Below are 284,774 nucleotides of genomic sequence, written 5' to 3'. Positions count from 1 at the left end.
CGGATGCTCAGCCACAAAATGACAAAAAGCTTGGTCCCTATAGGCGAACGCTCAGCTATGCTCGCCCGTACCCTGGTGGGTATAGGTTAACAAGGCAGTTGTTTGAGAACACCCGTCACTACCACCCGGGTAAGGCTAGTCACCTTGTAGGAGGGCTGACAACACTGACTCCATGTTTGGCTCTCCATCTTGTTCATGTCTGCTCCACGACCTTCCTCAGGACTATGTGTCCCGGGCCCTCGGAGATTAATAGATATATCTTAGAAATGCCCACCAAGGCCGGGATGGCGGGCGGCTTGTTTTAGCCTCCCACGAATCCGTTAGAGAGAACATAGTCTTTCTCTTTCCTGATGCACAGGATCTAATTAAAGGCCAGCTGTCAACCAGGGGCACTCAAGCCCTTTGAGGTGCAGGCGAACCCTCTGATCTCACTACAACGCCCTTCTGAGTGTCCCCTGGCCCTTTCAAACCTGCAAGCTGAGGTCTGGATTTTGCAGAGAATTACGATGCAGCTGCGTGGCTTATCCTCCCCCCAACAACGCCCCCTCCCCCCGCCACACCCCCATCAGTAAATTACCCTGAACAAAACTCTGTGTAAACTGCACGGAGTCGCCTGCTTCGTTTCCTGGCCTCAAAGCGCCATCTCAGTTTGGGGGATACTTTACCATCTCTCTGCCACCTTCTAACATACCTGCTTCCAGGAGACACCGAGTCTCATAATTAGAAGGGAAAATGGGACTTCTTTATAACCAGAGGTCTAAAGTGCGGTCTAAAACCGGGATCACAGACCCAGGAGTCCAGTTCTCTGACGGGTCGTTACCCCACCCCCAACAAATCAGACCCCTTGGTGGGTGGATCCCTTGGTTCTTTCTTTTCTGGGAAAGGGGAGAGCGATCCGGGTCCTTCTTGGCTGGGCTCTGCCTTCTGAGAGTGAGGTTTCCTGACCAGGAGGAGAGAGGAAGTGAAGGTGGAGGGCAGGAGGTAGACGAAGGGAACACCAGAGAAAAGTGAATGCTGCTAGTCAAAGTCACGTGACTGGTAAATGGCACAGCTGGGATTTGAAGCCAGGTCTGTCTGATAATAAAACCGGAGGGGCGCCCGGTTGGCTTCGTTGGTTAAGCGTCCGACTCTTGATTTGAGCTCAGGTCATGATCTCACAGATCGTGAGTGTGAGCCCCGGGTCAGACTCTGTGCTGACCGCGCAGAACCTGCTTGGGATTCTCTCTCTCCCTCTCTCTTTGCCCCTCCGCTGCTCATGCTCTCTCTCTCTCTCTCTCTCTCTCAAAAAAAAAAAAAAAAAAAGCTGTGTTAATTCTGTAAGTCAGAGACTATCCCCTGCTTACTGGGTTTTGAGGCCCACGCTAGAGGACTCATGAACCAGGAGGCTAAGACTCAGGGGAGGCGGGAGCTCAGCAGGTGCCGGAGAAAGGTATGACACTCATAAAGATGTGCTCCAAACCTCCCTCCCCCCAGATCCAGATGGTCCCTTGTGGCATCAGCCCTTGGTTGTCTATTGTGACCTGACCTCTGACATTGTCCAGGGATGCTTTCTCTGACTGCCCCGTCACCCCAAAGGCAGTGGGGTGATGTGACAGCCAGTCAGCCTCTGACCTCGGCCCATTCTTGTCCTCACCCTTCTTAGAGCTCGGCCCGAAGCCGGCGAGTCAAAGGATGGGGTGGCTTCTGCGGCTGGGGTTTCTAAAGTGCCGTAAGAGCCCTCTATGGCCTCAGGCAGGATGTGCCCAGGCTCTCAAGTCCAGGTGGCGTCTTGGGTCCTTGGAAAGCTTAGACTTGGAGGGATGCTGAAGAAAGCTTACCTGGCCATGTAATGCCCTAGTGTCCCGCCTCTGACTTCAGCCTTCTGGAGGCTCTCAGCCCTCCAGTTGCCAGTAACGTCACCCTCGATTTCTGATTCCCTCTCCCCTCCTCCTCCTTCTTCTTCCCCCTCCTCCTCCTCTTCCTCCTCAGGGCTGCTGTCCCAGCAAAAGGTCAGTGTGTGAAGAGAAACTGGGGGCTCCCCAGGGACCAGATTCAGCCCTGGTGATGAAAAACAGCTGGTCCAGGAGGAAAGGTTGTCTTTCAGGGGATCTTCCAGGAAACTCAGGTCCTGGGAGAATTCGTGGAGGAGAGACTCCTGACACCCATCCCCACCTGGCCCTTGGCCCGGTCCCTTCTTGGCTAAACAACAAGACTCGGGCTCATCCCGGGGAGAGGAGCCCTCAGTGCTGGCCCCGCTTCTGTCTGAAGCATCCGCAGCTGAGGAGCCTTCGGCCTGGCTGGGAGGAGTCCAGGTGCCCCCCACCTCCGAGTGCCCTGGGGTCCGGTGGTCCTGCCCCAGGAAGGGCGGTGGTTCAATGTAGGGCTGGAAGCTGACACCGTCATCTGTGTCCTCCTCATCGTCCTTCTCCTCCTCAGCACTGTCCTCCTCTGATCCTGCCTGGACGGTGGCTGGGGTCCTGACACTAGGGCTCGGCCTGACCCTTGTGGTCAGTTCCTTTTGGGGACAGAGGATCAAGGCATCTGGGGACTCAGGGCCACAGGGCTGAAAGGTTGCCACGGGGCGTCTGTGTCCAGTAAAGTCCTGATTTGGGGAGGGGAGAAAAGAAGGGAAAATTTAGGCTTTCCTGAAGCCTGGGTCCCCCCGGAAACAGACCCCGAGACAAAGATTCAAATGTAAATAGTTCTTTTGGGAAGTGATCCCAGGAAACACTAGCAAGGGAGGAGGAAATTTCAGTGGGGCTGGGGAGAGCCGCCCATAAGAGGGTATCATCAGCAAGTTACCCCTGGGGTAACTGAGCTGAGGGCTCAGGGCACCATCGGGTGAGGGGCGGGGCGGGGCGCAGAAATGTCTAACACAGACGTTGTCATTCAGTTGGGATTTCCCTGAGGGTCCCAGAGCCAGGGACTTTGAAACCACTCCTGTGTGGCCAAGATACTCAGAATCCATCCTCAAAGCCATCCTGACCCAAGTGCCCACCACACCTCACCTATGGCCCAGCCACCCTCAGCAGACCCTCGTTTGAACAAATTGGACCCATCTGACCTCTCCAGGCATCCCCCCCTGCCCCAACTGGCCCACAGCCTTAAGGAAGTGAGGCAGCAGGCAAGGGAGGGGATCCCAGGGTCAGCCGAGGCAAGACTCACCCTTGCTTAAACCGTGAACTAAGTGTTGGGACCCTTCTAAGATTTCCCCTTTTGGTACCACCCTCTCCCCTTCCCCCTTCTGGGCATCTCTCCTGAGTCCCAAGGCTGGTGGCCCTGCTCTCAGTACCTGACAAACCCGATGAAGTTATTTCACTATGGAGACTGAAGGCACTGCTCCCTCCCATTTGAATTTTGGCGAAATTCAACTCAAATTGAATATTTGCCATTTGAATTTGGCGCCAAAGGAATGAATTGCTAATGGTGGAAATTTAAACACAAAGACAGGAGATGTCCGCGGTGTGGACTATCTTGATAGTCTGGTCTGTCCGTCTGACCTATGTCTAAGTCCAGCCCCATTTCCTTATTCTTAACAACCCTCCCCCTCTGTTGCACATGCCCAGATTTGCCATACCAGGGCCCATGGCATCTTTGCCTGCTGAAACCAGGGGTTGTCTGTGAACCTCCTCCAGATCACATGGCCGATGGCAATGACCAACAGCAGTGGAAGCAGAAGCAGCAGCAACCCCAGGAATACCCAGTTGGCTCCTAAGGAAGGAAGAACGAGAACCACAGAAACAATGACCATGGCTCTCATCTATCAAGTGCACCTGTGCAGCGGGCTTCGCGTACATTATCCCACGTGATCCTCATAAGAATATACCGACCCTACAGATTACAGAAGCCAAGATTCAGAGAGGTTATGTAAGCTACCCAAAGACACACAACGGGTATGGTGAAGCTGGGATTTTAACTGAGGTGAGTCTATCTCTAGACCCATGCTCTTGACCACCTTATGATAAAGATAGTCTGTCCCGGGGTGAGGGGTGGGGTGGGAAACCTCACTTCTGTACCACTTTGCACTCACCTGGGGCCCCCAGGAAGAAGCAGGTAGGCTTAGAGAACCCACTGTACTTAGGATCACCAAAGGTATAGATGGTTCTGGCACTGAGGCAGTAGGGTCCGCTGGTGGCTGGCTGCAGGGGGATCTGGACTGGCTGGCCACGGGGAGTGGCTGGAAATCGTGTCTGTTTGGAGAGAGAACAGGGGTGGGCAGACCTGCTGTGGGGATGGGCTCTGCACAACCGGGACAGGGTAGGGCTGGCAAGATACTGCCGTGACCCCCACATCTTTCCCTGCGTTAAAGTTTAAGCATTAAGGGAGCACCTCCCAGCATCATCTGGCTTCTTTTCCACCGGGTCCTGAGGTACAGATGGTCTGAGCTCAGAAGCAGCCCTGCCACTCAAGGTCCCCCTTGTGTGCCGCCCCCCCAGGGCCTGCGGGTCCCTCTTTGAAGGGCAGATTCCGCAGGCTGCCTGCGCTCGGAGCCTCACGGTGTATTTGGGGGTAGGGAGCATCCTTCAGCCATCACAGACCCGGAAAACGCTAGGCCTTCCCTGCCCAGTCTGGTGTGGGTCACATGTGGTGACTAGCACTTGAAGTGTGACTGGTCCAAACTGAGATGCGCTCCAACTATAAAATACACACGGGCTTCCAAAGACTGGGTGCGGGGCGCCTGGGTGGCTCAGTCAGTTGAGCATCTGACTTCGGCTCAGGTCATGATCTCGCGGCTCGTGAGTTCGAGTCCCACGTCGGGCTCTGTGCTGACAGCCCGGAGCCTGGAGTCTGCTTCAGATGCTGTGTCTCCTTCTGTCTCGGCCCCTCCTCTACTCACACTGTGTCTCTCTGTCTCTCTCTCAAAAATAAACCTTAAAAAAACCTCAAAGACTAGGTGCAAAAAGTGTGTAAAACATGCCAACAGTTTTCATATTATTTACACGTTGAAATGATAACATTTTATGGGATGAAATAAATTATTAAAATGAAATTAACTTGGTTTTCTTCATTTAATGAGGAACATTTAAAATGACACATGTGGTTCACATTATATTTCTTTTTTTAATTGTTTAAAAATTTATTTGTTTATTTATTTATTTATTTATTTATTTATTTATTTATTGAGAGAGAAAGAAGGCAGAAGTGAGCAAGGGGCAGAGAGAGAGAGAGAGAGAGAGAAGTGGGACTTGTGCTCACCCGATGTGGGACTTGAACTCATGAACCGCGAGATCATGAACCTGAGCGAAAGTCAGACACTCAACAACTGAGTCACCCGGGCGCCCACTCACATTCTACCTCTATTGGACGGGGGTGGTCTAGAATGTTTGAGTTGTTCTTGAAGAAAAAAAAATTTTTTAATCTTTATTTATTTTTGAGAGAGAGAGAGAGAGAGAGAGTGCGCAAGCTGGGGAGGGGCAGAGAGAGAGGGAAACACAGAATCCGAAGCAGGCTCCGGGCTCTGCGCTGTCAGCACAGAGCCCGACGCGGGGCTCAAACCCACGAACCATGAGATCATGACCTGAGCCAAAGTCAGATGCTTAACTGACTGAGCCACCCAGCTGCCCCTAGAATATTTGAAATATCCTTAAAGGCAGGGACCATCTGAAGACGATTGATATCCCTGGGATCCAGAGTACATATGCAGAGTGTCAGGAGTGTGAATGCTGGTTCAGCAAGACAGAAAGAACAAAACCAGGGGCAGTAAACTACACGGGTCAAATGTGGCTTGCCACCATTTTTGTACACGGCGTTTTCCTAGAACACAGCTATGCCCATTTATAGACCTAGTGTCTATGGCTCCTTCCGTGCAGTAGACGTAGAGTTGACTAGCTGTGAAAGCCCACATGACTCTCAAATTCAAAAAACATTTGCTATCTGGCTCTTTACGGGAAAAGTTGGCTGACCTCTGCCATCAATAAACATTGTGCAGACAGGCACATGTTCATGTGTGAGAAACGAGTCTGAAGCTGGGTATTTGTGGTAGTCTCTGGGTACTTTTAGTTGTCTTCCTAGAGTGTATCTGTACTTTCTGATTTTTTGGTAATGAATCCAGGGGCTTGGCAAGCAGGCTTCCTAGCGCCTCTCATGCTTCAATCAGATATCATTGGGAAAAAAGGATTTCATAATTAAAAATGAAATATATATATGTATATTGGGTAGAAAAACTGTGCTGTTACCACCTATAATGCGAAGGGGCAGGACACCCTGTGCTTGGCCTCTTAGGGGGAAAGGGCAGGGGTGGGCTGCAGGCCAATCGTGCTGCACAGAGTCAGGGAGTGACTGCCAGGGGTGGGGGTATGCGGGGAAGGCTTCCTGGAGTTGGTGTGCAGAAAGCAGGCAGGGAGGGTGAGAGGCACTGGGTTTTGGTGGGGCGGTAGGGGACGGGGGCGGGGGGGGGGGTCCAGCCAGAGGGCAGGAAAGAGGCTTCCTACCTTATTCTTTGTTCCCTCCTTCCAGAAATCCACCTCGTACTTCAGATCCGGTGGGGGCATGCAGTGTGGCAGCTGATATGTGGCACTGATGCTCAGGATCGCCTCCTTCCGGGTGACTACCAGGACGGGTGGGGCTGGCTCCACTGGCAGAAATAGAACCGGACCTGTCAGCATCTATCCCCCTGCCCCCAGGCAGGCCTGCTCCTCCGCTCCCCCCAAGCCCCGCCCCCAGCCCAGAGCCCGCTCCTAGAAAGGGAAAAATGGCTCTAGTGTTTGCATCAAGAGCCTTCAAGCCATTTGGTTGAAGTCTTGCAGTGACCTTGGAAGGGAGCTACCACTATTCCCATCTTACAGAAGAGGCAAACTGAGGCTCGGAGAGGTCAAATGAACAGGCCAAGCTCACAGCTAACCTGCCTTTCCTCATGCTGTCCCTTGCACCTGGGCGCCCTTCCCGTATCGCTGGGCTGTCAGAATCTTGCCCACTTGGTGCCACATCACCACAGAGCAGCTGCAAACAACACACACGCATTATCTCGGTTCTGTGGGTCAGAGTCCAGTGGACTCCGATTACATATTAAGCCCTGGGCAGGGAGCTGGAGGGAACGGGGATCTTGACCTCCAGGAGCTGGAGGAAATTCGGGGGAAATGAAGTATGCAAACTACCGAAACTCAAGCGAGAAAATGACCAGGGCCACAGCCGAGGGCAGGAAAAGGCAGGAAAGGTCATTCCGGCATGGAGTGGGCTATGGGAGAATCAGGAGAGCTTTAGGGAGGCGGAGGCAAAGCCAACATTAATACTACTTACAAAAGTAACCTCCTCGCCGCCTCTTTCCTTCTAATCTCTTATTCCTGTCCGTCCTGTCCGTCCGTCCATCCGCCTGTTCATCCTTCGCTCTTCTAGCCTGTCTGCCCGCTCGCCTTCCCACCCTTCCTTCCTTCCTCTTCCTTTAGACTGTCTTCCTGCCTTTAGTCTAGCCAACCACCTGCTCTCCTACCATCCACCCTCCCCATCCATCCATTCTTCTTCACTTTCCATACATCCCTCCTTCTTGTCTGTCCCCCCTCCCTTGTTCTCCTTTCCTCCTGTCCTTCCGTCCCTTCCCAGGCAGCCAGTCAACCTTCTATTTGCTTCCATCTAGCCCGTGACCCGTCCATCTGCCTTTCCTTCCTGTTCTCCCTCTTTCCCATCCACACATCCTTCCTTCCTGGTGAGCATGTCTTTCCATGTAGCCCTTCTTCCTTCCCCTCCTCCACCATGTCCTTTGCACCCCCTCCATGTGTCCTTTCTTCTTACCCATCCGTCCTTCTACCCTTTTCATCCATCCACCCAGCCAGCTTGTACCCACGCCAGTTCTTCTTCCTTCCTACTCTCCCTCCCTGCCACCCTTCATTCAAGCCCTTCCTCCTCTCCATCGGAGCCTTAATTTGCTCGCAAGTATTTTGAGAAGGCTGGGCAGCAAGTTACAGATCTCAGCTCCGTGAGGATACTGTCTGAGTATTTATCTTCTCCTTCTTACCACCCCGCCTCACTCTGGGTCTGGTTCAAATACCGTGTTCAAGACTAGAAAGACCCAGATTCACGTTCCATCTCCACCCCTTATTAACTGTGTGTCCTGGCAATTTCCTTAACTTTTGTGGATCTTACTTATTATTATTTTTTTAAATGGGGCAATGAAAATGAACCCCACAGGTCTGTTGTTAGGATTAGAAATAAAATATACTGGGAAGAGAAAAGTGCTCTCCTCACTCAGTGTTTGTTTGTTTGTTTTTATGACATTTATTTATTTATTTTTGAGAGACAGAGCACGAACGGGGGAGGGGCAGAGAGACAGGGAGACACAGGATCTGAAACAGGCTCCAGGCTCTGAGCTGTCAGCACAGAGCCCATTGCGGGGCTCGAACCCATGAACCGCGAGATCATGGCCTGAGCAGAGGTCTGACACTTTACTGATTGAGCCACCCAGGCACCCCAACACTGGTGATTTCTGAATGTGGTACACATGGGGGATGATTTCCTCTCTATTTCTATTTTCTTTGCCCCCCCCACCCCCAATTTCTACACTGTACAGGAGTTATTTTGCAACTGGCATTAAAAAAAAAAATTTGTTTCTTAAAGAGAACTTGAACATAAAAAATAGCACCAAGCATATGCCGGCAGATCTCCCCTGACACCCTGCCACGATGCCAGGCTACGTGGGGCTGCCTCTGCTTTAGAGAAGTGGAGACAGTGGCCGGGACAGCAGGGCCTGGACAGGGAGCCTCCCACCTGGTCCCTTAGCCACAGACCTACCGTCAAAAAGGTAATCCAGGTACTTGGACTCCACCGGGGGGGACCTGGAGCCGGTAGAAACTGCCCACACACGTCCCTTGAACTTGTTGTACAGGTCTTGTTTCTCCAGGCACATCAGAGAACAGGCCAGCTCTTTGGTTCCTGCACACTGTTTCACTTTTCGCCACCGTCGGGGGGTCGGAGCGCTGAGGGAGGAGACAGGAGAGCGTGGGCTGCAGACTCAGCCTCTGGGGCCAGGGAGCTTGGAGAACACCGACTCCCTTGTCCCTTCATCCGCCTGATCGTCCACCCGTCTGACCTATCAGCCAGCCACGGGCTGGGACAGAATGAGAACAGTCCGGTTAGGAGCTCAGGCTCTGGAGAGAAGCACGCGGTGGGATCCCGGCTGCGTCCCTCACTAGCTCCGGGGCCCCCGGCAGGCCAGCCTGCCTCCTCCTCCTCCTCCTCCTCCTCCTCCTCCTCCTCCTCCTCCTCCTTCTCCTCCTGCCTCCCCAGGGCTGCATGGTGCCTGCCATCACTGGTACCAGCAGCCACTTCCCACGTTCTTCTCCGCTCAGGCCTTGCGGGCCACCTGCTGTGTGCCAGGCATCGTGCTGGATGCTGCGTGGCTGTCAGCGGGGACCCGCAGGCCTGTGATGCGAGTGTTCTGAGAACACCGGGGTCCAAAGAAGGGACCAGCACCCCGGGCATTATTCCTGGGGAACTGGCAATGCCGGGCAGGTCCTGCCCTCGGGAACGTGACGGGGAAGGGGTGAGAGACAATCATCACATCACTGAGGTAAATCCGGGAGCAGGTAGGTGCAGTGACAAGGGGGAATGGCATGGCAGGTGGTGGGGGGGAGGGGTCGGGGGGAACTCCTTTCCACAGGTGGCTCAGGAAAGGCCAGGAAGGTAATATTGAGGCTGCAATGGCAAAGCAGCCGGGTGAAGGCCTGGGGGAAGGAAGTGTCCAGAAAAAAGCAAGGAGGCCAGCGGGGCTCAAGGCCAGCGGGTGAGGCGGGGAGAGGTGTGGGCACAGGGGTGGGTGGGAAGAGCAGGCAGGGCCCTTCCGTCTTGCCAAGGAGCTTGGATTTTATCTCAAGTGTGCTAGGAAGCCACTGGAAAGTTCTGAATGGGGGGGCTGAGGTGACCTAATTTCTGTTTTTGAGAGATCAACCTCTGATAAACCAGCTGGGAGGCCGCAGCAGCGGTCTAAGAGAAAACAGAGGTGAGGATGTAGGGAATGGGCTGGACTGGGCTTATATTTTGGAGGTAAGGCCAACAGGACTTGCTCGTGGACCGGACGTGGGACATGAGGCAGGGAGAAACCAGAGTGACTCCTGGGTTTGGGAACTGAACGACCCGTGAGTGGAGGAGGCTAGATGGGGGCAGCAAAGAGGACGGATTTTTGGAAAGAACTCCTGTTTTGTTTCTTGGTGGAGTTACAGTATATAAACGTTAACAATAAAATGAAACCTGGTCTAGTTATATTCAATTTTTTTTATGTGTATTTATTTTTGAGAGAGAGAGAGAGAGACAGAGACAGAGCACGAGTGGGGGAGGGGCAGCGAGAGAGGGAGACACAGAACCCAAAACAGGCCCCAGGCTCCGAGCTGCAGAGCCCGACGCGGGGCTCGAACCCATGAACCGTGAGATCATGACCTGAGCCGAAATCAAGAGTCAGACACTCCACCAACTGAATCACCCAGGAGCCCCTATATTAACATGAGACAAAATATAAACTTCAAAGTCCAAGGAAATACTAAAGGGGAAAAGAATCACCGCATAATGAAAAATTATTCCGTTTACCGGGATGATATAAAAAAAACTCTCCCTGGGGCGCCTGGGTGGCTCGGTCGGTTGAACGTCTTGACTCTTGATCTCGGCTCAGGTCATGATCTCATGGGTCGTGGGACTGAGCCCCGCGTCTGGCTCCACGCTGAGCGTGGAGGCTGCTTAAGGGTCTCTCCCTGCCCCTCCCCCACTCACACTTTGTCTCTCTCAAACTAAATAAATAAACATTAAAAAAATTCTCCCTGAGTATTACGCTAAGTGAAATAAGTCAGTCAGAGAAAGACGGATACCATATGTTTTCACTCACATGTGGATCCTGAGAAACTTCACAGAAGACCAGGGGGGGAGGGGAAGGGGAAAAAAAAAGTTACAAACAGAGAGGGAAGGAGGCAAACCATAAGAGACTCTTAAATATGGAGAACAAACTGAGGGTTGATGGGGGTGCGGGGGAGAGGGGAAGTGGGGGATGGGCACTGAGGAGGGCACCTGTGGGGATGGGCACTGGGTGTTGGATGGAAACCAATTTAACAATAAATTATATATTAAAAAAAAATTCTCCTTTATATGTGCCTGCTAAATAGATACACACTCTAGACAGCAAAACCAGACAACACTATAGGAAGAAACAGAAAAACCACAATTATAATAAGAAATGTTTAATATGCCTCACTCAGTAATTGAAGATTGAACAAGTAAAAATAATTATTAAATACATAAAGCACAAAAAAAAGGACAACGTAATTATCAAAGTTGGCTTAATGAACATAAATAGGACTGAAAAAATTGGTTGAGCCACACGTGAACCATCAGCAAATTATTATTTTTATTTTTTTTTTAACGTTTATTTATTTTTGAGACAGAGAGAGACAGAGCATGAACGGGGGAGGGACAGAGAGAGAGGGAGACACAGAATCGGAAGCAGGCTCCAGGCTCTGAGCCATCAGCCCGGAGCCCGACGCGGGGCTCGAACTCACGGACCGCGAGATCGTGACCTGAGCTGAAGTCGGACGCTTAAGGGACTGAGCCACCCAGGCGCCCAACAAATTATTATTTTTTAAAAATTTTTATTTATTTTTGAGACAGAGAGAGACAGAGCGTGAGCAAGAAAGGGGCAGAGAGGGGGTGGGGAACACAGAATCTGAAGCAGGCTCCAGGCTCCCAGCTGTCAGCAGAGAGCCTGATGCGGGGCTCGAACTCACGAACCATGAGATCATGACCTGAGCTGAAGTCAGACGCTCAGCCGACTGAGCCACCCAGGTGCCTCAAACCATCAGCAAATTATTAACCGAAATATTAATACATAGTCCTATTGGCTTAGGGCCCCACCCTTATGACCGCATTTGATCTTAATTTCTCCTTGAAAGGCCCTATCTCCACATACAATCACGTGGGGGGTTAGAGCTTCAGGCTATGAATATGAGGGTATACAATTCAGTCCGTAACAGAGCTATTATGAATTACAGTGCTATGAATGTTCATGTACAAGTCTTTGTATGGACATGTTTTCATTTCTCTTAAATAAAGCTTTAGGAGTAGAATCTGGGAGATTTGGTAACTGAAGGGGAAACTTGATGAGAAACTGTCAAGCTGATTTGCAAAGTGACTGTACATTCCCACCAACAGTGCAGGAGAGTTCTAGTTCCTCCACAAGCTTGTCAACACTTAGTATTGTCAGTCCTTTGAATTTTAGCCATTCTAGTTGGTGTGTGGTTGCGTTTCATTGTAGCTTTAATTTGCCTTTCCCTAATGACTAAGGTTGTCGAACATCTTTTCATGTGCTTATTGGCCACTCCTTATTGGCCACTCGTGCACTTTTTTGTGAAGTGATTATTCCAGTTTTTTCAGGTGATTTGTCTTCTTATTGTGATGCAGGAGTTCTTTATCTATTTTGGATACTAGTCTTTTTCCAGTGTATATATTGTAAACATCTTTTTCTCAATGGCTGGACTTTTTTCTCTTTCTTTAAGCATTTTTTTTTAAAGACTAAAAGTTTTAAATTTGATGAAATCCAGTTTATTAGATATTATGGACTAAATTGCATTCCCCCCAAATTCAAATGCCAAAGCCCTAACCCCCGATGACTGTATAGGCTTTTGGAGATGGGGCCTTTAAAAAGGTGATTAAGGGGCACCTGGGTGGCTCAGTCAGTTGAGCGTCTGACTTCGGCTCAGGTCATGATCTTGCAGTTTCTGAGTTCAAGCCTTGCATCGGGCTCTGTGCTGACAGCTCAGAGCCTGGATCCTGCTTCAGATTCTGTGTCTCCCTCTGTCTCTACCCCTCTTCCACTCGCTCACTCTCTCTCAAAAATAAAAAGAAACATTAAAAATTTTTAAATAAAAAGATAATTAAGATTGAATGTGGTCATAAGGGTGGGACCCTAAACCAACCGGACTTAATAGTTAAAAAAAATTTTTTTTTAATGTTTATTTATTTTTGAGAGAAAGACAGAGCATGAGTGGGGAGGAGCAGAGAGAGAGGGAGACACAGAATCCGAAACAGGCTCCAGGCTCTGAGCTGTCAGCACACGGCCTGACGTGGGGCTCGAACTCACGAACTGCGAGATCATGACCTGAGCGGAAGTCAGACATTTAACTGACTGAGTCACCCAGGCACCCTGGACTTATAGTCTTTAAAGAAGAGAAAAGGTTGGGGCGCCTGGGTGGCGCAGTCGGTTAAGCGTCCGACTTCAGCCAGGTCACGATCTCGCGGTCTGTGAGTTCGAGCCCCGCGTCAGGCTCTGGGCTGATGGCTCAGAGCCTGGAGCCTGTTTCAGATTCTGTGTCTCCCTCTCTCTCTGCCCCTCCCCCGTTCATGCTCTGTCTGTCTCTCTCTGTCCCAAAAATAAATAAAAAACGTTGAAAAAAAAAATTAAAAAAAAAATAAAGAAGAGAAAAGGCTACCAGGCATACTCTCAGCCTGACAGAGCCATGACTCTCAGCCATACTCTCAGCCATGACAGAGAAAAGGTCATGTGAGAACAGAGAGAAGGTGACCGTTTTCCACGGCCAAGGAGAGACGCTTCAGGAGAAAGCAAACCTGCTGACACCTCAATCTTGGACTTCCAGCCTCCAAAACTGAGAGAAAATAAATTTCTGTTGTTTAAACCACTCAGGCTATAGTATTTTGTCATGGTAGTCCTAGCAGACTAATACGGATTTTGGTACCAGAAATCAGGTGCTAATGTAAGAAATAGCTGAAAATGTGAAAGTGGCTTTGCCCCTGGGTTTGGGTAGAGGTGGGAGAGATTTTCAGGTGCGTGCTAGAAAATGCCTAGAGTGCCTTGAAGAGACCATCGGTAGGACTATGGAGCCAAAGGTGGTTCTGGGGAGAGCTCAGATGCAAAGGAGGAACGTCTTACTGGAAACTGGGGGAAAGGCGATCGTTGTTACAAAGTGGCAGAGACTTGGCTGAATTGTGTTTTGGTGTTTTGTGGGAAATAGAAGTTGAAAGTGATGAACTTAGATATTTAGCTGAGGAGATTTCTTTCTTTCTTTTTTTTTTTAGAGAGAGAATGTGAGTGGGGAAGGGGCAGAGGGAGGGAGAAAGAGAGAGAGGGAGAGAAGGGGGGGGAGAGAGAGAGAGAGAGAGAGAGAGAGAGAGAGAGAGAGAGAGAGAGAGAGAGAGAATCTTAAGTAGGATCCACACTCAGTGCAGAGCCCAATGCAGATTCGATCTCACAACCCTGGGATCATGACCTGAGCAGAAATCAAGAGACAGACGCTCAACTGACTAAGACATCCAGGCACCCCAGCTGAGGAGATTCCTAAGCAAAGTGTTGAAGATGTGGCCGGATTTCTCCTTACTGCTTATGGTAGACGGAGAGAGGAAGACAGGCACATAGAAGGGACTGTTAAGCAAAAAGAAACCAGAAGTAGAAAATTCTCAGCCTATACATATGGCAAAAAATTAGAAAGCATGTTCTAGAAGGAACACCATGGGTGTGGTTGAAAACGCATTTCATAAGGAGATCTTGGATGGGGCTTGCTGATTTAATCACCCATCTCAGCAGAAGCCAGGAACAGAGATGGAATTAGAGTTATCTATCTACCCATTTCACGCTCACTGAAAAAATCTAAAGCAATAGCTAAGTAGTGATCAGCACAGCTAACATACACATTGTGTCCTTTAAAACCATTTTCTAGGGGCGCCTGGGTGGCTCAGTCGGTTAAGCGGCCGACTTCGGCTCAGGTCACGATCTCGCGGTCCGTGGGTTCGAGCCCCGCGTCGGGCTCTGTGCTGACGGCTCGGAGCCCGGAGCCTGCTTCGGATTCTGTGTCTCCCTCTCTCTCTCACCCTCCCCGGTTCATGCTCTGTCTCTCTCTGTCTCAAAAATAAATAAAACGTTAAAAAAAAATTAAAAAAAAAAACAAACCCATTTTCTACTAAGTGGACAAATGGCTGATTCTGGTTTTAGGTCAGGAATTGTGCAAATGAGCCTGCAACATCTTGTTTATAACAGCAATAATCAAAACTACTAGAGTCGGGGCGCCTGGGTGGCGCAGTCGGTTAAGCGTCTGACTTCGGCCAGGTCACGATCTCGCGGTCCGCGAGTTCGAGCCCCGCGTCAGGCTCTGGGCCGATGGCTCGGAGCCTGGAGCCTGTTTCCGATTCTGTGTCTCCCTCTCTCTCTGCCCCTCCCCCGTTCATGCTCTGTCTCTCTCTGTCCCAAAAATAAATTAAAAAAAAACGTTGAAAAAAAAAACTACTAGAGTCAAATTAAAAGGACTCTGGAGCCAACCTGACAAGATTTTTTTTGCTGGCCAGAGATGGGACAACTCCAGTTTTAACGAGTAGACTGGTTGCAATGGATTGAAACCATCAGATATGTTTAAGCACTCGAGTTCATAACGATTAAAAAAAAAAAACTGATCACCTTTGGGAGATGAGAAGGAATTCCATTCGTGATCTTGAAAACTTGAGGAAAAAAAAAAAAAAATGAAGGACATGTCCCATCTGGCCCATCTGAAGAGTACCACTGAATATCACATACTACAGGAGAGGAAGCATGTCTTTGTAAAATAATTCCAACTAATCCATGAAAAAAAAAATGATACAATTAGAATATCATCATTTTAGAATCCTCATAGGTGTTTAAAAGTGTCAAGGGGAAGGAAAACATCATAAAGTCCAGAGGATGGACTTTCAACCCTAATCAGTTTATTCTGGCTCCCCTATGCCCAGCTATGGGGCTTTGAGCAAAATATCCTCTTGCAGAAGACCTCGGCTGCTCCCTCCTCACAGGGCTGTGTGTCAATAAAGACACTTAACGTGCCGACACGGTACATGTTAGGTGTTTTCGGCCTCCTGATATATTTCTGTACAGTTCTTTTTTTTTTTTTTTTTTTTTTTAAGTTTACTTACTTATTTTGAGAGAGAGCGCACACGAGCAGGGGAGAGGCAGAGAGAGAGGGAGACAGGATCCCAAGCAGGCTCTGCACCGCCAGCTCAGGGCCCAACGCAGGGCTCGAACTCACAAACCTGAGCCGAACTCACGACCTGAGCCGAAACCAAGAGTCGAATGCTTAAGTGACTGAGTCCCCCACGCACCCCCCCCCCCACAGTTCTTTTTTTTGAAAGCTTGCTGGCCCGTGTGCCCTTTTCCAAGGCAGGCCCCCATCGCTCGTGTCTGGACGCTACAGAAGGAGGGACCATGACAGAACAGGAAGCGCATGAGCTTTGGGGTCGGACGGACTTGGCTGTTTCTTCTGGCTCCATCCTTGGTCTCCTGGGGTAAGTCACAGCACCTCTCTGAGCTCAGGCTCCTCGCCTCTAAAATGGGGGAAATGCAGGCATGCCTGGGGATCCAGGGAGCAAAAAGTGAACTCTTCACGCGAGACCTTAGCGCTCAGCCTGGCACAGGCGGGCCCCGCGTCCACAGCGCTCACCTCCCCCTTCCTGCTTCCTCCTCCTCGCCAATCCTAGAGGGGTCCTCCTGCCTCTCTGCTGTTACCACCTTACGCTCCTCAAGTGACCTCAAGCTTCTTGAGGAAAGAACCTCAAGTGACTCCCAGCTGGGTGCAAAAATGGCAGATTTGCTTCCACTTTCAGATTCCTCTGGGTTGGCAGTGGCTGCCTGGACTGCCCACTGGGCAGGACCTCAAGTCGCCGTAGGGGGAAGGTTGTGGAGCGACGCCTAACACAGGCTCTGCAGGAGATACGTGTGCCCTCCCTTGTCAGCTGGCACAACTCCAAGCACCTCCCCCAGGCCCTGGAGAATTCTACCACTGGGCCCTCGTAGCTCTCCTCAAGCCGTGTTCTGACTCTTCTCAGAGATCGTCCCCACCCCCTGCGGGCCCATCACCTGTGCCCTGTGCCCTAGTCGACATCGTTCTCACCGCCAGACCTTTATCTCATTCTCTCCAGGTAGCTGCCCATGCTATCTCCCCCGGGACACAGGGAACCGGGAAGATGGCCACACCCCACAGCAGGCCCACACAAGCCCCTCCAGCCTCGGCCCACCTCCTCAGTCTCCCCGAACGCCAGACTGGAGGCTCCCCTCTACCTTTGGTAGGCCACAAAATAGGTCACATTCTGGGAGTAGCCAGGCCCTGGGAGCCATGTCAGGTAAACACTGAAGTTCCGGGAGAGCAGCGTCACGTTCTGAGGAGGAGCCAGATGGGGCCTCCCTGTGGGAGAGAAAGAGGTCCTGAAGCCTGGAGCTCCTGGCTGCTCTTGACGTGGGCCATTTGGAGCTGACCAGTGGCGGGCTGGGCAGTCGGGCGCTCACTGAGTTTGAGAACCAGGAGTCATCTGGGGTGGCTAGAGCACAGGGGACATGGTGTCGGCTGGGAGCCCAGGCTCAGGATGCCAATCACGGCCTTGCCACGGACCGGCTGTATCGCAGCCCCTTCCCCTCCGTGGGCCTCAGTGGCTGCTCTGTCCTATGGACAGGAAGCTCCTGCCCATTCTGGCACATGAGGGTTTCAGAAGCACACCACAGGACAGGAACCACCTACTGGATTTCCAGGACTCCAGGAGGGAACAGGGTCTCAGGAGCAGAGGCTCAGCTCTGTTCGTAGCCATGTCCCCAGAGCCTGTCTGCAACGGTTCCGGGCTCAGAGTAGGTGCACAATAAATATTTGTTGACTAAATGACTATTGTGATAATTTGGATTAGTCCAAAGGCCGCCCAACTGGTCTCCCTGCTTCCAATCTTGCCCATTCTCCACAGAGCAAGCAGCAAGGGTTAAGATGAAAGTCAGATCATGTGGCGTTTCTGCTTTAAACCCTCAACTGGCTTTCACTTCATTCAAGGTTAAACCCAAAGTCTTTATAATCCTCCACAAGATTTACCTAATCCCAGCCACCGCTCTCCCCGTGCTCACTGCTCTCCAGCCACACTGGCCTCTCTGCTGTTTCTAGAGCCTGCCAGGCATCCTCTTCCTCCAGGCCTTTCCACAAGCTGTTCCCTCCGCCTAGACTGTTCTCCCCCTGGATCTCTAGCAGGCTCGCTCCTTTGTTTCCTTCACATCTCTGCCCAGATGTCACTGTCCCAGTGACACTTTCCCCGACCACCCTTAACTGGCTTCTGCTTCCCCTCTTCGGCACCTCTTCTTCACTGCTAACCCTCATCTTCTGAAATATACACCTGATGACACCTCTTCCCAGTTCTATGCCCTTCCCTCGCCCTTAGAAAAATGTCCACGCTCCTTAGTGAGGTACATGACCGGCCATCTTGTCAACGTCTCCCCAGTCGGCTCACTAGGCTCCAGCCAACCTTGTTTCTTGTCCTTCTCAAACTACTGCGTTCTCTTGGGTACCTCTGAACCCAGGGGTCTTCGACTGCCTGGTGTTTGTTCACCTTCTAATTTTTTTTCACCATCTAATCCTTTAAAGACTTGATTCCAAAGTCACTTCCCTCGGGGAGTCTTTCCTGATATCTCTAAGAAATGGTAGTGGTGACTGATGGTGGGACACATCCGACTGATGATGATGACAGCAGCTAATGTGCTTTGCATCCTAACTATGTACCAGGAACTACGCTAAGTACATTGGTTGCATTTCTTTGAATCCTCCCCACATCTCTAGGATGTAGGTACTAACTGTGACCATCACATGACACATGAGGAAACAAGCCTTCTCAGGTAATAAGCTGTAGAATCAGAATTCACATCCAGGCCTAGCCAACTCCACATTCTGAGCTCCTGATCATACTTCCTCTTCTACGTTCTCGTGGGGCCTGTTCAGCTTTATTCTTCCAACATCTGTGAACTGCTATTGGCCAATGACATCTGTGCCACGAGTTTCACAGGGGAACACAATTCCATTCCTGCCCTTTAGAAGCTCGTGGACCCAAGGGAGAATTCAGCACCCTGAAGTGTCACACGGGCCATGGTGGAAATCCATACAGGTTACAGAATGGCATCAGGGTGGAGGGTGGTTGTACCGATGGCTCTCAGCATGGCTCCCCACTTCTGGTCTTTTAACCCAAATGTGGGCACCTGCTTCCACCCCATCCTGTGATCTTTGGCAGGAACTGGGTCACTGGGGTACAGGTGCTATCATTGTTCCCAGCTTTCCAGCTGGTGACCAGCAGAGGCCAAAGTCTATCTGCAATCAGCTTATAAGGTATCCTTTTTTTTTCTTCAGCTTATAAGGTATCTTGTGGGCAGGACAGGCCCAAAGTCTGAACTTGGCCACAGTGGAGAAATAGCCACGACAGTAGTTACCTTATTTACTGAGCCTTCAAAGGGTGGGACGCCCTGGTCTGGCACTTTATCCACAAAGCCCCATTCAACCCTCAGGACGAACCAGCCTATAGGGTAGGTGCCATTCTCTTTCCGTGCAGGGGCACTAGATTCACAGACAGACAGTAGGCAATAGGCCTGACGCTACACAGCCAGTTTGCGTGGGGGCCAGGATCTGAACCTGGATCTGGCTGACCTTCACTCTAAACTATCACACAGTTTGTGTTGGGTACATTAAGTGTTCCTCCGGTAAAAGCAGCGTTAGGCCCAGATGGGAAAACTATTGAGTTTGACAGCGAAACAGGGGGACAGAGGACCCCCACCCCTCACACACAGGTACACTGTCCCTCACCAGCTGCAACAGCAGTCACTGCGCAGAGGTGCCAGGGGCTGGGGCATCCCTGAGCTGACCCAGGTGGACGGACGGTCCTGCTCTAGCCACCCACCCCACAGCCAAAGCTGGCCGAGCTTGCTTCAGCCTTAGCCTTCTCTTCAGGGGTCTCACCTGCGCTTTCCTCCCTGGGCAATTCCCCTCAGTGCCCTGGGCCTCAGCTTCCCCATCCGAAAAGGGAGAAAATAGAACCTACCTCATAGAAGGGTTGGGTTGTTTCGCTTTAAATAGGGTAATGTGCCCAGCACAAAGAAGTCTTAGTATTAATTATCAGTATTAGCTTGTGCCCCAGGGCCCTTCTGGGTCTTAAATTGTTAGCGGAAGACTAGGAAGTCTAAGACTGGGGGCAATATTGGGACCTTCTCCTGATTGGTTGGGGTTTGGCGGGTAGGTCCTATCCTGGGGTGTTTTGTACCCTGCCACCTCATTTACCAGTGGGAGCTCAGAAAAAAGGTGGCTTTCGTTAGAGTAACAGCAGCACGCAGACTAAGCCAGAGCTCCCTCCCCTCGGGTCTGGGTGGAACTTCTGAAACCGCCCAGGGGGAAAGGATGGCGACTCCGGGGGAGGGCAGGGCACTCCCCTGACTTCCCCGGGTACCGTACGGAGGATCCAGCGTCCTGTGAATGCAGAGGACAGGGCTCCCGGGGAAACCTGAAACAGCACTCTGTAAATCAATGCAGCTGCGTTTTAAACTGCCACCGTCTTTTCCTGTTCACCTGGAGCTGGACTGGCAGTAAGAATCTGGGTCTCTTTCCTCCCGGAAAGCAATTGCAAAGACTCAGGTGTGTCGAGTTCCAAGCCCCAGTGTAGAAGAAAACGGGCGGTGGGTGGGCAGGGCGGATTCGCATCCCCTCCTCTGGCGGCGGCCGGGCTGAGGCCACTTCCCTCCTTCCGGGAGCTCCGCCGCCCAGGGCAGGCGCCCCGCGGCCCCCGCCCGCCCGCCCCGCGGCCCCCCGCCCTTACCTTGAGTGGACTGCAGCAGGCACAGGAGCAGGGGGACCCACCGGCCGAGCCCCGCCACGCCGGCTCCTGCGCTGCCCGCCGGGCGCCGCCAGGTCCCCCCTCCAGCCCCGCCGCCCGCCGGCCGGCAGGTGGTTGCGGACGGCAGCCAATGGGAGGCCGAGCCGCGGGCCCCGCCCCCGCGGGCCGGGACGCAGCGGGGGCTTCCCCGGGGGCAGCCCCGCCGCGGCGAGCTGGGCGGCCGGCCGGCTCCCCGCGCCACCGCGGCTCAAAGACGGCTGGAACCTCCTCCGGGTTTGCGTGGCGGTTTGCTCCGCCGCATCGTGGGGGTGGCGGATCAGTAAAGCCATGCCTGGGGGGAGGGGAGGAGAAGGGTTGATGGCCGACGGCCACAGTTAGGGGTTCCAGTACGGGAGCTAAGTCAAACAGCACGAAGAGTTCAGGGCCAGTTCAACAGCACAGCCTCAGACACCATTGGCGGTGTCCGAGCGTGTTTTATGTGCCGGGTACTAAGCCAAGCACTTCCCGCACGTTAGCTACTTTCATCCCCCCCGAGAATCTGGTGGGTCAGTCCTGTGACTCTCTGCCTTCTTCACAAGGGGATGGCAGCCTCGAGAGCCGAGGGCCTACTTCCGGAGAAAGCTGGGGCCTCCGACACCAAAGCCTAAGGTGTGTTACCAGTCACCCCGACAGTAATAGCTTCCGAGTGATGGAAACAGCCTCACCGCAGAATTGTCTACCGTCGTTAAAAAAGGAGGCTGCCGAGGGATATGTCACGGCTCGGGGAAGTTGGCAGCGTACTGGAGAGGCAGAAAAGCAAGTAGCAAAATATGGTCCCATTAAAAAAAAAATATGTGTGCGCATAGTTATGGATAGCAGATGGAGGATATACACCGATATGCGGGTGGTTGTTAACTTCTGGGTGGTGAGGATTTAAATATATATAATACATCACACATATGTAATATACATATGTGTATATTATACAGATTATATGTATACATATTATACACATGTGTGTATACGTATATGTATATTATATATGTGTGGTGTGTATTATATATGTATTATGTATATTGTTATAATATAATACATGTATATGTACATGTATATATATGCAATATATATGTATTATATAATCTATAATATATAACATACATATTATATATTATGTAATATATATATATAGTCTATATTATACACATGTATTTTAAGTTTCTTCTTTCTGCTCATGTTTCGTTTCTAAGCTTTTCAATAATTTGTATGTATCGCTTTTCCGACAAATTCTAAAGGTGATCATTGCTCTCCTTTATTAAATGTTATCTTCTTCTCTTTCTCTTTTCATTTTTTCTGTTTCCCAGTACTTCCAAGGAGGGATTGCCTCCTCTTTACAGAAGAGGAAACTGCCATTTTAAGGACCCAGAGAGCTTATGCAGGTGCTGGGTTCTGGATTCGGCACCCGGCCTGACTGCATGGCCACCCTGCCTTCGGGTAATTGCTTTGTCCACTCTGTGGGTATCCGTGACAGGCCGAGTGACCATTGGTGGGCTATGATAAAGCCGGTGAACGCAGAGGAGATACAGAGCACAGAGAATCCTGCTGCAGGTGCCGGCTCTCAAGCTGTATCCCGGCAGTTCTCGATTGAGAGAATGCATTTTCACAGAACTAGGTGGATCCAAAAGTGGCCCTGAGTTTGGCCCTGGGTGAAAACATTCAGGAATCTCAGGACAGTTCTGAGATTCGCATCTATGATTTCAGCTCAGTCAGCACTATTTCTTTTAAGTTTATTTATTTGTGAGAGAGAGACAGAGAGATGGAGAGAGACAGAGAGTAGGGGATGGGTAGTGAGAGAGGGAAAGAGAGAAGCAGGCTCTGTGCTCTCAGCGCTGGGTCCGACATGGGGCTCAATCCCATGACCTGAGCCAAAATGGAGAGTTGGACGCTCAACTGACTGAGCCACCCAGGTGCCCCTCAGTCAGCACTACTTGACAGGGGCTTACAGGGACCATGTTTGGACCTCAAAGACAAGGAAGATGGAAGAACCCCCCCACCCCCACCCCCCCAACCAACTTCATCCAACCCACTGCAGCTCTTTCAGGCCAAGAATCCCAGTGAACTGGGAGCAGGGTGGCAGTGGGGACAGGGCACTGGGGAAATGTCTTCATCTGCCACCTGCTCCACCCACTTGGCTTGTCTGAATCTGGCACCTGTTTTTTGTTTTGCTTTTCAGTAGGCTTCAAGCCCAGCACAGAGCCCAGTGCGGGGCTTGAACTCACGACCCTGAGATCAAGACCTGAGCCGAGACCAAGAGTCAGACGCTCAGCTGACTGAGCCACCCGGGCGCCCCGATGGTACCTGTTCTTTTTGACAAAATCTGCCGCGTGCTTGTTCTCCCCCGCCCCTTTCCCCCATACCCTATAATCTCAAGCTAGGAAACCGTACGTCTGGATGACATTCTGAATCAACATGAAAGAACATTTCGTGACCATAAAGGTCAGGTTAGTTACTTCTCTCAAAACCTTAAAGGAAGTCATCTTGGATGCGGGTCAGAAAAATCTCAGCCAGTTACCACAACCTAGCGTCTACGCAGGTCCTCAGTGTGCCACTCCAGGACCTTTCCACTATCCCCAGTATTGCTCGTAAATCCATTCTGGTATAAAATGAGTATACTTCTACTGAGATCTCTTTATCTAAAACAGCATTCAATACCCTTAATATTTATTTGAATCCTTGCTGTGCAACAGCCTCTGCAGTTTACATATATTGTGGTGTTTAATCCTCACGACAACCCCACGAGGTGGGTATTTGTATCCCTTTTAACAGGCGGAACTCTGAGAGGTTACATCGCTTACCCAGGATCACACAGCTGATTAGTGATGGGGCTAGGATTTGAATCTTGGTCTGGCCGTCCTCAAAGCCCGTGGGTTTCAACTTCTGCTATTTATCCTCCAGATGGTTAAGGGCAGACAAAAATGAAATTCCCCGATCTTGATCACTTCCTGATTTGCAAAGATCACAGCACTAAACTGGGAGGTCAGCTGGAAAATGTTTAACAAGTGGGTCTGGGGGGGCGGGGAACAGGAGGAAGCCCCGTGTCAGTTTCTGGGGTGACTCTCTCCATGGCAAGTTCAACGTGAGGTCACCGAACACGGAGTTGTGAAGAAATGCACCCAATTGGTTCTTCTGAGCCTACGTAGGCCTGCATTTCTACACTGGGAAAGAACCATCACTGAGCTTCTCCATGGTTAGAACAAAGCACATCCCAAGCCCTAAGTGGGGAATAAGGCTTACGTTCCACAGCACGAGGCTCAAGATGTCTTACACACGATCAAGTTTACAATGTGGCCTCCACCTTCCCTTTGACCCTCTCTTCCAATTCTCTAGGCTCCAGGTACAGAGTGCTCTGCTGGTTTCTCTCCCCCATTCCCTCCCTCCCTCCCTCCCTCCCTTCCTCTCCCTTCTGTCTGTCTGTCTGTCTGTCTGTCTCACCTCCTGGGGTTTTCCCTTCCCAGGTTGCTCTTCCCCCTTGTCCCCTAGTCAGTGCCTGTTGCTGCTTCCTGTCTCAGTCCCTAAGTCACTTTCTCAGGGCGCTTTCTTCACTTCCTGACTTTGGTTTCTTCCCAGTCCCCACATATGTCTCCTTCGTACTACTTAATCACCATTTCACGGAAATCATATTTGTGCCTGGAATCTCTCTCTTCCTGAGTACATCCTCAGGACCTGGCACAGGATAGGTAAGACCCACGCACCTTCAACATCTGGGGCTCAAACACAATTCTGCATGCTCCAAACAACCCAGCTTCCCTCCTGATTCTTGGCAGGAAGCCACTCACTTAAATGTTTACTAAGCTGAACTTGACATTGACTCATACTTACAAGACCTCAGTATCTCTTTTGAAAGTATGACTTCACAGTCATGTTTCTGTCCACAGGTGGGATTTTATAATCGTGCCTCTTCCACAGACTCTGAGAATAACGTGTATAAAACCACACTGCTGTACGAGGATTCCCAGCCTCTCCCTCTCCTGCCTGGGCCAGCAAGGGGCCTAGCGAGACTGGATCAATAAACACTGGAAAAGGCAGGAGAGGAGGGAAAAGTTAAGAGCCAACTGGGGCTTAGGCATTTGGAGAAGAAAGGAGCAAGTTTAGGGAACAGAGGCTGCGAAGATGAGACATATGAAGGGAGAGGTGGAGAAAATGGATTTTGTAACTTTTTGTTCTGTGTTAGGACTGGAATCCCTTGTGGCATTTTTTCCCCCAGTTGCATGGCTTAATGACTATATTAAACACTGTATGCTTCTTTTTTAAAATAATTTTTAAATGTTTATTTGAGAGAGAGAGAGAGAGAGAGAATGAGCAGGGGAGGGCAGAGAGAGAGGGAGACACAGAATCCCAAGGGGTTCCAGGCTCTGAGCTGTCAGCACAGAGCTCGAACTCACCAACCCTGAGATCGTGACCCGAGCCAAAGTCAGATGCTTAACTGAGCCACCCAGGCGCCCCAAACATCGTACACTTCTAAAGGGTGAATTTTGTAGTAGGCGAATTATATCTCCATTGAAGAGAGGGGGGTTGCTAAGGGCACAGACAGGTGGAGCCAGGATTTGAACCTAGGCAGCCTGGAAACATATGGCAGCCTGGAAAGAGCCTAGGATTACCCAGCCTTGACATAGCCCTTCGCCTGGGGCCCCTTCCCTTCCAGCCTCAGCCGCTCCTGCCGCTCCCTCTGGGCCTGGACCGGAGGGGGACTGCGGGGAGGCGCGGCCACCCGGCGGGGCGGGGCGGGGATGGGGACGCAGAGGCTTGGGAGAGGAGGGGCAGGGCGGCGCTGGCCGGGAACCCCTTCTCCCTTTCCCGTAAGAGCAGCCTGGCTCTTCCAAACCTGCCTCAGTCTGCTCCTTCCAGGCCTGGGAAGGCCCCCAGGCGCTTGAGAGCGGCTCCCAGGTGTGCTGACCGCCGGGCGTGCAGAGACGGCCGGGCACCTGCCGGGACCCGGCCCCAGGCCCGCCTGCTTCTTCTGGGAAAGCGGGGGCGGCCGCGGGGAACCTGTCGCCCCGCAGCCACGCACCCCTGCCCGGGAGCCTCTGCTCACCTCCCCCATTCTTCATCTCAGTGGGGTCTCCGTTCTTGTGCTGGTCCTCCTGGGCCTGCCACGTGCTATATCCTCCTGGGGCGGGGGGCTCCTGACTCCCTCCCTTTCTTCCTTTTGGTCTTTCTCGAATCTCTTTCTAATGGTGAATTTTTGATTACACAAGCGATAGGTGGATACACTTTCCTCTTCACACGTTCTCCTATCTCCCCCCAATCACACCCAACCCACTGCTATTGCCAGTTTTTTTTTTGGGGGGGGGCGGATTTTTCCAAGTCTTTTCTCACGGACCCCGGGAACACAGATGATCCTGTGCCTCGGTCTGTGTGGTTTTATATACATTGTTTCATACCCTCATTCTGCCACTTGTTTCTGGCCCTTTTCAGCAGACAACACTCCATGGAGAATTTTCCCCACTGTACCCCCCCCCCCCCGCCCCCTTCTTAAAGTATTCTGTGGGTCAGATGTGTCACATTTAATCCTTCTCCAGTTGGTGGATATTTAGGAAGTTCTTAGTTTTTTAAGATGACAAAACGCCTCAATGATCACCTCTGTGACCCTGGGGTAGATAATACTGAGATATGGATCTGCTGGGTCACAGGATGCATTTGAAAATTTAGCAGGTACTGCAAACTGCTCTCTGCAGTGGCTAAACCAATCTAACTCCTACCAGTAGGACACATGAACATATCCCTTTCCCAACATCCTGGCCAACCTTTGACCTCTTCAAACTTAAAAATGTATTGCCAAAAGTGTTTTCTCACTGTTGTGCTAATTTGCATTTCCGTGGGTGCTTCCTGTAAGTTCCAGGTTGCTCAGGAATTGGGGGTAGATGATCTGAACACCAGACACACCCTGTCACCTGCTGTGTGACCTTGGGCACACCTAGTCACTTCTCTGGTCCTGGGCACACTCATATACACCATCTCTCTGAGGCCCCTCTTCCTCTCTGCCTGAGAACCTTGGTCATCAACTTTCTCTTGGCTTCCCTGCATCCCTCTCTCTGACAGCTAAGGTTTCTTGGTCCCCAGGGAGTCCCTCTGCCCTTTCCAACCCCCTGCTCCCACCCTGCCAGGGCTCTGAAATGCTTGAGTAAGGCACCGTGTTCAGAAGTTCCCCACTGGAATACACATGTGTCCCCACCAGTGGACACATCTTCAACTTGCCCAATGTTCATGGAATAGCATTCTGGAGGGGACATTCTGACCAGCTCACAGCAGGCAACAGGGGCAGGACGCCAGATGGAAAGGGCTTTATTTATTTATTTTTTCCTTTATAAAACTTTATTTTTTAAATTTATTTTTGAGAGAGAGAGAGAGAGAAAACATGAGCAGAGGAGGGGCAGAGAGAGACGGAAACACAAACTCTGAAGCAGGCTCCGAGCAGGCACAGAGGCCGATGCGGGGCCCGAGCTCGTGAACCGCGAGATCATGACCTGAGCCCAAGTCGGGCGCTCAACTGACTGAGCCACCCAGGCGCCCCACCTTTATATAAAACTTTAGAGGGGCACCTGGGTGGCGCAGTCGGTTAAGCGTCCGACTTCAGCCAGGTCACGATCTCGCGGTCCGTGAGTTCGAGCCCCGCGTCAGGCTCTGGGCTGATGGCTCGGAGCCTGGAGCCTGTTTCCGATTCTGTGTCTCCCTCTCTCTCTGCCCCTCCCCCGTTCATGCTCTGTCTCTCTCTGTCCCAAAAATAAATTAAAAACGTTGAAAAAAAAAAATTTTTAAAACTTTAGAAACATGAAACGTGTTGTACAGAAAAAATTTAAAAACTATTAAAAAATAAAAATAAAACATAATTCTACTCTTCAGAAAGACTCATTGCTGCCATTTGTGTGTCTATCTTCGGTAGATGTATGCATAGATGGTATTTTTACACGCGTTTTTGTCCTAATTTTCCATTTAACATTATATAATAAGCCTGTCATTTAAAACCTTTTTTTAAATCTTGATTTTTTTTTTTTTTTTTTTTTTTTAAATAACTGCTTTCAGAATAGCTGTACCAGTTTGGGTTCCCATGAGGTGTGGATGGGTAAGCTTTGGAAGGAGCGGCATGGCCCTTCCACACCTGGACACAGGCTCTGGCCTTTAAGGAACAAAGACCTCTGCTGGGAGGGAGCCTGGTCAGGGTGTGGTCCCAGAGCGCCCAGGCTCCTCCTTTACCTTCAGAGCCTGGGGATTCTCCCAAAAAGCTTCCTTAGATAATCAACCAACTGCATTTGCTAAGAGTGAACACCAGGGGACACCACACACCAAAGGAAAGTGATCCAGACTGAGCCGTTGCATTGGACCGAGCCATTTCCCCAGCCACTCCAAGGCGGAGAGACCGTCTCCCCTGACCTCCTTGACATCCTCCCTACCTGACCTCCTGCATCCTCTGGGTTAGGTGGCGTGTGTGTGTGTGTGTGTGTGTGTGTGTGTGTGTAACTCTCAGACGTGCTCAGAGGAAGCTCTGTGAGTTGCAGGGATCAGGTATTATACAACATCATGGTAAGAGCCCTGGACTGCGCTTCCCTGGTGTGCCTCTTTGGGCCAGTTACATCATGGTGTGCCTCGATTTTTCTCATCTGCCAAATGGGAGTGACAATTCCCTGCCCTTCTTTACTGTGTGTGTGTATCGTGTGTAAAAGTACTGTACTTTGAAAACCAGGGGCGCCTGTGTGGCTCAGTTGAGCATCTGACTCTTGATTTTGGCCCAGGTCATGATCCCAGGGTCATGGGATTGAGCCCCACATTGAGCCTTGCGTTGGGCTCCATGCTGAGCATGGAGTCTGCTTAAGATTCTCTCTCTCTCTCTCTCTCTCTCTCTCTGTTTACCCCTCTCTCTTGCTTGCTCTCTCTGCAATTAAAACAGTAATAATAATAATAATAAAGGTACTTTGAAAACCAAGAAGACCTAAGGGCTGTGCCTGCAGTGTGGACACCGAGTGCAGGGGGTAAAGGTGCATGTACCAAGACTGCCTATGTGGCTGCCATGTGAGTCCAGGGGTAGCTGGGAAGGTGATGAGTAGCTGGATTCTGGACGTGTTTTGAGGGTGGAAATGGAACCGATGAGATTTGTTGGAAGATTGGATGTAGGGTGTGGGAGGTAAGAGGGTTAAGGATGATACTAAGGCTTCTGGCTAAGGAACAGGGACCAGTAATGCCTTGTGCCTAGAATGGGGAAAATGGCGGGAAGATGGCTCAGGAGGTCCCAAGCAAGGGCTCATATTCGGACAGGACAAGCGTGAGATGCCCTTTCAGTCCCTGAGTGAACAAGTAAACACAGAGGTCAGAGGGTTAAGCCTTGGCCCCCTTCTCGGGAAACCCCTTTCTGGGGAAATGGCTTGGTCCAATGCAACGGCTCAGTCTGGATCACTTTCCTTTGGTGTGCAGTGTCCCCGAGTAGGTTCGACGAGATCGGAAACGCTGCCCCATCCCTGCCTGTGCCCCCCACAGACATCAGTAATTCATCGCGGCACTCAGAATCCTTCTCAACAGAGTTCTAGATAGCAACTCTAGAACCAACCGAGTGGAGATGATGGAAAGACTGACATCATCCTCAGACTTGACGGGAGGCCCAAGAATGCAGTTAAAACTATAGGCTTTTGAGTGAGACACCTGGGCTGGAAAGCTAATCTTGCTACAAACTAATGTGAGACCTTGGGAAGAATCATTTATGTTCCCTGCTTCAGTTTTGCCATCTGAAAAACGGGGTTAATAATAGTTCCTATCTTATAGGGTCATTGGGAAGATTAAATGAGATAATCCAGGAGATTTACTTAGCACAGTGCCTGGGGCACGGTAAGCTCTTAACCAGTAACAGCAGCGGCAGCAGCAGTAATAGCTGTTGAGTGTGTTATTCCAGCTCGAACGTTCTAGAACAGATCTCCCTTACCTGCTGTTTGTGACCTCTAGGACAAAGATACTGTAATGCCGAGGCTGTGCAGCAGGAGGCACTGTTGACATTTACATCTCTGTTGCCCACAGAGATTGAGGAAGTGGGGAAAATTTTCCCTGGAGTAGTGACCCTCAGTGATGGTCCTGGCAGCTGCCTAGACCCTTTTCTCCTGGTACAAGAAACCAAGCTCCTGGCTCCTCCCAAAATACGGTGTCTCAGTTTCCTTCACGGGCCTGGTCCTGTCTCCTCCGATACTGTTCCTGGCCTCCTCCTGCTTATAAACTCCAGCGAAGCCCCTGAGTTCCAAACCCCCAGCCTCCCACTGTCCAGCCTCCCAGCCGCTGCCGACTTCCCCAAAGTGACCGGCCGTGTGCCTGCAGCCTTCCCTTGGCATGTTGTGCCCACCTGGAACTTGGGTCCTTCACCCTCCCTTCCCCTTTTCCTCGTCTTCAGAACAGGAAGGAGATGGGGGGGGGGGTTCTGCTAACCCCACCGTGCGGACGGAACGAAAGGAAGGCACATGTTCCGCAGCACACCCCAGCTCGGGTCACGGGCAAGCTAAAGGGGAAACCAGAACCCGGGTGTCCCCAGCCTCAGGCATGGCTGAGTCACTCACCACCCAGACCGCATTCATCGTCAGACTCAGGCATTCATCTGGCATGTGTTGAGCACCTGTGATCTGCCCGGCACCGGGCCAGTGCTGGGCCAGACCAAAATGGAGTAAGGCCCCGTGCCGGGCCTCCAGAGGGCCAGACGGTGCTCAGATGGGCGGTAACAGGGCCGAGCGAGGGTGCCGTCATGGAAGCGTGGGTGACCAGGGTGCTGGTCGGGGGGCTAATTTCTGGATGCCTGTGTTAACCCTCAAATCCACAGCCTCACTGAAACTTGTGCCTTTTTGATTTCATTATTTTATTTTTAATTTTTTTTAATGTTTATTTTTTAGAGAGAGAGACAGAGAGACAGAGCATGAGAGGCAGAGGGGCAGAGAGAGAGGGAGACGCAGAATCCGAAGCGGGCTCCGGGCTCTGAGCTGTCAGCACGGCGCCCGACGTGGGGCTCGAACTCACAGAGTGCGAGATCATGACCTGAGCCGAAGTCAGAGGCTTAACTGACTGAGCCACCCAGGCGCCTCAACCTGTGCCTTTTTTAAAGGGTCCATCTTTCCCCACACCCCACGTCCAACATGGACCTCTCCTCAGCCTCCACATCCCTTTCTTGGCCACATATCACCTCTTCCCTGCCTCCCCTGCACCCCCAACACACACACACACACACACACACACACACACACACACGCACACACATGCGCACACTGCTGTTCAGCATGAGATGGCATCATGGGAAGGCCCTGGAGGAGGGCCAGTCAGCTGGGAAGCAGCGTCCGAACCACCTCCTTTCCTTCCCCATCCCTGCTGCACCACTGCCCTCCACCCCCTTCCACCGACCCCCCGCCCCCCGCTTCATGCCCACTCTCGCCCTGGCATCTGAGGCCTAGAGGACATCTGTCCCCAGCCTTTGTCACTCTCCACCCCCCCCCCCCCAAGCCCAGTTTGGTACACAGGAGATGCAAGAACTTAACACTGGATAAACCCCGGCGTGACTGCCCCACCCCCCCCACCGTCCTGCAGATGAAATCTGAGCTCTTTGGCATGTCTATGTTCCCAAAAAGCTACCAGTAGGTCATCAGCTGTCACCGTGAACAAACAAGAAAAAGAAAATGAAAATTGGGCTGCTTTTCGAGGCTCTCGTACCCCCAAACTACAATGACAGACCTGGAGTTTTCGGTGGAAGGCAGCATGGGGTCAGCCCGCGTGCTGGCCGGGAATGTTACATGAGTCAGTGGACATGGGGAGGGCAGTAGTTACACTACACGTTGATAAAAATGATGTCTCTCCCTCTCTTTTTTTTTCCAAAAAAAGAACCCCCCCCCCCACAATACATATTAGCTGTACAAAAACTAGGAACTAGAAGTTTTAGATGGAACAGAAAAAGCAAACGTGTGCTTGTCACCCCGCCACCTAGAAACAGTCAATCACTGGGAATGCCCTGGAGGGTGCCTCAGACCTCACACCTTTCTTTTTTTCTTTTACGGAGTGAGTTCATACTGTATATACGTATATATTTAGAGCCTACCTTTCTTATTGAATAGTATCTTCGGAGTAAAAACAGCTAACGTTTATAGGGACTCTACGTCAGGCACAGTGCTATGCCCTTGACATGCAGGGTCTCATTTCGTTACCCCCCTGAGGTTGATTGTTTACTGTCCCCATTTTACAGCCAGGAAGGTCAAAGGGTCAAGGGCTCTTTCTACCCTAAGGGACAGTAAGAGACGGAGTGGAGCCCAGGATCCAGTTCATTCTGTCCCTGGTTCAGGGCATCAGTTTTCTCATCTAAGGAATCAGGGTTGGGCCAGACGACCTTCTCCCTGGGGAGGGGGCTCCAGACCCCCCCCCCCCGCCCCCACAGAGCGACCTCCTCCGGGGCCTCACTTCATCCTCCTTCTCAGGCCAACAGTAATCACTAATGCTCGCTGGGCTGCATGCCTGGCTGTCCCAAGCAGTTCGTTAACAAGGTAAGAGCTATTTCCATCCCTCTTTCCAGGCGAGGAGACTGAGGCACAGAGAGCTGAAGTCACTTGCCCGATGTCGCTCCATTCGTTAGGGGCAGAGTCAACATGCAAAACCCAGACTCCTTCAGTCCCAGAGCCTGTGTCCTTAACTATCACCTGTAGCTTTTCCGATGCGTCCTCACCCCCAGTAAGAAGCACATTTCACATCCTGACTCAGTAAACACGCGTATGTCAATATTGAACTGGAATAAAAGTTTCATGAGCTGAAAACCTGAACTTCGTGACATAGTCTTCAATATTATTTCTTCGAGTCTCTTCTTGAAAATTTCTCTCTGTGGCCACTACATTGCTTTCAAGGCTCATAATAGATTATGACCTGTAGTTTGAAAATCATTGCTTCTGCCGTTTCCTCTCTGCCCCCAGGGAAGCCCTATTCAATGGGTGCGGAGTCTGTCCACTGGATCCTAGGAAGTCGCCAGCACAGGCCCTGTGATCCCGTTTCAGAAGGGAGAAAGCTGAGGACCAGAGAGGGCAAGGGCAGGTCCTGCTGAGGACAGGTCACTGGGAGAGCACTGGGATTTACAATCTAGGGACAGGCTGAGGGCTGACCCAGACACAACTGGCCTTCCAAGGAAGAAGCTCAAGTCAAGACAGTGTTTCTATTGAGCCCTGTTCTTTGCCGGGCATCTCATACCTCACGGCATGAAAGTTTAGGTCAGTCTTCACAGACAGCAGGGGAGTTAGGAGCCCCTTGTTATAGATAAGGCAGCGAAGACTCAGAGAGGTCGAGTGACTTGGCCAGGGCCACCCAGCCTGTAAGAAGCTGGGTCTGGTTTGGGTCCCCACTGTGCTCCCGGAACCAGGCTCAAGGCTTGGAACACAACAGGTGCTCAGTAAACATGTCTGTCTGGCTGGCCCCAAAGCCCCCTTCCTCTGCCATTGCTCTGTGATTTCCTCATCAGCCCCCTTCCTGGGAAGCATGGTCCTGGGGCTGGGCATGCTTGGGTTCCGCCTGGGCAAGGGTCCCTGGGGTGGGTGGGTACTCTGCTGAGTTTCGGTCCCAGGTCCGTGCACGCTAGTCCGGCCCAGCCCTGTCAGTTGAGAGGGAGGGAGGGATCTAGACCGCTCCCCTGGGCTGGGGTGGAGGAGCCTGGCCGGCGCCTCTGCTTACGGGGCCTCTCCCACCCCTTGCCACTCCTGGCTCAGGCCTCTAGTGGGGCCCAAGAACTCTGGGGCTACCTCCAGCCTGAGTCAGGTCTCAATCCTGGGGCTCTCTCCCTGGGCAGCAGGCACCTGATTTCTGAATCTTTCTGCTGGAGAAGTGGTTGTAGGTGAGAGGGCTGAGCTCCGGCTGAGGTCACGCTTCCCCTGGTGGAAAAGACACAGAGCCTCACACTCTCCGTTCTTTTTGGAATGTGCGTTGTCCTTGCCTCAGAGAAAGGAGGTGGGGTCCCTGGAGTCTTAACGCTAACCCTCCCTTCCTTGAACAGGCAAGGATCTGACCCCTAGCAGGAAGCCCAGAGCTGACTCAGGAGATGGTTCTGGACCTTGGAGGGGAGGAGGGGAAGGATGAAGGGCTAGAAGCCAGGGCAGAGAGCCAACAGCTGGCTTTGACAAGGCACCGCATGTTTTGGAAAGTGCCACGTGTTGCAGGGGTGTGGCATTTTCGCCTCCACCCTCCTCCCTGCCCATCTGGGCCCCACCCCTCCTAAAGAGCTGCCTCAACACTCCCTTCCTCCAGGAAGCCTTCCTGGATTGATTCTATCCTGCATTGCCTGGCATCACTTCCCCTATGAGGGAAGGAGGTGAGACTGAGACCCAGCTTGGTGTAAACTCACAGTCCAGTCATGAGCCTGCACATCACAGAAGTGAGCTTGCACATTGCAGCTGGCCCGACCTGTCTTCCATCTCACGCTCAAATGTTGGGTCTCTCTTTGGAAATGGCTGTCAGCAGGATTTTGCAGATGAAACGCACACACACACACACACACACACACACACACACACACTACTTGATCGTCCTATCTTGTTTTTTGTGGGGTTTTTTTGGGCCAGGAACAGTAGATGTTTCCAAAGTGAATTCTAGAGGTTGCCTGTTGATGTTAACCCACCCTCCTGACTCTCCCACCAGAACGAGGGAGCCCTGTGGTCAAAAACCTGGGGACTGTGGGACTTAGGGGTGTCAATTTCTGTGCAGCAAGCCTCCTCAGATCTTTAATAGTCTGTGCACATTGTGAATCTCTGAGCACCTGCAGCTTCCCAGATTTACTTGACCTCAGAACTTTTTTTTTTTTTTACAGTGGAGCATTTCAGGGGCTCATTACTGAGCACCCTTCGAGAAATGCTGGGGCAAAGACTATTCCAGAAAGGGCAGACCCCGCTTAGCAGTAACTTAAATGAACAACACAACATACTTCCATGGACCGAGGGCTAACTCTGTGCGGGGCTCTGTGCTAATAAGCCTCTCAGCAAATTCTCAAAAACAGTTGGTGAGATGAATATGTTTCCGGAAGGAAGGAAGGATGCCTAGGTCATTTGGTGGTTTAATTCATGATAACTTCCCAAGCCACAGGTCTTCCATGACCTGGAATGATGTTCAAACTATCAACCCACGTGGGACAGCCATTGACCAATATGCAGGCATACCTCACGTCATTGTGCTTTGTAGATACTGCCTTTTTTTTTTTTTTCTTTTTGCAAATTGAAGGTTTACGGCAACCCTGTGTCAAGCTGGTCTATTTATCGGCTCCATTTTTCCAACAGCATTTGCTCACTTCACGTCTCTGTGTCACATTCCCACAATATTTCAAACTTTTGCATTATTATTGTATTTGTTACTGTGAATTGAGGTCAGTGATTACAACTCCCCGAAGCGCAGATGCTGGTTAACATTTTGTAGCAATCAGGTATATATTTTTTAATGTTTATTTTGAGAGAGAGAGCGCGTGCCCACGAGTGGGGGAGGGGCAGAGAAAGAGGGAGAGAATTGCAAGCAGGCTCCATGTGCTCAGCACAGAGCCTGACGCCGGGCCCCATTTCACCAACAGTGAGATCATGACCTGAGTGGAAATCAAGAGTCAGACGCTGGACGGATTGAGCCACGCAGGTGCCCCACAATAAGGCATTTCTTAATTAAGACACGTATATTGTTATTACAACATAATGCTATTGTACACTTAGTAGGTTACAATCCAGTATAAACATAACTTATGTATGCACTGGGAAACCCCAAAATTCACCCGACTGGCTTTATTGTGCTATTCGCTTTATTGCAGTGGTCCGGAAGTGTGCAGGATCACAGAGGTGTGCCTGGATTAGAGACCAAGATGTAGTGAGAACCCCTGGTGAGCTGGGCATTAGTCCTTTACTCACTGAACCGTGGGGAGACCTGGAAGACTGGAGGGTAGGAGATAGGATGTCTCGGTGTTGAGGGGGCTGGTGAGGGGCCTCTGGGGGGCTTAGGACAGTAGCTGCTTACCAACCAGATGGGAGGTGTCTCGCTATTTTGACAGTTCTGTGGATTCGCTCGCGCTGAGCATAGACCCCGACCGGACCACAGAAGACACCCTTCCTGTCTACTGGGAGGAAGCAAGGCACTGGTCACTGCCCAGGATAACATTTTGGTTTTATTTGCAAATTGAGAAAACAGTCTAAGGTAAACATCAGGACATGGACTTTGATATCGGGCATATCTGAGGGTGAATCCCAGCGGCATGTCCTTGAATGAGCCTTTCGCACTCTTTAAATCTCGGTTTCTTCCTCTGTAAAATAGGGGCGGCCACACGGTTCACCTCATAGGGTTGTTATGGGGATTAAATGAGAAAATGCATGTCAAACGCAGCCCCGGGTCTACGGGAAGTGCCCCACCAATGGGAGCTCTTATCAATAAGGGCAGTGGTGTTTCTTATCAACAAAACGGTGGGCTGGTTCAGCCTTCTTTTGAGGAAGACGACCCAAGCGTGGGACCTTCCACGGGCAAAATCCATTTCTTTCTGGACATGTCAGGCATCAGTTAGGACAGGGAAACTGGGATCGCATCCTGGGAAATACAACTCGAGCAGCTTCACGTTGCTGTCACGTGGGTTTCTGCACGGGCCACCCTGTGCACGTGACTCCGAAGTCGTACTGTGATAGCCAGGCGGAAGTACATTCAGCCAATCAGAGTTTAGCAACGGACCGGGCCTGGCCAGGTCATCCAATTAAAGACAGCAAAGTCCCGAGCTGTACTTATCCACCAGTCAGAACTCGGCAACGACCTAATCCCTCGCTGCTGTTCAATCAGGACTTGGCAAGGTTCAGATCGTCCGCTGTTAACTCCATGAGAACTCGGCAATGTCTCGATCCCGGGCAGACGACTGAATGAGACCGTGGGCCGGTGTCAGGCTGGTCAGTCACACGTACAAGAGCTGTTGGTTTGACCTCCGCCCCAGCTGAGTTATTATGGTGAATTCAGAGAGCTCTTTAAAAGACTTGCATATAGATCAGGGCGCCTGGGTGGCTCAGTTGGTTAAGCATCCGACTTTGGCTCAGGTCATGATCTCATGGTTTGTGAGTTTGAGCCCCACGTTGGGCTCTGCGCTGACAGCTCAGAGCCCGGAGCCCGCTTTGGATTCTGTGTCTCCTTCTCTCTCTGCCCCTCCCCCGCTGGCGATCTGTGTCTCTCTCTCTCAAAAATAAATAAACATTAAAAGAAAAAAGACATATACCATACAAAAGAACAAATCATAATCAAATTTAAATCCCAATTAATACCATAATTATTTATGTTGTTTATAACAAGTATTATGTGTTTTATTATTTTGTTAACAAAAACTATTTAACTTTTTTTTTTTTTCAGAGAGAGAGTGCACAAGTGTGGGAGAGGGGCAGAGAGAGAGAGAGAGAGGGAGAATCACAAGCAGCTCAGCACAGAGCCCGACACAGGGCTTGATCCCACGACCCTGGGATCAGGGCCTGAGCTGAAATCAAGAGTTGGACGCTCAACCAACTGAGCCATCCAGGCACCCCATCAAAAACTATTTGTAAAGGGCCATGCTCCCCATGAGAAAATTGGACACGGATGATTTCAGATGACAAAGGCTGGCGATGTCCCTCACAGATGACTTTTGCAGAGGCCCTCACCAGCCAGGAACTGCCTCTGTCCCAAGGGTGGCCTTTCCAGTACCTTCTCAATAAAAATGGCCTTGGCCGCTGGTGAATGAGCTAGCTGCCCACTGCCCACCGGTCAGTCCAGGGGACGCCTGGGTCTCCAGTCCAGAGCGGCACTGCCTCAAAGCCAGTCACCTGGAAGTTGGGGTCGGCCTGTCCAGAGTCGCCACCTCCTTCCCAGAACAGTTGGGGGTGATTCTCAGAGGAGAGGTACGCACAGCATGCTCCTGGCTAATGGACTCAGCATGCTTATCGCTGCCCAGATGAGGCCTGGTTAATTACTGACCAGAGAATGGAGGTGACTGAATCCTCGGCCTCTAGACAGTCCAGGGGGTCTCGCAGCCTGGAGGACAGTTTCTTGGCCCCCGCGAAGAGGTGCATTCACCACTCCAGCGAGAGGGAGCTGACTCAATTCTCTGGGGTGTTCAGACCTTGGGATGGAGGCCCTGGGGAGCCCCCAGGCTGTCTTCTGTGCGGCTAAGAAGCGGCACCTGCCCGTCTCGGTTGGCTTGATCCAGCTGCAGAGGCAGGGGCACTGAGTGCTTGGACGGCTACCAAAGGGCGGTGGGAGTGGCCGAGCCAAGGCTCCCTGGACAAGTCACTCTCCCTCTTTGACCTCAGTCAGATGAAGGTGCTGGAGGCTGTGACCGCCAGGGTCCCTCAGCCTGCTTTTCAGCCCCGCCCCCGTTGTCTGGCACTCCCCTGTTCCTTCCTCTGCCCCTCCACCAACACCCTCTCCCTCAACCAGACAAGCTCTGCCCTGACCCTGCTCCCTTCCCCCTCTCCCCAAAGCCCTCTCCACGTCCCTCCTCCTGGGCAAATGCGACCTGAGCTGCAAGATCTGACTAAATGCCCTTCTCCTCCCTGAAGCCCCTTCTGACTGCACCAGCCCTTACGCGTCTCCCACTCTCTAATGGTTGCCACGTGTGCAACTGGAACCTCTGATCTTCTTCCAGCAGCTAATACTATATAGCACTGCCTATATGCCAGGCACTGGAGTAAACACTGTATGCATGTTAACTGATTGAATCCCCACAACTCTGCTTTTATTCCCAGTTTGCAGATGGGGAAGGTGAGTCCAGAGAGGTTAAAAAAAAAAAAAAACCTGTGCACAGTCAGTGTGTGTTGGGGCTGGGATACGAACCCAGGCAGTACGAGTACAGAGCTGTGCTGGGCAACAGGGTAGCCTCCAGCCCCGTGTGGCTACGAGCACTGGAAATACAGCTAGTCTGAACTAAGACGTGCCGTAAGCATTTAGCGCACACCGGGTTCTGAAGCCTTGGTGTGACCCACGGAATGTAAAATGTCACGTTAGTATTTTTTTGCATCGATTACATGGCGACATACTTTAGATAAAGAAAGTATATCATCGAGATTAATTTATTTCACTTTTTCTTTTTACTTCTTGATGTAGCTACTCGAAAATTTTAAATCATAATATGTAGCTTATATTATATTTCTATTGGACAGTGGTGTTCTAAAATCCACACTCCTAAACACTCTGCTGAACTGCCTGTCTCTTGGATGAAGGAGGTGGTGATAGTGGGGACAGGAGTGGTGGAGGTGGTGATGTTGACATGTGGGATGGGATGGAGGTGATAATGGGGTGGTGATGGATGAAGCCATCTCATTGAGAACATCGACTACTGGATTTTATTTTATTTTTGTTTTTATTATTTATTTTTGAGAGAGAGAGAGAGAGACAGCATGAGCAGGAGAGGGGCAGAGAGAGAGAGAGGGAGACACAGACTCAGAAGGAGGCTCCAGGCTCTGAGCTGTCAGCACAGAGTCCAACGCGGGGCTCGAACCCACGAACGGTGAGATCATGACCTGAACCGAAGTCGGATGCTTAACCGACTGAGCCACCCAGGCGCCCCTACTTTATTTAATTTTTAAAAATGCTTCTTAAAAAAAAAATGCTTCTTATCGGGGGGCCTAGGTGGCTCAGTCGGTTAAGCATCGACTTTTGGTTTCAGCTCAGGTCATGATCTCACCATTCATGGGTTCGAGCCCGGTGTTGGAGTCCACGCTGATGGCACGGGATCTGCTCGGGATTCTCGCTCTCCCTCTCTCTCTGCCCCTCCACCACTCATGAACTCGCGTTTGCTCTCTCTCTCAAAAAAAAAAAAAAAAAAACCCTTTAAAAAAGCTTATTATTTAAGTATAGTTGACATACAATGTTATATTGGTTCCAGGTGTACAACATAGCGATTCAACAGTTCTACGTATTAGGCCGTGCTGACCACGTTGATGGTGATATGCAGTTACCATTGGTTACCATACAGTGTTATGACGACGACGCTGTGGGCTACATTCCCTCCACTATACTTTCCAGCTTCATGATTTAATTATTTTACAGCTGGAAGTTTGTACCTCTCAATCCCCTTCTCCTATGTTTCCCGTCCCCTTACAACCCCCTCTCTTCTGGCAGCCACCACTTTGTTCTCTGTGTGTATGAGTCTGCGTCTATTTTTTTTGTCTGCTATTTGTTTTGGTTTTTTAGATCGCACATGTAAGTAAAATCGTATGGAATTTATTTTTTTCTGTCTGACTGATTTCACTTCGCATAGTATTCTCCAGGTCCGTCCAGTTGTCGCAAATGGCAAGATTTCATTTTTTTTTATGGTTGAATGATATTCCGTTGTGTGTGTGTGCGTCTGTATGCGTGTGTGTGTGTATATATGTGTGCATATATATATATATATATATATCACATCTTCTTTATCCATTAGTCTCTTTATTTTTGTTATTTTTTGAGAGAGTGCGTGAGCAGGGAGAGAGAGAGAGAGAGAGAGAGAGAGAGAGAGAGAATCTTAAGCAGACTCCACACCCAACATGGAGCTAGATGTGGGCCTTGATCTCACAACCATGAGATCATGACCTGAAATCGAGAGCTGGACACTTAACCTACTGAGCTACCCAGGCGCCCCATCCATTCATTTCTTGAAGGACATTGAGGCTATTTGTATGACTTGGCTGTTGTAAACAATGCTTCACTAAACACAGGGTTGCATATCTCTGTTTGAATTAGTGCTTTTGTTTTCTTTGGGCAAAAATACCCACGAGTGGAATTACTGGATCGTAGGGTATTTCTATGTTTAATTTTTTCAGGGACCTCCATGCTGTTTTTCACAGTGGCCGCACCAATTTACATTCCCGGCATCAGCACACAAGGGTTCCCTTTTCTCCACGTCCTAACACTTGTTACTTATCTTCTTGCCACCAGCCGTTCTGACGGGTGTTAAGTGATATCTTCTTGTGGTCTTGATTTTCATTTCCATGATGATGAGTGATGTTGAGCATCTTTTCATGTGTTTGTTGGCCCTCTATATATCTTCTTTGGGAAAATGTCTCTTCAGGTCAGGTCCTCTGCCCATTTTTAATCAGATTTTTTGTTTGTTTGTTTGTTTTTGAGTTATAAAGGTTCTTTATATATTTTGGAGATTAGTTCTTTATAAGCTAAGTTATTTGGAACTATCTCCCCCTGTTTAGTAGGTTGCCTCTTCATGCTATTGATGATTTCCTTCTCTGTGCAAAAGCTTTTTGTTCTGGTGTAGTCCCAACAGTTTATTGTTGCTTTTGTTTCCCTTGCTTGAGAAGACAGATCCATAAAGATGTTAACATCTAATATTTAAAAAAAAAATTTTTTTTAACATTTATTTATTTCTGAGACAGAGAGAGAGCATGAACAGGGGAGGGTCAGAGAAAGAAGGAGACACAGAATCTGAAACTGGCTCCAGGCTCTGAGCTGTCAGCACAGAGCCCGAGGCGGGGCTCGAACCCACGGACCGCGAGATCATGACCTGAGCCGAAGTCGGCCGCTTAACCGACTGAGCCACCCAGGCGCCCCAACATCTAATATTTTAAAAGAAACATTGGTTTTTCTTCAAAATACATATCCATTGTAAGAGATAATTCAAGCAGTACAGAGAAAGTGAAAATCTCCCTCTGTTCTTTTACTTCAGAGATTGCCACTGGTTTAATGGGTTATAGCCTTCCAGACCCTCTGTTAATACAGAAACATAAGGTATATAAACTTAACGTGAGGCTATAAGCTTACAAATAGATGATTTGGTATTTGATAGCATATATAGTGTCCTGTAACCTGTATTTTTTTTTTTTACCTAGCAATTTATTGTGTCTATTTTCCTCCATCAGTATGGATAAATTTACTTCATTCTTTTTACCAGCTATGTAATATCCCATTGCATGTTTCCATCAGCGCTATTCAACAAAACCCCCATGAGTGTCCATTGAGTTGTTTCTAATTTGTACTATTTTAAGCAGTGATGCAATGAACATGTACACTGATCAGTCCTAGAATTTTGTGCTAACCATTCTATGGAGTGATTTGTAAAAACACAGCTGCTTGATTGAGGTGTCTACATGTTTACTATTTTGCCTCAGGTTGCTAACGGACCCCTCAGAAATTACCCTCCTGAACACTGTATATGCAAGTTCCTACTCCCATCTCAGTTCCATCCACTTTTGCTAGGATGCGTGCAGTAGTCTCTCAGCTGTCTTCCCACATTCACTCTGCTACCCCCCAATTTTTCTTCTTATAATAGCCAGGGGCACCTTTTCAAAATACAAGTTGTTCCCCCCCCTCCCCAAAAAACCCTTTGAGGCCACATTGCCCCTCGGGTAGAGACAGAATCCTTCTCCTGCCCTATAGGGCCCCGTGGGATCTGACCTCTGCCTACCTCGCCAGCTCTTTCTGTGCACATTCTCCCCTCAATCTCTGCAGCCACATCAGTTCTCTTAGAGTCCCCTGCATTCTCTGTTTTTTCTCACCTCAGGACCTTTACATGAGCTATATCCTCTACCTGGAATGCCCTTTCCAGCCCTCATCCCACCCCTTCACCTATTTAACTCCTGCTTATTTTTCATCTTTCAGCCCAAATGGCACTTCCTCAAGGGACTCTGCCCTGACCTCCCCCCAGACTAGGCTCTCAGAGGACGCTACCCACCCCACAGGGCACCTCTCACTATTGATGAGTGCACATCTCTCTATGTGATTATCCTCCTCCTGGGGGGCAAGGGCTCCTCCCTGTGGCACCCCAGACTCCACACAATGCCTGGCTCTCAGACACTCGGTAAAGTGTTGTAGATTTTTTTTTATTTAACACATACTCCGTCATAAAATTCTGACCCATATAATGTGTTCTTGTGTGACCCTCCCTGTGACCTTGCAAAGTAAGCGGGGCTTGGAGGATCACGACCCTTTCACAGAGGAGGAAATGGAGGAACGCATTGCTTTGTCTAAGATTACTGAGCAGGTAAAGGGCCAGGGTGTAAGATTTGAACCCAACTCTCCCACCGATGCTTCTCACCCCTGAACTCTTTCTTCCAGGACCCCAACCCTTGCTACTTGTCTTTTTGATGATAGCCATTCTGACGGGTGTAAAGTGATAAATGTATCACTTTATGCACTTTATGCAGAAAATTGCATCTTTATGCAGAAAATTATCATTTTTTTCTATTACATCGACTACTAAATCTTCTATCTGGACTTTCATGGTTCAGGCAAAGTTAGAGGTGGACAGAACCTTGCAGGTAAAGGTCAGGTGCCTCGTTTACACCGGACGGAACCAGGGTACAGAGTCCGCCCCCTGGAAAACACACTCAGTCACCTAGTGAACAAAGGTGCACTGAGCATCAGCCGTGTGTTGGCCACTGTTCCTAGTTCTGAGGATGCAGCAAAGGAACAAGACAGACTCAGTCCTTGATCTCAAGCTGCTGATATTCTACAGGGGAAAGACAATAAACACATCTGAGAATTTCAGAATATGATATGTTTTGTCAGGAAAAAAAATTTCACCAAAAAAAGGGACAGGGAGTGCTTATCCATGGTGGCCATGGAAGGCATTTCTAAGGGGATGACATTTGAACTAAGACCTGAATGATGGGAAAGAGGGAGCCACGGGAAGTTCTGGGGTGGGGGGGAGAGCATTCCAGAAAGAGGAGACAATGCAGAAGGCCCAGGTGCCTTGTGCACAGCCAGCAAGGGTGAGGATAGGGGCTGGTGTGGAAGGAGAGGTGGGCAGCGACCAATCCGACAGGATCTTGAGGTCATGGTGAGAAGAGTGGCTTTTAGCCCTGGTGTGATAGGAAGCCGGCTGGAAGGTCTGAGCAGGAGAGTCCTGCAGTCTGATGTACAGTCGTAAAATACCACTCCGACCACCACACGCAGACGGACGGTGGAAGGGTGGATAGGACGACCGGTTAGAAGTGACTGGTCATGTGGGCCAGGCTGCAGGGAGGTGAGAGAGAAGCTGTCAGATGGGGTATATCTTGACCCACAAGAGGTGCTGACGAATAGGAGGTGGGGTATGAGAGAAACAGTGATCCAGGACGGCTCCTGGGTTTTGGATCTGAGCAACTTTTAATGGGCTGGGGACCCTGGGGGTGAGCCAGCATGGGGGGTGGGGAGTGGCGATCAGAATTAAGTCTGGGGGACATATTAAGTTTGAGATGTTAAGGAGACATACCAGTGGCCCAATGGAGTGGGCAGGTGGATTTATGAATCCAGCCTGGGGTGGGGGGCATCAGTGTAGAAATGGAACCAGGGAGGTCACCTGCCTCCTGTCTCCGGTGCTCTTTCCACCGTCTGTCTCTCTGCCTGGCCCTTTCTTGCTGTCTCAGCTCTCCTCCGGGAGACAGGTAGCAGAGAGAGGCCTCTGGGGTGATGGAGAGCCCTGCCCTCTGCTTTCCCCGCCTACCCTGGCCCTGTTCCCTTGGCAAACAGCCCCAGGCCTCCTAGGCTGCTGTATTTCAGAAAAGTGTTCCAGTTTGGCAAAGCAAATATAGCCGAGGAGAAAGGCAACACCTTGCAAAATAGCACCAGGCCCCCAAAGGAGATTTTCTTGGTCTTGCCTTTAACTTTCTCAACTGGCCTCAAGCCAAGAATGTGTCCTGTATTTTCTTCCTTGGTCCCTCCCCACCGCCCACCCCATCCCTGGTGTCTGCAGTTCCCAGAGTGTTAATCTCCCATCACAGGAGTGGGAGACCTCAGAAATGGCCTGGGGGTGCACAGCTGGCCTGGGCCATCCTCCTCCCTCCCACAAAGCCCTGGGCTTCCAGTGGAATGGTGGGAAAGAGTGTGGGCTCTGGAGAGGAACTGCCAGGATTGGAAGTCCTAGCGTGGCAGCTGTGTGACCTTAGGCGAGTCAGTTCCCTCTCTGTGCCTCAGTCTCCTAGTCTGTAAAATGGGATGATGATAGCACTCCCTGACAGGTTTGTGGTGAGGAGAGGAGTTATTAATGTGTATAAGGCTTAGAAGGGTGCTTGGAAGTAGTAAGTGCCAATAGGTGATATTGATTATTATGATTTCCCTGGGCTTGGTCAAGATAAAGAACACAGGCCCCAGAGGGGCACTGCCTGAGTTCAAGTACCGGCTCCACGACTTACCACTTAACCCCTAGGTGCCCTGGGCTCCTCCTCTCTAGCAGAGGGCTGCCCTCACGAGCTGGTAGAGCTTGTGGAGACGTGACAGGCGAAGCACTTACCGGTGCCCGGCACGGGGTCCTGCGTGCTCCGTGGATGCTGACTGGTAGGAAAGCAGTGCCCTTGCTTACCTGGGCTCCCCAAATTCGGCCCAGGCCCCTGACCTCCGCAGCCCAGGCTGAGATTCACTCATGGGCAGACTTCCCGAAATTCCACCGTTACCGCCTCACTTCTTTGGCTTAACACTTTGCCACCATTAAAACACAGCTAGCGCAGGAAAGGGTGAGAATTTGGTCTTCTGTCACGTGAAGACCTCAGTGTGAAGGTATTTGTCAGCTATTTTCCTGAGAGGGATGTGGGAAGGGAAACGTGCTCTCCCGTCATGCCTCTCCTCCGGGCTTAGACCCTCAGGCCCTCCCCTTGCCTGCTGCGAGGGGCTCAGGCTCCTCTCTCTGGCCTGCCAGCCCTGCCCAACCCACCTCTCACCATACACGTCCTGCGCGCGCCCCTTAGGCCAGTCTGGACTTCTTGGCCTTTCTGGCCCCAGGGCCTTTGCTCATTCTAGTCCCGTCACCAAAATCACATCCCTTTCCCCCGTCCCTGCTCACGCTGCTCTTCGCCTCTCTCAGATGGTCTACGTCAAGGTTTCTGAGCCTTGGCACTCCTGACATGGCGGGGAAGGGGGGGGGACAGAATATTTCTTTGTTGTGGAGACGGCCCTGAGCACTGTAGGATGTTTCTCAGCATTGCCAGCTTCTCCTCACTAGAAGCCAGTTGCACCTCTCCAGGTGTGGCATCCCCAAATGCCTCTAGGCGTCACCAGATGTCCCCCAGGGTGTGGTGGGGTTGAGAACCACTGGTGTATAAGCAAGGAGCGGGGACTTGGCTGGGCCTGGGTTGGGTTCCCACCCTGGCTCTGCTCCCGCTGACTGGGGGGCAGGGCGAGAGCTATTTGAGCCTCAGTGTGCCCAGCTGCAGAGTGGGCACAAGAAAGTCTGTCCCACAGATGCCATGTTATTTACTTATTGTTAACGTTCTTTATTTTGAGAGAGAGGGAGGGAGAGGGCAACACGCGCGGGGGAGGGGCAGAGAGAGAGGGAGGCAGAGATACAAACTGTAGACCAGGGCTTCTGCAGCCTCAACACCCTGGTGCTCCCTGGCCCTCCCCTGGCCTAGCGGGCACCATCCACACAGGCCGCGTCCTCGGATGGAATTGTGGCCATGGCTGTGTCGCGGCCTTGACACGGGCAGAGGCCCCGCCTGGCACACCGGGGCCTCGGTGCCCACCTGGCTGGTGCCTCCGCACCTGTCACACTCCGGCTCCGGGGCCGTCGGGGGGCGCGGGCAGGGGTTCGCCCGACTCCCCACCTACGGCATCCTCCTCCCCCCTCCCCCCGCCCCAGGTACTCTCCGTGCCTTTAGCCCACTTTAATCTCTTCATGGGCTTTATCATGATCGAAACTATGTCCTTTATTTATTTACAACCTTGCCTATTCAGAGTTCTTCCCCAACCAGAATGGTCAGCTTCCTGGGAGAGGGGCCCTGTCCTGCCCACTGCTGCAGCCCCGGGGCCAAAGACAGGCATCCAGTAAGTGCTGGGTGAAGACGTGAGTCCAGCTGTAAAGTGTCGTCCATCTTGGACAGTCCAAACGTCATCTTGCTCCCCAAGTGGAAGCCACATTTCTCTTCTCTGGGCCTCCGAATTATCTGTATCTCTCTCCCTTCGCTGAGTTACTTGGTCCTTTGGCTCTGCTCCTTATGGAACGTGGCCCATTTTCCCAGATTCGCAGTGAGCTCCTGGAGGGAGCTGCTTATTTTCCCTGCTTATTTCTGTACTCTGCACAGAGCATGGCACAAAGAAGCCTCAGCATAAATACGGATAGGGACAGTGGGCGCCCAAGGAGGCATGAGAAGGGCACTGCCGTTTGCTGATTGTTCCAGAAGCTTGGCAGACAAATTTCATCTCCCCTGCTAGAGCAGATTAAAGATGGCTGCAAAGTCTTTGACATTCGTCTTACAGAAAGGCAGGGCTTAAGTCCCCTTAAACCATGGTGGGCCCATGACTGCTCTGACCAAGAGAATACAGCCGAAGGGATGTCCTTCCAAGTCCGGGGTCAGGCCCTGAGAGACCGGTAGCTTCTCCTCGCTGTCATGAGGAGCCTCGAGCTGCCCCGTGGACAGCGCTCACTGCCTTGGCTGGCGAAATCCGGCACGGAACCCCCGAGATGGAGTGGAGAGGGGACACAGCCTGGCTGAGCCCAGCCTCACAGCTGTCCCCACCAAGCTTCCAGGAGTGCGAGTGACGCTTCGGAGGAGCCCGGCTGCCAGCCGAATCGAGCAACCTCAGTCAGGCCATCTGGAGCCTAATTATTGCCCTGCTGACCTCTGCCTGAGTGCTTAGCCCACAAAAGCATGAGACGTACTGAAATGTTTGTTTTAAATCACCAGCTTTGTGATAGGTTATCAGGACACATGTCAACTCAGTTGGAGGCAGCTGAACGAGCAGGAGTCTGAAGCTGTGACTGGTGGGGAAGACTCTGTGATCAATTAGTGATGTCTGCCGGGGATGTAGGAGGGAAGACGCGGCTGCACTTTTCATATTCCCGGAAAATTGTGCCGAATACAGCAGGTCATGGTTTTATTTATTTAGTTCTCACGGGTAGGGCTTATCATTCCCATTTTATAAATGAGAAGACTGAGGAACACAGAGATTACAAAGCTTGCCCACGGTTGCTCAGCTAATGGGGGGCGGAATGGGTTCTGTGGCTCCAAAGCCCCCACTTTTCCCACTGAACAAGGTGAGAACACAGTCATTTCCCCACGGGCGAGCCTCCCCTGTGTCCGGATTGATTGTTGACCTCTTGCCCTGCCTTCCGCTCGCCAACCCTCCAGAGCTCACGACCAGGCCTTCACTCTGGGGCTGGAGACAGCTGGCACTAGGCCAGCCTCGCCAGGGCCCCAGAACTGCTGGGTTTCCCCTTCTGTCATGGGAGGCTGGAGCTTAGGTATCGCTCAAGGGTGGAGCCAGGCAGGTTTGTAAAGAGCTTAACAAAATACCCGCTTCACGGCTCCAGGAGCCGGGCAAAGCCAAGCACCCCGTGCGAGGTTCTTAGAGAGCAGTTAGGCCAACCTTTCTCGGGGCGGGGGAGGGGAGGGGGTCGGAAGCCCGGGGTGGGAGAGGGAGGACCACGGGCTGCCAGCTCAAGCCCAGCTCCACCCCTTCCTGGAAGTGTGATCTTGAACAAGTGACTTCGCCACTCTGACCCTCAGTTTTTTCATCTGTCAGGGGAGGAATATTAGACCTCCCTTGGCATGATAATTTTGAAGATAAAAGGATTTAATGTCAGCGAATTCCTAGAACAATGCGTGGCACGCATTGGTGCCTATTAAATATCCCTTGATGAATGAATGAAATGCTGGAGACCTCTTTACTATGCCGAGGTGCGTTCACAGGTCTGGATCCCATGCTGGCCGGCTCGCTCTCTGTGCTCACCGAGTAGATGCCTGATAGGGATTTGCTGAAAAAAATTCTTCTAAGTCCAGCTGAAGGTAGTCATTTGCAGATACAATTAAAAAAAAAAAAAAATTTGTAGAATACATTCCAAAGCGGACAGAATGTATTCAGGTGATGATAATACTTGCGTTCTTCAGACCCCATATCAGGCAGCCTTATCTGTGAACCAGGAAGTAAGCAAAAAAAAGGCCTCCGAACACACGGAACAGGCGATATAAAGTTCATGCACCGATACTTATGACTTTTCTCCTGGAAGTACCCTCTGATCCTCATTTTTAACCTAGTCACTCTTGGTTTACAAACAAATCCGACAAGCATTACATGGTGATTTTAAAGCCCACCCCAGATTAGAAGAAGCCCTCGAAGACGGAGAAGAAGTGCTCGGGCAGAAATGATTCCAACGGGAAACTGGGCTTTGAAGCCATGAAGTAGGAATGATAACAAAATTCAGTAAAACCCCGTAATAACGCAAATTCTTGTAAACCAGGATTGGCAACTGGCCCCTGGTCCCCTGGAAGTTTTGACCAGCTAGCTACACAGGCTGCTCTAACGTTGCAACGCACAGTCTTGCATTATACGTGATTGGAAACTTTGGGCTCCGCTTCCAATGTTATGGCGGTTTTCTCGAGGCTTCTCAGTAAGCGCTCACTTACTGAGGACTTCATGTATGCCGGGTGTTTTATGTACACTTGCTCATTTAATCCCCACAACCAGCCCATGAGATGGGTGTTATTACCCCCTTATTAGACAGGAGGGCTTCTCAGCCTTGGCACTGTTTACATCTGGGGGCAGATCATTCTTGCGCATTGTAGCGCGCGAACAGGATCCCTGGCTCTTAAACCACTAGATGCCGGGGACACCCCCATGCCCCATGTTGTGACAGCCAAAGATGTCTCTGGACAATGCCAAACACCCCTAGAACTGAGTCACCCCCAGCTGAGGATCTCTGTTAGAGGCGTAGAAACTGAGACTCAGAGATGGTGAGGGTTGCCCGAAATCATAAACTCGGGAGCGCGGAGCTGGGATTTGCTCCCAAGTCCGTGGGCCACCATAGCGTAAGCTCTGAGCTCCTAAAATGATGTCCAGGTTACCCCACAAAGACTGTTATAAGGCTCCAATGGGATTATATTCTGGAATAAAGGTCACACCTTGCTGTTCTTAAACCATTAGTGATCAAGCTGGGCCCCTTGGGGATGACCTTTGTTCTTGGGGACAACTTCCCCTGAACTGCACCCTTGGCCTCCCTGACCCTTTCCTCTTCTGCTTTTCCCTGAGGGTTTCCTCTAGGTTTCCTCTCCACAAGATGGAGGTAGCAAGGAATGGCCATATGTGGGACTCTTGTACTCCATTTTTGATGGGCTCCTTGTTTCTTCAAAGAGTGATCTCCTAGGAGGAAACGACACTGTCCCTCCTTGCTCCCAATCTAGGTTTATAGGGTTGATACGTCAGCTGGTTGCCCTGTTGAGGACACAAGTCAACGATGGCAGTTAGGTTGGATGGAACGCAACGACCCCAATGAATTTGGGGGGCACCATGTTGAGAAGGATTCTGAGGTCATATCTGGGCTTAGTGGGGAAGAGGCTTGTGCTGGTTTGTGGGCACAAGAAGTAGGAGTGTCCTGAGTTACTTTCTGTCCCCGCCTTAGGGTTAGAGGGAGCTGGTTCTCCCAGGTAGGTCCTGGACCAGGAAGATGGGCTTTAGAAGACAGGCCTTTGACAAAGGGACCGAGTGTCTGTATTTCCCCCAGGCCTCACTCCCTGTGATCTGGTTGTGGACGAGTCTGGGTGTTCTAGGTGGAGGGTTCTCTTGGAGGGTGGAGAGGGCACTCCTTGCACACAGAGGTAGACAGGGAACTGGGCATTTCCTAAGCTCGCTGGATCCAGCACTGAGGGTGGGTGGCCTGTGACACAGAGAACTTAGCGGCCTGATGCCCTCTGTGCTTATGTTCCTCGTGTCCTCCCTGGCCGTAGTGGCATCTTGTTTAAAGGGTCTCGGCTGTGCTGTGGGGAACGAAGGTTAAAAACTCCAAGGCCACACTGGAAGCAGACCACCAAAGAGAGCACTGTGTGTCTCCCCAAGACGGGAGGGATCAGCGAGAGGCCCCCAAAGAGAAGGGGAATCTCGAAGGACAGGACTTGGGGCCGCCCCACTTTGCTGCCCAGCTTCGAGGATGTGGCTTTGGACGACAGATTCCTTATAAAACACCACCCTCCCCAAGGTTAGGGGCCAGTTCAGACCCAGGGATCTGGGAAGGATCTGAGACAATCTCTCAGTATTCAAAAGGATGGCCGCATACACATGTCCCAGCCTTTTGGTGAGCACTTAATTGCTCGTGGGTACGGGGATCACAGGCCCTGGATTTTCACAGCAGCTGCTTTCAAATCATCAGATCTTTTATTCCAGACTGTGAGATGACAAAAGTCTCAAAACTGTCGAAAGCATGAACCTTTCGTGATGTGAATTAATTCATTCAATAAGTATTTATTGAGCACATCTGTGTGACCGGCATAGTATTAGGCAGAGTGGTGAGCAGAACGGACAAAAATCCCTGCCCTCGTGTAGGTGACACTCTGGTGAGAGGGACAGACAATGACAAGCAAGAAAGTAAAGTGGAGGACACGTTACACCAGGCTAAGTGTGAAGAAGAAATAAAGCGGGGAAGAAAAGGGGAGGGAGAAGTAAAATTTTAAATAGGATGGCCAGGGGAGAAGAGAAGGTGATTGTGGAGTACAATGCTGAAGGAAATGAGGCTGCTAGCCAAGGACAGTCAGGGAAGAACATTCCAGGCTGAGGAAACAGAAAGTGCAAAGGCCCTGAGGTGGGGGTGTGCCTGCCTATTCCCGGGAATATCCAGGAGCTGGACCAGTGAGTGAGGGGGAGAGTGGAAGGAAAGGGGGGCCAAGAGGTGATGGGCCCAGGCCATGTAGGGTCTACAGGGCTTGGTAAAGAATTTGAATTTTCCTCTCCGTCTAGAGGCCATGCCATACACCGTTAACAGTGGTTTTCTCTGGGGCATAGAATTTTAAGTAATTTGTCTTTACTTTTTTGTTGTATGTTTGTGTGTTTGCTTGTTAATACAATGAATATATATTGCTTTTAGAATAAGCAAAAGGCCAAATATCTTTTAAGTTTAAAAAAATGTATGCATTTTTGCTAAGTTTTGCATTCCCCCACCCTGTTATTTAAGGCAATTCTTTTTTTTTTAATTTTTTTTAACGTTTATTTATTTTTGAGACAGAGAGAGACAGAGCATGAACGGGGGAGGGTCAGAGAGAGGGAGACACGGAATCCGAAACAGGCTCCAGGCTCTGAGCTGTCAGCACAGAGCCCGACGCGGGGCTCGAACTCACGGACCGCGAGATCGTGACCTGAGCCAAGGTCGGCCACTCAACCTACTGAGCCACCCAGGCGCTCCTTAAGGCAATTCTTAAGCACATCACAAAATGAGATTGGATTTGTCTTTTGGAAGATCTTTCCTGTAAGTGAAAAGCACTTGAGATCTTTTATGGAATGAATTGGGTAAAAAAAAATCACCGTGTTGAAAACACAAAGTAGAATATGCCGTCTTCCGCTCCGATTATTGTAGGTACTCCCAGTGTAAGGAGCACTGAGCAGGGTGCAGGATGCTGGTGACAGTGGGCTACAGTGGCTAAGGGCATTACTGGAGGGTGACTGCCGGGTGCCATTGCCCCTTCCCACTCTGTCCCCAAGCTAGGTCTCTTAACCACCTGGGCTCAGCTTTCTCATCTATAAAAAGGAAATAATGATGATGCCAATGTGAGTGCGGGAAACAGAAGACATTCCAGGTACGTTGAACAAGAGAGATTTAACACGGGGAATTAGAAGCTTACAGAATCACTGGAACCATATGAGCCCCTGGGAACCATACCCAGAACTGACCCCCTAGGGGAGCTACAACTCTGAGGTCACGCTCGAGATATACCCCTAACTGCCGGTCACGGATCAGGAAGGCAGATTTAGAAGCCACCATCACGGGGCGCCTGGGTGGCTCAGTCAGTTAAGTGTCCGACTTCAGCTCGGGTCATGATCTTGCAGTTCATGAGTTCGAGCCCCACATCGGGCTCTGTGCTGACAGCTCAGAGCCTGGAGCCTGCCTCGGATTCTGTCTCTCTCTCTCTCTCTCTCTCTCTGTGTGTGTCTCTGTCTCTCAAAAATAAAAACATTTAAAAAAAATTTAGAACTCACCATCGCAACTGCCTCTTGGCTACCTGTGTTTAAGGGGTACCGGAATCTGCTGCAGGAAAATGTCTCATTTCCTCACCTTTGCTGGGCAGCACAAACAACTAAAAAGAGAGGAAAGGGGTTCTGCCGCTCCTCTGCCTACAAACACCTCATTAGAGCATCTAATGGGCAGAATCTAATTCCTAGCCAGAACCCTAGGTGCAAGGGAGTCTGGGAAATGTAGTTTTTCGCTTTCTAACCTTCTGACCAAAGATGAGATCGTCTGAGTCCTCTGGGTGCAGATGTAGGGACAGAATTAAACATGCAAGGATCTTATTAGGGGAAGTGCCCGAGGCGGAGAAAAGGGGAAGGGAAGGGGGGGGCGAGGCTGGGAGATTGCAAAGCAAGTCTGACTCCAGGTGAGGGAGAGATGGAGAGAAGGTTGGGGGGGTAGGAGGGGGAGCATCTAAGAAAGTTTTGGCAAAGCCACCTGAGAATCCTTGAAGCAGAACTGATCAACAAAGGAGTTTCGGGCTCCAGGGACCAAGTCTGTGGTCCCATCCCAGTCTTTCACGGAGCCGTCCCTTGGGGATGGATTTCAAAGCTCGGCTGCCGGGGGCCTTAGGGCAACAACACCTGCTGGAGAGTAGGCTCTCGGCAGATGTTGGAGCAGCTCGAAGGTCCATAAGCAAGGAGGCCCCTTCTGGGCGTCAAGATCCTCTCCACCCTCTGTGGGAGACCATGCTGGGTGTCCTGGAAACAATTATAGGATGACGAGGCGGAGAGCTTGTATGTTGGCTGTGTGTCCTTGTCGACAGGGAAGCCTCTCATGACACGGGTTCCGGGCCCCACCCTGGCAGTTGATGGAGCTGGTGGAAGGGGGGGCCTGGACATACAGAAATTTAACAAGAGGCCTCTAGTTCTGAGACCACAGCTGTAGGTGTCGGGGGAAGGAGGGCTTAGGCTGGGTGGAGGCGGGGGGGGGGCGGGGGGTGTGCAGGAAGACTTTGGAGGTCTTGAAGAACGAATAGGAGGTCAAAGCGAAGGAGCGGGGGACATTCTGAGTGCGGGGACCAATGCGTACAAAGGCCGAACGGCTTCCGCAAAGATCTTGGCGTGGTCAGGTCAAGGATCTTTTTCTTTTCTTTTCTTGAACAGTTACTAGCGGCCGGGCTCAGTGCTAAGGGTTTAACAGGCTTTGCATCACTGAGCCCTCACAGCAACCCTAGCAGATCAGTGTTATTACCACTCCCATTTTGTAGGTGAGGCAACCGAGGCTCAGAGAGGCTGCCTGACTTTCCCCAAGTCACACAGCTATTTTAAGATGAAGTCAAGGTTGGGATCCATTTGTGGCCAGAGCCCTTGCTGTTGGTGTTTTTGGGAGAAGAAGCTGAAGGAGCAGGCAGGGGTCTGGGAGGGACACGGGTGCACGTACGGCGTGACGTCTAGGAACACGGGCTGTGGGGTCGTCAGAGGTGGGTTCGGACCTCCTGCTGCTGGCTGTGTGGCTTTCGGCAAGTTAGCCTCTCTGTGCCTTGTTTTCTTCATCTGTAAAATGAGGTAATAATGCCTACCTTATGGTAGGTCGGGAGGTTAAATGAGTTAGGATTTGCAAGGCACCTAGCACCGTGCGTAGTTGCGAAGTGTTAGTAAATCGTGCAGACTCGTGGAGAGTGGGGAGCTAAGCGTTTTAAGCTGGACTGCAAATACCTCTAGGAGGCCCACTAGGGAGCAGAGCCCTAAATTAAAGGAAAATGCCACTCAGACGGTGCGCTTTGGGGCACTGGCCGGCAGTGGCCGGGAGGCTGCGGGGCAGCCGCGAATCCCAGAGGCAGCTGGCTTTGTGGTCATTTCAGAAGTCTCGCCACGTGGCCGGTCCCCCAGCGCCTGGTCCGCAGGCAGGGCCTCAAATTACTTTGGAAGAATCTCTGGAGGAGCCTCCTGGGCTGGGCTGAGGTGAGGGAGAAAGCCATCGCACAGGGCCCACTGACACAAGGGTGGGGCCGCGACTTTACAGAGACTCCGTTCCCTAAGCGTGAGGACAAACACCGCAATGTGACGCGTACATATTTCTCGGGTGGTGGAATAATTGGGGATTCTTTCTCGCTCCTGCGTTTTTGCGTGCTTTCCACCCTGAGTATGCCCGGGTTTTCTGTTTTTTTGAAAAAACAAAATAAACGTTATTTAAAAGGGAAAACACAGACCCCTCCCCTGGGGAGGCTGACTCACATCTCCCCCCGCATCCAGTGAGAAGGCCTCGTATCCCTCCCCTCCCTCCGTGGGAACAGGCCCTCGACACCCCCCTGCCTTCTCTGCAAGCCCACCATGGCTTGTGCGTTTGTTTAGGGTAGTGGTTCTCAACTTTCTTAGTCTTGGGGTCACTTGACATTCTTAAAAATCATTGAGAGTTCTTGTAGGTTATATCTGTTGCTAATTTTCACATTAGAAATGAAACCTGAGGGGTGCCTGGGTGGCTCAGTCGGTTAAGCGTCCGACTTCGGCTCAGGTCACGATCTCACAGTCCGTGAGTTCGAGCCCCGCGTCGGGCTCTGTGCTGACAGCTCGGAGCCTGGAGCCTGCTTCCGATCCTGTGTCTCCCTCTCTCTGTGTCCCTCCCCCGCTCATGCTCTGTCTCTCTTTCTCTCTCTCTCTCAAGAATAAATAAACATTAAAAAAAAAAAAAAAAGAAATGAAACCTGAGAAATGTTAGTAATATTCATTTACTAATTCACTACAAGCAGTGATCGTCAGTCGGGGACAATTTTGCTTTCCAGAGGACACCTGGCAATGTCTGGAGACATTTTTCTTCATCCCAACTGGGGGTTAGAGGATGTGACTGGTGACTGGCGGGCAGAGGCCAGCAATGCTGCTATAATACCCTTCAACACACAGGCCAGCCCCCACCCCCCACAGAGAACTACCTGGTCCAAAACGTCAATAGTGCCAGGGTTAAGAAACCCTGATTTAAAGTAAGGATAAAGAACTCACTACACACTGACATGAAAACATATTTTGATGTTTTATTTATTTTTTAATGTTTATTTATTTTTGAGAGAGAGAGAGCATGAGCAGGGGAGGGGCAGAGAGAGAGGGAGACACAGGATCCGAAGCAGGCTCCAGGCTCCGAGCTGTTAGCCCAGAGCCCGATGTGGGGCTCAATCCCACAAACTATGAGATCATGACCTGAGCTGAAATCAAGAGTCGGACGCTTATCTGACTGAGCCACCCGGGCGCCCCTTACAGTCCTCCTCAATGCCTGTTTTCTTGCGGCCACCACTGCGTTCAATCTGTTGCAATATCACAAGTCACGTGCCTTCTGGAACATTCCAGAGAATGCGTTTTGTTAGAGTACAAGAGTGAAAACGACAAAGAATGTCTCAACACTAATTATGATCATTGCTTTGACCTGTGGGCCCCCCAAAGGGTCTCCGGGACCCCAAGGAATCCAGAGACCACCTTTAAAGAATGGCTGCTATAGGAAGACCCTTCCAGAAACTACTTCCAGAAACAATGGTTGTGTTCTGGGTGTGAACACATCTGGCCCCGCTGGCCCTGTGGGAGGGCAGTGGGGGGGGGGGGGAAGGGATTGGTGAAAAGCCAAATGTGTGTCAACACACACACACACACACACACAAGCCCCCTTCTCTTCACCTCTGCTTCTATCACTTGTCAGCTGCTAGAAAAACATGACAATTTCTAAGGACAGATCTCACGTTTCACCTCCGTGAGAAAACAACAGGCCAGACAAGTGGGAATAAAAAGAAAGAGGGGAAAGGGTGGGAGAGGCGGGCTTCCCTGGCTGTTCTGAGAGGGAGGAAGGGGTGCTCCCAGCTGCTTTGGGGTCCCAGCGGCTGGGGGGGTGTGCAGACAGCCCACGCCTTGGCCTTGCCCATGAGCCTGGCCCTGGCAGCCGCAAGCGAGGTGCCCTGCCTTGTCTCTGAGTCACCCACCTGAGTTTCGAAGGGTGAGATAGGCTAATTTTTGGCAAGGAGAGAGGGAGTCCCAGCCTTTGGGGCCCAGGAGGGGTGAGCCAGGGTGTCACCTCTTTTCTCAAAAGGAGCCATGAATCCAGGTCAGGAAGCCTGCCGCTCAGGAGGCCCGGCTCCCTGGGTCCCCTCTGGGCCAACCCTTCAATGTGCCCACGCCCCTGAGGGGGTGGAGAGTTCAGCTGCCACTCTATGGAGGCTGAGGAAACAGGAGCACTGGAGGGCATTTATGGAGCACCTGCTGTGGGCGGCAGGCTCTGAGCTCATTCCTTCTGGTGCGTTTTGCATTTACCCTCACCACAGCCCGCGCGCGCTGGAAATCGTCATTATTCCCCTTCTATCCACGGAGACAGCAAGGCCCCAGGAAGAAATTACTTATCCGTGGTCCGGGGTGACTGGAGCCGGGATTGGATCTCGGTTTGTCGGGATCCACAGCCCAGACTCACAACGTTTTCTCCTGTAAATTGTTGTGCTGAGACTCAGGCATTTACAAATGCACCGGGTCACAAGGGCCCACTCTGAGCCCCGTGCTGGGAGTGCCAGATACGGGCAGTGAAACACGCTTCCCGCCTTCCTCCCAGCTCTCTACTTGGTGGGAAGGGGCAGGGGAGGAGAGGGTTGAGCGAGGAAAACAGGTGATGCTACTGGGTTGTGTCGAGTGCTGTGGTGAGGTAAGCAGGGTGCTCGGGAGTCGAGGAGGCCCCTGACTCAGACTGGGGAGAGAGTGGGCAAGGCCGGCTTCCTGGAGGAGGTAACACATAAGCTAGAGACAAGCTGGAGGTCACCACGCAAGGACGAGAAAGAGCACCGCAGTGGGGGAATGACACTTTAGTGGCACACACTCAGCGACCCTGGAGATCTGGGATTTCTACCACCAGCCCCCCACCCTGTTTGTATTCTACTTCTGGGAGAGGATCGGCTGGGGCCCTTACAGGGGAACTGCAGCAGTCCCTTCCCCTGTATGGAAGCTGGGGACAGTGGTGGCAGATGGGGACTCAGGGTGGCTCCAGGCCCGGTGGTGTGGGTGGGGAGGGGGCGGGGCAGGAGGTCCAGCTGCTCTTAGACATAGGTATTTGCATGCTGAGTACATTTTTCATGCTGGGCATAAACCTGGGCACCGGCCATAAAGTACCTGACTGGAGTTTTACAGTCCTGTGAAATTCGGGATGAATTTGTTTTATGTGAGAATCCTTTCACTGAAGGCCGTACACAAATCCACACCCACAAGGTACAAGCCCAATCCTGACAAAGGGGTCTTGTGTGGCTGCGGCCGGCCCAGCAGAAGTGACCATTTCCTTGCTTGGCCTCCTGTGGAATGATTCGCGGTCCGTGAGTTCGAGCCCCACGTCGGGCTCTGTGCTGACAGCTCAGAACCTGGAGCCTGCTTCCGATTCTGTGTCTCCCCCTCTCTCTGTCCCTCCCCCCCCCCAAGAATAAATAAACGTTAAAAAAAATTTAATATGACTTTCTATCACACAACCTCCTCGCTGGTACCATCACTATGCACTTTGCAGACGAGGGAAAGGGGACTCTGAGGAGTGAAGGCACCAGCTTGGGGGAAATAGTGGGGCTTGGATCCTCACCCTGCTTCTCTGATGCCAGAAAAATCCCTGAATCTGGGAACGTCTCCTCCTCCCTATCGCCCGTCTGAGCCTCCCCTAGCCTAACTCTGGATGGCTCTTTCAACCCTTTCTCTCCCACCAGGGGAGCACAGGGAAGGAGAGAGAATAAAGCGTCTGGAGTGTGTGTTTAAGGTTTTCCCAAGTGACTCAGGGGCTGGGCCCTGAAAGAAAGTCAGCCTGGCATGTCTGGGCAAGCCCCCTGTCCTGGTTCCCCCCCTCTCCCCAAACAAGGCGATGAGTGTGGGGCCACTTGGGGCTGAGAGGGGTTGTAAGGAGGGCGGGGTGACTGTTGCAGGGTTGGAATAAAAAGATCTTAAGACTGATCCCTGGGAGGGAAGTGATTTCTTGCTTCAAAATAACTTCAGCATAGGAAGTCCTGATAAACCCAAAGAAAAAAGCGTAAAACCCACGATCCCATCACTCAGGCATAAACACTGTTCGTGTTTGGGTGTGCTTCTTCCCAGTGCTTTGTGTATGCACCTATCTATATATATATTTATATTTGTAATAATAAATGTATTCACAATAACATTTTATTATTGCCAAAACAATGTGTCTTCACTGTAGAACATTTAGAGAGTAGAAATGAAAAGAGAAGGAAGGAAGTAAAGCGGCACCTGGATGGCTCAGTCAGTTAAGCGTCCGTCTTCGGCTCAGGTCACGATCTCGCGGTCTGTGAGTTCGAGGCCCGCGTCGGGCTCTGTGCTGACAGCTCGGAGCCTGGAGCCTGCTTCGGAGTCTGTGTCTCCCTCTCTCTCTCTGTCCCTCCCCTGCTCATGCTCTGTTGCTCTCTGCCTCAAAAATAAATACAAATTTTAAAAAAATTAAAAAAAAAAAAGAGAGAAGGAAGTGAAAAATGATGATCTCAGGTAGTATGACTTCCTAGGTTTTTCTCCGTTTTCTTGTGAATTGGGTTATAATGAATATATTAATATAAATCATCATGCTACTCCTGCCTGCTAGGGTTTTGGGCATGTAAGCGTTTCTCCAAACAAACAGAAGTTAAAGACAAAACAAAGGAGTGGATTTTAACCTCTTTTACATTACAGACCTTCTTGAGGATCCGATAAGAGCTACAGACACACAAGAATGCACACGTAAACGTTTTCCTAAAATGTCAGGGGGTCCACAGGCTCCCTGAAGCCCCGGCATAGGAGCCATGGGCCCCAGTCTCCAACTCCTCTGTTCCTGAATTATCAAGTGAGAAGGGCTTCTTATCCAGGGTCAAGAGGGAAAGTCACACCCAGTGCCCCAGCTACCCCCCTCCCCTTTTTCACCTGAATATTTTTTTTTGGGGGGGGGAGTTCAGTTTAGTTGGCAGAGTAGGAAGGGGTTTCTACTGTTAGTATTTCATTCTTTGGGAAAGAAGCGTGTGAAAATAGTTAGTAGGTGTGGGAGGAGGGGGTGCGGAGGTGGGGAGCGGGCACCTGGGTGGCTCAGGTGATTAGGCGTCCTCCTCTTGGCTTCAGCTCAGATCATGATCTCGTGGTTCCTGAGTTCAAACCGCAAGTGGGGCTCTGTGCTGATGGCGCAGAACCTGCTTGGGATTCTCTCTCGCAAAATAAATACACAAAAGTGAAAAAAAAAAAAAAGTTAATAGGCTTCCATTTCCCCTGCCAACGCAGAGAACGTAAACCTTCTTCTCTGAGCCCCTGGGAACATACATATGTGTGTATTTACATGAATATCTTCCCTTGCTTAAAAAGCAAAAAAGCCCTTATATATGCAGAATAGTCTCTATATCTGAGATTTACGTTTTCTATTAATTGAAACTAAATACAGGGGCGCTTGGCTGGCTCAGCCGGTAGAGCACGAGACTCTTGACCTCGGGGGCGGGGTGAGTTTGAGCCCCATGTTGCATATAGAGATTGCTTACAAGCAAAGACACTAAATATAGCTGTCTGGGGCTGGCTTGCTGACTTCTTACCATCGGCAGGGAAAATGCTCAGGAAATCAGGAGGGAAAATGACAATAAAGGGAGAAAATCCAAGGGATGTTCGGGCAGCCTTCAAGGAGCGTGCATGGGGAGGCTGCAGCTCAGCTCTCCACAATTCACTTCTCATTTAACCTTCTTTCTGACACTCTCTAGGGCGACTTCACTCTTGTTAGTGTTTCATACTTTTTCCTTACGGTGCTGGGTGGTACTTTCTTCAGGCCTTCCCTATAGGTAGACATCCAGGTTGTTTCTGATTTGCTGCAGTGGATAATCATTCTGATGTAATAATCAAGATGATATGTCTTTAACCTCAACCGTATAAAACTTCTGTGCACATGAGCGAAAGGTGCCCATCCAGGTAGACGTGGGCCAGTAACAAGGTACTGACTTGGCTTGGCAAGTAGAGGGTATACCGATTCCAGCCCCACATGCCCCTCAGCCCGATGTCCTTGTGCAGTGAACAACCTGCACATCTATATATGGTAGTCTCACTTTGCACCTTATTTTTTCCCATGTAAGATGGATCTCTAAAAGTAAGACTGCTCAGATAAAGGGTGGGCATTTTAAAAACTTTTTTAAGTGTTTATTTTTGAGAGAGAGAGAGAGAGACAGAGTGTGAGTGGGGAGGGGGAGAGAGAGAGGGAGACACAGAATCCAAAGCAGGCTCCAGGCTCCGAGCTGTCAGTGCAGAGTCTGATGCGGGGTTCAAACTCACGAGCTGTGAGATCATGACCTGAGCTGAAGTCAGAGGCTTAACTGACTGAGCCACCCAGGCACCCCAAAGGGTGTGCATTTTTAACTGTAAAAGATTCTGCCAGATGTGTGTGTGTGTGTGTGTGTGTGTGCATGTATGTATGCTTCCAAAATTGGGATATTTGTTATAACATATTTATATGCTATAACATGTTTAAATAAACTATAACATATTTCAGTCCTAACATATTTTGACTGCCTTTCTTGTCACTACCAATTCTATGTTTTCACCTTGATTTTTTATTTTATTTTAAGTTTATTCATTCATTTAGAGAGAGAGAGAGTGGGGGAGGGGCAGAGAGAGAGACAGGGAGAGAGAATCCCAAGCAGGCTCCACACCGTCAGTGCAGAGTCCCACACGGGGCTCAAACCCATGAACCGTGAGATGATGACCCGAACGAAATCAAGAGTCATATGCTTAACAGACCGAGCCACCCAGGCACCCCTGCACCCTGATTTTTAAAACATTTTTTGCGGTATAACTGACATCCAATAAACTATACATTTTAGTTTTATTATTATTATTATTATTTTGGCAACAGAAAAGGCTTATTAGAAAGTTATCACCCTGGGGTGCCTGGGTGGCTCAGTCGTTTGAGCGTCCAACTCTTGATTTCAGTTCGGGTTGTGGTTCCCGGGAGTTGTGGGATCAATCCCTGCGTTGGGCTCTGTGCTGCGTGTGGAGCCTGCTGAGGATTCTCTCTCTGCCCCTCTCCCCCACTGGCACGCTCTCTCTCTCTCTCTCTCTCTCTCTCTCAAACAACAATAAATAAAGAAAAGAAAAAGAAAATTCTCACCCTGGACTGGTGAAGCGTAAATTATACCTATTTAAATAATGTACAACTTTGGGGCGCCTGGGTGGCTCAGTCGGTTAAGCGTCCGACTTCAGCTCAGGTCACGATCTCGCGGTCCGTGAGTTCAAGCCCCGCGTCAGGCTCTGGGCTGACGGCTCAGAGCCTGGAGCCTGTTTCCGATTCTGTGTCTACCTCTCTCTCTGACCCTCCCCCGTTCATGCTCTGTCTCTCTCTGTCTCAAAAATAAATAAACATTAAAAAAATTAAAAAAAAAAATAATAATGTACAACTTCTTACAAATCTCGAGTCATTATGTTGTACACCTGAAATCAATACGTTACACATCAATTACATCTCAATAATAAACCCATAAACGGACTCATAAAAAATGTAAAACTTCATACGCTGTGACACATGGTTACACTGTTGAAACCATAACCAAAATCAAGAAGATAAGTACAACCACAAATAAGTAAACAATAGTCAAAATAAAGAAGATAAAACATATCCATCACACCCCAAAGCCCCTTCCTATCCCTTTGTGCCTCGATCCCCAGGCAACCACTGCTTTGCTTTTTTCACTGTAGATTAGTTTATGCTTCCTAGAATTGTAAAAAAAAAAAAAAAAGTGGAATTACACATACGGTCTTTTGTCTAACTTCTTTCACTCAGCAAAATTATTTTGAGATTCATCTATCATTTGTATTGCTAAGTAGTGTTTCGTTGTATGGGTGTACCAGGGTTGTGTATCCACTCACCTGTTGTTGTTTTTTTTATTTCTTTAACATTTATTCATTTTTGAGAGCCAGAGCACGAGTGGGGGAGCGGCAGAGAGAGAAAGAGACACAGAATCCGAAGCAGGTTCTGGGCTCTGAGCTGCCAGCGCAGAGCCCCACACGGCGCTCGAACCCATGAACCCCGAGATCATGACCTGAGTCGAAGTCGGATGCTTAACCGACGGAGCCACCCAGATGCCCCTCCACTCGTCTGTTAATGGAATTTGGGTCGTTTCCTGTATGGAGCTATGACAAATCATACTGGTGTGGACATTCATGCGTAAACCTTTGTACGGATCTAGGCTTTCATTTTTCTTGGGTGAAAACCTAAGAGTGAAATGACTAGATTACATGGCTGGTGTATGTTCAGCTTTTTAAGCACATGACAAACTGTTTTCCAGAGTGGTTGTACTATTTTACATTCCTACCAACAGTGTCCAAGAATTCTATTTGTTCCAAGTATTCATCAACATGATATCGCTGGGCTTTTTCATTTTTATACTTTTATGCTGGACATTTTTTCACATGCTTACTTTCCATCTATGCGTCTTATTTGGTGAAGTGTCAGTTTGAATCTTCTGCCCATTTGTAAACTGGGGTGGCTATTTTCTTATTATTGAGTGTTGAGTGCTTATAAATTCTCACAACAAAAAGTTCCTTATCGGGTTTGCAAACATTTTTTTTTTTTTTAATTTTTTTTTCAACGTTTTTTATTTATTTTTGGGACAGAGAGAGACAGAGCATGAGCGGGGGAGGGTCAGAGAGAGAGGGAGACACAGAATCAGAAACAGGCTCCGAGCCATCAGCCCAGAGTTTGCAAACATTTTATTGCTTGTATTTTATTTTTTAATATTTTATCATTTTTGGTCTTATTTACTTTCGTTATATTTCCTTTATTCTATTATTCTTAACAATTTAATTTTTGTTGTTATTTGCAAACACTTTATTTACTTTTGTGGCTTGTCTTTTTCACTCTCTTGATGGTGTTTTTTGAAGAGCAGAAGTCTTTAATATTAATGTAATCCAACTGATCAGTTTTTCCTGTATGGAATTTTGGTATCTAAGATCTAAATCTAATCCAAGATTACAAAAGGTTTTTCCTAATGTTTTCTTCAAGAAGGCTTACACTTTATTAAAAAAAAATTAATGTTTATTTTTGAGAGAGAGAGAGAGACATAGATTGTGAGTGAGGGAAGGGCAGAGAGAGAGGGAGACACGGAATCCAAAGCAGGCTCCAGGCTCCAAGCTGTCAGCACAGAGCGTGACACGGGGCTCGAACCCATGAACCTTGAGATCATGACCTGAGCCGAAGTCAGTCGTTTAACCGAGTGAGCCACCCAGGCACCCCAAGAAGTCTTACAGGTTTAAATTTTACACTTAGGTCTACGATCCAAAACGAATTAATTTTTTTTGTTTGATCTGTGATTTTGTTTTTAATTATCTTAAGCCTTATCATATAATCTACAAATTTGTGCTGATGATATATCTCCTCTATTTTAATCCTTCTAACGAGTTGGCAGAAGCACCATTACCAATCACAAGTACACGGTAATTCTACAACTGCGTTTTTGAATAGCCGTTTAGAAGACAATCCTGAATTACAACTTGTTCTTGGTAAAGAATTCACAAGCCACGTTTGCTCCTTTACCTTGTCGCCCTGAATTTTAAAAGCATCTGACCTTATAGACTGTCTACAAAATGTGAGAAGTGTTATATATGTAAGCCACACTAAAATGGCCTTCATGAGGGGTGCCTGGGTGGCTCAGTTGGTTAAGTGTCTGACTTCGGCTCAGGTCATGACCTCACGGTTCATGGGTTCGAGCTCCGAGTTGGGCTCTGTGCTGACTGCTCAGAGCCTGGAGCCTGCTTCCAGATTCTGGAGCCCTCTCTCTCTCTCTCTCTCTCTGCCTCTCCCCGTCTTGTGCTCTGTCTCTCAAAAGTAAATAAATGTTAACAAAATTTTTTTCATGCCTTTCATGAAGCAAAAGGCAACATTTTGGACGCAGAGAGTTTTAATTAAACTGGCATAGTTAAGTCCAAAAAGAGAAAGTGGACATTGCCAGCCTACCTTCACCCCTTGCCTTTCCCAGGCCAAGGAACATGACTTGAAACACAGCTGAATCTTGCTGTTACTAAGAGATGGTGAAGGGATTCTCTCAGTATTTAAATACAATTGATATAACCAGTTATATAAATCTAAATATAAAGCCAGGTTTAGAAATGGCATTTACCACCTCTGTGAAAAAGCTTCACATCACAAATTGTTTCCAATCGTATCTTCGGAAGGGGAGAAATGACAGCACTTGCTGAACCAGAATTATCGTCAAAGTTCAGAAAGCTGATCACATGCATTTAACCACAAGCCAATCTTATTGCAATCAGGACCATCCAAAAGAAATGTCCGATCAGCCATTCGTCATCTGAGTTCTGGTGTATGAGATCAATTCAAATACGGTACACGTAAAAAAAAGTCAGGAGACATTTTTGTTTTGTATAAATAAGACTGTGGCCAACCATCACTCCTTAGTAGTTTTTGTGAAATATGTTGTTAAGCCTGTGCTTTCCCCTGTCTTATTTTTTTTAATGTTTGCTTATTTGAGAGAGAGAGAGAGAGAGAGAGAGAACGCACAAAGGCGCTAGGACAAGTGGGGGAGGGGCAAAGGGAGAGGGAGAGAGAATCCCAACACCAGGATTCGATGTGGGGTTCGATCTCATGAACCGTGAGATCATGACCTGAGCCAAAATCAAGAGTGGGATGCTTAACCTGCTGAGTCTCCCAGGCGCCCCTCCCCTGTCTTCCTAATGCCTGTGAAGATTATTTTTGCTCCAAGGATGTACTTCTTGGGATTCTCCAAATACTCCATCAGTGTCTCCCCTCCCCAGGTGAGGCCTTTGTTCACGTTGACATCCACGTTAGAAAATCCAGGGACCCGACCCGCCTTTCGCCAAATAGACCATCGAGATTTGGCCCAGTCTCCTGCTTGCTTCTCTTGGCTGCCGTATGGCATCAGGCACGCTTCTGACCAATAACCTTGCCCTTCTCAGCATCATTCGTGTTTAAAACACTCTTTCATGGTACAGGAAACAAAGGTGCCGGCTCGCAAGCCGGATGTCTGCTCTTTCCGACAGGAGTTAAGTTTTACACATACGGGGTGAGGTGTGGATGGAAGTTTTTTGGTTTTCTTTGTGTTTTTGCATACGGTTATCCACTTGGATGCTGATGTTAATGGTGAAAGGTAACCATCGCCCAGCAAATCTCCTCCCCGCCCTTCCTGAAGACAAGTCCTACCCTAGATGATGTCTTTCCCACAGTGCTGCCTCCACTGAGGGCACTTAGTGAGCCCTTGTTGAATGACGAAATGAATCTGTCCCGCCTCAAGGAACCCCTGAATGTCAGAGCTGGGGCTGATCTCAGATTATCTAGTCCAGATGAGACCCCTTACCCCCATGTTACGGGGAGGAATACTCCAGCTTCGGGACAAGGAGTATTTGCCCAGAGCATAGGTGACAGAGCCGAAGCTTAAACTCAGGGCCTCTGATCCTTTGTCCAGCGCACTTCCCAGAACACCACGCTGGCTCCTGTCCCCAAGACTGTTTGCCAGGAGCGACGCCATCTTGTGAAAGTCCCGACTGGGCGAACGTGTGTCAAACCCCTTTGGAAGGGCTACCACATGCTGAGCGCCCGCCTTGTGCCAGGGATTTGCACCCAACATTTCATTTCATGCTCACAGCAGCCTTTGCGAAGTTCATTATGGTCTCCATTCTACAGATCAGGAAACTGAGGCCCAGAGAGCTTAAGTGCTACAGGCTCATGGAGGAGAACGAGCTCTAATTCACGACTGCCAAACTCCAAAGCTTCCTTTTGTCTTAAATATTCCTTCTCTGGCCCCGCTGCCGTCCAAGGGACCCCGCAGATTGGTTCAGAACCCAAACTCGAGCTGGAAGCCCGGTTTGAACCCCACCTGGGACAAGTCAGCTGTCCTTCATGTGCCCGAGTTTCCTCATCTCTAAAACAGGAACCGTGACACTAACAATGCCTGGCTGTGAGATTAAAAGAGCTGACATGTGGACCAGCCCTCATCAGAACAGTGGCTGAGAGTAGCAAGCCCTCAATGAGTCTCGGCGGTTATCCTTCTGGGGCAGGGAAGCTGGGACAGACTGATGGGAGCTCCTGCACACCTGCCCATAGAAGGGCAGGGGAGCCTGTGTGCCGAGCCAAGGTGAGGCTGAGCAGAAATGAGAATGGGCCAAACAGATGCAACCAAGGCAAGAGGCCAGGAGGGTACCCACCTGGCCCAGGCTCCACAAACAAGGATCAAGCCCTAGTCTGACCCCTTGCTGCTCTGTGGAACGTTCCAAAGGCGAGGAAAAATTACATGCCCAGACACACTCATACTCACAGGTAGGTTCTCACAGATGGGGTGAGCTCGTGTGCCCACGTGAACTCACAGAACACTCACAACGTAAAGATGGGACTATGTGCTGTGGGGATCCCCTCTTGCCTGTTTTCCGAGAATGACGGAGAAGGTATTTGAAGGGGTTGGTTCAGGCCATCATGAAACTATGGCTTCAGGTTTAGGAGGGATCTCAGAGGCTGTGGTTCACTCTTACTCCCTTCCCTCTTCCCCATTCAGGGGAGACAAGACAGCACTATGGGTAAACGCAGGCTTCAGAGCTCACAGTCGTGGGTTGAAATCTGACCTATTCTGGCAGTTTTGCAGATAAGTCATGTGCTTTCTCACTGACCTCTGGGCCTTTGCACATGCTGATGTGGCTGCCTCAGTCCTCTCCCTCAACCTTTCACCAGACCAATGCCTCCTCCTTTCTTGGGACTCAGTTTAGACATCACCTCCTCTGGGAAGCGTTTTCTGACCACTGCCTACCCCCTTTTGCCCTGAGCTAAAGACCTTCAAAACATTTTGGTTTTTGCCCAGCACACATACATTATGCTGTCTTCAGACGATCTGTTTGTTGTCTGTCTCCCCCAGTAGACTGCGAGCGACTCAAGTCGCTCTGTGGCTTCTGTGTTATGTCATTTCAGACAATTCATTTAACTTCCCCAAGCCTCGGTTTCTTTACTGGGGTGTTGTGTGGATTAAGTCAGATAACCAAACAAAATTCATACGACGTCCATCATTCAGTGCTTGGCACGCAGTAGGTGCTCAAGAGATGGTTTAGATGCTGATGACTGATGACGATAATGGCAACTGCATTTGTCAGACTTGCTACAACCAGTAAACTCGAGAAATTTCAGGGGGTTAGAACAGTACAAGTTATTCTGCTTTGGGGAATACACCCCAAAGAATCAAAAGCAGGAACTCTTTAACAGATATTTGTACACCAGCGTTTACGCCAGCGTTATTCACAACAGGCACAAAGCGGAAACGACCCAAACGCCCACCGACAGAAGAATGGATAAGCACGATGTGGTGCATCCATACGATGGGGTATATGCGGCCTTAAAAAGGAAGGAAATTCTGACATACGCCACGACATGAATGAATCTTGAAAACATTGTGCTAAGTGAAATAGCCCAGACACAGAAACACAAATGCCGTCCAATTCCATTTGCATGCAGTACCCAGAGGAGTCAAATTCTCAGAGACAGAATGTAGCCTGGTGGTTGCCAGGGACTGGGGGAGCTGGAATGGCCAATGATTATTTCAAGGGAACAGAGTTTCAGTTTTACAAGATGAAAAGAGTTCTGGGGACAGAGGAATGATGGCGGTTGCACAACGGTGTGAGTGTACTTATTGCCACTGAACTGTAGGCTTAAAAATGGTTAAAATGTGGGGCGCCTGGGGGGCTCAGTCGGTTAAGCGTCCGGCTTCGGCTCAGGTCATGATCTCACGCCCCGAGTTTGAGCCCCGCGTCGGGCTCTGGGCTGACGGCTCAGGGCCTGGAGCCTGTTTTGGATTCCGTGTCTCCCTCTCTCTCTGCCCCTCCCCTGTTCATGCTCTGTCTCTCTCTGTCTCAAAAATAAATAAACGTTTAAAAAAAAAATTTTTTTTTAATAAAAAAAAAAAAAGGTTAACATGTGGGGCGCCTGGGTGGCTCAGTCGGTTAAGGGTCCGAATCTTGGTTTCGGCTCAGGTCATGATCTCACGGTTGGCGGGTCTGAGCCCCGCATTGGGCTCCGTGCTGACGGTGAGGAGCCTGCTTGCGTGCTCTCTCGCTCTCTCTCACTCTTTCTCAAAAACAAATGAACATAAAAAGCAGTTAAAAGGCAAGTTTTGTGTTATGCTTATTTTACCTTAATAAAATGTTAAAAAAATAAAAGTTTTATCTTTATTCCAGTTTTAGTCAATGAGGGTGCTCCTATTTGGGGGTTCTCCTCCATGCAGTGATTTAGGGATCCAGGCTTCCTCCTCCTTGTGCCTCTGTCATCTTCAGTGTGTGGGTCCCAGTGTCACCCTAGAATAGAGGTTGTAAGCTAACCCTGTGAACCAAACACAGCTAGCAGTCTGCTTTTGTATAGGCTTAAATCTAAGAATGGATTTACATTTCCAAAACATTGTGAAGAAGAAGAAGAGGAGGAGGGGAAGGGAAGAAGAAAAAAGAAGGAAGGAAACGAGGGGAGGGTGGGAAAAAGAGGAAGGAGGAAGAAGAATATGCGACAGAGACTGTATACGGCACGCAAAGCCTAAAATATTTATTATCTGGCCCTTTACCAAAAAAGTCTGCCAACCTTTGGCTTAGAAACATTTCCCATTCCAGACAGCTAAGTGGTCCACATCGCTTCCGCCCACATCCTATTGGCTAGAACGGTCACATGGCCTTATCTGGCTGCAAGGGAGTCTGGGATATGTAGTCCAGCTGTGTGCTCAGAAGGAAAAGGAAATGAACTTGGCGTCACCCCCAGAATCTCTGTTACCATGAAGACGATAGTCATGATGGTGATGAAGAACATTGGGGTTGTCTCTCTCACAGCAGCGATAATGTAGTCGGGGAAGTTTATCTCAGCCCAATTTAGTTCAAGACATTCCTGGTGACCCCCATCTCCAGTGACCGGTTCAGAAACCCAGGCTTAAGCCTAGCAGAGGACGGCATTCCTCTGGCAACAGTTATTGGTTCGGGGATGGGGAAGTGACCCAAGTTGTCCCAGTCAGACCGAAAGGAAGAATTCTGTTTGGGAAGAGGTTCTCTCTCTTCCCCTGGTTGTGAAAAAGGGAGCATGTAGCCAGAGGAAGCACGAAATTCAGAAGGCAGTCATCCTGAGGAGACTTAGGCGATGTCAACCTTGTCACCACAGCCCAGAGAGAGAGAGAGAAAGAGAGAGAGAGAGGTTCTGCCACAGAACCAGCCCCTAGTGTTCAGTTACAAGACCCACAAATAACCTACTTGAGGCCATATAGTAAGTGGCAGAGCCAGAATTTGAACTTAGGCAGTGTGATTGCAGAATCCACCCCCAGAACGACCACCCCACACCATCCTTGTGAACAAGCCCTCCTGGAGAACCCTATAGAAACAATAAAAAGGCATTAGAGAGGGGTGCCTCGGTGGCTCAGTTGGTTAGGCATCCGACTTCAGCTCAGGTCACTATCTCATGTTTCGTGAGTTCGAGCCCCGCGTGGGGCTCTATGCTGACAGCTCAGAGCCTAGAGCCTGCTTTGGATTCTGTGTCTCCCTCTGTCTCTCCCCCTCCCCAGTGGTGCTCTGTCTGTTTCTGTCTTCCAAAAATAAATTAGTGTTCAAAAAATTAAAAATGTCCCCTCACAGTGCCTCTTGAAATCTGATGAAAGCCAGTGGTCACCCTCGCCACCAGAAAACTGTACCCTCTCGCTTTTGAAAATTCTGATACAGTTTCAGGGCATCTGTGAACCTCTTGAAACCGTCCTGGTCCCAGGTGATGAACCCCAGACTGACTGATTTAAAAAGAGAATTCAAACTCCAGGGGGCCAGAGAAAGCACCAGTAAACCCCAAAAGAGGAATGATCAAATGGGGGAATTTCAGCCAACCACTTAGATACGGTCAGAGGCTGGAATCTTACTGGGACGGGTTCCTGTTGGGAAGTGAGCTCCCCAGGGTCTGGGCCCAAATGAATGTGTCATCTGTCCATACACTCCTCAGATGTTCGCAGGGCATCTGCTCCGTACCTGGCCTCGTGCTCAATTCTGGTTCAGAGATGAACCAGACACAGGCTGGCCCTTAAGGAGCATACAGGGCAATGGCAGAGACGATCACTTCAGGGTTAGTATTTAAACAAAGGCAATCAGAAAATACAGAGCAAGGCCCAACAATCCTTGCCTTGCTGGGGCTTTAAAATATTTCTCTTACTGATGAGAATACGGTGACCGACAACAGCTAGAAGGGGCCTGCCAACAAATGATGAAGCTTGATCTTAACTCTGGAAAGGGCCAGAGTCATACTAGAGGCCTCTCCAGCCCCTAAGATGACTGGGGGATGGTATGGGGAAGAAGGAATTAAGAACCAGCAAGAATTTAAGGGTGGAAACCTTTGCGTGTCCCTAGATACTGACCCCTCTTAATTGATTCTTTTTTTTTTTTTTTAACGTTTATTGCCAAGAGAGAAAGAGACAGAGCATGAGCAGGGGAGGGGCTGAGAAGGAGGGAGACACAGACTCGGAAACGAGCTCCAGGCTCCACGCTGTCTGCACAGAGCCCGACGTGGGGCTCGAACTCACAAACCCTGAGATCATGATCCGAGCCAAGGCCAGACGCTCAACCGACTGAGCCACCCAGGCGTCCTGATACTGAGCCCTCTTTGTAACAGGCCAAAGAAGGCAGGGCTCAGCCTCTCTCTTCCTCAACCACTGAAAGGTCCGTCTTACCCCGTGAAAGGCCAGCTCCAGATCGAGGCCTGCATAAAGATCGGGTCACATTCAGCAACGGCATCAGAAACCCGGCGGATGTCCGCACAAGAAGGGAAACGCGTCAGGGATTCCCGTGCGCCTGCTCTGTGTCACGTAGGGCCACCCGTGAGCAGGCATGAGGTTGAGTAAATGCCTGTGCCCTCTGTCTGCTTCACCGTCTCTCCTTATCATTGGAGCATCGTAGGCCCCCGGGGAACGGGATGGTGTCTGGGAAACTGAAGCAGCCACGGGTTCCAGCGCTGACCTTGTGGCTTCTTTAGTTTTGTGCCGTGCTGATCTGTGAGCATGTGATTGTCCACTTGAGAATTCATAACAACATTCTCACTTAAACCTTGTAACCCCGGGAGGTGGTAAGGTCACAGAGCTAGGACACTGAAGAACAGGAAATTGAAACCGAGTGGACTGACTCCAGGACCTGTGTTTCTAACCGTTATGACCCCCTGCCTCCTGCTGAGAAAGAGAGAGAGAGAGAGAGAGAGACAGAGAGACAGAGAGACAGAGAGAGACCCTGTCCTGGCACTCGGCGATGGCCAAAGTGGCATCATCCTAGCAGCCATCTGTTCCTTCCTTCCTGCTCCAGAGCTCCAGTGCGACTCCGTGAGGCCCTCCCAGAGCACCCGAGCACCCTCCCTTCATCCCTTTTGAGTCACAGGTCCTTTCTGCTTTGCATTATGTTTCTGTACATGCACTTCTTTCTCCAAGACAGCAGACGCTCTTTGTAGGACATGGGCCTCATGTGCATCGTCTGGGTGTTCCTCCTGGGGCCTAAGCCATGGCAGGCGTCAATAAAGTCCTGTCCAGGCTTCTAATTCACGAGCGAAGAAAGTAATTTCCCCACCTTGGTCTCACGGCGGGTCATGCTGCCGGGCACACAAACACTGTCCCAGGGCCGTGGACGATGCCACTCGGGCCGGTGCCTCATAAATATGGTCACGAAGGGCAGACTCGAGTCCATCTGAGGATCAAACGTCCCTGAGGAAGTGGCATGTTAAGGCAGGGATATGAGCCAGCCCGACCTGTGAGCTCCCGCAGTCCAGAAGGTTCTAGGAAACGGCTCCTTGTGGGGTGCGTCCGGGGCCAGACCTGTGCACTGGGAAACCCGCAGCCCTGCCTCGGCGGATTGGAGCGGGGAGGCTGTTGGCACAAGGCTCTGCCCAATAGGAGAGCTCAGTGCTGGACGGTAACCCAATCAGAGCCTCCCGTGGCCACGCAGTGCACTCTGGGACTGGAAATTCACCATCCGGGGCCCAGAAACACATGGTTCTTCTAGGCCTCCATCTTTGTTTCTGGGGGAAGAGGCGCAACCCGGTTGTGGAGAGGGCCCTGGCGTGCCTCGGATCCTCTTTGCTCGTCTGGCGGAAGATCTCGGGATCTTCGGTCCCACAGCTGGGATGGAAGAGTTAGCGTTCCGTCTTTGATGTGCTACCCTAGCCTGCTCTTATCAACGTTTTTTTTTTTTTTTTTTTTTTTTTTTATTTATTTTTGGACAGAGAGAGACAGAGCATGAACGGGGGAGGGGCAGAGAGAGGGAGACACAGAATCGGAAACAGGCTCCAGGCTCCGAGCCATCAGCCCAGAGCCCGACACGGGGCTCGAACTCACGGACCGCGAGATCGTGACCTGGCTGAAGTCGGACGCTCAACCGACTGCGCCACCCAGGCGCCCCTAGCCTGCTCTTAACCACAAGGCTGTAGTGTTTCCGTTGAGTGGTCCTGAAACCCATGCTGTCTTGCACAACCTGCCAGCAGCCAGTATCAGCCATCATCTCTTGAGTAGTTTCCTCCTACCCCCACCTCCCAGGCTTAGAGGGGTAAAGTGGCTTGCTCAAAATGGCACCATTGAACTATCAGGACCCAGTTTTGAACCCAGCTCTGTGTGATTCCAAGATCTTTTTTTTTTTTTTAAGTTTATTTGTTTTTTAGTAATCGCTACATGCAATGTGGGGCTCGAACTCATAACCCTAACCAAGAGTCTGCATGCTCTTTTGAGCCAGCAGGTGCCCCTGGTTCCCAGATCTCAGTAATTAGAGTTCCAAGTAAAAGTCAGCTTCTGACTGGAGTCTTGTGTTGTTGGCTGTTTCCTTCACTGCCTGGCAGTGTAGGAAGGGCATGCTGTCTGCGCGCTGAGGGTTTAGCATAGGGCTGAGCACACATAGGTCATATATATGTGCTGGCTGGGTGAACGCATTTTCTCTCGACTCTGCTTCACCGCTTACTGCCCTGACGAGGTCACTCAGGAGACATCGCCACCCTTGCAGGCATCTGTCAATTCCTCAAAAGGAGTGAGGAACAATAAATGATTGGTCAGTCTGTTGTTTCACTGGCAGACCTGTGGTGAGTTTCCCATCCTTCAAGGCTGGCAGCGTGGCACAGCCCATGGGAGAGAGGACTGGCTCAGAGGTCAGACTGGCACAGGCCAAAAAGCAACACTAAACCAGGGGAACTACATCAGACTAACAAGCTTCTGCACAGCAAAGGAAGCGATCAACAAAATGAAAAGGCAACTTACAGATCGGGAGAAAATATTTGCAGACCAGATCTCTGACAAGGGATTAATATAAAGCATATATAAAGAGCTCATAAACACAGAACAAACTCAGATTTTAAATGGGCAAAGGAATCTAAGTAGACATTGATACAAAGGAGGCATACAGATGGCCAAAAAAAAAAAAAAAAAAAAAAAGTGCTCAACATCAGTGATCGTTGGAGAAAGGCAAATCAAAACCACAGTGAGTTTTGGTTAGGATGGCTGTTATCAAAAAGATAAGAATAAGTTTTGCTGAGGATGCAGAGAAAAGAGAAACTTTGTACACTACTGGTGGGAATGTAAACAGGTTCACAGCCATTATGAAAAAACAATATGGAGGTTCCTTCACAAATTAAAAGGGTAGATACACAAAGGGCTAGATACACAAAGGAGAGGAAATCAGTACCATGAAGGGCTGTCTGCCCTCCCGTGTTCCTTGCGGCACGATTCACAATTGCCAAGATATGGAAATAACCTAAGCGTGGGTTGGCAGATAAATGAATCAAGTAATTGTCATACATACATATATATATGAATATTAATCAGCCTTTAAGAAGAGGGAAACCTGCCATTTATAACAGCATGGATGAACACGGAGGGCGTTATGCTAAGTGAAATAAGCCAGACACATAAAGAAAAATACTGCATGATCTCGCTCATATGTGGCATCTGCAAAAGCTGAATTCATAGGAGCAGAGAGTAGGACAGCAGTTACTAGGGGTGGGGAGATGAGGGACATTGAGCGTTGCAGTTAGATAAGACAAGTTCTAGAGATCTCAGGGACAGCAAGGTGATTTTTATGCTTACTAATACGGTGTTGTATACTGGAAATTTGCTAAGAGTAGATCTCAGGTGCTCTCAGCACACACACCAAAATTACTATGGGAGGAGACGGATATGCTAATCAGGTTGACTGTAGTCGTCGTTTCACTGTGTATGTAAACATATCATGCCATAATACTTATATATACACAATTCTCATTGAAAGAATAAAATCAGACCCCCCCCCCCAAAAAAAAAAAAAAACCAGACCAAGTTTCAAATCTTGGGTAACTTACTATCTGTAAGACCATGTCTGGTTTCAGTTTCCTCCACTGTATGTAATAATTATCAACCTGACAAGCACCCAACACGTCAACACATTAGTTTCCAGATGCTTTTTGTTTGTGTGTTTGCTAACACATAACCACTAGGGAAACTGATCCAAAAGAGAGATTCATTCCTGTGTCTCCTGACTCTGGATCCAGTCCTTTTTCTCCAAATAAATCAATCTCTCCTGTTCTCAATTTCTCTCTCGCTCTCTCACACACACACACACACACACACACACACGTACACTTTCTTTTTTAGTAAGCCAGACCTGGGTTCAAATCCTGCCCCTGCAACTTTTTTGTTTCCCCATCTTGGGCAAGCACTAACTGATATAACTGTATGTTAGACGCGATCATCGTTACAGCTTGGCTCCGTACTCTTCCTGCCTCTGCTACCGGATGCATAACAAATTTATACATTTGTACGCAAGTTCGTACGCAAAGCAAAGCGTGTTGTTCCTCATCCTGGAGACTGCCCCCAGCCCAGTAGCACCGGCACAGGCACATTTACCGAGTACCTCCTACGTGTCGGGAACTGTGCTGAAGCCCTCACGCCATCACCCCTCTGCTTCTCACAGAAATCCTGCGACTGGGTCACATCAGCCCCATTTGACAACTGACGGATGTGACCGCTGAGACTCAGAAGGTTGAAGTGATTCGATTAAAGTTACCCAATAAGGAAGAAGCGGCCCCAGTCTCCAACCCAGGTCTGTCTGCTTCTGGAGCTCGTGTTGGCTGACCCATGTTGTGCCGCCCGGCCCTGCGAGCAGGTGTTCGGTAGCCGCGATGAATGGGTGGTGAGCTGTGCAGGGGAGTCAGGCAGCAGCCCGTGTGGCATGTGACCTGTCACCCGTGCCTACTTATGTCCAGTGGTATCTGAAGAGCCCTTTCTCTAGTCACACCGTCTTTCCTGAGGGCCCTGCAGTCAGGCGGCCTTCACAGGGTGAAGACCACATCCTCTGGTCCAACCTAGACCCCCAGTGGCGGCAGGGGCTTGCCACTGTGCCGGGCGCACGACCTTGTCAGCAGATGGATAGATGGGTTGGGTGACACAGAGGGCCCGTGAGACACGGCCCTTGTTGTGAAACTGCTCTTGGTTCCGGAGCAGGGAAGATTCCTTCCTGCCCACCTCCGGAGGGCTGGGCCGCCCGAGGGCCAAACACCCTCCTAGGAGTTGAGGAGGTTATGGGACAGATGCGGGCGTGGTAGGTGGCCGTGAAATTTTCCAGTCCCTTCCCTTCTCCTGGTCCTGTGACTGTCTTCACAGCCAGCCTACCAAATGCTATGCGTTGGAGTTCCCAGCACGCTTTCACATACATGAGCCCATTCTTGGGCCCCTCAGCCATACCTCGCAGGTAGGTGTGGACAGAAGGCAGCTTGGCACGGTGACAGAACCCGGGTTGTCGTCAGATCTGGTTCAGATCCCAGTTCCACCACTCACTAACCTTTGACTTCAGGAACTGTCCTAAACGTCTCTGAATCTGGGCTTCCTCTGTCTGTAAAATGGGGATAAGTGTAGTGCCTTCATCACAGGGGGTTGTGAGCATTAGATGACTTATGTCGGATTTGGAAGAACTCAAAAACTGAATTTTTAGAAGTTGCATATTCCCTATATAATTATCCTGTAGTCTGCTGTCCACTGGATAAATGGCTTACCCCAGGTCGCTCAGCTTGTGAGTGGCAGAACGGGGCTCACTTTGGGACGGTACCAGTAGACGCTTATTAGATGTTCCAGCCAACTGGAATAGGATGGCAAAAGGGATTCAGGCTGCCCTTCACTTCCCCGTGTTCCTATCATGCTTCTTGGGGACAGGAGAGGGCACCGGGCTGGGGAGTAGTGCTCAGAGGCAGCAATGTGGGAGCGGGGCCGGATGGAAGGATATAGGGGGGTTCATGATGCACCTTATCTTACCTCCTTTCCATCCCCCCCCCCCCCCCCATCTAAGGTCTCCTCCCTGCCGGTTCTCTGCCTGTTGCTGTAACTTTCCAGCCTCTTGGTGATTTCCCAAGATTAACGTGCCGCGCCTCAAATAAGCTGTTTGCCTAAATGATAGGATGCTCTTGGGTCATCCAATGAATGAGTATTTATGAAGTCTCCACAAGGCAGACAACCCTGTAATCAGAGCTGGAGGGCGGAGGTGGTGGACGAAAAAGATCTGGGCCCGAAGGAGCTTCTGCTACAGCAGTAGACCCAGGAAGCCGTACTGGGTGGATGTATTTCTGTCCCCTCCACCTACTTCCTGATTCACGCACACCGGGGTTCTTTTTAAATCGGTGTCAGTTCCTTTGTCAAACTCTGCACACGGTGGGTGGAGTTCGGCTTCTTTTAGTCCCCAAGGGCTGTCTGGCTGGGTGGGTTCAGGGAGCCAAGAGCAGACAGCTATTTAACATTCTCTGGAAGAGGGACGAATGAATCACGGTTGTCTTGGGTGGTGAGTGCCAGCTGCCCTGTCTCTAATCTGTACCTGAGTGGGAGACTCTTGGAGAAGAGGACAGGGCGGCTTCCGTGTCCCTGCCCTCCGGCCCTGCCCCGAAGGCAGCTGCCTTTCTGAAGGGCGGGCAAGATGTCTGGCAGAAGTCAGGATGCTTTTGACCTCATATGGAGCCTAGGGTTGCCTTTGCCCCAGGTTGTCCGCTCTATCGGATGTATTAAATGCGAGGGCCTGTTGGGCCCACTTTCTTTTTCTGCTGCCCTTAAAAAGAAATGAATCTTATTTTATTATTAGAAAGGTAATTAATACATGTCTAAACACTTTGGAAAAAGGGGAGTGTCGAAAGAATTTTTTAAAGCCGTATTTAGACCTACCACCCCAAGACAACCGCAAATGTTGGTATATTTTATTTAAGTCCTTTTAAAAGTATCTTTGTAGATTTTATTATTATTATTATTATTATTATTATTATTTTCATTTATTGGAGTATAATTGACACACGACGTTACATTAGTTTCAAGTATACAACACAGTGACTCGACAGGTCTATATGTCATACGATGCTCACCACAAGCATAGCTACCGTCTGTCACCATCCAATGCTATTCCAGTGCCATTGACCATATTCCCCATATTCTTTCATCCAGGTGACTTATTCACTCTGTAACTGGAAGTCTCCTATCGCCCACCCCCCTTCCCCCGTTTCCCCCCCTCCCCCCCGCCCGCCGGCAACCTGTATTTATGGGTCTGTTTCTGCTTTTGTTTCTTCGTTTCGTTTTTTAGATTCCACATGTAAGTAAAATCATACCCTATTTGTCTCTCTGTCTGACTCATGTCACTTAGCATCATACCCTCTAGGTCCATCCACATGTCAAAGGGCAAGATCTCATTCTTTTGCATGGCTGAGTAATATTCCATTGTGTGTAGATGCCACATCTTCTTTATCCTTTCATGTATCAGTGGACACTTAGGTGGCTTCCATATGTATCTTGGGCTATTATAAATATTGCTGCAATCAACGTGGGGAGCATAGATCTTTTTGAATTAGTGTCTTGTTTTCTCTGGGTAAATACGCAGTGACAGAATTACTGGATCCTGTGGTATTTCTATTTTTAATTTTTTGAGGAGCCTCCAGACTTTTCCACAGTGGCTGCACCCGTTTACATTCCCACTGTAGTATATCATGTTAAAAATAATTTGCCATCATACTACGTGAAATAAATAAGTCAATCACAAAAAGCAAATACCATACGAGTCCACTTATATGAGGTTCCTAACGTAATCAAACTCATAGAAACAGAAAATAGAACAGTGGCATGCCAGGGGCTGGAGGGAGGGGAAACAGGGAGTTGTTCAATGGGCATGGAGTTTCAGTTGTGCAAGATGGAAGAGTCTAGAGATCTGGTGTACAACAATGTGCATGCAGTTAACAATACTGCACGGTACACTTAAAATCGGTAGGAGGGTATGGGGCGCCCGGGTGGCTCAGTCGGTTAAGCGGCCGACTTCGGCTCAGGTCACGATCTCGCGGTTCGTGAGTTCGAGCCCCGCGTCGGGCTGTGTGCTGACGGCTCCGAGCCTGGAGCCTGCTTCGGATTCTGTGTCTCCGTCTCTCTCTGCCCCTCCCCTGCTCATGCTCTGTCTCTCAAAAATGAAAAAACATAAAAAAAAATTTTTTTTTAATTGTCAAGAGGGTAAATTTATGCCATGTGTGGTTTTTTGGGTTTTTTTTTTTTTTGCCCCAATAAAAAAATACTCTCTTTTTACTTGGTTATTCTGCTGTTCATGCAGTTTTGTATCCTGCCATACTCACTTAACATATAAAATATTAAAGGAAATCTAAACTCTTCATTACCATTAGTTTTAGTGGCTACATAATATTCACTAGGTAGAGACACCATACTTTAATATTCCCCTTTTGGACACTTAGATTGTTACTTTACTGAATAGACAAAGATAACTTGAGTTGCTTAAATGTAAAGATTTTTTAAAATTGTTTCAGATTCCCTGGGCTAGCCTTCCTGAAGAGAAGGCGCAGGATCAAAGGATATAAACATTCCAAGGCTTTTGATAGACATTGCTAAATTGTTTTCCAGAAGGGTTGTATTAATTTCCACTCCTACTGGCAATGAATGAGGGTGCCTCTTTCACCACACCCTCGGCAACACCGAGTGTTATCATTTTCTCAAATCTGGGCTGATTTAGTAGGCAAATATTTATATATTGTTTTAATTTTCATTCCTTTGATGGCTAATGAGAGGGAACATCCTTCCGTATGTTTGTGAATCGTCCATTCCTCTCTCTAGCCTTTCCTTTCCTGTGTCCCTTTCGCTTTTGGAGTCTTCTGAGTTTGTCTTACCAAGTTACCTAAGATCTCCTGGGACTGCACTTCTGATACACCCTGTAACCCCCCACCCGGCGTGGGATGATATGTGCCCCTTCCCTTTCCCAGCCCTGTCCCGCCCTGGAGTGGATGGACTTGCCCACCTCCTGCTCTTCTTCAAGGCCCAGTCAACACTCCGCTTTCAAAAGCTTACCTTGCTAGCTCCGATCTCTGTCTCTGTCCCTTTCCGCCGCATCTGGCATGACCAGGTATTTCCCCATGAGGTTATGCTTACGTTTCCAGAATCATGCAGGGTAGGTGTCTACTGTCTCACTGTATCTTGCCTGCCCCCGGAGCGTGGGTCCCCCCCTGCAAGAGCCTGCACCGAAGATGTGCAAATAAATGCACGTTGAATGGACGTGGCGGAGACCCACCAGCTCTAACACTCCCCCACTTTCTCTGGCCTCTGCCTGCGCCACAGCAGACCCACGCTTCCACTTTGGGAAAAGCCCGGTGGTTTGGTGACAGGCGGGCTTGAGTTTGAATCTTGGCTCCTCCGCTGGTTTAAAGAGACTACATCACCCGCATTGGTTGGGTCTCTGTTTTCTCAGAGGGCAAATGGGATCGTGGTTCTCATCTGGTGGTGGGAGGGTTAAATGAGATAATTCGAAACGAGGGTTTTAAACACTGCTTGGGACAAACTACACACACACACACACACACACACACACACACACAAAAAGAGCTATGACTATCTTTTCACCCTCAATTCGTGTCTCTCCCCTCCATCAGAAAACTTGATTTTTCTAAGATGCCTTCTGAATTAGTTTCCTTTGCCGCTGTGACAAATGACCACACACGCAACGTCTTAACACAACAGAAATGAATCCTCTTACAGCTCTGGCAAGCAGAAGCCCGAAACGGGTTTCACTGGGCCTCAGTCACGATGTCCGCAGGGAGCGTGGGCTCCCTCCAAGGCTCTAAGAGAGAATCTGTGTCCTTCCCTTTTCTTGCTTCGGGAGGCTGCTGCTCTCCTGGCAGGTGGCCTCATCCTCCACGTCCAGAACGCACACTGTGACCTCTGCTCTGTGGTCACGTCTCTTCACGCATCTCTGACCTTTCTGCCAATCTTGTCTGAACCCTTGAGAATATCCTGAGCCCATCCAAATTGCCTTCCCATCGCAACTTAATCACAAGTGATGTTGCTCTATATATTTTTTTTTTTTTTAATTTTTATTTTTGGGACAGAGAGAGACAGAGCATGAACGGGGGAGGGGCAGAGAGAGAGGGAGACACAGAATCGGAAACAGGCTCCAGGCTCCGAGCCATCAGCCCAGAGCCTGACGCGGGGCTCGAACTCACGGACCGCGAGATCGTGACCTGGCTGAAGTCGGACACTTAACCGACTGCGCCACCCAGGCGCCCCTGGAGCACCTGTCTTGAGCCAGACAGCATGTAATATATCACACGATTTCTTGTAATTTCATGTAAAAGTCGTTCTTTGACCTTGGGCAAGTCGTTTGGCTTTTTCAACCTTAGTTTCCTTCAATGCAAAATGAGGAGGGGGCCACAGGGGGAAAATAATGAGAGCTATGAGCAAGCACTTTACAGAGGAGGAAATCCACGCGGGCAAGAAATGTATGGAAAGATGCATCACCTCATTCATAGTCAAGGAAATGCAAATTAAAACAACAATGACGATGTCTGCGTTTGTCTTTGCCTCTCCGAGTAGAGTTCGGCCTTTGAGATGATGTGGGCTCCAGGCTTTCCTCTCTTGGTTGGCCCTACGGACCTTGACCCAGTTGTGTGTTCCAGAAACTCTGCTGGTGGCTTTCTATCAGTCATGCTCACATGATCTCAGAAAATGCCTGAGAGTTGAGGTTGCATATTCATTTAAATTAAATCCCCCCAAATGTATGGAGGGGGTAGAGGGATAAAGTATTGGTAAGAAAATAGAGTCACTCCTGGCCAATCCTGCCTGTTTCCAAGAAAAACTTTGTTGTGAAGACAGGGATCCTGTGCTAACAGAACTGCCTTCTTCTTCTTCCTCTTCTCCTTCTTCTTCTCCTTCTTCTTCTCCTCCTTCTTCTCCTCCTCCTTCCTCTCCTTCCTCTCCTTCTTCTTCTTCTTCTTCTTCTTCTTCTTCTTCTTCTTCTTCTTCTTCTTCTTCTTCTTCTCCTCCTTCTCCTCCTTCTCCTCCTTCTTCTCCTCCTTCTCCTCCTCCTTCTTCTCCTCCTTCTTCTCCTCCTTCTCCTCCTCCTTCTTCTCCTCCTTCTCCTCCTCCTTCTCCTCCTCCTTCTTCTCCTCCTTCTCCTCCTTCTTCTCCTCCTTCTCCTCCTTCTTCTCCTCCTTCTCCTCCCCCTTCTTCTCCTCCTTCTTCTTCTCCTTCTTCTCCCCCTTCTTCTTCTCCTCCTTCCTCTCCCTCTCCTTCCTCTCCCTCTCCTTCTCCTCCTTCTTCTCCTCCTTCTTCTCCTCCTTCTCCTCCTCCTTCTCCTCCTCCTTCTTCTCCTCCTTCTTCTCCTCTTCTTCTTCTCCTCCTTCTCCTCCTCCTTCTTCTCCTCCTTCTTCTCCTCCTTCTCCTCCTTCTTCTCCTCCTTCTTCTCCTCCTTCTTCTTCTCCTTCTTCTCCCCCTTCTTCTTCTCCTCCTTCCTCTCCCTCTCCTCCTTCTCCTTCTCCTTCTTCTTCTTCTTCTTCTTCTTCTTTTCTTCTTCTTCTTCTTCTTCTTCTTCTTCTTCTTCTTCTTCTTCTTCTTCTTCTTCTTCTTCTCCTCCTCCTTCTTCTTCTCCTCCTTCTTCTCCTCCTTCTCCTCCTCCTTCTTCTCCTTCTTCTCCTCCTTCTTCTTCTCCTTCTTCTCCTCCTTCTTCTCCTCCTCCTTCCTCTTCTTCTTCTTCTTCTTCTTCTTCTTCTCTTCTTCTTCTTCTTCTTCTTCTTCTTCTTCTTCTCTTCTTCTTCTTCTTCTCCTCCTCCTTCTTCTCCTCCTTCTCCTCCTTCCTCTCCTTCCTCTCCCTCTCCTTCCTCTCCCTCTCCCTCTCCTTCTTCTCCTCCTTCTCCTCCTCCTTCTTCTCCTTCTTCTCCTCCTTCTCCTCCTCCTCCTTCTTCTCCTCCTTCTCCTCCTTCTCCTCCTCCTTCTCCTCCTCCTTCTTCTCCTCCTTCTTCTTCTCCTTCTTCTCCCCCTTCTTCTTCTCCTCCTTCCTCTCCTTCCTCTCCCTCTCCTTCCTCTCCCTCTCCTTCTTCTCCTCCTTCTCCTTCTTCTTCTTCTTCTTCTTCTTCTTCTTCTTCTTCTTCTTCTCCTTCTTCTTCTTCTTCTCCTCCTTCTTCTCCTCCTTCTTCTTCTCCTTCTTCTCCTCCTTCTTCTTCTCCTTCTTCTCCTCCTCCTTCTCCTCCTTCTTCTCCTCCTCCTCCTCCTTCTTCTCCTCCTTCTCCTTCTCCTTCTCCTTCTTCTTCTTCTTCAAGATTTTTTTTTTTTAAGTTTACCACCAGTGGTTGGATCATGACCTGAGCCCAAATCAAGAGTCAGACGTTTAACAGACTGAGCCACCCAGGAGCCCCAGAACCGCCATTTTTGTCTGCTCACTCATTTATCTCCATGAGGACGGGGACCTCAACCATCTCGTTCACGGTATTGCCTGGTACCTAGTAAGTGGTCCAGAAACATTTGTCAAACTGAATGAATGAATTGCATCACTCTGGGTTTGACTTTCTTATGTGGAAAGCGATAGGGCTGAGTTTAGTGATTGATTGATGGGTTGATTGATTGATTGATACATTCATTCATTCAAAAAAAACGTTGATTAAGCTCTCGTATGCCAGTCCCTCGCTAGGTGCCAGATGTATGATGTTGAACAAAACAGGTGCCACTTCCCGCCGCCCTGGAGCTTCCATCTAACCACAGAGGCAGACATTCACTAATTTTACACAATTTATTTTAAAGGTACGGTTGTGATAAATGTCCCCGAGGAAGACACACAGACTTCTATGAGAGCGTTTAATCGAGGGAGGCTAAACTTAAAAAATCCAACCACCATGTCAGAACTGTTGATCCTCAGACATCTCTCCTTGTTTGATGGCCAACCAGATAGCGGTGCCCAGGGTCAAGAGCTCCAGACCGGCTGTAGCAGCTCATAATTCCGAGGTCACTCTGCAAAAACGCAGTTCCTTTTTCTCTGGCTGGGGTGCTCACACAGTTATCACCTGCAATTTCTCTGTGGTACTGTTCTAGATTTGTTGCCTACAACACGGGGCTCCTATACCGCTCTCATCACACATTCCAAAGAAATTCTATGTTTCTGGAAAAACACGCTTGGGCCTTTCTTTGTAAGAGTACTTAATACCTTCTGCCTTGTGCAGCTGTGCAAATCCCAGTATGTTACTAGCTGTGAAAACTTGAGTAAGCATTTCATTCTCCAGGCCTGAGTTTCCTCGTCTCTGACGTGGGGCGGGGGGGTGGGGGGGGGATCAAACCTTTCTTGCAGTCTTGTACAAACTAAATGTGAAAATAAGTATTTCACAGCATCTGGAAAATAGTAAGGGTTAAGCACATGGTCATTCTCCCCCACTAAGTCCCTTTATGACAGAACTTGATCTTTTTTTTTTTCTTTGAGAGAGAGAGAGAGAGAGAGAGGGAGAAGATGATCAAGAATGGGGAAGGGGTGGGGTGCCTGGGTGGCTCAGTCGCTTAAGTGTCGGACTTCGGCTCAGGTCATGATCTCACAGTTTGTGGTTCTAGCCCCGCGTCGGGCTCCATGCTGACAGCTCAGAGCCTGGAGCCTGCTTCGGATTCTGTGTCTCCCTCTCTCTCTCCCCCTCCCCTGCTCATGCTCTGTCTCTCTCTGTCTCAAAAATAAATAAAAACATTTTTTAAAAATTAAAAAAAAAAAGAATGGAGGAGGGGCAGAGGGAGAGGGAGAGAGAGAATCCTAAGCAGGCTCCACACTGTCAGTGCAGAGTCCAACTGGAGGCTCGAACTCACGAACCATGAGATCATGACCTGAGCCCAAACCAGGAGTCAGATGCTTAACCGACTGAGCCACCCAGATGCTCCGACAGACTTTGATCTTAAGGGAAATGAAATAAGCAAGGATTGCACGTCGACTGCCTGCCAGCATTATGCTATCTACACATATATCCTTACTCCTCACAACAGCCGGATCAAGTAGGTACTATAATTGCCCCCATCTTACAGATGAGGCGATCGAGGCTCAAGAGGAGGGAAGTGACTTACCCAAGGTCATGCGGTGATAATGGGCAGAGCTGGATCTGAACCCAGACTATGTGCCTTCAGAGGTCACACTGACCCTGAGTAATTCAGCACAGGTTAGCAGGTCCCCTAGAAACTACTCTCAAAGTGTATGGCTCTTGTCAGTTGACTTCTGTTTGCCTCATGAGCCTGTACATTCCTGGAAGCAGGGTCTGTGTCTTACTCCTCTTTGTATCTCTGATACTCCCAAAGCTGCCTTGGAAACAGACATTTCTGGACGGACGAGCAGACGAGTGGATGGATGAGTGGCTAGACGGACCGACGGGAGGACAGATGGACAGGTGGATGAACCAATGAGCGGATGAACAAAAGAGTCCCCAGATGAAGGGCTTGCACCCCAAACATTCCTCTTCAATAGCTCCTTGCCCCCTTCCCCAGGGACAGCCTGGCTCAGAGCAGAAGACGGAGGGAGACAAGTGGGGGAAAAAATACACCCCACGTGACCACCAAGCCTCTTTCAAAGTGTCATCATGGTGGATACGACAGATTCCAGCCTCAATAGTCATGCCGGCCTGTTGGATGCCTCCACGGTGAGCAGACTTCCCAGGTACCCATTAAGCATGGGACTAGAGCCTGATTCACGCTTCAGCCTTTCCTCCCCCTTTCCCTCCACCGGCACTCACTGCCCCACCCCAATTCTTGGCCATAAGGAGAGAGCCCCCCCCCCCCCCATCAGATTCTGTTACCAGAGCCACCAAAGCCCTGGAGAGGGAGAGAGGCCCTGAGGCTGGCTTTGGGCCAGGAAGTGGGTCAAAGGTCACTGCCTCATTATCAAAATAGTAGCGAACCCGTCGTCATCACCGCACTGAGCTGATAACATCTCTGCCTCCCCACGATAGATAGATGTCATAGATATCCCGGGAGGAAGGGAGGGGACAGGGTGGCATGAATATCTCCAGCCCACGCTCACTTGGGAGGGATGAAGGAGATGATGCATTCAAAGCACTTCACGGGGATGTGGCCCATAGTAAGCACTCAATAAATGGAAGCCACGATCGTTCATGCTACCAATGATCGTTAAAGATAATTCACTGCCATTGAGGAAGCACTTCGCTCTGGCTATGCCTGGAATGGTAGCCCGTGGTTTTGATCTCGCGGCCCTGGCACACCCCATGGGAAATGCTGTGTTTATTTGCAGGCATTTCGGCTGCGGTCCTCGAGTGTTCAGGTGTGAAGTCAGGGACGCCAGCGAGTTTCTTCAAGCCACTTACACTTCCAGGGCCTCCGTTTCCCAAACGTAAAACGCCCTACCTGTGGATGAGTAAATGAGGACTGGCATCCCTACGCTTGGTGTCGAACGAGAATCCTGAGAATAAGGACACAAGTCCAAATCCCCGTATTTCCAGCAAACAACTCGGGCAGGTCTGACGCAGCGGACCCCAAAACTGCTTCAGGGAACATGGAGCTAAGATTTGTAAACAAGGAGGGGCGCCTGGGTGGCTCAACCTTCGGCTCGGGTCATCATCTCACGGTTCGTGGGTTCGAGGCCCACGTCGGGCTCTGTGCTGACAGCTCAGAGCCTGGAGCCTGCTTCGGATTCTGTGTCTCCCTCTGTCTGCCCCTCCCCCGCTGACACTCTGTCTCTGTCTCTCTCTCAAAAATAAAATAGGGGCGCCTGGGTGGCTCAGTCGGTTGAGCGTCCGACTTCGGCTCAGGTCACGATCTCGCGGTCCGTGAGTTCGAGCCCCGCGTCGGGCTCTGGGCTGATGGCTCAGAGCCTGGAGCCTGCTTCGGATTCTGTGTCTCCCTCTCTCTCTGCCTCTCCCCCGTTCATGCTCTGTCTCTCTCTGTCCCAAAAATAAATAAACGTTAAAAAAAAATTGAAAAATAAAATAAAATAAAATAAACATTAAAAAAAAAAGATTTGTAAACAAGCTTAGCAGTTCTTGGCAGTCGTAAGTGCTCGGTAAAGAACTTGCTGTTACCAGCAGCCTCTGAGCTGTCCCAGAGCTCTCCACTCCCCACCTCTTACATCTGTCGACTTCCTTCAGAATTAAGTCTGAGCCCCTCCAGTGCTCGGCCTCGTCTCCTGCTGCAACGCTGGTGCGGGCCACCTACATTCCTGCGATTGGTTTCCTCTCTTCCACACTTGGATCCCCAGAGTCTAGTCCCCACCAAGCAGCCACGCGGATCCTGTTCCTCCAACAGCTAAATCGGATCATGACACTGAAAGGAAAATGCAAACTGCTCCCCGTGATCTGTAAGATCTGGCTCCTGCCTGTCTCTCCAAATGGAGCTTGATCTTTCACTCCGTGGCCAGCCACACTAGCCTCCTTTGCTGTTCCTAAAACAGACCAAACTTGTTTCCACCCCAGGACCTTTGCACCTGCTGTTTCCTCTACCTGGATCTAGTCCAAGGGTGGCCTGTGCTCATCACGAATGCCCCAGTTCAAGGGTTACCTCCTCAAAGAAGGCTTTTATGACCCCTCTCAAATGTTGCCCCCCGACATATTGCATTGTGTTTTTCATAGCACGGTCAGAAGTGAACGTTTTATTTTTGGCCTGAAAACTCCATTGAGGGGGAGACTTTGTCTCTTTTGTTCATTTCTGTATGTTCAGTGTCTAGAGAAAGTACCTAGAAAATATTTGTGGATACCATAAATATTTTGCTGAAAGAACGAAGTTATTATTACTGTTTGGTGAGCATATTAACATGTCTGTGGTAGGCGAAGGCAAAAGAGGGGTTTCAAAACAGAATGACATCTCCCTTTTCTAAAATTTTATTTCAAAAAGCACACACACACACACACTACACACTACACACCTAAATGAATATATACACATCTATAAGGGATTTATCAATTTTTTGTAAGTTTATTTATTAATTTATTTAATTTTCAGTAATCTCTACACCCAATGTGGGGCTCAAAATCATGACCCCGGGATCAGGAGTCGTGTGTTCTTTCAACTGAGCCAGCCAAGCGCCCCATGGGATACATCAAAATGTTGAGTTTTTTTGTTTACACTCAAAACGCTTTTATTTTAAAATTAGAAATAACCTACAAAACACTTTCTATTTTGAAAAAAAAAAGTTAAAAACGGTTTTTAGGGGTGCCTGGGTAGGTCAGTCCATTAAGTGTCCAACTCTTGATTTCAGTTCAGGTCATAATCCCACGAATCGCTTCTCGGCCTTTTGGCTAAGATCAAGTGCAGGTCATAATCCCACAGTTGGTTCTTGAGTTTGACCTCCGCGTCGGGCTCTGGCCTGCTTGGGATTCTCTTTCTCTCTCCCTTTCTCTCTGCCCTTTCTGCTCTCTCAAAATAAATAAGTGAGCTTTAGGGGTGCCTGGGTGGCTCAGTCGGTTAAGTGTCCAACTTCCGCTCAGGTCATGATCTCACGGTACATGGGTTTGAGCCCTGTGTCGGGCTCTGTGCTGACCGCTCGGAGCCCGGAGCCTGTTTCGGATTCTGTGTCTCCCTCTCTCTCTGCTCCTCCCATGCTCACGCTCTGTCTCTCTCTCTCAAAAATAAATATTAAAAAAATTTTTTTAATAGAAAGAAAGCGATGTTGGTGAGATGCAGGGGCATGGGTTTGGGGGACAGATCGCCTAGGGCTTGAACCCTGCCTCCTAGCACTTTTAGCTGTGTAACAGGTTTCTTAGTCGCTCTGTGCCTCAGTTTCCTCATCTAGAAAATGGGAGAACTCACACCTACCTCTTATTGGGGTTGTGGAGATTAATGGGATCATCAGTGTGAACCTGCCAGTCCCAATACCTGGCTCTATTGAGAAGGTCTAGTTCTCTGGGGCCCAGTCCAGAAGCCATGATGGAGGCTTCCTCCTCCATAAAACAGGGAATAATCATAATATCTACCCCATTGGGTGGCTCTAGTGACCTTTTAAAAATGTTTATTTATTTGGGCGCCTGAGTGGCTCAGTTGATTGAGTGTCCGACTTCGGCTCAGGTCACGATCTCATGGTCCGCGAGTTCGAGCCTCGCGTCCGGCTCTGTGCTGACGGCTCAGAGCCTGGAGCCTGTTTCAGATTCTGTGTCTCCCTCTCTCTCTGCCCCTCGCCTGCTCATGCTCTGTCTCTCTCTCTGCCAAAAAATATTTATTTATAATAAATATTTATTTATTTTTGACAGAGAGAGAGCTAGCTGGGGAGGGGCAGAGGGAGAGAGAGAGAGAGAGAGGGAGAGAGAGAGAGAATCTTAAGCAGACTGCACGCTCAGCATGGAGCAGGACGCGGAGTTCCATCCCATGACCCTGAGACGTGACTTGAGCCGAAATCAAGAGTCAGACGCTTAACCCAATGAGCCCCCCAGGCGCCCCAGTTCTAGTGACTTAAGACAATAACGGATGCACAGTGCTCCACAGGGCGCATCCTTGGTGCTTAGTAAACGTTAGGCATCATCATCACCTCTGTGGTGCCAAGAAAAGGGTAGGAAGAGTAGAGGTTCTCCAGGGTCATTGCGTCCGGATTCTGGGGCAGGTTTTCCCAATCTCAGTCTCCTCATCTGAGAAATGGAATCATAATAGTACCAAATGGGAGAAAGTATGTAACGCCTTGGCACATTGCCCTGCAGTCAAGCCCTCAGTGCTACACTCTCCAATGCGTTTACCGAGTGCCTGCTCGGTCCTAAGCACCTGCCCCGGGGGGCAGGGGTTGGGCTGATTCTGTATCTGAGGGTCCTTGGCTGACAAAGCCAGGATCCCTGGCTGAACGCTGTACAGTAGAACGACCTACTGTCCCCAGGAAAGCCAGCCGGGCGGGTGGAACGGCATCTGGCTCGGTGCTCGGGAATGAGCATGTCTTGATGATCCCGCGTTTGGCAGACAAGTTTAGAAAGCTGAGGCCCACCTTCGGGGCAGGGCCTGGCCTAAGGCCCAGAGGAAGCCCTCGGTCTTGCCGGCGCCCTGAGCATTCCCGGCTCTGGGCCTCCACAGGGCTTTCTTTGTGCGGTGACGGCGCAGATGACTGCTTCTGGGCGGCACGTTAGCCGCCAAAGGGCTGCCCCCGACTTAGCAGCTGGGGACGCTCTGCTGGGCTGAGCCAGCCTCTGCCCCACAGCCCTGGACACTCCCCACCCTGCGCTGGCCAGCCCCCACGACGCCAGTGCGCTGGCCCAGAAGGCCTGGGGAGAGAGGAACCAGAGCCACGGTGGGGCTGGGAAGCCCCACATCCCCTGAGGTCTCCAGGCTAAGAGTTTCAAGTTTGTCTGTTCCTCACAGCAACCCTTCCAGGCAGGGATTATTAGCTCCGCTTTGTAGATCGGAAACCGGCTCCCGAGAGGTTGATAATGGGTGGCCCGAGGGTCCCCAGCCCAGCTCAATCCCTTCTGGCTGCCCAGCGTGAGCCCCCCGGAGGTGTGGCCAGAAGGGGACGAGTAACAGTGCTGAAGCCGCTGTTTGACGTCACTCAGCATTTATTTTATTTTATTTTTTAATTTTTTTTAACGTTTATTTATTTTTGGGACACAGAGAGACAGAGCATGAACGGGGGAGGGGCAGAGAGAGAGGGAGACACAGAATCGGAAGCAGGCTCCAGGCTCTGCGCCATCAGCCCAGAGCCTGACGCGGGGCTCGAACTCACGGACCGCGAGATCGTGACCTGAGCTGAAGTCGGATGCTTAACCGACTGAGCCACCCAGGCGCCCCTGACGTCACTCAGCATTTAGCGAGCCCGGACTGCGTGACGGACTATGTGATGTGCGCAATGCGCATGCGTTGTCTCACTCGGTCCCAACCTCGAGCCCTATTATTAGGCCTCTTGCAGAAGCGCAAAACGGGGACCCATGAAGTTTATTTGCCCCAGAGCGCACAGCTGGTAAGTGGCAGGATCAGAGTTTGGACCCAAATTTCTCTGTCCCCCAAGCCAGGATCTTTCCTTTCCATTTCACACGCTCCTCTGTGTGGCCCAGACCCCGGGAAAACGAGTTTCAGAGTCAGGGATGGTGGCGGCACTGATTGAGGATGGGAGAGAGGGGTTCGGGGAAGAGGGGAAGAATGAAGGTCAGAGGAAGCAAGACAAATGGAGGAATCACGACCCTGTGTTGATTAAGGCAGGTTGGTAACATTGCAAGCCTTTTTAAATCTCTTTAAAGTACAGGGGCGCCTGGGTGGCGTAGTCGGTTAAGCGTCCGACTTCAGCCAGGTCACGATCTCGCCGTCCGTGAGTTCGAGCCCCGCGTCGGGCTCTGGGCTGATGGCTCGGAGCCTGGAGCCTGTTTCCGATTCTGTGTCTCCCTCTCTCTCTGCCCCTCCCCCGTTCATGCTCTGTCTCTCTCTGTCCCATCAGCACCTCAGTGAGGAAGCACGACCTCTCCAGCGACCCCCCCTCGTGCCCCCTGCACTGACCACCGTCCTGACTCCTCATCAGTGGGTCACGTCTATTCTGTTTTGAATGAAATCACGCGCATTCTTCCGTGTCTGGTTTCTTTCATGCAACATCATGTTTGCGTCTAGCAACTGTATTCTTCAACATTTTCTTTGGAACATTTTCAAACATACAGCAAAGCTGAAAGGCTTTTCCAGTGAACTCCCACAAATCTACTACCCAGGCCCTACTGTGAACATTTTATTACACTCGCTTTCCTTTCATATCAAGCCATCTCTCTATCCATTCATTACTATGTCTATTTTATTACGCATTTCAAAGTAAATTGCAGACATCGGTCCACTTCCCCTAAGTTCGTCAGCTTGCATGTTATTAAGGGGTTTAATATTTGTTCACGTTGTCGGGTGCAAAATTCAGATACGATAAAATGCACACATCTTGAGCACACAGTAAATTGTGATAAACGCACGCACACGGGTCACCCCCAACCCTGTCGGGTTATAGAACATTCCCGTCACCCCCAAAACTTCCCTCGTGCCCCCTCCCAGTCAGTACTCCCTCACCCCGCGCCCGTGGGCAACTACTGTCCTGATATTTTTCTACGCTATATTAGTTTTGCCTGTTCTGGAACTTCACATAAATGGAATCATGCAACATTATACCCGTTTGTGTAAGGCGTCTTTCTCTCAGTGTAATGTTTTCGAGATTTATCCAGGTTGTTATACCTACTGGTAATTTGTTCTTTCTATACCACAGTTTATTTAACCCTTCTCCTAGTGATGGCCACCAGGGCTCCTTCTTCCGGAAAAGACGCTGTAAACACCCTTCTATAAGCCTCTTTGTGCAAGTACTCTTACTCGAGTAAGAGTACTGATAATACCTGCACTAAGGCGTGGAAGTCTTAAGTATTGGGTCACAGGGTAGGTATATGTTTTGTGTTACAGAAAACTGACGGGCTCTTTGCCAAAGTGGGTGTTATCAATTCGTATTATCACCAGCGATGAATGAGAGACCCAGTTCCTTCACAGCCTTGTCAACATTTGGTGTTGGCGTCCCTTCACTGCTTCTGGCAGGTACTTTGCATTTCCATGAAAAGGCATCCCTCCCTTCAGGTGGATACAGCTCCTTGCCCAGGCTCACAGCCTAGCAAGCAGAGTACATGCTCTCTTGTGCAGACCACAACCTGCCCAACTGTACATGGCAACCCTGCTTCAGGTCTTCCCGTCCAATGAGAACAATGAATAAGAGCCAACCGTTGGAGCGCCATCTTTATTTTAAAGAAAAATAGCATTCACAGTGGTTGAGATTGGCCTCTGCAGTCAGTCCGGCTGGACTCACACCTCGGCCTCACCACACACCAGCCGGGTGATGATAGACAGATTACTTAACGTTTATAACTCGTTCTCTCTAACCTACTCACAGGTTTGTTGTGAAGATTAATGAGATGAGACACACGAGCTGCTTAGCACAGGGGCATCTGGGTCGTTCAGTCGGTTAAGCATCCGACTCTTGATTTCGGTTCAGGTCATGATCTCACGGTTGGTGAGTTCAAGCCCGCATCAGGCTCCGTGCTAATGGTACAGAACCTGCTTGGGCTTCTCTCTCTCTCCCTCTCTCTGCCCTTCCCCTGCTTGTGTGCACCCTCTCTCTCAAAATAAATTTAAAAATTTGGTGGGGGGGAATTTTCAATTAGCAACAATCGTGCCTCAGATAAACCTCATTGGCTACGACACTGCCACTGTGCAAAGCTGAAATTTAAAAATTAAGAAGAAAATATGCTCAGCACAGTGCCTGGCACCCAGGAAACACTAGCAAATGTTAGTTCTTCTGTTATTTTTATGTCCGATCAGAAAAGCTACATCTGTGCTTATTGGAGAAAAGCTAGAAAGTCAATAAAAGTAGAAAGAAGTTTGAAGTCATCACGACCTCGCCAGCTGCCAAAGATAACCAATATTAATGCTTGCTGCATTTTTTCTAGCACTTCTTCTACAGAATCTTTTTAAACACACAGTTGGCATCATACTCTATCCGCAGCGTCATATCCTCTTTCCTAGAATTGACTCTTCGTCATTAGCGCCTTCCCCCGTCCTCGCGGATTCTTCGAAGATTCTGCTCTGAAAGGCTGAGTGACGCTCCAGCAAGAGCCGTGCCACATCTGGAACGTGTATCCATGTGCAAGGAAATGCAACAGTGGGTTCAGGAGCAACCACCCTTAGACAACAGCCTTCATGTCCTTGACCACGTGTGGTGTTGTCTTAGGATGGTTTTAAAGCCGTCGATAAACGTTGCCGGATTGGAGCCACGATGCAAAAACACCCTTTTGCCTATGTCCAAACATAGCAGGATGAGACGGTCGGTAAAAAGTTGCGAAGAAAACAAGTGAGACAAGCCACGAATGCGAAAGAAAGCAAGCAAAAGCCCCTCCCTGGTCCCCTTTTCATCCCACTGGTAAACAGCAGTCACTTTGATGTACATGCTTCTGGCCCTTTCTTCCATAGGTACGTAACCACAGACACACTGATCCAGGGCTAGCCAGGGGTCCGGGAGCCTGCCCAAACCTGGGTCCGGTCCTGACTGCCGTGCGTGACCGCGTGGGACCCCGGGCAAGTTACCTAGCCTTGCCACGTGCCCCGTTTTAGAAGGTCTCGGGCAGTTGTTTCTGCAGTGAGTTTTCTAATGTCTCCAGCACCTCCCCCCCACCCCCCACCCATCCTCTGTCAACCTCCGAATGGATACGGGAGATTGGGTGAAAGCCCATTCCTGAAGCCGGGTGGGGGTCCCCTTTGCCCTTTGGACCAGACATTCCTGCTGAGCCGCTTCTCGAAGACCCCTGGACCACAGGCAAGGTTGGCACCCCTGACGCTTGAAGCAGGGGGATGTGGATTCACCTGGGCAGATGGGGGATTGCACAAGTTGCCTACACGGATGCCTCCCGCCTGGCTCCTCAACGCTCACCCAGGTGGGTGTGGCTACGTGGGGACAGGTGGGACCTCGGCCTCACTTACCACTTGGGGGCCCCAATCATGGTCATCCTGTCCCCGTCAGGGAGCATGGAGAATGCCATCTAACGCTTTCTCAAAAGTGACATCGCCTTCTCCAGCCCAGGGTGTTGTCAAGCTATGGCTGTGACCACGGGACAGGAGGGCATCTCACAGAACATTTAAATAAATGTGGAACAGGCCGCAGTGAGTGACCCCCCCCCCCCCACTTAGGCCTTCCCCAGGAATTGTCAGATGCGCCTTCTGTGTGCACCGCCCCCCGCCCCCACCCCCACCCCCTGCTTCTGTCTGTCACCTCTTGGAGCTGACCTCATTCAATCGCGTGGGGAAAATCAACTGTGTGATTAACGAAAATTGCAAGACACGCTCAGCTTTACCTGGAAACTCTCCAGAGAGCTGCTTCCTCCAGGAGCGGGGAACTGGGCCACATGTTCACTTTATTTACTTCCCTACACATATCTGGCCCACTTTGCACGGTGATTCATTCCAGGAGAGGTGGATCAGATAGGGCAGCACCCAACGCGGAACCCGGCTGGGAACGGATGCTTGAGTCCCGGAATTGCCTTCCCGGTAACCTCGGAAGCGGGCTCTCCTCTTTCCCACTCACACTCGCCCTCTCTCCTACCTGACGAGGCTCCTCGCCAGAAATCCTGAGCCTTTTGCCCATTTGCCACAGGAAAAGGGGACTGGCCTTTCGGAGGGGCGGGTGACTCAGGCGGAGTCCCCAGGGAGACCCCGCGGGCTCAGAGTGCCACTGTGGAGCCCTAGCGGGTTGAGGACCTCCTGAGGACCCGGTTTCCTCATCTGCAAAATAAGATGCTTCCTCTCGGGGTGCTACCAGTTTCAGCGAAATCACATTGTGGGGAAGCTTGCCTCTGGGCCTTCACACACGCTGTTCCTTCTTCCAGAGACACGGTTCTTGTCACTCCACCCCAGTCCCTGCCCCTCTGCCTGACGGACACCAACGATACTTTTGGACATAGTTTACACGTTATTTCTTCACCCCCAGTCTAGCCTGCGCCCAGAAATACAGTCTTTTGCGCTCTTCTTTCCGCCTCAGCTTAAGTACCTCTGGACTCTTTTTAACGCCTGCCTCCTCGGCCAGGACTGGGAGCTTCACAGGGCAAGGCTGGGTCTGCGTGGCTCGCCCCCCCCACCCCCACTCCCACCCCGGTCCCTGGCTCCTCGACACAGGTCTGACCCATCGCTGGCCCTCAGGAAACACCAACGCCCCTTTCAGAATCAGGAGGCGGCCGGCGGCTCTAAAGCCTCCCATGCCTACGTGGGAGGCCCTTAGACTTGGCATCTTGCGGATCAAGGCCGGGCCAAGGCCAAGGGGACTGTGGCAGAAGCCTTGACGTTCGCTGGGGTGCCTTGCAGCTCTGGGCCCGTGGCCGAGCTCCCCCTAGAACTCGGGGTTCAGTCAGTTCCCTGATTGTGCGGTCAGATTAGGGGCGGGCAGGCCCGGGCAGGCCTCCTCTGAAGCGCAGGCCGCCGGGACGGGCAAACCCAGGGCCTCGCCCACGCAGCCCTGCATGCTGAGCGCACACAGGCTGCTACACGCCCGGCGAGACGCGGCGGGCTGCTCGCCCCACACAGTCACAACCTGTCTCCATTTTGAGGGCAAGGGAAGCCCCTGAGGTACAGTGTGGCCCCTTGAGCCCCCCACACCAAACACACACCGGGTAGACACACACGCTGACAGATGCCCCTGTGCGCCCACCCTCCACTCAGGGAAAACTGGGGGGGCCGGGCCCAGCCCTCTGCTGTGGGTTTTCACGGGCCCAAACAGTCCTGGGTTTACGAGCTGAGGAGGGTGGTAATCCTGATAAGCATGGCCCGGTGCCACAGGAAGCTGCTCGTCTGTGTGCCCTGGGGAGCTACATTGAGTGTGAGAATCATGCCAACGGTAGCCGCCACCGAGGCTGGCTTTTGTCAAAGGCTCGCTGTGTGCCAGGCACTGCGTTAGGCCCTTGGGACACGGCGAGGAGATGAGCCAGACCTAAGAAGTTCTGCCCTCGTGTAGCCGATGGCTGGAGAGGACAGACGGTAAATGGGATACATGGCGTGGCTTCCAGCGGGTTGGAAGGCGGCCGGTGCTGTGGAAGGAGAAGAAAATAGGAAAGAAGTGTGGGGCTGGGCGGGGGATCTCTGAGCTGCTGCACGGCGGTGATCAGGAAAGGCCTCCCGGAGAAGGGGACCGGGGATCATCTCGCGTCACCTTGTTAACAAGCTCTTGGAGTCATTACACTCGCCATCCCCATTTTATGGACGAGGGAACTGAGGCTCCGAGGGTCTCCCTGATATCCAGGCGCTAACCTGCCGTGAGACCCTGTCCCCTTGCCCCCTTGCGTGGTGGCCCCAGCCTGCCAGGCCCCTGCGGGACCCTGGGCTGTGCTCAGAACCCCACCTGCTGGGTTGGCCCAAAGAGAGCAGCTGCTGAGTGTCCTAGGGCCCGGCACTCCTGCCTGGCAGACCTGTTTGGGCTGGACAGCCCAGCCCCTGAAAAAGTTCTTTTGTGTTTTCTCAAAGGGCCTCACAGAGGGTTAAACGCCCTCACATTAGTGCTAATTTGGGGCTGACTGTCCTATTCAGCCAGTGACAAAGCCAGGTGTTTGCACAAGGGCCTGAGGAATGGGACCACACGCACTGCCAGGAGCACGGCTCTGTGCCCTCCGCCCCCTGCCCTCCCAGGCACCTGTTTCTGTCCCAGTAAGTAACCGGAGCTCTGTTTCTGGCTCTGCCCCACATCTGCACCAGCTTTCGCCCAGCTCTCCCAGTGGAAGAGACCTCTGGGAAGGACTGGGAGCCCCACCTACAAAAGGGCCCGGGGACCTTGATTTGGCTGCAACCCCCTCATTGGCATGAACAAAAATGTTTGTAATAGGGGCGCCTGGGTGGCTCAGTCGGTTAAGTGGCCGACTTCGGCTCAGGTCATGATCTCACGGTCCGTGAGTTCGAGCCCCGAGTCGGGCTCTGTGCCGACAGCTCAGAGCCTGGAGCCTGTTTCAGATTCTGTGTCTCCCTCTCTCTCTGCCCCTCCCCCGTTCATGCTCTGTCTCTCTCTGTCTCAAAAATAAACGTTAAAAAAAATTTTTAAAAAATGTTTGTAATAATGAAAAATGAAGACACCCTAAATGACCATCTAAGGGAGAAATAGCTTAATAAATGAGAGAATACACCACAGATCTTTAGAACGAGTGAGGCAGGTCTGTAGGGACCAAAACACAGAAAGTAGCACACAGCCTGTTGTTATATGAGAAAGGGAAATTGCACAATTAAATAGACAGTAGTCTCCCATGTAGGTTAATTGAAAAACAACCCAAAAGAGGGGCACATGTCTTTGGATATGGTTGTAAACATATATATGAGTCTGATTTAAGGATTTAGAAATCAGTTCACTTTGGTCAGAAAAATCATAAAACATTAAAAATTTTTTTTTTAATTTTTTAATGTTTATTTTTGAGAGAGAGTAGGGGAGGGGCAGAGAGAGAGAGGGAGACCCAGAATCGGAAGCAGGCTCCAGGCTCCGAGCCGTCTGCACAGAGCCTGACGCGGGGCTCGAACTCACGAACTGTGAGATCGTGACCGGAGCCGAAGTCAAGACGCTCAACCGACCGAGCCACCCAGGCGCCCCTGAAATGTTTTTTTCTTTTTAAGAGTCTGGAAACAAAACATCAAACTATGAACGGGGAGGGGTATGGATGGGGAAATAAAAGTGGACTTTCAATGTTTCATTGAATTTTCTTCTGAATTGTTAAAAAGTTTTTAAAGAATGAGACTACATGTATACATATGTATTTCTGTATGTATATGTCTCTGGGGGCTGGGGCTGGGGAGAGAAGCACGTTCAACAAAGAACTCCCATTTTGTTATATACAGTGGCTTCTCATCATTTGTGATAGTTCTGTTCTGTAAAGTCCCTACTGCTCCCAGGGGAAATACAGGCGAACGTTCCTGCAAACCTCTGATCACGTTTTCATCAACTGATCAACCTGTAACCTTGTCTGACATGTTTCTGTTTAAATGCACCTTATTTAATAGAATTGCTGATTTATTCACATTGACCTCACAGCCTCTCTCTCCCTCTCTCTCTCTCCTGTTCTCTCTCTCCGCCCCTCCCCCACCCACGCATGTGTGCACCCTCTTTCTCTCTCAAAATAAATAAATAAAACTCAACAAAACAAAACAAAACAAACCTGAAACAAGAAGGTGGAGCGTCACTTTGTTTATCATCAACTGGGAATGTGTGTGTTGGGCAGTTCGTATCCCGCCCCCCCCCCCCCCCCCCCACTGGACGCGTGTCCAAAAACGACCACAAAGGTGCCTCAGGTGCTGACTTGGGGATTGCGAATAAATCTTGGCAAGCTGGCTACTCCACAAACACAGACTGCGAATAATGAGGGTCGACCGTCCGTTCTTCAGCCTTCTTCCCACCGCAAGCTCCGGGTACCCGTGTCAGGCCGCTGCGGGGGCTGCGTGACCTTGGCTATGTCAGTATCTGAGCTCGGTGTTCTCTCTGTACCAACGCGGTGCCTGACAACTTTTTGGTAGGTCTTCAAAATTCGAAAGACGACCACCGTTGTTACCCTCACCCCTGCGTCTGTGCCCTGCGGGGAGGGGGACGTTCACCTGAGGTTTGGAGAAGTTTGTCTGCCTCAGAGCACCGGGCTCACATCCTTGGCACGCACGCTCTTTGTCCCAACCTTCCCCTCCCTGGCTGTCCCGCCAAACCCAGACGACCATCTGAATGTCGAAAGTTGCAGTCACTAGCATGACTTCATGATACCGGGACAAATCAGGACGGTTCCCCTTTGAAGTGGTGCCTTCGCCTGTCCTCTCTTATCACCTCCGGTGTGGCGGTGTGGCCCTGGGGCTCCGCTCGCTCCTTGGGATTCCCCTGAGATGCTCAGCCCAGATCCCACCGGGTGATGGTTTAACGGTCCAGATACTCGGGCCCCGGGGCCAGAAGAGCCGCTCACCCTGGGCAGTCAGTACTCCCCGGGCTCAGCACGGGGCCCGGCGGAGATGGGCCTGTGATCGCCGAGCCGGGCAGAGACGGGCGCCCTGTGAACGCCGAGTGGAAGAAATAGGGACCGGGAGTGAACAGAACTTCCCACCACAAAACTCTCCCAGCACGAGCAGAAGGCAGTGAGCCCGTGGAGAATAGATCCAAAGTACAGCTTGTCATCAGCGTGTGCTTCGTAAGTGGTATCCAATGTTACTGATATTTTTGGCCTGGTCTAGTGTCTCTCATATCCTAAATGGCCCCCGATACATTTTGCACTCTAATAAAACTACGAATAAAAAGCCTGGGAGCAGAGCGGGGATTGCAAGTTTTCATTTAAAAATTAAAGCTGAGCCCGGGTGGCTCCGTGGGTTAGGCGTCAGGCTTGTCCTTCCAGCTCAGGTCACGATCTCACCGCTGATGAGATGGAGCCCCGCTTCTGGCTCTGCGCTGACCTCGTGGAGCCTGCTTGGGATTCTCTCTCTCCCTCTCTCCCTGCTCCTACCCCGCCCCTCTGTCTCTCTCTCTCTCTCTCTCTCTCTCAAAAATAAATAAATAAACATTCAAAAAGATTTATACAGGGGCGCCTGGGTGGCTCAGTCGGTTGAGCGTCCGACTTCAGGTCATGATCTCGCGGTTCGTGAGTTTGAGCCCCACATCGGGAAGCCTGCTTCAGATTCTATGTCTCCCTCTCTCTCTCCCCCTCCCCCGCTGTCTCTCTCTCTCTCTCTCTCTCTCTCTCTCTCTCAAAAATAAATAAGCATTAGAAAAATTAAAAAAAGATTTATCCACAAAAAGAAACTTTTAATATTGAAGAGATTAAACACAGTAATGGGGGAAAAAAGAGGGAAGCAGCGAACAGAGTTAGCGCCCTTTATGTACTTGCGAAGAGGGACAGGAAAGGAGGAAGCAGAATGCCTGACAACTAAATAACCAAACAATCCAGTGAAATGACACCTGAATCGGACGGAGACATCGGAGCCCTCCTCCTCTGACCACCGCTGGAAAGGGCAAGCAGTGAAATGAGCCAGGGGATATGTCACAGGCACTCGCGCGACAGGTGCAATCGCCATGCGATCGGTTCTGTGCTGTGTCTTTTGAGTGTGTTAACCAGTTTAAGCTCCACACCAGTCCTAGAAGTATTACTGACCCCATCGTACAGAGGAGCAGACTGAGGCTCCAAAGAAGCAAAGCGGATTGCCCAAGGTCACAGGGCCGGTTAGCAGGGCGATTGAACTTGAATCCACACGGCTGGCTCTAGACCCTGCCCTCCTAGCCACTACGGGCCACTGTCCCTCTGGGCTGTGAGTGTTCTTGTCCCTCAGAGGCACTTCCAGGTGGTGGACATCCCATAGGGTGATGATAACACGAGGCTTGTCGGGACCACGCCCAGATTCCACCGCCCAGATCACTGGGTCCGGACTCCCCTTGCTTGCCTCTTTCCCATTTCTCTGCCGCCTGTTCCAACAGACCTTTCCAGTCTCATCTCCTTCCCCTTCTTCCCCTTTCCACCGACTCGACTCGACTCGGTGCCCCAGCCCAGCCCAGCCCAGCTGCTCCCTGTTCTCTAGTCACACCCCGTGCATTCCTGTCTCCAGGCCTTTCCCGTTGCTGTTCCTTCCTCAGCCCAGAATGTGTTCTCCCACCCCTGTCCACTGGAGTCCTCCCCACGTCCCAAGTCAAACTTTGGGGCCACCTTGCTCGTGAAGCCCTCCCTGGCTGTCCTGGTTGGAATGTGTCACACCTTGCCAGCCGCTGGGCTTCACGAGCTAACTCTCGATCGGCCCCAAAGCCTGTCCCCCACGGCCACAGCCCACCCTAAGAAATTCTCATTGACCGGCAGCCTGGGCCGCATGTTCACACCCCTTCCCACCACAGATGTGGGGGTGCCGGAGAGCAGGGAGCTTTGTATAGCTCATGTCTTTGTCCCCACAGCCTCACCCGGCATTTGGCATGGTAAACAGAAGTACTTCCGGCCCTGCAGGTGCAATGAATATCTTGACGGTAAAAGTAGTGACAGTTTCAAAGTCATCTGTTCTATGGATCCGTGCTCTGTGACTTATTTGCCCCATGAGTCTCTGGGTGCCGTGAGTTCGTGTTGTCGGCCATTAGGCTGACGATAGCACGATGGTGTTCCCAAATCTTCAGTTCCAGGGCTCCTTGGGGCTCCCTCAACGTACACCATTTTCCATCACACCTTTACCACGCTGTTCCCTCCATCGGAATGCTTTTCCCCGCCACAGTTGCTCAGAGAATCCAATCCTTGCGAACTGGGTTTAAATGTCCCCTCCTCGGAGAAGCCTTGCCTGACCACTCAGCACCCTCTTTTGTCCCCAGAGCTAAGCATTTCTTTTGAGTTCCCGACACACTTCACACCTACCTGGGTGGTGGCTAAGCTTGCTGGTGCACGACAGTGGATTTGTCTCTATGTCTGTCCCCTGATGGCTTTTGAAGGCCAGGGACACGTCATATCATCTCTGTGTCCTCAGGATCAAACATAGTAATGTTCAAGCGTTTTTAGGCATGGACCTCTCTCTCCAAAAGAAAATCTATGAGCATCTTGATATAAAACAGGTACAAGGAAAACAGTTCCTGGGGTGGTGGGTAGACACCCCTGCCTGTGTGGTCACCTCAGACCCTGCCTGGGACCCTCCCTTGGAGCCCCTGAGCTTCTACAAAAGTCTGAAAGCCCCTGACTCAGCACCATGCTGGGAACAAGGCCACTGCTCAACAGGTACTTTTTATTTATTTTTTATTTTTTATTTTTTTAATTTTTTTTTTTAACGTTTATTTATTTTTGAGACAGAGAGAGACAGAGCATGAATGGGAGAGGGTCAGAGAGAGGGAGACACAGAATTGAAACAGGCTCCGGGCTCTGAGCTGTCAGCACAGGGGCCCGATGCGGGGCTTGAACTCACGGACCGCGAGATCGTGACCTGAGCCGAAGTCGGCGCTCAACCGACTGAGCCACCCAGGCGCCCCAACAGATACTTTTTAAATGACTTGAAGAGCAAACCCCTTCGTGACCCAAGGAATGAATTCCTTGGAGGAGAATTTCAGACACCTTGATTGCAAGGAGGGGTGCACCAAGCCTTTGGGTCAGGAGACAGGGGTTCAAGTCTGAGCCCAATTGTTGTCTGGCTGGCAGGGACCTCACCTCCCTGGACCTCATTTTTCTCATCCATCAAATGAGAACGGTAACACCTCAGCAGGGCTCTGGGTTTGTGATTATTCCCAGGGGCAGGGCTGTCTAACCACCCCTTCCCCTCCCATCATTCATGTCCACTGAAGTCAGGGTGGTGGGCCAGTCTGGTATAAAGATGCGAGCATGGGCTTTGGCACTAGATCCCGGCTCTGACATCGACTAGCACGGTGAGCCTCAGTTTGTGCATCTGCCAAATGGGGATAAAAATAGTAGCTCAGAGGGTAGCAGTAAGCATGTGGCCAGGTCCAGAATGTTCTACCCTGAGGCCTGAGGCCTCACTTTCTAGCCCTGCGACCTTGAGCAGGTTAGGTTACTTAACCTCTTGGAACCTCAGTTTCCCCATCTATACAAAGGGGCCCATAGTAATTGCTACATGGGAGCAACTGATACCACCCCCCATGGGGCTGTTGTCAGGATTAAATTAATTTATATCTAAAATGTGCTTAGCCCATGGGGCGCCTGGGTGGCTCAGTCGGTTGGGCGGCCGACTTCGGCTCAGGTCATGATCTCGCGGTCTGTGAGTTTGAGCCCCGCGTTGGGCTCTGTGCCGACGGCTCAGAGCCTGGAGCCTGTTTCAGATTCTGTGTCGCCCTCTCTCTGACCCTCCCCTGTTCATGCTCTGTCTCTCCCTGTCTCAAAAATAAATAAAACGTTAAAAAAAAAATTTCTTTTAATAAATAAATAAATAAATAAATAAATAAAATGTGCTTAGCCCAGAGCCCAGTACGTGATAAGAGTTTGCTTGACAAGAGCTGATATTTAATATGAAATCAGTTCGAAGTCAGCATGTTGCATATGAGCTTTGGGGGAAAACACACACACACAAAACCCAAAAAACAGAAGATGGGCAGAAACTCCAGGGCTTTGGATCTCCCTCTGTAACCTCCTGTGAAAGGGACAGAGGCAGCTTCTCTGGTAGGGTGGGGGTGCCCCATGGTGTGCTTCGGGGCGTGTCCTGCTGCCTGACTCAGAGAAAAGCACCCCCTCCCACCTGTCCCCCACCCGTCTCCCGCGGCACCCTGCGCCTGCCCATCCGTGTGGTGATCAGACCTGACCCTGGAGAGCTGCAAAGATCCTATCACTGCCCCAGGGCTAGGGGTGGCAGGAGCGGTTATAATTATGGGTTTCATCGAAATTGTGGCTGTGATGAGCCCCGCTTTCCACGGCTCCTCTAAGAGCTCTGCCTGGGCCCTCCCCAACCCCTCCCACCTGGGTGCTGCCAGAAGCCGGCACTCCCAGCCCAGGGAGCTAAGCACTGTATTCGAAGTATCTCATTTAATGCTCACAAAAGCTATTGTCTCCCCCCCCAACCCGTCCCATTTTACAGATGAGGAAACTGAGGCTCAAGGAGGCAAAGCGATTCGCCCCAAAGCAAGTGGCCAAGACAGGCTCCAAGGTGCTTCTGGCTGATGGTCCGTGATCTTAACCTACACCCCAGCCTGCATCTTGAACAGAGCCAAAATCTGCTTGTAATCGTACAATTCGGAAACTGGGCTCTAGAACCCAACTGCCCTGGGTTTGAGTCTAGGCTGTGACGTTGTGTGATCCTGGGCGGTCACACCGCCTCTCTGAGCCTGGATCCCCCGCCAACCCCCCCCCCCCCCCCATCCCCTGGCTTGAATGTGAGAACTATGTGAGAAAACATAGGTATCTGTAAATGCCTGGAATAGAGAAGGGTCCGGTCAGGGTCAGATACCCTTCCTTCGCTGTTGTTAGTGTTAAGGTTTATTGATGAAGAGTCTGCATAGATACAGTCATCAGGGTGTGAAGAAACCTCTTGGTATCAGACGTGCCACATGTGACATTCCCAATTTTCTCCAGATTCTGAGTCATGGAAATGTGGATTGAGTCACGGGGTTTCCATTTTGCTTATATTAAGCCATCAAATTGTGGGATCTTTAACAGAATCTTTGGTGGAAAGCAAATGAAACAGATTCCTCCCCCGCTCCCCCATTTGCTGTGTGAGTGGACCCCAGTCAGTCAACGTCTCTGATCCCAGAGTGTCTCTCTCTAGCTGAATGTGTTGATCCTTTGCCTGGAAGCTTGTAGCGACCACAGTGCAGAGCCTGGAGCTCTGGGAGGGAAAGGGGTTTTAGAAGCCCTAGGTTGGGGCGCCTGGGTGGCTCAGTCGGTTAAGCGTCTGACTTCAGCTCAGGTCACGATCTCGCGGTCCGTGAGTTCGAGCCCCGCATCGGGCTCTGGGCTGATGGCTCAGAGCCTGGAGCCTGCTTCCGATTCTGTGTCTCCCTCTCTCTCTGCCCCTCCCCCGTTCATGCTCTGTCTCTCTCTGTCCCAAAAATAAATAAACGTTAAAAAAATAAATCAAAAAAAAAAAAAAAAAAAGAAGAAGCCCTAGGTAGTCCTGTCCCTTGTTTCCTGTTTCCAGTCCCTTGTTTCCTGTGATAAATGACTGAGAGACAAAGATGCCCAATAGGGAGAGGGAAAGGGAGGGGGTGTCATTTACTGCTCTGGGAGCACCTCTCTAAGACACAGCTTGGAGTTCTAACCATCTCCGGTGACCCACTTCACTCTGTGGCCCAGAGCAAGTATCACTCTGGCTTTCAGTGACTGTGCCGTGATCACTTGTCTCAGACTTACTCACGTCTCCCGGCCAGGCAGGAAGGAAACACCGTGCCTGGCGTTAGGCAATCCCGAGGACCGGGCAGGATTCCATTAACCCCAGAAATGAACCTTGGGTTCCCATCTGCCAGGTCCCACCCGTGCCGAGGCTGGGGCTTTATCCTAATTTACGAGCTTCTCCATTTTGCCTGTGATTATGTCCCTCTTATTCATGAGCAGGCTTAGGACATTCAGGATTTCCTTAATTAGCGTTTCCTCCTTCCTGAGCATTCTGTCTTAGGATCTTTATAGGTCATTTACGGCCTTGCAAAGTTTGACATTGTCCCAGGCAACTCTGGTTTCTTCGCTGGGAAGGACAAGGGACAGGTTGAGAAAACAGAAATGGGCGGCTCATCTCAGTGGGCAGGTGGGAGCCGCTTCAGCTCAGGTCAAGGGCAGCCTCTTAATCGCCAAAGGCCGTAAGCTCACCATGTCTGGTCACTGGAGGACAGACACCATGCAGACAACCGGCCCGGAGCGGAGGTTTTGTATGTACGCTCTTTGAAAATCCAGAGGGCCAGAAACTGGTCTCCAAAGACAGCAAGTTCCTATCACCTTCCCCACTTTTTTTTTTTTTTAGCTTCTGGGTTTTTTTTTTTTTTCCGAGCTTCTAGTTCTGCGAGGTGCTTTCTGCCAAGGCCCTTTTCCCCCAGCCTCAAGCTCTCTCTCGGGCTGAGGTGGGCAGGGGAAGGGCCGGAGGTGAGATACAGTCCCAGTCGACACAAGCACCTTTCTTTTCGTTCTGCGGTGTTGGACACACGGGCACGCTTAATAAAACAGGTGGCTGATCCGAAGTGCTGATTCGGCCACGCCCCCTTCCTTTCATCTTGGGCTGTGAGTGTTTAACAGCCACGCTTAACAAGAAGAAATGGAATTTATCTCCTTAATAAGCCACCCTGAAGTCACTGGGCTTAATCATGTTCATCTCCCAGGAGGCTGCGGGGATCATTTCTGGTTTTAGTAATAATTCATCTAGTGTGCTGCACAACGATCCATATGGTCATTTAAAACAACAGCAACAAACTCGGGGCGCCTGGGTGGCTCAGTCGGTGAAGCGCCAGACTTCGGCTCAGGTCGGGGTCTCGCAGTTCGAGGGTTTGAGCCCCGCGTCGGGCTCTGCGCTGACAGCTCGGAGCCTGGAGCCTGCCTCGGATTCTGTGGCTCCCTCTCTCTCTCTGCCCCTCTCCCCCCTCAAAAATAAATAAACATTAAACGACAACAACAAAGAAAACCCATTGATACGGGTCTTTTGAAAAAAGCAAGCTTATAAAACATAGCACTTGTGTGCAATTCCGGTTTTGTTGGGGAACGTCCACTTGTGGACGGGAGAATAGTTTGGAAGGTTTAAAATATCAGCACTGGATGGTGAGGTAACGTGGTTTTTGAATTTTCGGGTATTTACTGCCTCTCGAGATTTTGATAAATTCCTTCCACAAACATACACTATACTCGAGAGTCAAGAAAAAAGTAACCCCCAGGATACCCCTCAAACAAACTTGAGCTTGGCTCAAACAGTCTCGGGGACTCAGACCAAAAGAAAAATCTAGATGTCGTAACTAATTTCTGCTTTTATATCCCCTTCCTCAATTCAGGCCCACCTCCCCGCAAGGCCCAGGAGTTGAAGCTAGGGAGAAATGATCACTCGTCATTTGTGTTCGAGTCAGTAGCACATTTGCCCCCCTAGTTCTGGCTTCTTCCCACAGTGAGAGCTGTCACAGAGGCACGCAGGGGTGGGAGCGGCTGTCTTTCCACAGCCCTCAAATGTTTGGCTTCTCCCAGCCTGTGCTTTATCCTGAAGGCCGGGGGTTAGAACTACCGTTCACTTCTCTGAGGGAGGGGTGTTGAGAGGAATTTGCCGGTTCAACCTGGGTTGAGGCAACCAGACCTCGAGTGTGGAACCAGCCTCTTTCTCGCAGCCTTTCGGGGGGCAGTGTTCTCGGCAGAAGCCGGGACGGGCAAGGCCTCAGATGGGGGCTTCGGGTACTAACTCTCTTCAGCCTGATTCCCTCCCCGCCTGAAGTTGAACCTGGAAAGTTCCATCCCCCTGATTGGAGGAAGAAGAGGGGTTTACAAAAACGCCCTGGAAGATGAGGAGGAGGGCAATAGGCCGTTTGGGAGTCAAACGACATTTGTGGCTGATGAAGGCTGATTTTGAACCCCAGGTGGTAGTTTCCCGTGGGATGGGGAGAAACTCGAGTGGGCTGACTGCTGGGGCCTGCTCCTGCGATGGCTGTGCCCAGGCCTCCCTTCTGCCAGGCGTGGCTGGCGAGGAGCGCCTTCCCAGTGGCCCGGGCCTCCCTGGGCCCGCTGCCCCGCAGCTGCCATTTCAGATGTGAGGCTGCAAGCTTCTGAGGGGGGGCCACCTCCCGGGAGATTACGCACCCCTGCGGGAAGGCTCCAGTGAGGAGGAAGGCCGGGCAAGAGGGGGTACTCAAATGAATATCAGGTCCACGGTGGGCACTCGGTAAATGAATGAACCCCAGGAAGCAGTGGCTAAGAATGTGGCCACTGGAGCTGGTGGATCTGGGTTCACACCGCTGTGCCGCCTTTAAGAGCTGTGTGTCGGGGCGCCCGGGTGGCTCAGTCGGTTAAGCGTCCGACTTCGGCTCAGGTCATGATCTCACAGTCCGTGAGTTCGAGCCCCGCGTCGGGCTCTGTGCTGACAGCTCGGAGCCTGGAGCCTGCTTCAGATTCTGTGTCTCCCTCTCTCTCTGCCCCTCCCCTGCTCATGCTCTGTCTCTCTCTGTCTCAAAAATAAACATTAAAAAAAATTAAAAAAAAAAAAAAAAAAAGAGCTGTGTGTCCGTCAGCAAAGGAGAACCGAATGCCCACTGCCTAGGACTTTTGAGGGGGATTAGCAGAGCACTGGGGCCTGCTAGTGCCACTGAGGACCTGGCTTTTAGACTTAATTTAATTTAATTTAACTTATATTTAAATCTGGAAACTGACTCAGCGTAAAATATTTTCCTATGAAGGACAACTTTGTTGTTTTGGTAGGACTGCATCACACTTTTCATGTATTTTTCTCTAACTAGCTGCTTAATTAGGATATAATTTACATACCATTAAATTCTCCATTTGAAAGTATACAACTCAGTGGCTGTTAGTATATTCACAAGGTTAGGCAACCGTCACCACTAAATGCAGAACATTTCATCACCCCAGAAAGAAAGCTCATACCTGTTACCAATCTCTCTATGTTCTCCCCTGCCCCCAGCCCCTGGCAACCATAATTTACCTTCTGTCTCTATGAGTTTGCCCATTCTGGACGTAGCATATAAATGGAGTCATTTAATATATGTTCTTTTGATTCTGGCTTCTTTCACTGAGCATAGTTTCTCAAGGTTTCCTTCATCTTGCATTTACTCCTTTTTATGGCTGAATAATATGTAATATTCCTTTGAAAGTATATGCCACCATTTGCCTATCTATTCATCAGTTCACAGGTATTTGGGTTGTTTCCACTTTTTGGCTACGAGCCCTTGGAAACATAGCATTCAAATTGAGATGTGTGGTAAGTGTAAAATCAATTCCAGATTTCAAAGACTTGTACAAGAAAAGAATATAAAATGCCTTGTTAACACTTTATTTGTATTGGCTGTATGTTGAAATCACATTTTTTTTTTTTACATATGTTGGGTTAAATAAAACATATCCTTACAAAAAACTAGCCTGAAAACAAGACCGGGAAGGCGTGAGCCGCTGGGGGGTTGGGGGGTGGGGGTGGGCAGGGGCAGGGGTAGTTCAGGGCCTGAAATGCAGAACAGGTTGACTCAGCAGCCAGAGCAGACACTTTTGGTCACCCTTCCTTGGCACTGAGGGCAGCTGCAGGGAGGAAAATCCAGGCAGGAGTTGGGAGCAGACCCGCACGTAGAATTATGGACAAAAGGAGTAATTGCAGTGGCCAGTGAAAAACAGTGGCTTCTCCTGGCACCTGGCCTGGGTCGGGGCTGCAGAGATGCTCACAGCCCCATAAGCTCCCCGGCTCCTCCCAATGGGAGAGGCCTCCTTACCCCTGGGCACCGGGAACCTGGCTCCTGAGTGGCCATCAGGAGCCTGGAGCCCCGGCTCTGCACTGTCACCATCCTGCTGTATGTCCTTGGGCAAGTCCCTTCCACTCTGGGCCTTGTCAGGCGAGGGGATTGGCTTAGGGGATCTGGAGCGTTCTCCAGCTTTACTATTTAATATAACAATTTTAATATTAATATTTCCTATTCTAAATGAAAAAGTCCTGAGTCAAACAGATGGGAGATCAATCCCGGCTTTCTCCTTACGGGCTGTGTCACGTCTCTGCCCCCATGTTTCTCCATCTATAAAATGGGGTAAATAATAAATAGTTACCTCACAGGGTCACCGTGTAGTTTAAATCAGATAATCATTGCTGAGGCTGAGTGCTTAACTAGGTACCAAGTACTGTCCTAAGTGCTTTGCACAGATGAGCATATTTAATCTTCCCACCAAACCCTCCAAGGCAGGTCTCATCAGTTCCATTGCCAAGGGCACATAGTGACAGTGTTTCAGAGCAAGGGTTTTTAAAGCCAAGGGTTTTTAAACTTCCAGAGTTCTTTTTGTCTCATGCTAACCCAGTGCCAGCACACATAATAAATCCTCAGTAAGTGTTGGAAGGGAGAGGGAGGCAGAACCCCATGGTTGTTGATATACCTCGATGGAGACACTATTAAGCTCCCCACCAAACAGATAGGGACACCAGGCCCAAAAGGATGAAGTGATGTGTCCTGGGCCACCGCCAAAATGGTGACAGTGCGAAACCCAAGTATCCTGGCTCAGAGCTCCCTCAAGTCTTTGAAACAGGAGTGGATCTCATGCAAATCTGCTGGCAGATGAGTGGCCCCAACCCAGGCTGATCTCAGAACTTATCACTTGGCTGATTAACATCTGAATATCAGCGCAGTGCTTCTGGAAATGCCTTTGTCTTCCTCTGTGTAGAGTCCCTGAACTCATCTAGGTAGAATCCTTAGTTGTTAGGTCTCGCATTTAATAAGAATTGTCTGCCCAGGGCACTTAAAAAGTCACTCTTGGCTTGAGACTCAGTTCAGATATTTCTTGAGTGTTTACTGTGGGTAGAACATGTATTAGCTGCCAGAGCTACAGGGAGATGAAGGGACTACCTCCCTGCCCTGCCCTCCGGGAGTTCCCAGTTGAATCAGACAGATAAAAGAAATTCCCTTGCTCAAGAATAATTGCTTAAAGATGGGCAAAAACGATAAAGGCCAGTGTTGGTGATGGTGTGGGGAAGGAATCACTCTTGTTCCCTGCTGGTGGGAAAGGAACTTGTACCACCTTTCCGGAGAACAGTCGGTCACAGGGACTAAATGTCATAAAATTGTGCCTGCCCTTAAGATCCTGCAATCCTACCTCTTGAAACCGGCCCCGGGGAAATAATTGTGGCTGGGCACAAAGATTTAGCTGTAGTTATGTTAATACAGCATTGATTATACTAACGACAAACTGGATGTAACTCGAATGTCCCTCAGTGGGTACCTGGTAAATGAGGCCAGGTCTTCCATACAAAGGTCTTCATAGAACATTTCATGCTGGAAACAGGTTCACGTTGTTGCCTAATGGGAGAGAAACAGCAGGTAACAACAGTATCCGTGGAGTGATATCATTTTTTTTTTGGTCAGGATACATATTTGCCACGATGAGAGCTAACATTTATTGAGTCAATTACAGGGATTATGTCAATCTTACAACATAGATCATTTCTTTAAAAAAAAAAAACCTTCTAAATAAACTTTTTATATCATAGATGCGGTTTTTATTTTCATTTTACAACTGGGGAAATGAGGTTCAGACAGTTTAGGAGACCAGGCCACCTGTGTATAGCTGGGATTAGAATCCAGCTCAGAGAGCCTCTGCATTTAACCCGGGGGCTGTGGATTTCCTGTAGGCAGAGGAAAAGGTAGGGAAGAGCCACAGTAGTTCTCTTTGGATGAAAATTTTTCAGTTATTTATTTAATGTATTGTTACTTAATTTAGTCTTCATTATATTTATCTGCATTTTCGTTTTTGTTTTTTGTTTTTTCTCTCGATGAGCACGGTTATTTTTACTTCAGATAATACTGGCCTATTGACCCTACAAATCAAAAAGATCAAAAGCTTGAACTGTCAACAGGGTTTTTTCCCTGCCATGCCTTCCAACTGCCAGAGGGCTGTTTCAGGCTAAGGAGCAGGCACACCAAGGTCCAAACTCCTGCAAAGAGCGGAACCTCATCCCCAGCCAGCCCCCCTCACGCAGGATCCCAAAGGGCTAGGTTCCAGCCGAAGGGGTTCAGTCTACCCACCAGCCCCTGATCTCCAAGGCCTGGACCTCACCTGCAATTCAAAGGTGGGCACTCTGGTCACGGTGGCCCCATTCCTCTTGATGTAAGGCTTCCAACCACCTCATTTCAGAATGAACCAGGCAAGGAGAATCCCAAAGCAGGTGGCAAGGATTCTTAAGAAAACCAAGATTCATGTTTTTCCCAAATCAGTTAGCGATCCCCTAGTCACCACCCACCAACGGGTTAGTTCTTTTTACTCCCTGTGCTGGCTGGCTGCTGTAATAACTGTTCATGATTAAAACTGTCACGGGGCGCCTGGGTGGCTCAGTCGGTTAAGCGTCCGACTTCAGCTCAGGTCACGATCTCGCGGTCCGTGAGTTCGAGCCCCGCGTGGGGCTCTGGGCTGATGGCTCAGAGCCTGGAGCCTGCTTCCGATTCTGTGTCTCCCTCTCTCTCTGCCCCTCCCCCGTTCATGCTCTGTCTCTCTCTGTCCCCAAAATAAATAAACGTTAAAAAAAAAAAAAGAATAATTAAAAAAAAAAAAAACTGTCACAACGGCTCTTAGACGACCGTATCTTAGGTTTCCACCCTCTGAGGAAAGGGAGACGTTGAGAGCAAGCCAAAGAACTGTTGGGGGGGGGGGGGGGGCGGGGAGGAGTGGGAGCGTGGGCGGAGGAGGAGGGCAGGGAGTTGTAACCATACCGAAAATAGCAAAACGGTAATAATAAACTTAACCAGCATTTACTGAGAACTTAGACATGGTGTGAGGTTTACATGCATGATCTCATTGAATCCTCCCTTAAAACACCAAGAGGTAGGTCAGGCACTGTTACTACATGACCTCAAAGGTGGGAGAACCCAGGCGGAGTGATATTAAATAACTCGCCGAAGGTTATGTCATGCAGCTGATAAATGATGCAGTCAGTTAGGCTTCTAAACCCAAGACATCCGCCGCTAAGTAGCGCCTTCCTGGAGCTGTGGGAGCCCCAAACAGTCTTTACACCTCTCGGTGCAGCATGAGCGCGCGCGCATGCGCGCGCGCGCTTTGCAGTTTCAGGGAAACTGCCGCTTTCAAGTCTCTTGGCCAGAAAGAGCTCACATTCCTTCTGGATTTATGTGATGCCACTTTGGAAATAGGCCAGCTCGACGACTCTAAGATCAGGCACCCGGGTGTGTATCCTATTGCCAACACTACATGTTTCTGTGACCTTGGGCCTCAGTATCTCAGTGTAAAATGAAGATTGGTAATAATACATACACGCATGTACACAATCACATGCTGACCATAAGGTTTGGAAATATACTATTATTTTGCCTGGATTATAATGTAACATAGCTAAACCGTTCACATTTGTTATTCTTTGTTATTCGTATTTGCCTGTTTTCAGACTTAATGGCTACTATGTATTTATCTCATGGGGGTTATATGTATGCGCCTGTGTATATGTATACATACAGATACAGATGTTGAAACACATGTATATATATTGAAATATGTGTGCAAGGAACTTAGCATACAGCCTGACACACAGCAGGGGCTTAATACGTGATGGCTCCTGTTATTTTTATTTTCAGAAATCTGGCCTCAACTGAATCTCACCAATGTTAATTTCAGTGCTTGCTATGGGAGGGCCCTGGGGGGAAGCTCACACCCAGTGGGGTAGGCAGACATCCTCATGAAGAATTCTCATGGGAGTCTACATAAGTGATGTGCTACCTATATAGACACAGTGCTTCGAGAAAATAATAGACAAAGGAGTGCATTATTGCCAGGGAGACTTAAGTGGTAAGATTTTTATTTTTAGGTTAAATGCACAATACAGATAGGTGCACAGGTCTTAAATGTACAATTTGGTGAATTTTGATGGAAGTATACACTCGTGTAACCACCACCAGAATAAAGATGGAGAATATTTCTATTCCCTGCCCCCCCCCAAGCCCTTTTGTGCCCCTTCCAGTCACAAAGGCAACCACAGTTCTGTTTTTTCCACAGTAGCTTTGCCTGTTCTTGACCTTCATATAAATGGAATCATTTACAGTGTCCTCTTTTTAGGTCTGGCTTCTTCCACTTAACATGGGCGGCAGGTTCTAAGTTGAGCTTCAAAGCATTGCTAGGATTGAATAAGTAACATTGGGGGCCAAGGAGGTAGCTTGAGAAAAGGTAAAAAGGGAGAAAGATTAACATAGTATGCTTGGGGAATGGTAAGCGTGGCTAGAATAAGGGTTGGGTTCCCAATGGGGAATAGTGAGAAAGGGATGGAAAGGTAGGTTGGAGTTTTGTTTTGCAGGGTTTTAAATGCCAGGTCAAACAACGTATGTGGATTTTATCCTGAAGGCAGTGGAGAGCCACCTAGGATTCCTGAACAGAAGATGAAATGTGGGTTTTGAGAAAAACATAGATATCTATCTCCATAGCAGATAGCATAAAATGGAGTAGAAAGAGTCTGGGGCCAGGGGATCAGTCGTTGGATCGTTCATTCATTCACGCATGCATGCATGCACATATGCGGGCCATTCATTCAGTCTCCCAACTTTTTGACCAGATAGATTGTTCATTCATTCACTCAAAAAGAATGTATCTGTGACTGGGGTCTGGTTTGACCATTCTCCATTACATTTCATCCCTGGCTTTGGTCCTTGGACTAGAAAACAAATAAAAATTTGATAAACCCTGTCTGTTGTTGTTTCAAATTCTACTCTCCCTTCTTCCACATTCTAGAAAATCCTTAATCTATTCTGGGCATCATCATCAAGTCTTAAGAAAATCTTCATCCCCATCAAATATATTTTTCTTGAAGACCCTATTGGGCAGGCATCCCCTTATTTTGTGAGATTAGTCCCAAGAAACAGGAAAGGCTTAAATCAATGAAAGCAAGATTAACTGCTTTTGGTGGAAGGCTGGCATTAGAATTTCCCAAAGTGGGTTCTGCACTGGGCCACTGGTTCTATAGTTGTTGCAGGTATATGGTAGGGATAGGGAAGATATACGTGGCCACCTCAGTTTGGGAAACCCTGGGTTGAAAAAGCAAACAAAACAGCTTTCCTGAGGCGCCTGGATGTCTCAGTTGGTTAAATGTCCAACTTCGGCTCATGTCATGATCTCACGGTCTATGAGTTTGAGCCCCACATCAGACTCTGTGCTGACAGCTCAGGGCCTGGAGCCTGCTTCAGATTCTGTGTCTCCCTCTCTCTCTGCCCCTCCCCTGCTCACGCTCTGTCTCTGTCTCTGTCTCTCTCTCAAAAAATGAATAAAACATTAAAAAAAAAAACAGATTTCCTAACTGTTGGACTTTTAGAGACTTGACTGTGCATTGTTAATTTTTAAGGGGGTCTGGTGAGCAGCTCTACCCGAATGGTTTGATCCCAGAACCTTTTCTCGGGCATTCTTGTATTGTCCAAAAACACATCTATGGGATTTCCTGACTTGACTTTAGAGAATTCAAAAGCAATTGAGATCCAGGAGAGGCATGGAGCAAACTGCCCAGGACAGTAAAGCCAGAGAGAGGAGAGCCAGGAGCTGTGAAGAAGAGGGTGCTACTTCCTCAGGAAGGGTGGGGTGGGGTGGGGTGGGGGAAGGGAGTGGGCTTGAGCCTCACAAGGAAGTGGGAAGAAGAAAGAAGCTTCCCAGCTGGAAGAGGAAGTGGCTCAGGCTGGACTGGGGCCTGGAGAGGATAGGCATCATGCAGAATTCTATGGAAATGTTCTCTTAAAGACTGACTGCATCTGGATGCTGTTGCAGGACAGAAGGAAGAGGAGGAAAGAGTCCAAGGTTCCTGGCCACTGACTGGAACACAGGGTCCCCCATCACAATCTCTAGGGCTCTACCCACGCCCACGGACAGAGGCCTGTGAGGCTGAGCTCCGCCCCTTCCTGTCCTGGCTCAGACACTGTCACAGGCCCTGGGCTGCAGCTGCCCCTGCTGTCAGGGGACCAGAGGATGATCAGGTGGCGCTTCCAGGAAACAGAGTCTGAGATTTCGTGAAAGATGGGCAGATCTGTGTCTCATCACCACCTAGGTGGTGGCTTCAGGCAAGTTTGCACACGAAATCATGGCTGCCGCTGATGTTCTGGGATAATTCCGGCCCCGGGTTCAAGTCCCAGCTCCACACCCTCCTTGAACACATCACTTTACTTCTCTGGGCCTCAGTTTGCCCACCTGGAAAATGAAAAGCCTATTTTTTCCTAGGAGTAAAATATTTTTTAAAAAAATAATAACATAATAGGTATAAAATAATTAGCATGCGTTGGGCACTGAGGGCTTTGTAAAAAGTGTGTCTGTTCCTTACCACCAATAAATTCCTGCAAAGCCCATTGTCTCTGCAAAGGGAAATTTGTGGCGCGTTAAAATGGTTAAGTGATGTTTTACTGTAGGGGGTAAAAACTGGCAGAACTAGTTGAAACCAATTGTTTTTTATTTTCTGTAAACCCCACCCATCTCATCCCCCTGGGGTCAGACAGGGCATAAGAACATCTCAGTGGGGCTCTGCACTAAAGGACACTCCTGCGGGGAAGGACTCTCATTCCCAGGGATGCCAGACGCCTCTTCTATCCCCAGCATTTGTCCCCTGCTGGGGGTGACTCAGACTGCTTGATAGGCGAGGGGTTGGGGGTGGGGGGGTTGGGGGGGAGGAAGTGTCAGAGGTCACTACACTGAAAAAAAAAAAAGAAAAGGAAAAAGAAAAGAAAAAAGAAAACGTTCCATTTCCCTGGCGGGGCCTGTTTTATAACAGATCACTACATCCCCGGGCTCCAGGGGAAACATCCCTCCCTTACCATAAACTAATCCGTCCGGAGGAAGTGAAGACCGACTCCTGCCCGAGGCATCCGTAAGGGCAAAATCCTGGGGTGTGACGTTTGAGGCTGGCCAGGTCATTGTGATGCAGGTTTTGCTTTCTGACCCCACACCTTCCCTGGGGCCTTGCTGGGGCCTTGCTGTGGCTCCAGAAAGCCTCGTGGCGTCTTGCAAACAGTTCTTGGGGTTGAGAAGGTTTAGCCTAGAGGCTGCTTGGATGCGGGGTGCATAGGTGGGGGATCAGCTTTTGAAGATGGCACCAGGTCGCTGGTGTTTGTGAAATGTGATCCTGGCAGATAAGACATCTGGCCCTAATGCTTTCTTCCATTCTGTTTTCTCTTGGGGGCACCTTCAACATCACGGATCACAAATCTTACCTAAAAGGAACCCGAATGACCTTCAAACCCAAACCTTTCATTTCACGGTTGAAGGGACTGGTTCGGAGAAGAGAGTTAACTTGCCTAAGGTCAACACAGCCAAGGAGAAGCAGAACTGGAACTCAAACCTTGACCTCCTGCCTCTTGGTCCAGTGCTCTCTCCCCCACTGGGTAACAACAGTACTGGGAGCAGCCGTGTTAAGTGCTTCACATGCATTTCATCCTCACAACCATCTATGAAGTAGATGCTGTTACTGCTGCCATTTTACAGATGGAAGAAACAGACCCAGACAAACAAGCTCAGGGTCACGGCTAACAAAACGCAGAATCAGGATTTGAACTCAGGTCTGGCTCGAAACCTGGAGCTCATGATCATTAACACTAAACTTAACTCTCAATACTCCAAACCACCTCCTGGGCTGCGGGGAGCCTGGAGAGGGGACCAGGTGAAGCAAAAGGCTCCCAAACGTGTCACATCCAGGTGAGGCTAAGTATAAGCTGTCAGTTATCCAAGGGTGACCGAATGAAATATTGTGGGACCCTATATTGGGTCATCAATCACTTCAGAGGCCACTAATAGTTTTGAAATATGGCCACACAGCCAAAGCCACTAGCTAGAGAGTCAGGTCCCTGTCACCTGCCTACGAGACTCTTCTCCTCCTGGAGGTGTCCTCAGGGCCCTTTAATGGGTAATACTGGGGGGTGTCTGCTCATGACTGAGGAGGGTGTGAATGACAGAGCTCGTTGTGAAAGGGGAGGGGGCTGAGGCTGAAGCATCTCTCCAGGGACAGTTGTCAAGGCATGACTCAGATTTCGAAAGAGCCTGGGCAGAGAGAACACTCATGCTCACTTCCCTTCTGAGGATGAGGAATCTGGTGACTAACCTCCATCACCAGGCACATCTGCCCTGGGCTGCGTGCCCTGGTGGCTGGAGCCGAAGAAGAAACAAGACAAGGAACTCACTGTTTCACTGGGAGGCAAGATAAGCCATCTGTAATGACAGCAACAACAGCTGACATTACCAGGACTTAGAACACAAGAGTGGTGCTAAACGCTTTGCGTGTGTTCAGTCATTTAAAACCCTACAATGTAGGAGTTATGCCTACTTTGAAGATGAAGAAACGGAGGCTCCGAGAGATCAAAGAACTTGCCTAAGGTCCCACGGGTGGTAAAGGGTAGAGCCAAGGTTTGAACTCAAGAAGGTTGGCTCCACAATCTATGACCTCAACTAGATGGTGCCCTACCGTGTATTCATGTGTGTGCACGTGCACGTGTGTGGGGCAGACATTCTGCAGTAGAATCCTGCATCCTCTGGAGGGGGAGATTAGCACATCAGCACACTCTCACGGAGTCCCCCAACACGTGAGAATTTGACAATTCCACCAGGAAACCGATTTTGCAGACAGCCAGTTGTAGACAGAGGAAGGAGGCAAGGTTTTCCAGAGTAGAGGGGTTTGGTGAAGGTTCCCCCACCAAGCTTCCTGGTGGGCAGAAACATACCTTATTTGTTCCTCCCCCCGGCCCGTGGCACAAACGCTTGGCCAAAGCAGGTCCTCGCTAAGCTTACTGAATAACTGCTGGCTGAGGCAACATCGACTGGTGGTTCAAGGGCTTGAGCTTTAGAGCCAAATGTCCCGGGTTCGAATCCTAGCATGGTCACTCTAGGGCTGTAGGACACCATCAAGTTCCCTGGCCTTTCCATGCCTCAGTTTCCTTACCTAGAAGATAAGAGGTGGTGATTGTATCTAAATCTTTGGGCAGTTGTAAGGATTGAGTGAAACCGGTCAGAGAACGTGTTCGTCACAGTCTGGCATATAGTTAAGTGCTCAAAAAATAAGAGCTACCGTTATAATTTTTAATGATTCAATGAATCTTCATAGTTGTTTAAATGAATAATGCACATATACAGACAGCAGGTCCTGAAGTGGAGGAGATTCCAGAACATCTGGAAAGTCGAAGGTAGACGTGGTAAATAAATAAACCCAGCCCGAGAGGGAAAGCTGACCGCAGCGTGACAGGTGCCCAGGTAGTGTGGGCAGCCTGTCCGGAGCACAGGCTGAGATGGTGAGTAGGGGCAGGTGGGAGGACTTCTGAGTAGCTGCCCTCCTGAGGGAAGAGCCGGAAAGGCCTGATCTCGGTAGGAGACAGGGTTCGCAAGCACCTCCAGGCCGCAAGAGGCCCCAGAAGCTCTTCTTCCTCCCCTCTTCCTCCTCGCCGCTTGACCACCTGCCACCAAACTGAGGGCCTTAAAAATCTCCCAGCAGACCAGTCATGGATTCAGAAAAACCCGAAGCTGAATGTCTGGGGTCCAAGGTCGAGTACTGAACCTGTGACCGCATGGCCTCTGCCTTCCTGAGAAGGCGCAGGGCCCAGAAGGCCCATGCATGCCCCTCCCTCCCCACTTCTCCAGTGAGATCAGATCTAAATAAACACCAGGGGCAGGCTGGTAAAGAAAGGCATACTGTAAAGAAATAGCAACAACGGACCTTACGGGTTCATTATGCCTACTTGGAACCTCTCTGAGCCTGGAGCAGGCCCCGCCCCACCTAGCCCTACCTCTCTCTCACCTAGGGACACTCCACTAACCCCAGACACTCACTCCTGTTCAGCACTGACACACCAGGACTCTGTGTCCAAGCCAGGTCTTGGACATTTTCCTTGTAGTTCCTCAAGGAAACCCTCATCTGAACCCCGCAAGCCTCCAGTTGGATCCCTGCAGACAGATGAGAAGGGGAAATCATTTTTAGCTTTGTTGGCCATGGTGGCAGTGGGATTAATAGGTGTTTTTCGGCGAGGCTCCCTTTTATTTGAAAGTGGGCAGTAACTTTTTTTTTTTTTAAGTTTCTTTGAGTGTGCAGGAGTGGGGGAGGGGCAGAGAGAGAGGATCCCAAGCAGGCTCTGTGCTGCCAGCGAGGAGCCCAACCTGGGGCTCGAAGCCCAGCGATCTGTGAGATCATGACCTGAGCCAAAATCGGGAGTCAGACGCTTAACCGACTGAGCCACCCAGGCGCCCTGGCAGTACCTTGTTTAACGGTGGCCCTTTTAACATGCAGACTGATGATGGCAATGGGGATGGGTCGCTAAGGCCAGAGAACAGGTGTCTAGAAAGAGTGGGCCTCCGGGGCTGAGCCAGGAGGGTTCTGTTCTTTCCAGAGGGCCCTCTCCTCCTAGGATGGAGGCTGCCTTCCCTGGCTGCCTTTTGCTCTGGCCAGTTCCTGGCAACAGAGAAAGACTTTCCAAAGAGTCCTCTGGCTGCTTCTTCCTTCCCAGCTCAGGGACAAGCCTTCTCTGATTTGCTACTTTTTTAAAACCACAGTTTCCTTTTTCCTTTTCTTTTTTTTTTCTTTTAATGTTTTATTTTATTTGTGAGACAGAGACAGAGTATGAGCAGGGGAGGGGCAGAGAGAGAAGGAGACACAGAATCCGAAGCAGGCTCCAGGCTCTGAGCTGTCAGCACAGAGCCTGACAAGGGGCTCAAACTCACAAACCGCGAGATCATGACCTGAGCCGAGGTCGGACGCTTAACCGAATGAGCTACCCAGGCCTGCCACCCCCCACCCCGCTTTTTTTTTTTTTTTTTTTTATTAGCAGAAGAAATACTGTCCATAAGTAAGCTGAAAGAATAAAATATAAATGACCCCTGATCCATTATCCATGATACTCTCTGGTGTGTATCTTTCCTGTTCTTTTTCTATTCATATAAATGGGTTTTTAAAACAGGAAGTGACTAATATACTAAAAGTAGAATTTGAGATTCAGAAGTAGAAAACAGACCCAGCTTCTAGACCCAGAAGCTTTCAGTAAGTTGCTGCATGAATGGGCCTCCCTTTTCTCGTTTGTAAAAGGGTAACGGCAGCTACCTCATAGGGTTGTCATGAGCATTAAATGAGATAGAACACTGAGCCCAGTGCCTTGCCTACAGTAAGGACTCTAACAATCGTGCTGTAAACTCAGTAAATAACTTTACGGGCCTCCTTTCAAACTGGCTCAGTGTGCAACTACATTCGGGTATCTTATTCATCACTGAGCTTCTGTTGAAGGGTATTTATATTAACTCTAATTTTTTAGGATTATAAACGATGCTCTGATGCATAACCTTGCAGATAACTCTTTGCACCACAGAGATTACTTGCTTAGACTAAATTCTTATGAGTGAAACTGCTAGATCCAAAATGAGCTAAAATCTAAAGCCCACGTTTGGACTGATTCACGTTCCCTCCAGCAAGGAGAGAGCCTGTTCCCTCACCCTTAACAACACTGGGGTTTGGCATTTTCTTTCATCTTTGTCACTTTGGTAAGTGAAACAAACAAACAAACAAACAAACAAACAAACAAACAAACAACACTTGCCTGCTTGTTTTCCAGGTATTCAAACCTTCTCTTGGCTTTTTTAAAGGGACGCTTTGAGGACAGTTTTAGACCCCATAATGATTCTTCCCGTCCAAAGCACTGCCAGGAAGGAACACAGGTGGTGTTAACAGCAGAACTGTGATAAAAACCTCAAGTACAGAACCGAAGAGGGTCTGGATGCTGTCCACCCCTCACCCCTCACAGGCACAACTTCCAGCTTCTTCCATGCTTTCAAATGAGGGCTGTATTTTCTGTGTAGGGTGTGTGGCACGTTTCTCCGCTAAAGTCCAGGGATGGGGTAGAAAAGAATTTTACGATGAAATGTTTACAGAGCTTCAGGCACATGTCCAGGATAGCACTTTGGGGACCCATCAGGCTCCATAATGGTATCCAGGATGATGCTTTATCCAAAACCTGAGGTTCCAATCCAAACTCCTTTCTTAAGTAGGGATGTTTTCTTCGAACATCAAGTTCAAATGGGGCCAAAAATCCAACCCCACCCCACCCCCCTTCACTACCTCCATCCTGATAAAGCCAGAGATAAGCCAGAGATAAAGCATAGGAAACATATTCTAAACTGAAAAGAGCTTCACACATCGGGCTGTTAACAGAGGCTGAGTGTTGAGTGCTTGCTGTGAATTAAGCCACGTACTGAGGCCAGAAATAGGTGGTGGCCAAGGACCCTAAGCTACATGCTCACCTATAGCCCCGGCTATCTTTTATTAGGTACCTACTATTAGCCACTGGCTTTCCATTGAGATCTTATTTAATTTAATCTTCAAATCAACCCCACTGAGGGATGATGGGGAAACTGAAACTTCCAGAAATGAGTCACTGGTCCAAAGGTATATGCTAATAAGAGGAAGTGTAGCGACTCGAACTTTGGAAGTCTTCCTTGGGGGTTGGAGATAGAAGGCAGCAGCCGATTTTCCCAGGATGTCAATTACCTTCTGTACATTGTACATGTTCATCCGTTTTTCATTTATTCAACACATTTATTGAACACTTATGTTGAGACCTGGGACAGGCGCCACATAAGATTTATTTTTCTTTGTGTGGTTTCTGCACTCCAGAATCTTATAAATCCTTCCTACCTTACAAATCCTATCAACCAACCTATCTCCTTTTCTTCCTTTCTTCCCTCCTTCCCTTTTTCCTTCCACCACCCATTCATCCATCCAAGGCTTTATTCTAAGCACTCAGGATGCTGAAAGGACTGCTTCCAAGGCTTTAGGGTCAGGCAGACATTGGTCTGATTCCGTCACTAGTCAGACAGCCAGGTGACCCTAGAGGAGTTCCCTCACCTCTCAGAGCTGTTCCTCTTCTGCAAAGTGGGGATAATTATGACGACTACTTCACAGAACTCCAGGGAATGACATGACCTGCACATAAAGCACCTAGAACTGTGCCTGGCACGTACAGGGACAATGGCACGTACTAAGGACAGCATCTCCTTTAACTTGCGGAGCAATCATTTCACTGAGGAGGAAACTCAGGTAACAAGGAAGTAAAGTGGCTTGCCCAAGGTCTTAGGCAGTTGACTCCGGAGTCGGTATCCTGTAGCAACTTGGCCAGTGCTCCAGGAGTCAAGTCCGTCTGGAGTGGATTATGTGACCCCATTTGACAGGCAGGAATGGGATAAAGCGTCTAAAGCAAGTAGCACAGGGTGAGGGCTCAATTAATGATCATTTTAGGGGCGCCTGGGTGGCGCAGTCGGTTAAGCGTCCGACTTCAGCCAGGTCACGATCTCGCGGTCCGTGAGTTCGAGCCCCGCGTCAGGCTCTGGGCTGACAGCTCAGAGCCTGGAGCCCGTTTCAGATTCTGTGTCTCCCTCTCTCTCTGCCCCTCCCCCGTTCATGCTCTGTCTCTCTCTGTCCCAAAAATAAATAAAAAACGTTGAAAAAAAAAAATTAAAAAAAAAAAAAAAATGATCATTTTAATGAAGTCAAGACTAGAACGGATTCCTGAGCTCCCTGCTTAGAACCTGCAAGTTGGGCAGCCCCCGTTTTCCATGCACACACTTCACAGGGAGGCTCCGAGCAAGGACTTCACGTCTTTACTACCTTTATCTCCACCTTTGCTCCAGGAAGAATGGCGACAGAAGGACCACTTAGTTAATGGGCATTAAAACTGGGGTTTGGGGGTGCCTGAGTGGCAGGTAAGCATCTGATTCTTGATTTCGGCTCAGGTCATGATTTCACAGTCTGTGAGTTTGAGCCCCATGTCAGGCTCTGCGTTGCCTCGCTTGGGATTCTTCCTCTCTCCCTCTCTCTCTCTCTCCTGCTTGGACTCTCTCTCACTCTTTCAAAATAAATAAATAAACAGCAACAACAACAACAGCAAAAAACCCCTGGGGTTTTGTAGGGGTACCTGGCTGGCTCAGTCGGTAGGGTGTGGGGCCCTTGGTCTTGGGGTCATGAGTTTAAATCCCACACTGAGCACAGAGATTACTTAAAAAAATAAAAATATTTATAAACAACAACAACAACTGGACTTTGGTATAGTATTTCTAGTTAAAAAGCAATGCAAGGTCAGTGCAGAAACCTGGTGGGGAAGAGAAGATAGGGAAAAAATTAAAATTCTGTCATTTTAGCACCCACAGAGAAGTATTGTTGACATTTGGGAATTTGTCCTTTCAATATTTTTATGTAGGTCAACAGATTTTCATGAAGTCTTGGATGCCCATGAAGTCTTGATGTGTTAGAAAAAATGGACTGTTCGCAGGGCCATCATGTCCAACAGCGCAAGTCTTGTACCCTAAGGTGGCACTGTGCTTGTGCAGTCCACAACCTCTGCAGACAAACAAAACAGCTCGTGCTCTTAGCATGTACTTAACTCCATGGTCCTAACCTTTACTCCTCCCCAACACGTAAAAAGTGTCACACTCTTTCAGAGATAAATCTGGAAAGGAGAAGGAGGGATTTCCAGAAGTAATCTAGAAAAGGAAACCTGGGTGATCTCGCATGTAACGCCTCCCTTTTGGTGATTCATTAATCTGGTCTCAGAGGCTCCGAGAGAAGAAATTTACCCAGTTGTAGAGCTTCCACCTAGGAAGTGGCCAGCGGCCAGGCAGAACTTGAACCCAGGGCAATCCCTAACTTAATCTAGTTCTACAAGAATGGAGGCAGAAAGATGTGGGTTCAGATTTCAGCTTTTACTTATCAGCTTTTCACTTTTGAGAAATCATTTAACTCCTCTCAGTTTCTTCACCTGTAACATGAGGCAGCAGCTTCCTCATGAGGTTTACATGAGAATTAAATGAGAAAAAAAGGCTATCCTAACAATTACTGAGTGCTCTGGGCCCAGGCATTGCAGAATGCACTTCACGTGCATTATCTCATTTAATCCTCACAATGACCCTATTTCACAGGTGAGGAAACTGAGGCTCAAAAAGCTCAAGTCATTTGCCCAACATCACATGGTTGGGCTGGGCTTTGAACCCAGATCTGTCAGTCTCAGAGCAATACTGTTAGCTAACATAGGTAACTCTTAGCACAGGGCTTCCAACATACAAACGTGAAATAAACAGCAGGCACCATTATTTGCTTACACTGTTGTGAAAATAATTACTATGTCACATGTGACTGGTTGGTCTCTGTTTTCAATCTTCTCGGCCAAGAAACCAAGAATCGGGCCAATCCATAGAGGAGGAGAGATGCCAGCCCAGCTTAGCCCTGGGGCATGCCCAGGCTACACAGGAGGAGGAAAGGGGTGTGGGCAAAGCTTGGGTAGTGTCTCTCTCAAACCTTGGCATCTGTGATTCGTTTAATGAAGGGCTAGAACAGCCCACACCTCACAACTGGGAGGCATAGCTCTGCTGAGGGGTCCGGTAACCTTGTAAACTGGCTCATGGTGCCCGCGCCTACCTACCCTAGACCATTAGTCTATGGTCTCCATCCCACCCAGGGTGCCTTCCCATGTTTGGAGACATAGGACCCCTCTGCCCCATGATCCGGGCCTCTGCTGATCTCTGCAGATGGGTGTGTGTGATTAAAGAGGCAGAATCCAGAAGTAGAGAGAGAGGACCCATTTTAAAAAGTCCAGCGATGGGGGGTGGGAGGGAGGGCAGGGTGGGTGATGGGTATTGAGGAGGGCACCTTTTGGGATGAGCACTGGGTGTTGTATGGAAACCAATTTGACAGTAAATTTCATATATTAAAAAATAAATAAATAAATAAATAAATAAAAAAAAAAAAAAAAAAAAAAAGTCCAGCGAGCACAGACACGCCGCCCGGAATCCCAGCCTCCATCTGAGCCCAGCCAACATGAGTCACCTCCACAGCCCTTTACCTGTGAGTTGCAACACAGCTGACAGAAACTCCCAGCCTTCCAGGAGGCGGGCAGACCAGTGTGCCATCCCTTGGGCCGCAGTGAGCTTTGCAGTTACAGCTGGCACCGAATGGCTCTCCTGCCACCAATAACATCTGCAAAGTGGTTGGGCACCGGCTCTGTTCTTGGATCAAATCCCAGCTCCAGCTCCACACTTCTAAGCTCTGCAGCTTGAGTAACTTACTCAGTCACTTGTACTTCAGTTTCCTCATCTCTAAAACAAGGACAACCAAAGCGCCCATCTCACAGGGTCCCTATGAGGATTAAGTGAGACGATGCACGTAATGGCAGAGCACGACGCCTGATATGCGGTATACCGAGCACCTACCGTCCGCCAGACCCGTAGTAGGCACCGGAGGTTCAAAAGCGAACAGGACAGACAAGGTCTTTACTCTAATGGAGTTCACATTCCTAAAAGGGGGGGGGGGGGGGGGATGAACAATAAACAATTAGAAAAATATAAAAAGGCTGTAAGAGCTTTGCAGAGAGCCAAATAAAGTGGTGTGATATAGTGACTGAATGTGACTTTAACAAGGGCAGCTGGGGGGCCTGGGTGGCTCAGTTGGTTGAGTGTCCGACTTTGGCTCAGGTCATGATCTTGAAGTTTGTGAGTTAGAGCCCCACAAGGGGTTCTGTGCTGACAGTTCAGAGCCTGGAACCTGCTTCAGATTCTGTCTCCCTCTCTCTCTGCCCCTCCCCTGCCCGTGCTCTTTGTCTGTCTCAAAAATAAATGTTAAAAAAATTAAAAAACAAACCCCCCCCCCCCATAACCCAGAAAAAACAAGGGCAACTGGGAAGGCCCACTCTGAGCTGATACTTTATTAGCAATTACTATTACTATTTACTGTTATTCATCAGGGTCCCCTTGGCTGCCACCAACACAGCCTCCAGTGAGAAACCAACCTCTGACATTTCTCAAACCCAGTACCCTTTCTCCACAGGCCTGACCTCACCCTGAGAAGGCTCCTTCAGATTCTGACTTTACCCTGAAAACCTCCATCATATTGGCAGGAGGAGCTGAAACCGCACCCTTCCCTGAGAGAGAAAGGAGTGGGCCAAGGCGAGGCTCCCAGGAAGACAGAGCAAAGAGATAATTTGCTAAAAGGGAAGAGGGGGTGGGCAGAGAACAGAAAGAGAGAGGGAAGAAACAGACACCAAGATCTGTAGCTTAGATTTAATTTCAAATTAATCCTGGTGGAAGCTCTAAAAACAGCTCTAGCATTCTTCTAATTGTGTCTGTGGATCTTTCGGGTTTACCAACCTTGTTCCTCACAGAGCCAGCTCATGGCAATTATTCCACAATTACTTAGTCTGAGCAGTATCTGATTTCTCCTGTGTTTCCAACGAGGAAGAAAGCGCTTATTAGGCTCTGTGAAATGACCAGCTAGCTAAGGCTTCAGAGGTGGTGGACTTCAACTTTTCCATCCCTTCTGTGCTGGCCAAAGGTATCTGGTTTGCTCATCTCTCATTCGGATCTGTATCACACCAAAGAAAAGGCTGCTTCCCACCCTATCTCCACCCCCCCACCACATGCACACACACTCCAATTGTAGACTCCTCAAGAACAGTGACCCTGTCTTCTTGGCCTCCGTCTCCTCAGAACCCAGAGTAGGGCCTGGCACACAACAGGTGCTCAGTAAATCATCTGTTGAATTGCCAGATGACTTCAGCTCTAAGCGACAGCCAGACTTGGAGATGACTGAAGATTCAGATCTGGGCTCTGACACTCAACTAGCTTTACCCCTGGGCAAGTCAATTTACCTCTCCCGCCTCCATTTCCTCACCCGTTAAGTGTGTTGGGAAGGAAGGGGGTGCAGTAATAATATCAGCCACGCTGGGTTACTGTGAGAATCAAAAGAACTCACTTGAATAACTGTAAGATTATTCAAAAATAACATACTGTTATCTTAAGGGGAAAGCTCTGAAAAACAAAGGGAATTTACACACAGGACTCCCCCACCCCCATACGGTGGGGGTGGGGCGGGGAGATCGGCTCTCTGAGAATTCCCCAGCGACTGAAGTATTTGACGCTGGGTAGAGGAAGGGGCAAAGGAATTGAGGGGATGTTCCCAAGTATCCAGGATACTAACTAGAAACAGAACTCGACCTTTAGCCAAGTATCTGTCTCTGTACTTTTCCTCTATCTTCTCTCCAGCATTTTTTTCCCCTCCCTCTCTCCTCCCTCTTCTCCACCTCCCACCCCCTCACCTAGGAAGGAATTGGCCAGCTCCACCCAGCCGGCCCCCCTTGGCTCCGCCCCCAACGCGGCAGGCCAAGAGTTAACAGCTGCACCTGTTGAGGCATACCTGCTGTCGCCGGCACCTGTACCCACAGCCAATCAGCACCAGCGCTGCCGGGAACCTACCTGTCAGCAAAATCCCGACACTCAAACCTCAACATAAATCAAACACTTCCCTGGGCAGGGAATGTCTGTGTCAGGCCAGAGTTAGAGACAAGCGGTCAGCAGAGCCTCAGTGCTGGTGCCCGTCTTCATCTTTGAGCTTGGGAGCCTGGGAGCAAGAAGATGTCGAATGAACTTGAGTGAGTAAACATTGGTGGATGCCTGGCGCTCTCTGAGCATGGAGGCTCCGTGGGGTTTCCAGAAGGGGGAAGCGCAGGGAGGCCGGCGCCAGGATTCACAGAGCAATTTGTAAGGGTAAATGAATGGGCTGACGATCTCACTTTGACGTGTTGAGGCAAGCCCCATCTCAAGCTAGAGTTGAGTGTTTCCCTGGGAAAATAGGTTTTTTTCTCTCTCTCTCCACGCTGAGCAGTTTCGAGCCGGGTAGGGAAACACAGAGGACTGAAACCGCGAAGGCTGTCGGCACCACTTTCTAATACTCTTAAAGGGACTCAGAAATCAGCTCCAATCCCAACTAGGCTATCTTCTTGCCAAAAGGAACTTCTTTAAGGTAGTTCTAAGAGCAGTCTTAGGCGGAGAGCTGGCTTTCTCTAAAGGGGCTTGTTTGTTGGGTTGGAACAGTCCCAAGGGGGAAGGTTACAGAGTGGTGTTTAAACATATGGGCTCTGTAGTCAGCCTGACCTAGGTTCAAATCCAGACTCTGCTCCTTATGGGGTATGCGATCTTGGACAAGTCATTCAACTCACCTGAGCCTCATTTACTTCATCCAGAAAATGGGCACAAGAATGTTTTGCAGGGTTCCTGACGGAGTTGTGTGTGATAAAAACTGTAAAATGCTGAGCACAGAGCTCGGGTCTGAAGATGCATTAACAAAATGTAGTTGATTTTATTCAGAGGCAGTTCTAAGTCTGAAGAAGCTGAGATGTGGTTTTCAGTGAGGTCATCTCCATTGCCTGGCAGGATGCAGTGCCTTCCTGCCCGTATGAGATTTAGACTCCCCACTGGCTGATGCTGATCTTCACCACGGACCCCCTGCTTAGGGTCTAGACCTCAGAGAAGGTGGCTTGGAGCTGGGATTCTGGGCTGCTTTAGTTTGGGTTCAGGGAATTGGCAGATGCCAGGCTTCTAAAACAGACTCTCCTTGCTATGCTCAGAGGTGAGTGGGCAGAGACAAGGGCGGAACCATCTTTTTTTCTAGCTACTCCTCAATAAATTGTTTTAAGAACATGAGATCTGCGGGGGACAATTGGTGGGTCCTAATTGCAGACAGTGTTCCATGACACCCGCTAGCTCTTGAGTTCTCCTGGATTAGCCAACTATGTCCATAGTACACTGACTGGGCATCAGATTTCACTTAACAAACTCCCTGGGGTTGACGATGTGTTGACAACTGGAATAAAAGCAGGGGCACTGGAGGCAACACCGGGGTTCAAATACCAGCTGTCGCTAATGAGCTGTGTGACCTTGCACAAGTCACTTCACCTACCTGAGTCTCTGTTTCCTCACTTGTAAATTGTGGATGCCATAGTGGAGTTGTTGGGGGACCCAACTACTTTGGAAAAGTGATTAAAGCCTGATGAGGAGCAAACTAACAATACCCTCGTTCCTTCACAGAGAAATAACCGATGAGTATTTATGAGCCTCTTGCTTTTTATTTTTCCACACTCCTAAAACAAACAAAAATCTTACGTCTTTATCCCACGTAGATCTGCTGGTTAACACTGCAGAGGCTGCAGACAGAATCTGCTCATTAGTGCCCCTTTGGGGGGGGGTGGGGGGAGGGGTTGGTAAGTGTCCTGAAGCTGGGATACTTGAACAGAAAGGTTTCCTGATTTTCTCCTTCTTAATGACTTGGGTTTGAAGTCTGATCAGCTGACAGTGGACACTTCTCTGATCCGATTGGGGGAGGGGGAGGGGAACCTGTGCCCGCAGAGTAATTGCAGACAGACTCGGAAGCCACCATCTGAGAGATTACAAGGACAGAGCCTCAGTGCCCTGGGGCTGGGCTACACTTACGGATAAGGGGGGGGGGGGGGGGGAGGGTGTCAAGTGCTTGGCTTGCAACTTTTGAGTAGTTGCTGCTGGTGCTGCTGTGACCACAGGCTTGGCTGCCGAATTCCCCCCCCCCCAACCCCCCCAAAAGTGCCGAGTTAGGAGGGCTGGTTCTAGCGTCCATCTTGAGCTCCGACAGTGTGATGAACTCTTGCCAGGCCTTGGTGTGGTGGGAAAAGCCGGGCTCGTGGAGGACTAAATGCTGCCACTTGGCAACCGCAGGATCCTGGTGAAATTTGTTTCTCCTCTCCGACCCTCTGTGTACTCCTCGGTCCAACATGGGCTGTGCACACCCACCTGGCAGGGAAACAATGCGCTCCGGCGTGCGGGCCACCCGGCCCGGGGCAGGCCTCGGGTGGAAGGCGGCACTTCGAAGGCCGGGTCCTGGGGTGCATGGCGGCGCGTAGTTAGAACCCCGCTCGAGGCAGCTTGCGGGTGGAGCACTCCGGCCTTTCATGTGGTGGGGCCCAGCGCCTGCCGGGTGGGTCTGCCAGCCTCGGGGCCAACGCAGGCCGCCTCGGGTGCCGCCAGTGGGCGCCGTCTGCTGCCCCCGGGCTAGAGCCGCCGCAAGGGATCCTGGGGCTGCGCGAGGCGCAGGAAGTCGCGGCCTGGCGCGCTCCTCTCGCGGGACGCAGTGGGCGCCTGCGCGCAGCCCGCCGTGGCTTTCTGCGGGTGGGGGCGGTCCGCTTACGGCCCCGGGTGTTATCCCGGTTGCTGTGGGTCCTTCGGGACCTGGTGTGTGCCTGGCGCACCTGCCCTGGCTCGCCCCGCCCAGGAGGAAATGAAGCGTTAGGAGACTAAGTGATCAGCACATAGTAGGTCTAGTCGAGTGGAGGAGAGAGAGTGAAGTGAGCGAGGCGCACCAGGATTCCGTTCTCCAGCCTGGCACGGTCTTCGGACTGAGAGCCCACCTGCCGCCTAGAATTTTCTCCCTCCCGAAAGCCTTGGAGAGACGGGACTGCCCGTGGGAGGGGGACAGGGGACGTCCCAGTGGGTGACCGCAGGCCTCTGTCGCCGCTCCATCTGATCTCCAGGAGCGCCAGGCTCCAGACTGCCTGGAGCGCTGAAAGAGTTAACCAGGAACGCCTCCCCACTGCGGTTTTGTGGTCGAAACCATGATTGCCAGGAGCAAATTTTTGTCGTGCACAAGGTGTGTTATTAAAAGTCGGAGTTACGCTGCTGGTGAATGAAAAGTTAAGAGCCCTCATTAAGCTCGGCCTGTAAAACAGGCGGACTGAGGCTGAGACAACCCTAACGGCGGCGGCTCCGGGTGCGGGACGCTCCTGAGGCTCCTGCTACTGCCCTGGCTGCCCAGGCACAGCGAGGGCCCGGGGTCAGGTGCCTGGAGCCAAAGGGGGCGTCGGGGGTCCACCCAGAGGAAGCGGAGCCGGAGGAAGGGCGGACAGGAGGAAGGGCCACAGGGCCGAAACAGAAATAGCATACTGGAAGCTTTCCCTTTGGTTAAAGCAAAAGCAACAGCCAAGCATTGACCCGAGGGCCGACTCCACAGCAGACACGGTGCCCGGTGCTTGGTAAATACATGATCTCCTTTAACTCTCCCAACAATCCAGTGAGGATGGGAGCATAAGTGCAGTGTTGCTCAAGGACGGGTCTGAGGCTTGCCCCAGGCTTGCTCAAGATCTCAAGGAAGAGCTGGAATCTTCACCGGGTCTCAACCGAGGGGCTAGAAGGATGTTCCACACCAATGTGTCACCCTGCTTCCTATCTGCACAGATATTGAAAAAAGAGGAGGAGATACGCCAACCTGTTAATAGTGGTTATCTCTGAGTGGAGGAATGCAGGTGAATTCTGGTCTCTGCTTCCAATTTTCTCTGTGTTTTACATTTTGTATATTGTGGTTTTACATACCTATGTTACTTTTGAAATGGGGAAGGTGAGGAGAGAGAGCCATTCTTTTGCAGAGAGAGAATTATTGGTTCACCTAAAACTGATGTTCTCAAAGTGTGGTTCCTGGACCAGCATCATCATCTTCACCACCTGGGAACTTGTTAGAAATGCAAATTCTCAGCCTCACCCTAGACCTACTGAATCAGAAATTCTGGGGGTGGGGTTCAGCAATATGTGTTTTAACAGGCCCTCCAGGCGATTCTGATGCATGTTCAAGTTTAAGAACCATTGGCCTAGAAGACCTGGCAGAGGATTGGGAGACAAGAGGTTCCCAGATCCTCTTCTGACCTGCCACGTAGTTGCTGGGTCAGCAAGCTGAGAGCTCGTTGCTATGGGGGTCACGCTTGTGTTTGAGCCCAGCTCTGCCATGTAGGGACCAGGTGACTTTTGGTTGAGCTCCTTAACCTTTCTAGGTGTCAGTGCTGTATGTGTAAATTAGTGATAATACACCCCCCCCCACACACACACACACACACAGGTCAAGTATGAGAATGAAAAGGCACAGGGCCTGATGCTTTTAAATAACAGTTCCTTTTCCTTCCTGTGTTGCCCTTCCCCTCTTGGGAACTCAGCATTTGCAAAATGGAGCAAATAATCCTGGCTTCCTTTCATCTTCTAAAAAAGTCAGAACTGACCTAGTGGATGTCCTGAAGGGAAATTATCTCACCAATATTTGGTGTTATTTCACTGGTGGGTGGAGCACCCGGGCAGCAAGAATTGGAAACTTTTGAGGGCAGGGACAGCGTGGTGTTTACCTTTGTGCCCTAGTACCCAGCACAGGGCTTATTATAGGGTAACTCTCAGTGAATGTTTATTGGATGAATCAGTGCGTGAATGAATGAAGGGATGTGGCACCCTGGGTTTAGAGGTGGATTTCAATTTCTTTTCACATCTCAATTGAAAGAGGGAACAAGGGGTGCCTGGGTGGCTCAGTTGGTTGGGCGTCTGACTTGATTTTGGCTTAGGTCATGATCCCGGGGCTGTGGGATCGAACCCTATGTTGGGCTCTGCACTGAGCCTGGAGCCTGCCCCTTTTCCCTGCTCACACACTCATTCACTCACTCCCTAAAATTAAAAAAAAGTGGGGGAGGGACAAGAAAATTGGACAGGAAACGAGAAGGACATAGCACGAAAGAAAAATTCCCATAGAGGGCAGGATTTTTCAAAGAGGAGAAAGCGAGTTTCTGTTATAATTAGAAAATGGCACATAATTAATTTGCGTGCAACTAGGAGAGTTGGCTGGAGCCTGGCCGCCCTCAGCTTGCCCACCTGAAGCCGGATGATGAAGCTGACAATGCCTGCCTCTCTTATCTGGGAATCTCCAAGCTTTAAGTCTCCTGTTGCTGCTAGGAGGAGGTGTCCCATTTACAGGCGGGAGAAGGTGAGGCTGTGAGTTGCCGTGCAATTTGATGGGGGCTGCCCTGCAAAGTGAGTAATAATAACGATAATAGTTCGCATTATTATGTGCCGGCACTCTGCTGATTACCTGCATTATCTCATTGCATTTTCCAACAGTAATACCTCATAAAGCTGCAAAGATGAAATAAAACAATGACTAGAAATTGTTGGGCCGGCACCTGGTGCTTGTTAAGCCCTCGAGTGAACAGTAGCTATCATAATAATTCTGTGAGGTTAGTACTCTCGTCTTTCCCTCTTTTTACAGGTAAGAAAATTGAGGCACAGAGAGGTCAAGTTGCATTAAGTCACACAGCTAGTAACTAGCAGAGCTGAAACTGGAAGCAGGTTTGCCAAACTCTGGGGCCCACCCCGTAGTCATGAGCTCACACTACCTCGTTCAAAGTGGCATCACAATAGAGCCATGCGCTAGGCTCCCTCTTTTCTCCATCGAGGCCCCCAAAGAGCCCCCAGCATGTGACAAGGCGCATCTCACAACCTGTGCATCCAGAAACCAGATGGGCCACTGGCAAGCGCGAGAACCCCAGAGTGCTCCCGTCATGCCCAGGGGACCACTGTGCATGGGACTGACTGATAAATGATTCCTCGGTGAGCGGTTGTGGCAAGGCCTCCCTGTGGGTAATTAGTGAGTGTGATTGATCACTGCTGAGGAGGCTGGGTGGCTCACGACAGGGTTTGCAAGTTACTGGGTGTATCTGGGTGTCCACACCCAGCTCAGGTGGCCCCTGGAACTCTTCCTCCTCGGGCTGGAGGGAAGTGGGACCCAGCTCACTGGATCTATCCTGTGCCAGGCAGGGGCTTGAGGCTACCCCCGTGGTGGTGAGTTTTCTTCTCCCTTCTGCAAAATTGAGTAAGAGTCCTTCCTTTTACATCTCTGAATTATTGAAATGCCTTTGAGGTGGGGCAATGATTCAATTTAGTACTAGCTGGGAAGCTAAAAGACTCAACTCTCAACCCTGCTCTGTGCTGAGTGTCCTTTGACAAAGTCACACTTTGTCTAAGAGACTAGAGTTTGAAAGTCCCTTTGCACCCTGAATTGAACCCCAAAGCCCTCAAGTAATGGCTCAGACACATTTACTTAGTATCATTGGGAGTTTCAAGTGGTTCTCAGCCCGAAGGCAGTGGGCACTCGGAGCCCAAAAGGACTTGGGAGGAAACCCTCTTCATCACCCTGGGCTTCCTCCAGCCCGGTGCCCAGAAAGATCCAGGGTAGAGTCAGGAGGCTAAGAGTATGGCTGGGGGTGGAACAGCTGGTGCCACACCCCTCCCATGCTGTGGGCCCACAGTGAGCCGCTGGGGCAAGGCCCCACCCACATGAGAACCCCTGCTTGGGCAGTTTGCACATCCCCACAGGCTCGGGACAGGGGCTTCAGGAAGTGAAGCTTAACAGGTAGACGCCCGAACTCCTCTCTCTTGATCTTCTTTCCAACCCTCTCCCAAGTGGAGGAGAAGGCTGGACCGGGGAGGCTCTGAGGAGGCAGCCTTGTGAAGGTTCTTGATGTTAGAAACCAGAGACCTCTGTTCTAAGCTTTATGCCGTGAGCTACTAGCTGGGTGGCCTGAGGCACGCCAGTGGCCCTCTCTGTGGCTCAACTTTTCCTGCTATCACACGGGGGATAGTCATACGTTCCCTCCCTACTTTACAGGGGCGTTGCAGGATCAGAGGTGATGACAAATGTATGAGAAGCATGTTGAAAAATATAACACGCTATGCAAATGAGAGGGATTATCAAATCTCTGACTTGAGTTTCCTCCTCAGTGGGCTGGCCTTCCTTGAAACAAGGCGACTTATGCAAAAAACCTGGCACACAGTAGGTGGACAAGCTCTGGGAGCGGTCCCAGGCTTATGCCTTTGATCTTGTGTCTCTTCTCCTCTGCTCTGGAAGATCCAAAATCCTCCCCACCTATCTCACTGCTCCCTCTTCCCTCCAGTACTCCTCTTAACAACATCCGGTTACTCCCCAGACTTTAGGCAGGTCAGGCTCCTGCTGCCTTTCCTTCATCGCTGTCTTCGCCTAATGTTCGGTGTTTGTTTTTGTGGTTTTGTCTGTCTTCCTGCCACTGAAATGCAACCTGCATGATGGCAGGGATGACCTCGTTGTCTTGTTTGCCTAGGACAAGGCCTGGCACATAGTAGTTACTTGATAAATATTTGTTAAGATCAGGGATGGAGGGTTGGATGGATGCCACCCATATTTATTGGGTTTTTCCTCTCTTCTGTGTCCCTTCTTGGAAACTAATTGTCGGTGGAAAAGTGACTAGTTGTGGAGTTAGATCCCAGGAGGGCTGGCTTTGTAACTCACTTGACCAGTCCCCTGGAACAGGTCACCTAACATCTGTGTTGTCTATTTCCTGGTCTGTAAAGTAAAGATAATAACACACCATGTATGTTGGGAGGCCCCATGGGATAATGAACGTGAAAGTCAAGGCGAGGGGTTATTACACTGTCTCTTTTGTTTTTGACACAGAACCTTGTTCACAGGAGGCTTAGGGAGGATGTTAATTTAAGAACCTTAGGCAGAGTCTCCCCTTTACTCTCATTTGGGGGGCCATGATGATAGTGATGATGATGGCTATTATTTACTGAGTGATTATTCTCTGGCAGGCTCTAGGCTAAGCACACTTCTTACGTTAATGCATTTAATTCTCCTAACAGCCCATGAGATTAGCCCCACTCGAAAGTAGCCATTCCTGGTGACTCCCTCACATGACTGTTTTAATTTTCTTCACAGCACTTATCACTGACTAAAATTAACTCATTTACTCCTTGTTTGTGGTCTGTCCTCCCCAATTAAACTGTAAGTTCCATGGGAGCAGAGCCTTATCTGTCTTGTTCTTGGCTGATTCACCAAGGCCTAGAGAGTCCCTGACTGGGTGCACAGAAGACATTCAGGAGACCCATCTAACAGATGAGGAAATAGGCTCAGAGAGGCTAATGCCTTACCCAAGGACACACAGTTGACTTGGGTCTGTCAGGTTATGACTCTGGTGCTGTTTCTTTGCATGGTGCTGCTCAGGGTTCTTCTATGCCCTGGTAGAGATCTGACATCAAGAAGGCTGCCCAAGGCCAAGTCCTCTGGCCATCCTGTTCTCCCCCATTCTCCTTCCTCCTTCTTGTAGCCGAGGAGTTCTGCCTTGGGCCAACAGAGAGTTGGTGGAAGCCCTTGAGAAGGTGACTGCACAGGGTGAGAGTCACCTTGTCTCCCCTCCTTATTCCGGCTCTGTCACCCTTAAGTAAGGCTCACTACCTGGAACTCTTCACGTCTCTCACCCACTGGGCCCTTGATCCTCAATTCCAGTGTTAAGTGAAGGATACCAGAAGTTCTTGGATTTCAGGATTTGGCACATAAGTCAATGCCAATCTTATCCATAGTCAAGACTTTCTGGAAGCCAAGTGCTTAGTCTGGGAACATGAAATTGATTGGTAGCACGAGCAGGCACGGGGACGAAGACACTAGGGCTCCCAGCTCCTGGCCAGAAACTTCCAGTCATCTTGCTTTCTTACTCAGTTCCTCCTTCCTTGTGTGGGTGGAAAATCCTTTTCTGTATGTCAGTGGACCATTTGTTCAATGTATTGCAGAGGAGGGGAATTTCCAGAATAAGAAAGGCATCCCGAAAGGAGACGAGCATGGGGTACAGAACATCTTAGAGTCCAGCAGGTCCGGGTTCAGGGCAAGCTTCTACCACCTACCAGCTGAGGGCCCTTGAGCAGGTAATATTACCTGTTTGAGTCTCCATTTCCCCAATACCTGTCTCTCAGGGCTATTGCACAGAGTCGATGAGACAGTGCAGAAAACCAGCACCGTGTCTGTGGTAAATGCTTAAGGTGTGACAGCCACTGTGTAGCAAGGACTCAGAGGGTGGGGTCCCAGCAGGGTGGACCGGAGACCCTCGTAGGCCAGAAAGGCCTCCCGGAATAACGACAAACACTGACCTTTTCTTCCTGATGGGACTTTATCACTGTCTTCTAAACTTGGATTTTTAAATACGGTAAGATAACCGGTAGCTCATCGCAGCTGGTAATGGCCATTCTGCCAGAGAACGGGCTCAGCGAACGGGCTCTAGGCCCAGCTCTGCCGCTGGCTTGCAGGGTGACCGTGTCTTGTATCACTTTGCAACGCTCGATGTCTGGCTCCAAAGCTGGGTCCGGAGCACAAGAATGGCTCTCATGTGTTAAGCACTTGTTATGTGCCAGTCTCCGTTCTAATCATTCTTTGTGTGGCAAAGCACTCAATCCTCCTACTCCTATGTGGTGGGTGCTTTTGTGAGACTCCTCTTACAAATGAGGGACAGTGCAAAGCACTGGGGGTCCCAACTGATGTGGAGGGAGGGCGCCCACCGGCCTTTGCCTGCTTCTCCCCCGTCCTTTTAGTGTGGGAGTTTCCTTTAGCCTGGGGCTGGGAGGGGCCGGGGCCAGTGACCTGGGATTGCTCTGTAAATTCTTCTAACCCCCCCGGCCCAGGAGGCAGCTAGGAGGGGCCTACTTCTCACTTCTCCGTCTTAATGCCCTTGATTTATTGTAACAGAAACTCGGGGTGTGCCTCCCTTTCCGCACCCCTAGCGCAGGAAGGTTTCTGTCATTTCTCTTTCCTGTGTGACAGCTCTCTCCCCCTCCCTCTCAGAGCCCTATGTCCCGCACCCTGGGGCCCAGTGTGATGGGAGACACTGTGCCCTGGATGAAGCCCCCTCCCCCTCCGCCCCGAGAGCTGCCACCCACTGCCTGCCTGGGTGTGGTCTGGCTGCTGTTCCCACTCCGTGTCTGGGAATGCAGGCTTGAGCTGCAGGGTGGCTAGAGGGCACTTCCTGCAGCATGATTGTGAGGTCCTTGCCCACCCACTAGCCTCCCGCAGTGTCCCAGCCTAGCTGCTCCCATCTCTCACCTGCCACTCTCCACACACTCATTGCTCTAAAATGAACAGACCAGAACTTTCCCACCTCTATGCCTTTGCTCACCGTTACGAGCACGTTTTACAACCATGATTCTCAAAAGGTGGTCCCCAGACTACCGGCATCAGAATCACCAGGGAACTTGTTAGAAATGCAAACCCCCGGCTACCCCAGACTTACTGAATCAGAAACGCCAGGGGTGGAGCCCAGAATTCTGTGTTTTAAAAATAAGCCTTCCGGGTCATTCGGATGCAGCTAAAGTTTGAGAACAGCATCCTGCATTACAGCATCATCCTGCTTGAGCTTGATTGCCCTCAGGGCCCCTCACTAACAGGAGTTTGAGCAATTCCCTTAGCTTCTCTGAGCTTCAGTTTCCTCATCTCTAAGATAGGGACACTAATAGTGCCTGCCTTGCGGGGTTCTTATGAGAATTAAGTAAGAGAATCCATGGAGAGTGCTTAGCACAGCATCTGAAACATGGTCAATGCTCAATAAAGATTAGATAATAATTTTAATAACCTACATCATTATTCTGTGTCCTGTCCCTATCCCTATGGCCTCCCTTGGCTCTTCTGTGTGATCTATTCCCCAGTGCTGAGTATTCCCCCTGCTAAAATGTCCTGCTTCCTCCAAAAAGCCTCTCATGATCTCTTTCCTTTGAGCCCCTGTGGCTCGTCTCTTGGGCCACATGCCTTGTACGTGTCTGAGTTCTCAGCCCTTCCGGGTTCCGTCTCCTCCGCGCGGCCTCCAGCTTTCGCCTCTGGTTCCTGGCTCTGAGTGGCTGCTTGTGCCCTCTGCAATCCGTGTTGGTCTGAAAGGCCACTTCCCAAGACCAGGTTCTGCCCACAGGCTTCCTCGCCCTGGCTCTCTCTGTTCCTCGCCACGCTCCCTAACTTGCAACAATCGCCAGCCTTCCGTGGCCTTCACAGTCTGGAGAGGAACTTCTTTGGGAGAACTTGTGCTGGGCCATCTGGAAATTTTGTTCTTCACAGCTTGTCGTTGTTTCCTATCCTTCTAATGCTAAATCCCCCTTGAATAAGGATCTACCATGGAAACATTTTATTGAATCCTGTCTGAAGCTTTGCAAGGTTGGGATTATGGTCTTTGTGCTGCAGATGAGGGAACTGAGGCCCGAGGTCTGCGGCTTTCATATGGCAACATTTGATATTGACTGAAAGCATCTAGCGCCCGAGGGCAGGTACGTTCTAGTCCCCCAAGCTGCCCGGTGGTGGCAGAAGAAACGGTTCCAGGTTTTTAAGACTCTGAAATCCCTGGGCATTGGCCTGAGGCTGACCATCCATGGACCTTCTTCTGGGACAGCCTAAATTTAACATTCCTTACTCACCTCCTAGTTTCAGGTCCGTACGACTGCTAAAGAATGACCCGGTCAACTTCCAGAAGTTCCCCTACACTAGTGAGGACGAGGCCTGGAAGACCTACCTGGAAAACCCCTTGACGGCCGCCACGAAGGCCATGATGAGGGTCAATGGCGACGACGACAGTGTGGCAGCCTTGAGCTTCCTCTACGACTACTACATGGTGCGTTCACCCCTCTGGGCATGTCCCCCCCCCCCCCCCCCCCGACTGAATGTATGCCTTCGCTTTCAGGCCTCACGGCCCCGCAGGCCTCCCCCAGCCCCTCGCTGTATTTTTTCTCTCCTCTGGGTCTTTGCACATGCTGTTCCCTCTGCCTGGCCCCCTCCCCTTTCCCCCTGACCAAACCCCACTCTTAACTCTGGATCTCAGCTTCAAGGTCACCTCATTCATTCACTGAGAACGGGGAAGGTTTTCTTGGGTCTCCCATTCTGTGCCTCTTGGTTCCGTCATTATTACCATCATTACCCTTGACCCTGTCTTTAGAAACTTATTATTTATGCATTTATTTCTTCATCGCCCCCATGACTGAGCTCTCGAGGGCAGGAACCACGTGGTGATCATTACTCGGTCCTCAGCACCCCACACTACTGGCCACACACTCAGTGCTCCGTGTGTGCTGATGGAATGGATCAATGTGTACCAATGGCACACACACGCCCTGACACCTGCCATCTTCCTTCTGCCCCTGCCCTTGGGTCATCCCAGTTGCCCTGTCCCCCCCCACCCACCTATCCCAACCTGACCACCTGGAACATGCCTTCTGCTCTTGAACCATTTTCTTTTCTTCCCAAGGCCACTTTCACTTGGCAGCTGTCCTGCCACATCACCTCTCCCTCTCCCGAGTGTCTGACTGTCCTTCCTGCCCTTGCTGCCGTTCAGTATGATTCAACACCTCCTGACGAACGGCCTTTATTGTTCTCTGATTGTTTCCGGGGACCTTGGCCTTGACACTCTGGTAGACTCTCCGCTCCTGAGAATTAGGCCCTCCCATATCTGACACGCGGGCTTGAAGTAGTCAGCAGTAACAAATACATAACACAGTGACCCAGCTACCCCTTCCAGTGCCTGTGCCAGACATTGCTAATGGATTACAGCCTGCATTCTCACTGGGGGTACGTGGGGCTGAAGAATCTTTTTCAATGCAGTGCTCCGAGCAGCCCCTACCCATCTGTCTGAATTGTCACATGACAGCAAACTTTCTTACCTTCCCTAGGCTGGGTGACTGCTCTAAGAGACTCTCCCAGATTTGAGAATAGGAAACAGAAACAGCCAATTATTGAGATAACTGGCTTTGAACTTGAAGATTTTAAAGCTCCTTTGTAAATAAGCCCTCAAATTTACTGACCAAAGAAATACTTTGTCTACCTTACCCCAAGGGGGAAGGCAAACTCTCTGTGTAAATTCACGGGCCAAGGATGGAACGTGTGGCCCCAGATTCGAGAAGGCCCCCAATTTTCTCTCTGGCTTTCCTTCTCCCCTTGGAGTGGTATGGTTACCCTAGCTTACTTCCTCCCCAGCAGAACAATAGCATCCTGATAGCATTTGGCACAGGCCGACTGGAGACACAGTGGGAGCTAAGAATCCTAGGCCTGGATTGAAACCCGACCTGGGATTTACAGCTCGAGGTTGGACCATAAAGTAAAATCCAGCACCATCTCCCCAGGCAAAGGACCGTCCCCCAGGGCCAGAACGGTGGGGAGCCGCAGGTGACACCTATGGTGGCTTTAGTGAAATACTGTGTCCTGATGAGGCACACCTGCCCTTCCTCCCCATTTCAGGGCACTCTGGGTTCAGAACAGCTCCGTGGATAATGAGGACAGGGTCTCATGATGTGAAGAGAGCACTGAGTTGGGATTTGAGACCTGGTCTGGTCACAGACTGGCAATGTGGTTTTGGGCAATATAGTTCTAAAGGTGACAGCTTATCCTTTCTTACTGAATGCCAGGTACCTTCCTTCATCCTGTCCCATGGGGTGTGAGTAGGAGCCCAGGCTTTGGAGTCACTAGGCTGGGTTGGAGCCCTGGTTATGGCTTTATCAGCCAGAAGTCGAAATGACCTAGATGCTCTAAGATACAATGATATTATAATTATAATCATTAAAATAACATTTATATAGTGTCCTCCATATGCTAGGTGCTGTTCTAAACATACATGGGGTTGATGTTGCTATTATTATCCTTGTCTTACAGAGGAGGTACAGAGAGGTTAAGAGACTTGCCCAAGGTCACACAGCCACTATATGGCCTATCTAGGAATTGAATCCAAGAAATCTGGATCCAGAGTCCATGCTCCTAACCACTAAGACAACAGAGCCTCTCTGGGCCTCAGTTTCTTCATTCATATAATGGAGATAACATTAGTAGCTATTACAGAGTGGTTGTAGGGACTAAATTAGAGATCACATAGAAGGCCTTCATACAGGGCCCCGTGCACAAGAAGCACTCTACTGAAAAACCACAATGAAGGGGCTCCTGCTGGCTCAATCAGTAGAGCATGTACCTCTTGATCTTGGGGTTGTGAGTTCGAGCCCCATGTTGGGTGTAGAGATTACTTAAAAGTAAAGTCTTAAGGGGTGCCTGGGTGGCTCAATCAATTAAGTGTCTAACTCTTGATTTCGGCTCAGGTCATGATCTCACAGTTTGTGAGTTCGAATCCTACGTCGCGCTCTGTGCTGACAGCGTGGAGCCTGCTTGGGATTCTCTGCCTCCTCTTCTCTCTCTCTCTGCCCCTCCCCAACTTGCTGTCTCTCAAAAATGAACATTTGTAAATAAAGAAATAAGGAAATAAATAAATCAGACCTTTTTTAAAAAGTAAGCATTAAAAAAATAATAAAAATGAAAAATAAAAGTAAGCATTATTTTTATTAATAAATCTCCACAACACCCTTGAAGTAGGCATTATAATCTGCCACTCGCCATGTGAAGAAACAGTCTCAGAAAGGCGCGGTCATTTATCTAGAGTCAGACAGCCCTTTTAAGTGGTCAAGTTAGAACTTAATCCGGATCTGCCTGACTCCAAATTCCATGATGCCTAACTGCTGATCTTGGGGTACTTCTCCAGCTGGGGGCTCAGACTAAATGATGGCCTGCCAACTCTAAGGACTGGGTGGCAGGTTTTGTCCCAGTGACCAAGATAGCTCCCCTGCCTGGCCAAGTCTGCTGGGGGGTGGGGGGGGGAGGGTTGGTCTTAACATAAATGTATAAATCCCTCTTTCCTCTCAGGGCCCCAAGGAGAAGCGGATACTATCCTCCAGCACTGGGGGCCGGAATGACCAAGGAAAGAGGTGAGACACGCCCAACTACCACCTCTGCCCCTTTCTTCGCCCTTACCTCCACCTCTGGGCTTATCCATTGGGCACAGAGGGCTCAGGGCTTAGGACCCATGGGACTCTTAGGGGCCCATGAAAGTGTTAGAATTTATTGTCAAATCAGAAGAAAACGATGATCGTAATGCAACCTGGATTATATTTCTTTTTATACCAATGCAATTGTAAAAGGTATTTTAAAATATTTTTCATGGAAGAAGGAGCCTATGAAGGCAAAAGAGACTAGGGGCCACCAAGTCATAGAGACCCTGCTTGAAAACACACAGACACACACACACACACACACACACACACACACACACACACACACACAGTTTACTGAAAACAAACTTCAAAGCCCTCGGCTAGGAAAAGCCCTGAAGGCAGCTTTTCTGTCCTAGCTCCAAACCCCTCCTCCCTGCAGCCTCCTGGGGAGGGAGACCTGGCCTGGGGCGGGAGGAGGGGAGGTGGTTCAGGTACTTCTTTCCTCTGGCTCTCTTGGGCCTCTGCCTGGCATTAGTGCCTTGGGGCACTGATGTTCCTCTCCCTGTGGAAGGCAGCCCAGGCCATGCTCGTGGTTAGATGGGCACTAAGAGGGACCCTGCCCTTTCTCTACTCTGCCCCAGCCCCCCTCTCCCACCACACCCCCCACTGCTCTGCCCCACGTAGGGCCTCTGCTAGGAAACCTTCCGGGCTTCTGTCTGCCTTCCAGAAAATCCAAACTGCTAAGGCAGGCATTACCACTCATGCAGCTGGCTCAGGGCCCCTCCATGCTAGAAACAATAGGGTTTAGTGTGTGGGACTTTTCTGAAAACTAATTTTTCTTTTAATGTTGTTAGCTTTTCTGATTACAAAAGCAATACCTGTTTGTTATAAAATATTCAAATTCTATAGAAATGTATAAAGTAGAAAGTAAAAGTTTCCTGTATTCCGACTCCCCTCCCCGCCCTTAACAGTTTGGGGTATATCCTTCTAGACCTTTTTCTGAATATATATTAACTGTACTCACAAATATACACCGCCACCCCCTACACACACACACTGTACTGATGACTGAATACAGGTGTTTTAAAGTGGAGACATTGGACTCTGGATAAGAAATAAATAAAATTTCAGTTTTTAAAATTACCAAGGACCAGTAAAAGATAAAGCAGATGTTTTCCCTTCAGCCCTGAGCCGGTACTTTGTTCCGTTCTTAACACCCTCCTCCCCACTCATCCCTGTGACAAACGGGCCTGGTACTGTGCCCTGAGTCATGCGTGTCGGGAAGGTCCGACGTGACGTTGTGTTAAAGAAGGTCGGTGCTCACCCTCCAATCCGGCCAAGGATCCCCCTGCCCCTGGAGAGAAGAGGGGCACTCACTCAGCCCTCCTCTCTCCCCAGGTACTACCATGGCATGGACTATGAGATGGACCTCGCTCCCCTTGAAAGTCCCACGCATCTCATGAAATTCCTGACCGAGAATGTGTCTGGAGCCCCAGAGTACCCAGATGTGCTCAAGAAGAATAACCTGATGAGCTTGGAGGGGGCCGTGCCCACTCCGGGCAAGGCAGCTCCCCTCCCCGCAGGCCCTGGCAAGCTGGAAGCTGGCTCTGTGGACAGCTACCTGCTGCCCACCAGTGATGTGTATGATAACAGCTCCCTCAACTCCTTGTTTGAGAGCATTCATGGGGTGCCGCCCACACAGCGCTGGCAGCCTGACAGCACCTTCAAAGATGACCCACAGGAGGTGAGGGCCCACCCCCATACCCCTCACAGCATCCCTGGATATGTGCATGCATGTGCAGAAGGGGAGAAGACAGTGAGGAGATCAGAGGTTTGGAATCCATGGGGTGAAAAGTCCTAGAGCAGAGGCAGGTTTGCCATGTACTGTTGCTCCAGTTGTGCACTAAACAACCTGCACAGCTGTATGGAGCAGGCCCGGGATGAGGCCCCAGCAGCCTGAATGTGGCCATTTATTCTCTCTGAATTGTGTTTCTCTGCAGTCACTGCTCTTCCCAGATATCCTGAAAACGTCCCCAGAACCCCCGTGTCCAGAAGACTATCCCAGCCCCAAGAGGTAACTCAGCTGCTCTGGAACTTTGGCCACTTGGGCAGTAGGCCGGGGGCTACAGACAGAGCCTCATACTGTCCCCAGAGTAGCCATCATCAATGAATGCGAAGAGGAGAGTGAAGGCACATGAAAGGAAAGAGACTGATTTCTCCATTTGTTTCCTGGGCTGAAAAGGGGCTCAGAGCCCTGTTTAAAACACTGAGGTTCTGAGGCACCTGGGTGGCTCATTTGGTCAGGCTGTCTGACTTCGGCTCAGGTCACGATCTCATGGTTTGTGGGTTCAAGCCCCACATCGGCTCTTGGTCGTTAGCACAGAGCCTGCTTTGGATCCTCTGTCCCCCCCCCACACACACACACACATCCGCCCTTCCCCCCGCTTGTCTGCCCTTCCCCCGCTTGTGCACACACGGGCGCTCGCGCTCTCTCTCTCTCTCTCTCTCTCTCTCTCTCTCTCTCTCTCTCAAATAAATAAACATTAAAAACAAAAACAAAACAAAAAAACTAAGATTCTGTTGCCCTTAGTCTCTCCTATGGTTTTGTCACCCCTCAGGGGTCTCTCTGGTTTCCATTATTTATTATTCTGCAGGATTGTGGCTCAAGGAAACCACTAAATAGAAACTCCAGGGACGCCTGGCTGTCGTAAAGCATGCAACTCTTGACCTCAGGGTTGTAAGTTCGAGCCATATATTGGGTGTAGAGATTACTTAAAAATAATTTTTAAAATCTTGAAGAAAGGGAGGGAGAAAGAAAGAAAGAAAGAAAGAAAGAAAGAAAGAAAGAAAGAAAGAAAGAAAGAAAGAAAAGAAAGAGAAGAAAGAAAGGAAGAAAGGAAGAAAGAAAGAAAGAAAGAAAGGAAAGAAAGGAAAGAAAGGAAAGAAAGAAAGGAAAGAAAGAAAGAAAGAAAGAAAGAAAGGAAGAAAGGAAGAAAGGAAGAAAAGAAAGAGGAAAAAGGAAGGAAAGAAACCAAAAGTGTGGAAACTGAGGCCCAGGGAGGTTGAGTGATTTACTAGGTCACACAGCAAATCCATAGCACAACCTCAGGCTCCCTGCCCCACTGCCCTCTGGGATACTCCTGCCTGGGAGCTCAGCCTTACTGCCCTCACCCTCTCTTCCCTGCAGTGACTTTGAGTACACCCTGGGCTCCCCCAAAGCCATCCACATCAAGTCAGGGGAGTCGCCTATGGCCTACCTCAACAAAGGCCAGTTCTATCCCATCACCCTGCGGACCCCAGCAGGCGGCAAAGGCCTTGCCTTGTCCTCCAACAAAGTCAAGGTATGTTGCCCCTGGAGCAGCTTGGGAAAGGGGTAGGATGGTTGGGCCAGCCCTGCCTGACGAGGACCCTAGGATAACTGTCCATTGCCATAGAGTGGGGGAAACCGAGGCAAAAGGGCAGGGGTACCGGACCAAGGCTCTGGGAAGGGTCAGCGGATGCCTGGGCCTCTCCGGGAGGCTGGGAGTCACTGTGGCTGCTTGTGCCTGCAGAGTGTGGTGATGGTGGTCTTTGACAACGAGAAAGTCCCGGGGGAGCAGCTACGCTTCTGGAAGCACTGGCATTCCCGGCAACCCACTGCCAAGCAGCGTGTCATCGATGTGGGTGAGAGCCCACCCAAGCCTCCTCTCTCCGTCTCCCTCCCTTCTGCCCGCCCCCCCCACAGTTTCACACACACACTCACCCCAGTCAGGTCTTGAAGTGCCCTGCAGGACTTCCTTCTGACCCCAGCCGCCTGCCTGGCCCCTGTCTCCAGGTCATAACTATGGGGTTTGCAGGGATTTGCACCTGTTGGCTGCAGGCTGTGGCACTTTACTGTGTTGCTTTGGGATAAACAGTGCCCTAGAGACCCCAACAGTGTTGGATAAATAGACCCCTGGCCTGCTTGTCCCCACGGGGGGGGGGGGCTTAGCCAATTGAGACACAAATTCATAAGACAAGAGAGCAGGCAGCTGGTGACTGGGAAGGTTTGAAGGGCGGTGCAAGAGAGCTCTGCTCTGGGAGCTGGGACCTCGGCTCTGTCAGCAGCTAGGGGGCCCGGGGAAGAGGCATGAGGTGCCGCTTCATCCCTGCCCCAGGCCCTGGGATGGGGCACGTAGGAGGCACAGCCCATCCTCGGGCCTCAAGGTTCTGGCTCCACAGTCTTCTGACCGTGTGACCTGTGTCGCCTCCCCTTTCCGAGCCTCAGTTTCTTCAGCGGTCAAATGGAATAAGGCCAGCCGCCCTGCCTGCCTGCGTGCTGTTTCTTCTGCCTGGGAGGACGTGTACTGGAGAACATGATATACATAGGGTGATTCTGTGACTTAACTGAGAGGCTACATAGCAAGTGGGTAGGAGCCTGTGTTCAGGGGCCAAAGCTGAGCTCCATTCTTGCTGTGCCTTTTTTTTTTTTTTTTTTTTTTAAGCTGTGTGACCCTGGTCCAGTGACCCGACTTCTCCGAGCTTCATTTTTTGCGTGTGTAAACTGCGTATACATAGCATCATTGTGAGGATTAACAGAGGGCAAGCCACATTGACGTGTTCAATAAACGGGGTGGTGGTTCTACCATTTGTTCGATATTCCTACCACCATCACTGCCCTCATCGCTACTACTAGTATTTTATCTGGGAGATCTCCTCAATCACAGTCCCAGTGAGAACGCTAACCCCCACCCCAAAATCATGAGGGCCCTGACCTAGTTGGCAGAGTTAGGGATTCTCTGTGGGGTGTGGGCAGATCTGCTTCCCAGGCTGGACCTCAGTTTTTGCATGTGCAACTCAGGGCACAGCAATCAGGACGCCAGCTTCCTTCCTTCCCCTGCTCACCTGCCCCTGCCCCCCCCCAACCCCAATCGAGGGATGGTTCTTGGGGAAGGTAGTACAAACACCTCCCCACCACGTCCCCAAACCCCTTTCCTCCTGACTCTCCTGGTCTCCTGTGATTTCAGCCGACTGCAAAGAAAACTTCAACACCGTGCAACACATCGAGGAGGTGGCCTATAATGCATTGTCCTTCGTGTGGAATGTCAACGAGGAGGCCAAGGTCAGTGTGTGGCTGTGATGGGGCTGGTCACTCACAAGTCCCCAGGTGGGCACCTGGGATTGTGGCAGCCGCTCTGATGGGGGCGCCTACGGAGGAGGCAGGGCACACAGCACTGGCTCTAAAGCCAGAAGGGCTAGGCCTACCTCCAGCTCCGTGACCTCGGACCGGCGCCTCGGCCATCAAATTGGGGTGCAGTTGTAGCACCCACTGAGAGGTTGACGGGAGGATCACGGGAGATAAGCGACAGTAGAGCACAGTCTGGCACCTAAGCGGTGGCTGCCGTTACGAATCCGATCCACCCACTCACCAGATGGGAGAACTGAGCCTCGTGCAAGGTCACACGGCAAGCCACCGAGGACACCAGCTTCCCTGACTTGCAGGCCGTCAGTGTGGCAGGAGAAATGCTTTGGAGTCGGGTAGATGAGGCTGAGATCCGTTACATGGTTTCCCGCGTCCGTAAGGAGGGAAAGGAGTCCACCTCCTGGGGCTGGGGTGGGGATTTATTCCATGGGATCATGCGTGTCTAAGAGATGGGCCCGGCGCCAGACCCACTGGAGAGGCCTGAAAATGGAGCCTCTGGTGACTCTTTCATACCAGCCATTTGGTGCCTAAGGCCAACTTTCCGTGTGCTTCTGGGCCTCTCTGTGCCCTGGTTTTCTGTTTGGAGAGCCGGCACTGTGGACAGGGCACTAGCCTGACACTCAGGGACTGGGTGACATTCAGGGACTGGGTCCCTTTGCCTCCTTGGGCCAGGCCTGCCCTATCATTCCACAGTTGAGTCCAGCCCTGGCAAGAACATTTCTGGCCTAGACAAGCGGGGGAGCTGGGTCCTGTCTCCCGGCTTGCCTCATGGAACGGTCCAGGCCGCCTGGAGGAAATGGAGCTGAAGGGGCTCCGAAAACACAAAAGGAGGCACAAACATGAGGGATTATTATTATTCAAACAGATGCCAGGGGCCAGAGGAGGGACTGGGGCCTCCAGTTTGGGGAGGCGGGGAAAGAGTTTCGTAGGAAGGGAGAGGAGGGTTTCGGTTGGGATTTTTCTCACAGCCTCTTAAGCCCCCAGGCTTGGGTCTCTCTCAGGTGTGAGCTGGGTGGGAGCTGCATTAGGGCTGAGTTGGCTGAGGGGGAGGTATGTCAGGCATGCGCCCGGGGGCCTGGCCCCCCACAGCCGAGGAAAGAAGGGGATCTGCTCAGGCACCGCACCCCACCCCTACCTGTGCAGGTCAGGACCATTTCCGAGGGAAATGTCCCAGAGAACAGTGGCCAGTCTGGAGCGGGGTCTGGCCCTGGTGCCCCACGGAGGAGTCGGTCAGGCAGACAGTCGTCAGGCGAGCTTGGCAGGGAGTGCCCAGCTGAGACTCACCCCAGACTGCCGTCAGAGTTGGGCGGGAGGCTTTGGGTTGAGACCCCAGCCGTCCCACTCCCCACGACAGGCCACTGTGTGCCAGGCCCACTAGGTGCTCCATGCACCCCCCGTGTCCCCTGGGGAAAGCTGGCCCGCTGCCCTGGGCACAAGTCTGTCCATCTGGAAAAGAGGTGATGGCAGGTGCCTCCCAGGGGCGCCGTTTCCCAGGCTCAATATGCAGGGCGGTTGTGGGAGGGCAGGGCTGGCCGCCAGCGCAGGCTGTTTATCCAGCTCCCCTGTGTGTCCCCAGGTGTTCATTGGTGTCAACTGCCTCAGCACAGACTTCTCCTCGCAGAAGGGGGTGAAGGGCGTCCCCCTGAACCTGCAGATCGACACCTACGACTGTGGCTCGGGCGCTGAGCGCCTGGTGCACCGCGCCGTCTGCCAGATCAAGATCTTCTGTGACAAGGTGGCTGGGGTGGACGGGCCCTCTGCTGGGCCCCGGCGGGGAGGAGGGCCAGCCCCACCCTCACGTCCTCCCCAGCCGCGTGGGGTGTGCCGGTCCGTCTCTGCTTCCTGCTCTCCAAACACCTCTCTCCTCTGTGTGCTCGTCACTGTCTGCCTTGGCCCCTGTGTGCATTTTCCCCGGGCTCTCTGTGCTTCTGTCTCTCATCTCTGTCTCTTTCTGAAGATCTCTTTCTAGATCTCAGCATCTCTCCGCGTCTCTTTCTGTGTCTGTCTCTCTCATGTTTCTCTTTCTTCTTCGCATCCCTCTCTGACTCCACTTCCCTCTTCTGTTTCTCTGTTCCTCTCTCTCCACATCTGTTTCTCTCTTGTGGCCTGTACTGGCCTCAGACAAGGCTGGGCTGGGCCGCATAGGCTGGGAGCTGGTGCTTTCCCATCTCCCGGTCTCACTTTGGAAAGAAAGCAGCACTGTATGGCTGGTCCAGATTTAAGATGCAAAGCAGCCAACCCCTCCCAAGGCCCTGGGTGACCCCCTTTGCCCTCTTCCCGGCAGGGAGCAGAAAGGAAAATGCGGGATGATGAACGAAAGCAGTTCCGGAGGAAGGTCAAGTGCCCCGACTCCAGCAACAGTGGTCAGTGGGGATGAGTCAGGGGCTGGGCTGGCCTGGGGTGAAGGGGAGAAGGAGACTAGAGGGCAGAGGCTTGGGACGTGAACAGAGGGGCCTCGGACGCAGTGCCTTCCTTTTCCCAGCAGGTATGAAGGGCTGCCTGCTGTCTGGCTTCAGGGGCAATGAGACCACCTACTTGCGGCCTGAGGCTGACCTGGAGACCCCACCGGTGCTGTTCATCCCTAATGTGCACTTCTCCAGCCTGCAGCGTCCCGGAGGGGTGAGGGTCTTGGGCCAGAGAGGGTCTCGGCCCCTGGGTGGGGTCTGATCAGCACAGACCAGAAAGGAGAAACCTACCACTCAGCCACTAACAGACCGATTTAGATGTTTATAGGCCCCAATGTATATACCTTTTTAAGTTAATGAATTTATTTTGAGGGAGAAAGTGAGTGGGGGAGGGGCAGAGAGAGAGGGAAAGAGACAGAGTCCCAAGCTGATGCAGGGCTTGAACTCTCGAACCGTGAGATTGTGACCTGAGCCGAGATCGAGAATCAGACTCTTAACCGACTGAACCACCCAGGCGTGTTCCCCCGCCCACCCCTGGCTTTTTTTTAAACATCAAGATGCAAATACTTGTATTGAATCCCAGGGGATTAAAAACGTGGACATACATCCATATGTAACATTAGTGAAACTTTTCTACTGGGGAGAAGAAGGTTAACGAAGAAAGGGACTTCATAACCACCAAAGCGTTCACACCTGGGGCACACACGGAGGGTCCGAATTTCTGAGCCCCAAATTGGATTGCAGCCGACTCAAAGCTGTGTGGATCACGATGGTCGCGGCAGTGCCCGCGAGCGCTCGCTGTGCGCCAGGTGCCGCTGTCAGCACGGTCCAGGCGCCGGCTGCGTTAACCTTCACTACCTCCCCGGGAGAACCATACTGCGACTCTCCCTGGACTTGTGGGCTGGACGTTGAGGCGGAGACCAAAACCACACGGTACATAGCGGAGCCAGAGTGTGGACGCAGGCACCTCGGCTTTCGAAGCCACGCCCGGGAATTCTAACTGTACCACCTCTCAGGCCAGTGAGCCATCCTGTGAGGCAGACACCGCTGTCCTCTCCACTTTCCAGATAAGGCCACACCATAGCTCAGTGGCAGAATCGAGACTCCAGAGCCTATCTAGTAGTTTGCTTCCATATTAAACAATCTGACTATTTCCTGCCATTGAGGTCCCTCCGTGTAGGTGGGACTGTTTGCAGAAACAGCCCTTGCCCTCCAAGATGTGTTCAGTGCCTTGACCTCGAACAATAAGAGATTCTGGAACGGAAAGGGCAGGCAGTTCTTTTTTTCTTTTTTAAGTTGATTTACTTATTTTGAGAGAGAGAGAGAGAGAATAGGAGCAGGGATCAGAGAGAGGGAGAGAGAGAATTCCACGCATGGAACTCGACATGGGGCTCGAAGACACGAACCGTGAGATCGTGACCTGAGCCGAAACCAACAGCCAGCTGCCTGACCGACTAAGCCACCCAGGTGCCCCGAGAGCAGCTAGTTCGGATGTGGCCCGTGGTCCACACTTAAAGGCCTCCTGCGCCCACCATCCTCCCTTCCCTGCCCCGCCGGAAGCGCTCTGTGGCCCCACAGTCAGGTGGCCGCGTCACCCTAGTGTCTCTCCCCAGCCAGAGGCCCCGAGTTGGGAGATGACCGCTCTCGGGATTGAGGGCCCTGTGGCCAGGCTGACGGCTGCTCTGTGGGGAAGAGGGAGGCACCCTCGCACCTATGAGCCTGGGGGCCGCTCGGTCCCGACTCTGCCTCCTGCTGGGTGCGTTCCTTCGGGAGGCACTCACCAGGCCCGGTGCCTCACCTCACGGAACCGGTGATGACTGCCGCAGACAGTCTCTGGAACCCTCCAGAGAGTGCCCTTCCCCCCACTCCCTTTTCCCCTGTGCCTCAGCTTCCACTGCCCTGCATGATGGTGTGCAGTCCCGACCCTTCTGGGCGAGCTGGGGCTCAGGTGGGGCTCATGGAGCTGGCCGCGTTCCTTTAGCACCTCCAGGCTCAGTCCCCGACCCTTCCACTTGGGCTGGATGCTCCCTTTCTGCTCAAGATCTCAGCTCACCTAGGAGGACTAAATCTGAGCAGAATGGCTGGAAAGCCATCACAACCGCATTCCCCGCCTCACCCCCACAAAGATTGTGCCCCCTCCCCCCCGAAGGCCACCACCAGCAGAAGGCCCCTCTCATCTTCCTGCCTGCATGTGATGGAGAATGTCTTCTCTCTTCATTGCAGGCAGTGCCCTCGGCAGGTCAGAGCAGCTCCAACAGGTAAGGGCCTCACCCCCCCCCCCGCCCCCCGCCTGGCCCCCTGCTGCTTGTGCTGCCCCCCCCCAAGCCAGGGCCTGGGCACAGAGGAAGCAGCCATGGGACTCTGCTCCCAACCCCCAAGCTACATTCACGCTCCTTTCTCACTGAAACTGCCTGCGTTTTTATGGGTTTGTTTTATGTGAAAAGCGGGCGAATCTCTGGCGAGACACCTGCTTGTAAAAAGGGAAAGAAAAGGCCTCTGAGATGGTAGCACAGATTTGGAGAGTTAGGAGGGGCCACAGTGCTGGAGGACCAACTGAGGGGTCCACACACACCCCCTCCCTGACTTGAGGAGGGAGGGAGGCGCCCCGAAGGGCCCCATCCTCCCCTGTGTCAGCCTAGAGATCTGTCCGAGGGAAAAAATGGAAAGATGGCCTCGTGGGCTTGAGGCAGGGATGGGGGGGCCATGTGAGAGGAAAAGCACACATAAGAAAGCACCTTAGGGTCGATATCAGTCTCTTCCCCCATAGACAAGGGGTACTTTTCCTCTGGTGCTTTCACACCGAACCACAGTGCCTGCCAGCCAGCCAGGCGAGCAGGGGTTATTGCCCTGCTTTACGGATGAGGAAATGGAGACTCAGAGAAGTGAAGTGACGTGGCCAGGCTCACACGGCTCTTAAGTAGCAGAGGTGGGCTGGAACCTAAGCCTGTCTTCCTCCAAATGCCACCACGCTTCCCCCTCTCCCCGCCTCACATCCGAGTGGATTCTCCCGAAAAAGAACAACACGCTGATGATGAAACAAAAGTCCATATTTACTGAGACCCAACTGTGTGTCACACGCTGTTCTGAAAGCAGTTTGTGTGACGTCCTTCAGCCTCACAACTTTATGAAGCACTCTTGGCCTTACCTAATTGCCACCCCACTTGATAGAAGGGGACACTGAGGGACTAAGAGACTCATCCCGGGCCACCCAGCTAGTGAGTGGGATTCGAACCCAGGCAGTCCCACCTCCAGAACCTGCTGCTTTCACCGCCGTCCTCCTGCGCTGTGCCTGCCTTCATGGGGTTTTCTGCACATCTGGGGCCCCTTTCAACTCTGGGAAATCCCGGGTTCCTCACGAGCCCCTCCCTGTCACCCCCCAGGCTGCCTCTGAAGCGCTCCTGCTCACCCTTCACTGAGGAGTTTGAGTCTCTGCCCTCCAAAAAGGCCAAGGAAGACGACCTTCAGAGAGGTACCCTCACTCCCGGCCCATCTGTTCTCTGAGCCCACCGCGTGGCCCCCCGCCCCCCACGGGGCCTTCCCCCAAGCCTCGAACGCCAATCCTGGCCCGGCAGCCGGGGCGGCACCCACCCAGCAGAGAGGGCGCAAGGAGCTCTTTGGAGCTGGATTTGGGCCACGACTTGAGGGTGGAGTGGGGATAAGGGTGACACGCAGGGTGCTTGGAGAGTTGACAGTGGAGCCGGAGGTCCTCTGCCTCCACTGGCCTCGTGGGCATGTCCCTTGTTGGGCATCCCACAGCAGCTGGGCCGAGGCAACAGGTCCATTATGTTGGGCAACCCCCCCCTTCCCTTCTGGGGGTGGGAACAGCATTGGGTTTCCATACCTGGCTTCCTGGCTCTGACAGCCTAAATCTGTAACTTCCTGGGAGAGGGGGATGTGCCCAAACCTCGGGGGGCTATAGCTGATCATCAGGAAGAAACCAGCCAGCAGCCAAGATCAAAAGCTTCTGGCAACCTTGCACGGAGCCTCGTACCGCACTTGGTGTTTAAAATGTCATGTCATTAATTCCCCAACACCCCTGTGAAGTAGGGGGTGGAGCCACCTCCATTTCCCATTTGGATAAAGTGAGGCTCAGTGATGTAACAATATCTTCTTCAAGGTCACCTGGCTGGCAGGTGATAGAGCAGGGATTCCAACCTGCCCAGATCAGCACAGTCTGAGGGGGGCCTGCAGAGCCCGTGGGATTTCCCATCTGGGTACAGACCCTCAGTGAGGATTTGTCTTTCCTGCAGAATTCAATCGAATGCCCGAAATGATACTTTTGAAGATTCCCCCATCCCATGAGGTATTCCCCGGCTCATTGACCCTCCCCTCACCACTAAAGCCACCCCTTTGCCTCTCAGTTCTGTTGTATGTGCGGAGGGAGACCGAGGAGGTGTTTGACGCCCTCATGTTGAAGACGCCAGACCTGAAGGGGCTGAGGAATGCGGTAAGAGGCCCTGTGAACCCCGCCCAGCCCTGGCCGGACCCCACTCTGAGTTCCTGTCCCCACTCTTCACTACACAGTTCTGATTTCCCACAGGAAGCCTCTGAGAAGGAATATGCTGGAACCCTGGCTTTCTGATGGTCCACCTGTCCCACCCCATTTCAGGGGGGCCTGCGGGCCTGGCTGGTGGGGGCGTGCCTCTGTGATGTTATCTCGAAGCCAGAACCCTGGCCCCACCCTGGGAGGCACACACACCATAAATCCTCCCTAATCTGATGGCTGCTGTCTGACAGGCCAGAGCTTTTTGTTGGCTTTGCAAACCTGTTTCTGTTTTAATGGGAATGAAACCCAAAAAGGCCAGGCCCCAGAGACTCTCTTTTTTCTTTTCCAGGGGGCCTCATTCCTCTCGCCTGTGGTTGGCTGGGGGGCACTGGCGGGGGCAGCCAAAGGTGGTGTCTGGGCAAGGAGACCTTCCCCAACCCCCCAGATCGCCAGAGCGGGCAAAAGAGCTTTGAACAAAACCCACAGCAGCTTTGTGCCTCAGCTTAAAACCGAGCAAACACAAGCCTCCACCAGGGCCGGCTGTGCTTAAAGGTCCAACCACAGAGTAAAGCCAGACAGGTCCAAGATGCCAGGCGGGGGTGGGGGTGGGGGTGGGGGTGGAGGAATGAATCTAATAATAGCACCAGCTTCCTTTTACTGAAGACCCACTATGTGCCAGGCATCGTGTCAAGCAAGCTGCGTTTGCTAGCTCACCATATTCTCTTAACCCTGAAAAGTGGGTACTATCATTATCTCTTCATTTCCCACAAGGAAACGGCCTTCCAGTGGTCGGGCGACTTGCCGAAGTGACAGAGCTACCGTCCAGCCCAAGCTCTCTCCACTCGGCTATCCCCTCCTGGTCACTTCACATCCCGTCCACCCTGCTTGGTCGGCACCAGCCCCAGAAGTTGGGCTCACAAAAGGCCACTAACGTCACTTGAATATTGACTCAGAATCTTTGGGCCGGACAGTACCTAAAAGGGTCCCCATCTGGTATTTGAGCTCTCTCCCCAGGCAGGTACCCGCTCTTGACTCGTGTCCTTCCAGGAATGGGGAGCTCACCGCCACACGGGGCAGCCTACGCCTTCTTTGTACAATTTATGGTTAGAAAATACCTAAGTCCTTTCGAGTGAATGGAGATCTTCCTCCTGGAAGCTTCTAGCCATATAGCCATTAAAACAAATAGCCTAAGAACTTTTCTGGACTGGAGGGATCTCCGGCAGGGCGGAGAATAACTGAGGAGCCAAACCTGACCCTCTTCCTAAAAGGCCCAGAGAGAACGTCAGTCTGAAGCCCTTGGTCTGAGGCTCGCCGCAGCCAGTAATGCCAGACTGCAGAGTAACCTCTGCCTGAGCCTCTCACCAGGGCACAGGCCCCGCACTGGGCCCTTCACGTAATCTTCTCGGTCCCTGCGCAGGACCACGCTGTGCGTTTACCCCGTTATTGTGCCCGTTTTGCAAACGAGGAAGCCGAGGCTGGTGACCGGCTCAGAGTCTGCCCTCCGGGTGGTGGCGCTGGGACCAGACCAGACCCATCTGCCCCAGAGGAAACTTCCGGTGGTCTGGGAGAAGCGGGCTGGCTCTCACGGCCACACTCACGGGCCTCGGAGCTGCAGGTTCTTCGTCTGCAGAAGGAGCACCCGTGATTTGGGTCGTGACGGTTGGGATGGGGCAGGAGACCAGGGATCCGGCTGGGCCTTGGTTGAGCCCAGCATCCTCCCCCATCCAATGGGGTTAGTAATTCCTGCCTAGAAGGGGGCAATATTTCGATAATCCCCCTCGCGACAGGGTGGGAGCGTCCCCACCACTCCCCTTCTAAAAGGACAACAGTGAGCATTGATGGAGGCCTTCCACCGCCAGGAACCGACCCAGGTGTTTTACACGGGCCAGATTGGTCACGTGAGCACCCCTGTGAGGTAGGCGCTTCGACCGGCTTCCCCAGCTAGTTTGCCCGAAGTCGGCAGCTGGTGGGTGGAACCCGCTGGAACAGTGTGGTTCTGACTAGAGGCGAAGGTTGGGGACCTGGAGGCTGCTCTTTGGGGTATTTTACAGCCACTAAACATGCAGTTTTTCAGGAGCCTGTTGTGATGCGGGAAGGCTCATAACATACAGTGATAACTAAAAACAGTTCTATAAAGCCGTCTGGGTGGAACATAAAAGATCTGTACACATGGCCAAAAGATGGGGAAGGGCACACCCAGATGTCAGTAGCGTTTATCTCTGAGAAACAGGATTAGGGACTATTGAAATTGTCCTCTCTGGATTTTTCCACAGTATGGATGTATGTTACATTCAGAATCAGGAAATAAAAAGTCCTAGTATGAAAGGCTGGAATGGATCCAGTCTGGGCAGCAGACAACACATCCCCTACTGTTTTCTTCCAGATCTCTGAGAAGTATGGGTTCCCTGAAGAGAACATTTACAAAGTCTACAAGAAATGTAAGCGGGGGTAAGTGCTCATAACAGCTCTCCCTCCCCATTCCCCCTGTGCTGCCCCTTTCCCTCTATTTTATTTTTTTTATTCTAATTTTTAATATTTACTTATTTTTGAGAGAGAGAATTCACGTGAGCAGGGGAGGGGCAGACAGAAAGTGGGGAGAGAATCCCAAGCAGGCTCTGCACTAAGAGCGCAGACCCTGACTCAAGGCTCAAACCCACGAACTGTGAAATCATGACCTGAGCCCAAACCAAGAGTCAGATGCTCAACCGACTGAGCCACCCAGGTGCCCCTGCCCCTTTCCCTCTAAAAGTGTTGGCTCTGGGAGCTCCCAGCAGGTGTGCTCTGCCTGGCCCATGCCAAGTAGCATTTGTACTTGGCTTCGTGGAAAGGATGAGGGGTATGGGGTTGGGTGGAAAGCCCCCAGTCAGGCAAGGCCACCTGCAGAGACGGGACATTGAACACCACCAGGAAGGAAAGGAGTGGCAGACTGATGGAAGGGTCTTTGTAGAGACCACAGGTGGAGGGGCAGCGCAGGTTCAAAGATCAGAAGACCCAGGTCCAAGTTCCGAGGCTGCTGGATAGCCAAGTGATTTGATTATAACGATGATGATAGTGACCACCATTCACTTGACTATGTGCCAGATACTGGGCTATGAGTAGCTCACTTAACTCTCACAGCCACACTATGAAGTAGATACCCATTACCCATGCTTCACAGATGGGGAAATTGAGGCTTGGAGGTGATAAGGAATATTCAGGAGCAGGAGCAGCAGAGTAATGGCGTGGAGGCAGAAGGGCCCAGCAATGTGGCCACAGGCCGAGTCAGGGGGCCCCAGAAGGGCAAAGCTGCTGATGAGTCTGGAAAGGGGGTAGTGATTGATGTGGTTTTGAGGGAGCCCCCCGGGGATGCTCCCCAGGCCTCCCGCTCAGGTCTGGATGAGGCAGCAGAGAATAAAGCTTTACCTTGCAGAGGGTCCAGCGGTGCGGGACCTTCCATATGTTCCTGGGGATTAGTGCTAAACACCACAGCACCCTTTGCTATCTGCCCGGGAGATCCCTTGGCAAGGGGAGACGGAGGGCCATGTGGTGACTGCCTTCCCAGGTTTGGGTCCCGTGGTCAGAGCCAGTGAGCTGGACCTTCACAGCCCTTGTGGACTGAGTCCCTGCACCTGCCCAGCCTGGGGCCTCGGGTTAGCGAGGAATTGTCAGCGCCATTCCCTGCCCAGAGGACCCACTCCCAGCCCTCTGCCCACAGCTCAGACCCCATCCTCTTGCTCTAGATGGTGTAGCTCCAGCTACACTTACTAGCGGCCCTGGAAGGTGCTTGGGCATCGCCCCGTGGCCACTGACTACGGGCTTTCCTTTTTAGAAGGCTTTGCAAAGCCAGGCAGGTTTTGTTCCCAGGCTGAGGCCCCGTCCAGTCAGGCCCGGGGGTTGGCCTCTAGCCCTCCCTCCTCTTTGGTTCCCAGCAGCCTCCCCCAGAAGGGCGGGGGGGGGGGGTGTGTGTGCAGTCCTGCAGCCCCTGGAGAAGGATCCGTTGGGTTTTGGTTGTATGAGCGCCTAGGGTTTTTTGTGGGCTTTTTTCTTCCAAGTTTCGGTTTCAGATTGGGGCTCACATGTTCTCTGGGACGGAATCCACCTCATAGCAGAGGGCAGGCCCTGCTTTGCCCAGACAAGCCCAGCCCTACTTCCCCTTGGTGCCAGTGCCCACGCCCCCCAGCTGCAGCGGCACCTGGGCCACCAGCCTCCCTGACGGATGCCACTGCAGGCTGCGCTGAGGGGCTAGGAAACGTGTCGGTGTGATTTGGGGGTGGGGGTACACAAGCGAGGATGCCCCAGCCCCTGTGGTAGATGATAGCGTCCACGTGTGGAGCACGTCCTGTGTGCCAGGTGCTGGGCTAAATGAGTCCCAGGCATAGTTCGGTGTGATCATCTGTGATTCTACAGATGAGGAAGCTGAGGTTCAGAGTAGTTCGTAACCAGCAGAAGGAATCCCGGCCTGTCTCCAGCCTGTGCATGCACCCATTTTTTTACCTCGCCTCCTGCTTGTTCCTCTAACTGCCAAGTGATGTGCAAACAAAGACTGTGGCCAAGTCTTGTATTTGCCTAACCCCGTAGCCCAGGGCACCACTCAGCGGCCCTTCAGAAGCACCCTACACCCCCCACACCCGCAATCATGAACACTTCAGAGCTAGCATCCTCTGAGATGCTTAAATGAGAAGAGTCCACAAAAACGCCTTGGGGAGAGGAGATGCCGGGCCCATTTTCCACCTCCCTCAGCGTCAGACTCACCTCCTCTGAGGAAGAGAGAAAATTCTAATCGATGGCCTAGTTTATTTGCACAGAACCCTCCTGAGAGTCCCCTGGACAAAAGTAGATACAATCAGCTTTACAAGCACCACTGAGTGATTGAAAGATTAACAAATACATTGTTTTCCCGGCAGCTGGCCAAGCGTTTCAGGGGAACCAGGACAGAAGACAGCTAGTAGCTGGCAAGGGACAAGAGGCCCACATTCTGGGACAGTGGTTCCCAACAAGCCCTGCCTCTAGGGCCCGGTTGTCACTAACCTCTGAAGGGAAGGGGTCTGAGGGCTTGTCTGGGATCCCTTGTGTGTAGGTGTGCACTCGGGGCCCGCGGGGAGCCCGGCAGGGGAGTGGGAGGGAGGCAGCCTTCAAGTTCATGCACGTAAGGCACACAGAGCCTGGCATCTAGAAGCCCCCAGTAAATACCACTATCTGAATCACACACCCGGCTGCCAGCAAAGCGCTCACCCCTCTGGCCCAGGCCCGGCCTCCTCCGGTCTGTTCCCAGCCTGCAGCCCCCGGACAAGGATCCCTCTGTGAAAGGAAGGAACGGCTGACAGGACCTAAGGAAGGGGGGCGCCGTAATGAGACACTGGCAGTCAGCACTCCGGCCTGGCAGCCTGCGCCCAGACCTCCTTGCTGGAAGCAGCAGCGTCTGCAGAGACGGCCCGACACAGGCCATAGGCTTAGGCTCGCTGCTTCTGCAAGGTCTCCATCCTCCAGACCCGGGGACGATGGGGACCAGGCTACCGCCTCCCCGGAGCTTCCCCTGGAAAGCCAACAGCTACTTGCCGGAAGCAGGGAGCAGTAACGTGAGATCCTCAGCCCCCCGACTCCCCCCCCCCCCCCCACACTTGAAACAACCTTGCGGCCATCTAAACTCTTTCCCAGCCCTGGATTTTGCCTTCCTTATATATGCCACTTCCTAATTTACATTCATAGGGTTTTTGTTTTTCTTTCTAAAAAACTGGTACAGCAGAAAGAAACCGAAGCCTGTGCTTCTTTGAGCCTCAGCTTCCCCCTCTACCCACTGGAGTAATAGGGTTACAAAGAGTCATTTTCTCGGGCCCTACTAGATTCTGAATTCCTGGAGGGCAGGCTCTAGGATCTCTGTGTGGCCCTTGTTCTTGCTGGGCGCAGGCCCTGCACACGGAACGGCCTTGGCAAACGCTAGTGGGGTGGATGGACGAGTGGCTGCAGACACTCAACTCCGTTACAAAGGGAAGCTGGTGTGGTCAGGTCAGGTCACATCTTGCTGGGCTCTTCATCGGGGAGGCAGCAGCCAGAGGGGTGTCCTCTGGCTAACACCGTGGCCTTGACCCTCTGCGGAGGCCCACGGCGCGGAGGCTTGGTCCCGCTCAGGTTGGCCCAGGTCCCTGCCTGGAGGGTGTGGGGAGAGAGGACGGAGCCCCTCAAGTCTCTTGTACCATCTGTGAGATTGCAGCTTCGTGGGGGTGGAACTGAGAGGGCACTCGTGTGGCACCTGCCTCTGGCTCAGGCGGGCACATCCGAGTGACACAATGCAGCCTCCCACTGAACCCAAACCACACTGGTCCACCCACCACACCTCTTGTGCTTGAACTCTCGCTTTGTGCCCGAGTCCTCGGTCCGGCCTGGTGACCAAGGAACACCGCATCTTCCACACATCTCACGTCAGCCGCTCGAAGTGTCCACGCTCGTGTGTATTAGGAGAGGTGGTCTGGCGCAGTGGTGGCCGTGGTTGGAGGTGTGGCTCGGCCACTTGGGGATCGTGGCCTCCGCCGTAACAGGGGACAGTGAATACCCGTCTCTGTTGTTCTGACGGTCAGAGGGAAAGTCCAGGAGGTGCCCGAAATGTTGGCACCCAAGAGGTGGTAACCGTTACTGTCATCCTTGTCACCCAGCAGCCCTGAAACAAGGGGCCTGCCACATTCTAGACACATCTCCTCTTCTCTTCCAGAATCTTGGTCAACATGGACAACAACATCATCCAGCACTACAGCAACCACGTCGCCTTCCTGCTGGACATGGGGGAGCTTGATGGCAAGATTCAGATCATCCTGAAGGAGCTGTGAGGCCCAAGCATCCACACCCTCAGGCCCCGTGGGGTGGCTCCAGGCAAGGAGCCCCCTGGGGAGTGGCCCATGCCGCACACAACCTCTGCTCATGCCCCAGTGCTGTTACTTGAATGCCCTCCCTGAGAAAAACACATCACAGACCCACGGATGTCAAGGTCAGGAAGGGACCCAGGAGGTATCCTGACCTGAACCCCATCTCATGCTTGAATCTACCCTGGACTTCCTGCCAGCCCCCGCCCAGCCAGAAAGAGTGTCGTCCTGCTTAACGTTCCCATAGCCTGTCTCCTTCTCGGAAAACCCTGCTTTCAGTCCATCGCCTGGTTGGCCGTTCAGATGGTGCCAGTGGACCCTCTTTCCCAAAGCTGACTCGACTCCTGTCCGGCCTGCATTCTTGATCCTTCCATCAACTTCAGACTGAGGATCCCTTACCCTTTGGTCAATTAACTTGAAAACTCTTTTGATTTTCAATGCAAACAACTTTTAAATGTTACCATGGTGGAAACACTCTCTTTCTCCCGGATTTCCTTGATACAAGTTGTAAATAATAGAGCTGATTCATTGGAGTGGCTGCTGTATAAAATAACTTCCGTGCCTGTTCACTGATGTACACATTTCTTATTTACAATTTTCATTTATGTTATATATATATATAAGTATATATTGTATATATATGCAACATTTTATATTTTTCATGGATGCATTTTTATCATTTCAAAAAATGTGTATTTCACATTCTTGGACTATTTTTTTTTAGCTGTTATTCAATTATGCATTTTGTATACTCACGTGGTATTTAGTAATAAAATTCTACCTATGTATTACCTCAAACGCTACACTTGTTCCTTCTGTGGAAGTCTTCCCGGAAGAGAGGGTGAAAGCAGACTGGGCCCGCCTCCTCCTCTGTCCTGAGGGTGCTTTACCTGGGCTCGAAGGCTGGTGGCGAGGGCTGGGCACGGGCGAAGCAGAGGTGCCCCCGGGAAGGGAGTGGGAGCCTGATGTCGAGATCTGTGTCTCACGCCGCCCCACAGGTTGAAGGTCAAGCCCGTAGAACCACTGACTGGAGATGAAGAAGTCCCGGGAAGGACCCCACCGCGGGCGCCGGCGGGCGGAGCCCCAGGCTGGGAGCCACGTGACCGTGACCGGCGTTCTCTGCCAGCTCCCCCCCACGCTCTGGGCCTCGCAGTTCTCCCCGCTGCTGACTCAGCGGCTCACAAAAGCTGGTGCTCCCGTCTCTTCCCAGCTTCGCGGTCAGTGACATCATGCTGGGACGTCGCCCGGGGAGCATTTACACCACAGACATTGACGACGGCTACAAATCAAGGCCTTTATTCCCTCTAGGGAACAGACGACAAACCTGCCCTTCCTTCCTCCTTCGCCCGCTTCCTAGCACACGACCACCTCGGGGCCTCAGTTTCTTTGGCTCTGAAATGAGGGGCGTGGGTCTACGCCGGTCATCTGTAACTATCATCTTTAGAGCCCCAGAGCTCACCGCTGGGTCTCAGAGGCCACCTCGAGGTGGGGGAGGGGAGAGCGGCAGCTTCTGAGGACCCTCCAGACTTCAGACCCGCTTTTCCCCTTTTACACGTAAGGGTTTCCCATAAACTTCTGTCTGAACAAAACTTTTTAAAAGGTTTGTAAACCGCAGATGCCTCTCTCAGCTCTGACAGCCAGAGCCTGTGGTCCTAATTCCCACGGCCCTGCCTGGAGTCCGCACCAGGACTAGGGTCCGGCCGATGAGCCAAAGAGCTCAGTAATCAAGAGAAATCAACACAATGTGTTGCTTTTTTTTTTTTTTTTTTTAAATAAAGGCAAAAAAAAAAAAAAAATCCATGATGAACAAGATAATCAAAATTTTGAAGCCAGGATCAGCATCACTGATGTTTCCTTTGGCCTCAGCCACCAATATGGCCTGCACGGCACTGCTCAGGGGACCCTGTGGGCATCCGGAGATGCCGTGTCCACTCCCGGCCTCGCCGCTGCTCTGACACCTCCCGGGAAGTGACAGCACGATGACGTGTGAGGATGGAAGGACAGAGTGCGTGCGGAGTGCCGGCACATCCGCGCGCGCCAGAGGTGCTCAGCATCTGTTCGTGTCCTTCCTTCAGAGCTTCCTGCCGGCTCCCCGCCCCCCTCCCAGAAGCAGGCTGGGAAGCAGGCGGGTGGTGCTTCTCGACCTTGGTTTGCACCCTGGAGTCACCTGGGCAGCTTTTATCCCTCTCCCCACCGGCCAGACCCCACCCTGGAGCACTTAAATCAGAATTTCTGGGGGTGGACCCAGACCTCAGAACTCGTTAAAGCACCACTCCACCCACCCCCGTGATTACAATGTGCAGTCAAGGTCCAGAACCACTGCTCTAGAGAGGCCATAATTATACAGGCCTTGAACTTGAAGCCTTTGTCATCCGGCAGTGTCTGGCCGAATTAGCACCCACAAGGAATCAGTACCCGTGCATAGCCTGCTGCAATGTTCGGGAAGGGAGCTGGGCAGCTCCATACCCGCACGTGGCCAGCAGCCACCAGGGCTCAGTTCTCCTCAGCAAAGCCACCACGTGATGAGACCAGGGCCGTTGGTGCCTAGAAAGGCCGTGGGGACCTCAAAGAGAGCCCTGCAGGGCTTGAGGAAATTCAGCCCTGCCCCCAGAGAAGTCAGGGGGCAAGGGCAGCCCCTGAGCCTGACAGCTGCCATTCTAGGACTGTCTCTTGCTCCAAAGAGTAAAAGGGGGGAAAGGAGTGAAGGAAAGTCCTTTGCAAACAGGAGTCACTTTGGAAAGGTGGCTGTCAGCCGGTGGGGAGGGCATCCCCTTCCTGGTAGCTCTCCCCTAGATGGCAAGTTGCCAGTGATGGGGGGAAAGGGAATGAATGAATAAGTGACGGAATGAGAAGAAAGGAGGGAGGGAGGGCGCGGGGAGGGAGGAGGGAAAATAGGCAAACAGCGGACGGGCCAACAAACGGCCAGAGTTAAGCAATTAAGTGTATTTACCAGACCCTCGCTACCTTAAGTGCGGTCCACGGACCAGCAACATCAGCATTGCCCGACAGCTTGTTAGAAATGTTTACACCTAAAACGAATACAATGTGATAAGGTCAATTATATCTCAATTAAAAAAAAAGAAATAAAATGAAATGCAGGCTCTCAGGCCCCACCGCAGACCTACAGAACCTGCCCTTTAACGAGATATCCAAATGATATGCGTGCCCACTAAAATTTGGAAAATTATTCAGCTTTATTCAGCTATCAGTGTATCCTAGCCCGAACTACACACATTGTAATCACGCTGAGAACTTTTTTTAAGATTTTAATAATCCCTGTGCACAATGTGGGGCTCGAACATGCAACCCTGAGATCAAGAGTTGCACGCTCTACCGACTGAGCCGGCCAGATGCCCCTGCTAAGAAATTGAATAAAGATACCAATGCTCAGGGGGCACCTGGGTGGCTCAGTCGGTTGGGCCTCTGACTTCGGCTCAGGTCACGATCTTGCAGTCGATGAATTTGAGCCCCGCGTCGGGCTCTGTGCCGACAGCCTAGAGCCTGAAGCCTGCTTCAGATTCTGTGTCTCCCTCTCTCTCTGCCCCTCCCCCTGCTTGTTCGCACACTCTCTCTCTCTCACTCTCTCTCAAAAATTATACATAAACATTAAAACAGAAAAAAAAGATACCAATGCCCAGGCCCAGACCCTACCTCAGATCAGTTAAATCAGAGCTCTGAAGGTTGGGGCCTGGGCAAGGCTGTCTGTGTAACACCTCCCAAGTGATAACAGCCAGGGTTTGAGAATCCCTGGGCTGGATGGAGCTGTGAGCGGCAAACGACACCTTTAGAGAGACTAGACATGGTCAGGACAGACCCTCTGAGCTCAGGGCCTCACCTCCAATCATGTCTTCGACAGAACACAGATTCAGACTGGCCACGAGCAGCCCTGCCACTCTTTTTCCCAGAGTCCCCTCTTCCCTGACCCCACTTGGAGGGGTCTCCTCTGGAGAGGCAGTATTCACCTGCCGGTGCTCGGCCCAGCTGCCCAGAGGGAGGAGAGGCCTGTCTCGTTTTCCCATACATGTCCCCACGGAGACCCCCGGGCCCACAGAGACCAGACCCCAAGGCCGGCTGCTTCTAGCCCAACGGTCTGCTAAAAACCAAGGCGCGGGGATCTGGCCCCGTTGTCAAGAGTCTGGGGTCAAAGAAAGGTACAACTTGGAAAGGGTCTTCCAGAACTTCTAGCACCCAAGTGGACAACTGACGGCCTGCGGAAGTCTCCTTTAGCCCCGGCAAGCAATTTGAAGTTGCAGTGTGGTTGTCCGCGTCTCAAATCAGGAGATCTGGCATTTTAAATATTCCCCAGACTGTGTCGAAAGTGGGCCGATCTGGCACCAGTGATCTGGAGCCGTGTCGGACGCCCCTTCAGCCCAGCAGCCTCGGCTCCCACACCCCATCCCTGCCCCTCACTGTTTTGCCCCATGTGCCGCCTGCCCGGCCCCCGCAAGTGTCGACCTTGAGCCCCGGAATTCGAACCTGACTCTTTACCTTCGAGAAGGAGCTCCGGACCTGACAGGATGGGAGCACGGGGCGTCCCGCCTCCAGGTCCAGGTGGCATCGCTCTTAACGAGGTGCCCCAGGCCACCTCCCGCCCGTCCCAACGCAGCGGGCACTTGAGGGAATCTGAGGTTCACAAAAAAGGCCAGCTTTGGTGAGACGCAAGAAGTCGGTTTAATTGGATATGGTATTCCATCCTTCTCCCTCCCTCTTCCTCACCCACCCCTCCCCAAAGGGGGGGCCAGTCAGCGGCCATTCTGACAGGAAGGCCACTCACCCTCTGGTCACAGAGCAAAGTCAGGGGAGGGGCCCCGGACTCCGTGGGGAGCGGGGAGGGGGCTGCATCAGTGCCTTCCGCTTGCAGAAGTGAACCACAACATCAATATTTGGGAAAGGAGGGGATGCGTGGTTTCTTCTATTCCCCCTTGGTTCTTTGGGAATCTCTCCCTCTTGCCAGGGGAAACGGACGTGGCAGGCCAGAAAAGATTCATCAAAGGCTGTGTCAAACTTGAGCAGGAGGCCTGGGAGGAGACGGAGGCCAGGCCCGGGGATAGGAAAGTCCCAGTAAAAGAAAGAACCTGCAGGCACCAAGCGGTGCCTCCCTGCCCCCTTGCTCCCTCGGAATGCTGTTTCCAGGGATCTGGCTCCGGCAGCGACCTGCCCATGTGTGCTGTTGAATGCCGGGCCACTCAACGGATGTGGTGGCCTTCTCCTGAAGGTGGGTACCAAGCACAAGTGACCACGGTGACTGGGGCCATGCTCTTCCTAAAGGTGAGGTGCGTAGGCTTAGCTGGGGGCCCGGGCCCAGGCAACCCCCTTGAGTCTGTCACAAGCACCTCTGGGCCTTCCCGGCTCCTGGAAGCCAAGGGTGAAGGATGGGAGTTGTGCCCGGGCCGCAGTCCTGTGTGGTCCACCCAGCAGGTACAGTCTGGACCTCGAGCCCTGGCCCAGCGTCAGGCTTCTAGATGGGGAATCTGCCAGTGGCAGCCTTCTCCCTCGAGCCTGAGCTTCAGGAACCTCTTACATCTGCGGGGAGGACTGCACGTCCCAGCACGGGCAGGGGCATGGCAGGTAACCAAGGAGGGCTCTGTCCACCCCTCATTTCTGCTCAGGGAACCACTGGAGTCAGTGGAGGCGGGTGTCAAATCTCCAGGAGGCAGTTCAAGACAAGGACAAACGCAGCCTCCCAGCTCTACGCCAGCCACGGGGGACGGGGGGCAGGGGCAGATCTGCCCTCCAAGTCGTCGTCTGTCACACACGAGATGGGCATTCTCTGAATGAACGTCCTGGGGAGCCTGGGTGAGGCAGCTGGCGGCCAGCGTTCTCCCCGAGCTTGTGTGAGGTCCCTACAACACTGGGATCCATTTGTTGTCCTCGTTGTAGAGAAAGGACTGTTTTCCAGGGGATTCTGGCTTGTACGTGGCTGTGAGGGGAGAGAGAGAAAAAGACAGTATTAAGAGGGAAAAGGCCGGTTGCCCAAGCCCCTGGCATTCTACATCAGAGCTGGTGATGTCGGGGCACCCCTGCCCTGGTCCCTGCAACTTACAAGTGGGGAGGCAGAGAGGGGAAGGGATTGGCCCAGCCGAGGCAGGACTTGAACCCCAGCTTCCAGCCTTTAACTCCCTAACAGGAGAACATTTACAAAAGAGTTTTCGATCAGATTTGATACAAAAAAAAAAAAAAAAAAAAAAGGAGTAAAACAATACTCTTAAAGAAGCAAGGTGTCAGCTTGATAGGGTTTTGTTTTTCTTTAGTCCAGAAATTTCCAGAAGGGCGCCTGGCTGGCTCAGTTCATAGAGCATGTGACTCTTGGTCTCAGGGTTGTGAGTTCAAGCCCCACACTGGGTGTGGAGCCTAGTTTTAAAAAGGAAAGAAAAAAAAAGAAAAAAGAAATTTCCAGAAAAGTGAAAGCCTTGACAACTGCAAGCACTTTCCGTAGGAGACCAGCTGCCAGGACCACACAGGGGTGACTGGAAACTCTCATACTGATGCCGATTTGGCCGACGAGGGTCCGGGCAGATCCGCACCCACGGGAGGCCAAGCAGGCATGTGGCTCACTCCCAGGCCAGTCCTCCGGGAAGCCCACCTAGATGCAGGTGGTCACAGCAGCAGGACGTGGCCTGCACCCGTGTGCCAGGTGCCCCACACCATGTGCAGCGTGGAGCAGACACTCAGGAAAAGCTCCTAGATGCCTGGACCAAACAGGGTCAGACAAGCCTCCTCACCGGTCCCCAGGCCTCCGGGAGCCCGCTGCTTGATTGAAGCGTGAGTACATTTGCCCCACCCTGCTGGGTCCTGCCTGGACTGACCAGGTGACCCCAAGGTCAAACCGCTGCAGTCTTCTTGACTTGGTTATTGTTCCATTTCCAAGGCTGGAGCCATAAGGATGACTCTCCCTGTCCCGTCCACCTTACGTTTTACTCACCGGTATGTTTGGAGGGGAAGGTGTCTCCCCTACCAGACACCTCTGGGGGTAACACCAGGCTAAGTCACTGTTGTCCCCCAGGGGAGAAGCGTCATCAGCGCTCACTGGACGACTGATTTGGACAGACCTAGCAGCCACCCCGGCTCTGCCTTCCTCCTCCCCCACCGCCTGCCCACCAGCACACGCTGTCTAGTCCCCAGCGCCACCAGCTCCGGCCAATGTCAGGGAGGGGCAAAGAGCTACGGGGCTGTGAGAGACCTACAAAGAGGTCAGGAATAGGTCCCTCAGGCTATTAGCTCTCACGAAGGTCCCAGAGGCGACAGGGTCCCGCGGCTTCAGCCATCTGCAAAGAGGGCTCGGAACCCGACAGCTCACGGGAGCTGCTCCAGTGAACAGTCCCCGGCTTGTTTCACGACAACAGGGCACAGAGGGGAAACGGCGTGGCGCCCTGCCCTGCCACTCTCCCACTGTGGCTCAGTGCACAACGTGCTCTCCAGGTCTTCCCCAGCGATAAGGTGACTCTGTCAGATCAGGCCAGTGATTTAAGTACTTTCAAGAACGGTGAAATTGTTGACCCATCTGACAAAGTGCTATGGCCCCTTTCTCCAAAATAATAATAATAATGACAATAATAATAATGTCTTCATGCTCCAAATCTGCAGGCAGTCTCAGGGTCACAGACCCCTCTGGGGGTCCGGATCCCATCTCCGAGCCTCTCGGACATTCACGGTCATTGGTTTTGAACCCCTGGACGGGATTAACTCCAAGAATCCTTTCACCTCAAAGAAAATCCTTTCGTACTCCAAAAGCGCAGGCCTAAAAGTCTTCCGGATCGACTCTAACCTCTGTAACCTTCTTGGCAAACATCCCATAAATCAGTGACATTTGATGGCCCAGGAATGACAAACACTTCCAGATTTGGTTTTTACAATCATTTAAAACAATCCTCTGACCTGGGCCGGGCAGGCCTGGCTGGGATGGGGCTGCTGTCCACCGGCTGGTGTTGGACACAAACGATGCGCTGGAGGTGAAGTGTCTGGGGGGCCCCTCGTAGTCCACGATCTCGTACTGACCGGGGCCTGGAAGAGGCGGCTTCGGGGGCAGGGGCGAAGGCTGGGCAGAGAAGTTCAGGAGGGGGTTTCTCCTTCAAAAAGAGACAAAATGTGAAGACAGTGCTCAGGCAGTCTGCTGGGGAAACGGTTGTTTTTAGACGTGGCCAAGACCTGCCCAGCACCGAGTCGTCGGGGCGGCTGGGCAGGGCCGTGGCTCCACTGCCGGGGAGCCGGGGGCCCCCGGGCCTCAGTGTTCTCTTCTGCGCAGTGGCGGTTCTCACAGTACTTTCCTCATAGGCTTACCGCCGGGGTTCAATGGGATGAGGCATCTGTAACACAGAAGTCAGGGCAGCGCCCAGCACAGTGACAGGACAGCACGCGGTGTTGCGGATGATGTCGTTGAACTAATCAGAGAGGGCAGACATGTGCCAATTCTGATCACCTGGTGGCGCCCGGCTGGGGCTCCGTGTAGAGAACTCCGGCCTCGCGTGGGCTCTAAGGAAAGAGCATGGGTGATCCACTTGTGATACCTGCCATGGCCAGGAAGTGGGACGAGGCATCCTGAATTCCAAGGATTTGCCATCCCAAGACTAGTAGATGTCAAGAGACCATTCCAGCACGGGCAGGCCGAATCCTACTAAGTATCTTCCTGGCAAGGCAGGACGTGGGAATGGAAATCAAGAGACCTCTGCATAACACTTACCTTTTGCTGACATCTTTGGAAGCAAGGGCATTTAAAAAAAAAAAAAGTTTTTTTTAATGTTTATTCTTTTTTTTTATTAAAAAAATTTTTTTTTAAATGTTTATTTATTTTTGAGACAGAGAGAGACAGAGCATGAACGGGGAAGGGTCAGAGAGAGGGAGACACAGAATCTGAAACAGGCTCCAGGCTCTGAGCTGTCAGCACAGAGCCCGACGCGGGGCTAGAACTCACGGACCACGAGATCATGACCTGAGCCGAAGTTAGCCGCTTAACTGACTGAGCCACCCAGGCACCCCTTAATGTTTATTCTTGAGAGAGAGAGAGGAGACACACACACACAGAGCGCAAGTGGGGGAGGGTCAGAGAGAGAGAGAGGGAGAGGGAGACACAGAATCCGAAGCAGGCTCCAGGCTCTGAGCTGTCCGCACAGAGCCCGATGCGGGGCTCGAACTCACAAGTTGCGAGATCATGACCTGAGCCAAAGTCGGACGCTTGAGCAACTGAGCCACCCAGGCGCCCTGGAAGCAAGGACATTTTTAAAACTTGGAGAGCTAGAGGGGACCTAGAGATGTCTTATCCACCCTCCTTATTGTGCTAAAGAAACTGGCACTCAGAGAGAGAAAGTATGTCACCCAAAGTCACCGAGCAAATGAGCGGTAACGACAACACCAGAACTTGAGTCTCCGGGGCCTGGCAATTTGGGGAAGGCATCATGGCAGAGGGGACTTTTTGAGTTTTAGAGTCACGCAGACCTGCGTCTGAATTCCTGTCATCCCACTTACTGGCTGTGGGACCTCAGACAAGCCCCTGGACCTCTCTATGCCTGCAGAAGGGAGAAATCGCACCCTCTCTTTATAAGGGAGGTCAAGAATGGAGGAAAGGTATGGAAGGACCGAGCAGAGCCCACAGTAAGTGCTCAATAAAAGTGGCCACTGTTATGATGATGCTCCTGGAAGCCACTGCCTCCTGCTTGGTCTTAGAGGACGGACCAGCCTCTGGAAAGAGACGCCAGGGCCCCCCCCCCCACCCCCCACAGAGTCACCTGAGGCAGGCCAGCCGGCCAGGGAAGGCCCCTGAAAGTCATGGTAAATCTGCCGGAGGCTCACATCTAATAATGGAGGAACAGCTGGCGTGGATGCTTATATTTAGAACAAAGGTGCCCACAGAAAAAGGAGAGAAAACATTGCCTCTTTCTTTGCCTCCAGCTGACATGGGCGAACTGGTTATAGTGTGTGATCAACCACTTCTCCCCTCGGAGATAAAAGCTGGCTTCTCCTTGTTCTGGCTTCTGTCACCCCTTCAAAGCACCCCCAGAAATTGGATGAGTGTGTCACCGGCATCCCTGAGAGACAGGCTGGATTCCTCACTGCCGCAGCTGGAACGAGCCAACCATTGCATGAGGTCACCCCATCGGTCTGGCTCACGCCCTCGCCCCGATCTTCGAGAAGGCCGTGAGGTGTGTACGTTCCTAACCGGGAACAGCCTGTAGGCGGCTGGGCCCGTGTCTCATCAGGATTCTTGGCCAGAGGGGTTAGAGCGGTCCCGTGCCCTCCACTCCGTCAGCGTGCCCAGGAGAGGCTCAGCTGTGACAGCTCAGCTGCCCGGACCTTTAAAGAGGGCCAGGGGCACCTGGGTGGCTCCGTCGGTTAAGTGTCCAACTCTTGGTTTCACCTCTGGTCGTGATCTCACAGTTCGTGGGTTCGAGCCCCGCCTCGGGCTCTGTGCTGGCAGCATGGAGCCCACTTGGTTTTCTGTCTCCCTCTCTCTCTCTGCCCCTCCCATACTCTCTCTCTCTGTCTCAAAATACATCAAAAAACTTAAAAAATAAACAAAGAGTGCCAGCCACGTGTGCAGCTCTGTGCTAAGACACAGACCCTGAATGCTCCCAAGGGCTTGACAATTCACGGCTAGCGACAGTCGTGACTGGTGACAACTTAAGGAAGTACAGGCTTTGCACCCAAACTTGGGTTTGGATCTGCACTCCCCCACTCACCAGCTGTGTGTCCTTAGAGACGTCTCCTAGCCTCCCTGAGGCTCAGTTTCTTCATCTGTAAAGTGGGGGATAATAATACCTTCCATCCAGGATTGTTATGAAGTTTAACTGGTGTTTTCTTTACTTGCATTATTATGTGATTTTTTTTTAAACATGAAATGTTAGAATAGAGGTAAAAACACAGCATTGAGAGAGAGAGAGATTCCCACTAAGTGAACCCAGAAATCTACCCTAGAAGAGATAACCTTTGCCCTGAAAAGTAAGCAGGGAATTCTTCAGGTAGAAAAGGTGGGGGAGGGGGCATTTCTAGCAGAGGAAACAGGAGGGGCAAAGGCACGGACAAGGCACGAGCTGTGGCTGCATTTGGCAGGAATTGGGACAGGGAGGCAGAGGCCGAGCCTCCCAGACTGCCTTCAGCCCTCAATGCACCCAGGACTTCTAGGCTGTTCACCTGCTTCTGGCCATCCACCCTCAGAGACCCCGAGAGAAGTCAAGGAAAAACTCCTAACCCAGCCTAATCCCCTAGGCCCCTTGCTCCCATTTGACCTTCCAGAAACACCCAACACAGATTCAGTCTTCAGCCACTCCACGCCTTGGCCCATGCTATTCCTTCTGCCAGGAGCACCTACTGTCCCTGCAAACTCTGATCATTCTTCCCTTCTCATGTCCTTCTGGGAAACTTCTGTGGCCACTGCCCTCCCCCTCCCCCACCTCTCTTCCTGTGGCTCCAGAGAGGAGCATGGGATCTGGAGGTAGCCGGACCTGCATGCCACTCCCTGCCCCACCAGCTTCACTGTATTCTAGGTAACAGTAGTTAGTGCCCTGCAGGGGCGCCAGGATGGCACTAAGGGGGACATCCGTCAACGCTCTTAGCTCGGTGTGGCTGAGCCCTCGCGATGTTCTAGCCATTCTTCTTTTCTCCACACAGAACGTGCTGGGTTTCCTACGCTCCTTACGTGCCCAGCTCTTTATGGCAGGGGACTGCGTGTGACTCATCTCTGAGGCCCCCTCCCTACTCCCAGGACACTGGCTGAACTGTAGGGAAAACAGAGAGGTTGCAGCAAGTGGGGGAGCCCAGACATCTGAGCCCCACCTGACAGTTTTATCATCGTCCAGGGCTGCTCCCTCCACGGCGAGGTGGGGCTGGGCAGATCACAAAGGTCCGGCTGGATCAAACCCAGGCCAGCCCTCAGTGCATTGTGACCGGAGCTTTTATGAGCCTCATTGCTCAGTTATAAAAGCCAACTGGGTCCTGCCCCGTAGAAAGAAAACATCTATCAAAGGCTCTGAGTTGGCCACAACTGGATTAAAGTATGTTTGCAGCTTCCAATGCGAGCTGTTTGCAAATCGCCCGAGAATAATGAATGTCGCAGAGGACTCAGCAGGTCACTGGGGGAAGGCATCCGAGACCCCTCGGGACACTCCCAGGCACCGGCACGATTCACTCTGCCTCAGGGATTCCCAGGGTCGGGGAGGGATAAAGGGGCAATTTTTTCTCATCATTAAAGGGCAGCTGGTTGCCTCTGGGGTGGAATGCACTCTCTGTTTAACAGGGTAGAGGGTGACAGATTACAGCCGCTTGGGAAGAAGCATCCCATATCTAATTGAAAATCCCAGGGGAACGTTAGGTGGGTCATCGTAATTACCCAGACCGGAGCGGGGCCAACAGGGTTTGATTCTTCAGCTCTGGCTGTGGCAGGACAGCGTGTCTGTGCAAAACCAGTGGCTTAAAAGTTCCAGGAAGTAGATCAAGGGTTAGGAAGATGTCAGTGGGCGTTTCCCCTCGTTGCTGACGACAGCACCCGGGAGGGACCGTTTTGATCTCCAAAATAGCCCTTCTCCTGACTCACCCTGATTCACTGAGCCATCACTGTGACACTTCTCTCCTAAAGACCCCCCCTGGGAGCTGATAAATGCCCTTAGCTTTGAGTCGGCAAAGTGGCCACGGCAAAGAGACACCTGTGCCCTGTTCTTCAGTTAGGGAGCCCAGAAACGGTCATCCTAACACCCTGCCAGCCCTTAGCACAGCATCTGCCCTCCGAGGGCCACCCAAGAAGCACCAGGTGAGCACAGAGGACCCGCTCACAGACCTCAATAAAAACGCAAGTTACATGTATGGAAAGCTTACCGTGTGCCAGACCCAGTGAGTTATGTGAGTTATTCTAGCCTTGCAAGCACATTATGAAGTGTTCATTTCACCATCTGCAGGGTTGAATTTGAATTCCTGGGAGTGAGGTGACCCCCTCCCCGCCCCCAGGCCCCCAGGGCTGGCAAGTCGGGAGGCTGGGCGCTGGCCTGACTTGGAGCCTGTGCTTTCCACCAGGCCACATTGCCCCCGCAGCCCATTCTCAGCTCTGCAGGCCGGGCCAGGGGAGTGAAGACAAGACAGGCCCATGCCTGGCCCCCTGCCGGCCTCCCGACCATTCCCAGGACATCACCCAACCCTCCCCTCCCTGGGCTTCACTTTTGTTGGTGGGGAACACGGGACTAACAACTGTAGGGATAAGTAACATCTCCCGATTCTGCGTCCTCAAGAAAGCAGAGCCGAAAGATTATTTTTGCAGGCTAGGACCCTCCCCTCCGGATAGGGAGCCAAGTGTTCGCAATCGTAGACAAATAAGGACAGGCCTCAAATCACGTCACATGGGTGTGACGCCTGTGTTTGCCCAAAAGAAACATGCGAGGTTTCTCAGATGCCCCACGCAGCCCCGGAGAGCTAAATGTGCTCAGGCTTAGCGCGGATAAAGTCCTAACGAAGTCACATAGAGATGGGGAGGAAGCAACGCAGACCTTCTCAGGGCCCTGAGGATCCCAGCAGGGGGCCCCCAGCTCCTGTCCCTCTCTTCCCTCCAGGGACACAGGAGAGGAAACAGAACACCAATTTGAGAGACAGGAGTCTGGATTCTCCCTCCATACCACGACATTCAGCTGTATCTTTTCCTTATATTAACCCATTTCTTCATTATTCAACATAAGCAGATGGATGTTTATTTAGGCTAACCCAAAGCACACTTGAGTTTTATCTTTTTGTTTTTTAAATACAATTACAGATTGTCAGCTTCATCCTTTCCATGTCAATTAAAAATTTATATATTTTGGGGGCGCCTGGGTGGCTCAGGTGGTTAAACATCCAACTTTGGCTCAGGTCACGATCTCGTGGTTCATGAGTTCGAGCCCTGCCTCGTGCTCTGTGCTGACAGCTCAGAGCCTGGAGCCGCTTCGGATTCTGTGTCTCCCTCTCTAGCTCTCTGCCCCTCCCCCACTTGCTCTCTCTCTCTCTCTCTCTCTCTCTCTCTCTCTCTCTGTCAAAAATAAACAGAGCCTCCTTTGGGAGTCCAGGCTGGTTCTATGTTCACTGCCCCCAATATGCTCTCCTGAATGCCATGGTGAGCAAACACAGGGTCGTGGAGTGTTGGAAATGAAGAGACTTCCCCTCTTTTCCCACATGATGAAACGAAGGCCGAGGGAGGTGCTGAGAGCCACCTAGACCATAGGGGCTGTTAACCAAATGTCCTGCCCAGGGCACCATCCACTCACCAGGGTGAACCCAAGTGGGGGGTCTATCTACTCACCAGGGTGAACCCAAGTTTAAGAGACACTGGGTGTAGTAGGGTTTTGGGTTTTTTTGGTTGTTGTTGTTGTTTTACGTCAGGACATCTCAGAACCTTTAATTAGGCCATGCACACAGTGACGCTCCCAGAGGTACAGGGTTCATATGCAGTGCTTCCTAGACTTATTAACCAAACATCTGTCACTCGCAAAGCCCCACAGAGAGCCAGTGATCCCCAGACACCCCCAGACACACCAGCACCACCGCACTGCACCTGCTGGAAAGACTGCTCTCGGGATCTGTGTGGCCACACAACCTTGGGGCCATATGCTCCAGCATTCTGCTACCCCTCCTCTGCCTTGCTCTGGAGTTGTTCCCAGGTGAGCCTAGCTAAAGGCGTGTACAGTGCCCTGTTCACCCGAGCACCCCCACGGCCTCCGGCACAGACCCAGAAACCTACAGGGCCTTTGACTAACAGGTGCAAATGCCGTGAGATGGGAATTATCCCGAACCGCTCGTTCAAACTTCAGCAAAGGCCACACGGCACTTCTCTGGGGCAAGCGGTTCAACGCTGAGTATTCTCCACTCTCCTTCTCACCATTTCCTCAAAGAAGCTTCCAGATTCGAGCTAGGAGCCTGAACGGCTCGTGCCAAGCAACAGCCGTCCCCTATACGCTCATATGCCTATAGGATACGGAACAGCAGCAGCTCTAACGATAACATTTCTCGTCTAACCCTCACAGAAGCCCTATGAGACAAGACTCTTATCCCCGCTTCATAACAGGGAGACAGGCTCGGAGAGAAGAAAGGGACAGAGCCGTGACTCATGCCCACGTCTGCTGACTCCGAAGCCTGTCCTCTTACCCACTCTCTTCGTCGGGACAGTAAGGGAAGGTGTGAGGGGTGCCCTGAGCCAGCCCGGAGGCAGTAAGTCCCTGGTGTTCAGAGAGAGCGTGTTCCTGGAGACTATCCTGCCCCGGTTTTGAGCCCTGGAGCCTGTGAAGGCTCAACCTGCAGAACCCAAGAACCGAAGGGCAGAAGGGACTTCTCCAGTGGATTCCATCTGAGGTCTCGATCCCTTCTCCAGATCCTAAGTCTGGTACGGAAGGTTCATCTCCTGCTCCTCTCCCCCCACCCCATCTCCTTGTCCTGGACTGATGGTCAGAGTATATGCCCAATGTTGTCAGTCTCCCGGGTTGCCTGGACTTCTGACCCACTGTGGGTATGAGCCTGACCACCTGCCTGACCTCTTTGGAGGGGTCTTCTGCAGGTCAGCCCACCCAGTGGCCAATCCTGCCTGCAGAGGACTATACCCGGGTGAGGCCTCAGATGGCGACAGGCAGACTGACCTGGCAGTTAGTTCCAGAAGTTCTAGAACCATCTGAGGAATAAGTAAGCCCTGTGAGCCTTCGAACCTGTTAGGTGAAAGTAACATTAAATGCACCGGATATTAAACATGTTAACACAAATCCTGGGCTTCACTTTTTTTTTTTTTTTAATTTTTTTTTTTTTTAACGTTTTATTTATTTTTGAGACAGAGAGAGACAGAGCATGAACGGGGGAGGGGCAGAGAGAGAGGGAGACACAGAATTGGAAGCAGGCTCCAGGCTCCGAGCCATCAGCCCAGAGCCCGACGCGGGGCTCGAACTCACGGACCGTGAGATCGTGACCTGAGCTGAAGTCGGCCGCTTAACCGACTGAGCCACCCAGGCGCCCCACTGGGCTTCACTTTTTAAATTTGTGTGAATATTGTCACCTTCTGCACCTGCTACATGCCAAACATATTATAAAATCTGAAAGCAACACTATGAGGCATGGACTGTCCCCACTTTGCTTCACAGATGAGGCCTTGGAGGTTCAGAGGGCTTAGTACCATGGCCAAGGTCACACAGCATGAAAACAGCATAGCTGAAGTTCAAATCCAGCAGGTCTGACCAACTCCAAAGTCCGGACTTTCAACTTATCAGTGCAAAATTCGAACGGCCCCGTGCTGCTATATATCCTGCTACCCCAGTAGAGGTTTTATGTTATAAAAGTAGAATCATGTCGGGGCGCCTGGGTGGCTCAGTTGGATGAGTGTCCGACTCCGGCTCAGGTCATGATCTCGTGGTTCGTGAGTTCGAGCCCCGCGTCAGGCTGTGTGCTGACAGCTCAGAGCCTGGATCCTACTTCCAATTCTGTGTATCCCCCTCCCTCTCTCTCTGCCCCTCTCCCGCTCGTACTTTGTCTCTCTCTCTCTCAAAAATAAATAAGCATCAAAAATTTTTTTAAAAAATATAGAATAATGTCAGCACCAGGATAAACACAACATCATGAGGAATGCGGAAAGATCCAGACAGTCCTGAGCCTGATTCCTAGCGGCATTTCAAGTTAGCTGTGTGGACTTAGGCAGCTCCTTAGCTGCCCTGAAGCCTAGCTAGGAAGTAAGAATAATAATTCTTGCAACCGGGTACTACGATGGTTGAATAGGATGCTAAGTTCCTGGTGCATAGTAGTTGCTCGATAAATATCATGCATTCAGCAAGTATTTCCTGAGCACCTACTATGTCACAAGGGCCCCTGGAGAGTGAGTGACCTGGAGCCATGTTCTGCCAAGCAGTGACACCCCTTCCTTTTCTGCCCATGTTGGGTCCTTTCCCAGAACCGCCTTTCAAAAGAAAGATCAGAATAATCAGGACTCACGGGAAAAGAGCCTTTTTCAGAATTTTGATGTGGTCATTGGGGTTGTAATAAGCAGGTCCCGGGCCCGTTGATGTCAGTTTTAATCCACGTCCAGTTTTTGATTTAAAACAAGACGTCAAGACCTTTGGCGACTGCTTCACGAGGGATTCGTTGATATTATAATGCCCTAAGAAGAAAGACGTTTTAAAACAGAGTAAGGAACTCGTCCCAAATAAATAAAAAGCACTACCTTACACCTAAGAATACATTTAATGACTATAAGGTGGTATCACTCCAAGATGGTCAAATGGGAGGGCTGCCTGAAAAATAATACCCTTTATTTTTTATTTTTTTTAAATGTTTTCATTTATTTTTGAGACAGAGAGAGACAGAGCTTGAGCGGGGGAGGGGCAGAGAGAGAAAGACACAGAATCCGAAGCAGGCTCCAGGCTCTGAGCGGTCAGCACAGAGCCCGACGCGGGGCTCGAACTCACAGAGCGTGAGATGATGACCTGAGCTGAAGTCGGACGCTTAACCTACTGAGCCACCCAGGCGCCCTGAAAAATAATACCCTTTGGAGAACATGGGCCATGTGCATCACATACTTAGCTCATTGAATCCTCACAGAAGCCCAGCTACATGGGTAATTGTCACCTCCATTCCAAAAAGGAGGAAATGGAGACTCGGAGATAGTGAATAATTTGCCCCCCACATTTCATCTAACTAGGAAGTAGGCCCAGTTTCCTCCGCTATAAGGTAAGGATAATTCTTCCAACAACAGTAACATTTTAGTTCCAGGCGTATAGTCGTTGTTTAGTAACTATTATGCAATCAACAAATATTTATTGAGCACCTACTACGTGGGCCCAGGGCCACCTGTCTCCAAAGTCCGTGCTTTCCCACTATGCCCTGCTTCAAGAGAGAATAAAATTAACTTGCTTCAAGGAGGAAGACAATGACCCGGGCTGGGGGGAAGTAAAGGCAGTCTCCCCTAAATTGTCAGAAGCCCTGCCGGTGGGTGCAGGTGTTTTTCAAATGCAAAGCAGCGGTGCAGAGCGAAAGCCTTGAGGACATCTGGACCCACTACTCAGAAATTAAGGGAATTATTCAACATGCAGGAAAAGCTCTAAGCGTAGAGACTCACGTAACAGCAGCAACTGCAGTGTGAGAAGGGCTAAGTGGCCTGAATGTCCAAGGCCAGGGGTACTGTCGTGGGAACAGCAGCCCGACCCGGTGGAATATGAGCCTGGACACAACAAATACAGAGACCAGAAGCCACACGGCAATGTTTTGGAAAAATAAAGGTGAGTGAAAAAAAGTAAAATAATGCCTAAAATTTCCCATACTATGATGATGTCTAGGTACAAATGGATACATCTGAATAAAAACAGGTGGGGGACACCTGGGTGGCTCAGTCAGTCGAGTGTCGTGTCGGAATTCAACTCAGGTCATGATCTCACGGTTCATGGGTTTGAGCCCCACATCGGGCTCGCTGCCATAAGCAAGGAGCCTGCTTCAGGGATCCTTTCTCTCTGCCTCTCCCCTGCTCTCTCTCTCTCAAAAATAAATAAACCTTAAAAAAAAAATAGATGGGAACCCAGAAAAGTGGAAGCAATTACATTAGTGTAATTAGTAATTATAACTACACTATTTCAAATTTTCTAAACATGGTGAAGTTGACTTTGTTTTCAATAAAAATGTACTTTTCCATTGCAAAAGTACTGAAAACAATATGGTACGTATTAGAAAGATTTTATTTAAATGATAATACCCAGTGGTGGCAAAGGTGAAGAAAAACAGTTACCTCACAGCAGCAGGAGGAAACTAATCCCTCTGCTTGAAGAACAATTTGGCCACCAATGTATAAAAAAAAAAACCTTAACTATTCTACATGCTTCTGACTTAGCAATTCCGCTTTAAGTAATTAATATAAGGAAATACTCTTGATTTTACACAAGCTGCAAGCTACAAGGATGTTTGCTGCCTCTCTACTTATATCGGTGATCGGTTTAAAACAACCTAAACTGGGGTGCCTGGGTGGCTCAGTCGGTTGAGCGTCTGACTTCGGCTCGGGTCATGATCTCGTGGTCCATGAGTTCGAGCCCCACGTCGGGCTCTGTGCTGACAGCTCAGAGCCTGGAGCCTGCTTCAGATTCTGTGTCTCCCTCTCTCTGACCCTCTCCTGTTCATGCTCTGTCTCTCTCTGTCTCAAAAATAAATAAACATTAAAAATAAATAAATAAATAAATAAAAATAAAACAACCTAAATTTCCAGTAAGAGGCCATTTGTTCCTTAACTTATGGTACTGCCATGTGATGGAATACCAAACAGCCATTTCAAAAAATGATATTCTTAGAAGGGTTTTTAATAGCGTGAAAAGATGTTCCCAATATATGCTAAAGTTTTTAAAAAGTTGCTTCAGATTCTGTCTCACTCTCTCTGGCCCTCCCCTGTTCTCTCTCTCTCTCTCTAGAAAAATAAACATTAGGGGCGCCTGGGTGGCTCAGTCAGTTAAGCATCCGACTTTGGCTCAGGTCATGATCTCACAGTCCGTGAGTTTGAGCCCCGCGTCGGGCTCTGTGCTGACAGCTCAGAGCCTGGAGCCTGCTTCAGATTCTGTGTCCCCCGCTGTCTGCCCCTCTGCCTGCCCCTCTGCCACTCGTGCTCTGCCTCTCACATTGTGTCAAAAATAAATAAACATTAAAAAAAAATTTTTTTTGAAAAAAAAAAAAAAAGTTGAACCATCAAAGTCAGGAACCATCCGGGCGCCTGGGTGGCTCAGACAGTTAAGTGACTTCGGCTCAGGTCATGAACTCACGGTTTGTGAGTCTGAACCCTGCACCGGGCTCTATGCTAAGAGCTCAGAGCCTGAAGCCTGCTTCAGATTCTGTGCGTGTCTCTCTCTGCCCCTGCCCCGCTAATGTGCTGTCTCTGTCTCTCTCTCAAGAATAAACAAACATTAAAAAAATTTTTTTAAGTAAATGTCCAGTTTGCAGCCTTTATAATATTGGGATATATCTCTCGTATTGGGTTTATTTTTCTCTCATTCATGTGTAAATATGTATACATTTGTATATATGTTGTATAAAATATGTTTTCCCCTCCCACAGAAAGGTTAAGGCAACTGCTTGATTATCAAATGCTGAAAAGCAGAAGCAAGACAAAACAGGCGCCCATGATCTTACAGCCCAGAGAGAACCCGGTATAAGCTCTGGTGCATTTCCTCATGGTCTTTTCCGGAGTGTGGTTGGAAAACCACTTGCTGCTGAGCCCACTGTGCAGATTCGATTCTGCAACCCCCGTTTTTCAAGTGACACTTTAACACAGGTGTTTCCCTTAACTGTAAGAAGCTTCTTCTATTTTGAGGAAAAAGAGAGAGGAGGATATTCCTGATGAGCTTGGCAGATGTAAACTTTAGAAAACCCAAGCAGCAAACGTGTGGAGGTGAGCATTTGGCTCAGAATTGAAGGCGGGCGGGTCCCGGCCCTCCGCCCCTGAGGCAGGGGCCCTCAGAGCTGCTGGGACAGGGGCCCGGCCGGGCAGCCAGTCACAGCTCCGCATCTGTTTTCCCCCAGCGGGGGAAGAAGAAACAACCAGAGGTATTTCTGAGAGGTCAGGGCTGGTTGTTTCTCCCAGGAGGGCAGCTCCCCCCAGCAGGTTTCTGAGGCAGCAGGCGTCAATCGTCAATCGGGATGGGCCTGGATTCAGATCACCGATGGGCCCCTGGGCCTGCTTTCGAGGTGTCATTTTTTGTCTATAAAACGGGGGTCGATGATCGCAGTGGCTCACACCTTCTGAGCACGTGACGGTATGCTGGCCGAACACCCCGCGGCATCTGGACATCATTGGCTGAGAAATGGAGAACCTGTGGCACCCGGTAGGAGCTTCACAGACACTGGTGCCCACCTCTCCCTCTCCTGTGGACTCATGCGGCTGGCTGAGAAGGTGCCCACCTGGGGGGGCGGGGGGTGCAATTTGCTGGCAGGGCCTCTGGCCAAACTCCAGGGCTGCCAGCTTTGTTCTGTATAAACAAACAAGGTGGGGCTTTGCCTGTGATGATGCAAGGCCGGGAGCTTTAGCGGGGCTTAGCCTCCTAATTAGGGCTGGTTTTGTTATTCAGCTTCGGACTGATCTTCTCAGCTTTAATCTGGATTTGGTGAAATCCGAAGTGTGCTGCAATTTTATCCACACCCCCTCCTCCCTGTTCCTCCCCTCAGCTCTGGGGCTCACGGCTCCCTCGGGGCGGAGCGGGGGGGGGGGGGGGGGGCGTCTTCAGGACCCAGCGGGCAGGTGACAAGGGCTCCCGGAATACCAGTGGCAGCATCACCAGACCTCTCTGGAAACCAGAACCCGGGATGGCACCTGGGGCGTGTGAGTGTGCACGCTTCTGAGGCGAGAAACCGCTTCCCCAGCTGGCTGCCCAGGGAAGCTGTGCCCGGTCCTGAAAGGGGAGGCCAGCGAAGCTGCTCTGGGGACCATTTCCAGAGCAGCGCCTTCTCCCCAGCCTTCTCCTTTTTTGTTCAACACCTGCTCAACATCCCCTTTCCCCCAAAGCCTAACTAACTCCTTCCGAAGAGACTCCCTCCGGAGCAGTGGTGCCCTGCGGAGCAGATCTGGTCCATTAACCCTTAGGTCAAGGCCAGTGCAAGGTGGCTGCTTACCTGGGGCAGGTCCTGTGTCAGTGATAGTGAAAAATCCTCTCTGGGTTTTGGACATAAACCCGGCTCGGGCACAGACGTTGTTTCTTTGCTTGCAGCAAGAGACAGAGGCCTGGGGACAGGGGAGAAAACAAGCATGGTGTGCCCAATGCCTTCCCTTTCCTTCTCTTTGTCATCAAGCCCAGACAAGGGGCACACTGGGGTAAAAAAAAAAAAAAAAAGAAAGAAAAAGAAAAAAAAATCTGATTTAAGCCTGTCCTCACAAAATGAACTGACGTGAATGGAAAAGGTCCCAGTGCCTTTTCGGTCGCCTCAGCTAGAGTGGTCCACGAGTTTGTGACCACCCTCAGATGTCTGGTCACCCAACATGGCGCAGAGGTCACCCGACATGCCCGGAAGAGAACCCGAAGACCTGGCTGCCAGGCCCGCGCCTGCCCCACACGGGGCGTGATTCTGCACGAGGTGTTCAATTTCTCTGAACTTGGGTTTTCTCACCTGTAAAGCAGACCCGATAATCCCTGCTCTACTCGATGCAGTGTATGCTGGCCTGTCACCAGCATACAGTCTGTCACAGACTTCGTCTGTGGACTTCGTCTATAGGACAGGGATTTTTCTGTAAGTCTGCAACACCACACATGCACATTATTTTCATAATTTCTCCTGTGCCTTTCGTTCCTTTCAATACACTTAGTCCTACATATCTCCACCCTGATTCCGTACTGTTCAAACAGCCCTTCTATAAACGCAGGATTTGGGGCACACCAGGGCGTCATGTAATTTAAGATTACGATCAGATTTATAACGCTCCCTTGTCCTGACTTTTCTGGACCGACCAGAAATCAAGCATTTTGACTGATCCATGCAATATACAGTGTGCACAGCACTCTAAAAATAACAGGGGGGCGGGGGAGGGGGGGGAAGAACACTGAGATCATTCTTCCGTGATACGTGAATCATAAATATTTTAAATGCCAATTGGCAGTCAGTCCCTTGTATTCATTAGATAAAGGCTCAATAAAAATCGGATATGCCATGACCGGGCCTATTTACTGAACAAGTGAAACTATGTGCCGGGGCCCAGATGGTTTGATTTTCCGAGATACTCCTTTGTCAAAAAAATGTTTCTCGAGAACTGCAGATGGCATTTTGATTTCGTGTTTACAAAGGCGGAGGAATTCAGCTTTTCCCGGGGTCCTAATGGCTAGAATGCATGCAGGGAGGACAAACAAAAACATCGGGTGGAGAGGCTAATTACTGGACAGAGGGCCAGGAGCCAGGCTGCCTGGAGAGGAAGTAATCACACTGTACCACGAAAAAGGAGTCGAATAGAGAGGTGGGGGGGATCGTGGTAAGCAGAGGGGAAGAGAGGCCCCGACAGACCTCACTGCACCGTGTGGCTAACAGGATTAGCGCATTTCTGCTTCTTGCCAGTTGACTCAACCATTGTTCTCCGGGTCTGAAAAAAGCCTCCTGTAGACAAAACACGATCTCGGCCTTATTCCTCACCCAGACAGAAAAACAACTGAAAAAGGGAGCATTTTTGTCTACCCTGAGTGTGTGTCACTGGAAGATTTCACCATTAGACGAGGAAAACAGTCCACTCCACTAGCAGGTTGGGAGGGAAAAAAAAAAGAAACAGGTTTATTGTATTACCAGGGGGAAAAAAATCCAAGATACAGTGGAGTAGAAAATGCACATGTACTGTGGATAACGTAATCCTAATGCTGGAGGTAGGGATGGGGGAGGAAGAGAATATGAACGAAACTGCACCTGTTTTGAATGGCGGTTTGCTTCAGAGAGCGGAATCACAAGACACTTCTACTTTCCTAGCTCAAGCATTTCTATAATGCTCGAATATGTTTTATGAGGAGCATGGATGCTTTTCACAGTCACATTAAAACCATAATCAACAAAAAAACATGCACTTGAAATGGATCCACTGGCAGAAGGTCCGAGCTCTGTCTTGGGAAGCGGTCTTTTCTAGATGAGCAGCTATACGCTACTGGGGGTAATTCCTTCAATGTCATAAACACTTATCGCCAAGTGCTTGGCACGCCAGGCCCTGCACGGGGCACCGGAGATGTGAAGTGAAGGAGCACCCAGTGGGCTGGGGAGGCAGGCGTGTGAAACACTAAGTACCTGTCTCACGAATGGCAAAGGCATTTTGCGGTGGCCAAGAACCTTTATTACTACTTTCTTGGACCGGGCCTTGACCTCTCTCCTGTTAGTAGAAGAGCCTTCTAACTGGTTTTTCAAAAGCCACTCCTCGCCCACACCATGGTCCCTTTTCCATATGGCTGCTGGAGGGAGCTTTTTAAAAAAGTACATCAGATGATGTCATCTCACATCCTCTCACCGCCCCCCCTCCAAAGTCTTCCCCCAGAGAATAAAATTAAAGATCCCTCCCAGGGTCTTTAGGGTCCTGAGTGAACTGGCCGCTGCCTATCTGTCTGGCTTCCCCTTCTCCCCTCTCCTAGCTAATGCTACTCTAGCCACCTTCTTGTAGTTCCCAGAGCTAAGCTGCTTGCTGTCCCAGGACCTTTGTACACGCTGTTCCCTCAACTCTGCCTCTCCCTTCGGTCCTCGGGTCAGCCTCAGAGCCTTCTCTGACCACCCAATCTAACCCAACCTGAAGTACATGATACTGCCAACCCCTTATATTCTCTACATATTCTCTCCCTCAGGCTCTGTTTGTCTTTCTCAAAGCTGGCCACAATGTGTAATTATTTTGCTTCCCTGTTTCCTAGTTTTGTCTCGAGTTCCCCACCAGAATCTGAGCTGGATCACTGGTCTGGCACGGAGGAGCCACAGAACCCATGAAGGGAGACCCAGCAGGGCTGGACCATGCTGACTGATCACCCTCCAGCTGTATACCTCAGTCCTCTCCCTGTGCTCACTGATGTGCAAATGGTCCCTTCGAGTGGGGTGACTTTGGGCAAATCCCTTCCCCTCTCCGAGCACCAGCTTCCTCTTCTGTGAATTGAAGATAACCCACTTCATGGGTTCTTGTGAATATTAAATAAGAATGAATCCATAATGCTTAGAATGGCACATGGGCCTTGAAAAGGGTTTCATCATCATCATCATCATCATCATCATCATCATTTTCAGGCTCTGATTAACCCAAGGGAAGACTGTCCAGAGCGATACCACCCAACTGGGTAGCCACTGGCTATCAGCACCAAAAACATGGCTGGTCTGGATTAAGATGTGCTGAAAATATATAATACACACTGGATTATAAAGACTTAGATGGAAAGAATGTAAAACATTAATTATTTTTACTTATAATTATATGTAATTATAATAAAATTTATAATCAGGGGCGCCTGGGTGGCTCAGTCGGTTAAGCGTCCGACTTCAGCCAGGTCACGATCTCGCGGTCTGTGAGTTCGAGCCCCGCGTCAGGCTCTGGGCTGATGGCTCGGAGCCTGGAGCCTGTTTCCGATTCTGTGTCTCCCTCTCTCTCTGCCCCTCCCCCGTTCATGCTCTGTCTCTCTCTGTCTCAAAAATAAATAAACATTAAAAAATTTTTTTTAAATATTTAGTTAAAAAAATAAAAATAAAACTTATAATCAATAATTTTATATTGATTTGATGTTGAAATAATGTTTTGAATATACTGAGCTAAATAGAATATGCTATTAAAATTATTTCACCTATACCTTTTTACTTTTCAATGTGGCTTTTTACTTTTCAACTACACATTTACTTTTCAATGCGGCTACTGGGAAAATTTAAATGATGTATGTGGCTCCCATTATATTTCTATTGAACAGTGCTGGCCTCACAGGCATATATTGCTTTGAGCACATTACAATTGATTTGACCACTCACAGAAGGTGGGCAGGGGCCTTAGTCAGAAAAACAAATATTACTTGAAAGTGTTATAAAAGAAAAAGGAGGGGCGCCTGGGTGGCTCAGTCGGTTAAGCATCGGGCTCTCGATTTCCGCTGAGGTCATGATCTCACCATTTGTGAGACGGAGCCCCTTGGTCAGGCTCTGTGCTGACAGTGGAGAGGAATTCTCTCTCCCTCTCTTTCTGCCCCTCCCTTGCTCTCACTCTCTCTCTCTCTCTCTCAAAATAAATATTTTAAAAAGGACATTAAAGATGAAGTATTCTAAGACCAAAACATTTTGCAACATGGCATAGTGATATTAACACCTTATGTACAATTCACGTCTTATGTTTTCACAGTTGCTGTCTCGTTTGCTTTTTATAATAACCCCGTAGGGCAAGTATAATTGATTCCATTTTACACCTGAGGCTCAAGAAGTGACGTGACTTCCCCAGAGACAGTTCTGCTGATCTCCATGTATAGTGGAACCCTGTGCGCCCAGGGCTGTGCCAAGCACTCAGCATCCATGACCTAATTTAACATTTGCATTAATACTATGAAGTGGACATGTGTCCCCATTTTACAGATCAACAAACTGAGTCCTGAAAGCTGAAGGGACTTGCCCAGAGCCAAACAGTAAGTGGCAGAGGGGACATTTGAACCTGGCTCCATCTCTGAACCATTAATCATACCGTTCTGCCTCCGTGACTACATAGCAGGGCGTTACTGTTAAAAAAAAAACAATTTCTGATATGGAAATATCAGGTGGAAAATAAGGCGGTAAACACCTATTGTCACAGATGAGAAAACTGCCCCAGAAAGATTCTAGGGCAGGAGTGATGACGGTGTTTTCCAGGGACTGGTCTTCCCACTGCTCCGCCCTGACCTCCAGGCTTGCTCACATCTTTCTCCAGGTTCTGCAAATTCTCTCTAAAGGCCTTGCTCAGCCTCATGTACCCACTGGGCAGTCAACAAATACTAACTGATTTACTAATCGCATTAAAATGATATTTCCCAAAGCGTCCCCCCCCCCTTCATTTATTTTAGTAAAGCATTCATTCGATACATATTTAACAAGCATACCCAACATCTTACATTGTAATGGTTTGGTGCAGGAGTTTCAGATTTGAGGGCTTTCGCAAAACTTGGCAACTGAAACATGCTGGAACAGGAATTACTGAAGTCTTTCTTCGAAACAAAATGTGATGGGATAGTGTACGCGTTAGCTGCAGGGTATTTAGAAATGATGGTGTCCAGTCGGGCACGCTGTAAGGGGAAAGCCAAAGGCATCAGCAGTCTTACATAATCTGGGGGCCCCAAAGGACAGACGTCAAGGGGATGATGCCCAGCACTACGCCTAAAAGCAGTTTGTAAAAGCTGAAGCTCTAGCCGGTAACAACGATAAACTGACCTCAGGCTTTGAGGATTTGCTCTTGGAGGATGCGAGTTCTGGCCTGTTTTAACTTCTGTAAACTAACTCAAGTTATTCATCTTATATTTGGGACTTGGCAAAAATAATGTTGCCATAAATGCATTGCCACCCAATCCCATTTCAGGCCACTTATATTTGACTCATCAGCTGTTGGGTAATTTATATGATGGGAAGCTTTAGACTTTCTTCCTCCAGCCAAGGCTTTCCTTCTGAGTAAAACCCCACGTCTTACTTCTAAGATTAAGTAATCTGAATTGCTCAAATGACAAGTTTGCTTCTAATGTCTTCAAGGCACAAGGGTCCATGGGGCTCGCTGTCCACCTGTGCCTCCGATCCCTCACCTAATTGCTGATTTCAAAAAACCCTACAATATCTTTCTGTTTCAGTAGAACTGATTCTACTCCTTCCAGGAAGCCACAATAAACTATTTTCAGTTAAAAAAAACACACACACAAAAACAAACAGAATCAATGTTTGCCAAATGAAAAGGGGCAAAAGCCATAGAAACTAGATGATAACATCACTTTACCCTAGGATGGCAAGTATTGGAGTCTGATAAAACAAACGAAAAAATTCTCATTATTTTATGATTAGAAGCTTGAGGACACTGCTCTGGGTTTTCCTCAGCCGGATAGGGGTCACTACCTATACAAGCACAGCGAGTGGGTGAGGCTGTGGGAAGGCACGAACCCCCACCCCCACCAACTTCTCGCCCTTGCTCGGTTGCAGTGGGTCCCAACATTCAGTCTATGGACCACCGATGGTACGTGGGTGGATGTGCTCCCAGGGGCAAGAATGTTCTTGTCCAGAGTCCCAGCTGTTCAGAGTCAAGCCTGGGTTCAAGTCCCAAGTCGGCCTCCCCCTGTGTCCGGATTCACTGATGTTCCCAGAAGGAAGGTCACCCCAGCCCTGTATCCACTTTGCCTTTGAGTTTTGGGCAATAGTTAACTGAGTGCTTTCCACGGGTTGTTGCATTTAATCCTCATGAAAAACCTGGGAAGTGGTTATTGTGATTATCCCGAATTTACAGATGAGGAGACTGGACTTTCTCCATCAGATGAGGAGTGGAACCAACATTATCACCCAGGCAGTCTGCCCCTACTATATGGTGTGGATTAGATACCTCATTCTTTTTTTTTTTTTTTAATGTTTATTGATTTATTTTTATTATTATTTTTAATGTTTATTTATTTTTGAGACAGAGAGAGACAGAGCATGAACGGGGGAGGGGCAGAGAGAGAGGGAGACACAGAATCGGAAGCAGGCTCCAGGCTCTGAGCGGTCAGCCCAGAGCCCGACACGGGGCTCGAACTCACGGACCGCGAGATCGTGACCTGAGCTGAAGTCGGACGCTCAACCGACTGAGCCACCCAGGCGCCCCAATGTTTATTTATTTTTGAGAAAGAGCAAGTTGGGGAGGGGCAGAGAGAGAGGGAGACAGAGGATCCAAAGTGGACTCTGCGCTGACAGCAGCAAGTCCTACGTGGGGCTCGAACTCACAAACCGTGAGATCATGACCTGCGCCAAAGTCGGACGCTCAACCGACAGAGCCACCCAGGCGCCCCTAGATGTCTCATTTTAAAGAGGAATGGGTCAAAAGGAATAAAGCAATACAAGTTTTCATTTACAAGCTGGCCAGCCGATAAATGACTGTGGAAGGTTCTAGTTCAAGAAGAATCGCTATGCTCTCTCTCCTCTGCCCACTAGGCTGGACACATCTTTCCTCTTTGCTCTTCACTCCAAAGGAAGAGGGTGGGAAGGTGAAACCCTCCCTGGTCGTACTGTCTGTAGCATTTCCATCCTGAGTCACTCAACAGATTAGGCAAGAGCGTTTTTCTAAAGCACGATTTCCCAAAGTGTTTCTTGGCATGCGAGGTGCATAAGGTAAGTGAGTGTTGGCGGTCGCAGCAGCAGGGGGAGAGTTCCAGAGCCAAATAAACTTGAGAGGGTCTCACAGCATCTTCCCATTTTGAAGATTCATAATACCCGCCGCCATATTAAGTGCCCTGAGAAGTCCTACAATAAAGAAGCCTAACTATATTTTAACTAGGCCTTCCAGAACCACTCCTGCCACCATGCAAATACAGAAAGGCCATGGAAGTCTCCTCCCACCAGACTGACTGCTGTGACATGAATAATTCTGGAACAAAGATTTAGAATATGCTATTGAAGCTCTTTAAATTACTTGGACTTAGAGCACAGGTCCCCTCCAAAGGTTGGGTGTAGTGGTTCCAACAACCATCAGGAAGTTTCTAGAGTTTATAGATCCACAGAGTGTTTTGGTCAGCCTCACCTACAATCGCGCTCCTCCTGGCCAGACCGGGGTCAGTCAGGCAGATCTTTCTCTGACAAGGGCTGCTTTTAATTCCTTCAGAGTCTTCAGATCCGGAAAAGGAGGAGGTAACTAACGAACGTGAAAGTTACCAAGTCGGGGGACAGAGGCACGAAATTCGCATCCGCGCAGAAAGCTAGGTGAGATGTGGGATCTCCTAATAGATCTCCCCCAGCCACTGCCGGCTGCTTCCAGGAACCCAAATGTCTAAAAAAAGAAATTCCCATATCCATCAAATCGGGGAGGGGAAGCCAGCACCACTCAACGGGCCTGCGTTCTTTTTGGGTTTGGTCTGAATGTTTCAAAGACCCGACAGGCGTGATTCGATTCCGTAACACTCCGACCTTCCCTTGGGCCTCTTCTCCTCCAGACGGCCCAGCCTCGTTGTTTGGAAAGTTACGGCACGCAAAGCCTAGTCGGGAGGAATTGACCGGCCACGAATGTCTCAGAGAAAACCTAGGTGTTGCACGAGCTATTGTTTGTGACTCAGGTGGTAACACTCATGATATTTAGCATGTTTTCAATGCTCCCAGTTTCAAAGAGCATGTTGCTCATTGCAATTTGCCCAGAGCCTCCAGGGAGTCTCCGCTTTTATGAGGCACCTGGGACACAGAAGGGTGACGTGCTTGAGGCCACGTCCTCGAGCATCCACAGCTGAGTCAGGATCAGGTCTTCAGTCTTGTCTCCGGTGCCAGAGCCTCGTGAGGTGGCATTTCTGTTGCAGATTACTTTCAGGTCTCTTTGTTTGCAGGGCGTGGTTCCTCTGTAAGCTCACTGGGGACATGTGTGACTTCAAGGGCTTTGCTGATGGGGAGCTGGCTCCAAAGTCAACTCGCTCCTTGAGTACTCACCTCTGCCAAACTCAAATTCCAGTAAGTGGCTGCATTCAGTGTGTCTTAAATGGACCCTTTGTGTGGTGTTTTCTTTGTTTTTGTTTTTTTTTGTTTTTTTTTTGAATCCATTCCAGTGTCAGGCATTATAATACATCTTTGCAAGAGATAATTTTTTTAAAAAAATTTTAATGTTTATTTTTGAGGGGGTGCGGAGAGACAGAGCACAAGCAGGGGAGGGGCAGAGAGAGAGGGAGACAGAATCCAAAGCAGGCTCCGGGCTCTGAGCTGTCAGCACAGAGCCCGACACGGGGCTCAAACCCTCGAACCACGAGATGGTGACCTGAGCTGAAGTCGGATGCTCAACCGACTGGGCCACCCAAGTGCTCCTTGAGGTATTTTAATTTTTAAAGGGACAGATGGCATACATGTTTCGTTGATGCAAGTTTGGGTTTGCTTTCTTTTTCACTTTCCTACCTCAGCCGGTCTTACCCTAGTTTGGCCCTTTTCCCTTGCTATGTCTATTCTTCTTGCCAATTTACAAAGATTCGAATAAAGAACAAGAAAATCCTGCCCAAGTCTGTTCAGGGACATTGGCCCTTCATAGAGTTCCTTGATTCTTAGAGCCATCCACCAACATAAAGACCCTCATTTCACAAAGAAGGGAAATAGGGAGGTGAGGACGATCGCTGCATTTCAGGCCTGCTGCCTGCTTTCTTTTTGCCCGCATCAGATTTCTCAATATCTTGAATAACCCAATGAGACCAAGCGGTGTAAAACCTCATATTAGAGTGAGATCTTTTCCCCGGAACCTAAAAATCTCAGGAAAACATCTGCTTAGTCCACTCCGTGATGACAGAATTGATGGTGGATGATCAGGTCCTGAATCTCCCTCTGGCCTCTCTTCCCACCCTGGCAACGTCTAGCAGGGGAGGGGAATTACTTAAAGACACAGGCTCTAATTTACTTGCGTGACACGTGAGGTGGCAGTTATGCTCCTAATTAGAACCACGGCATTTGGAGAGAAGGGACCAGATGACCAACACATACTTACGCAAGGAGCAAAGGAAGTTACTGATCCCGCTAGTGGCCTCACTCAAGGAGGGGGTTCTCACCATAGAGGGAAAAGTGCACGTCCCTTTCTTGGACAGCGAGACACTGTTGAACACCGGAGACCGGTGAATGACATCGTAGAAGCCAGGACCCGGGATATTATCCTGAAAGGGAGAGAACGTGGTGTCACTGGGATCCACTCATTTCCACTGTGCTCTTCTGCGAGCTTTACATCCATTATATCCACGCTAAGCCCCAGTGTAATCCTCATGGCACCACCACTTTCCCGGTGACGGCGCGGCTCTTCCATTTCCTAGCCTGCCCAGTCACGGTCTCAGTGACCAAGCGCTGGGGTTGGAATTCCAGCCCGGGTCTGGGACCCCCAAAGCCCTGACTCTCCCTCCACCATGCTGCCCTGCATTCCAGAAGAACGCTATTGTTTTGTCATGGCATTAGAGAAGTGAGCACAGGATGGGCTGCTAAGTATAGCTGATGCGTGAGTCAGCGTGTGCTGATTGGGTCCGCCAAACCCAAGGTGAGGGACCGATGACCGATGACCGCTGTTAGTTAACCGCACCCACCTGACTCAGCTTCCTCCTCAGCCTTTCAGAGGAGAAATCAGGGAGCGTTTCTGTTTACAAAGCAAAACGAAACAAAAACAACCTTCCTCCCAAACAAGTCCCTTTCTAATTCTCAAACAAAAGGAGGCAGGCTCACGAGGCTCAAATGCTAAACGGACGGAGGTCTGAGAGAGAGGAATAAACAACCGCTTGATTTCTAAGCTCATTTCTGCTTTTGCAGCTAATTGGACTTTCGGCTCATTTCCCAGGCAAGTTACCGGGGGGAAGTATATGCTGACGAAGTTGGCCAAGCAAGTGGCATGAAATGAAAAGGATGTTCCGTTGTCTTGAGAGTTTACCGGGTGCCTACTCGATGCCACAAGCTTTTCAAAGGTTGCTTCATTTAATCCTCTGACAAGGAAGGGGCTGCTGTCCCCATTTTACAGATGGAGACACCGAGGCACGTGGGGATGCACTGATCCAACACCCCACTGCTACTCACGGCCGTACCTGAATTCAATGCTAAGGGCATGATGAACGCAAACCCTTTGCAGTGGGGGTGTTAGCAGGCCCATTTTAAGGAAAGGAAGGCCCAGAGGCACTGGGTCCACATTTAGTAAATGGTGAAGCCCAGATTTAAATCCGGGCAGCCTGACTGCAGACTTGCTCTCCCCAACCTCTGTCACCCAGGCTCGTTGTCTCCACCGTCCCTGCCACTCTCCTCGGGGCAGAAAGAAAGCTTAAGGGGCCACCAGGGCTTTCCAGGACTTTCCAGTCTGGCCTGAGCAGTGTGTGATTAAGGTTTAATATTTGGGATAGGGCCATCAGCCAGTGAGATTAATAGGTTCTTCTGTGCTGAATTTTAAACACAGGGAATCCTTTGAGCCTCACTTAAAGCAGGTGGGTGAAGGGGCACTGATGCCCACTTTGTAGGTGATGGTGATCTTGGGTGCAGAGCGGGGTCTGATCACCAGGGAGAATGGGGCAGGCCATGAGACGTGCAGCAGAATCAGGTGCACCAGCGCCCTAGGCCGAGTCCTGCACGTGGGAGAAGATTCGAGGAGCTACCGAAAACAAGGAAGAGATTTTTCTAGGGGGCTGTTTGTAGGGCTAGCATTTATTTGTTGAGTGGCCACTCACTGTGTGCCAGGCACTGTTCTGAGCACTTTTTTTTTTTTTAAGTGTATGAGAGACAGAGAGAGAGAGCGAGCAAGTGGCGGGGGGGAGGGGGGGAGAGAGAATCCCAAGCAGGCTCTACACCATGGAGTCCAACAAGGGGATCAATCTCAAGACTGTGACATCATGACCTGAGCAGAAATCAAGAGTCAGACACTTAACCAACTGAGCCACCCAGGCGCCCCTGAGTACTTTATGATTTTTTTTTAAGTAGGCTCCACCGAGCGTGGAGCCCAGCGCAGGGTTTGAACTCATGACCCTGAGATGGAGACTCGGATGCTTAACCGCCTGAGTCACCCAGTCACCCGCAGTAACTCATTTAATCCCCATTTATTTATTTATTTATTTTAATTTTTTTTTTCAACGTTTTTTATTTATTTTTGGGACAGAGAGAGACAGAGCATGAACGGGGGAGGGGCAGAGAGAGAGGGAGACACAGAATCGGAAACAGGCTCCAGGCTCCGAGCCATCGGCCCAGAGCCTGACGCGGGGCTCGAACTCACGGACCGCGAGATCGTGACCTGGCTGAAGTCGGACGCTTAACCGACTGCGCCACCCAGGCGCCCCATTTAATCCCCATTTAAAGACAGAAGGACAGGACCAAAAGAGATAAGGCCCAAGGTCACATGGCTAGTGACTGTCAGAGCCTGAATTTGAACCCAGGGGGTCTTAGTACAAAGTCAACTCTTTTTTTATAGATTGAGGGATAACTGACACATAACATTCTATTAGTTTCATGTATACGGTGTAATGATTCAATATTTTTATACATTGGACAGTGATCACCCGGTAAGTCCAATAAACACCTGTCACCATACAGTTACAGGATTTTTTTCCCTGTGATCAGAGCTTTTAAGATCTACTCTCTTAGCAACCTCCCAATATGCAATACAGTGTTATTAACGGTAGTTGCCATGCCGTATGATACGTCCCTGTGACTTTTTTATTTTGTGATTGGAATTTTGCGCCTTTTCATTCCCTTCACCCATTTTGCCCATCTCCACCAAACATACAGAATCCACTACTCTTTTTTTTCTTAATTTTTTTAATGTTTATTTATCTTTGAGACAGAGGGAGACAGAGCGCGAGTGGCGGAGGGGCAGAGAGAGAGGGAGACACAGAATCTGAAACAGGCTCCAGGCTCTGAGCCATCAGCACAGAGCCCGATGCGGGGCTCGAACCCACGGACCGTGAGATCGTGACCTGAGCTGAAGTCGGACGCTCGACCGACGGAGCCACCCAGGTGCCCCCAGAATCCACTACTCTTGAGCATTAAACCAAACTAATGTTCAAATGAGAAGGTGTAGGATAGAAGAAAAACAAAAATCCCCCTGCGTTTTGAATCCGCAAATTCCGTCTCGGTGCTGCTACACCCGCCAAGTGACTTTTAGCAAATCGCCTCTCTGGGCCTCAGTTTCCTTATTTGCAAATCAGAGACATGGGGCCACATGCCTTTCTTTGGGTGCCTCTTAGCTTGGAGAGTCCCTAAGTCCAGGGAAAGCTGAAGCAGGACACGTACTCGCGACTCTTCCAGGTTTAAACTGTGAACGAGGAAGACGCACACCCCTCGCCCCTAGTTTACCGCTACGCTCGACGCCCGCCATCAGTTTCCCACCAATTTTCTGGGCACCTATGTGTCTGAGGAGCTAGAGTTGCCCGATAAAAGCTACTCCGTCCCACCCTGCCCAGGTGAGTTTGAATTTCAGATAACTACAAACGATCTTAGTGTAAGTACGTCCCCCGCAGTTTGGGGGGGACATATTGATACTAAAATAGTTGTTCACCATTGATCTGAAATTCTACATTAACTAGAAACCCTGCGTTTTCCTTTGCTCGATCTGGCAACCCCACTGGACCTAGCTCATGCTTTCATTCTGCTGTGTTGCAAACTGGTGGGAGGCCAGGCCAAATATGAAGAGGGCTGTCACCTCTTAGCCTGGAGGGACAGAGTGCTGCCTGTTTGCTCTGAAGGAATGTCTGAGAAGAGGTGTCCAGGCAGCAGTCTGCTGGAGCTGACCCATGGCAGCTCCAGAGGGGGACTGTTAGAATGCCAGAGGGTTTGCTAGTGGCCCCGGGTGGGGGTTTTTACACCACAGAAATTGGCAAATGCTATCAATCGGAACTTGCCCCCTTCGCGGAGGGGACAGCTGGTCTACCAGCCCACCGCTACCTTCTCATGACACCCAGCTAGGTTTCTAAGCTCCGCGGAGGGAAATGTCCAAACGCAGAGCCTTCAGGCCCTCTCCGGCGACTGCTAGAAGTGGTGAATGGCTCTCTGGGCAGGCAATAAAAAGTCAGACCTTTCACCTCTGGGATGACAGTTCACATGACTAACCTTTCGTGGCTTCGGTGAGTTGAGGCCTCTCAGAGCAGATCCCAGAAATAAGAATCCAGACTGCAACTGGGGTGAACTTAGCCGCCTTGGTTTCTGGGCCAAGACCACCCCCAGAGGGCAAAAATAAGCAAAGCAAAAATGGGTGTGGGGAGGGAGAAGGGAAGAGAACTATCGATCTCAGCCCTACCAACTGCCTATCGAGCACTGAGAGAACTATGCGGATGTCATACCTGTGGTCTCCCTGGCCCGGCCCAAAGTGTGAGGATTAAATGAGTCAATACACGCAGAGGGGTGAGAGCCGGTGCGTGGCCACTCTCGTCCTCGTTCCTACCTCTGCATTGCCCACGCCAGCCGCAATGGAGCCGAACCTTCCTGTGGAGGTTAAAGACCTGGAGAGTGGGATTAAGCAAGAGAGGACTGGCTCATGTGCTCCCATCCCTCCACCCAACACACACCTGGGTGACGTTTGGCTGAAACGCACTTTGAGAGCCCTTCTGAAGGATTAAAGTCCCGGAAGGCAGCCTCTGCGGGTGCCAAGGGTGGGACAAAGATCTCCACTCGCTTGACCCTGGGATAGGGTAGGGAGGTCATGGGGAGCAGGGCACAGACCTCCTCACCCCAGACATGTCCATGGGTTATAGGAAGCTTGGAGTCCCACAGCTTGCAGCCAGCTACGCAGCCTGAGCTTTCGAGTCCTGATTTCATAAATTCTGTCCGATTAATACTTTCAAATCAACGGTTCGTCAAACTGCTTCTTGGCCTACAAAACATAGTCTCTGTTGGATCATTGGCTAAAGGCCACACTAGAGCTGCCTTTAGACTCTGCAAAGATGTCCCACCCTGATTTGGTCTATCTTGGGGAAGCGAGCTGGTGTTTCGTTCATGCACAAGAGGAATGAAAACTGGGGACCTGCTGAGGGGCTTAAAAGGATCTAATGGGGGGGGGGGGGCGCCTGGGTGGCTCAGTCAGTTGAGCCTCCGACTCTTGGTTTCAGCTCATGATCTCGCGGTTCGTGAGTTCGAGCCCCGCATCAGGCTCCGCGCTGTCAGCGGATGGGATTCAGCTTGGGATTCTCTCTCTCCTTCTTTTTCTGTCCCTCCCTTGCTCGTGCTCTCTCTCTCTCTCTCAAAATAAACAAACTTAAAAAAAAAAAAAAAGTATCTAACAGGAGGAGGACGTGCCTAAGGTAGAACCAGAATCCTGTGCTGTGGTTAAGCCCCCGGCAAAATCACACAGGGATGTTAGGCTCCTGGGGAAACAATTTTTCCCCACAAATGCCTCTGGTCTTCAGATCTCAGGAGAACGTGTCCAACGACCCTGCTGACTTCATCGAAGCGAGAAAGCTTTTACTCGGGTTGATGTGCCCAGAGTGAAGAGGACAGCACCGCCTGGACGGCGGGAGAGTCGGCCTCTGTCCCCGGGGCGCGGCACCGGCCCTCAGGCCCCTCATCTGTGGGGGCGTCAAGATCTGTGGTTTTCCGGCCACATGCCAGGCGTCCACAGGGAGCCAGGGAAGCTGGCAGCAGCTTGGAGGAGCAGTCTGCCCGTACCTGGCCCACCAGTGGGCTTCAGGACGAGACACTGTCACAGGAAGGGCTGTTCTGCTGAGCCCGGGGTTCAAGGTCACGGAAGCTCTTTCCGGTTCAAACTGTCTCTGACTCTGAGATTTGTCCCTTGGAAGATGCCTTCTTCCTTTCTGCTCTCTCTCCCTCCCTACCCCTGCCCCCACCCCCCGCCACATATGTTTCTGTCTGGCACCAAAGTTTCCACACCTCTGATCACAGCTGCAAAGGGAGAGAGGCCGCGAGCGTACTTCATGCAAGAAAATAGTTTTGTTCAGAATGGGGGAGGATGGCAGAATGAAGGGACCCTGGAAGCTCTGGGGGAGCAACCAGGAAAGGGGATGAGGTCTCTTGAGGAGATTGTTTATCTTTGCGGGGGCGGGGGGGGGGGGGAGGGCGTGGCAGGAGGGGCAGAGAGAGAATCCCAAGCAGGCTCCGTGCTCAGTATGGAGCCTGACACGGGGCTCGAACTCACTGCCATGAGATCACCACCTGAGCTGAAATCAAGAGTTGGATGTTGGGGCGCCTGGGTGGCTCAGTCGGTTAAGCGGCCGGCTTCGGCTCAGGTCATGATCTCGCGGTCTGTGGGTTCGAGTCCCGCGTCGGGCTCTGTGCTGACAGCTCAGAGCCTGGAGGCTGCTTCAGATTCTGTCTCTGACTCTCTCTCTCTCTCTCTCTGCCCCTGCCCCGCTTGCGCTCTGTTTCTGTCTCTCAAAAAATAAATAAACGTTAAAAAAATTAAAAGAAAAAAATAAGAAGACTACTGTGGACCAGGGCTTGTGCTAAGGTGCAAGGAAGGACACAGCACGATCTCTTAGCAGTTCACACACTCTAGGAATGGGATGGAGGGGCCGCAGCAAAACAGTGCAAAATGGACGGGGTGTGTTCCGTGACTCAGCGAGGGATGCATAGACTGGAGTTGGGCTCATTCATTCCATGCACTTTTGAGGGGTGTTGGGGTCAGGAAAGGACAGCGATGACCCCAGGGGTTTCCGGACAGGTGAAGGTGAGACGGGCACACCCCCTACCATCAGGTGAAGCAGAAGGTGGACAGGGGCACAAGAGTGGCCGTCCAGAGCTCAGAGGAGGGTGTCCCTGCTTCCATCCCGGGGTGACGTGGGAAGCAGCGTCTGGGAACCAGGAGCTGCCACCTGCATACATCCTTGCCCCGCCTGACCCTGGCCGTGCAAGTTACTCACCCCTCTTTGTGTCTCAGGGTCATTATCTGAAAAGCAGAGATAACGATGAGACTCAGCTCACAGGGTGATTATGGGAACTAAACGGGCAAATAAATGCAAAAGTCTTCGAGCGGTGCCTGGCATGCGGTCAGTGCCAGCCAAGTGTCTATTATGTCCGGGAACATATACTGCAGACCCCGTGGGGAGGCGTGCGCTGACCCTACTGTGGTTCAGACGTGCAGCCGAGCGCGCACTTGGGGTAATTATCCCCTTGGACACGGTGGCCCCTGCGAACTGAACTTCCTTTCGTTTAAATATCCCTGACATGTGGGGCGCCTGGGTGGCTCAGCCGGTTGAGCATCTGACTCTTGATTTCGGCTCAGGTCATGATCCCGGGGTTGTGGGATCGAGCCCTGTGTGGGGCTCTGCACTGAGTGTGGAGCCTGGTTGACCTTCTCTTTCTCTCCCTTTGCCCCTCTCCCCAGGTTGCTCGCTCACTCTCTTTCTAACTGAATGAATGAATGAATGAATGAATAAATAAATAACTCGACATGTAAAACATCCCTGACCCAGTGCCTCATCAAGTTAATCAATGAAATGATATTAGCTTTCTACAATTTCACACAAACTAAATACAGGCCTGCTTTCCAACTGGGACGGTGGATTTGCTGTCAGGCTCTCTATCAAATTAACACGTATGTTTATTTTTTTTTTTTAATTTTTTTTTTTTCAACATTTTTAATTTATTTTTGGGACAGAGAGAGACAGAGCATGAACGGGGGAGGGGCAGAGAGAGAGGGAGACACAGAATCGGAAACAGGCTCCAGGCTCCGAGCCATCAGCCCAGAGCCCGACGCGGGGCTCGAACTCACGGACTGCGAGATCGTGACCTGGCTGAAGTCGGACGCTTAACCGACTGCGCCACCCAGGCGCCCCAACACGTATGTTTAAAGTGAGCCCTTCTAGAGGATACAGTATACGCATGCTACTGACATTCATCGATTTGAGCCTGGAAGGGATAAGCTGGCTTTAGAATCATGGGCCTAGCAATTATAACGTCCTTGTTTTTTTTTTTTTTTTTTAAATTTTTTAACGTTTATTTATTTTTGACAGAGAGAGACAGGGCATGAGCGGGGGAGGGGCAGAGAGAGAGAGGGAGACACAGAACGCGAAGCAGGCTCCAGGCTCTGAGCTGTCGGCACAGAGCCCGACGCGGGGCTCGAACTCACGGACCACGAGATCGTGACCTGAGCCGAAGTCGGACGCTCCACCGACTGAGCCACCCAGGCGCCCCACCTCCTTGCTTTTAAGATGATGCAAAGATATTATTAGTGTTACACAGCCTGGAAGGCAGTGACCACCGTCCAGAGGGAAATAGAGACAGAAACAGGGAGGTGGAGGAAGAAAATGTCCATCAGCCTCCCGGGCTACGTTCTGCCCCAGATTAGGCATGTCTCTTCATGCACACGGAGTCACCAGCACATTTGTAAATAATTGTAAAAATGTGCAGGGAAGCAGACTTCATTTCTAGCAGCCTAAATTGCAGTCCCGACACCAAGCCCCGTGAAGGATTGATTACAGGGCATATGAGCTGGGCAGTGTTTCCCCACAAAGTTAGACGGACAAGGTGAGTGCACATTTCACAAGGCACTGATTCTCTGTGTCAAAGACGGGCTAAATGGGTCACAGAACTAATGTGAGGATACAACCAAGTTATGAGATCAGGCTCAGGGTATGGATGACTCATGTCCTAAGAAGGGTGGTGAACATCAGAGTTTTAAAATCTGTTTTTAATTTGTATTGCCTCACAAAATTGTTGGGTGATGTTACACAAGATCTTTCACTTCTCAGTGTCCATTTCCCTCAAGAGAAATGAGAATAATGAGCATGGAACAAGAAAATTTTTTTTCCAGTTTTTATAGCTTGAAGAAGCTAAAAGATTATATAGTCCAAATTGTTTGTGTTTCAGATGAGGAAACCGAAGCCCAGAGAAGTCAAGTGACTTGTCTAAAGGCACACGGCCTCTTAACAGGGCAGAACACAGGGAACCTAATTTACGGATCCCGTCCGTGCTCTTGCCACAGAATTGCGTACTTTTTTACAGAAGGCTTTCAAATACCTAGATGAAAGTTCCCACGTTGTCAAACCAACGTGACTACATCTGAAAAGTATGAATCAAATTTCTGAGCGATTTCTTTCCGTATCTGATGCTGCTTACAGCTTTGGCTGGTTGCCCCCCTGGTTCCTTGAGCAGAAACGTTTCTGAAAAGCAGTGGTTGGAATGCTAACTCGAAATGCCGGCCTCTTCAGTTTCGGGAAGCGAGTCTGGAGAACCGGATCACATAGAAGGGCGCCTATACTCATTGCCTGACATCCTTCCCTACCTTGTGCCGGGGCTGTTCTGGCAAAGGCCTTTTCAGAAACATACCTGCTGACTTTCATAAATCAAATGCATGGCTCTGGAGGCCGCAAGAGGTGTGGTAGTGTGTGGAAACAACATGAGGCTTTGGAGTGAGCTAGACCTGGGTTTGAGGTCTAATTCTTTCCAGGTTGATTCAGCAAATATTTATGTAGGGCCTCTTATGTGCCGAGCCCTGTGCTGAATGACCTTGGGTGGGTCATTTAACTCCCCTAAGCCTCGATTTCCTCTCCTGTTAAATTAAGACAATGAACCCTCCCTTTGAGCATTGTTCTGAGGATTAGGGACATGGTCTAAAAATGCTTTCACACCTAGAAGGGACCAGTAAAATGGTGGCTGCTACTATTTTTATTGGAGGCTGGACTGCAAGTATTCTAGAGATGGGCAACATATTATTACTGTCTTGACAAACAGGACCCCAAACAGAAGGTACAGAGACCGGCGGACAGTTAAAACACAGACACAGAAACTAGAGGGAGAAGAGAGAAAAGTCCTGAGCAAATATCTTCTTTATCATCTCTGAGGTAAACCTTCAAGTAATTAAAAATGTGCGTGTGTGTGTGTGCACGCACACGCGAGCCTATACACACACCCTATATTCTTTATTATTTGCTTTCTTAGAATCCTAAAATGTTAGAAGTGAAAGGAATTTAAACGTCCTCTCATTCAGCGTTCTTGTTTACAAAGGAGGAACAGGCTGAGGGGCAAAGGGGCCTGATGAGGCCCCCCACGTGGCCAAAGGTAACTGAGATGTTGACTCCTTCAAAAGAATGTTATTCTACAGATCTTGGTTAAATGAGTAAAGGAATGAAGATTTTAAAGACTAAGGATGTCTGTGAGGCGCTTCGGCCCCCTGCTGGTGAGAGAGGAGACCGTCAGACCCTTGAACCTTTAGCCAATGAAATCCCAAGCTACTTGAGGACCCACGAGGAGCCCGGGGAGCCATGCAGAATCTTCCAGATCAACGAGGAAAAGAGACACAAATATGTGGAGAAACGGGGCGGGAGGGGATACAGCAACAGAAACAACACACTGTTAAAGGAAGTTTGAAAAAAGGGGGGGCCTTTATCACAAAGGTGGTTTTAAGTTTATTCGACCCTTTTATTTTTCCTTTTATGTTATTTGAAGAAAGGTTTGTTATTTCCTCTCCTGTCACAAAGAGTGAACGGGGCCAGAGGGAGAGAAAAGGATTTTTACCTTTTACTTCATATACCTGGGATTCTTGAATTTTATACTTTTATAATAAATTTTAAAATACATTTCTTCTTGGGAACGCAAGCTGGTGCAGCCACTCTGGAAGAGAGTATGGAGGTTCCTCAAAAAACTAAAAATAGAACTACTAGGCATTGCACTACTAGGCATTTATCCACGGGATACGGGTGTGCTGTTTCGAAGGGACACATGCACCCCCGTGTTTATAGCAGCACTATCAACAATAGCCAAAGTATGGAAAGAGCCCAAATGTCCATCGATGGATGAATGGATAAAGAAGATGTGGGATATATAGACAATGGAGTATTACTCGGCAATCAAAAAGAATGAAATCTTGCCATTTGCAGCTACGTGGATGGAACTGGAGGGTATTATGCTAAGTGAAATTAGTCAGAGAAAGACAAAAATTATATGGCTTCACTCATATGAGGACTTTAAGAGACAAAACAGATGAACACAAGGGAAGGGAAACAAAAATAATGTAAAAACAGGGAGGGGGACAAAACAGAAGAGACTTTTAAATATAGAGAACAAACAGAGGGTTGCTGGAGGGGTTGTGGGAGGGGGGATGGGCTAAATGGCTAAGGGGCACTAAGGAATCTACTCCTGAAATCATTGTTGCACTATGTGCTAACTAATTTGGATGTAAATAAAAATAAATAAATAAATAAATAAATAAATAAATAAATAAATAAATAAATAAAACAAGTTAAAAAATAATGAAAATAAAATAAAATAAAATACATTTCTTCTTTAAAAAAATGTTTGGGGTACAATATGGCACCATGAGTCCAGACGCCATCGTTCTCTCTGAAGCTAATAACTTCCCAACTCATTCTTAACCTTCTGGCACACTGGGAGAGATAGGCTATTGGCTCCTTGGGTGACACTGCCCTCTATTGGTCATAGGGACAACTGCACCAGCCTGGCTCACACACACCTGTCCCGAGGCTCAAACCCAGATTAAATGCAGAGTTTCTAAGACGATGTTATTACCTTTTTATAATAAAATCTTTTGGCTTGACTGTTGAATCCCTTTTTTTCTGATTCTGGAATTGTTGAAGTCTGGTTCTTAAAAGGAATGGAGGAGGATTGTGCTGGATGTGCAGCAGTAAAACCTGAACAACAAAAGCGAAGTAAAAATTAGCACGAAGAATTGACAAAGGCAGAAAACGAAGAGCATTTTAAAGTGTTATTTTATTTTCAATATTTTCACTTTTATTTTTTTAGAGAGCTACAGAGAGAGAAAACGCAAGCAAGGGAGGGGGACAGAGGGAGGGAGAGGGTCTCAAGCGGGCTCCATGCTCAGCAAGGAGCCTGACGCTGGGCTCGATCCCATGACCCTGGGATCATGCATGACCTGAGCCTAAATCAAGAATGGGACGCTCAACTGACTGAGCCACCCAGGTGCCCCGAGATTTTATTTTCTTTCTTTATTTTTTAAATGTTTATTTTTGAGAGAGAGCACAAGCAGGGGAGGGACGGGCAGGGTGTGGGGGGACAGAGGATGTGAAGTAGGCTCTGTGCCTACCAGCAGCAAGCCTGGTGCGGGGCTCGAACTCACGAACCGTGAGATCATGACCTGAGCTGAAGTTGGAGGCTCAACCCTCTGAGCCATCCCGGTGCCCAACACCGCCCCCCCCCACCCCAAGATTTTATTTTTAGGTAATCTCCACACTCAATGTGGGGCTCAGACTCACAACCCTGAGATCAACAGTCTCATCCTCCACCAACTGAGCCAGCCAGGCACTCCTTAAAGTTTTATTTTATTTTTTAATTTTTTTTAACATTTATTTTTGAGACAGAGAGAGACAGAGCATGAACAGGGGAGGGTCAGAGAGAGAGGGAGACACAGAATCTGAAACGGGCTCCAGGCTCTGAGCGGTCAGCACAGAGCCCGACGTGGGACTCGAACCCACGGACCACGAGATCATGACCTGAGCCGAAGTCGGCCGCTTAACCGACTGAGCCACCCAGGCGCCCCCTTAAAGTTTTATTTTAAATGGAATAGGAGAGAAACTTGCCTTTTGATAGGAGGTAAACATGAAACTTTTTTTTTTTTTTTTTTTTTAATATTCTCTTTACTTTTTTTCCCTCTTGGTAATCTGGCATTTCCCCACCCCGGGGCAACTAAACTAGTGAGATTTGGTCACGTCGCTGAAGCATCATTTATAGAAAATCACCTTAAAATTGTGGATGTCCGGGTTGTGACATACAAATGATACACAAATTCCCCGCTCTCCTCTGCCCGGCCCCACATGTGGGAGAATGTCTCACATGAGAGACAACTGTTAAGGCTCCACGAGGGGCATCTCTCTGCCCGGCAGACCAATTCCAAACTCCAACCTGTGAGGGTGATAGAATCTGACTCCGTTTCGATGTGGGGCTGACTGCTCACAGCTTGTAAGCCTCAGCCCCCGGCTTCCCCTTCTGAGCCACATTGGGTAAACTGAGGAGAAGGCCTGGAGGCTCTCCCCTTTGGTGCCGGCCAGAAGTTCAAACCATACCAGCCCTTGCCCACACTCCAGCCCTACCAACTAACCACAACAAAACCCCAAACGTGTCTCTCTCCTCTGGTTCTCTCGAGCCGTTTTGGGGCCAGATTAGGAAGCCGACCCTGCTCTCCCCAGAAAACCTCACGATGTGAGGAATACCCCTCTTCGTGTCCCCTTGGTGCGGCATCACCAATCTTGACTTTCAAGCCAAATTTTGGATGGGGGTCCACCCTGACTCTGCAGGATGCGCGCAACATATCTCAACATCCGAGTCCGAACCCTCGTAGAGGAAATGTGTGCCAGAGTCGGAAAAAGCCAGGAGACGAAGGGAGGAGGGACGCGTTAAGAGTGGGGGGTGCGGTTGCACAGGAGCTGGCTTTAAGGCCCGTTTCTTAGTCTCCAAATTTTTGAAGACACAAAACTGCCTTTCAGACTCAGACACCCAATGCCAACAGGGACCCCTCAGGAGGTGCTGTGACAGATGAGGAAACTGAGGCTTAGACAGATGAAGTCACTCGCCCTTAAGTGAAACACCCGGCTGGGGTTTGAACACAGTTGGTCTAATGAGCCGAGGCTCTTAAGGTCCAAGCTGCACCTCCTTGTTCTGAGTCTGGCCCATAGTCAGCTCCCCACACACCAGTGGGTGGAATAATGGGGGGCGATCTAGCCCAATGTGCTCGGCTTGAGGGTGAAGCAAATAAAAGAAGCAGAAGAAATGTCTGGTTAGAAAACATTTGAGAGAGAAATCTACGATGTATTTATGATTTTCTTCCCTTCTCTCCCCACCCCCATTTAGCAGGTGGATGGCTATGTAATTTTCTTTTAGCGAACTAGACAGCAAATCAGAAAACAGCAGACGCAAGGCTTCCTAGCTTTTGTTTCTAAAAGTCCATGGAGCGATTTAAAGAGTTTGCAGAGAAGGCAGCAAAGAAAGGGGGATTCTTTTCTTTCTTTCTTTCTTTCTTTCTTTCTTTCTTTCTTTCTTTCTTTCTTTCTTTCTTTCTTTCAGGCAAAAGGAAGGACATTTCCCCCAGGGGAAGGAAAAAACCTTCCTGACTAAAAAAAAAGATCACTTTCAGGGCGCCCGGGTGGCTCAGTCGGTTAACTGTTGACTTTGGATTTTGGCTCAGGTCATGATCTCACGGTTCATGGGATCAAGCCCCACAGCGGGCTCTGTGCTGACAAGCATGGAGCCTGCTTGGGATTCTCTCTCCCTCTCTCCGCCCCTCCCCGCACCCTCAAAATAAATAAACAAACGTTAAAAAATAAAATTAAAAGATCACTTTCACTTCTGGCTGTGGTAGAACCTCCTGCATGAAAACAACCCTCTTGAGAAGAACCAGAAAAATAAGATTTTTATTTTTTTTATTTTTATTTATGTATTTTGGCGAGAGAGAGAGAGGGAGGAAGAACAAATGGGGGAAGGGTAGAGAGAAAGGGGGGACAGAGGATTTGAAGCAGGTTCCGCGGGGACAGCACAGAGCCTGAGGTGGGGCTCGAACCCACAAACCGCGAAATCGTGATTTGAGCCAAAGGCAGCTGCTTAACTGACTGAGCCGTCCAGGTGCCCCGAAAAATAAAGTTTTTTAAAAAACACTCTGGATAATTTGACCTTCCATTTCCAACCAAAATGGGGCTGGCTTTGCCCTCTGAGTTAGGGAAACAAAAGTTGAACATGGACAAAATATATCAAACGATGGTTTTCAAGACACCGGACACGAAGCAACAAAGGATGGGGCTGCCCCGAGAAATGGGGAGCAAATGAGAGAGCAGTGGGATTGCCCCCAGCTTACTGCCTGGAGAACTTTCCAGGCCACAGCACAGGATGGAGGAATCCAGGGAGAGCCTGGCTGCCTTCTTGAGTTGAGGAAATGAATCCGAAAGCCCAGAAAGACCAGGTGGCTAGAGCTGACAGAGCAGAGAATCCAAGAAGAGAGCTCCCCAGATAAAGAACTCTGGAGCCCAGCACTGGGTTTCCCCTCAGGTACCTTTCTAAGTATTGCTCAGGATACACATGCGAGAAAACTACCCAAGGCTGGGGAAAGAATCAGCCGAAAGATGAATACCTGAACAGCAGTACAGGAATAGCTTACACCAAACCAGGAGACCCTCCTGTTCCCACGCATCAGAGGGAAAAGCTTTATAATACGGAGGACATAGAGTATGCAGAGTTTTGCCTCCGAAATAGAGCAAAACTACCCCTAGGCTTAAGGCCGCTCGGGTCCCAGCTAACACTCAACAGCTAGACTTGAAAAACTCCAACCGTTTCCAAGTAATTTAACTGTATCCCAGAACAAAGCATAAGAATTTACAGGACTGGAAAAGGATCCAGCACCCAACAGGTACCATGAAAAATATATAGTGTTCAGTTAAGAATTAATAGGCATGTAAAGAAAAAAAAAATGCAATTCATCATGAGAAGATATACAATCAATCAAAACCAAAATTTAATTTATAAAAACAGGCAGCAGATCAGATTTGGCCAAGGGCCAAAGTTTGCCAACCCTTGCTCTAAAGCAGCCACTAAGAAAACACGGTAAAGAGTTATTCCTTTTTTTTTTTTTAAGATTTTATTTTTATTAAAAAAAATTTTTTTTAATGTTTATTTATTTTTGAGAAAGAGAGAGACAGAGCATGAGCAGGGGAGGAGCAGAGAGAGGGAGACACAGAATCCGAAGCAGGCTCCAGGCTCTGAGCTGTCCGCACAGAGCCCGGTGTGGGGCTCGAACTCACAAACTGCGAGATCATGACCTGAGCCAAAGCCAGAGGCTTAACTGACTGAGCCACCCAGGCGCCCCAAAAGATTTTATTTTTAAAGTAATCTCTACTCCAATTCAGGGCTCAAACTCAAAACCCAGAGGTCAAGAGTCATATGCTCCACCAAATGAGCCAGCCAGGTGCCCCAAGAGTTATTCCTAATAAGCCAACAAAGGAGATAAAATAGAAACAAAAATATACTCAATGCAGAAGATGACAGAAAAAGTAAATAAGGCATAGATACGACAAATACCAAGCAAATCACAAGATGGTAAACTTAAACCCACACACCAATGTTCACATTAAATTTCAATAGTCTAAATAGTCCAATCAAAAGACAGAGCTGCTCAACTTGGATAAGGAAGACCTAACTATATGCTGCCTGCAAGAAATATACCTTAAAGGTAATCCCAGAAATAGGTTAAAAATAAAAGAATGGGAAAAGATACACTATGCTAACATTAAAAACAATGCTAGATATTAGTATCAGACAAAGCAGATTTCAGAGAAAAAATATTCCCTGCAATAAAGAGGATCATTTCATAACCATATAGAGGTCAATTCCTTAAGAGAACATTACAAGCCTAAATATCAATATATCTGATAACAAGAAACTCAAAATACACGAAACAAAAGCTCATAGTACTGTAAGAAGAAATAGAATATTCCACAATTACAGTTAGATTTAAAAGTTCCTCCCTCTGTACCCCAATGTTTATAGCAGCACTTTCAACAATAGCCAAATTATGGAAAGAGCCTAAATGTCCATCAACTGATGAGTGGGTAAAGAAGTTGTGGTTCATATACACAATGGAGTACTACATGGCAATGAGAAAGAACGAAATATGGCCCTTTGTAGCAACGTGGATGGAACTGGAGAGTGTTATGCTAAGTGAAATAAGTCCTACAGAGAAAGACAGATACCATATGGTTTCACTCTTATGTGGATCCTGAGAAACTTAACAGAAGACCATGGGGGAGGGGAAGGGGGAAAAAAAAGTTAGAGAGGCAAACCATAAGAGATTCTTAAAAACTGAGAATAAACTGAAGGTTGATGGGGGGTGGGAGGGAGGGGAAAGTGGGGGATGGGCATTGAGGGCACCTGTTGGGATGAGCACTGGGTATTGTATGGAAACCAATTTGACAATAAATTTCATATGTAAAGAAAAAAGTTCTTCCCTCACTAATTTAAACAAGTAGATAGAATATCAGTAAAGATATATGAGACTTGGGGGCATCTGGCAGGGTCAGTTGGTAGAGCATGGGACTCTTGATCTTGGGGTTGTGAGTTCAAGCTGCATGTCAGATATAGATATTACTTAAAAATAAAATCTTAACTATATATACATATTATATATTGTATTTATATATTATATGTATTTATATATATAATATATAAATATATATTTATATATTATATATTTTATATTATATATTATGAATATTTATATATCATATGTTATATATTATATATTTATATGGATTATATATTTATATAGATTATATACTGATATATAATACATATAAATATATATTTATATAATATTTGTTATATAAATAATATATAATCTATATAAATATATATGACGTGAATAATACTATTATCTAACTTGACCTAACTAACATTTATAGAACACTGCACCTATCAATTCTATATAATCTATTCCAGAAAATTGAAGAGGAAAAGACATTTCCCAATCTATTCTAGGTGGTCAGCATCACCCTAATATCAAAATGAGCCAGTGTCATGGTGGGGTAGGAGGGGAACCACTACAGATCAATAATCCTCATAAACCTACACACAGAAATTGTTAGAAAATTTGGGGGCCCCTGGGTGGCTCAGTCGATGAAATGTCTGACTTCAGCTCAGGTCATGATCTCACAACTAGTGAGTTCAAGCTCCGTGTCAGGCCTGGAGCCTGCTTAGGATTCTGTGTCTCCCTCTCTCTGCCCCTCCCCCACTCATGCTCTGTCTCTCTCTCTCTCTCTCTCTCTGTCAAAAATAAACAAACATTAAAAAAAATTTTTTAAGAAAATTTTTAGTAAATTAAATCCAACAGTGTATAAACAAAGACAATACATCATGACCAAGCGGAGTTTATCTCAGTAATGCAAAGATAGGTTAACATTTGAAAGTCAATGTCATTCACCACACTGACCAACTAAAGAGAAAAACCATATGATCATCTCAGTAGATGCAGAACAGAATCATAGAGTATGTATTCTTTTTTGCCTGTCTTCTTTCATTTAGCGTAATTATTTTGAGATTCATCCACGTTGTTGAAATATCAATGGTTCATTGATTTTATTGCTGAGTAGCATTTCATTATATAGAAATGTGACAATTATTAATACCTTGCGGATGGAAATTTGAGGTGCTGACAGTTTGGGAGTACTACACATAAACTCTTCTCTCCATTCCACTACAAGTCCTCATACAAATGAAAGAGTGGGCATACATTGTCATTTCTCTTGGGTAAATACTCAGGAGTGGAATGGCTGGATAAGATGTTTAACTTTCAAAGAAACTGCCAGGGGCACTTGGGTGGCCCAGTTGGTTGAGCCTCTGACCTCGGCTCAGGTTATGACCTCACGGTTTGGGAGTTCGAGCCCCATATCCAGCTCGCTGCTGTCAGTCCAGAGCCTCTGTCCCGCCCCCCCCGCCCCTCCCCTGCTCACGCTCTCTCTCTCAAAAATAAACATTAAAAATAATAAAAATAAACTGCCGAACTCTTTCCCAAAGTTGTGCTTTTGTAAGTCTCCACTATTAATGTATGAGAGTGATTGTGCCTTCACGTCCTCACCAACAATGGGCAATCTTTTTCATTTCTGCCATCCTGGGGGGTGTGTAGTATCTCACTGTGGTCCTCATTTGCATATTTGTAATGACTAATGATGCTGAGCATCTCTTTAGATGCTATTTGCCATCTGCGTATCTTTTTTTGGTGGTTATCTGTTGAGTACATAGAGAAAGCATTTCATAAAATCTAGCATCCTTTTAGGATAAAAAAAAACAAAAAAAAACCTAGCCAACTAGGCCTAGAAGCAAATTTCCTTAATCGGATAAAAGCTATCTATCACAAAAGCCTATAGTAAATGTGATACTGAATAATGAAATATTAAAAGCTTTCTCCTGAGACAGACAATGAAGCCAGGCGACTGCTGTCATAGTTCTCTTCAACACTGTCCTGAAGGACTCTCATCAGCATAAGAGCCAAGAGAAATAAATAAATATGGATCAGAAAGGAAGAAATAAACATGTCATTATCTACAGATGACTAGATTATATGTGGGAAAATGTGAGAAGAATCTACAGATAACCTATAAGGGGTAATCACTGAATTCAGTAAGGTCACTAGAATCAAGGTCAATATACAAAAGTCAATTTGTTTTATTTCTACACCAGGATACAATTAGAAAATGAAATCAAAATATTACCATTTATAACAGTATAAATATCAAATGCCTAAGGGAAACCAAAGCAAAAATGAACCATTGGGATCTCATCAAAATAAAAAGCTGCACAGCAAAGGAAACAATCAGCAAAACTAAAAGGCAACCGATGGAATGGGAGAAGACATTTGCAAACGACATATCAGATAAAGGGTTACTATCCAAAATCTATAAAGAACTTACCAAACTCAACACCCAAAAAAACAAAATAATCCAGTGAAGAAATGGGCCAAAGACATGAATAGACACTTCTCCAAAGAAGACATCCAGATGGCCAACCGACACATGAAAAAATGCCCAACATCACTCATCATCAGGGGAATACAAATCAAAACCGCAATGAGATACCACCTCACCCCTGTCAGAATGGCTAACACGAACAACTCAGGCAACAACAGATGTTGACGAGGATGCGGAGAAAGAGGATCTCTTTCCCATTGTTGGTGGGGATGCAAACTGGTGCAGCCACTCTGGAAAACAGTATGGAGGTTCCTCAAAACACTAAAAATAGAACTACCCTACGACCCAGCAATTGCACTATTAGGCGTTTATCCATGGGATACAGGTATGCTGTTTTGAAGGGGCGCATGCAACCCCATGTTTATAGCAGCACTATCAACAATAGCCAAAGTATGGAAAGAGCCCAAATGTTCATCCATGGATGAATGGATAAAGAAGATGTGGGATATATATACAATGGAGTATTACTCGGCAATCAAAAAGAATGAAATCTTGCCATTCGCAACTACGTGGATGGAACTAGAGGGTATTATGCTAAGCGAAATTAGTCAGAGAAAGACAAATATATGACTTCAAGCATATGAGGACTTTAAGACACAGAACAGATGAACATAGGGAAGGGAGGCAAAAATAATATAAATAGGGAGGGGGACAAAACATAAGAGACTCTTAAATATGGAGAACAAACAGAAGGTTACTGGAAGGGGTGTGGGAGGGGACATGGGCTAAATGGGTAAGGGGCATTAAGGAATCTACTCCTGAAATCACTGTTGCACTATATGCTAACTTAGATGTAAATTAAAAATAAATTAAATAAAAATTAAAAAAAAAAAACATCAAATGCCTAGAAGGCATAAAGGAGATACACATGACCTCTACACAGAGAGCCGTGAAACGCGTTAAGATTTTATTTTTAAGTAATATCCACACCCAATGTGGGGCTCAAACTCACAGCCCCACATTCAAGAGTCTCATGCTCTACCAGCTGAGCCAGCCAGGTGCCCCTCTGTAAAACATTTTTGAAAAAAATTTAAGAAGACTAGAAGAAATGCACACGGATGGGAGAAATCAACATTATAGACATGTAAGTTATCCTTAAATTGATTGCTAGAATCAATGCAATCCAAACCAAAATGGCAGTAAGGATTTTTATTCTTAGGACATTAATGAGTTGATTCTAAAATCAATATGGAAATGCAATGGGGCCAAGAGTCACCAAGATAAAATACAAGGTTGAAAGATTTATACTACTACATTAAAGACTTATTATAGGGGCGCCTAGGTGGCTCAGTCATCTAACCATCTGACTCTTGATTTTGGCTCAGGTCATGATCTCACGGTTTGTGGGAAGGAACTCCACGTGAGGCTCTGTGCATAGAGTCTGCTTGAGATCCTCCCCCCCGCCCCTCCCCCCCTCATGCTCCTTCTCTCTCTCTCTCTCTCTCTCTCTCTCTCTCTCTCTCTCTTAAAATAAATAAACATTTAGGAAAAAAGACTTGTGTGGGTGCCTGGGCGGCTCAGTCAGTTAAGCTCAGGTCATGATCTCACAGTCTGTGAGTTCAAGCCCTGCATCGAGCTCCGTGCTGAAAGCTCAGAGCCTGGAGCCTGCTTTGGAGTCTGTGTCTCCCTCTCTCTCTCTTCCCCTCCTCTGCTCATGCTCTCTCAAAAAATGAATAAATGTTAAAAAAAAATTTTAAGAATATATATAAAAGAAAGATGTTATAAAGTTACAATAATTAAGACTGTGTTGAGTAATTGACCAGAATAAAGAATCCAGAAGTAGCCCTGCATATACATGGACACCTGATTTATAGCAAAGATAGAGCAGCAGAGTAGTAGAAAAAGAATGGCCTTTCTTTTTTTTTTTTTTAAGTGTATTTATTCATTTTTGAGAGAGAGAGAGAGAGAGAGAGCGTGCACCCGTGCGCAAGCAGGGAAGGAGCAGAGAAAAGAGGGAGAGAATCCCAAGCAGGCTCCGCAGTGCCAGCACAGAGCCAGAGATGGGACTCAAACTCATGAACCGTGAGAGCATAACCTGAGCCGAAATCAAGAGTCAGAGGCTCAACTGACTGAGCAACCCAGGTACCCCGAGAATGGCCTTTCAATAAATGGTCCTGGTTCACTTGGATATGGATATTGAAAACACCAAACTTGTACATCCACCTCATACCATACACAAAAACAACTCCACTGAATTGTAGGTCTAGACACGAGAAGTAAAATCATACAATTTCTAGAAGAAATTATTTGGGGCTAGGCAAAGATTTCTCAAGTAGGACAGATATACACAGCAACTAAAAAGGAAAGGATTGATAAATTGGGCTATATTAAAATTAAGAGCAGAAAGGAAAATCACAGACGGAAAGATATTTACTCTACCTGTAGGTGACAAATCGACTCATTTCTAGAATGGTTTAAAGACCTCTTAAAAATAAGAAGAATCCAGGGGCTCCTGGGTGGCTCAGTCGGTTGAGCATCTGACCCTGGCTCCTAGTTCATGGGTTTGAGCTCCGCATCAGGCTCTGTGTTGACAGCTTGGAGCCTGGAGCCTGTTTGGGATTCTGTGTTTCCCTCTCTCTCTGCCCCTCCCTCACTCCTGCTCTGTCTGTCGGTCTCTCTCCCAAAAATAAATAAACATTAAAAAAAATTTTTTTTAAGAAGAAAACTCCAATAGAAAACAAATGGGCAAAAACCTTGAACAATCACTCTTCCAAAAAGAATATTCTAAAGGTCAACCAACGTATGAAAAGTTGCTCAGTTTCATCAGTCAAAGAGCAACGCAAATTAAAACCACTATGTGTGAAAGATGTTGGCGATGACGTAGAGCAATTGGAATTCTCATACGTTACTCGTGAAGAAATAAAACTGGCAAAACCGCTTTGGGAAAATGGCGATATTGACTAAGCTGATCATAAACACATCTTAGGACCCAGCAATTCTGCTCCAAGGTAGAGACGACGTGTATACACATATGTCCCCAACACAGGTGCACGCATAGTTTAAGAATCTTATATTCATAGTAGCCCCAAACTGGAAACGACCCAAATGTCCTTCAATGGTAGAATGGATAGATAAAGTGTGGTGTATTCCAACCACGAGAAACTTTATAACAGCGAAAATGAACTCATCACTGATACAGGAAACATGGAGTTCAATCCCTCAAGCACGAGTGAGAAAAGCCTGAGAGCAAAAAGCTCACGTTGTATGATTCCAATTTATATAAAGTGCAAAAACAGGCTAAAGTAGTTAATGCCATTAGAAGTCAGGATAGCTGTAGTGTTTACTTTTGCAGAGATGGGGGAAGGGACAAGATGGGACTTTTGGGTTACTTGTTGCGAGTCTACGTCTTAGCCTGAAGAGTGATTCCATACGTGGTGTTTTCATTAGGAACATCCATTAAGCTGTATAACTATGACTGGTGTGCTTTTTCTGAATATGTATTATGCTTCGAGTTAAAGAAGTATTGAAGAAAAAGAGAGCACAAAGGCAAAGGATGGGAGGAAGAAAGAGAGGTCTGGCTGGGGTTGGAGAGCGTCAGGGACTCTAGAAGCCCACCAGGGAGATGGAAATACCCCAAACAACCCAGCAGAAGGGGGGCTTGCATTAATTTTAGGAATGTAGAAAGTAAGATCTCTTTATACATCTAAATGTGAGCACTGAGATTCTTACCAGATACATGGAAATAACAAGTGTGTTGAATAGACTTCCTCCCCCTCCCCCCCTCATCCTTTCTCTTCATAGTTTCTTCCCAGTCACCACATTAGAAAGCAGTGAGGAACCACCCACGCAATCTATCTGATGTCCCTTAAGCCTTGAGGGTATGACCCAGGATTTACTATATTCCTCTAGAATGTGTTCTTATGTGCCAAAAAGAACACATGTCAAGAGCTCTCTTGCCCCTCAAAGACATCTATGATTAAATTCACAAGACCTTTCTGGACTTTGTTGGCCTTGCTGGAATGTTTTTTGCCAGGGTGTTGGTCTTTGTGTGTTGAGTCATCCATCTCAGCAAAGTTCTGCGACATGTTCCATTTGTTTGATGAAAAACTCTGCCACGTGTTCTTCTAAGCACCTGAAACAGCAAAATACAGCATGTGTAGGGATCATTTCACCTTCTTGTTAACCATGTTGATTGGGTTCTGGTCTATCTGCAGAAGACACCGGGGAATCTTGTGGGCAGAGGCTGAGATTTACCAAGTTCGAGGACCCTAACTCCCAAGCACATCGCACTGCCTGTAACAGGAACTCCGAACGTGTTCACTGTCGACGTTGCTTACAGAGCTACCGAAGGCTTGAACTTTATAAATTTATCCACGCTCAGGTAATTGACATGCAATCTAATTCATCAGTTCTAAGTGTACAGTTCAAAGTTTTGGCAAAGGTTTACAATTGTGTCAAACACATCACAACGAAGACATAAATATACCCGTCATCCCCAAATGCTTCCCGTGTTTCTTTGCCATCAGTTCCCTCCCAACCCTGCATCCGGCAACCACTGCTCTGCTCTCTGTCACAAGAGTTGCCTTTTCTAGAATGTCATATATATGTAATCATGACTATCTTTTTTCACATAGCACAATGCTTTTAAGATTCTTCCATTTGTTGCCTGTACCAGTAAGTTGTTCCAATTGCTACACATTCTGACCACGGTCATCACGAATCAAATACTTGAGAAGAAACTTCTTCCTATTTCTTTTTAATTTTTTTTAATGTTTATTTTGAGAGAGAGAGAGAGCACAAGCGGGTGAGGGACAGAGAGAGAGGGAGACACAGAATCTGAAGCAGGCCCCAGGCTCTGAACTGTCAGCACAGAGCCCGACGCGGGGCTCGAACTCACGAACCGGGCGATCGTGACCTGAGCTGAAGTCGGACGCTCAACCGATGGAGCCACCCAGGCGCTCCCCTTCTTTCTGTTTCCGAACTTTACCTGTGCAGGTCCCCCCTCCTCTGTGGTATTCTACCCTATAAATTCCAGCCTCTCCGGTCTTCCTAAACTCTGATTTCTATCTCCCCAATCCAGAAATCTGGGCTTTTTTGAGGGTACCCTCCTCCCCCCCGCTAAACTGTGGCCCGGAAACTGCCCCCAGCACTAACCTTGGGCAATTGCAGGGCTCACCTTATTTCCCTTCTCTCAGGAATTGCCACACTAAGCTACCTCTTATCTTACGTCTAAAACCAGTTGCCTCATGTCTGTCTTTATTTTAGTTGTTAACAGCAGGAGCATGACTCAATTTCCATTGCAGTTCATCTTTCGTGGACAGACTTCCGTTCTATTTTGCTCATCTTTTTTTCCCCCCAAAAGAACTTAGACCATTTGCGAACAAATGGAGGACTGAATGAATGATGGCGTGCTCAACCAATCCTTTTCACCTTCAGTATTTGTTCCCCACTTGTCTCTTAGCAGCAATTCTCAATCTTTTTTGGTTGATAAGCTACACCGAAACTTTAATCTTTAATAGAGCTATTGGCAGTGCACTCCAAGAAATTAAGAGATTCAAAGCAACAGAAATCAATAATGCTCACAGAAAACCACCTACTCCAGTATAAAAATGTCTTCTCGGATCTATAAAAGCAGCCACCATTCACTCACCACCCCAGAGTGCTGTGTTGTCTTAGTCCTCCTACTGAGTACTTGGTACTTCTACTATCTATTTCCCTAGCCACAAGAAAACTCTTATTTTTAAAATGCACTGATGGGAGGGGCGCCTGGATGACTCAGTCGGTTAAGTGTCCAACTTCGGCTCAGGTCATGATCTCCTAATTTGTGAGTTTGAGCCCTACGCTGGGCTCTGTGCTGACAGCTGGGAGCCTGGAGCCTACTTCGGATTCTGTGTCTCCCTCTCTCTCTGCCCCTCCCCTGCTCGCGCTCTGTCCCTCTCTCCCAAAAATAAGTATGTAAAAAAGATTTTTAATTTTTTTTTTTCAACGTTTTTTATTTATTTTTGGGACAGAGAGAGACAGAGCATGAACGGGGGAGGGGCAGAGAGAGAGGGAGACACAGAATCGGAAACAGGCTCCAGGCTCCGAGCCATCAGCCCAGAGCCTGACGCGGGGCTCGAACTCACAGACCGCGAGATCGTGACCTGGCTGAAGTCGGACGCTTAACCGACTGCGCCACCCAGGCGCCCCGTAAAAAAGATTTTTAAATAAAATAAAAATGCACTAATGGGGTGAGCACAGCATGATGGGATGCCTGTGGGATCCCTGTGTTGTACATCTGAAACTAATGAAACATCGTGTGTCAACTACACTCAAATATAAAGGTTAATTAAGAAATAAATGATAAAAGATAAAAATGCACTAATGTATAGAATTACAGGTGTTTAGAAAAAGAATTAAGCTTCCTATTATAATGGTGATATGGGCACCTTATCAAATTTTTGAAATATATAAAAAATTAAAGAGACTTTCTAAAACAATCCATAAAGTCACCTAAAGTCGACACTGGAAATAATACTTTCGAGCCTTGTCACTGCATACCTGTGAAGCCAGGATGAGAGCAGGTGCAGCCCAGGTCTGAACGGAGCACTGTCCGGATGTTCCTTACTGGTGCACGTCCCTGTATAACTGTTCATGACAGGATGTCGTGGGCCTAGAATCTCAAAAAAGAGTAATGAAGATTTACCACCTTCCTAATCGGTGGTACGTGTTTAAGCAAGTCCCAGGTGAGCGCCAACACAGTAATCAAGAGTATCCAGTCCTGGGTTCAAGGTTGTACTCTGCCGCTTACTAGTTCTGATTCTAGACAAGCCACTTAATCTTTTGAGCCCACTGCCCCCTCCGTAAACTGAGAATGATAATGGTACTTTCCTCTCAACGTGCTCGTGGATTAAATACAATGATCCACGTAATGAAAGAGATGATGCTGGGGCGCCTGGGTGGCTCGGTCGGTTAGGCGTCCGACTTCGGCTCAGGTCACGATCTCGCGGTCCGTGGGTTCGAGCCCCGCGTCAGGCTCTGTGCTGACCGCTCAGGGCCTGGAGCCTGTTTCCGATTCTGTGTCTCCCTCTCTCTCTGCCCCTCCCCTGTTCATGCTCTGTCTCTCTCTCTCTCTCTCTCTCTCAAAAGTAAATAAACGTTAGGGGCGCCTGGGTGGCGCAGTCGGTTAAGCGTCCGACTTCAGCTCAGGTCACGATCTCGCGGTCCGTGAGTTCGAGCCCCGCGTCGGGCTCTGGGCTGATGGCTCGGAGCCTGGAGCCTGTTTCCGATTCTGTGTCTCCCTCTCTCTGCCCCTCCCCCGTTCATGCTCTGTCTCTCTCTGTCCCAAAAGCAAATAAAAAACGTTGAAAAAAAAATTTTTTTAAGTAAATAAACGTTAAAAAAATTAAAAAAAAAAAAAAAAAGAAAGAAAGAAAGATGATGCTGCCAGGCCTATGGCAGGCTTTTATTAATACTAGGTTTTGACCTATGCACAGGGATAATATATTAACAGCTTAAAATAAGAACTATCATTTATTTATTGAGCCCTTACAGTCCTAAATACCTTGAATGGAATACTTCATGCTGTCCTTACAATAATCCAGTGAGGTATTATCCCCATTTTATAGATAAGAAAACAGCAGTTTAGAGAGAGGGGTTAGGTGACTTACTCAAGGTCACACCAGAGTAAGAGGTGGAATCAGGCTTTGAACCTAGAAAGGCTGACTTCTGCTCACTCTTAACCACTACAGCAACCTCTAAGGCAGAACCCACTGAATGTTAACCTGCTAAATTTTGACATTTAGCAGCCTTGAGTGGGTATGGTTGGATTTTTTAAAACGAGGATACTACAAATAGTTTTCTTTTTTTTTAATTTTTATTTCTTAATGTTTTTTACTTATTTTTGAGACAGAGAGAGACAGAGCATGAGCGGGGAAGGGGCAGAGAGAGAGGGAGACACAGAATCCAAAACAGGCTCCAGGCTCTGAGCCGTCAGCACAGAGCCCGACGCGGGGCTCGAACTCACAGAGTGTGAGATCATGACCTGAGCCGAAGTGGGACGCTCAACCGACTGAGCCACCCAGGCACCCCTACAAATAGTTTTCAAAAGCAAACATTTGAGACTGTTGCCCTTTCGCAGAATGCTGGGCTCTCCCAGGACTCAGTTTGAGAATTCCCGAGGCAGTTCATTGTTAGGTAGTTCTAACTACTAGAAAGCTCCGCCTGTGTCAAAGCTGATTCCTTTTTCTCCCCCTTCACTCAGCCTCATTCCGCACCTTGGAATCAGCCTGGAATCAATCCCACTCTCTTTTCACGTCGGTGATTTTCAAAGTGCAGGTCACAGCCTGCAGTGTTTTGTGAGCTTTTTGTTTGTCATGTGCATGTGTGAGTGCTGGATGGCAACATAAAATTGCATTTCTAGCATGGATCACATTCCAAAAGTTTGAAAGCCACTGTTCTATAGGACTCTTCTTCAAGTATTTGAAGGCAGTTGTCATATCCCACTACCTAAAGGCATTGGACCTTTTCAGCCTCTGCAATACCTCCTTGTAGTATGGGGATTCCTCCCTTCCCTCTTCTGGGTATTGTCTTCCGGCCCCGTCACCAGATTCGTCTGGGTCTCTCCTCAAAGTTTCTTAGGGACGTCTTCCTTAATCACTCTCTCCTACAGAATACCACCCCTCTCTCTCCAGCCCGACACTGCCTTATGTTTCTCAATGCACTTTTCACCACCAAGCATCATATTTTATATGTATTTCTTTGTTTATGGTTTTCCCCAATAGAACGTTCATCACTGAATCCCCAGTGTGTTTCCTAGCACATGTTTCCTAGTTGCTCGATAATATTTGTGGGATGAATGGATACTAGGGGTAGACGTATTCTAGCCATAGTCCATATAGATGTATTCATAATACAACTCTTTCCTTTCGGAGCCACATTCTATAAGGTTTTAACTCACCTGACTATAAATACAGGCATATCTTCACTCAACTACATTTAAAAAAAAAAAAAAACCCTTTATCATTTATGTTACAGTATTATCACATTTTTTATACATCTATACATGCATATTAATGTGCGGCATGTATCAGTATATACTAAATCATATATACTGTTACTGTATGTGGAACTTTATAGTATTTGAGCGAGCAGTTTTGACTATATGAGATTTTTACCGATTCAGTCATACATAATGCTAAAGGTGCATCTTGAAAGTATTTTACACTTTTCAAAGCCCTCTCGGGGGAAATAATCCATTTAATATTTTTTCATGAACTGAGAAGGCATGTCAGAGAGCAGGAAGGAGCTTTAGCAGCCGGCTAGTGACTGCCAAATTCCAATCTCACCCTTTCACTTTACAGATGGATAAACTGAGGCCCAGAGCAGGGGAGACTTCGCTGAGGGACACCCAAATTGCTGGGGAGGGCCTGGGGTTAGAACTCAGCTCTTTGTCGTCCACCCACTGCCCAGCACGGAGCCCCCAACCGTTTGTACACTCCCAGAGGCAGAGGCAGGGGGCCAGAGGCCCACGCCCTTCATAGGACCTCCGTGGGGGAGGGCAGGCCGTGGTTATCATCACCGCTTTAGCTGGGGGCACACCATCAGGAGGGAGCACCTCCGACCTTGGCTTTTTCTCGCCCTGGGGCACCACCCAGCTCCGCAGAAGAATTCCGCACGCACCCAGAAGGCCGGGGATCTCAGTGGTGTCCCATGGGGTGCGCCAGGTCCTCCTCCCCACCACCCCGCGACCCGTTCCCGGACAAGAACTGCCTCCTACCTCGTCGGGTTCCCCAGGGCTGACTCTGGCCTGCGCAGCCTCCCCGTCGCTATGGCAACCAACCTCCTAACATTCTAGAGTCCTTCCTCAGCCCGCCTCCTGAGTAACTAGCCAATGGTTTCCTCTGTTTCTTTAAGGTGAAAAGTTGTTGCCCAATCGCCAGAGGCTTTTCAAAAAAAAAAAAAAAAAACAACCGCAGGGAGTTTGCCAGAATTTTAAGGGTTCAGGTTAATTAAGTCAGAACGGGTTGGGAAATTTAATAGGGGATTATCTAAGTGATCCCTCAAATGTCTTGTGATAGACCAAGAGCCTTAGAATTTTACCTACCCAGAAATCTTAGTTAAAAGAATAAACCTAAGACAACATTCCTCCAAGCCCTATGTATAAAAGAAAAAAGATTGCTATGGACAACGATCCAATGGCAGACAGACATATAGTGTTCCTTGAGCCCCTCTTTACAAGCTTCAGAACAGTCCCTGTGATCTTGTCACTCGCCAGCTCAGAACCCTCAATGGCCCCCCCCTTAAATTTAGGATGAAATCCAAAGGTTTTACTAAGCCGTCCCTGGCCGGGTCCTCTGATTGCGGCTCCTACCACCCACGCCCCAGAAAAATCTTGCTCGAGTCACGCTTTCCTATGGGCAGTTCCTACGAAATGCCAACCTTGTTCTGCTCTCGGGTGTTCCCTCTGAGTCTCTCTACCTCCAGATCTGAACCAAATCTGGCTACTTTCTCCTCCTTGGGGGTCTCTGCCCAAATGCCATTTCTTCATCTGTAAAATGGGTATGAGCTCCACGTCCCTCTCAGGGGGTTGTTGCAAGGATCTGAAATGAGATGCATGTATGAAGAAGTGTAAGCTCCATGCACGTGTTGATTACATTTATTGCCTACTGACTGTACTTACGGTTGTACCTTACAAGAGCTAGGCTCACTGGAGGACCTTAAGCATTGCGGAGCTGCGGACGCGCTGGGAGCGTCGGTATATAGTTCAGCCAACAGGTGTTAGGGGAGGGCCCGCAAAGGAAGATGTATATGGCCCCCAGTACTAAGGAAGGCTTTGGGGGTAGCCGGGTCTCGAGGGATGTGAAGGATTTGAATAGATGGTGAGAGCATAAAGTGCAGCAACAGCAGGAGCAAAGCCCAGGAGGCAGCGCTAAGAATTGGAAGGCAGGACTCCAGGCAGGCTGACCACCTGTCGGGCAGGGGGAGGTGAGCAGTCACCTGAGCTCTCCGGAGAGCGAGAGCAGGGTTTGTTCCTACGTTCTTGGTGCGGCCGCTAGAGGGGACCCCCTCCAGGTGAGCGCGAAGCTGGAGGAGGGCGCCGCCTCCCCAAGTCTCTCCCCCTACGCTTCAAGCAAGCTTTGCGGCACAGCCAATAGCCGGGGGCTGTCCCGCCCATCCCTTCCTCGCAGCCACTCGCCTGCACGAAGTCGCCGCCAGCCTCTGACTGGCAGGCGTCCTGGCAAATCACATCGCGGCCTTTGAAAGCAAAACACTGCAGCACCCTGGCCGCTCTTGAGTTGGGGAAGGAATTAAGGAGGCTGTGCCTCCGGGTTGCGCGAAGAGTCCAAGTCATTTCTCAGAAACCTCCGATAGGTGGTCCTTAGAGAAAACGCCGCCGGTGAGTAGTGATTAAGCCCGAGAGAGGGGGGGGACTTGAAATCAGCCTTTGTTTTTTTCAGGAAAGGGAATGCATTTGGAATCATCTAACGCCCCCTAGTACAAATACCCTTCCTTCTTGCTGTCATCAGCCTTGCAGGTCTGGGTCTCGCTGCCTCGGAATGCTTTTTTCCCCCATTTTTGCAGGGGGCATGGGTTTGCCTTAATATAGATGATGGCAGGCTTTACCAAATCAGGAAGTGAAATGCGGTAACTTTGCCAAAATCATCCCTCTACACGCCGGCTCGGGCTTCCTGGCAGTAGCAGATGGAGTTAGCAGGTGGAATGAGGGGAGGTATTCTTGATGTATACTGGCTGCTGGAAGTTGTAGTTTCCAGCTCAATGGGAGGGCAACGAACAGTGTAACCCTTTAGTGAGCCAAAGCCCAGGAAAGGGAAAGGGCTTGGCGTAACTGGCACTCAACAAGCCGGAAGGCGAATCGTCAGGTGGTGGGAAAGAGCGTATTTTATTTATTTTTTTCAGATAAAGCCAAATCCTAATGCAAACTCTACTCTTAGCAGCCATGAACTATGGTCCTGTCATCTGTCTGACCTGCTCTGTGGGTTGGTGAAATAATTCATTGAGATAAGGGGAGGGGGGGGGGGGAGGAATGGAAGCAAGCACCTAGAATTATCTTTCCTTTCTTGAGTCAGTGACTCTGTGCTCACTGCTGGCTGTGACGGCCTCAAAATGAAGGGGTGGCTGGGAACACAGAGTTGGCCACTTGCCTCCTGGGCATATGTTAGTCCTGGAAAAGTGCTTTGAAGGCAGAAAAGGAGAATCATCCAGGCAAAGAATGTGCGCCTTACAAGGGAGGGCAACTGGCAAAGAGTTCCTCCAGAGCTTTTATTTTCTTTTTTGAATGTTTATTTATTTATGAGAGAGAGCATGTGAGCAGGGAAGGGGCAGAGAGAGAGGGAGACAGAATCCCAAGCAGGCTCCGCACTGTCAGTGCAGAGCCAGATTCAGGGCTGGAACCCTCGAACTGTGAGATCATGACCTGAGCCAAAATCAAGTCAGATGCTGAGCCTATTGAGCTACTCAAGCAGCCCCCGATCCGAGGCCTTTAGTCTAGACTCCTCCCGAGCCAAGGGAGAGTTTCCTGTCTTTGCAGGTGATGCCTCAGAGGCCTGAGCATTTCTGAGGCAGAGAGGAGAGCTGCTTTTTAAAAGCAAATTAAATGACAGTCACAACACCACCACAAACAAAAACCAACACAGAAACCCACCTGAACAAAGTAGCTGGTCCAAACAAGGTTAGGAGGTCTAGGTTTCCATCACCCCATTGGCATGTCCCCAAGGCCTGTTTGCTTGCTCTGACATCCTGTGGGCGGGGCTGGGTGCAGCAGTTGTATCTCTGGAGTTGTGGTTGATGAGGCCTGAGTAAGCCATTCCATTCTGGATTGCAAACTGCATCAGGTGCTTAACAGGCCTGCCTTTAGCCAGTCAGGAGGTATAGATGGAGGTCACCATGCCAGGCCCTGGGCCGGATCTTGGCAAGGGATGAACAGGGGATTCAGCAAACGCCTTCCTAGAGTTTGTGCCCCAGTGCCTCTCCGGCTCCAGCTTGAAAGCCTCAAAGGGTCTCTCGGAGGTCTGTCCCTGGGCCACTCTTCCTTCCTAAGGCTACTATATTCAAAACATTAAAATACATAAATTTAACCCAATAATGCTTTTCACCCACACATGAAAGTATAGTGAAGAATAATTATGCTTTTCACAAGATTGCAAATACTTTACAGTCAGGGAGGTTTGATTATGGGATGTGAGTTATAAAATTGATGAGTGTACCCTGTACGTATTGTATATATATGGCATGTATATCTATGTAATTAAGGTATTGACTATATACTGAATGTGTAACCTCATCTGGAGATAGCAACAATGATTTAATTTTGAGGCCCTTCAACAAAGTGAGACCTGGGCTAAATGGTCTTCGTGGCTGCCCCTGTGCCAAGCCCTGCATCTCGTGTCTCCTAGATGCTGGACGCAGTGTTAGCCCTGTGACATATGACTGTGCTGCTCCTACCAGGAACCAGCATTCCTGGGGAGAGGGCTAGATAACAGAAGGAACTGGAAGTCACAGGACAAAGAGCAACTTTTTTTATGCCTTGAGGCATAGCAGAGGCTGTGTCTGTTTGGCATATAGTAGGCCCTCAATAAATGTAGCATGAATGCATGAAAGAAAGGAACATTTGTGGGTAAATTAAATAATTAAACTGATAAGAATAAAATTAATAATAGCTGCCATCCATTGGCCATTTGTTATGCATAGCATTTTACATGCATTATCTCATCAAATTCTCACAACAGCCCTGTGGGGGGTAGAAATGTTATTATCTGATTATCTGTATTTTCCAGCAGAGAAAACTGCCTGGAAAGTTAAATGACTTGGCCAAGGCAAACAGGTAGCATATAACAGATCAAAAGCTATTTGTAACATTTTTTAAATTGAAATGAGCATAGACTTTGCAGTAGAATTCAAATTTGTATGATTGATTTTTTTTTTTTTTCTTTTCTACTATAAGAAGACTTCAAAGAAACTCTTAGCGTTGTGGTAAGGTGTTTTTGGCCAGGCCTTCCAGAACCCTAGGAGCATACTTCATCTTTCTTCTCCATTTGGTAGACAAGCTTGACATGCATTGAAAATACCCGTCCGATAAAGTCAACGGGAATTACTGTCATTGACGATCTTACTTGAAGCCACATTATTACCCCCACTTTACAGATGAGACACCTGAGTCTCCCAGAGGTGTTATGATCCGGTCACACAGGTCTTCTCCCAGGGTCCAGTGTTACCTCACCTGTGCTAGGCTGACTTTCGGGTAGCAGCCCAGTTCTTCCACCATTCGTGAAGATAGCTTTTCTTCTCGTTCTTTCATTCCGATATCGAACACAGGTGGTTCGATATTTTTTGGAGGCCTGGAGAGGCAGACAAGACAATCTTCTACTTCTTATGTAGGGGAGCCTATGGAAAAGGTAGGATTTCAGTTAGGATATGACGGGAAGAAGGAAGCCGGGGGGGGGAGCAAAAAGGCGATTAGAAAAAAAATTTTTTTAACTGTTTATTTTTTTTTAATGTTTATTTATTTTTGAGAGGGAAAGAGAGAGCGAGCACAAGTGGGGTCGGGGCAGAGAAAGAGGGGGACAGAGTATCCAAAGTGGGTTGTGCACTGACAACAGAGAGCCCCATGTGGGGCTCAAGCTCTTAAACTGTGAGATCATGACCTGAGCCGAAGTCGGATGCATAACCCACTGAGCCACCCAGATGCCCCTAATTATTTTTGAGAGAGAGAGAGAATCCCAAGCAGGCTCCATGCCGTCAGTGCAGAGCCTAATGTGGGGCTCGATCCCATGAACCTTGAGATCACGACCTGAGCCGAAGTCAAGAGTCAAACACTTGGGGAGCCTGGGTGGCTCAGTTGGCAAAGCGCCTGACTTCGGCTCAGGTCATGATCTCATGGTCGGTGAGTTCGAGCCCCGCGTCGGGCTCTGGGCTGACAGCTCAGCGCCTGGGCCTCCTCTGGATTCTGTGTCTCCCTCTCTCTCTCTGCTCCTCCCCTACTCACACTCTGTCTCTCTCTCAAAAATAAACATTAAAAAAATATTCTAAAAGAGTCAGATGCTTAACCAACTGAGCCACCAGGTGCCCTGAGGAAAGGAAATTTTTAAGGGCCAGGGAAAAAGGTTTTGAGGTAGATGAGCCATGTCTTTATTATTATTTATTTATTTTTATTATTTTTTTAATGTTTGTTTATTTTTTTAATTTTTTTTTTTTACCTTTTATTTATTTTTGAGAGAGAGAGAGAGAGAGAGAGAGAGAGACAGAGCACAAGTGGGGGAGGGACAGAGAGAGGGAGACACAGAATCTGAAGCAGGCTCCAGGCTCCCAGTTGTCAGCACAGAGCCTGATGCAGGACTTGAACCCAGGAACCGTGAGATCATGACCTGAGCTGAAGTCGGACGCTCAACAGACTGAGCCACCCAGGCACGCCTTTAATGTTTATTTTTGAGAGAGAGAGAGAGAGACAGAGCGTGAGCAGGGGAGGCACAGAGAGAGAGGGAGACACAGAATCTGAAACAGTCTCCTGGCTCCAAGCTGTCAGCACAGAGCCCGACGAGGGGCTGGAACTCACAAACCGTGAGACCCTGACCTGAGCTGAAGTCAGCTCCTTAATCCGCTGAGCCACCCAGGCATCCTGAGCCATGTCTTTATTAGGGGAGGCCAAAGGCATGATATAATTTTGTAAATGACTTCACTTCTCATGACGGCTTGCGTTTTGTCCTCAAAGTGTATCTCCCCTTGGGTGATCAAGCTGGGCTCACTGTACTTGCATTCTTCATGTTCTTCCCCACCACCACCCTAGGGCGCCGCCAGGATAAGGAATCGCACCCTCGCCTGCCTGCTTGGGAGAGACAGAACCTGGCACTTCTCGGGGTGAAGGTGAGGGAGAGGCTGTAAATCAGCCAGAAGAGCCTCGAAGTCCTCCAACGGCCCCGCAAAAGGAGGTGACCCCCGCCAGGAGAGATGGTCTCCGGGTTCGGCCCCGCCTAGCGGCAGCTCCAGCTTCCCAGGGAATGTTCCACTAGCGCCATGGACCGAGCCCGCGGTGCGGCCCTGCAGCTGCGCCCGCTCCCGCCCACAAGCAGCGCAGACCCCGGCGGCAGCGAGGCTTCCTTCTCCTACAAGGCAAGAGCTTTCTTTCTGGTTTTGAAATGTGGTGTTTTTCTAACCCGAGAGTAACACACCATAGCCCTGGCTAACACGTATTTCCGGGGTCTGCATGCCTGTTAGCGGCAGAAACAGGCACAAATGTAGAACGGGTAATCCAGAAGAAAGAAACACTCACTGAAGTACATAAAGACAGGGGGTTAGAGAAAAACATAAAAAGAGAAAGAGAAATATTTTTAAAAAATTTTTAAGGTTTACTTATTATTTTTTTTTTTTTTAATTTTTTTTTTCAACGTTTATTTATTTTTGGGACAGAGAGAGACAGAGCATGAACGGGGGAGGGACAGAGAGAGAGGGAGACACAGAATCTGAAACAGGCTCCAGGCTCTGAGCCATCAGCCCAGAGCCTGACGCGGGGCTCGAACTCACGGACCGTGAGATCGTGACCTGGCTGAAGTCGGACGCTTAACCGACTGCGCCACCCAGGCGCCCCAAGGTTTACTTATTTTTGAGAGAGAGAGAGAGAGAGAGAGAGAGAGAGAGACAGAGCACGAGTGGGGGAGGGGCAGAGAGAGAGGAAGACCTAGAATCCGAAGCAGGCTCCAGGCTCCGAGCTGTCAGCACAGAGCCGGACGCGGGGCTCGAACTCACAGACCGTGAGATCGTGACCTGAGCCGAAGCCAGGTGCTTCACGGACTGAGCCACCCAGGCGCCCCGAGAAATATTTTTAAAGGGAGGTATTCCCACTTAGATGATTTGTCTGTTTTAAATCACCTACTCTATTACTCAGAGACAAGCCTTGTTCATATTTCTCCTTCCTGTCTTTTTTTGGTGTTACGCTTTTGGGATCAGACTGCACAGAAAGTTTCCTATCTTGGTTGTTTCACGTAGCCCTATTTGTGGGTTATTTCCCCGTGTCATTGAGTCGTGACTTAACGCATACTTTTTGAACGGATTGCCCAGTAATCTGTTGAGCTGCTCTATCAAAACTTTCTGGACACATCCCCTACTGTTAGATGTTCAGGTTGTTTCTACTGCGGGGTGAGTGTAAACCCAGCATCCTAGAGTGCTGCTTGCGTCCCTGCTGTCTCTAAGAATTGGCTAGCCCTGGGAGAGGTGGTCTCTGCCGGGTGAGTTGAGGCCACAAATGCCAGAGCATCAAGAACAGAGAACACAAGAAAATACAGTTAATGCAGTTGGCTGTGATGAATGTATGCCAAACAAACAGATACAGAATCTAAGAAAACACAGAACACTCTCCCAGGTGAGATTTCTAATAAGTTTCCATTTCAGTTACAAATTACAAAAGATACTTATTGTAGAAGTACCTTCCGGGTGCCGGAGCAAAGGTAAATCAATCATGGTGACTCTACCAACAAGCTTAGGAGTTGAGGTGGGAGACGGCACATGCACAGTTATGAGCGAACTGAAGTTCCAGGGGGGATCAAGGGAAAGAAGACGCGTCCTCGAATCCCTATTCTGCTCCTTCCCAGCTAAGTGCCCTTGGACATGTGGCTTAGCCCCTCAGAGCTTCTCTTATGGGTAGAATGGTGGTAGTGATCCCTCCCTCCATCCCTCCTCCCTCCAGCCATGTGGATCAATGAAAAAGCACCTAGCCCACGCAGGAGGCATGCGGGAGGTGCTTGACTCACGAGTGCCTGGGGTTTACAAAGAGGAACAGAGGCTGGTGCCCAAAGCGGAGGAGCGTGTAGTTAATTGTGCCTAGGGAGAGAGGAAGTTGCTTCCTTCCACCTTGATTTGGTTAAGGCTATTTGGGTTGCAGGGAATAAAAACCCATTTCAGAGGCGCTGAGACAAAAGGGAAAACAATTATAAGACTACAAGGTAGCTCCTGCGCACCAGAGGTAATAAGGGCAAGAAGGAGGTTAGAACAAATTGGAACTCCTCCCCCGCCATTGACAGAGGGAAGACCCGATTGGCCAGTTTGGGTCAGGTGTCTACCCTGGTCCAATCTGTGGTGGGCAGGTGGGTGGAGTCTCACACAGCAGACAGGTTTCTGGCGCTCCCTCCTTGTACGCGGCTCTCAGAGAAAAGTGGTTATGTGGGCTGGGCAGGCTGCCCCCAAATCATCTCTTATCTTTGGGGCAAGGAAAACGTTAAGAGGGCCCAAGTGCAACTTTATCAATGAGGTGAAGTTAGGAGCACGCCGTTTGAATTGCAGCGCTGCTCTCTGCCCTGGTTGTTGCGGCGGGGGGGGGTGGTCTGTGAAAGGGAGCCCAAGAGGCCAGCTGCCCAGAAGGCAGCATCGCAAGGGGTTGCCGGCACTGGAGGCTTGGCCTCAGCCTGGAAGAGTCAGGCCTCAGTTTCTTGTATTTAGCGAATAGGCATTTCAGCTGAGCACCTGCTCTTCCTGCCTGCGTGGGGTGGGCGGGGCTGTATAAACCGCTGAGCTCTCTCTTCCCTGAAGGAGTTTGCAGTCTGGGAGGGAGGTGGGGGAAGCTATTTCTATCAGTGCCTTAGCCTTCAGGACAAACTTGATACAAAAGTAGAGCTGGGAGGGGTGTTACCAGCATGGCCTTTAGACTCAGAGAGACCTGTCTTCAAGGCCCAGCTCTCTCACTGTCTGTCATTGTCACTTGGGGGAAAGGCATGCAACTTCTCTGCAGGTCAGTTTTAAATCCACCCTACATGGCGATTGCGACCATGACCTGAACTTACAGATGCAGGAAACTGAAGCTGCCTGCATCCTCCCCTGTCTCTACTGATAGAAATGCTACATATTCTTCCAGCTCCAGCTCAGGTATCACCTTTGGCAGTTTTCCTGGCAGGAAAATATAGGTCCTTTATCACACTTCCATAGCCCATTCCCAGTTCCTGTAGTAATCATCACGATCATAGCAGCAGCTAACTTGTGTTGACTGTTTACTATATGACAGGGACTGTGCTAATCCTTACAGGGCCCCTCAAGGTAGGTATTATTATAATCCCCTTTTACGTATTAGGAAACCGGCACAGAGCGGTTAATTAACTTGCCCAAGGACACACAGTCAGTAGGTAGTAAAGCTGGGATTCGAATTGAGTGTGTGCATTGCCAAGGCCCTTGCTTTTATCCATGGCTCCCTGCTGCCTGCATTGGGCCCACCACTCTGCCAGGCCCCTTCTCTCCCTGACACTGGTTAGTAAGTATTGAAATGGCAACCCTGGGGAAGATAATGCCTCCCCTGCTGGAGAAGGTAAGCATCAGGGAGCTGGCCTGAAGCCAGGTTACAGAAGTAGCAGAGCCTGGAGAGCCAGGCAGCTGCCTCTCTTGTATTTGAATATGAGTAACCCTCAGAGCAAGCCAGAATGCAATTCATACTGAATTGTTGGCAGTTTTAAGCCCAAGGGATTGTGGGAGGTGAGTTTAAATAGCAAGTAATGACTGGTCTTGTCACCGTGATATTTAAATAGAGGCTCTTGTTGGCAGATGTAAAGCAGATGTTACGGGAGATCTGAGCTGAGGTTTCACTCGGCAAGGTTTCCTACCTCTGGGACCTTTGGCTGCTTTTCTGGAAACCGTTTACTTTTTTTCCAGAGTCGTAGCTGGCGCCAAAAAGGTCCTTAGAGCTATTGCTAAGAATAGTGATAATAAAAATAAAAATGATAAAAAATAATGATAGTAACAAGCTAGAATTGTTTTAGTACTTTTTTATGTGCCAGGTGATGTTTCAACATGTACGTTATTTCATGTAGCATGACATTCCCAACATGTATGTTATTTCATGTAACATGACAATCCCATGAGGGTTTACAATCCTCCATTTTTCATAGGGGAAGCCAAAGCTCAGAGAGTTAAGGTAATTCCCCTGAAGTCATACAGCAGTAAGTGGCGCAGGCAGGACCCCAGCTCAGGACTTCTGGTCTTCAGAATCCACACAGGGAAGCTGAAGCAGAGAGAGAAGTGACCTTGATTTTGCTGCCCCACCCTTGACATTGAGATCTGTTGAAGCCACGCCAAGAAAGCAGCTGAGTTTAAAACCTTGCTGCCTGCTTGTAGTGTGGCCCTCACCCTCCTTCCCTCTCCAGCAGCCCTTCCCATTCAGAGGCTGCACTATGAGTACAGGGACCAAAAGTCCTGGCTTGTGCCTCACGGCCACGTATATTAATAGAGCCCCCTTTCGTTTTCAAAGTGTCCCAGTTGGGTCTACCTGTGTCCTCAATATAAGGTTCCTGATAGTTGGGAGGCCTCACTACTTTTTCACCTGTATATATGGGACCAAAGTGCTGGGGACACCTGTTAAGGTCCGACCCTGCCACTTGCTCACTCTGACTTTGGCCATGTCTTGGTCTTTCTCGGGCAGTTGAAATTCTCCACTGGCAGGAGCCCCCATGGAGGTATTTGCCTCCAAATGAGGCTGGCCCTTGCCTCTTTCCTCCCTTCTCTTCCACCTCAGTGGACTCTGCCCAATGAGGTCGAGAGCCAGTTGGGAGCCAGTTAGGTGTTGCCTCAGCGGCATCGTCCCCATCTGACATCGCGTGCGGAGGAACTCAGGATCCAAAGATATGGCAGGTGAAGATGCTGGCCTGAGGCCACCACCAGGCAGTTCTCCCAACCTGCCCCTCAGTGGGGCAGGAATCTGTTTTAGTCTTGAGACAGAGTCACTGAGTCCAGGGTCAAATCCCTGTTCTGGGTTAGCCATCCACGTGGACTTGTTGAACACTTCCCCCTTTAAATAACTTCTGTGAACACACCTGGTGTGGTTCCTCTGCAAAAAGAGGAAGTCGGTGGCTCATCCAGAGGCGGAAGCCACCCGGGCCCCACACCTCGTTCCCTCCCTGCCGGCAGACCCAGACACCCCCATTTTGCAGTTTTCCAGCTCTGAGGTTTGGAGGCGGAGCTTAACGTCAGGAGTTCTGCCGGTTGTCACCTCGACTCTGAATCGCCTCTTGCCACACACTTGAGGACTGCTAATAGGTGTACGTTCAAACTGTGTAACCCCTGGGCCGGTGGCATCGCCTTTGCCTGACTTTCAATGCTCACAAAATTGAATCAAGCACCACTTCACAAGGGCTTGGGGCATAATTAACTTTGATGAAGCCCTTTGAAATGCCTGGATGAAAGGGCATTTAATTATATTGCGCTGTTACTAACCAGGTCTGTCTGTAGCCAGTTATTATGCGTGGAGATTGATATACTTGTGGAAATGGCTTTTAAAAGAAACCCCAGCTGCCTGTGTCACTAGTGGGAATGTAGCACTCCCGAGACAGGGTTGTCTTATTTTCCTAATTTACCTGGGCCGCCTTTGAAGGGCACCTCAGAGAACACAGTGGGAGACAGCCCGGAGGAATAGTGACCGTCGGGAGACTGGAAGTCAGACCTGGAGCGACACAGAGCCTCCCGTCCCCACCTCTGCCAAGTTGTTACATTTCTTTGGGCCTTACTTTGTTCACGTATAAAGTCCTTCCAACCCGTGTGCCGAACCTAAGACTCCTGACAGTACACACTTCATAGGTGGGTTATGGCCCAAAGGCAACGCATGGAAAGGGTTTCACGCCACACCGAATGTGTATGTATAAAAACACTCCGTAAATACCGTCCTTGATTATCATAGTAACCTTTTAACCTTGTTTTTCTGCTGCTTAGCCTGCTTATAATTTTTTTTTTAAGTTTATTTATTCTGAGAGAGAGAGAGGGAGACAGAATCCCAAGCAGGCTCCACACTCAGAGCCTGACATGGGGCTCAAACCCGCAAACCCCCGACATCACGACCTGAGCCGAGATCAAGAGTCGGAGCCACCCAGGAGCCCCTACGGTTTTTATTTCTAGGTTTGGGCCCTCACCATCCTCCTCCCCGAAATAGTATTGACTTGTCTACATGGCCACAGGGGCTCATTTCCCTCCTTGATCTCTTTACTTCCACCTGGCGAGTTGTTAGCACACTCTCGGGCAGCCTTGTGGACCTCATCGGCATTGCATCTGAGGACAGCTTAGTCTCTTGCGGTAAAAATAAAATAGCTACCAGTTATAGGTTGAACCATATGAAACTACCATTTCGTATGGGTCTAAGTGGCAAAATAGTGGCAGTTTCCTCCAGCTCACCCTAGTTCCAAGTTACCGAGGTAAGTGCTTTCTCCCAACTATCTCAGGAAGTCCACGCACCAGCTCTGAGAGAGGGGCACTGCTGACCCAGCTAGCGAGGGGGTGAAGCAAATCCCCCAGCCCGCCCTTGAACCTGCAGCCGCGTGATCCCCACATGCCCTCTGAAAAGCCCTCGCTGTGGTCTCCGCTTTCTGCACAACTCCCAGAGCCTGGTTCCAGCTCCCCTTTGTCCCCCATAAAGGAAATAAGGCAGCTGTGAGGTGTTGTGGGAGCCAGAACCAGGGTCCTTCTGTCTCCTCTCTGCCCAAGGCAGTCGCTGTAGAATCACTGCCAGTTAACTCTTTGAACCATTAATCATTAGCGTAGATAAACTGACTTTGTGCGCCGAGTGCCTGCCTGGCCCCCAGATCTCTGCCTCCTTGAGGATGAGTTCCTTGCTCTGTAGCCTTAATGAGCTACACTTAATGAAGGGCTTCCTCTGAGGTCTTCAGACTTGACCCTCTAAAGAAACACCTTGTGTTTCCCCATTCATTCCTTTGGTTGACATCTAAGACATAAAACTTGTGTCACAAGTTTATATTTGCAAAGTATGTCGTTTCTAGCACATTTTAATACGAGTATTTTTTTTATAGCCCCTGAGATATAAAGCCCACGTGATATCTACCATCAGCCTTCGGAACAAACTCTTCTTTTTATTTTATTTTTTTATTTTGAGAGAGAGAGAGAGTGCGCGCGCACACGAGTGGGGGAGAGGGAGAGAGGCGGGGAGAGAGAGAGAGAGAGAGGGAGGGAGGGAATCTTAAGCAGGCTCCACGCTCAGCGTGGAGCCTGACAGACTCCATCCCCTGACCCTGGGATCGTGACCTGAGCCAAAACTAAGAGTCGGGCACTCAACCAACTGAGCCCCCCCAGGAGCCCCTGAAAAAGCTCTTCCTTAGCAGTCGGAAATTTTTACGTCATTCCTGTTTCTCCCTAACTTGGTATTTTCCCGACCTTTCCCCCACAGAATTTTGTCCCCAAACAGTGTCTGTGTTTGAACACTTAAAAATTATATGGACACATACCCTACTTGTCTACAAGAAAGGATGTAAAATAGGCGATCGAATTTCACTTTGTTAATATTTCCTTTGGCATAAGGTTTGTGAAATAACAAAAATTCAACCAAGTAAATTTTGTAGATCTAATTGGCTTTATCAATTGATTCATGAATCAGGCAGCATCACATCCAGCAAGTAGAGGGGACCTCCAAGGGCTACAGAAAGGGAAGGGGTTTTAAAAGCAAGACAAGAAAGTTATAAACAGAAAAAAGGGCTATTTCAGGTGAGATGACCTTTGGGGACAAAAGGGTCTTATTAGGTGGATTGTGTCATCTTCCTTTGGGGGATAGAGAGAGTCCATGTGACAGAGTACTTTATTGGTGTTGACCAGAAGCTTCCTGACTGACCAGTTAAGACTACATTTCTGGGGGAGGTTAGAACTTCAGTTAGGGGAGGTATTAAGCCCCAGTTTGGTGAGTTGGCCTAAGTGAGGCCATTTTGGGCCTCTGGCTTTCTTTTTAACGTGTTCAGAAATAACTGATTCAACCCAGAAGCTTTTTATTGATCCAATTGAATAAAAGCAGTTGATTAATGTAATATAAAGTTTTATAATAATGATCAAGCATAAAATAACATATGAAGAATGAATATCTGGGGGTACCTGGGTGGCTCAGTCAGTTAAGCGTCCGACTTCAGCTCAGGTCATGAATTCACAGACCATGAGTTTGAGCCCCGCATCCGGCTCTGTGCTGACAGCTCAGAGCCTGGAGCCTGCTTTAATTTCTGTGTTTCCCTCTCTCTCTGCCCCTCCTGCCCCTCACTTTCTCTCTCTCTTTTGCTCTCTCTCATAAATAAATAAACAATTCAAAAAATTTTTTAAAATGAATATCTGAATGAGAATGGGACTTTGTTTTTAATATTCAAGACAAATATTACTGATGGCTAGAATGGGACAGATTTTAGCATCAGCTCTGTTGCAGGTTTGGGGTTTTATAGCTAGAGGTGCTGAGAACGTGTTCACAGAAGTACCTGGAATGGAAGGAATGTTGTTATGGCAGCATCCCTAAATTCTTTCAATTCCTTCTAAGTTTTGTGCTAAAAATCGCATAGTGATAAACTATTTTTATTGACTTATCAGCTAACAATATGAGGAGAGCCTCTTTCGGCCTCATTCAAAACAAAGTACTATATACATTTCATTTACCACAGTATTTGTTTGGCTTTCACAGTGTAGGTTCCCTCTCCTTGTAGATTCTTTGGCTGGTCTAATAATTAAATTGACATAAGATAGATTCCACAAGAGAAAAATTTAATGTCATACATATGGAGGCCCCAAAGAAGTAACCAAAGCTGGTAACTTTCATACCTTTTAGACAATAAATTTGTGAAGAATTGATAAGACAAAAGGGGTTGGGCTTTGGGTAGTAAATTAGTGAAGTAGTAGCAAGTTTTGTTTATACAGGCTTCTTGGCCTTAAATTTCCTATCTCTGGTGACAAGAATGTCTTTCTTCCTTCTGGTACATACTGGGAAGGTACCTTTCACATGGAGACTTATTTCCCACTTTCAGGAGGACAAATGGGGCCTCAGAGTATCCTGCTTGTACTGGCTGTTTCTTAAGTAACTTTAATTCAAAATAATCAATATGCCAAAGTGACATATTTTGGGGTGACCTATTTTGTTCCTCCTCAATAAGTTCTGTGGCATTGACCAAAAAGGCATTATCAATTATGCTGATAAGTTTTCACCTAGAGGCACATTGGGTTAACCTGATATATCCAGAAAGGGTTGGGGAAATTGAAATCTTGTTAATTTTACTACATCTTTGCCTATACTGTATTTCAATACATGTATTTTAATTATAGTATGTGATACAAATATTTACTATTTACTAAATACTAAATTTACTATTATATGTACTATAATATTTGTACATATAATTGCAATTATAAATGCCTTATCACATGCTTGAATATGGCAGTTGTAATCCCTAACACAATCACTAAGAAAATAACTCAAAAATAGTCAAAGAAATTATAAGGGAATTAAAATGGTACACTAAGAAATATATCTCTTTAACACAAAAGAAGGGAGTAATGGAGAAACTGAGGAACAAAAAAAAAAAGACATGACATATAGAAAACAAAACAGTAGAAATCCTTCTTTATCGGTAATTACATTAAATGTAAATGAATTAAACTCTCCAATTAAAGGGGACAGATTGGCAGAATAGATTTTTTAAAAAAACACAATCCAAGTATATGCTATTTACAAGATACTCACTTTAGAGTCAAAGACAAAAAAAGATTGAAAATAAAAAAGTGGGAGAAGATAGTCCATGCAAACAATAACCAAAGGAGAGCTGAACTAGCTAAACTAACATCAGACAAAATAGACTTTAAGATGAAAATCATTACGAGTGACAAAGAAGAACATTACATAATGGTAAAAGAGTCAATCTATCAAGAAGATATAACAATAATAAAATATATACACCAAAATACATGAAGCAAAAATTGACAGAATGGAAAGAAGAAACAGGCAGTCCAGCAGTTATCATTGGATACTTCAGGACCTCACTAGCAGTACCTCACTGTCAAGAAAATGGAAGACTTGGGGGCACCTGGGTGGCTCAGTCGGTTGAGCGAACGACTTCAGCTCAGGTCACGATTTCGTGGTCCATGAGTTCGAGCCCCACGTCGGGCTCTGTGCTGACAGCTCAGAGCCTGGAGCTTGTTTCAGATTCTGTGTCTCCCTCTCTCTGACCCTCCCCCGTTCATGCTCTGTCTCTCTCTGTCTCAAAAATAAATAAACGTTAAAAAAAATTTTTTTTAATAATAAAAAAAAAATAATAAAATAAAATAAAAAGAAAATGGAAGACTTGAACAACAACCAACTAGACTCAACCAACATCTACAGAACATCTCACTCAGTTGTAACAAAATACCCATTATTCTCAAGTGCATATGGAACATATGGCATAGAGCATATATTCTCTGGGATAGAGCATATATTAAGCCATAGAACAAATGTCAATAAATGTAAAAGACTGAGATCATATAAAGTATGTTCTCTGATCACAATGGAATAAAGTGAGAAATCAATAGCAAAAGGAAATTCATAACAATAAAGTAGGAAGTTCACATATGTGGAATTTAAACAACACATTCCTAAGTAACCAGTGAGTTAGTGAAGACATTACAGGGGAAATTGGAAAATACCTTGAGAGGCCCCTGGGTGACTCATTTGGTTAAGCATCCAGCTTCGATTCAAGTCATGATCTCACGGTTCATGAGTTCGAGCCCCGCATCAGGCTCTGTGCTGACAGCTCAGAGCCTGGAGCCTGCTTCAGAGTCTGTGTCTCCCTCTCGCTCTGCCCATCCCCTGCTTGTGCTCTGTCTCTCAAAAATAAATAAACATTTTTAAAATTTTTTGAATAAAAAAATCCCTTGAGGCAATCTCATCCTAAAATTCATATGCAGACATGAGGAACCCCAACTAGCCAAAACAGTCTTGGAAAAAGAAGAACAAAGTTGGAGGATTTCAACTTCTTGATTTCAAAACTTACTGCAAAGCTACAGCAATCAAAACCATGTGATAGTGACCGAAGGATAGACTCACATATCGATACAGAGTCCAAATATAAACCAACACATCTATGGCCAACATATTTTCGACAAGGGTGCTAAGACTACTTCTGTGAGGAATGAATAGTGTTTTAAACAAATGAGACAGAGACAACTGGATATCCACATGTGAAAGAATGAAGTTGGATTCCTTCTTCCCATAATATACAAAAAATAACTCGAAATGGATCAAACACCTAAATGTAAGAGCTAGGACTATAAAACCCTTAGAAACATAGGTATAGGCACACATTGGAGACATTGCAAATCTGGTTCTAGACAACCTACAACAAAGTAAATATTGCAGTAAAGTGAGTCAAATGAATTTTTTGTTTCCTAGTGCATATAAAATTATGTTTACACTATACTTTAGTCTATTAAATGTGCAGTAGCGTTATGTCTAAAAAGCAATGTCGTGCCTTAATTTTAAAAGACTTTATTGCTTAAAAATGCTAATCATCATCTGAGCTTCAAGTCAGAATCTTTTTGCTGGTGGAGGCTCTTGCCTCCATATTGATGGCTGCTGACTGATCAGGGTGGTGGGTGTTGAAGGCTGGGGTGGCTGGGGCAATTTCTTAAAATAAGACAGTAGTGACATTTGCTGCTCTGATGGACTCTTTCTTTCACAGACAATTCCTCTATAGCCTGTGACGCCGTTTGATAGCATTTTACCCACAGTAGGACTTCTTTCAAAATTGGGGTCACTTCCCTCAAACCCTGCTGCTTTATCAACTCAGCTTATGTAATATTGCAAATCCTTTGTTGTCATTTCAATAATCTTCACAGCATCTTCACCGGGAGTAGATTCTCTGTCCACCATTGTCTTACTTTCTTTGCTCGTCTATGGGAAACAACTCCTCATCCATTCAAGTGTATCATGAGATCGCAACAATTCCGGCACATCTTCAGGCTCCCCTTCTAGTTCTACTTCACTTGCTGTTGCCACCACATCCACAGTGACTTCGTCCACTGAAGCCTTGAACCCCTCACAGTCATCCATGATGGTGGGAATCAACTTCTTCCAAACTCCTGTTAATGTTGATGTTCTGATCTCTTTGTATGAATCACAAATATTCTTAACAGCATCTAGAATGGTGAACCCTTTCCTGAAGGTGTTCAGTTTACTTTGCCCAGATCCATCAGAGAAATCACTCTCTCTGGCAGCTATAGCCTTAGGAAATGTATTTCTTGGGGGCGCCTGGGTGGCTTAGTTGGTTAAGCATCCAACTTCGGCTTGGATCGTGATCTCGTGGTTCACGAGTTCAAGCCCCGCATCAGGCTCTGTGCTGACAGCTTGGAGCCCGGATTGGACTCTGTGTCTCCCTTTCTTTCTGCCCCTTCCCTGCTTGTTCATTCTCTCTCTCCCTCTCTCTCTCTCTCTCTCTCTCTCTCTCTCTCTCTCTCTCTCAAAAATAAACGTCAAAATTTTTTTTGAAAAAAAGAAATGTATTTCTTAGAAAATAAGACTTGAAAGTTGAAATTACTCTTCGATCCATGGGCTGAAGTCGGACTTGTCACCGACTGAACCACCCAGGTGCCCCATCATCAACTTTTAAAAAAGAAAAATAACAACTGTTGGCCAGGATGTGGAGAAATTGGAGTCCTCAGCCGGTGGGAATGTAAACAGGTGCAGCCACTATGGAAAACAGTTTGACCATTTGCCCAAAAGTTAAAATAGTCACCATAGATACCCAAGAGACTCGAAAATATATGTTGGTACAAAAACTCGTACAAGGATGTTAGTTATCTGTAATAGAAAGTGGCGATAACTCAGATGTGACTGGTGATTGGATAAACAAAATGTGTTATATCCACGTAATGGAATATTACTTGACCATAAAGGGGAATGAAGTATTGGTACGTGTTATAACATACGAACCTTAAAACATTACGCTCGATGAAAAACCAGACACAAAAGACCACATACTGTAGGATTCTATTTATATGAAACGCCCAGAATAGGACAGGTCCAGAAACAGGAAGTAGATTCGTGGTTGCCGGGGGCTGGGGTGACGGGGAACCGAGAGGGACTGCTAATGGGTTTGGGGTTTCTTTTGGGGGGAGATGGTGGAAATGCTTGGGATTTAGAGAGTCGCATGGTTGTACAACACTGATGAAAAGTGGACATTTCCAATACTGTGTTGCAACTGTAGAAATCAGATGTGCGGGGCGCCTGGGTGGCGCAGTCGGTTACGCGTCCGACTTCAGCTCAGGTCACGATCTCGCGGTCCGTGAGTTCGAGCCCCGCGTCGGGCTCTGGGCCGACGGCTCGGAGCCCGGAGCCTGTTTCCGATTCTGTGTCTCCCTCTCTCTCTGCCCCTCCCCTGTTCGTGCTCTGTCTCTCTCTGTCCCAAAAATAAATTAAAAAAACGTTGGAAAAAAAAAGAAATCAGATGTGCACCCCTCCCCCGTTTGCTGTCGTCGCTTGCTGTGTTTTGTTAGTGTTTGTTCGTTTTCGTGATTTTTCTAAATTCTTTTCATAAAGTCCATGTGACCGCTGTTGTATCCAGCCTGATGAAGTCTGTTCCTGTTGGGTGGTCACCTTGTGTTTTGACAGTTTCCTTAACCACATAGATCCAAAAAAGGAAAAAAAGAGAGAAAAAAAAAAAAAAAAACCTCCCCCAATTCTGCCAGTCTAAGCACATTGGCTGTGTGTCGGGGCCCTCCAATGCTTGGTCAGGCCATTTATACCCCTGTGCCTTAGCCCTTGCTCCCTGCTTGCATCCAGCCTGCAGGCCAGCCAGAGGTGAAGGCTAGTGTTTGATCAGGCCTTTTTGGAGCATGCATCCAGCCCTGGCTACATGCATGGCCTTTTTGATTCCCCGGTATACATGGAGACTTTAGAAAGCCCTTATCCTCTTTGTATCTCCTTTCCCAGACTCTTCCTGCCAGGCTTTTCTTTCTGTCTGTTGCCCCTCCTGAGTACTGTCCCTTGCCCCAAGCTGTTACACAGCCATTGCTTGTACCTTTAAAGGCTTTAAAGTCAGACAGAACAAAGACAAGCCCTGTGCCAACCCTTCAGGGATCACCAGACAGGTCAGAATCCACAACCACAGTTTTTAAAAAAATAAGGTTCATGTATCACTCTCTCTGTGTCCTCATGGCTGTCACAGATCTGGGGTGTAAGGGATAGGAGGCAGGCAATTTAAAATGCCACAGTGCTCTCTTACCGTAAAGCAACAGCTTCTCTCTTCACCATGCCCTCCTCTGATTGTTACATGTTTTTGGCTAGACCCCAGGGTTGTATAAACAAAGTGATTCTGATAGGTTTTGTCAGCTCATTAGCTGTTTTTCTGGAAAGATGGGTCCCTGGAATTCTCTATTCCACCATTTTCAATGGTGTCACTCATAACATTGTGAATAGACCGAAAACCACTGTGTGGGATACTTTTAAAAGGTCAAAATGGTGAATTTTATGATTTGTGAATTTTACCTCAATAAAAAAGGTAATGATGGGTTAAATAAAGATATGCTAGGTCTATAGAATGGCCTTAAAGAGCATCTCAAGTCAGGCATTACAATGGGAAGACATTAGCTGGGCAAGGAAAGGGGGTGGGGAAATCAAGCAGGAGAATCATACACACTCAAGTTGGATGAAAGACGAAAGCTACCTGTTAGTGAATATCTGGGATAGAGTCAGATCTTGAGTCCCAGACAGAAACTGCTGGATCATTCATCAACCTCGGTTTACTAAGGAAGTGTATCAGTTAGCTACTACTGAGTAACAAACCACCTGGAAACCTAAATTTACAAACCACAACCATTTTACTGCTTGCAATTCTACAGGTCAAGAATCTGAACAGGATCCAAAAGAGTTGAAGTCAGGATGTAAAAGAGATAATAGGACTTGAGTATTGATCGCAGTACTATCCACAATAGTCAAGGTGTGGAAATAACCTAAATGTCCACTGACGATGAATGAAGAAAGAAAACGTGATGTATCCATACAATGGAATATTGTGAATATTATGCAGCCTTGAGAAAGAAAAACATCTTTCTGAAAAAGGAAAACAGTCTGTGTCAACAGAGATGAAACTTGAGGACAAAATGCAAAGTAAAATAAGTCCTACAGGCTACATGTTTGTCATCCTCCCCCCCACCCCCACCTCCCCCGCCAAAATTTATATGTTAAAGCCCCAGTACCCAATGTGATGTTTTGGAGGTGAGACCTTTGGGAGATAATGAGGTCATGAATGTGGAGCCCTTGTGAATGGGATTAGTGCCCATGTAAGAAGAGACACAGAAGGATCATTTCTCTCTCTCTCTCTCTCTCTCTCTCTCTCTCTCTCTGACATGTGAGGATATAGCAAGAAGGTGTCCACCTGCAAACCAGGAAGAGACCTCTAAGCACGAACAGAATCAGCCAAAATCTTGATCTTGGACTTGCTAGCCTTTAGAACTGTGAAAAATATTGTTGAAGCTACCCAGTCTGTGGTATTTGTTAGAGCAGCTAACACTCACTGAGGCAGTAAGCCAATCACAGACCGACAAATACCACATGATTCCACCTAGATGAGCTGTAGACCACAGTCAAACTCGCAGAATCAGAGAGTAGAACGGTGGTTGTGGGGTTGGCGGGAGGGGAAATGGGAGTTGCTAGTCAACAGGCCTAGAGTCTCAATTACGGAACATGAATAAATTCCAGAGATCTTTGTGCCTATATTTAACAGTACTGCATTATACACTTAAATTGTTCTTAAGAGGGCAAATTTGGGCTACAGTATCATCTGGAGTGCTGGACCGGGGCTGGAGAATCCAAAATGGCATCACTCATGTCTGGAGCCTCAGCTGGGGTGGCTTACTCAGCTGGCAGTTCGCCGAGATGGCTGGGCCTTTCTCTTCTCTTGCTGTTGACTGGGCCCACTCATATATCTATTTGGTCTTCCACATGACCCCTGTCCCTCCTTATGGATAGGCTGGACTTCTTTATAGGTGGTTGAATTCCCTCTGTACAAAAGTAGAAGGTATAAGGCCTGAGCCCAGAAGTCCCAGAGCCTCATTTCCACCTCATTCACAAGGCCTACCCAGATTCGGATGGTGGGGAGAAAAATTCCCACCTCTTGAGGGCATACAGAGATGAGAGAGATGTTTGGCAGGCATCATTCCACTTTTATTTACCAAAAATGGTAACCCCAACTCAGACAGTATAATTGTGAAAGTGTAATGGTAAAAGTCCTGTCTCTCCACTAGGCCTCCACTGACACCACCCAGTAGGAGAAGGGGACTTCGCTGCTGCCAGCTGGGGTTAGAAGTCCACGCTCCCTGTGTGGGCTCTTCTCACTCTGTGGGGTGGGGAGGTGCCTCATCACTGGACCCCAGATCCGTCCTGGGCCTTCTCTGATAATCCCAGCATGTGGGTTAAGGTGTCTTGTTATAACTGTGAAAGGTTGGAAATCTAGGCTCCCTCCTTGGCCTCTGCTGGTGTTGGGGATTGGGTCGGGGGGGAGCTATTTTTTTTTCCTGTGATATTTGGAATACAGCAGTTGTCTAAAAGTTTTCTGTCTTGGGGCACCTGGGTGGCTCAGTTGGTTAGGCATCCGACTTCAGCTTGGGTCATGATCTCACAGTTCATGGGTTCAAGCCCCACATCGGGCTCTGTGTTGACAGCTCAGAGCCCGGAGCCTGCTTTGGATTCTGTGTCTCCCCCTCTCTCTCTGCCCTTCCCCCACTCGCACTCTGCCTCTCTCTCTCTCAAAAATAGATAAACATTAAAAAAAATTTTTTTTTAATAAAAACAATAAAAGTTTTCTGTCTTGCTTGACTGCTCATCTTCTGGTCTTTTGGCTAGAGAGCACGGGCTTTTCTTAGAGCTTTTTTGTCTATACCCATTATTATTCCCAGGTTGCCCGTTTCTTCAGCTTCGAGTCTGAGCGACGTGAGGTGAGGAGAAAACCCAGGGAACCCACTGCCGTGTCGTTCCTCGGGCCCCCAGCTCCCCAGCCTGTCTGCCTTCTCCTCTCCACCTTTCAGAGTCATCTCATGTTTGCTTTGTATACAACATCCAGGGTTTCCTGTTGTACACAGCAGGAAGCATAGGAAAAAGTGAGTCCGCTCCATCTTGCTGGAAGCAGAAGTTCTGTCATTTGCTTTTTAAACTGGAAGGAATAACAGAATTTATTGTATGTAAACGGCATTGGAATATTTAAGACGTATGTTTGTTATATTCTTAAGTGCAGTTTATTAGACTTACAAGCATTTCTTAGTTCCTTGGTAAGATTTTATGTAAAAGAAACGAAATTTGTGAATCGGTTTTTTTATAGCAAATATAATTTTTTTAAGTTTATTTATTTTGAGAGAGAGAGAGAGAATGAGCACAGCAGGGGCAGAAAGAGAAGAGGACAGAGGATCTGAAGCAGGCTCTGTGCCGACAACAGAGAGCCCAGCACGGGGCTCAGACTCACGAACCAGGAGATCATGACTCAAGCCAAAGTCTGATATTTAACCAACTGAGCCACCCAGGCGTCCCTAACAAATATAATTAAAAAAAAAAAATCAATGTAATACAGATAGGCGCTTTTTTTTGGTTTGTTTTTGTTTTGTTTTGTTTTTTTTTTGGTCTGCAAAAGCCATCCTTCGAAGAAATGAACACTCAGGTTTACTAGGAGTTGGACTCATTATAAACACGTACCCAAACTGCATCCATAAAGCATGGACTCAGGCTCTGTGGGGCAAACAATAGAAACCAACTCAAGCAAAAAAGACTGTGGGGCTGCTCCCAGAATGGAAAGAAGGGCTAGAGAAGGAGGTCTGGGGAAGTCCCAGGCACCAGGATGGCCCCTGGGGCCTGACTTGCCCAGGCCTGGCCTTGGGCAGCAGTGAGCCCAGCCTTCTTTCAGGCCTCCATGCTTCTCTGTTCAAGATTTATACCCCAGAGAGAGGTTCTGACCTGCCTGGTTGGCTCAAGCTTGAGTCTAGGCCCATCTTTGTCCAGGGAGGACAGAGCACTTGGAATAACAGTCCCAATGAGACTTTGCAAGGGGGAGGGGGGCAAGAGGGAGCCTTCCACAGCAAAATCAGGGTGCTGTTACCAGACCAAAAGGAACGGGATTAAAATGGCAGGTGGGTGAGCATCACAGATGTCTGCAGACCACGAGTTCTAGAGCCAAGTAGGTTTGGGACACCTGGGATGGCCGAGGAGGAACTGCCCGTGAGGCCCTCCGACCTGCCAGTGCACTGTGGCCTCCAAGCAGTGCACCCAGGATCCAGTGTTTCCCAAACTTACTTAACTATGTGGTGCTTTTTGCCTCAGAATCCCATTGACATCTCTAGGAACCCAGTTAGGGAAACCCTGGCCTGGTTGATCTCCAGTGACCCTTTTAGCTCTGAGATCTTGTGATCCCACAGGAAAGACACATGGTTTCCGCTTAAGTCTGTTTAAGAAGAGACAGACAGCAGGGGCACATGGGTGGCTCAGTCTGTTGAGCGTCCGACTTTGGGTCAGGTCATGATCTTGCAGTCCATGAGTTCTAGCCCCACGTCGGACTCTGTGCTGACAGCTCGGAGCCTGGAGCCTGCTTCGGATTCTGTCTCCCTCTCTCTCTGCCCTTCCCCCGCACATGCTCTGTCTCTCTCTCTCTCTCTCTCTCTGTCTGTCAAAAATAAATAAACATTAAAAAAAAAAAAAAAAAAGAGAGACAGCAAAAACACATCAACAGAGATGGAGAAGGACCAAGGAAGTGCAGCTCAAGCAGTGAGAGCCTTCTGGGGAAGAAGTGGAAGCCAGCTCCCTTGGGTCCATGAGATGCCCTCAATGACCTTCTATTAAGGAGTTGTTTTCTAAAGTGAAATGAATGAAAGTCAGGTTCCTGTCTGGCCTGCTCATTCACTTGGTTTCTGTTGGCAGTCTGGCTTAGGTGACCAGAGGCTTAGGTGGGGGCTGGAAGGATCCTTAGAGGCTATCTGGGCTGGCGTTTACATTTTCCAGACGGGGACACACAAGCCTGATGAGGGGAAGGGACTCCCCCAAGGCCATGCAGTGACGAGGCAGCAGAGCTATACCTAGAACCCAGGTCTCCTGGCTCCCAGCTCAGCATCCTTCCTTTATTTTGCAATGCTGCACCTTGCTGGGGACAAAATCAAGGACAGGCCATGGTGGTTTCTGTCAGTGAAAACACCCCCTCCCTCCTCCTCTTCCACAACCAACTACCTTCTTAGCTGTCTAGGCCCTCAGGATTCCAGGAAAGAGGGGAGGAGAGAGGGACAGAGGCTTGACTCCCTGCCTTACCACTTGCTAATTAGGTCTTCCAGATGAATTGCAGGACTGTGTTTGTCTCGCTCACAGCTGATTTCCTAGGGCCCACCCAGGCCTTAAGGACCCAGCATATTTCACAGGGAGGGAGGAACCTCTTGAGCTTAGGGGGAGTTGGAAAAGGCCCATCCTGGGGAGGGAGGATTCATATTTGGCTAAGATAAAACATTTCTTGGTGTTTAGTGGTGAAATAACCCCGGAGGGTGTGTTGGCAACATAGTATAGTGTGGTTTAAATGCTGAGGCAAGTACCCTCTGACCCAGCAGTCCCCCTTCTGAGAATTTATCCCAAGGAGGTAATCCTAATCCTCATAAATACACAAAAATGCATGTACTAGGATATTCAGTTAGAGCAGTGTTTTCAAAAAAGGAAACAGCCTCAATACCCAATAATGGAGAAGCAATGATAAAAAATACGGTACATTGAAATGACGAGTTATTTGATATTTATTAAAAATGATGAATTAAATATGCTTGACAGGGGAATGTGTTTATAATATCTTAAGTAAAAGTGGGTTATAAAAAGATTATAGTCTTATTTTTATCAAATGAACTAACATTGTCATTCATATCTGAATTATGGACAGAAAAAAGTTTACAAGAACAAAATGTTTGCAGGAGTTGTCTCTGGGTTTTGGAATTACAGGTGGCTTTTCTATTATGTCATAATTGTTACTGTTCCTGTCATTTATTTGTATTCCCTGATTGTTCTACAATGAATATATATTTGGTAGTCATCTTTTAAGGTTAAAAGAAAATGCCATGCCAAGAAATCTGAACCTTATTCTTAAGGTGATAGAAATTAAATGTTTATAAATGAAATGATTAAAAATTAAGCACATTAGCCAGTTTAAAGAGTCTCACTGAGGGGCGCCTGGGTGGCTCAGTCGGTTAAGTGTTCGACTTCGACTTCGGCTCAGGCTTGATCTCATGGTTCGTGGGTTCGAGCCCCGCGTCGGGCTCTGTGCTGACAGCTCAGAGCCTGGACCCCACCTCAGATTCTGTGTCTCCCTCTCTCTCTGAACCTCCCCCACTCACACTCTTTGTGTGTCTCTCTCTGTCAAAGCTAAATATTAAAAACTTAAAAAAAAAAGAGTCTCATTGAGACCCCTCTGGCAACATGACGAATCCACTGATAAAATGGCAAATTGTATTCCTGCCTTTGTTTCTCTTGTAAATTCTGATTTCTGATGTTGCTTTCCTGCACAAGACTAAGGGGAGTCGATCCATTAAGGGAATAGCAGAGCAGATTCAGGCCTTACCAGGTCTTTATGACTGGTGGACGTTGCTTTCTGGAAGTATCCGGCTCAGGGCAATGTTTTGTAAACCAGCAAAGCAGCCGCGTTGACCATGAGTAGTAAAACTCCAATAGAAGGTCAGGGGTGTGGCTTTGTGGCAGATGTTTTCCTGGTTTGGTTTGGGGACAGCAAACAGTGGGACCTCAGATGTGCCCTGGGGCCCTTTAGCTTCGACCCAGTTCACATCTTCTCCTGTGAATTTTCCTTACAGGAAAACCTGATCGGCGCCCTTTTGGCAATTTTCGGGCACCTTGTGGTCAGCATCGCGCTTAACCTGCAGGTAAGTGTCAGTCACCAGCACCGTCGACAGCGGAGACATAGCTCTGATCAGCCGGGGTGTCTGGTGCGGACCCCGCTGCCTCCTCACCGTGGGACGCTGTCTACTCCATTCCTGGGCTGGGCCTGCAATATCTTGTGGGTTGTTCCAGAATCTTCTTCGCCCCCATGTCATCCCCCCCATCACCCCTCCGCTCTGATGACAGCACTCACCATTACTTAGAATCCCTGGGGGCCCTGGAGCAACTGCTCTGGAAGCCGGCCCCCTTGGCCCATCTGAGCTGGCAAGCAGCTACCTGCTCCCAAGCCCTGCCTCGGAGGTTGCTTTGGGGACACCCGTGGACAGGATACGTCCCACAGCGCACGGGCTGGCTCCGCTCTGCCAGTGCTACTCAGCTTCTAGCTGCGGTGAACCCGGAGCAGGGACATGAACACACATGGGCACCGGGTACATCTCGGCTCCCACGTACACGCGTGTGCGGGAGTGTTTCTGTGTGTTTTTGGTCTCGTAGTCACTTGTTTGGTTCAGGCTCTTCTTTCTACAGACCGGCATCCCTGCCTCCACATCTGCTTCTCTAGAGCCCGCCTCACGGTCCCCCCTAAGGAGCCCCGTGGTCCTCTAAGTCTGCCTGGCTCTCTTCAGTCACCACCCCACTTTCTCTGCCCCGAGTCTGCACTTCCAGAACAAAGGCTGTTGGCCATACTTGGGCCAAGTATCCACCCAAGGGAAGGCAGCGTCCACGGATACCCCCGGGGCTGCCCCAGCGCACCTACAGAAGGGAGTGAGGCCGAGCAGGCACCCCGAGGTGCCCATGAGGAGTCCTGGGCATTGCAGTTAGAGAGAGAGACTCAGGCCAAGGCCGGGCTAACCTGGGGGTCCTAGACCACAGCTCCCACTCCACACTGTGACGTTCATTAGAAATGCACCTTTCCAGGCCTCCCCCACACCTCCCCTGAGGTCGAGATGTTTATATTTTCAGAACTTCCCCGGGAGTTTTTGAGGCTTTCCAGCCAGTTTGAGAACTTCTGTCTTAGAGTGACAGTCAGGTATTGAGAGCCCTACTGCTTGCCTCTCCTCTGAACAAGGACTCCAGAACCTGACAAACCTTTCTAAATGAAAAGGCGGGGGCGGGGGGGGGGGGGCGGGGAGGGGGGGGGTAGACAGGATACATACATCGCAGTATCTTTCCCCAAACATCTGGGCAAGTCACATTCTTTCTCGGATTTCTAGAAGTACTGCCACATCCGCCTGGCAGGCTCCAAGGATCCCCGGGCCTACTTCAAGACCAAAACATGGTGGCTGGGCCTGTTCCTGATGCTGCTGGGCGAGCTGGGTGTGTTCGCCTCCTATGCCTTCGCTCCGCTGTCACTGATCGTGCCCCTCAGCGCCGTCTCCGTGATTGGTAAGCCCGGGCTCCCTGCGCCACTCCCCTGGGACCCACCTGCCTGTGCCTCCACCGTCCTAGTGAAACAAAACACCGTTTTGCTTGGCCACATAGCTAACACTTACAAACGGCTTCATACACACCGGTCCTGCATCTAGCACTTTACAGATACTAATTCTTCTAATCCTCCTTTTTGAGGTACTGTCATTATCCCCATTTTACAGAAACAGGGCCACTGAGCGGTAAAGTTCCTTCCTCCAAATCACAACAGCTAGTGAGTGGCGGGCCTGGGGTATAGATAGATGGGGGGCTGTCTGGCTCCCTAATCTGCTTAAAAATGATTCAGAAAGTGTATCAGAATTGCCTTTTATTTCCACTGAAGAAGGAAGGTAGAAACTTGGACCCTTTCATCAAGATAATCCAAGCTTTTATAGGGTTCAGGTGTCTCACACCTCTAAAAACTGCACATTCAACTTATTCTCTGATCTTTTTCCATCAACTGATACCATCTTCAAAACATTGTTCACTTTCTCAGGGCGCCTGGGTGGCTCAGTCGGTTAAGCGTCCGACTCTTGATCTCGGCTCAGGTCATGATCTCCTGATGGTTCTCCTCCATGATCTCCTCATGGTTCATGAGTTTGAGGCCTGTGTCGGGCTCTGCTCTGACAACGTGGAGCCTGCTTGGGATTCTCTCTCTCTCTCTCTCTCTCTCTCTCTCTCTCTCTCCCTCCCTCCCTCCCTCTCTCTCTCTCCCCCCCCTCCCCCACTCACTCACTCTCAAAATAAATAAACAAAAAAATATATTGTTTATTTTCTCACATGCCATTTTTCTGTCATTTTTGTAATCACTGAGCCAGGGTTTCAGAACATTTGAACCAATGAAAAGATAAAAGAAAAAGACACTCAAGCCAAGCCCACGAGACACTTGAGGTGTTCACACATGCTCTGTTCCTTTTTCACACAGTATTGTTCTAAAATGTAATCTGGGGGCTGCTGGGTGCCTCAGTCAGTTAAGCATCTGACTCTTGATTTCGGCTCAGGTCATGATCTCATGGTTGGTGAGATTGAGCCCTGGTGGTGCTCTGAATTGACATCATGGAGCCTGTGTAGGATTCTCTCTCTCCCTCTTTCTCTGCCCCTCTTCTGCTCGCATGCCCTCCCTCCCTCCCTCTCTCTCTCTCTCTCTCTCTCCCTCCCTCCCTCCCTCCCTTTCCCTCTTTCTCTCTCTCTCTCAAAATATATAAATAAGCATTTAAAAAATAAAATGTAATCTGAATGCCTTTAGTTGTGGCAGAGGTCACCCCAGTCCTTGCCTTTCCTTGTCATCTTATCTGGCCCACTTTCTATGTTTATTTTATTACACAGCCCCTACGGGTATTGACGTTTGTCTTCTGCCCATTGCTGATCTGAAAAGGACTTCAGAACCTTTACTCAGAATGAGACATAGGTGACCAGGTGCTTTAAATATTTGCCTTTGAATTTTAATAATTTAGTGATTCAATAATCAAATTCTTAACAATAAGAATCTGAATTGTAATGATGGGTTCTCAGGTATCAGCCACTAGAAAGTAAGGGGCTCTCAGAGCTTCTTAAGTCACCCAGTAAAAAATAATATTAAAAACATATAAACATTAAAATAATAACTACAGTTTCTTGGGCACCTATTACTTAACAGTCACTATTCCAGGCACTTTAATAGTAATAATAGCTCAGTTATTGAGCATTTACTGTGTAACTAATTATCTACATGTATTATCTCATTTAATTGCCCTTATAACTCAGAGAAGTAGGTATTTTCATTGGTATGCTGATGCAGCAACATTCAGAGAGAGAAAATGAGAGAAGGAAAAGGAGGATGTGGAAGTGGGGGGAAGGAATTCCAATTTATATGGAGCAAACACCCCCACCATGGCTGATTTCACAGCCCACCATGGCTGAAACCACAGTGGCTTCCTGCGTATTTAACAAGCAGCGAGCTGGTGTGAGCTGAATCGAGACTGAGACTCCCATGTAGCGACTTACCCACCGGTACACAGCCAGAAGAGGCAGCGCTGAGAATGGCCACCCAGGTCTGTTCACGGTGAATGCCAGCCCCACCCTTCCGAGCAGTAACCTGCAAGTTTGAGAGGGACAGAGAAGAACCAGGGGAAAGTGTCAGAGGTAGTCATGGCAGTGGAAGGAGCAGGAGCCCTGGCCTCCGACAGCCCTTCCCAGCTGCACGGTCCTGAGTGGGTCCTTCACCTCTCGTAGCCTCAGTGTCCCGTTTTTCAGATGGGAATAATAGCACCCACCTCGGAGGGTAGATGTGCCCGAAACGACTTGTGCAAATCACCTGTCACACTGCAAGTACTCAACGCCAGCGCTCCTGGGCCTGTGGGAAATCCTCAGGAAGGCTCAGAGAAGAGCCTCCCTTTCCGAAATGGAATAACAGAGGAACCAGAAGGACTGAGTTTTGGGGACGGGAGCATGAGGGAGAGGTACCAAGGGAGTACCAAGTTCCAAGGCAAACGAGTCAACCCCAGGGCCTGGGCAAAGAGACTCCGTTGGGCTGATGGCAACCTCAATTTTCTTTTCCCTGTGCTTTTACTTATTTATTTATTTTTTTTTTGTAGCTAGCGCCATCATAGGAATCATATTCATCAAAGAAAAATGGAAACCTAAAGACTTCCTGAGTAAGTTCACTGATTTGAGTCCCCGTTCTTAATGTTACGCTTGTGCCGTTTGTTCATTATGAAGCCAGCTCACCCCAATTTAGAGATCATCTGCCTCCTGCTCCCTTCTCTGCTTCTATATTCTACCCTCATCAGGCTCCTGAGAGCTGGGTTTTTTAATCAGTGGTTCCCAAATCTGGCTGCACAACAAAATCATCTGCGAGACTTTTTAAAAAGGGCTTTCATTCATTCCACTCAATCTATATTTACTGAGCATCTACTGTTGGGATTTTAGGAGGCCTGAAAAAAGGCACCCTCTTTCCCTAAATGAGTTCTAAAGCAATGGGAAACAAACATGGAGGTCAAAGACAAGAGGTCACAAGTTATGCTTTATTCCTTGTACAAACTAGATTAGAGCGTGCAGCCAAATGAACTTGCTCACGTGGCCAAGTTTGGGAACAACTGTTCCGAATCGTTGGTGCCAGAAAAGAGCAAGACAGGGCCAGAAGACTTGAAAAAGAAAAGAATCTGACACTGCTCAGCAAACATACGATGCCAAGAGTCTTTTGCTCGGAGTGATCTGCGGTAGAGTCCCGATGACAGAGGAAGGGTGCAGGGGTAGCTGGACTGGTTCTGAGACCAGTGTAGAGTTTTATGTCCCTTCCAGGCTCACTCTAGGTGGTCCTAGTATAAGAGACACGCTAGTCCAGGCAGTGCCCTGTGTAAATTGGAAAAAGATGGCCCCTCTGGACATCTGTAGGTCTATGGGTACGTGACCTGGTGAGCAGAGCATGGGCTAGATTTTAGCCCTCATCCCCTCTTCAGCTAGGTGCTCTTAGGCAGTGAGCAATTTATACAACTGTACATGGCTGTCCTGCATAAAGTTCCATTAAATTCAGCAAACATTCACCCAATGCTAGACCTGTGCTGTTCACCACAGGCATGGAGCTAAGTAAGACCTTTCCCCGCCTGAAGAAAACTTAAGACAACAGACTTGTACATCTTAGCACAGAACTCATTATTGAATTTAACCGTGGCTCATTCATTCATTGAACAAATGAACAACTGGTTTTTGAGCACCTTATGAGGCCTAGAATGAAAATTAAAGACATGTGATGTGGTATCACATTTTTTTGGGAGACAATGGAATGAAATATATAGTTAGTTCCATCCCACAAAAATCCAGAGGCCTGTGGTAACCAGGCATAGGTCAGAACTCACAGCCCTTTTCAAAGCTTGCCTGGATCTGGAATGGACTTCCAGAGGTTTTTCACAAAATCCCCAGGGTGTATCTGGAGTGTGACAGGACCCAGGGGAAGAGGCAGGAGACTCCCCACCCCTCTAACGGCCTCTGACAGGTCTGTGGAATAGAATATTGACAGTATTTGGACCGATCTCTTGGGATTAGGTTAACCAGCCGACGGGAAAGGATAAGGTCATTATGACACACTCAAGGATGTTCCTAGCTGGTTATTTGTTATCACCCAACAACTGGAGAGTCCTCAAACACCCATCAGCCGCAGAATGGATACACCGAACAGCCCTACACCCCACACCAGGATACAGATGAATCTCACAAGCTCCCAAACCTTAATGTTGCACGAACCCAAACGCAAGGAAACGTAGTGTGTGAGCCCGCGTAGATAGAGTACAAAACCAGGCAAACTGTCAGCACCTGTTAGAAGTCAAAGTTTTCTCCCAGGGCCGCGGTCTAGTGATTCAAAGGAGACATAAGGGAGGATGTTGGGGTCCTGCTAACGTTCCCTTTCTTGATCTGGGTGCTGGTTACGTGGGTGTGTTCACTTTGTGAGAATTCATTGGGCACTTTTTTGTATACATGCCCCACCTCACTAAAATGTTTTCAACATTACATGTTATTTTTTTTAAATAACAATAAGGAAGGGGTGCCTGGGTGGCTCAGTCGGTTAAGTGTCCAACTTCAGCTCAGGTCATGATCTCGCGGTCCGTGAGTTCGAGCCCCGCGTCGGGCTCTGTACTGACAGCTCAGAGCCCGGAGCCTGCTTCAGATTCTGTGTCTCCCTCTCTCTCTGCCCCTCCCCCGTTCATGCTCTGTCTCTCTCTGTCTCAAAAATAAATAAACGTTAAAAAAATTTTTTTTTTAAAATAACAATAAGGAAGATAAGAAAAACCAAAAACAACAACAACAACAACAACCAGAAGCACATGCTGGCCTGAGGCCCAACCTGCCGCCAGCCCTGTGACAGCCTCCCTTTCTCTGCAGGGCGCTACGTCTTGTCCTTTGTTGGCTGCGGTTTGGCCATCGTGGGCACCTACTTGCTGGTGACATTCGCACCCAACAGTCACGAGAAGATGACAGGCGAGAACATCACCAGGCACCTCGTGAGCTGGCCTTTTCTCTTGTACATGGTAAGAGAAGCCGTTGTTCCTTCCACCCAAGATGGCAGGAGGGAGCATCACGTCCTAGACCCTGAACACCTGAATATCCAGCAATAGGGGATTCAAGTGAATCATGACGTATTTCACAGCACCAAAGACCGTGCTTGTGGCAAGGATGTGCTCCATGGGAAATGCCTTTTTCACTCATATCCTGGGTAATGTCTAAATCTGCACATATAATACGATAATTCTAGTTTTTAGAGAGAGTGTAGGTGTGTGTGTACAATGTATATGTGAAGGACTAGATGGAGAAAACAGAAACTCTATCTATAATTGTCTCCGAGAGCTGGAATTATGATTGAGTGTTCACTTCACCTGTGTCTTTATGCATCATCCAAAATTTCTCCAGTGATCATTTAAGACTTTTAAGGTAAGAAAAACACTTAACATTTTAAACAGTCATAGAACTGTTACCTATGTATTTTTTCCCAGTATCACACAGCTGCTAGAAGCTAATAGAAACTCCAGAGACACTGGAAACTGTCTCTTAAACCCCTAGCCCCGATTACGTCCCACGTGAGGTCTACAAATAAACTGATTGAGGAAGCATGTAAGGTATTTAATAAGCTGCCGGTATATATTCCCGTTCTATGCCAGGCAGGCACTGAGCTAAACACTTTCTTGCGTATCATCTCAAATTCTCCCAGAACCCTGTAAGGTTTTTCTCCCCATTTTATGGAAGAGAAAACTGAAGCGTCGGGAGGTTAGCTGACTGCTCAGAGTCCCACGAGGGCAGAGCTGGATTCGAAGTCGGGCCTGCCTGGCTTCACGGACCGCCTTCCCTCGCCACGGCCCGCTGGTGAAGGTGTTGACTGTTTTTCCTCTGACACGAGCAGCCTGGGACTGCTCTACAGGCCTGAAACGTCCTTTTTCCTTAGTTTGCTCCCAAGGCAGAGGATAGATGTCCCCCAGATCGGGACTGTCTCATCTCCCTACCGTCAGCCAGCCCCAGCGTGTAGCTGGTGGGCGTGGAGACTGCCACTCCTCCACACCCTGTCTCTGGCAGGACAGAGCCAAAGAACACCCCTCCTCGGGAAAAGCTTAACCCCAAGAACACAGTTTTCTCCTAGGGAGTCCTGGGCTTGAATCTGTCATGCGCTGTGTGACCTTGGCCAGGTCGCCTAACCGGAAGCTCTGCCTCCTTCTGTGTAAGCTTGGTGGGAGTCACTGGCCCGGGGCTGGTGGTTGGGGGACGTGAGGTGGTGCGGCAATCACCCAGCCCTTGGCAGATGCCCAGTGACCTACTCTGTTTGTCTCCTTGTGTCTCCAAGGCATTGCCGCTGTAACCGAACTCAAGGGGTCGCTGCTTGGGGTGCATCCAATTGAACACGACCCGAGGAAGTGTTGAAAGCAAAGACCTTTTATTACTTGTCACAAGTAAGGAGACAGGGAGATAGCTCTCAAAGCACTGTCTCCCTGTGGGGTTAGGGCAGGAAGCTTTTATGCAGTGTGCTGGAGGGCAAGGGCAGGGAGCTGGGCACATTAAGGAACTGATGCATTTTCTGTTTCTTAGGCACTTTGGTTCAGCTGCACATGCTTATTAGCATGTCGACGTGCTAGTCCATACATTGTATATTCACAAAAAATGGCAGAAAACCCCACCCGTAGGAGATCTTAGCATTAGAATGAGTGAAAGGTAACGTTAGGGCAGCTCATAGGGCTTCTGTGCAGGCCCCAATCTCCAGCATGGCTCGAACTGGCTCACTCAAGGGGTGTCTCTCTAGTGGGGTACCTGGCCTTGACCTCTCCTTGACGGGAGCTGTTTATTTCCCTGCCTTTGCCCCTGCCCCCTCTCCCTCCCGCTGACAGATTTCAGTCCCCTGACGTGAGTACGTCTCTGTTGTCACCTAACACTGCCAGCTAGACAGATGTGGTCCGATTCGGTCAACATTCATGGAGTATCTGCTGTGTGCCAGACACGGTGCACGTGAGACTGACAGCAGGTGCACTTGTGAGCAGAGCATGATTCACAGAGCTGATAGAGTTGTCCCGTCGCGGTGTTGTACGCCTGACACTAACGTGACGCGGTGTGTCAACCATACTTCGGTAAAAAGAAATGAAGAGAGGAGACGTGCTCCCGGGACTCAAGGTCACGTACGCAGCAGCGCCAGGTCTCTGCCAGCACGCATTTAAGCCTCATGAAGAGTGGCTGGAAAACCGGGCCCCCTGAGAGCACGCACGATGGTTAGCAATGTTGACGAGCAACTGCATCTGCTTGAGGGTGTATGTTGCGGCAATTAAAGATAATTATGACAACTTCAGAAAATATGAGAGTTGTTTTTGGTAACTAAAAACAGCCCAGGACAAAACCGCGCACGGACTGTGATGACAAGTAGATAAAATATGTATTCACTGCAACAAAGGCAGAAAGAAACAGGAAAATGAAAACAGCTGGGGTTTTGTTTTTTTTTTTTTTATGGTCTCTAATTATGAGGAATTTAAAAATTTTTCGAAATGCCCGTTCATGTTTCTGCGTTGCTTTTTATGAGTGCCTTCTACACCCCAAGGCCCTGGGCCTCTCGCATCCGGGCAGCGTAGCCTAGTGGGAAAGTGCACGGGCCCTGGAGCCAGCCTGCCCAGGTTCGGATCCCAGCTGTGCCATTTCATTAGCTAGCACTGTGACAGTGCCTACTTCGCGGAATTATTGTGCTGATTTAACGACCTTAGTCTAGACACAGTGTTTACAAGGTGCCTGGCGCCTTTATGAGTTCGCATTAGCAATGATTATGGCCTTACAAAGTAAGTATCGTAATCCCTATTTCACAGATGAGGTAATCGAGGCTTAGAGATGTTAAGTGACTTGCCCACGGCCACACAACCATTTTAGAAGCAGATCCAATTTCAAACTTGGGCCTCCCCTGACTCCAAATGTCCTTTCTTTCGACCCCACCAAGCCGCGCACATTGAAGGCTTGGTTAGGGGACAGGGGCAAAGAGCTCTTCTCCTCAGTGAACAGCGTCTCCCTCTTTTTTCTTTTTCATTTATTTAAAAAAAATTTTTTTTATGTTTATTTATTTTTGAGAAAGAGACAGAGTGCGAGACAGGGAGGGGCAGAGAGAGGGGGGAGGCACAGAATCTGAAGCAGGCTCTAGGCTCCGAGCTGTCAGCATAGAGCCTGATGCGGGGCTTGAACGCACAAACTGTGAGCTCATGACCCGAGTCGAAGTCGGTTGCTTAACCAACTGAGCCACCCAGGTACCCCTAGCGTCTCCCTCTTTGACCCACCTTCAGTTTTTTTTTTATTTTTTTTTTTTTATTTTTTTAATGTTTTTTATTTATTTTTGGGACAGAGAGAGACAGAGCATGAACGGGGGAGGGGCAGAGAGAGAGGGAGACACAGAATCGGAAACAGGCTCCAGGCTCCGAGCCATCAGCCCAGAGCCTGATGCGGGGCTCGAACTCACAGACCGCGAGATCGTGACCTGGCTGAAGTCGGACGCTTAACCGACTGCGCCACCCAGGCGCCCCGACCCACCTTCAGTTTTAATGGGGTTACCCATGGAGCAGTGAGGTGGGGAGAAACCTCAGCCTGATGAATCCTGGCCGGGTAAGACAGGACGTGTGTGAGACCAGCACACCCTCCTCAAAGCCCTGAGCGAACCCCTCATCAGTGGGAGCCCTGAGCCCTCCTCATCAGTGTTACCCAGAGGGTAGAGATTCACTCAGAGTTTACTCAGAGCCCCTCCCGTTTCCACGGGAGAGTTTGGGAAATGCTGGGTGCTTCAATTCCCTGTCAACTCTGAGGGACTTGAGTCCTTCCATGACTTTCAACTCCGTGACTTTAGTGACACCAGCAGCATCAACTCCAGCCCAGCCCAGCCCAGCAGGGCCTCCCAGGCTTGCCCACATCCACGGCCACCACTGACCTCCCCACCTGCTGACTTCCACAGCTTGTCGAGATCATTCTGTTCTGCTTGCTGCTGTACTTCTACAAGGAGAAGAACGCCAACAACATCGTCGTGATTCTTCTCCTCGTGGCCTTACTCGGTGAGTGGGGGTCTGGGTGGTTGAGTTTTGCCACCATCGGGCAGCACCACAAGGTCCCTGCCGAGTGGAGGTGGCTTCCGTCAGTTCTGTCACTCTGCTGACTGCGTTCAGTGTCCTTGCTCCAATACCAAGAGTCCCCTAAGTGCCAGGAACGGTGCCGGAGAGGGAGCCACAGCGGTGGACAAGACAGACAAACCCCTGCCCTAGGGAGGCCTCCATTCCAAAGGAAGGAAGTGTTAATAAACAAGCAGACAAATGCATAGATCCTGGAGAAGTTTGGGCCGTGGTGATTACAGTGAAGAAGAGGATAGCAGGGTAAGGGCGAGGGGGGTAAGAGTTTATTTCAGAGAAGTCAGCGGTGGGGCAGGCTCCAACAACTGCCTCCTTAAGGCTTCATGGAAGCCTGTCGGGCTGGGAAGGAGTGCTGGATTCAAAAGCAGGAATCGATTTTGCTCTCTCACCTGTTTTTTCTTTCCTTTGGGAGGGATGGGCACAATGTGGGAAATGGCCCCCGAATCAGACTGGGGCAAGGCCTGATCCCACATAGAGTGTGATATACTAATCAGGCTGTGAGATGTGTCCAGACTTCCAGGGGAAGGAGAAGGGGAGGGGGGGGGGCCTCCTGCTGCCTCCTGGGGACTCTGTAGCCTGGGGCAGGTGACTCCCTCCTGTTGAAGCCACGCGGTCCTCTAAAAATAGGCCTGGGAGAACACCCAAATCTCAGGGCGGGTGAGCAGGGGTAAATGAGACCGGCACAAGTGCCCAAGACGTGTTGCCGTCCTTCTGTCCTTCCCACACCGAGCCTCCACCCCAGTCACAGGCTGTCAGCCACACAGGGGCCACAGGGGCCAAGGTTGCAGCATTTTGATTTTTTCTTTTTTTTTTTTTTTAATTTTTTTTTCAACATGTTCTATTTATTTTTGGGACAGAGAGAGACAGAGCATGAACGGGGGAGGGGCAGAGAGAGAGGGAGACACAGAATCGGAAACAGGCTCCAGGCTCCGAGCCATCAGCCCAGAGCCCGACGCGGGGCTCGAACTCACGGACCGCGAGATCGTGACCTGGCTGAAGTCGGACGCTTAACCGACTGCGCCACCCAGGCGCCCCCATTTTGATTTTTTAAAAACAGCTTTATTGAGCTATAATTTACCCACCATAACATTCACCTGTTTGAAGTATACAATATAAACGGAATCCTCTAATAATGGGGCTTTTTGTGACTGGCGTCTTTCACTGAGCATATTTTAGAGGTTTGTCCGTGCAGTAACTTATAGTGACGGTCCCTTCCTTGGTGATCTTGTTTGCAAAGCAGTTTGGAAGGTCAGGGTCCCAGTACGTTCTCTCTGATGAGCAGGAAGGCCAGAAGGCCAGAAGGCCCTAAGGCACATTGGCTGCTCTCCCTGTGTCCCCTTCTCACCAGCAAGGACACCCTCACGAAAGTGCCTGTCTTCACTGGCTGCTGCTGTTTGACAACCGTCATCTAGGTAGCCGAGGGGCCCAGAAGCCGCTGTGTGTGGTGGGTTGTTAGCAAGAGGGAAAAGGAGCAGAAGCCAAGAAAAATGGGAAGGCAGAGCACCTCAGCGAGAATAAAGGGCTCCATTTGTACCCATACTTGGCAGTGGTTTCTTGTCACTCCTCCTCTGGCAGGGGGATCGGACAGTTTAGGCTTAGCAGTCCTTTCTGCACCACTGGGTAAAGCAGTGGTCTCCATAGTGAGGTGAGCAATGATCTCTCCTGCAGCTGTGTTATAATGTAAATACCATATAAGCACAGTGGTACATGGGTATCACTTTAAAATACACAAACATGTATTATCGGAAAAGTGTGTGCAGGCACATAGGAGTAGGATTCCAAAACATCCAGAGACCTCTAACAAAATGTTTGTTGTTGTTGTTGTTTTTTTAATACAAGTGAATAAGCATTAAAAAAAAAAAATAGAGCTCCTTGCACACCATGTTTCTTTTCCCTGTGATTGCCATGAGAATGATACTCAAAAGAAGTTCATTTATCCATTCAAAGATCCTCTTAACCTCCTACCGTGTTCCAGGCACAAGGCTGCCACTCGCGTTCAGAGACTTAGACTCGGTGCCCTTTCTTGCTGGACTCTGGAAATGACATTTGGAGACGCCTGTTGGTATTTTGCTTTCTTCTCTTCTTGGATGTAGCAGCACAGATAGGGCAGCTCATGGAAGGGGCGTAAGAGAGCCGAGGCAAACGGCTTCTTCTCGCCACGTCGGTCACTGGGTTGGCTCTGCCAGTGCTCCATATTTTTCATCAAGTCCTTTGGGGTCATAAACTGACTTTCAGCGGGCGACTCCCTGCATCCGTCCCTCCTGTTCACCTTCTGCAGGCTCAATGACGGTGGTGACGGTGAAGGCCGTGGCTGGCATGCTGGTCCTGTCCATCCAGGGGAACCTGCAGCTCGACTATCCCATCTTCTACGTGATGTTCGTGTGCATGGTGGCCACCGCTGTCTACCAAGCCGCGTGAGTCTCAGACCCTTTTCCCGCCGGGCCTCTGCACGCACGTCTCTTCCGGGCGCTGGGCCCGATCTGCTCTGTTTCGGAAGCTGTAGGGAAGGCAGAACGATCGATCGATCGCACCACACAGCCTGCCGCCAAGGTTCGGCAGCCGCTGTGGGGAGAGGGGTCGCTGATTGGCCGAGCTGTCACGTGGTGGGGCGGGGCTCTGTGCCGCCGGAAAGACGAAGCCCGGAAGGGACGTTGTTTCTCCCCCCCCCCCCCCCCCCCCCCCCCCCCCCGCTGCCTCAAGATGGGAGAAATGTGTGATCACCGGCAGCCTCGCTTGCCATCTGCTCCCAGGCAGGCGTCTGCTTCGTGGACTCTTGAAGCTGTGCGGCCCCCAGGAGCCACCTGTTAGGTGGAAAACAGAAAGTTGCCATTTCTTGCCCCCAAGAAATCTTCCCCGTAGAGCGAGGTGATCGTTTCTCTCTCGGAAGCGGTGGTCCTAAGGGTAGGCCTGGGCCTTGTCCACGTCTGAGACCCGGTGCTCGGCAGAGGGCCCCCGACGGCCTGGGACCGGATTGAGTGTTGGGCTCTAGAGCCTCTCCCCTCCAGGCCTTTCCCTCAGCTTCCCTGGGATCAGATTCCTTGTCCGCAAGTGAGAACAACAACGGCCCCGACCTAAGAGAATCGCATAAAGCGCTCAGTACCGTCCCCAGAGTAATGTCCACAACATCTCAGCCTCTTTTATGATTATGATGACTATTATTATGGCGCTTATTTTTTAAACGTTTATTTATTTATTTTGAGAGAGAGGGAGAGAGCGAACGAGCAGGGGAGGGACAGAGAGAGAGGGAGAGAGAGAGAGAGAGAGAGAGAGAGAGAGAGAATCCCAAGCAGGCTCCACGCCGTCAGCACGGAGCCCAAAGTGGGGCTTGAACCCAGGGAACTATGAGATCATGACCTGAGCGCAAACCAAGAGTCAGATGCTTAACCCGCCTAGCCACCCAGGCACCCCTATTATGTGGATTCTTACTGTCTTTAGTCCTACTACAGAGATTCTGGTCATCACCCCTGAGCTGACCCAGCGCCAGGCTCTGTGCTGAGCACCCCACGGTTCCAGAGCTGAATCCGATGCCCACTCCCCCTTCTCACTCACCCAGTTAGCACACGTCCACCGAGGGCCCGCTGTGTGCCGGGCAGGTCTGCACCCACAGGCCTGAGCAGTAGTCGCTGTCCCCAGGACACTCACAGCCCTGGGGTAGGGGGAAGGGCAGCCACACTAACGGAAGAGAACAACTGAGTGGGATGTATGTCATGGTGTAGGCAACTAGGTAGCAATAACTTAATGCTGTGCGGAGAACGGACAAAGAATATATTCCGAGATGAGGGATGAGTCCATCCTAGATGGAGAGATTAGGAATGATTCTAATTTCTCTCTCTCTCTCTCTCTTTCCCGTGCTTACTGCAGCGAGCACATTATTTTTGCATTTAGAAGAAAATTTGTTTTAAAAAAATAATTTACAGGAGCACCTGAGTAACTCAGTCAGTTGAGTGGCCGACTTCGGCTCAGGTCATGATCTCGTGGCTTATGGATTCGAGCCCCATGTCGGGCTCTGTGCTGACGGCTCAGAGCCTGGAACCTGCTGCCGATTCTGTCTCCCTCTCTCTCTGCCCCTCCCCCCACTTGTGCACTGTCTACCCCCCCCAAATATAAACATTAAAAAAGTTTTTTTTTTTTTTTTTAATAATTACAGCAATAGGCAGAATGTGCTAAGTGCTGTAAGTTTCTTGGACCATATACAAGGACAGAAGTGGCTCTTTTTAGTGGGGTGGGGATGCGGGCGACAGTGACGGGAGGAGCGTGAGAAGGGCGTTTCGGGTGATGAGGACCATGTGGCCAGAGAGGTATGAGACCGGGAAGGCATGGCCCACGTGGGGAACAGGATTGTCCAGGGGACAAATGGGAACAAAAGCGTGGACCCCAGACTGAGAGAGGCACAGGGGTGGCATCTTTGTAAACCCAAGGGATGTTCCTTCATGCTCCACCTTCATTTTTCAAACTGAGCCTACTGTCATCAGCTCTCGCCTCAGCCTTCCTGACATGCCCACTGACCACAGTGCTCTTGTGTTTAAGGTTTTTAAGTCAAGCCTCACAGATGTACGACTCCTCTTTGATTGCCAGCGTGGGCTACATTCTGTCCACTACCATTGCTATCACAGCAGGTAAGGGTGGCGATCGCTAGATTCCTGTCTCCCACCTGCGCAGCAGGGACATCAGCCCAGTGGGGAGGGACGGGGCTCTGCCTCTCTGAAAAGGCCAGTTCTGCTGACTTGTTCTACCTCTCAGAGTCGTGTATGACGTCATAGAGGAAGTGCAGGATTTCGGGCCAGAGGGACCTGGGTTTGCACCCTAGCACAGACACAGAGCCGCGTGACCCGAGGAAAATCACTTAACCTCTCTGAGCCCCAGTTCCACATTCATAAAATGGGAATAACACTCACGTCCTAGAATTGAAACACACACAAGCTGTGCTTTGTACAACTGGCACAAAGTTTCTCCAGCAATTTTTGCCATCATCTGCTAGCTCCGCTAAGTGATCACAGATTTCTTCTCTATAATTTTTAGAGATTATGTCCGGATGAAGCATCTGTAATGTAATAGGTGCTGAGTAAGCCGTCATCAGTTTGGCAGGACCCCTTTCTTCTACTCCACCCCTACGTTTTCTTTCTGAGGTGGCTTCGGAGGCTGCAAGCATATCAGAGTGTGTTTGTTTTTAAGGGTCAATGGAGATGAAAATCTCCGAGGTAATAAGGCCAATAAGAACAGTGTGCCTCCCTTTGAGGAAGGCCCGGCCGTAAAGCCAGATGTTTTGCACTGCCCTTTAGACAAGCGTGCCAAATCCTGCTCACAGAGGTGGGAGCAAGGTAGGCACACGTCCTGCCAGAGCCTGTGCTGAGAGCAGGACCCGGGATCCCGGGAGGCGTTGACCCAGAGCAGCCAGAAAGTGAGCCCGCCGCACAGACTTAAGTCATGATCCAAAACTCGGGTCCAGTCAGGGTTGAAAGGAAGAGCCCACAGCATGATCAGAAGCTGGGCAGGAATCAGGAGCTCAGGGACACAACATGAAGCCCCGGGAGGTGGAATGAGTCCAGACAGACTCAGGCTGCCGGGCGGGTGAGGGCAGCCAGGCCCATGTGGCTCCCGGTGCAGGAGCCGGCCTGCAGGCCTGCCATCTGCTGGCCACGCGAGGTTAGAGAGCTCTGACAGTTTAACACCAAGCCTTGCCTTTCCCTCTTAGGAAAGACGGGGGAACGGAGTATATAAAAACTGGCAAAGAAAGTCTGTAGTTTCGTTTAGAGTGTGTTTAATTGGGGGAGGCTGGGTGCAGGGTCCATGAGAACTCTATAGAAAAACAAGATGGAGATAAGAGGAGTGTAGGAGAAAGAGAAGACAGTCTGTCTCCCCCCCCCCCCCGCCCCCCCCCCACCCGAAATGGCTTTTATTCCACTCTTCTGACATCTACCCTGCTGGTCATGATGTTTCTGATCACTTTGGTTTCCTACAGGGAAGAGAGTTTAGCCAAATGCTAGACAGACTGGCAAGAAGGTGATTTGAAAACAGCTCACCCATATTTCCTATTTTCTGCTGTTCCAGGCGCAGTATTTTACCTGGACTTCATCGGGGAGGATGCGCTACACATCTGTATGTTTGCACTGGGGTGAGTTACGTCCTGCTGTCTGGCCTGGGGCATTGCCTGGGGCCAGAGAACTCCAGGCAGGTTGCCTCTCTGGCCCTACTATTGCTTCTGCCTCTCAGGCAATCCTTTAGATCCCGGGGAGCAGCCAGGATGTGGAGCTTTGTCCTCCGGAGGGTGAGGCTTTTCCTCCCAAAGGGCTTTATCTCCTTCCCCCTTCTTCTCTTTTGGGCTCTAATCTCCTTGTCATTTTGAAAAGATCCCATTTTGACACATGAAAAGACTCTCAGCCTCACCCCAGATCACAAAAATGCATTTTTTTAAAGTTTATTTTTTGAGAGGAGGGGGAGGGGAGGATACAGGGGGAGGGGAGGAGAGAGAGGGAGAGAGAGAATCCCAAGCAGGCTCCACTCGGTGCAGAGCCTGACACTGTGCTCGATCCCACAACCATGAGATTGTGACCTGAGCCTCTATCAAAAATCAGATGCTTAACTGACTGAGCCACCCAGGTCCCCCCCCCCCCCAGAAATGCATTTTGAAGCCACATGAGATGCCATCATTTTGCAAAAAGTAGCAAGATTAATAATAGCCATGTTGGCAAGAGGAGAGGACGAGGAGACCAGCTCTCTGCCACACCGAGAGGATGTTTAATGCCAGAGGACAATTTGGCAATGTCAATAAAAATTGTAAGTGAGCGATGTTCGATGCAACATTCCATTTCTAATCACTTATCTTGGAAAAATCATTGAAATGGGACGCAAAGACACATGTATGAGGCTGTTTTTTAGTTAAAAAGTTAATTGTACAAGCAAAAAATTGGAAGTAGCCTAAATACCCAGCAATAGAATACAGGCTAAATAGATTGTGGTATATCCATATAATAAAGTACCATGCTGCCATTTTGAAAAATTGAGGTCAGTCTATAGGTACTGACATAGAACCATGTCTAGGATATATTTAATGGAAAAAAATACATTTTTAAAAAACGTATAGTCTACCCTATGATCTAGCAACTCCACATCTAGATATATACCCAAAACAAATAAGTACACATTGACAAAATGACTTGTACCTGAATATTTATAGTAGCTTTATTCATCATATGTCCAAATGGATACAACCCAAATGTCTATACACAGGAGAGTAGAAAGCAAATGATATAGTATATTAAGACAGTGGATTCAATATAACAATTAAAACCAATGAACTACTAATATATACAATAAGGTGAATGAACCTTAAAAACATTTATCAAGTGGGGCGCCTGGGTGGCTCAGTCAGTTAGGCGGCCGACTTCACCTCGGGTCGTGATCTCGCGGTCCGTGAGTTCGAGCCCCGCGTCGGGCTCTGTGCTGACAGCTCAGAGCCTGGAGCCTGTTTCGGATTCTGTGTCTCCCTCTCTCTGACCCTTCCCCGTTCATGCTCTGTCTCTCTCTGTCTCAAAAATAAATAAATGTTAAAAAAAAAAAACAAAAACATTTATCAAGTAGGGGCACCTAGGTGGCTCAGTCAGTTGAGCATCTGACTCTTGATTTTGGCTCAGGTCATGATCCAAGGGTCGTGGGATCAAGTCTCACTTCGAGTTCCATGCTGAGCGTGAAGTGAAACCTACTTAACATCCTCCCTCTCTCTCTCTCTCTCTCTCTCTCTCTCCCTCTCCCTCTCCCTCTCCCACCCCCCGCCCCACCCCACCCCACCCCCTGCCTCTGCCCTGCTCACACTCTCTCTCTCTAAAATTAATTTAAAAAGCAGGGCGCCCAGGTAGCTTAGTCAGTTGAGCATCTGACGTTGGCTCAGGTCATGATCTCACAGTTTCTGGGCTCTAGCCCTGTGTCAGACTCTGTGCTGACAGCTCAGAGCCTGGAGCCTGCTTCGTACTCTGTGTTTCCCTCTCTCTCTGCCCCTCCCTCTTGTGCTCTGTCTCTCCTCTCAAAAACAAACAAACAAACAATAAATAAATAATGAAAAGTTTATTAAGTGGAAGAAACTACACAGAGTATATACATGCTGTATGATTTCACTTATAAGAAGTTCAAGAACAGGGAAATCAAGTTTTGGGTGATAGAGGAGGTCAGAACAGTGGCTTCCTCTGGGGCAGGGTTAGCATGGATTGGAAGGGACGTGAGGAAACTTTCTGGGGTGGAGGGGATGGAAATGTCTCCTCTGTGGACCTGTGTGGCGATCACACGAGTGTCCACACGGACCAAATTCATCGAGCACTACATTTAGGGTTTGTGCATTTTACTGCATGTAAATCACACCTCAGATTTTAGAAAGCATGTTTATTTATCTAAACTCTAGGGCAAAAGGAAAAGACTCTAGAAGAATGTACACCTGCGGGGGGAGGGGGGTGGGATTAGGGGGAGATCAGGGGCTTTTTCACTTTTTCTTTCTCTCCTATATTAATTGAATTTAGGCCACAAAGAATGTTTTTGATTTAAACAAAATATTTTGGGGGCACCTGAGTGGCTCAGTCGGTTAAGCATCCGAACTTCAGCTCAGGTCATGATCTCTCAGTTCGTGGGTTTGAGCCCCGCATGGGGCTCTGTGCTGACAGTTCAGAGCCTGGAGCCTGCTTTGGATTCTATGTCTCCCTCTCTCTCTGCCTCTCCCCCATTCATTTCTCTCTCTCTCTCTCTCTCTCTCTCTCTCTCTCTCTCTGTCTCAAAAATAAATAAACATTAAAAAATTATTTTTTAAGGGAAGTTCTGAAGACACAGGCCAAATGGAAGGGAAGACATTTTGCCCAGGAAGAGTCTAATTAATTTATCCTGATTAACGCGGTGCCGAGTGTAAGGGTGTGTGAGGCCGTCGTTTATCTCCAGTCTGCTCCCCACCCATCTCAGGCCCCCCAGCCTCCCTGGGGCTGTTCAGCAGCAAACCCCCTCCCTGTGGCCTGCGACCCTCTTTTCCCCCTCACCTGGGCTTGAAAGTAGCCCTCCCAACCTCACTCTGGCCTTTTTTCTCTCCCTCCCTTGCCCCTGTTCTCAGGTGCCTCATTGCATTCTTGGGTGTCTTCTTAATCACCCGTAACAGGAAGAAGGCCATTCCATTTGAGCCCTATATTTCCATGGATGCCATGCCAGGTAACGTTAAAACCCCATGTGTCCAGCTGCCAGCCCATCCATATAGAATGGCTGCTACTTCCTGTTTAAAAAGACACGGCTCTCTGCTGGGTTTGGTACAGGGAAGGTGTGCTGTGCCGTTATGGTGTGACTGTCTCTCTCTCTCTCTCTCTCTCTCTCTATCTCTCTCTCTCTCTTTTTTTTAAATCTCACTGTGCCAGATAGGAGGCAATGGTTGAGGTGCCTCAGTTGGTTTTGAGCCCATCTCGCCAGTTCCTGTGTGTATTCTGGGATCTCTTAAAGACAATCCTGATTCACACTGGATAGAATTATGATCTGTCCATCAGGCTTCGTACCTGCGAAAGGAAAACTCCACTCATCCCGTTGGAATAGAACGACCAGAGAGGGGAAAGAATATAGGATGAATGAAATTCAAATACTATAACCTCACTCCTTAGATTCCATGAGGGAGTGGATTGTTCTGGAAAGCCTAGTTTCCCAGGGAGCTGGGGGTTCACACTGAGCAGCACAGGCTCAGATGTGTTTCGTCCTTGACAGTCACAAATGCGTGAATCAGCAGAGCACTGCACAGAAGGGAGCCGTGAGGGCTGTGGAGAACTGGGGCGTGCCCGCCCAGCCTCTCCAGGGACCCAGATGAGAAAAGTTAAGACACTGGGCCAGCCCCATCCAGGTTTGCCCACCTAAGTTCTGTGGGTTGCCGGTGACCACCTGCTTTCACTTTTTAGCTCAAAATTAATTTTTATTTTAGATATAACGGCGGAACTCTCTCCAGATCATAATCCCCACCCTGCGTTAAGACAGCCTAATGAAGGGGCACCTGAGAGGCTCAGTCGGTTAAGCGTCCGACTCTTGATCTTGGCTCAGGTTGTGATCTCACGGTTCATAGGATCAAGCCCCAAGTTGAGTTCTGTGCTGACGGCTCAGAGCCTGTGTGAGACTCTCTCTCCCTCCCTCCCTCTCTGCCCCTCCCTGGCTCGCACGCTCTCTCTATCTCTCAAAATAAATAAGCATTAAAAAAAAAACCACTTCTTAAAAAGACAGCCTAATGAACAAACTATAACCACACTGAAGGCATCCGGTAGTCCTTAATAAAGGACGCTGGGATACAGCTGTGTTCTCAGGGCTGACTGAGGTGCCCCTGCTTTAAATGGCCCTATGGTTTGTGTGTCTTCTTTTATATTATTTCCTCATCTTGCTCTCAAGCTGTCGTCTGTCATCCGTGCTGTTACCAGCCTGCCTGTGTACAGCAGCTCCAGGTCCAACTTTTCATTTGACCCAACGTGCTCGAATTGTATATAAAATTGAGATAAACAAGCTCTGAGTTGGGGCCTTACGGTTTCTCCTAGGAGTTAAGTGCATGAGCTTTAGTGCATGGACTTTGAGAACATCTAATCTGGCTGCTCAGATGCCTTTTTTGCTTACTTCCTTGTTTCTCGGCTGTGTCCCGGATAGATGAGGGCGCTGGATAGCAGAATTCCAGATAGGTGAGGTGTCAACTCTGTGTGTGTGCAAGTATGTGTATGTATATGTGTGTTTGTGTGTTCACAAACTGTGTATGTGTATATATCTATATGAGTACTTGTATATGCATATATACAGATGTATTTTCCAGTGGAAAATAGAAGGTAACCTAAGGTAATCTTAGATATCAACATTCTGTGGTCTGTTTGTGGATGTGGCTCTGGGCTTCCTCTTTGTACCTTGTGACGGGTGGGAAGTCAGAGGTTGATGAAAGGAGACCCTGCCCTGTTGCCGTGGCGTGTCAGACACTTCCGAGTGGACGTGTCCCGTGCCACATGGGCTTGGAGTTCGGGTGCCCTGGATTCCGATCCCAGCTCTATGTCCACCCGCTGTGTGACCTTGGGCATGTCCTTGGACAGGCCGAGGCCTCTGACCTTGTAAATTGGGATTCCTTCTCTCAGGGTAGTGGGATAATATGTGAAAGGCTCCCTTGCACAGTGTCTGCGACTTGGTAGATGCCTGGTTCAGTTTGGTTTCACTTCCCTTTTGCTTTAAAAAAAAAAAATCTTTGAAAATTTCAAACACGTGTTCAACCTGATGCCAGGTAGAACATGAAAAATAAAAAAAGAAAAAAAAAAGAAAAAAGGAGGGGGACGTTGGCTGGCTCAGTTGGTGGAGCACAGCATTCTTGATCTCGGGGTCATGAGTTCAAGCCCCACATGGGGTGTAAGAATTACTTAAATTTTAAAAACTTTAAAAATAAATTAGTTAATTCATTAAATTAAAAAAAAATAATAAAACTGTTTAAACCCAGTGCCTTTCCTACTATCTGTATTCCCTGGTCAGCATTAGAGCCTTGCATTTGGCCTACCTAGATTGACCTTCACAACCGACCAGTAGCTACAGTTCAAGAGGCATTCAGTTTCTAAAAAAAAAGGAAAAAGCAGGGGCACCTGGGTGGCTCCGTCGGTTAAGCACCCGACTTCAGCTTAGGTCATGATCTCACAGTTCATGGGTTCCCCACCTCGGGCTCCGTGCTGACAGCCTGGAGCCTGCCTCAGATTCTGTGTCTCCCTCTCTCTCTCTCCCCTTCCCTCTGTCTCTCAAAAATGAGTAAACATTAAAAAAAAATTTTTTTTTTTTTAAAGGAAAAAGCAGCCTGATAGCTGGGAGCTGCCTTGGCAGCCACTGCTGGACCTTAGCACTCCCTGCCTGAAAATAAACAATTTCACAGCACATCAACATCAGACAAGGTCCCTCCAAATCGGTAGATCAAGATACAGACAGGACCACTCCACTGTCCTGTATGAACACAGACAAAACACGCACATTGTCCCATCCACAGAGGACTGACCATCCACCTAACACAAGTGACTGCTGCCTCCTTACCAATCACAACATGAGTCTCAATACAGTCTTCTCCCCATCTAGATAAGAATTATTCAGATCCCCAAGTACAGAATTAGTTCCACTTCCCAACAGTATGGAATCCAAAGCAAAGCCCTGCTTCCTGAAAACTCCTCCCCCAAATCACCTAACACAAATCCAAATCCTGGAAGTCTTTTCTAACACCCTCTGACTGAGAGGTCTCACAGTCCCCCCCCATGGTGGACATCGCCCTCATTTTCCATAAATCAGTTAACCCATAATTGTTAGACTGTGGGTGTAGTCCTGCTGCTTAAGAACTTTGAAAACATCCAACAGCTAAGCCGTGCCCGGTAAGCGCACCCTTTTCCCGAAGGAACAGGCATCCCCCTCAGCTTTTGTAACTTCACCCCTTGGAATCTGTGTCCTCATCCGGATAATGAGGCTCGGATTGGGGGGCGGGGGGTGGGTATTAAGTGGAAGTGCGCAGGGCGGCCACACGGCATTCCTGTTAAGAGTGTGGGCTTCAGCACTCAGACCACCCGAGTTTAAACTCTAACGCTGCCACTTGCGGGCTTTGGGACCTCAAGCAAGTTCTATAACCTCTAACCGCCTCATTCTCCTCCTCATCAGCAGTTGTGAGGATCAGATGAGATCAAGCTTTTATTCTGCCAGGAGCTCAACACTCAGTACCCGTTAGCAGTCCTCATGCTCCCTGTGGTTACCATTGTGATGTAGAGCGCTTAGCCCAGAGCCTGGGCGCAGTCGGGAGTCTGGCACCTGCTGTTACTGCCTTCATAGTTTCCTGGAGGACACTTTGAGTTCAGTTTCCTACGACAGCCTAGCGGCAAGAGAATGTGAAGTCTCATTTCCCAGGCCAGGAAGAGAGTTGCCCTCCTAGGTCAGGTCCTGCCTGATGGGGAAAGTGTAGAGCAAGGCTAACGGAATTCAGGAGTAAAGTCCCTGTTCTCGACTGTAAGAAGAAATCCAACATCAATATGTGCCCAGAAGCTGTAGGCAGAATGGCACCTGCCCTCTATGCGGATCAGGGATGTTAAACGTTAAAGGTCAAAACTCGCCTTCTGAGTGTCCTGATGCGTCTGGCACCGCCGCGTGTCCATGACACGAAAGTTACCCTCCCTCTTCTCCCAGGGGGATAATGAAACGTGCTGGATCCTGATTTAATTCCGCAGGAAAGTATTGGCATCTACCACGCTCGAAGCACGGTGCTGGTTCTGCTCCCCCTGGGGCCCAAACACGCGTTCCCACCTCGTGCTAGGCCAACCCCATGGTCTCTCTTGACAATGGCTGGTCTGTGTGCATTGTTTCCTGAAGATTCGTCCCCGGTTGCTTAGCAACCGTAATATTTCTAGCACATATTTCTGGATGTTCTTTTTTCGATCGAAAGCATTCAGGAAATTGGCAATGCACGTGATCAGCGCCCCCAGCACTATAATTAGCCTGCGATGGGGTGGAGGAAGACGCAGTCTCCTGTGCCCCACCCCCACCCCTTACCACGTAATGATGTGGAGAAAATGGATTTCATTTCAGGTATGCAAAACATGCATGACAAGGGAATGACGGTTCAGCCCGACCTCAAAGCTTCTTTTTCCTATGGTGCCCTGGAAAACAACGACAACATTTCTGAGATCTGCGCTCCTGCCACGCTTCCGGTCATGCAAGAAGAACACAGCTCCGGGGCTGCCCCCGGGGTTCCCTACCGAGTTCTGGAACACACCAAGAAGGAATGAGCCCACCTTGCTCCCTTTATAACTGCTCAAGCCCTGCCGATAGTGATTTAACCCTGAATTCTGAAGTTTGCCTTTTGAGTCTTTTTTTTTTTTTTTTTTTTTTTTTAACCGAGAACTCTCCAGAAGGGGATCTGGAAGAGCCTTTGTCTCTGGCAAAGAATATATTATTTTGGCTTGGAGATTCCGGATGACCAGGGTGGTGGTGGGGTGGGGAGGGTGAAAGCAGTATTCCGGGGTGGGTGGGGCGAGTGCGGGATTCAGACCCCGCCCAGTTCCGCTTCCCCCCCCCCCCCCCGCCCCCGTCCCCCAGGTTGGGAGAGCCCCCATCATCCCCGAGGATGGTAACTGAACATCCCCTGCCGGACCGCAAGTTGCCACATTCCTCGCAGCTGAAACAAGACAGGTCCTGCCCTCTCCTTTCCACATCGAGGGAGAGGCTGGAGACCCCTGAATCCAGTCTTCCCCTTGCCTGATCCTCCCCATCTCGCTCGCGATTCCATATTTTCACATAACGTTTGCGTTGTCTTCACATGGCATAGCGGGCCAGCCCCGGGACCCTTCTGTCATTCACCTGCAGAAAACGCACGTGTGCCCCTTCCGGTTGTCTGTGCCTTTCTAGCGAAAACGTGCTTGATGTGTTCATATTCCACCCGCGCTTGAAAGCTAATTTGTTTTTGGTTCTGTGAACTGTATGATTGCCTTTTTTTTTTTTTTAACCCCCAAAAGGAACGGAGAAGTTAAGAGAAGGAGGGAAATAACGTTCTGGAGCAGCGGTAATGATACGTTAGCCTGAAAAGGAAGAAACATCCCTTCCCATCTTACAAAAGGTGGTCGCATCACTTACAAAAGGATAGACAGAAAATCTGGCTCTTTTATTTTGTGTATTTTCCTGCACACCAATGCCCTCTGGGAGGCCTGGGGGCTCTTATTTCAGAGACAGCCTCCATCATTCCCCCTCCATCCTCTCCTTTATAGATCAACAAACCAGACTTGAATTATTAGTTAATTAACTTGGAGCTGATAGAGACGCTGGGTTCTCCTTTCATATGGTCCCACATATGTCTGGAAAAGTGGGCATTCTCAGTAAGGGTTGCTGCTTTCTTTCAGGCTACACATGTGATTGTCTTCCCCTAAACTGACTGTACTTTTGAGAACGGCAAGAGTTTGCAAATCTTAGCATAAGGATCCCCTAAGGAGTTTATTTAAAATGCAGATTCCTACCCCCCAAGCGCGGATATTCTAAGTGGGAATGGCCCAGAAACGGAGTCTGCGTTCTTAATTGGCAGTACAGGTCATTCTGATGCATGTAATCCAAGAATCCCACACCTCAAAAGCCTAGTAATTGAGAGAGACGGTCTGCTACAACCCCCGGGGGGCCGACACACTCCTGGCTGGAAAGTCAGAATTAGCATTCCTTGTTTCCCGTCTAGGGTTCACTTGGCAGGTCAAATAATTCCCTTAGGATCTGTGGCATTCATCCATCCAGTGATAACTACTTAGAACTACACTTGATGTTTCCCTAGGCAGTCTTTAACTAATAGGCAAGATAACAGTGTTAATAGACCAGTGTTGATAGATCATTAACCTTTATGGATTGTGCTTAATACTGATTTAGTACCTTGACTTCAAAACCCGGCATCTGTCGCCTGTGATAACCACTTCTGTATTGTATCTTAACCACTTCTGTATTGCGTCTTCCATGCCTAACAAGGCAGCAGACGGTGACCTTTTTTCTTTAGGATAGGTGTCAACTCAGTTCAACAATATTTGTGAGGCATTACCTGTGTGTTAATAAGCATTTGGATGGTGAAGGCTACAAAGAATGACCATGGTTCCTGCCTCCCCAGACCAGCAGAGGAAGACACATACGCAGGAAACCGTGGCAGGGCAGGCCTGGAGAGGTGCACCTTGCAACAGTGGGCCACGGAAAAGGACAGTTTGAGGGAGGGAGCGCTGCCTAAGGTCGGACCCCAAGCCTGGAACAGGGTATTCAGAATTGAAGGTGATTTGGGGGTGCCGGGTTGGCTCAGGACAGCACGCAACTCTTGATCTCAGGGTTGTGAGTTCGAGCCTCATGTGTGCTGTAGAGTGTACTTAGAATAAAAATTAAAATTTCTGAAACTATTCAGTTTCAATTAATTTTATTTATTTTTTTAAGTTTATTTATATTTGACAGAGAAAGACAGAGCATGAACGGGGGAGGGTCAGAGAGAGAGGGAGACACAGAATCTGAAGCAGGCTCCAGGCTCCCAGCTGTCAGCACAGGGCCTGACGCGGGCTCGAACCCACGGACCGCAAGATCATGACCTGAGCCGAAGTTGGACGCTCAACCGACTGAGCCACCCAGGTGCCCCATCAATTGATTTTAAAAATAAAAAGAATCGGGGCGCCTGGGTGGCGCAGTCGGTTAAGCGTCCGACTTCAGCCAGGTCACGATCTCGCGGTCTGTGAGTTCGAGCCCCGCGTCGGGCTCTGGGCTGATGGCTCGGAGCCTGGAGCCTGCTTCCGATTCTGTGTCTCCCTCTCTCTCTGCCCCTCCCCCGTTCATGCTCTGTCTCTCTCTGTCCCAAAAATAAATAAAAAACATTGAAAAAAAAATTTAAAAAAAAAATTAAAAAAAAAAAAAATAAAAAGAATTGGAGATGTTTTGGGCCCCACTCATTGATGGGGGCAAATGTTACTAAGGTTTGAGCAAAGCATAGAACTTAGGGCTGACCAGCACCACCCCCCTCCACACACACACACCCCCCAGGTAGAGGGACCAGAATTTGCAAAGGCACAGTGATAGGGAGTGGGTGTTGACAAAGAAAGGAGAGGCAGAGAAGGTGGTGGGAGATGAACCCGGAAAGATAACCAGTGGAGGGGCGCCTGGGTGGCTCAGTCGGTTAAGCGGCCAACTTCGGCTCAGGTCATGATCTCTCGGTCCGTGAGTTCAAGCCCCGCGTCGGGCTCTGTGCTGACGGCTCGGAGCCTGGAGCCTGTTTCAGATTCTGTGTCTCCCTCTCTCTCTGACCCTCCCCCGTTCATGCTCTGTCTCTCTCTGTCTCAAAAATAAAGGTTAAAAAAAAAATTTTTTTTTTTTTTTTAAAAAGATAACCAGTGGAGGCCAAATCATGGAGGCCTTGAATACCTGACAGAAGAGACCAAGGTGCATCTTAGTGGGCATGGGAGCCATTGATGATCCATGAGGAAGAGAACGACAGGATCAACGCTGATTGGAAAGGAGGCCTTATGCAGAGTGTAAGAGAAAGAATCTGAGGGGCGCCTGGGTGGCGCAGTCGGTTAAGCGTCCGACTTCAGCCAGGTCACGATCTCGCGGTCCGTGAGTTCGAGCCCCGCGTCAGGCTCTGGGCTGACAGCTCGGAGCCTGGAGCCTGTTTCGGATTCTGTGTCTCCCTCTCTCTGACCCTCCCCCGTTCATGCTCTGTCTCTCTCTGTCCCAAAAATAAATAAAAAACGTTGAAAAAAAAATTTAAAGAGAAAGAATCTGAAAGGGATAATAAAAGTCACTTTTCAAGGTCAAGCTGCAAAGCCTGCAAGAACAAAACACAAAAGGGAATTAAAATCTGGTTTTGCTGCTATTCAGATTTTCCAAGTGATTTTTCTGAGGTGGGCAGGGATGAGGTGGGAGGGCAGAGCGGATAAATGGAAGGCGAGCAGGGAAGCCATTTATTTTTTTTTAACGTTTATTTATTTTTGAGACAGAGAGAGACAGAGCATGAATGGGGGAGGGGCAGAGAGAGAGGGAGACACAGAATCGGAAGCAGGCTCCAGGCTCTGAGCCGTCAGCACAGAGCCCGACGCGGGGCTCGAACTCACGGACCGCGAGATCGTGACCTGAGCTGAAGTCGGACGCCCAACCGACGGAGCCACCCAGGCGCCCCGCAGGGAAGCCATTTAAATGTGTCAAACCCAGGTGATCATTTTGGTGTATTATGTGCTCCCAACCTTACCCTGCCCCTTCCCTGTTTGGGTTATGGGCCTTTTAGTCCCAATCCAGGCAGGAATGAGATGAGTGGGTAAAAGTGAATTATAGTTTCCGGTCAGCTGACGGTTATGGTTTAGGTGCTACTCAGGCGTTGCCCCCCCGGGGGCCTGGCCCTCCCCTGCCTGCAGGTTGGGGGTGATGGCATAGCTGAGCTCCAGGAAGGCTGAGCAGAGAGTGCGTGGCAGCTTCCTGAGGGGAAGCCAGGGGCAGGTAGGTACCTGGGTATTCTGGAAGAACAGCTGATGTGGATCCAGAGTTCTGAATCTGCCTTGGACTATCCACTCCAAGCCTTTCTCCCCAAGTGTCAATGAGCTGTTAGCTGGTGACACTTGCTGTTGCGGGACGGGGGTGGGGGGCAAGCAGACATCAGCTTTCCGCTCACATATTCCCGATCCTTTATTTTTTTTTCTCTCGGCTCTGACATCCCCCAAGCCCTCTTGAATGCTCCAAGCAACATTAAGTCTCCCACGTCTCTCTCCTTCCTAGCGGCCAGTGCCTACACCAGGGTCACCAGACCTGGGTTTAAACTGTCCGTTGTTCTCTGGTCTTCCCCTCTCCGCTCCACTCTGCCCCCCTCTTCTCAAGGCTGGGACTCTGGGTTCTCTAACCAGACAGCTCAAACCCAGGTGCCTGTGGGCTTTGTCGAGAGCTCAGCCCCTCCCCGCACCCCTCCCTTGAAGCGATGATGCTGGGTCGCCGGGGTTCCTGCACCGTGGAGCCGATTGCTGGGTAGGAAGGGAGGACTGATATGTCCATTGCCTTCCTGGTGGAAACCAGCCACCTCGATGGTACTGTGCACACAAGACAGCCATCAGGGTGGTTCGTGTTGGAGCAACTCCACCCTGCACGCGTATGAACCCCAAATCTGGTCCAGCGGTGGCCGGTAGGCAAAAAAATGCACTGCGTGCTTCTCTGAGAAGCGGTGTAAGTGAAGTCGCCTTAGAATATATTCTGCGTGGATGCTTATATTTTGTGAACTTCATGACTGATACGACATGTCGTATTTCTCAAAAAAATAGGTGTGTTGGCTGCAAATAACATTACGAAGTGGTGTTTCGTTAAAAAAAAAAAAAAACAACCCACGTGATACCTGTTGAGTTTGAGTCCTATGTTTGACTAGTGCTTTCTAAAGTTATCTAGAACAGTGCTGCGCCATAGAACTTTCTGCGAGGGTGGGATTGTTCTATGTCTGTGCCGCGAGGTACAGCAGCCACTAACCAGATGTGGCTATCGAGCCCTTTAAATGTGGCAAGTGCAACCTAGGAACTAGGTTTTTAATTTTATTTAAACTTAATTAAAGTTAAATACCCACATATAGCTAGAGTATGGCTGCTGTAGTAACAGTACAGTTCTAGAAAGGCCCGTGATGGCAGTTAAGGCTGAATTAAGCCGCCCCCCACCACCTTTTTTTTTTTTTTCCCTGCAGTGGTTAAGAGTATAGACTCTGTGGCCAACTGCTTAGGTTTGATTCCTAGCTCCCCACTTAGTAGCTGTGTGGCATCGGCAAGTTACTTAAACTCTCTGAGCCCCATCTGTGAAACAGGCACAGTAACAGTGTCCACCTGAAGATTCTTATGAGGATCGGATAAGCTCATAGTTATAAAGTCTGGCAACTATGTCCAGCATTCCATCAGGATGTTATATTATATTGAAGCAATGGGGAAGCCCTGAGCGCGGAAGCTTCTGTCCCCAAGGAGTTCGGGCCCATGAACCTCCCTTTACGGATGTGTTTGCCCACTTCCCCTGTATCCTTGGGATTTTATGGAGGCTACCTGCGTAGGCCTGAGCAGTGAGTAATTCCGTTTCCACCCCCTCTCTCCTCTCCAGGGGAGGGAGGGTAGGGCTGAGAATTCCCATCTTCCATTCAGGCTGACCAGCCCCCATCCAGGACCCCCGCCAGTGTTGCCTCATTAGCATAAAAGATGCTCCTGGGGCCCCTGGGTGGGCAGTCCATTAAGGGTCCGTCCTCAGCTCACGTCATGATCTCACAGTTTGCAGATTCGAGCCCCGTGTCGGGCTCTGTGCTGACAGCTCGGAGCCTGGAACCTGCTTCAGATCCTGTCTTTCTCACTCTCTGCCCCTCCCCCGCTCTCTGTGCTGTTTCTCTGTCTCTCAAAAATAAACATGAAAAAAAAAGAAGAATAAAAGAAGCTCCTAGTGCTCTTATCACTCACAAATTTACAAGGTTTAGGAGCCCTGAGTCAGAGACAAGGTCAAAGACAAATATTACAGCCAGAGCTATTCTCGATGTTCTTACCACTGAGGAGACTACAAGGGTTTTAGGAGCTCTGTGCCAGGGACAAGGTGCAGAGACCAATATGTATATTTTCTATGATCTCATAGTGCCCTCGTTAAACAAGCTCCCTCGCCCGTTCTGTTCAAGTGAGGACACAGAGAGAAAGACTATGAACCAGGAACGGGTTCTCACCAGACTGAATCTGCTGGCACCTTGGTCTTGGAAGTCCCGGCCTCCAGCACTGCGAGAAATAAATGCTTGTTTATTTAAGCCACCCAGTCTACGGATGTTTTAGTTACAGGAGCCTGAATGCGCTAAGAGACCAGTGTGATGAGAGAAGATTCTCACGGCAGGGAAAACAGTGCCTGCTGCCTTCTCACGTTGACGCTGGGATGTGAATCTTCACCGTTGCTCCCTAGAAACGTTCGTGCACTTATTCCTCAGGATTGTTTTATAAGTTAAAGAACAGCAACAGCAACAATCCACAAAGCCCATCTTTAACTCTCCAAAAGCCTGTTTGTCATGAAAACAGCCCCAGAAATACATCTTTGCAGATGTCAGTCACACTCTGATCCTTGTAAGCATCCCAGACCGATTCAGGAAATTAGATAGCTGTCATATAATGTCTTCTACTTTTCCCAAAATGTCATCTTCTACCAAAACGTTCAAGTCACAGACATTTATTTCTCTTCACATGAATGACGCCGAGTATCTTAGCACGCATTTATACACATTTGTGTATCCTTTTCTGCCAACTGTCCAGTCTTTGCCCACATTCTCTGGCCTTATTGGTCTCATTGATTTGAACGTGCGGTTTGTATTTTGCATCAATGAACCCTTTCTCTGTGATGTGAATTTCAAGTATTCCCCAGTGTATTTGCTTTTTGATTAGCTTAAGTGGCTTTTTTTTTTTTTGCTATGAGAAAATCTTTTTGTTTTGTGTGTTTTGTTTTACATATAATCCAGTTATTTCTATCAAATATATTTTTATACGTAAGTATTTTAGAAACATAATGGAATTGAGATGACATTTCTATAATATGCTAACTTTCTAAATTTTCTGGACTCTCTGCTCTGCCCCACTGATATGTCTGCGTATTCATTCACCATTAACATACCGTTTAAATTATTTTTATTTTTTTATTAAAAAAAATTTAGGGGCGCCTGGGTGGCGCAGTCGGTTAAGCGTCCGACTTCAGCCAGGTCACGATCTCGCGGTCCGTGAGTTCGAGCCCCGCGTCAGGCTCTGGGCTGATGGCTCGGAGCCTGGAGCCTGCTTCCGATTCTGTGTCTCCCTCTCTCTCTGCCTCTCCCCCGTTCATGCTCTGTCTCTCTCTGTCCCCAAAATAAATAAAAAACGTTGAAAAAAAAATTTAAAAAAAAAAAAAAAAAAAATTTAATGTTTATTCATTTTTGAAAGACAGAGAGAGACAGAGCACAAGCAGGGGTGGGGTGGAGAGAGAGGGGGACACAGAATCTGAAACAGACTCCAAGCTCCGAGCTGTCAGCACAGAGCCCGACACGGAGCTCAGACTCACAGACTGTGAGATCATGACCTGAGCTGAAGTCGGACACTTAACAGACTGAGCCACCCAGGCGCCCCTATACTATCATTTCAATAAACAGGACATTAATATCCAAATAGTAAACAGGCAAAATCTCACCATAAAGGCTAGTCCTTTAAGCTGAATAATTTAGTGTTATGAAAAATGTAGGACAGTGTTATTATTTGCCTCATCTTGCCACAGACCCAAAAGAAGACACCGGCATTAGGGAACCAAACTTGGCTTGATGTGACTCAAACATGGTGTTTCACATGTCAGGAGAGGGGGGCCCCACAGAGGGGTCCATTGGCTAGTTACCTGCGGACCCAGGATGAGAACCCAGGTCTTGGGATCTCCAGTCTTTTCCTCCCCTGCTGCACCAAGTCCTGCCACAGCCTATGTTCCATGTCCACCACTAGCTTCTGAGCTCTTCCTCCTACTGTGTCATTTCCCTCCCTTCTCACAACAGCTCTGCAAGGAGGCTGCTCTGTCCTCGTTTTATAAGCACAGAAACTGAGGCTCAAAGTTCAGTAATTTACTCAGGGCCACTTGGTGTGTAAGTTACAGAGCCTGGATTCAAACCCAGATATAACTGACTCCAAAGTTTCTCTCTCTCTCTCTCCCTATGTATGTACACATATACATGTGTGTATAGATATATGTATATACGCATATATGTGTGTATATACATATACACATGTATATGTGTATATATGTACATATATGTATGTATGTGTGTATATATGTACATATATGTATGTATATGTATATATATGTACATATATAACTTTTAAAGTTTATTTTTTAGTAATCTCTACACCCAGCAAACTCACAACCCTGAGATCAAGAGTCACATGCCCCTCTGACTAAACCAGCCAGGTGCCCCCTCTATATATTTTAAATCCAGTCTTTGATATATCAGTAGACAAGAATTCTTTTACTTTTAAATTCTTTATTCATTTTTTTTAGCACAGTATGTAACTTTCTCTGAGTCTGGAGTAGCCTAAGAGCGTAAGGTTTTTGTTTTTTTTTAAGTTTGTATTTATTTATTTATTTATTTATTTAGAAAGAGAGAGAGAGAGAACAAGCATGAGTGGAGGAGGGGCAGAGAGGGAGGGGCAGAGAGAATCCCAAGCAGGCTCTGCACGGTCGGTTGGGGTGGAGCCGGAAAGCGGGGCTCGAACTCACGGTTTCATGAGATCGTGACCTGAGCCGAAATCAAGAATCAGACGCTTAGGCGACTGAGCCGACCAGGCGCCCTACTTAGAACATAATTTCTTAGGCAGCTATTGAATCAATCAGGGTCCCGTCAGGAGACAGAAACCATACCAGTTACTGGAACAGAAAATGTAATATAAGGAATTGGTAACTAGGTAGAAAGCTGTTTACTGGGCAACTGAAAGGGTAGGAGAGAATCCTGAAGTCTCATAGAGACAGCGACGGTAAGAAGCAGCCCCCACCCGAGGGCTGGGGGAAGACAGGGAAGAAGCTGGATGTGGGGGGAAAGCTTAGGAATTCCCTGAGCCTGCACTGATGGGTTAACAAGGCAGACAGAATTAGAAAGACTTAGGATGCTCACACCCCAGTCTGGCTAAACAAGATTAGGTAAATAGGTATAGAGACAGAGAGGCAAAGGCCCCAGTCCAGATAGTGCCGGGCAAAGCCCCAATATAAAACAAAGGCAGAAGAGTTAAACAAGATTAGGTATTCAGGGTGGAAACACCCCCAATTTAGAACAATAGCAGAAAGCTGCTTTCACAGGAAGGAAGAACCAAATTAGGTAAACAGGGCTGCAAGGTGAAGTTGTCCAAAGCAGAGCGAATTAGCAAAAGGAAGGTTGTTTGACCCTTGTGGACCCTGAGGTAGCACGCGCTGTCTTTCTTGTCCCCTAGACTAGTTCAGGTTAACAGAGATGGTGCCTCAAGTCCTCTGTAAACAACCTTCCGCCTGGGTGCCAGGATTTTGTTTTGTATTAAAGCTGGTGCTGTGTCTCTGAGTTGGAGGAGAGGCCTCACGGGATTGGGACCCAACCTGTGAGGGTCTGTATGAGCCCTGGAGCCCACTGAGGAAGAAGACAGACTCCCTGAGCTTCAGTGGGAGAGGAAGAGTTCCTGGGTGGCTCAGTCTGTTAAGCGTCTGCCTCTTGGTTTCAGCTCAGGTCATGATCTCATGGTTCACGGGTTCGAGCCCCGTTTCAGCACGGGGCTGACAGCACGGAGCCTGCTGGGGATTCTCTCTCTCCCTCTCTCTCTCTTAAAATAAACGAATAACATAAAAAAAAAAAAAAAAACAGGTGAAAGAGGGGAAAAAAAGGTATTTCATCATGCCAAGAAGATGCGTTAAAAGTTCCTGTCCAACATGGAGCCTAAGCAGCCACACTCACCTCCCACACGGAGCCTAAGCAGCCACACTCCCCTCTTCTCAGTGCCAGGGCTTAGTCAGTAGGTACCAAGAACAAGGGTGCTCTGGGCAGCCAAAGGACAGATTCATTGGAAAACTATAATAGACTCTACAGACGCAGGGCAGCATTTGCCCCAGAAGGAGCCCTAACAGTGGAATGTCTGGCGGTGGGGGCCCAATGGGAAGGATGCTGGGGCAGGGAGGGGGACAGGACGGAGCTGAAGAAACATGGCCCTCCACGAGGACAGGGAGGCAGGATCGGGAAAGGCATCTCAGCCCCTGGTGTGAAGTCCTGCTTGCTTTTGCCTACAGCACAAGGCGGCCTGCGGGCCCCTCGCTTCCACACCTGAAGGGGAAGCCACAGACAGCCCAGCTCACCTCCTCAGGGACAAAACTCACCCCTCACACTCAGGGGATAGGAGGCCTTTGGGGAAACAGACTCACACAAGTGGAAAGGAAAATCCGCACTTGCTCAAAGAGCAGGGAAAAGTACCATTAAGGGGACAATTGTTTGCCATTTTTCTTTCGTGCAATACCCATCTTAAATGCAAATAGAAGAGCCCTTCGCTTGTATGGGAACCACGGGTATTATACAATTTGTAGTTCGTAGCTTGTACACAGATATGTACTTTGTTCTGTCAAGGCGCTGGAAACCCTGCACAAAACTAACTCAACTGTTTGTATGTCGCTGATGGATACGCACACGTGCTCTGTGCCTTCGTGAATGGGATCAGTGTCCTCACGAGAGGTCAGAGAGCCGGCTCGCTCTCTCCCCACCATGTGAGGGGACAGAAGGAGGTGGCCATAACCAGAAAGAGGGCCTTCATCAGAACCCCACCATGCTGGCTTTATGATCTGGGGCTTCTGGCCCCCAGAACTAAGAAATCGATGTCTGTTGTCGATAAGCCACACGGTTTATGGTCAATATAGCAACCAGAACAGATGAAGACAGCAAGTCACGAAGCTATTTTTCTCTCCGCTCCAAACCTGCCCTTCTAGGGGATGGCCGTGGGAGGCTGCAAACCACCTCTCTGCTGGGCTAGCTGCTTCCTGGGAGCAGGGGGTCGTGCTCAGGAAGGGGGTTGTGAGGCTGCAGGAGGAAGGGGCGAGCCTTCCTGTTCCTGTGCCCATCTTCTGGAGGCACTTCCTCCCCTCAGTGAAGCATCAGTTGGGTCTAGTTTGCAGCTCTTTCCAACTCTCACGCGACCAGCTCCATGGCCCCCACCCCTCAGCGATATCTGCACACCCTCCTGGAGGCCTGAGGGTGTGGTTTATCCACGGGACCCCTCCTCCTACCTTTTTTTAAACAGCTTTACTGACATAAATCACATACCATACAATGTACTCTCTAAAGTATATGATTCGGGGTGCCTGGGCGGCTCAGTCAAACTTCTGACTCCTGGTTTCGGCTCAGGTCACTATCTCAGGGTTCGTGAGTTCGAGTCCCTGCATCGGGCTCTGCGCTGACAGCACGGAGCCTGCTTGGGATTCTCCCTCTCCCTCTCCCTCTCCCCCTCTCTCTCTCTCTCCCTGTTCTTCCCCCTCTCGCTCTCCTTCCCTCACTCAAAATAAATAAGTACACTTAAATGAAATAACTCACGTAATGCAACAGGTTTTAGTCTATCTACAAATATGTGTAACCGTCACCACAGCCCATTCTAGAACATTTTCACCCCCTCAAAAAGAAACACCGAAAAGAAGATAGCAAGCGCTGGCGAGGGTGTGGAGACCTTGGAACCTTGGTGCACTGGCAGTGGGGATGTAAACTGGCACAGCCGCGCTGGCAAACGGTATGGTGATTTCTCAAAAGATTCAAAATAGATTACCCCGTGTTCCAGAAAGGCCACTTCTGGCCACAGACACCAAAGAACTGAAAGCAGGGCCTCAGATATTTATACACCCGTGTTCAGAGCAGCGTTCTTCGTGATGGCCAAAAGATGGGAGCAACTCAAGCGCCCATCAACGGATGCACGCGAGGATTCGTCAGCCTTAAAGGGAAGGAAATATTGACACACGCCAGGACACGGCTGAACCTTGAGGTCAGTATGCTAAGTGCATTGGCCAGACACAAGAGGACGAATACCGTATGATTCCATTTATGTAAGGAGCCGCCAACCCACTTTCTGTTTCTATAGATTTCCCGATTCTGGACTTCCACATGAACGGAATCATGTAATATGTGGGCTTACATGCCTGGCTTCTTCCAGCCAGCGTGTTTTCATGGTTCATTCCAAGTTCTAGCCCATGTCGGCATTTCTTTTCTTTTTATGGCTGAATAACCTCTTATCTTGTTAAGTTTTCAT

General features: G+C 49.5%; 4 protein-coding genes, 2 long non-coding RNA genes and 1 pseudogene across 18 annotated transcripts; 3 read left to right on the top strand and 4 right to left on the bottom strand.

Moving 5' to 3' along the window:
• Positions 1 to 1,281: 1,281 nt before the first annotated feature.
• On the bottom strand, positions 1,282 to 20,833 carry IFNLR1 (interferon lambda receptor 1). The gene is given in 7 exon segments (XM_058718636.1): positions 1,282 to 2,581; positions 3,557 to 3,690; positions 4,010 to 4,169; positions 6,411 to 6,553; positions 8,701 to 8,885; positions 16,976 to 17,099; positions 20,515 to 20,833. Coding segments are annotated over 7 exon segments (1,833 nt in total). The 3' UTR covers positions 1,282 to 1,813.
• Positions 20,834 to 92,587: 71,754 nt separating this feature from the next.
• LOC131505735 (U4 spliceosomal RNA) lies at positions 92,588 to 92,692 on the bottom strand (annotated as a pseudogene).
• Positions 92,693 to 108,338: 15,646 nt separating this feature from the next.
• Positions 108,339 to 111,596, bottom strand: LOC131493646 (uncharacterized). Its single transcript, XR_009252791.1, has 3 exons — positions 111,110 to 111,596; positions 110,237 to 110,352; positions 108,339 to 109,083 (listed from the first exon to the last, which is right to left on the bottom strand). It is a non-coding gene; the product is annotated as an uncharacterized LOC131493646 (long non-coding RNA).
• Positions 111,597 to 127,191: 15,595 nt separating this feature from the next.
• Positions 127,192 to 161,875, top strand: GRHL3 (grainyhead like transcription factor 3). 3 transcript variants are annotated; one of them, XM_058718633.1, is made up of 16 exons: positions 127,192 to 127,446; positions 138,882 to 139,068; positions 142,128 to 142,189; positions 143,594 to 143,939; positions 144,196 to 144,269; positions 145,383 to 145,536; positions 145,747 to 145,858; positions 147,181 to 147,275; positions 148,933 to 149,091; positions 149,641 to 149,719; positions 149,842 to 149,975; positions 151,985 to 152,019; positions 153,142 to 153,230; positions 154,123 to 154,208; positions 156,631 to 156,695; positions 160,930 to 161,875. In XM_058718633.1, exons 1-16 carry the CDS (start codon positions 127,430 to 127,432, stop codon positions 161,042 to 161,044), a joined length of 1,809 nt encoding a protein of 602 aa, XP_058574616.1. In that variant the 5' UTR covers positions 127,192 to 127,429; the 3' UTR covers positions 161,045 to 161,875. The 3 variants fall into 3 exon arrangements, with proteins under 3 accessions (XP_058574616.1, XP_058574615.1, XP_058574618.1); XM_058718632.1 differs by having other exon boundaries at positions 149,839 to 149,975; XM_058718635.1 differs by lacking the exon at positions 127,192 to 127,446 and adding an exon at positions 130,003 to 131,121 and having other exon boundaries at positions 149,839 to 149,975.
• Positions 161,876 to 165,724: 3,849 nt separating this feature from the next.
• STPG1 (sperm tail PG-rich repeat containing 1) lies at positions 165,725 to 221,874 on the bottom strand. 9 transcript variants are annotated; one of them, XM_058718619.1, is made up of 13 exons: positions 221,092 to 221,110; positions 220,370 to 220,401; positions 217,972 to 218,083; positions 215,423 to 215,563; positions 210,603 to 210,751; positions 203,543 to 203,664; positions 196,506 to 196,563; positions 192,166 to 192,267; positions 187,552 to 187,722; positions 182,621 to 182,729; positions 177,980 to 178,145; positions 168,953 to 169,143; positions 165,725 to 166,997 (listed from the first exon to the last, which is right to left on the bottom strand). In XM_058718619.1, the coding sequence occupies exons 4-13, from the start codon at positions 215,514 to 215,516 to the stop codon at positions 166,921 to 166,923; spliced, it is 1,239 nt and encodes a 412-aa protein (XP_058574602.1). In that variant the 5' UTR covers positions 215,517 to 215,563; positions 217,972 to 218,083; positions 220,370 to 220,401; positions 221,092 to 221,110; the 3' UTR covers positions 165,725 to 166,920. The 9 variants fall into 9 exon arrangements, with proteins under 9 accessions (XP_058574602.1, XP_058574603.1, XP_058574606.1 ...); XM_058718620.1 differs by lacking the exons at positions 210,603 to 210,751; positions 221,092 to 221,110; XM_058718623.1 differs by lacking the exons at positions 210,603 to 210,751; positions 217,972 to 218,083; positions 220,370 to 220,401; positions 221,092 to 221,110 and adding an exon at positions 221,851 to 221,874.
• An 801-nt stretch (positions 221,875 to 222,675) lies between these two features.
• NIPAL3 (NIPA like domain containing 3) lies at positions 222,676 to 272,995 on the top strand. 3 transcript variants are annotated; one of them, XM_058718631.1, is made up of 13 exons: positions 222,676 to 222,808; positions 227,213 to 227,535; positions 247,975 to 248,043; positions 249,271 to 249,442; positions 252,037 to 252,096; positions 254,318 to 254,463; positions 258,384 to 258,480; positions 260,831 to 260,966; positions 263,080 to 263,168; positions 264,601 to 264,664; positions 267,632 to 267,726; positions 269,179 to 269,210; positions 272,104 to 272,216. In XM_058718631.1, exons 2-12 carry the CDS (start codon positions 227,440 to 227,442, stop codon positions 269,193 to 269,195), a joined length of 1,041 nt encoding a protein of 346 aa, XP_058574614.1. In that variant the 5' UTR covers positions 222,676 to 222,808; positions 227,213 to 227,439; the 3' UTR covers positions 269,196 to 269,210; positions 272,104 to 272,216. The 3 variants fall into 3 exon arrangements, with proteins under 3 accessions (XP_058574614.1, XP_058574612.1, XP_058574613.1); XM_058718629.1 differs by lacking the exon at positions 269,179 to 269,210 and having other exon boundaries at positions 272,104 to 272,995; XM_058718630.1 differs by lacking the exon at positions 272,104 to 272,216 and having other exon boundaries at positions 269,073 to 269,210.
• LOC131505274 (uncharacterized) lies at positions 254,470 to 256,759 on the top strand. The gene is made up of 2 exons (XR_009258343.1): positions 254,470 to 255,641; positions 255,765 to 256,759. It is a non-coding gene; the product is annotated as an uncharacterized LOC131505274 (long non-coding RNA).
• Positions 272,996 to 284,774: the final 11,779 nt, after the last annotated feature.

This window comes from Neofelis nebulosa, chromosome 2 (assembly GCF_028018385.1).
Source record: "Neofelis nebulosa isolate mNeoNeb1 chromosome 2, mNeoNeb1.pri, whole genome shotgun sequence".
Taxonomy (NCBI): domain Eukaryota; kingdom Metazoa; phylum Chordata; class Mammalia; order Carnivora; family Felidae; genus Neofelis; species Neofelis nebulosa.
This window is presented reverse-complemented; position numbering and strand designations above follow the sequence as displayed.

Bases quoted from the DNA above. Each gene is read 5' to 3' on its own strand.
- GRHL3 (XM_058718632.1), top strand. The intron at 145,859-147,180 runs GTGAGAGCCCAC...CTGTGATTTCAG, and splicing joins GCAGCGTGTCATCGATGTGG to CCGACTGCAAAGAAAACTTC. The intron at 153,231-154,122 runs GTACCCTCACTC...TTTGCCTCTCAG, and splicing joins GGAAGACGACCTTCAGAGAG to TTCTGTTGTATGTGCGGAGG.
- STPG1 (XM_058718619.1), bottom strand. From the start codon at position 215,516: ATGTCGCAGAACTTTGCTGAGATGGATGACTCAACACACAAAGACCAA. The intron at 210,752-215,422 runs GTCTTGTGAATT...TGTACTCAACAG, and splicing joins GGCCAACAAAGTCCAGAAAG to ATAACCACCAAAAAAAGATA. The intron at 169,144-177,979 runs GTGAGTCCTGAT...CTCTTTTTGAAG, and splicing joins CTGAAAAAGGCTCTTTTCCC to GAGAAACCCCCTCCTGAACT.
- NIPAL3 (XM_058718629.1), top strand. From the start codon at position 227,440: ATGGACCGAGCCCGCGGTGCGGCCCTGCAGCTGCGCCCGCTCCCGCCC. The intron at 252,097-254,317 runs GTAAGTTCACTG...CTTTCTCTGCAG, and splicing joins GAAACCTAAAGACTTCCTGA to GGCGCTACGTCTTGTCCTTT. The intron at 260,967-263,079 runs GTGAGTCTCAGA...CTTGTGTTTAAG, and splicing joins ACCGCTGTCTACCAAGCCGC to GTTTTTAAGTCAAGCCTCAC.